At 58.4% G+C, this 269246-nt stretch overlaps 75 protein-coding genes across 75 annotated transcripts in view; all 75 read right to left on the reverse strand.

Moving 5' to 3' along the window:
• Positions 1-3206: 3206 nt before the first annotated feature.
• LSCM1_01066 (uncharacterized protein) lies at positions 3207-4745 on the reverse strand (the record flags this gene model as incomplete). Its single annotated transcript, XM_067318692.1, has 1 exon — positions 3207-4745. One exon carries the CDS (start codon positions 4743-4745, stop codon positions 3207-3209), a length of 1539 nt encoding a protein of 512 aa, XP_067174797.1.
• Positions 4746-8409: 3664 nt separating this feature from the next.
• Positions 8410-9690, reverse strand: LSCM1_01067 (uncharacterized protein; the record flags this gene model as incomplete). Its single annotated transcript, XM_067318693.1, has 1 exon — positions 8410-9690. One exon carries the CDS (start codon positions 9688-9690, stop codon positions 8410-8412), a length of 1281 nt encoding a protein of 426 aa, XP_067174798.1.
• A 4854-nt stretch (positions 9691-14544) lies between these two features.
• Positions 14545-17136, reverse strand: LSCM1_01068 (uncharacterized protein; the record flags this gene model as incomplete). Its single annotated transcript, XM_067318694.1, has 1 exon — positions 14545-17136. One exon carries the CDS (start codon positions 17134-17136, stop codon positions 14545-14547), a length of 2592 nt encoding a protein of 863 aa, XP_067174799.1.
• A 1769-nt stretch (positions 17137-18905) lies between these two features.
• Positions 18906-20708, reverse strand: LSCM1_01069 (uncharacterized protein; the record flags this gene model as incomplete). The annotated part of the gene is made up of 1 exon (XM_067318695.1): positions 18906-20708. One exon carries the CDS (start codon positions 20706-20708, stop codon positions 18906-18908), a length of 1803 nt encoding a protein of 600 aa, XP_067174800.1.
• Positions 20709-23316: 2608 nt separating this feature from the next.
• Positions 23317-28662, reverse strand: LSCM1_01070 (uncharacterized protein; the record flags this gene model as incomplete). The annotated part of the gene is made up of 1 exon (XM_067318696.1): positions 23317-28662. One exon carries the CDS (start codon positions 28660-28662, stop codon positions 23317-23319), a length of 5346 nt encoding a protein of 1781 aa, XP_067174801.1.
• A 761-nt stretch (positions 28663-29423) lies between these two features.
• LSCM1_01071 (uncharacterized protein) lies at positions 29424-29948 on the reverse strand (the record flags this gene model as incomplete). The annotated part of the gene is made up of 1 exon (XM_067318697.1): positions 29424-29948. The coding sequence occupies one exon, from the start codon at positions 29946-29948 to the stop codon at positions 29424-29426; it is 525 nt and encodes a 174-aa protein (XP_067174802.1).
• A 2141-nt stretch (positions 29949-32089) lies between these two features.
• On the reverse strand, positions 32090-33217 carry LSCM1_01072 (uncharacterized protein; the record flags this gene model as incomplete). Its single annotated transcript, XM_067318698.1, has 1 exon — positions 32090-33217. One exon carries the CDS (start codon positions 33215-33217, stop codon positions 32090-32092), a length of 1128 nt encoding a protein of 375 aa, XP_067174803.1.
• Positions 33218-34260: 1043 nt separating this feature from the next.
• On the reverse strand, positions 34261-35820 carry LSCM1_01073 (uncharacterized protein; the record flags this gene model as incomplete). Its single annotated transcript, XM_067318699.1, has 1 exon — positions 34261-35820. One exon carries the CDS (start codon positions 35818-35820, stop codon positions 34261-34263), a length of 1560 nt encoding a protein of 519 aa, XP_067174804.1.
• Positions 35821-36580: 760 nt separating this feature from the next.
• LSCM1_01074 (uncharacterized protein) lies at positions 36581-37387 on the reverse strand (the record flags this gene model as incomplete). The annotated part of the gene is made up of 1 exon (XM_067318700.1): positions 36581-37387. The coding sequence occupies one exon, from the start codon at positions 37385-37387 to the stop codon at positions 36581-36583; it is 807 nt and encodes a 268-aa protein (XP_067174805.1).
• An 849-nt stretch (positions 37388-38236) lies between these two features.
• On the reverse strand, positions 38237-38788 carry LSCM1_01075 (uncharacterized protein; the record flags this gene model as incomplete). Its single annotated transcript, XM_067318701.1, has 1 exon — positions 38237-38788. The coding sequence occupies one exon, from the start codon at positions 38786-38788 to the stop codon at positions 38237-38239; it is 552 nt and encodes a 183-aa protein (XP_067174806.1).
• Positions 38789-41810: 3022 nt separating this feature from the next.
• Positions 41811-47129, reverse strand: LSCM1_01076 (uncharacterized protein; the record flags this gene model as incomplete). The annotated part of the gene is made up of 1 exon (XM_067318702.1): positions 41811-47129. One exon carries the CDS (start codon positions 47127-47129, stop codon positions 41811-41813), a length of 5319 nt encoding a protein of 1772 aa, XP_067174807.1.
• A 5162-nt stretch (positions 47130-52291) lies between these two features.
• LSCM1_01077 (uncharacterized protein) lies at positions 52292-53008 on the reverse strand (the record flags this gene model as incomplete). The annotated part of the gene is made up of 1 exon (XM_067318703.1): positions 52292-53008. One exon carries the CDS (start codon positions 53006-53008, stop codon positions 52292-52294), a length of 717 nt encoding a protein of 238 aa, XP_067174808.1.
• Positions 53009-55654: 2646 nt separating this feature from the next.
• LSCM1_01078 (uncharacterized protein) lies at positions 55655-58369 on the reverse strand (the record flags this gene model as incomplete). Its single annotated transcript, XM_067318704.1, has 1 exon — positions 55655-58369. One exon carries the CDS (start codon positions 58367-58369, stop codon positions 55655-55657), a length of 2715 nt encoding a protein of 904 aa, XP_067174809.1.
• Positions 58370-60094: 1725 nt separating this feature from the next.
• Positions 60095-62209, reverse strand: LSCM1_01079 (uncharacterized protein; the record flags this gene model as incomplete). The annotated part of the gene is made up of 1 exon (XM_067318705.1): positions 60095-62209. The coding sequence occupies one exon, from the start codon at positions 62207-62209 to the stop codon at positions 60095-60097; it is 2115 nt and encodes a 704-aa protein (XP_067174810.1).
• Positions 62210-65834: 3625 nt separating this feature from the next.
• On the reverse strand, positions 65835-67817 carry LSCM1_01080 (uncharacterized protein; the record flags this gene model as incomplete). Its single annotated transcript, XM_067318706.1, has 1 exon — positions 65835-67817. The coding sequence occupies one exon, from the start codon at positions 67815-67817 to the stop codon at positions 65835-65837; it is 1983 nt and encodes a 660-aa protein (XP_067174811.1).
• Positions 67818-69758: 1941 nt separating this feature from the next.
• LSCM1_01081 (uncharacterized protein) lies at positions 69759-70268 on the reverse strand (the record flags this gene model as incomplete). Its single annotated transcript, XM_067318707.1, has 1 exon — positions 69759-70268. One exon carries the CDS (start codon positions 70266-70268, stop codon positions 69759-69761), a length of 510 nt encoding a protein of 169 aa, XP_067174812.1.
• A 2627-nt stretch (positions 70269-72895) lies between these two features.
• LSCM1_01082 (uncharacterized protein) lies at positions 72896-74128 on the reverse strand (the record flags this gene model as incomplete). The annotated part of the gene is made up of 1 exon (XM_067318708.1): positions 72896-74128. One exon carries the CDS (start codon positions 74126-74128, stop codon positions 72896-72898), a length of 1233 nt encoding a protein of 410 aa, XP_067174813.1.
• A 2863-nt stretch (positions 74129-76991) lies between these two features.
• On the reverse strand, positions 76992-79826 carry LSCM1_01083 (uncharacterized protein; the record flags this gene model as incomplete). Its single annotated transcript, XM_067318709.1, has 1 exon — positions 76992-79826. The coding sequence occupies one exon, from the start codon at positions 79824-79826 to the stop codon at positions 76992-76994; it is 2835 nt and encodes a 944-aa protein (XP_067174814.1).
• A 902-nt stretch (positions 79827-80728) lies between these two features.
• On the reverse strand, positions 80729-81823 carry LSCM1_01084 (uncharacterized protein; the record flags this gene model as incomplete). The annotated part of the gene is made up of 1 exon (XM_067318710.1): positions 80729-81823. One exon carries the CDS (start codon positions 81821-81823, stop codon positions 80729-80731), a length of 1095 nt encoding a protein of 364 aa, XP_067174815.1.
• A 1493-nt stretch (positions 81824-83316) lies between these two features.
• On the reverse strand, positions 83317-84267 carry LSCM1_01085 (uncharacterized protein; the record flags this gene model as incomplete). Its single annotated transcript, XM_067318711.1, has 1 exon — positions 83317-84267. The coding sequence occupies one exon, from the start codon at positions 84265-84267 to the stop codon at positions 83317-83319; it is 951 nt and encodes a 316-aa protein (XP_067174816.1).
• Positions 84268-85226: 959 nt separating this feature from the next.
• On the reverse strand, positions 85227-85787 carry LSCM1_01086 (uncharacterized protein; the record flags this gene model as incomplete). The annotated part of the gene is made up of 1 exon (XM_067318712.1): positions 85227-85787. One exon carries the CDS (start codon positions 85785-85787, stop codon positions 85227-85229), a length of 561 nt encoding a protein of 186 aa, XP_067174817.1.
• Positions 85788-86657: 870 nt separating this feature from the next.
• Positions 86658-87224, reverse strand: LSCM1_01087 (uncharacterized protein; the record flags this gene model as incomplete). The annotated part of the gene is made up of 1 exon (XM_067318713.1): positions 86658-87224. One exon carries the CDS (start codon positions 87222-87224, stop codon positions 86658-86660), a length of 567 nt encoding a protein of 188 aa, XP_067174818.1.
• A 944-nt stretch (positions 87225-88168) lies between these two features.
• On the reverse strand, positions 88169-88735 carry LSCM1_01088 (uncharacterized protein; the record flags this gene model as incomplete). Its single annotated transcript, XM_067318714.1, has 1 exon — positions 88169-88735. The coding sequence occupies one exon, from the start codon at positions 88733-88735 to the stop codon at positions 88169-88171; it is 567 nt and encodes a 188-aa protein (XP_067174819.1).
• A 661-nt stretch (positions 88736-89396) lies between these two features.
• LSCM1_01089 (uncharacterized protein) lies at positions 89397-91289 on the reverse strand (the record flags this gene model as incomplete). The annotated part of the gene is made up of 1 exon (XM_067318715.1): positions 89397-91289. One exon carries the CDS (start codon positions 91287-91289, stop codon positions 89397-89399), a length of 1893 nt encoding a protein of 630 aa, XP_067174820.1.
• Positions 91290-93591: 2302 nt separating this feature from the next.
• LSCM1_01090 (uncharacterized protein) lies at positions 93592-94494 on the reverse strand (the record flags this gene model as incomplete). The annotated part of the gene is made up of 1 exon (XM_067318716.1): positions 93592-94494. The coding sequence occupies one exon, from the start codon at positions 94492-94494 to the stop codon at positions 93592-93594; it is 903 nt and encodes a 300-aa protein (XP_067174821.1).
• Positions 94495-95669: 1175 nt separating this feature from the next.
• Positions 95670-96299, reverse strand: LSCM1_01091 (uncharacterized protein; the record flags this gene model as incomplete). The annotated part of the gene is made up of 1 exon (XM_067318717.1): positions 95670-96299. The coding sequence occupies one exon, from the start codon at positions 96297-96299 to the stop codon at positions 95670-95672; it is 630 nt and encodes a 209-aa protein (XP_067174822.1).
• Positions 96300-100505: 4206 nt separating this feature from the next.
• LSCM1_01092 (uncharacterized protein) lies at positions 100506-101597 on the reverse strand (the record flags this gene model as incomplete). Its single annotated transcript, XM_067318718.1, has 1 exon — positions 100506-101597. One exon carries the CDS (start codon positions 101595-101597, stop codon positions 100506-100508), a length of 1092 nt encoding a protein of 363 aa, XP_067174823.1.
• Positions 101598-106278: 4681 nt separating this feature from the next.
• LSCM1_01093 (uncharacterized protein) lies at positions 106279-107718 on the reverse strand (the record flags this gene model as incomplete). The annotated part of the gene is made up of 1 exon (XM_067318719.1): positions 106279-107718. The coding sequence occupies one exon, from the start codon at positions 107716-107718 to the stop codon at positions 106279-106281; it is 1440 nt and encodes a 479-aa protein (XP_067174824.1).
• Positions 107719-108923: 1205 nt separating this feature from the next.
• Positions 108924-110300, reverse strand: LSCM1_01094 (uncharacterized protein; the record flags this gene model as incomplete). Its single annotated transcript, XM_067318720.1, has 1 exon — positions 108924-110300. One exon carries the CDS (start codon positions 110298-110300, stop codon positions 108924-108926), a length of 1377 nt encoding a protein of 458 aa, XP_067174825.1.
• Positions 110301-111156: 856 nt separating this feature from the next.
• On the reverse strand, positions 111157-118113 carry LSCM1_01095 (uncharacterized protein; the record flags this gene model as incomplete). Its single annotated transcript, XM_067318721.1, has 1 exon — positions 111157-118113. One exon carries the CDS (start codon positions 118111-118113, stop codon positions 111157-111159), a length of 6957 nt encoding a protein of 2318 aa, XP_067174826.1.
• A 2745-nt stretch (positions 118114-120858) lies between these two features.
• Positions 120859-124119, reverse strand: LSCM1_01096 (uncharacterized protein; the record flags this gene model as incomplete). The annotated part of the gene is made up of 1 exon (XM_067318722.1): positions 120859-124119. One exon carries the CDS (start codon positions 124117-124119, stop codon positions 120859-120861), a length of 3261 nt encoding a protein of 1086 aa, XP_067174827.1.
• A 1037-nt stretch (positions 124120-125156) lies between these two features.
• On the reverse strand, positions 125157-126779 carry LSCM1_01097 (uncharacterized protein; the record flags this gene model as incomplete). Its single annotated transcript, XM_067318723.1, has 1 exon — positions 125157-126779. The coding sequence occupies one exon, from the start codon at positions 126777-126779 to the stop codon at positions 125157-125159; it is 1623 nt and encodes a 540-aa protein (XP_067174828.1).
• Positions 126780-127472: 693 nt separating this feature from the next.
• On the reverse strand, positions 127473-128261 carry LSCM1_01098 (uncharacterized protein; the record flags this gene model as incomplete). The annotated part of the gene is made up of 1 exon (XM_067318724.1): positions 127473-128261. One exon carries the CDS (start codon positions 128259-128261, stop codon positions 127473-127475), a length of 789 nt encoding a protein of 262 aa, XP_067174829.1.
• Positions 128262-129144: 883 nt separating this feature from the next.
• LSCM1_01099 (uncharacterized protein) lies at positions 129145-130413 on the reverse strand (the record flags this gene model as incomplete). The annotated part of the gene is made up of 1 exon (XM_067318725.1): positions 129145-130413. One exon carries the CDS (start codon positions 130411-130413, stop codon positions 129145-129147), a length of 1269 nt encoding a protein of 422 aa, XP_067174830.1.
• Positions 130414-131535: 1122 nt separating this feature from the next.
• On the reverse strand, positions 131536-133566 carry LSCM1_01100 (uncharacterized protein; the record flags this gene model as incomplete). The annotated part of the gene is made up of 1 exon (XM_067318726.1): positions 131536-133566. One exon carries the CDS (start codon positions 133564-133566, stop codon positions 131536-131538), a length of 2031 nt encoding a protein of 676 aa, XP_067174831.1.
• A 761-nt stretch (positions 133567-134327) lies between these two features.
• Positions 134328-134879, reverse strand: LSCM1_01101 (uncharacterized protein; the record flags this gene model as incomplete). The annotated part of the gene is made up of 1 exon (XM_067318727.1): positions 134328-134879. One exon carries the CDS (start codon positions 134877-134879, stop codon positions 134328-134330), a length of 552 nt encoding a protein of 183 aa, XP_067174832.1.
• An 877-nt stretch (positions 134880-135756) lies between these two features.
• Positions 135757-137517, reverse strand: LSCM1_01102 (uncharacterized protein; the record flags this gene model as incomplete). The annotated part of the gene is made up of 1 exon (XM_067318728.1): positions 135757-137517. One exon carries the CDS (start codon positions 137515-137517, stop codon positions 135757-135759), a length of 1761 nt encoding a protein of 586 aa, XP_067174833.1.
• Positions 137518-138946: 1429 nt separating this feature from the next.
• Positions 138947-139300, reverse strand: LSCM1_01103 (uncharacterized protein; the record flags this gene model as incomplete). Its single annotated transcript, XM_067318729.1, has 1 exon — positions 138947-139300. The coding sequence occupies one exon, from the start codon at positions 139298-139300 to the stop codon at positions 138947-138949; it is 354 nt and encodes a 117-aa protein (XP_067174834.1).
• Positions 139301-140653: 1353 nt separating this feature from the next.
• LSCM1_01104 (uncharacterized protein) lies at positions 140654-143308 on the reverse strand (the record flags this gene model as incomplete). The annotated part of the gene is made up of 1 exon (XM_067318730.1): positions 140654-143308. One exon carries the CDS (start codon positions 143306-143308, stop codon positions 140654-140656), a length of 2655 nt encoding a protein of 884 aa, XP_067174835.1.
• A 775-nt stretch (positions 143309-144083) lies between these two features.
• On the reverse strand, positions 144084-145496 carry LSCM1_01105 (uncharacterized protein; the record flags this gene model as incomplete). The annotated part of the gene is made up of 1 exon (XM_067318731.1): positions 144084-145496. One exon carries the CDS (start codon positions 145494-145496, stop codon positions 144084-144086), a length of 1413 nt encoding a protein of 470 aa, XP_067174836.1.
• A 591-nt stretch (positions 145497-146087) lies between these two features.
• LSCM1_01106 (uncharacterized protein) lies at positions 146088-147686 on the reverse strand (the record flags this gene model as incomplete). The annotated part of the gene is made up of 1 exon (XM_067318732.1): positions 146088-147686. The coding sequence occupies one exon, from the start codon at positions 147684-147686 to the stop codon at positions 146088-146090; it is 1599 nt and encodes a 532-aa protein (XP_067174837.1).
• Positions 147687-150980: 3294 nt separating this feature from the next.
• On the reverse strand, positions 150981-153173 carry LSCM1_01107 (uncharacterized protein; the record flags this gene model as incomplete). The annotated part of the gene is made up of 1 exon (XM_067318733.1): positions 150981-153173. One exon carries the CDS (start codon positions 153171-153173, stop codon positions 150981-150983), a length of 2193 nt encoding a protein of 730 aa, XP_067174838.1.
• A 1084-nt stretch (positions 153174-154257) lies between these two features.
• On the reverse strand, positions 154258-155538 carry LSCM1_01108 (uncharacterized protein; the record flags this gene model as incomplete). Its single annotated transcript, XM_067318734.1, has 1 exon — positions 154258-155538. One exon carries the CDS (start codon positions 155536-155538, stop codon positions 154258-154260), a length of 1281 nt encoding a protein of 426 aa, XP_067174839.1.
• Positions 155539-156346: 808 nt separating this feature from the next.
• Positions 156347-157234, reverse strand: LSCM1_01109 (uncharacterized protein; the record flags this gene model as incomplete). Its single annotated transcript, XM_067318735.1, has 1 exon — positions 156347-157234. One exon carries the CDS (start codon positions 157232-157234, stop codon positions 156347-156349), a length of 888 nt encoding a protein of 295 aa, XP_067174840.1.
• A 1467-nt stretch (positions 157235-158701) lies between these two features.
• LSCM1_01110 (uncharacterized protein) lies at positions 158702-162667 on the reverse strand (the record flags this gene model as incomplete). The annotated part of the gene is made up of 1 exon (XM_067318736.1): positions 158702-162667. One exon carries the CDS (start codon positions 162665-162667, stop codon positions 158702-158704), a length of 3966 nt encoding a protein of 1321 aa, XP_067174841.1.
• Positions 162668-164767: 2100 nt separating this feature from the next.
• LSCM1_01111 (uncharacterized protein) lies at positions 164768-166339 on the reverse strand (the record flags this gene model as incomplete). The annotated part of the gene is made up of 1 exon (XM_067318737.1): positions 164768-166339. One exon carries the CDS (start codon positions 166337-166339, stop codon positions 164768-164770), a length of 1572 nt encoding a protein of 523 aa, XP_067174842.1.
• A 6333-nt stretch (positions 166340-172672) lies between these two features.
• LSCM1_01112 (uncharacterized protein) lies at positions 172673-174358 on the reverse strand (the record flags this gene model as incomplete). The annotated part of the gene is made up of 1 exon (XM_067318738.1): positions 172673-174358. The coding sequence occupies one exon, from the start codon at positions 174356-174358 to the stop codon at positions 172673-172675; it is 1686 nt and encodes a 561-aa protein (XP_067174843.1).
• Positions 174359-178315: 3957 nt separating this feature from the next.
• Positions 178316-179581, reverse strand: LSCM1_01113 (uncharacterized protein; the record flags this gene model as incomplete). Its single annotated transcript, XM_067318739.1, has 1 exon — positions 178316-179581. One exon carries the CDS (start codon positions 179579-179581, stop codon positions 178316-178318), a length of 1266 nt encoding a protein of 421 aa, XP_067174844.1.
• A 752-nt stretch (positions 179582-180333) lies between these two features.
• LSCM1_01114 (uncharacterized protein) lies at positions 180334-180999 on the reverse strand (the record flags this gene model as incomplete). Its single annotated transcript, XM_067318740.1, has 1 exon — positions 180334-180999. The coding sequence occupies one exon, from the start codon at positions 180997-180999 to the stop codon at positions 180334-180336; it is 666 nt and encodes a 221-aa protein (XP_067174845.1).
• A 1010-nt stretch (positions 181000-182009) lies between these two features.
• LSCM1_01115 (uncharacterized protein) lies at positions 182010-184250 on the reverse strand (the record flags this gene model as incomplete). Its single annotated transcript, XM_067318741.1, has 1 exon — positions 182010-184250. The coding sequence occupies one exon, from the start codon at positions 184248-184250 to the stop codon at positions 182010-182012; it is 2241 nt and encodes a 746-aa protein (XP_067174846.1).
• Positions 184251-185832: 1582 nt separating this feature from the next.
• On the reverse strand, positions 185833-186948 carry LSCM1_01116 (uncharacterized protein; the record flags this gene model as incomplete). The annotated part of the gene is made up of 1 exon (XM_067318742.1): positions 185833-186948. The coding sequence occupies one exon, from the start codon at positions 186946-186948 to the stop codon at positions 185833-185835; it is 1116 nt and encodes a 371-aa protein (XP_067174847.1).
• Positions 186949-189235: 2287 nt separating this feature from the next.
• On the reverse strand, positions 189236-190807 carry LSCM1_01117 (uncharacterized protein; the record flags this gene model as incomplete). The annotated part of the gene is made up of 1 exon (XM_067318743.1): positions 189236-190807. One exon carries the CDS (start codon positions 190805-190807, stop codon positions 189236-189238), a length of 1572 nt encoding a protein of 523 aa, XP_067174848.1.
• Positions 190808-193461: 2654 nt separating this feature from the next.
• LSCM1_01118 (uncharacterized protein) lies at positions 193462-197028 on the reverse strand (the record flags this gene model as incomplete). Its single annotated transcript, XM_067318744.1, has 1 exon — positions 193462-197028. One exon carries the CDS (start codon positions 197026-197028, stop codon positions 193462-193464), a length of 3567 nt encoding a protein of 1188 aa, XP_067174849.1.
• A 2166-nt stretch (positions 197029-199194) lies between these two features.
• Positions 199195-201087, reverse strand: LSCM1_01119 (uncharacterized protein; the record flags this gene model as incomplete). Its single annotated transcript, XM_067318745.1, has 1 exon — positions 199195-201087. One exon carries the CDS (start codon positions 201085-201087, stop codon positions 199195-199197), a length of 1893 nt encoding a protein of 630 aa, XP_067174850.1.
• A 5374-nt stretch (positions 201088-206461) lies between these two features.
• Positions 206462-207619, reverse strand: LSCM1_01121 (uncharacterized protein; the record flags this gene model as incomplete). The annotated part of the gene is made up of 1 exon (XM_067318746.1): positions 206462-207619. One exon carries the CDS (start codon positions 207617-207619, stop codon positions 206462-206464), a length of 1158 nt encoding a protein of 385 aa, XP_067174851.1.
• Positions 207620-208327: 708 nt separating this feature from the next.
• On the reverse strand, positions 208328-209038 carry LSCM1_01122 (uncharacterized protein; the record flags this gene model as incomplete). Its single annotated transcript, XM_067318747.1, has 1 exon — positions 208328-209038. One exon carries the CDS (start codon positions 209036-209038, stop codon positions 208328-208330), a length of 711 nt encoding a protein of 236 aa, XP_067174852.1.
• Positions 209039-211594: 2556 nt separating this feature from the next.
• On the reverse strand, positions 211595-212092 carry LSCM1_01123 (uncharacterized protein; the record flags this gene model as incomplete). The annotated part of the gene is made up of 1 exon (XM_067318748.1): positions 211595-212092. One exon carries the CDS (start codon positions 212090-212092, stop codon positions 211595-211597), a length of 498 nt encoding a protein of 165 aa, XP_067174853.1.
• Positions 212093-212668: 576 nt separating this feature from the next.
• Positions 212669-214531, reverse strand: LSCM1_01124 (uncharacterized protein; the record flags this gene model as incomplete). The annotated part of the gene is made up of 1 exon (XM_067318749.1): positions 212669-214531. The coding sequence occupies one exon, from the start codon at positions 214529-214531 to the stop codon at positions 212669-212671; it is 1863 nt and encodes a 620-aa protein (XP_067174854.1).
• Positions 214532-216014: 1483 nt separating this feature from the next.
• LSCM1_01125 (uncharacterized protein) lies at positions 216015-216614 on the reverse strand (the record flags this gene model as incomplete). Its single annotated transcript, XM_067318750.1, has 1 exon — positions 216015-216614. The coding sequence occupies one exon, from the start codon at positions 216612-216614 to the stop codon at positions 216015-216017; it is 600 nt and encodes a 199-aa protein (XP_067174855.1).
• Positions 216615-222031: 5417 nt separating this feature from the next.
• On the reverse strand, positions 222032-225187 carry LSCM1_01126 (uncharacterized protein; the record flags this gene model as incomplete). Its single annotated transcript, XM_067318751.1, has 1 exon — positions 222032-225187. The coding sequence occupies one exon, from the start codon at positions 225185-225187 to the stop codon at positions 222032-222034; it is 3156 nt and encodes a 1051-aa protein (XP_067174856.1).
• Positions 225188-226602: 1415 nt separating this feature from the next.
• LSCM1_01127 (uncharacterized protein) lies at positions 226603-227280 on the reverse strand (the record flags this gene model as incomplete). The annotated part of the gene is made up of 1 exon (XM_067318752.1): positions 226603-227280. One exon carries the CDS (start codon positions 227278-227280, stop codon positions 226603-226605), a length of 678 nt encoding a protein of 225 aa, XP_067174857.1.
• A 5441-nt stretch (positions 227281-232721) lies between these two features.
• LSCM1_01128 (uncharacterized protein) lies at positions 232722-233483 on the reverse strand (the record flags this gene model as incomplete). The annotated part of the gene is made up of 1 exon (XM_067318753.1): positions 232722-233483. The coding sequence occupies one exon, from the start codon at positions 233481-233483 to the stop codon at positions 232722-232724; it is 762 nt and encodes a 253-aa protein (XP_067174858.1).
• A 3766-nt stretch (positions 233484-237249) lies between these two features.
• LSCM1_01129 (uncharacterized protein) lies at positions 237250-238011 on the reverse strand (the record flags this gene model as incomplete). Its single annotated transcript, XM_067318754.1, has 1 exon — positions 237250-238011. One exon carries the CDS (start codon positions 238009-238011, stop codon positions 237250-237252), a length of 762 nt encoding a protein of 253 aa, XP_067174859.1.
• Positions 238012-240726: 2715 nt separating this feature from the next.
• LSCM1_01130 (uncharacterized protein) lies at positions 240727-241404 on the reverse strand (the record flags this gene model as incomplete). Its single annotated transcript, XM_067318755.1, has 1 exon — positions 240727-241404. The coding sequence occupies one exon, from the start codon at positions 241402-241404 to the stop codon at positions 240727-240729; it is 678 nt and encodes a 225-aa protein (XP_067174860.1).
• A 799-nt stretch (positions 241405-242203) lies between these two features.
• On the reverse strand, positions 242204-243226 carry LSCM1_01131 (uncharacterized protein; the record flags this gene model as incomplete). Its single annotated transcript, XM_067318756.1, has 1 exon — positions 242204-243226. One exon carries the CDS (start codon positions 243224-243226, stop codon positions 242204-242206), a length of 1023 nt encoding a protein of 340 aa, XP_067174861.1.
• Positions 243227-245119: 1893 nt separating this feature from the next.
• LSCM1_01132 (uncharacterized protein) lies at positions 245120-246442 on the reverse strand (the record flags this gene model as incomplete). The annotated part of the gene is made up of 1 exon (XM_067318757.1): positions 245120-246442. The coding sequence occupies one exon, from the start codon at positions 246440-246442 to the stop codon at positions 245120-245122; it is 1323 nt and encodes a 440-aa protein (XP_067174862.1).
• Positions 246443-247630: 1188 nt separating this feature from the next.
• On the reverse strand, positions 247631-250156 carry LSCM1_01133 (uncharacterized protein; the record flags this gene model as incomplete). Its single annotated transcript, XM_067318758.1, has 1 exon — positions 247631-250156. One exon carries the CDS (start codon positions 250154-250156, stop codon positions 247631-247633), a length of 2526 nt encoding a protein of 841 aa, XP_067174863.1.
• Positions 250157-251220: 1064 nt separating this feature from the next.
• LSCM1_01134 (uncharacterized protein) lies at positions 251221-252402 on the reverse strand (the record flags this gene model as incomplete). Its single annotated transcript, XM_067318759.1, has 1 exon — positions 251221-252402. One exon carries the CDS (start codon positions 252400-252402, stop codon positions 251221-251223), a length of 1182 nt encoding a protein of 393 aa, XP_067174864.1.
• A 381-nt stretch (positions 252403-252783) lies between these two features.
• On the reverse strand, positions 252784-255486 carry LSCM1_01135 (uncharacterized protein; the record flags this gene model as incomplete). Its single annotated transcript, XM_067318760.1, has 1 exon — positions 252784-255486. One exon carries the CDS (start codon positions 255484-255486, stop codon positions 252784-252786), a length of 2703 nt encoding a protein of 900 aa, XP_067174865.1.
• A 920-nt stretch (positions 255487-256406) lies between these two features.
• LSCM1_01136 (uncharacterized protein) lies at positions 256407-256844 on the reverse strand (the record flags this gene model as incomplete). The annotated part of the gene is made up of 1 exon (XM_067318761.1): positions 256407-256844. The coding sequence occupies one exon, from the start codon at positions 256842-256844 to the stop codon at positions 256407-256409; it is 438 nt and encodes a 145-aa protein (XP_067174866.1).
• A 995-nt stretch (positions 256845-257839) lies between these two features.
• Positions 257840-260002, reverse strand: LSCM1_01137 (uncharacterized protein; the record flags this gene model as incomplete). The annotated part of the gene is made up of 1 exon (XM_067318762.1): positions 257840-260002. The coding sequence occupies one exon, from the start codon at positions 260000-260002 to the stop codon at positions 257840-257842; it is 2163 nt and encodes a 720-aa protein (XP_067174867.1).
• A 1569-nt stretch (positions 260003-261571) lies between these two features.
• On the reverse strand, positions 261572-262009 carry LSCM1_01138 (uncharacterized protein; the record flags this gene model as incomplete). Its single annotated transcript, XM_067318763.1, has 1 exon — positions 261572-262009. One exon carries the CDS (start codon positions 262007-262009, stop codon positions 261572-261574), a length of 438 nt encoding a protein of 145 aa, XP_067174868.1.
• Positions 262010-263005: 996 nt separating this feature from the next.
• Positions 263006-264568, reverse strand: LSCM1_01139 (uncharacterized protein; the record flags this gene model as incomplete). Its single annotated transcript, XM_067318764.1, has 1 exon — positions 263006-264568. The coding sequence occupies one exon, from the start codon at positions 264566-264568 to the stop codon at positions 263006-263008; it is 1563 nt and encodes a 520-aa protein (XP_067174869.1).
• A 2003-nt stretch (positions 264569-266571) lies between these two features.
• Positions 266572-267009, reverse strand: LSCM1_01140 (uncharacterized protein; the record flags this gene model as incomplete). Its single annotated transcript, XM_067318765.1, has 1 exon — positions 266572-267009. The coding sequence occupies one exon, from the start codon at positions 267007-267009 to the stop codon at positions 266572-266574; it is 438 nt and encodes a 145-aa protein (XP_067174870.1).
• Positions 267010-268003: 994 nt separating this feature from the next.
• The window catches only part of LSCM1_01141 (uncharacterized protein), a gene marked incomplete at both ends in the record, with an annotated part of 1992 nt that continues 749 nt past the window's right edge, over positions 268004-269246 (reverse strand). The window contains one exon of the mRNA XM_067318766.1: positions 268004-269246. This exon is cut by the window's right edge and continues 749 nt beyond it. Coding sequence (XP_067174871.1) covers positions 268004-269246 — 1243 coding nt within the window.

Raw genomic sequence — 269246 nt, forward strand, 5'->3', positions numbered from 1 at the left:
AAACGCAAGTCTTTTGCCTCAGTTTCCTCGTTCACGGTCGCGCATGTCAACTTTACCGCTTGATGGGTGACGCCAAAGAGCGCTCGAGACTCAAAAAGAAAGAGGGGGAAACGGTCATGCAGAAAGGGTTCCGTCCATGCCGTCATCGCTGCGCTCTCTCGTCGTTCACGGTGTTCCTTCGCGTGTGTTATCACTCCCTCAGCCTATGAAACAACAAAAGACACTCACACGTCTTGATCCGTCGTCGTCTCCCAACGAGACGCGCTGGTGTCTGAAGCGTGTCTGCCGAAATAACACTTTCTGACGCCTCGCCCATTCGATTTTCCTTTTGTTTACTCTGTCAATGCTCTGTCAGTCTGTTTGCCTGCGTGTGTGTGTGTGCGCGCGCGCGTTCATATGGTTTTCCGCGGCGCTCGCACCTCTTAAACGGTGACGAGACACACACACACACGCAGGCAAACAGACTGACAGAGCAGAAGACGAGACCCAAAGTAAACAAAAAAAAATACTAACGTTGGATACGTGATGAAAGAACCGAAGGACAGTGGTAGGGGAAACGACGCGCGTGAAACCCGGAGCGTCGTGAGAGGCGCAACGGCACTGTCCCGGGTGGAAGCCAGACTAGGACCAGGTCACGGCGCTCTCGCCGGGGGTAAGGCTGCATGCACGTGGAAGACAAAGCCAAATGGTACTCGCGAGAACCATTCCCTCGACGCATTCGCGCGGAAGGTTCGCCCCTTCCATCAAAGGATGCGATTGGCATTTCGGCAAAGAATTGCTAGCGAGAAGCAACAGCAGCGCGCGCACTCGCCTGCTGGTTGGCTGAGGCCCTCTCCTTCCTTTTTTTTGAGGGGGGGTCACACCGCCGAATGGCGCTCAGGCATTTTTACCGTCCCCCCTCCTGTACATAAACACACACGCGAAAAAAAAAACAGACCGCGCGCCCCTAATGACTGTGCCACCCCCCTCTCCCTCTCTCCCTTTCTGCAAGGCCTTCCGCGCTCGCTGCCGACCACGAAAGCAATGCCACGTCATGGCGTGTGCCGGGGGATGAGTCATTCAATCGGCAAAAAAAGAGCGCAGCGGGATCAAGAGGAAAATGTGAAGGGGACACAAGCAGGGGACGGGAGAGTCCGGTGCCGCACGATTCGGCGAGTTTGCGGAGCGTTCGCGCCCTCGAAACGTTTTTTTGGGGGAAGAGAGGGCAACGAAAGAGCGGCAGAGGGGAGAGGGATACCCGCCCCTACGGTGGTAAAAGACACACACGAATACAAGCACAATCATTATGAAATTAGAGTGAGCCTTTGCAATCGTTTGAACTCTTTTTTTAAGGCTAAAAGGTACAAGTAAAAAAAAAAACGAGCGCGCTTTCGGCGTCGCCTCCGGTTCCGCCACCTTTCCTGCTGGCGCAGATCACATTCAACACCAGCACGTGTGCCAACGCGCGCAGAAGCATACACAAGAGAGCTGCGACTGCCAAGGAATAACGTCTTTCTCACTCGTCTTCTCCCTTCCAGATTGTCGCTTCCCCCGGTCGCGCCCCTTTGGCCCTTCGCTTCAAACCTGAGCAAAGATGGCAAGAGAACCGTAGAACGCTCATGGGCGACACGCCAGGAGATGCACAGGTGGCAGAGGAAGACGAAAACGAAACCTCATGGGAATAGTTGGCGCCGAGGAGGAATGTCGCCTCACATACACCTCAGCGGAAACGGAGGAGACGGACAGACACGTCAATCCGGCGTGTGCATATGCGAGAGGAGAAGGGGCGAGAGGCGGAAGAGGAGGTGTCGCGGCACAGAGGGCAAGACCATCCACCAGATGTACCTCAAGGCGGAGATGACGCTGAACGTGGGTATCCGTGGAGAGCCACCAGACGTCGGGCCCAATCTCAGCATATGCGTGCGTTTTGGAAGAGGTAAGCGCACGAACGGACAGGGCGGAGGGGCGGGGGCGCACACACACACACGCACACACAGACATGCATGCAGAGAGGGAGAGAGAGAGACAGCGAGCGAGCACAGAGCGCGGTTGGCATCTTCGAGGGCCGGCAAAAGGAGAGCGCCTTATTAACGATGGAAGCCCATTTTTACCCGCAGCTCATGCGCTCTCTCCCTACGCGGGGAGCGAAGAGTTGGGCCCCCTCGGCCATCTCCCCATACGACAGTCCCCTCGGTGTCACACCAAATGCGCCACCAAAACTGAGAGAATAGAAGCGAGAAATAAAAAGGGGGAGTAATGCGCCGGGAGCTTCAAGACCGTCCGTTGCTCCAACATTCTCTTAAAGACTCGTGTTTGTTGCCCGCTCGAATTGCTTGCGAGTGGCAAGAAAGGTAGACGAGGACGAAGGTGCTGGAGATGTGGGGTAAATGACGGGCACTTGGTGCCCCCTAAAGAAACCGCAGGTACTTAAGAGGAGCGATTTTTCCCTCGCTGCGCCTGCCTCCGTGGGCCCTCCACTGCCTAAAACAGACCGTTCGCAGCGATGCATTCCTCTCTGAACACAAGAGCACGCAACATGTGTCAAGTACGCCGAGAAGAAAGAAGCCAGAGGAAAAAAGAGGGCAACGCCTCCTCTGCATCGCTCCAGGTCTGTTTCTACGGCCTCCCCTCCCCTGAGCGCCTCGCAGCCTCCTCATCATAAGGAGCGCCAGAGAGGGGCAGCCTGGCAGAAGTTAGGAGGGCCCTTCTTCGCCACCCCACAGGCGATGAAGTGAGAGGGCATCAATAGGGTTCCTGTAGTCAGGCAGGAGTCAAAAAGAAAAAAAGAAACACACCGAGCCGAAGAAAAAAACTGAAAGGGGGCGCTTTGAGCTCAATGAGGAGGCGATTTTCTTAAGGGACAGCGATCGACAGGTAGAAGCCTCCTCAACGGCAACGCCGAGATGATACACGCGGCTCATCTCTTCCACCTAACCACCTACCCCATCTGCAACATCGCGCCCAGGGGCGACAAAGAAGAAGAAGCTGCGACACCGCAAAACGTGCGAGGACGCGCTTCCTCACAAAGCGAGCCGATAAGGCTGCCCGCTCTTTCTCATCATCCTGACGTGATATGGTTTCGCTTTCATGGGCCTCTCTGCCGCTGCTCTTGCCGTGTTAAACACTCCAACATCTAAAAGCGTGCCCGAGTGCACATGAAAGGCAGACTTAGAAAAAGGTGGTGAGGATACAGCACGTGCGCGTGCGGCGCTTGACTTTACGCTGCCTCACAGCTTCGCCCATTTCGACCGCTTTACCGCAGCTTTCCAGGCCTCCAGGCGGGCCTTGCGCACCTGTTCATCCGACGTCGTCGGGCTGACAGTCTCACCGCTCAGCTGCTCTTTGGCCGTCTTCTGGAGCTCCTCAACGGACTTCCAAACGCCGACGGCTAGGCCCGCGCAGAGGGCGGCGCCGAGGGCGGTAGTCTCAGTGAGATATGGCACATATAGGTTCACACCCAGGATATCGGACTGCATTTCCATGAGCAGGCGACTGCGTGTGAGGCCTCCGTCGACCCGCAGGCAGTTGATTGTGACGCCACTGTCTTCTTTCATCGCGAGCAGCACCGCATTCACCTGCATTGAAATGGCCTCGAGGGCCGCGCGGATGATGTGCGACTTGTTCGTCTTGTACGTCATGCCCACAAGCGTGCCACGCGCCGTCGGATCCCAGTAAGGGGCGAGCAGGCCGCCGAAAGCTGGCACAAACACGACTCCGTCGGTACCGCTGACTTTGCGGGCGATGCTTTCCATCTCCCTTGGGTGGTTGAAGAAGCCGAGGTTCGACCGCATCCACTCGACTGTGGCCCCGGCGCCAGCAATGGAGCCCTCAAGGGCGAATTTGGTGGACTCGGTGCCCAATTTGTACGCGATGGTGCTGAGCAGGCCGTTCTTCGAGAACTGCGGCTCTGTCCCGACGTTCATAAGCATGAAGCAGCCGGTGCCGTACGTGTTCTTTGCATCACCCTTGTTGAGTCCCATGTGGCCGAAAAGAGCACTCTGCTGGTCACCAATGCACCCCGTCACGGGCGTCAAGACGCCAAGCGCATCGCGGATACCATGGTCGTTGGCGGTGACGTCGCAGTAGCGCTCGCTGTTACTCCGAATCTCGGGCAGCGCTGCGAGGGGAATGTCGAGCTTCTGGCAGAGCTGCTCGCACCACTGCTGCGTGCGTAGGCTCATAAGAAAAGTGCGGCTGGCATTCGACACATCTGTCACGAACGCCTTGCCCTCGCTCAGCCTCCACAGAAGCCATGTCTCAATCGTGCCGAGGAGCAGCGAGCCGCTCTTGCGCGCGGCGGCGACAGCGGGCACGTTTTCCAACATCCAGCGAAACTTAAAGGCCGTGAAGTAGGTGCTCACAGGCAGACCCGTGATGTTTGCGGCAAAGTTCTTGTCGCCGCCGCCCAACTCATTCGCGATGCGGTTGCTCACCTCATAGGTGCGCGCGTCGCTCCACACGATGGCATTGCACAGCGGCTCTCCAGTTTTGCAGTCCCACGCCACACCTGTTTCACGCTGGTTCGTGATACCGATCGCCGACACCTTGTCAAACTTCGGGTCCTTTGTGCGCAGCTTCTTTACGGCCTCTGCGAGGCAAATGCAGCAGTTCTTGTAAATCTCTTCCGGGTCATGCTCCAGCCAGCCAGGCTTCGGCGTGATCTGTTTGTGGGACAGCTGGTGTTCGGAGAGAATGGCGAACTTTTCGTTGAAGATGATGCACCGGCTGGAAGTGGTGCCCTGGTCAATGGACGCGACGTACGGCATGGTTGCTCGTCCCGACAGATGGTCCTCTTCGAAGAGATGTTCGTTAAAACCAGAAAAAAAATAGAGCCACCACGATTAAGCAGAGAGGTGGAGAAGGGGGAGGGGAGGAGAAAGGAAAGGCTAAAGCGGCGGCGGAGGGGGAAGATAAAACGCACCAGACGCGAAGAAGCACGACACAAAAGGGAGACTGTGAGAAGAGGAGGAACAACTCAAACCCAAACAGCAGTGCGTTTTCGATTCGTTTTTTTTTCCCTTTTGCCCTTTTGCTTACGTTTAAAATGGCAGTTCGTTTTTTGTTTGCTTCTCCGTTTAAGTAGACGAGTGAATGCGCACTTGATGCGCTGCAGATGCGTACTTGCGTGCGTACGGTGTGGGTGCCTGGTCAACGTGTACGTGTACACCTCTTCAGCAGGCTTAATCGCCGTGTGCGCAGGGGAACGTTTGAGGAAATGTTTAAGGTGGCGAAGAGGGAGCGGCTCGCAGGAAAGAGGGTAGTAATCGTAACAGGAAATCACCACGAGCAAGACAAGCGAGGAAAGCAATGACGCACAGAACGAAACAGAGAATACAGTACCTGAAACGTGAAGAGAAAGGCACAGAAAAGAAGCGAACGGCAGCGATGTGTGCTTGCTGTAAATCACATGCACGTGAGGGGAGCGGAGGGGCAAAGCGCAGGAGGAGTTGACGAATAGAAGTCGGTGAAGCAGCGCAGTTGAAGAATGTCTATTGCGTATGTGTCGTTGGGCGGGGAGGGAGGAGAGGAGAAAGAGAAGGGAAGCTTGGCTGTTGAACATGACGGCACGCACACACACACACACAGACTCATAGAGTTATGTAGGGAGTGCAACGTGTGGTTGCACGCGGGTGTTGTAGCAGCAAAAGGAGAAGAGGATATGATGTGCTTGACAGAAGGTGCATACGAACACATGCACAGCAACGATCCCTCTTTCCACACTGTGGAGCAGCTCGCGACATCATCTTCATACACTTCCAGGAACGGCATCGCTGTGGTAGTGAAGTAGGCGGCAGGTGCGTTGAGCACCTATTCTATCGGTTGTCCCGAAGTCCTCCGCAGGAAGAAGGATGCGCTCCGCACACCTCTTTTTCTTTTGCTGCCAAACGGGCAGCGCGGAGGGCGCTGTATATGCTTATGAGCTGGCCCGCGCCACAAGAGGCTTATTCATTCATTGAAGGTTCCGCTGACGGCGAACACGCAACTGAAAGCGGATTATATATGCTAGGCAGCAGGAGCACGCACCACAAATCGCAGCCACAAACTTGCGTATCATGGACACTTCCACTCAGCGCCGCAACAGTCTTCCTCAGCACCGCCAGTGACATCTTGCTCGAGTATACTAACCCAACACGAAGTGAAGAGCTGATGAGGAGACAAACCATCAGTGGGAAGCGACAAGAGCGAATTCGGCGTAAGATGTGCTTCTCGCCCCGAGTGCGGCCAAGACCAAAGGCGCCGTCTCCGAGCCAACGCAGCATCAAAGGGGGGACACGCCATGTACACCGCCCTTCACCCCCACCCCTTGCGTGAGAATACACGCGGACAGAACCACCCTAATGCTTCTCCTCAAACCTTTGCCCGACGGCTTCCAGCTCTACGTATGCACAGCTCAATCAGTGAACCCCCTGTGCGCTACCAGCCACCCTCGGCAAGCGAGGGGGCAGAGGCAGCACAGCGGGTCGCTTCCGCGGTCAGGACACGGTGCGTCATGAGAAGTGGTCCGACTCAGTGTCGAATTGGTGCTTAACGCGGATCATCCTTTTGAGAAGAGCACGACGGGAGCTGAAAGCGCGACACCGCGCGCGGGCAAGCGGGCACCAGTGCGCCTTCACACAAAGTCAGATACCTCAAACTACGGAGCGAGCTCCGCGTATTCTCCGCCGTCTCTACCCTCCCTCCGCCCGCCCGTGCCCTCACCCTGTGAGAAGCACGAGGAGCCACGAGCGAGTGCAAACACCACGACAGTAGCCTACGCAGCCACGACTCGCCCCCTCCTAGCACTCTAAACGCCACCTCACATGCGCTCGGGCGCCGAGTAGTCTCTGCTTCCGTCACCGGCTGAGGGTACTGTCAGTGTACCCCCTGTGCGCCACCAGCCACCCTCGGCAAGCGAGGGGGCAGAGGCAGCACAGCGGGTCGCTTCCGCGGTCAGGACACGGTGCGTCATGAGAAGTGGTCCGACTCAGTGTCGAATTGGTGCTTAACGCGGATCATCCCTCAGTACCGCCTCTCGCCACTGCTCCCCAGCGCACTCAACACGAAAGCTCCCTCGTGAACTGCAATACACTCGGACATTGCTGCGTGCAATCCACCGCCGGCAGCCCACGCATCCATTCACCTCTTCCGCACCGCCGCGACGAGAAGCGCGGCCCTGCTCCCTTCCTGAAGGCTGCTCGCACGCGCCTCTACCGCTTCTCGTCTTGTCAACCGCAACCCACAGCTGGCCGTGGGATAGGTAGAGAGGGTCGCACTCCTTCGGAGAGCTCTGCGATCATACTGCTTACGGCTTGCGTGTAAATCCAATTGACAATCAGCGATACTTCTTGACGCTAAAATGGTAATCATGCAGAAGGCATACCACACACAGCCACTCAGCAACCCCCATCCCCATCCCCTACCCAGTATACAGGCACACACAGACACAGACACAGACACTTCATCCCACCACGCTCGCACTCACGCCACACCGCTTCTACTTGCCCAAAGTTATCTGTGCCTAAGCGATGCAGTCACCAAAAAGGGCTGGGTATGGATAAGCCTCACTGAAGAGTTGTTCCACTGGCCAAGGAGCGCCCAAAGGCCGCATCGGCACACGAAGCAGATATGCGTCGTGGCAAGATTGATAAGCCACCGGGCAGGTGTGTGATGCTCAGGAGACTGTGCGCATCTTCGCACACGCCCACGGAGATAAAAAAGAGAAAGGGAGGAAGAGAGAGGAAAAGGCGACGGCGCTTCTCGTTGGCTGTCGATGAAATGTGTACGGAGACCTTCCCAACGATAATGGCGGCGGCAAAAGAAGAGGATAAAGCGAAGAGGAAGAAAGTTATGGCGTGGCTGCCGCCCAAGAAACGTGCAACGCGCAGGGCACCACAGAGAGAAGGAGAGAGCAGAAACCATCGCGCATGCACGTGCCTCATCCCTCCCCGTCTTGACAAGTACGGCGCGTTTCGTGGGCTTCGACTGCAACATGGGCTCAAGAGGGCCTTTGCAGCAGCAAAGACTGCAACTCAAGACATCCTTAGCCTCTTGCGTGTTACACCGGTGCCACGACAATGGACCTGCACTGGATAAGATGGCTGAAGAGAAGGGATGCAAAGGCCGCGATGGGGAAGAGCCGCCCATGCAGGCCGGGGGGGCCTCAGCGACACGAAGGCAGCGATTTACAGCATTGCCAGCACACGTGCTCCCGCTATCGAATCAGTCGCGCCCTCCCTCGAGCTTTGCGATAGAGCGCACGCACGCGGGCTGCGAGCACCGTTCAGAGAAACGAGTGGTAAGGGTGGTGAGAAGAAGATGAGCTGGAGCCTTTCACAAGCTCCAGGGTCACGAGAAAACTCAAGCGCAAACGGATGCGGCGCTGCGGCGCAAAAAATAAGTGAGTGCGGAAGAGCAGAGATCAGCTCAGCAGGGCAATGACTCAAACTACTCTCATAGCTTCATCAATTCAAGCGGTGTTGACAGTTCCTTGACCGGCAATTCACCGCCTGTGATGAGGTCATATTTTCTTAATACCCCTTCCATCAAATCCTTCTCCCGCTGGGCAACGAGCATTGGCTGAAGCTCGGACTTGCCAGTCACGGCGACGCGCTGGCACATACCTGTCTGCCCGAAACGTAGGTTGCGCAGGGCTGCCAGGCATGTGGTCTGCCCCTTCTTTGGCCCGTTGTTCATGTCTGTATATTCGATAAACGTCCACTTCGTGGTGTTGGGGCTATTCGCGGCAATTCTGCTCAGCCCCTTTGCCACGAGCGCGCCAGCATACCCCGCATCCGGCGCCGACCACGGCGTCTCTCGGATCGCCTCCTCCAACTCTCTTTCAATGGTGCCGTAATGGTGCGTGCGGCTTTCCGAGTTAAACTCGCGCACAATGGGGCATCGCTTTGGAATCTCTGTCTCCCGCATGTACTGGTAGCTGAAGCGTGTAGAGGCGACCTTGCGCGACGCAATGGCGTCTGGGTCGTAGACAAACATAAACTCCCGAAAGTCCTCAAACCTGCGTTGCGTGGCTCGGCGGTATTTGGACTCTTCCCGGATGCGTAGGGCATCGATCTGCTGCTCTCTAGACTCCGGCAGCGCACTGTACTTTTCACGCAATGCCTGATCTAGCTCTAGGGGCATCGGAGGAGGAAGGCCCTCATCCATGTTCTTCTGCCGCCGTTGCTTCTCGGTGAGCATGCGGTTCACGGTGTGGTAGCGCTCGACGCTGTACAGCAGAACAAGCACCACCGTCCCCATTGAGATGGCGATCTCCGACCCGTTGAGGAACATAAGCAGCTTGCCAAAGAAGCCACGCTTTTCGCTAGCAGACCTTCGGTCACGATCCTCAGCGGCGCGGCGCGCCTGCTGATCACTCTCCTTGCGCACCCGCTCATTACGCTCCGCCCAGAACGCGCCACCGGTGGGGGTAGCCCGCCTCTGTCTTTCGTGAAAGCGGGAAGACGAGCTTCCCGCCTCGTTTGCAACGCCTTCTCCACTAGATGACCGGCGGTACTGCGCGCGCAGCAAACGGTAGGCGGCGTTGATCTCACGGAACCTGACGGGGTCGCCGTGCTCCACATCAGGATGGTACCTCTTGGTGAGCTCGTAGAAGCGCTGTCGAACCTCCTCAAATGGTGTTCCCGGGGTAACGCCTAGCACCTGATGAGGGCTCAGCGGCCCGCTGTGCCCGCCATGGGTCGTGCAGCAGCGAAGAGTTTGGCGAAGCATCATAAAGGAAGAAGATGTACCCAGTCTGAAAAAAAAATGCGCTCGAAGACTTGCCTAAGAGGGTATAAGGCACGGCGAGGAAAGAGCAGAGCGGATACCTATCGTATACGAGACGGAGAAAAAAAGGAGGAGGAAAGGGGGAGTGAGGGGGGAGCGCTGTGCTGAGTAGCCTTACGATCGGTCGTTATCGTGTATATATATATATGCGAGTGTGTGTGTGTGTGGTGGTGGGGGGGGTAAAGGTAATGAAGGGTCTCTCTCTTCTTGCATCAAGTGGTTGACACTCGCGAGCGTATTTGCGTACGTGAGAGCACTGGTGAGCCAACTTGTGTACCCCTTTTCTACTTCCACTACATTGAATAGTAATAAAAATGGAGGGGGGACGAATGCGGCACTAGCGCGACGGAAGAGGAGAGCAAAGAAGCAGAGGATCACGGCCGGGCAAACTAGCGAGAAGCATAGGAGGTCAACGTTACATAAGCAAATAAAGAAATGCGGAGAAGCACATCACCGACAGTGAAACGAACAGCAAAGGAGTGCGAGCGCGGCAGCGTACCGGGTCGATCAGCAAGACGCGCGTATGCGAGAGACAAGCAACAGCCTTGGGGTCCCTATTGCCTTGTTCTTTCCTACAAGCACAAAAGGGGAGCCGTGATAGCAGCAGAGAGCACCCCCAAAAAAAAATAAAGGGGTCTTCCACTCCCTGCCTATACAGTCTCCAAGCGAGACTGAGAAGGCGAGATGCCCAGATTGGTAGCGATCGGGCCCTAAAGAGGCCTCGTTTCGTCTGGTCCTGACGACTGGACTGGAATCAGTCGACAAAAATGATGCGCTCTGGTAGCCGCGAGTGTGTTCAAGAGATGGCGCGCCGGATAAATGTATATCTATAGTGTTGCTGTTTGCGCAGGCCAATGACGCAAGTTGATATGTGATTGCTGTGAAAGAGTCCCCGTACTTGGAGAAACGAGATGGTGAAGAGCCAAGTAGAAAGCCCGCAGCGCATCCAATGTCAAGAAAATGACAGCACAGCAAAGAGAGAGGCAGATCGGATGTGGGAAGCGTGAGGTGCACTGTCTACGCAGAAGAGAAGATCGGGAAAAAAGTGCATGCGGCCGGCGACGCACCCGTGTCAGGGGCAGAAGAGGCGGGCGGCCCTGAAAAAGGAATGAAGATGAGCAGTCAGAGAAGAGAGGCAGAGTGGGAGAGAAAAACACGAGGGCTTGCCGGCTACCGCATTAAAAATGCACCGGTCAGTGCCACGATTCAATGGAGTAGGATTGTCGTTGTCAATAGCAGGCCCCTCAACAGAGGGGTGTGAAGCGGGAGTGTTGGAGAGCCCCAAGTCCACCCCGCGCACATCCAAAGAGATGCAAGCTAAACTGGGAAGGGGGTGGGATGGCCAATGCCCACAGGAATGTTCTCGCTATGAGGGAGCAGCCTTCAGCGTCACAGGTTCGTTTCGCCATCTCCGCGGCCCCACTTGGCCCACTCTCCCGCAACGCTTTATTTGTGTCATTTCGTGCCATAGTTTGCTTTATGTTTCCGTTACTTGAAAGAGAATTACCTTTGCTCACATTTTTCTTAAGTGAAGACAGACAAACACGAGCACACGCACGCACGCATGCGCGTCTGCTCAACAGGAACAGACGAATAAAGGGAGGGAGAGGGAGAGAGCGAGCGAGAGAAAAGAACATAGAGAAAGGGCCGTAAAAAGGAGTGTGCGGGGTGAGTTGATGGGGGAGAGAGGGAGAGAGAGAGAGCGACAAGATCACAAGACACTCGCAGAAACACATCAAGCCTGCCAGGTAAACACAAAAAGAAGATGCCCTTGCGAGGCTGAAACAAAGAGAAGAGTGGCACCTGCGAGGGAATCTTCGGACTACCTTCTTGGGTTTCCTTCTGTGTTTCTTTTTTTTTGACATTCCGTTCACCGCGTTCGGTCTTCATCGCGTTTGTTTACTTCTTTCTCCTGTCGTACCACTTTGCTCTCCCTGTGCGTGTGCGTGCGTATGACGGCTTTTCGTCTATGTTTTCTTCGCATTTAAAATTAAGAGTCACGGCGCGCGCCTGCGCCTCTCCTCTTCCACGTTCCGCCGCACTCCTCTCGCCTGTTCTCTCCCTCTTGTAAGTCCGTCTGCTCATCACCAACCCAAACCACCGAAATTTTAACTTCAGCAACAAATGGCAGCAAAAGAAAGGAGGACAGAAGAGGGGAGGTCTTACACGCACCTAAGGATAGATGTGCGTGTGTGTGTGTGTGTGTGGGGGTCCCAATGCACTTTAGAGCACGCACATACCGTCACGGAACCACACGTACCCCTCCGCATACCTTGCAGCATTGGCGCACGCACATGCTAAGAAAAAAAAAAACAATGGCCAAAGGACAAAAAAGGTTGCGTGAATCGCTCCCGGGCAGAAATTCAATGGAGCCACTGTAACTGCCTCGTCACCTGGCATTCTGCATCTCAGCCGCCATCTTCGAGGCTGAATCTCTTCTTTACTCACAAGTCCTTACTTCTGTTCCCAATGGATGGCTTACGTGTGTGTGTGTGTCTTTTGCAAAAGCAGCAGACGGGTACACATCTGTCAGCGACACTGTATAGGTGCATGCGCTTCGATGCGCTTGCGTGGGCGAAGGCTTTCGTACAGGCAGCATCCTTCCCAGAGATGTTACGCGCCCCGGTGCACAGGTGAGCCGGCGGCGCAAAGCCATGAAATTGCTGAAGTGGTGCAGACAGACGATAAGAATGCCGGTACGTACTCTTTTCCGTTGATCATGAACGATTGAGCGACGGGAAAAAAAGCATTCGAAGAAATTAACCCTTGAAGGCTACTATTGAGTCTGGGAGTACGAAAAAAAGAGGAGGCTCCTGACTGTTCTCTCCCCGCGCACCGTTATCCCGTATATATATGTTTAGTGCAGCGCTTCATATCCACACACACACATATACATATATGTGTGTTGTGTTCTTTTTGTTTTGCTCTTCTCATCCTCAGCGAACGTTCCTCTTCGCCGTACGCAACGAGCATATCCGAAACAGCATAAACTAACACAGGAAAAAAAAGAAGTGGGGGAACAAAGATAAACTCGCGCCGGCTGCGAAAGAAGAGAAAAAAGAGAGGGAGAGGAGCATCGAACACATAAGCGACAATCAACCGAGTGGCATCGAAAAGAAAAAAGAAGCGCTAAAAAATCGACAAAAAGGCATCATCGTAGGTTTGTGTGACGTACTTTCATCGGATGCGTGCAGGGAGAGGGAAGGGCGTGTGTGTGTGTGGCATGTTTATATGCTCCCCCATCGGAGATGAGAGGGCGTGCTGTACCTTTCCTCTTTTTTTATGTTCTACCGCACAGACTCGTACACAAACATCACTCAGAGAGAGAGAAAAGGCCAAAGAGGAGTCGCAAGCAACGAAAAGCACGAAACAAAGAAACAGAAACAACAGAGAGAGAGAGACCCCAAATGAAGTAAAAGAAAGCGGGGTGGAGAAGACCAGCACACAGCACGAGCACAAAAATAAGACAACACACACACACACAGACGCACGCACGTAATCATGTAACGGAAAAGATTGGGAGAGAGGGCACCTGGAAACGTCAAAAAAAGGCATGTGGTGTTCTTCTACTGTCTTTCTTCTGCTGCTGTGTTTTTTTTGTTTGATAATAGCTCGGGGTCTCGTCTTCTCTTCAATCCGAACAACAACCGCAAAAGACACGCGCCGTTGCCATCGTTTTCTCCCTTACCTGAGATCTTTTCCTAACCATTCTCTTCACTCACAATAAACGCATCTGTCTACCTCTCTCTCTCTGTGTGGGTGTGGGTGTGCTTTTCTTGGAAGGAGCTCCTCCCGCTTACCTTTTCTATTCCTCTACTCGCCAACGGTGCCGAAGGGCAAAGACGGGAGAACACTCTTCTCGTTTTCTCCTTTACAGGAGAGAGAAGGGCGCAGAGAATGGGGACAACAGAGGGAGGACGAGAGACGAAAACGAAAGGACGAGAAAGGGCTGGGCGGGGGGAGGGGGTCAGCGAGAAAGGCACCAAGACAGAGAGCCTGAAAGAACAGAAAACGGGAAGAAGAAAAAAACGAGACATCGCAAAGAGAACACGCCCACACACAAGCCCGACGCGGGAGTCTGCGAAGAGGAACGCGTGCCAAGTCGGTCCTTCTCCATCCGTGTGTGTGTGTGTGTGTTTGCAGGTGTGTCCAGAGAGACATGCTTCTTGAGAAACACATGCCGTACAGCGAAGAAGAGCAGAAGCTATCCCCCCACTATCACCACCACCTCTTCCTCCTCCCAAGCGCACAATGGAGCAGAAAAAAGGCACAAGCAGAAAGCAAAGAGGCTCTCATTCCGACACACACTTACGGAACACACACACGCACACATTCGCGCATGCAACGACACGCACGCATGCAGAGAATCAAGCGTGCTGACGCGCGGCATCCACAGAGCAAGGAGCAAGGCAAGCTAGGGAGGAACCGAGAACGTTCAGCCAGCTGGGGGAGAGAGGAGAACGAGAAGGGGGGCTGGGGGGTAAGAGCCCCTAGCACACAATACATTCGTTGCTTGCGAGCGAAGAAGAACAGCTCCTCTCAAGCACGGAGACCAGCATACACAGAATACAACCGACTCCCACACGCAGAGAAACAGGCAGGACGGTTCTTCTCAGTTAGGGCAGTGGACGCTCACGACTGCATGTCAGTAGGCACGTACACCTATGGAACATCTGCCGGCGCGGACGCGCAGACGTGATTATGTCCGTGTGAGCCTCCTCAAGCCGTCCCCGCCACCTTCCAACAACACGAAAATCATGTCGAGGAGGGCTAAACTCGCCTCGACATGAAAGGCACGTCTTAGAAGCCGCCGTCGTCCAGACCACCACCTCGGCGACCACCACCAGGCGGACCAGAAGGACGGCTGTCTCCCCAGGAACCACCGCCACCACCACCTCGGCCGCCGCCGGAGCGCGGACCACCGCCACCGCCGCCGCCGCCACGACGACGACCACCACCCATATCGCGAGACAGCAGCGCCTCTCCCTCGACGAGCTCAGCCTCTTGCTGGAACCACTTCGGAATCTCCTGACCGTGCTCAGAAAAGTACTTGTGCAGGTCAAGCGCAAGGCGGCGGTTGTTGCGGTTGTAGAACGCAGTGGCGATACCTTTGTTACCAGCACGGCCAGTACGGCCGATGCGATGAGTGTAGTCGTCCATCTCTTGCGGTAAGTCGAACTGCACCACGTGCGCCACATCAGGGATGTCCAAACCACGCGAAGCTACATCGGTAGCGACAAGAATGGGTGTCACCTTTTGCTTGAAGTCTTCCAGGGCCGCCTCGCGATCCTGCTGACGACGGTCGCCATGAATCGTGGTGCTGCTGATGCCTTCGCGGTGCAGGCGGCGATTCACATCCTCGGCCATCTTCTTCGTCTCCACAAAGATTAGCACCATGTCGCTCATCTCGTGGCCGTAGATGATCTGAAGAAGGCGGTCCATTTTTTCGTTGTCTGGCACGTGCTCGATCGTCTGGGTGATGTTCTTCGTCGTTGACCCGACACGGCCGACGGTAAGCAAGTAGTACTTGCGGCGCAGGTAGCGCTTAGCCAGGTTGAGAATGCGCTGCGGGAAGGTGGCGCTGAACATGAAGGTTTGGCGCTCGTCGACGGTGGGCATATCGGTGTAGCGCGAGGCGACGAGCTCCTCGATCTGCTCTTCAAATCCCATCTCCAGCATGCGATCCGCCTCATCGAGAATGAGGAACTTGATAGCCGAGAAGGAGAGGTACTCCTCATTGAACATATCGCGCAGGCGGCCAGGGCAGGCGACCAGGATGTCTTGTTCGAAGCGCTGGGGGTAGCGAGTCCCACCATAAACGACATCGTAGAAGATATCTGTGTTGAAGGTGAGCTTGCGTACCTCGTCGAAAATCTGCACAGCCAGCTCGCGCGTCGGTGCCAGCACCAGCGCAAGCGGGTAACTCTTGCGCTGGCGCGCCGGCGACACGCCATGGACAAGCATGTACTGCACGACAGGAATCAGGAAGGCGGCCGTCTTACCAGAACCGGTCTGCGCACATGCCATCAGATCGCTGCCAGAGAGAGCGACAGGGATGCCGTACCGCTGGACTGGTGTCGGCCTTTTGTAGCCGCAGCGCTCAATGTTCGCGGCCAGCGCTGGCTCGACAAGTAAGTCGGCAAAGTCCTCCACAGGCTTCACATCGCGCGGCACCATCTCGACCGGAATGCTGTCGTAGTTCTCCAACGAGACGCCGCTTTGTCGGTGGCGATGCTCAAAGAGCTCCATTACCTTTGCATCGTCGTGGCAGTTGCGACGCAGATGCGGAGCACGCGTGACGCGACGGATGCCCGGCTCCGTCTGCTGGGGAGCACGCGAGGAGGCATCTTCCTCAGCGGTGGCAGGAGCCGGTATGGCCGCTTGCGGCGCACGCAAGGCAGCCGTCACTTTAGAAGCCGAGGTAGCTTCCTCTGGCGCCACCCGCACCTCAGTCGGCGCAGGCGAGGAGGCCCACACGTTTTCCTGTACAGCACTGGGCTTCTCCGCGACGTCGTCCTCGTTGTGGAAGGAGCGGAAGTCACGACGGCCGCCGCGGTCACCGCGACCGCGCGGACGGTCGTAGTCGTATTCACGGCCGTAGCCGCCACGACGACCACGACCGCCACCGCGGCGGTAAGCTTCGAAGCCGCCTTCTCCGTAGCTATCGTCCTCACCGTCGCCGCCGCGACCGCCACGGCTCGCGTAGCCGCCACGGCGATAGCCACCATCGTAGTTGTGAGAGTAGCTGGCCTCCCCACCTTCGAAGTCGTCAAAGTCACGACGGCGGTTGTCGCCGACACCCACCTCTTCCTCCGGGTCGCAGTAACGCCGGCCACCTCGACCACCACGGCTGCTGTAGCCGCCTCGGTAGCCGCCACGGCCGCCGCGGCTGTAGCCACGGTCATCCTCCCGGTTCCAGTGCTCAGAAGCTGCTTCACGGCTCTCCTGCACCGGAGCAGCGACGCCGCCTGTCTCTGTGGGAAGATTCGCCGGCGCCCTCGCCTGGGCGACCTCGGGAGCGCTGGCGGGGGCTAGTGCAGAGCTCAGAATGCGAATGTCGGCACCGGCGGCACTTGGCGAAGAACAGTTGGCGCTGTCTTCGCCTACGGCTTCACGGTTTGACCAAGAGTTGTAGGAGCCACGACCACGACCGCCACCACGACCGCCTCGGTAGCTACCGCGTCCGCCATGGTACTCACCACTGTCGTCGCAGTCGCCGCCGCCGGATGGACCAGACCGCCAGTTGTCTGATCGGTGCGCCCCGCCCCTGGGGCCGCGCCCTCCACGTGAGTATGCGCAGTGGTTGTCGCGGAAGGTGTTCACATCACTTTCCACGGTGCCATCTCCTTTATACTCTGTGTTGGACGTTTTTGCTTCGGTGATATAATCCATAAATGCGCGCGGGTTTAATCTGCACGGATGGCAATGGGCCGTATGGGTCAGCTCAAAGGTGCGGAATGCGCAGACGATGTGAGAGAAAAGGACTGCACGCGTGTGCGATGTGCGTGTAGAAGAAGGAATCGGATAGGAATTCTCTTGGTACGAAGAACTGCACATCAGAGAAAAAGGGAAGGCAGTAAATAGTAAAAAAAAAAGTGCACGCAAGGGGTAAAGCAATGGGAAAAGTGGGGGCGATTAGTCGACACGCGCAGGAGGCGGGCTCGAAGAGAAGGCGTCAAACGGGGCTTCCAGACACGGTCATCACTCGTGGACACTATTGCATGCTCCCGAGCGGGCAAAAGCGGTGCCGAGCTCGCATGAAGTCGGGCAGAGGGAGAGAGGGAGGGAGACGCCGCCGTACGCGTTTGTCAGAGCCCTCCCTTCCGCGATTGCATTTTTCCGTCCCGCTGCCACTTTCCTTCGTATCAGCGCCGCGAAAGTTCGACTTTTTTTTGAGATCGGTGCCCTCCACATCTGGGAACGCACCGCCGCGCGAGCAGCACTCGCATACTCGCCGCCTTCCCTCATCAGGGTTCTTCTGTAATCGTGTATGTGTGTACGTGTGCCGCGCTGCCCACTCTTGTGAGCTGCCCTTGTCACCTCTGCTGTTGTTGATCGGGACGACGTGTGAGTGATTCGGCGCAAAAAACGGTAATGCTTTCGCGTCGGAGGGTGCCAAAGCAGAGCCAAAAAAAAAGCGAGGGGAGGGGAACATCGTCCCTTGCTCTTTCCTCTGATCCACCTACGTCCTTTACGCACGGAAAACGCCACGAGTGGTGATGCGATTCTTTTTCTTCTTCTGCAACAGTTTTCGGTGTGAAGGAGGAGCGCCCTCACGGCGCGTCAGCTTCCATCAAAGCCCTGTTTATGTTTATTCTGTATGAATAGCTATTTCACGACGAAAAAAAAGTGAATTACCGCCCGCGCCCCACGGGGAGCCTTCAGAATGCCCTCTTCTCCCCTCCGCGCGCGCACACACAGTCACACAAGCACCGCTCAGGCAATGCGCATCTGCACTCAGAGGCACGCGTCAGTACCAACGGGGGCGTCCATCATAGCAACATTGAAAGAAGAGGGGGAGGGAAAGTGGAAGGTGAAAAGAGAGGTAGCTGCTCTCTGCGTCTGGGGCAACGATCACATCCTGGGTACGCGGCGGTGTCGATTCACTGCAGAGGTAAACATATGCACACGCCGCCTGCGACCAGAAAACACCAAAAAAAAGGTGAACGTGTTGTAAGAATCACTCCTCCTTTGGTGCATAAATCCCAACAGCCCCACAGAGAGCCCCCTTTGCGGTCCATTCGACGATCGAAGGAGTTGCGCGGCTTTCCGGTGGCAACCCTCAAGCAGAGTTCGCGTCTCTTTGCCCTCCTCGCGTGGCGTATATACGGCTCACTTCCTTTCGACTGGCGCCGCGATCTCCCATCTCTTTCCTCACACACGGCTCGCCGCGGTCGCTGCTGCTTTTCCTTTGTTTTTTTCACTCCTCCTCCCCCTCTTTCCGTTACCCCAAGCAACATCATTGGCGGCTGACAGGAAAACGCTGAATGTGCGTCTTCACAGGGAGGGTTCCTAATGGCAGTGCGAGGGAGGGCGTGACAAGAGCGGCAGCCTTGCCTCGTCGCTCACCCCACCGCCGCTTCGAGTTCGCATCTCTGAAAGCCGGAGACCCACTTCCTCCATGAGCCACAGAACGGAGAGTTGAACCCCTTCTTTCCCTATTAATTGACGACGGCAGCATCGACGTGGAGGGTGTCTAGTGTCTGCTGGAGCACAGGCAGATCTCTGTCCCATCTCTCCTCCAACGTCTCCCACCGGACGGCCAGGACTGTCTCCCCGCGCGGCAGCACATATGTACGGCAACGGTGGCCCTCCCGCGTCTCGTGAAACATGGCGCAGCGCATGCCGCTGATCTCCGTCAACGTCGTCGAGGCCGCCGACGCCCCCCTGTCGGTGAAGTGGAAGAGGACGTTGCGCACAAACTCTTCATCATCGTTAGTGGCAGCCTCCCAGGTCTTGGGCACTTCCTCAACGTACTGGATCCTCATCCGCGGCGACTCCTCGTCCTCCGCGTCGCCAAGCGGGCAGTAGAGGATGGTCGGTACATCTGTCATCCACGGCTCGTAGACGACGGCAGAGTGCGGGTGAACTGAAAAAAAGACACCTAATTTGGGCTGCACGTACACGATTGTCACAGCGTTAGTACGCGCGTGCGAGGACATCGGCAGCGGCCGCGCTGTTATCGCCTCCAGCGTGGCCTTAGCAACGGGGTTGGAGACATCGGCGGCGCCGGAGGTCGCCCACAGCGCCGCCGCCGCCGTCTTGGGCTTTTCGAGAAGAGCAGCGAAGAGCTCCCCAGAGAGGTGTATCTCGACACAGCCCTCCGACATGAACGAGGACGGTGTGAAGGCGAGGGTCAAGATAGTGTCCCCGACACTGGAATCACCGCATCCTGCTAGGGCGGTCTTGCCAGCTGGGTTTGCCAACCCGTCGATAGCTGTTCCCGATCCCTTCATGCAGTCGGTTCGCACCGTCCACTCCGACGGCACGCAGAGCTCCAGCTCGCGCCCCTCGCGTGCGCACACAACCCGATAGTAGCCTTGGTGGGTGGCCAAGGATGCACCTGGTAGGCGGGGCGAGAGCGCCAAAGAGTCGCCCCCAAGAGTGCCGAGGGGAACGTTGAATGTGGCACGCCCAATGCCCTCGATGGCATCCGAAATTGCCATCCTCTCGGCGGACGCAGTCGGCTTTGCACTGCCGCTCTTCTTCCTCCCAGTCTCGTCACTTCCTGCTGGAGCTGTCGCTGTCTGGGAGGGTGACGATGTACCGGTGAACCCAGTCAGCACCCCCAAGACGATGTAAGGGCCGTTCACCCCTGCCAGGACAGCGCAATCATCACTGACGAGAAGGTGAGAGAAGGTGCGCGGGTGATGGAACTGCCTCCTTTCCTCGCTAGCGGCGGCGGCTTTCTCGGCGCCGGCGCCCGCTGGCGGCGGGGACTCCGGTAGCTCACTCCAACCCCCCGGCTTCCCGGCAAGGCGCGCGCGCAGTAGCGGATGGTGCGCCACTACTTCGGCGAGAAAGACTTCCTCGTCCTCTCGTGTCGCAAAGGGGCCCGCTGCGCACCCGCTGTAGCTGCAGAGAAGAAAAGCAGTTGGGGTCCGGGTTGCGCCATCCGCTGCGCCACTCTTCGACCTCGCGGCGCTCCCCGCACGCACGCTTCGAGAGTGTTTTTCCACCTCCTGCATCTCGCTCGGCAGCACCAGCGGAATGGCGGCACAATGTGGAGGATAGAAGACTGGCGGTGCCACGCCCCATCCAGATGGTAGGGCTTCAGGTCGCACGAAAACTGGGAGCAGAACGCGCTTGAGCGCCTCTTCAAGCTCAGCTTGTTTGGCGTCTACTGGGGCGCGGTGCGCAGGACGACGTTTCTGTTGGCGCCGGCGTGCCGCCAGCGCCAAGAAAGCGACGAGTACGACGGCGCTGGTCACCCAGGCCCTGTGAAAGTTCAACTTCGACTCCATCGTGTAGGGTTTCTCCGCAAGGCAAGAGCGCTTCTCACAGAGCTTGTCAACGCACAAAAGTGCTAACGCCGCAGAAGGAGCTACAACGCGCACGTGATGGCTGAATCCAAGAATAGACTCGAGGGTTCAAAGAAGACGAACAAGAAAAAAAACGTAGCTCCACAACGCGCGCCGAGTATGAGGCGAGGCGAGGGATGGGCACAACGGCACTACAGGCGATGCGTTGATTACAAGACACGGGGAAGTCGATATGCCGGCGTGAGCGATAGAGACTCCAAAGGAGTCAGAAGCGGGAGAGACAAGAGCGAGACAAACAAAAAAAAAACAGCACAGAGCAGTCAAGAGTCAGAGCAGCTTCAAAGTTGCGTAGAAATGGGGCCTCGGCGCTTGTGCGTGATGGGCAGCAGGGGTCAAGCGCTCTGCACACGGTCAGACGCACACAGAGCTCCTGCCTTGACGTTGAAAGGTGTGAGAGAAGGATGCCGAACAGGGAGCACGCCGAAGGAGCGTGCCAGCCAAATAGGCAACCGGGAGAGAAAGAGAAGAGGGTGGGCGGAAGGCTTTGCCCGTTTGAAGGCTTTGGAGAGAAAAGAGCGGGTTGCACGACTAAGACAGAAAAAGACAGGAGCAAAGACACACGACCGGACCAGCAGGGCACTACTGAGCCTCGGCGCGCCGTCTACTCAAGAGACAGCGACTCGTACAGAGTGTACACGACAGAGACGCGGGAAAAGAGAAGAAAATAACCTGCTGCTCTCACGGAAAGCACACAAGGTCATACGTACACACACACACACACGCACACCTATATATATATATGTACCGCTATGAAAGACACCTGAGGGAGGGAGGAGAGAAATGGGAAAGCCTATCATGTATTCGTTTGTCGGGGGCGGTGCGCTTGCACATATGGACAGGGCTATCCGCTACGAAGGGAACGACGCCGGGCAAACACAATGAAACACGGAGCACAAAAGAGGGGAAAAAAGGGAGAGGGAGGCGAGGCAAAGGTGAGCTGTGGGAAGAAGTTGAAGAAAAAGGGGGGAAGGAGGAGCCGGAGGGCAGCGTACCACGCAAGATTAAAAAGAGCAGCGTAAAGGACAACAGGAGAAGCGTGAGATGACGTAGAAGAAAGACAAGACTCCCTCACACAGATACGCATATAGACCAACGGAAGAGGGGTTGGTGCCAGTAAAGGGAAAGGCCAGTAATGTCAGGGAGTGTTGCGTGCGGGCTGGGAGCGGGAGCGAGAGAGAGGGAGGGAGGGGGCGGGTGAAATACGGAGGGAGCTTTGGTAGAGAGGTACAGATTTATATATAGAGAGAGGGGGGATCTGACAGACAGACTCGAATGTGGAAGCGAATCAGAGAGGATTCGATTAGGCCTGTTGGAGAGGCTGAGAGAGACGTGGATGCAACATGAAAAGAAAACGAGAGAGCCGGTTCTCCCTTCTTTTTTTTCTCTCTAACCGTTGTTGGGGCTGAAGCGGGGCTGTCGTGATGTATTGCCGCTGCCGTGATAATGAACCTTCAAACGCCATCAAGAACCGCCAAACAGATAAAGAGCCGCGAAGAGAGAAGGGTGGAGGGGAGGGGGTGGGAGGAGCTTGCACCGCATCGACATGGCACTGGAGGAGACCAGCGAGCCGCAGCAAAGCAGCAGAGGTGGACGCGCTCGACCAGCAGCTGCTGATTGTCATATGGAGAAGCTGGCGAGTAGTCACATGAAAGCGTGAACTGCCTCTAATTTTTTTTCGAACAATTGTAATCAGACAAACAACTTCACATACTGAATACCACCCCCTGCCGCACAAGAGCGCGAGCACGATGACCTCCTTCGCACAGCCTTTCAAGCGAAGGAGGCGTCTCCTCTTTCTCTCCCCATTCTTGCATATGGATGGGTACGTATATCTGTGCGTTTGTGTTTGTCTACAAAACCCTCGATCTTCTCCCGTCACACATCGCATCCCCATCGACTTCAGGTCCGGTATCGTATCGCGGCATGGAAGACAAGAGCAAAGAGAAGAGGCAGTGACCGTTCGTCTGAGTGATGTGCAGCGCACAAGACTTGGGGAGAGAAGAGAGTGGGAAATTCTCAGTGACAATGGAAAAGAAATGGCAAACGTTGCAGCATGAGCGAGAAGGTCACGCAGCAATGAGAAAGAAGTAAAGTAAAGAGACGTAGAGAGAGCGTGGTAGGAGGCTATACATCATGTACGAAAAAAAAGGCGTGGTCATTTATAAGAAATGAAGCAAAGGTCTACGCGCCTGCGAAAAAGACGCAGAGTCAGCGAGTTGATGCGGTGGCTTGTACGCATGATCATGTGCACTGGCATATTGGAATGTAGGCATACACACACACACACACACACTTGAGTCTCCAGCTGTGCATGGGGCGTACAAGGAAGGGGGAAGCATGGTGAAGGTGCCGCGATAGCCAACATGAAATAAACACGACGGGCACAGCGGAACATCAGCGGTGAAGCTGAGACAGCCGACGCGAATCCAGTAGAGCTGATCTCTTGGAGTGAGAAGAAATGCACCCCCGTGAAATTGAGCGCTAACGTACTTATGGATCTTTGGATGAGCCCAACGCACATGTACAGCAGTTACGCTTCGTACCAGCGGCGCGGTCGCCGGAGACGCTTACGGAGCTCAATGGAGTACATCTCCAACGTTGACCTCCCTTCACACTCATTGCTGTAGGCCAACATAGGCGGTGGGTGCGTAGTGTTCGAAGAGACAAAGGATTGGGTCCCCTCGGCGATGCCATGAAGCAGACAAGACGCGGAGGCGCCAGCTACAGCTGATGACGACGTGCGCTCTCCAACGCCGCCGCACTCGGCAGCCTTCTTGGAAAATCGAGGCGCGCTCGTACGGCTATGATGTCCGGGTGCCGATCGGTGCCTCGGCGGTACTCGTGAAGGATTTCCATACCGCGGCATCGCAAAGAGGGCAACGGAATTCCGTTTTATCCTCTCGCCCTCTCGCTGCGATTGGAGCAGCTGTGTCTGCTGTGGTGGACGTGCCGCGGGCTCCTGGTCCGCATCAAGAGCGGGGGCGGCCATCGCACTTCCTGAGATGTGCAATCCTTCTGCGGCTACAATGGCCACATTGTCGGAGAACGACCCAGTTGCGGTCTCGCAGGGGTTGATGACTGCCGAGTCTTCCTTGAAGCCCAAGGAAATGATGCTGCCGCTCCTCTCTGCCTCCATCGCTACGGAATCGCCTCGGGTGCTCATCAAAGTTGGCATATTCGCTGTCCGGCTCAGCGCACTCCACCCGGAGGCCGCATCGGTTTGGGAGGCCGCAGCTTGCGTCGCTGCTAGTGCTACGGTGGAGGCAACAGCAGGTCGCACTGCTGGGCAGGGAACACCACTGGCAGAGCCCAAAAGAGGGGGCTGCCCTGTTACATCGACACTGTGCCACTTGCTCTCCTCCACGTGCACCAGCGTGTTGTGCGAGCCCGGGTGCACGGGCGCGTCTGGCTTCATGCCCCGCGACGCGCGCAGCGCTATCAGGTGGCGCTTCTGCCACTCCACAATGTGGACATGAGCGCTCTCATTGCCCCCAGAGGTGGGCCGCGTCCTCCACGTAGCAGAAGGGGCGCCGCAAGGGCTTTCATCTGCCTCGAGGGGATTGCCGGCAGGCGATGAGACGCTGTAATGTGAGGGCGGTACTCGACCCCGACGTGCGTCCTCGGTAGGCGGGTATTGCTCCGAGGATGACGGCGACGGAGAGCGCATGTAAGGGTTGATGCGCGGCGGCCTCGTACCGCTGCTGCTCTGTCGTATCGGCCGCTGCAAGAAGCCCTTCAGCTCCACTGCCGCGCGGTCGTGCCTGGCCGCCATGGCAACCTCCGGGATCGAGCATCTGGAGAGGCTTCTAGAGATTTCGTTGCTATGGCCTAACAGTGTCGGCAAGCTAAAGCTGACCGGTAGCGGTCGTGCACTGGAGACAGTAGCCGGCGTGCAATCCTCCTCTTGTCCTTCTTTCGACTGCGACGCCAAGACCCCCAGCCCCTCTGTCGCAGTCGCCTCCTCGTTAGCGGTGATGTGCGTGCAGCAGCACGGCGGCGGCGTCCCCGCGAGGAAATGGGCGGCGCTGCCGTCGGTCAAACCGTCATAGCGCGGCAGCGGGGGAAGGCTGAAGATGTTGTGGAGGGGCAGCGTGCTAGCGGCCTCGGTCTTTTTCTTCTCCAGCACCCCACTGAGGATCGGCTCTTGCGCTAGTGCTCCGCTGTCGTGCCCCCACACCATCAGTGGCGATCCAGCACGATCGGGTCGAGGAGGCGGCCGCGCGGCCGACAAAGAGGCAATCTTTTCGCCCGACATGCTGTCAAGGAACCAAACCTTGTGGTCGTAGCCAGAGCTCGCTAGTACGCCACGATCGTCCATCCACCGCACGCACAGTACGCCGCACCGCTCGAGTCCACGCTGTGTCACTGACGATATACTGCCGCGATTCGTGGAAGGGGGGTGGGCCTCACCACCTCGCTCTCTAGTCGACCTATCGTTCACATGTACTTGCAGCGACCACACCAGTGTGGGGAAGGCTAGGGCACTGTCGGCATCCATTCCGCTGGCTTCCATCGCGGAAGAGAGCGAAAATGTCGGGCGGCTTGTGTGAGTGCAACGAGGCAACTTGAAGGCTTGGAGAAGAGGGCACATGCGGTAGGTGTGCACAACCCCGTCAGAGTCGCCGAGGAAGAGGTGGTGCTGGCGCCCGTCGTAGGCTGCGGAGGTGAACTCGACGGATGCGATCGGAATCGGCGCAGCCACTGCGGTCGCACTGTACTCCTCACCAGCCTTGGCGTTTCGCAGCGGACCATTGGCCGCCTTCCGCACCCGCGCATGGCACTTCAAGGCGGATCTGGGCTCAACCGGATCCTCTCTCTGCTCGTCAGAGGTCCCCTGGACGCCTGGCTCAATGCGCTGCGAACTTGAAAACCCACGCGGCGATGCGCGCAGCGTCGACGTTGCTGGTCGAGACCCGATGCCTCCAGAGCTGGGGCGAGAGATGCGCGCAATGGTAGGTAGCATGGCCCGGTATCGAGGAGTGTCGCAAGAAGCCGAGTGTAAAACGTCGTGGCAACCACTTGCCCTCACCGCAGCCGTGCGAGCAAATTGCGAGGCCGCGGCGGGCTGCATCGGTCGCCGTCCTCGCGTCATACCCGCGCTGCCCAGATGGGCCCTTTCCATGGCCTCCATCGACGCACGCTCTGCCTCGACCGTGGCGACTGTGACCAGCTCAGGGGCGGGATGTTGAGGATGGCAGAAAACGCTAATTAGCTGAAACCGCTCCTTCGCAGGAGCGCAAGACCAGCATCGGCAGACACCACCGGCGTGCACCGTCACCAACGCCGGCGCATCGGCGAGAAACACAATGTCTACGAGGGCACCGTACTCGGCGAGCTTCTTCGTGACCGGGGCGTCCATCCACGCCTGCATGTCGTACATGTACACGGTGCGCTGAGCGTCCGTTACCGCGGTAAGCCCCAGGTCTTCCGACACGCGGAGATGCGTCAGGGGTGAGGTGGAGACGGAAATGGTAATGGAAAAGAGCACCTTTTGTTCGTCCTCTTCCGATCGCACAAGCAGCGCCCCCATGGACGTGATGGCAATCCACGTACGCGATATCGACGAGTAGTGCATCTGCTCGACGAGCGCCGGCCCGCCTGACCCGACGCCGCAGCCGGGGGACCTTCCACGCCACCAGACTGGGGCCCTTACGGGTGTGCATTTCGAGGCATCCGACGCGAGATACTGAGTCGTGTACGACACCACTCTTCCGTCGCTCAGTGACACAAACAAGCGGCTGCCGAGCTCGTCAAGGCACATGGCTTTGATATCGCTGCCGGCTTGTAATGCGCCCGGGTTCTCCACCTGACCGAGAACACGGCGACGGTATCCGTCTACGCCATCCCACACGCTGAGGCACGTAGCACCCTGTACCAGAAACGTACAGGTCCGAATGTCGTACAAGAGGTCGTAGCACGCCTCCTCCGCGTCGCATACGAGCAGGTTGGCGCGGTCGCGCAACCCCCAGCAGACGATCGAGTTGACGAACCCGCAGAGCATCTCTTGGGACGGCTCGCAATAGGTCAAGCTGTGGCACTGGAGGCCGCCCACCTGATGTGGCTGACCCACGCCTGCTGGCAGCAAGGCGAGTAGTCCGAGGTTGAGAAAGAGCCCGGCGAGATTGCCAGCGAGCAGCCCACTGTTGGTGTTGGCCGCAGTACGTGTTTTCGTGAACGACGCCTTCGCCTCATCTGCCGTCACAGCACGAAGAGACCCCCCATGCCGGCGCGGGATGCGATTGCTCCGGAGCGACTGCACACACCGCTGCGACGATGCATCCCATACTTTCAAGACGCCCTGGCTGTCGGCGCTCACCAGCAGGTCCGCTGGCGCGACGTAAACAAGCGCGATGATGACTGCTTCGTGTTCGCCGTGCCCGGTGACGATGAACGGGGAGCCGGGCAGAGAGCCGTGCGCATTCGCTTCCCAACAAAGCAGCTGCCGCCTACATGACGTCGCTGCCACAACCCAGTCGTGCTCTGGGATGTACACAAGCGTGGTCAAGTGCTCATTCACAACTCGACCCACCTCCGATGACTGCCCCGTGTGGAGAGAGGTGACGACGAGCCGTCCATCGAAGCCCAGGGAGTAGAGGTGCGCCCCATACACACAGAAGTCAACCAAGCCACCGGTTTCGATCGAGTGCAGGTGGGAATACGTCTGCGCCACCGTAAACTCCATTCCGCCGCTACGCCCCTGAGGTGCAGTGATGCGCAGCACCTGCCCTTGGCTGTTGCCGACGAAGACTGTCTCTGCGTACTCGGCGTAGGTGGGCGACTCGTGCGGCATCGCGTAGATGCGACGAACTAAACCTTCCAACAGTAGCGGTGTCACTGCCACCGTCACGATGGTGTGCGAGATTAGCGAAAACCAACCACGCAACAGTCGATCGTCCGCAGAGTAGCAAACGAACAAGTCGCACGCAGCCAGGTACGACACGGCGGTGGGGCTTACTCCTGGGAGCAGCTCCGGTGGTGCCGAGTAGACGCGCTCGAGAGTATCCTTCGAATAAAAGATACACGGGCAGCTGCGGGTGCAAGCGAAGAAGAGCGACTTGTGCCCGGGAAGGCCGTCGATAAAGCGAACAAGCGCGAGATCCTCGTCCTCGCAAATGACCGCGGCCGCCTGCCCGCCTCCTGTAGCGCTCTCATCACCCCTAACAGCAGCCGCAGACTTAGGGAAGCCCTGTACGTCGCGGTAGTAGCGCCTGTATATGCGTAACGCGGGGGGAAGGCGCTCCTGTGGCTTTCGCTGCTGTTGCGGCTGCTTTGATAAGCCACGCAGTTGTCTCGAGAAGGTTAGATAATTAAACGTATCGCTTCGAAGCCTCGTAGCGGTTGCGTCGCTGGTGGCCTCGGCGACCAGGTAGTTCACTAAATTATCCCAGGTGACCCGCTGCTCATTGTGGATGTCGACGCGGTTAAAAAGTTGTTTGATGGGATCGACAGAGCGCATTGTGACGCCAGCGAGCTCCTGCCGACTGCGGATCCGACGAGCGCGCTCCGCCTCCCGATTCGTACCCGTGCCATCAGAGGCACCATAGGTGGATATTCCTGGGGTGCTGGCGCGCGCTTCCGAAAGACGCGCCGGTGTGATGGCGGCTTCGAAGCGCGACGAGGCGGGGGTGTCATAGTGAGGCGGAGTTGTTCGCTCCAGGGTAGAGCACCTGGGTTGCTGAGTTGCAGAAGGGTCGGGAGGTGGTCTCACTAGCTGTTCGAGCAGCCGCCGAAAATCTGCGTAGGAGGCCCCTTGTGGAAATGCAGCCCACTCTCGCTGAAGGGTAGAAAGAACCGCTTCGCTTCCAAGCAAGATAGACAGCTGCGGCACTGTGACAGCCTCCGACGCGCGCATCCGGAGAGGAGTCCCCTTCGTCATTGGGGCAGGCACCAAAGACAACGCGTAAGTCAACAAGTTTGCCGCGCGCATGTGAAGATAAGCAGAAAGGCAATAGGGAGAGGGAGGCACGATGGATGGATGGGTAAGTGTGGACAGAGGTGCGAAAGTTCATGTCGATTGCCAGGGCACAGACGCCATCACACATTAAAAGATCAGGACAAGGGTGACAGAAAGTCTCAACGGCACAAGAGGTTCAGTCCCCTCCAGCGCGTGCACACACACAATCACACCCCGCGGCAGAGCAGCGCATGCCATCAGGCTCCAGAGCTGCAAGCAGGGGAAGGGAGAGAGAGTGAAACGTGTCCGCTGCACTCGCGCTCTCGTTGCTATACAACTGCCCCCCTCCTCCGGGTAGCTGAGGACGCGAAAATGAGGACAAGAAAAGGCCGTGCTCCGCGCTTCTCTCTTCACTGTGTGCTGTAGCACCGCACGCGTCGGCACCGACCATATTTTCGTCTTGGTGGCGGCGTCACGTTGTCTACCCCCCCCTCGCCCTCTCTTTGACCTTTTCTGTTGTAGTTTACATCCCTGTCGCGCAAGTGCACGAGAAAACGCATTTTTTTGCCGCACCGATTCAGAACGTGGCAACAGAAGAGGGAACAGCCGCTGGCGACGCGAGGCTGACGAACGGCATGGGATAGACTGAGGCGAAGATCAGAAGGGCCTTCCCGACAAGGGTGGACAAGGGGGTCGAGGTGAGAAAGAGGTCAGCAAGAATACCCCTTCCCGGCATCTTGCGCCTACCCTCCATGGCGCCATACCACAACATCCGCGCCTTCCATTTGGAAATGGCAGAAGCAAAGGCGTTTGTATGTAACGAAAGTGGCAAAATCGTGGCCATAGATGACGTGCCAGCAGCCCCCCAGCTTGGCGGTGATGTCGTTCTTGATGTCTTCTGCGATACGGCTCAGCGCGGTCCGCTCCACGTCCCGCTCCAGCTCGCGCCGCGAGCCTTCCTCCTTACGCCAGGTCGTGCGCGTGGGAATGAAAACGTGCGTGTTGTAAGCTCTGAGGGCACTATGCATGATCACCTGCAACTTCTTCGCTGGCAAGTCCACGTAGAGTGCCTCCATGCGCACCTGTGAGGCACGAATGTCCAGCTCCTCTTCCTCTTCCCCATCTCCATCATCAGGAAAGCCGTGAGTCGGATGCATGTCAGAGAGCATTGAGCTGTTACTCCGATCCCTTTCCACGTTAGTGCCTCTTTGGTTAGGCCGCAACGTTATGTCAAACGGTGCGTCCCCGCGGGTGCCAAGCTCGGCCATTCTCTCTGTTCTTCTCTGACTCAATGTATGGACCTGTGCCGTTCTGAGTATGCCGGCGTGAGGAGAGCTTCGTAAGCGCTTCCTCGACGTATACGAGCACGGGAATATTTACCGCGTGTCGCATGCTCCTTAGCAGCAGGAAGAGACCCAGTTAGGTGCGCGCACGTACGCACACGCACACACAAGCGAAGCAGACGTAGAACAGGGATAGTGCAGTAGAGAGCAAGAGGCGAAAGCTGGTCGAAGAGGTCATATAATGAGCTTCCGCGCGAGCCTTCTCGTCTGCGGCGTTTGCTGTATTGCGGTCATTCTGAGCCTTCGCCTCGACCTGTCTATGTCTGGCGAGCGAAAAGAGAAGGGAAACAAAGTGAACGCACCCTTTCACAATTTGATTCACAGGTCTTCCGTAGCTCACAAATCTGCGCCATTCACACATCAGTCCATCCGCATGACCTTCTGCAGTGGCAAGTCGTTCTCGCCATCGATACCTCCTCTTCGCACACCACCCCCTCTTTCATGCTCAGCGCAGCGTCACCGTGCAGAACATCGTCTCAAGAACGAATGTCACGTCTGCCGTTTCCATTGCTTCGGCGGACTTATTTGATGCTTACTTGGAAAGGTGCACGTTAGGGGGGGAGACGGGAGGAGAGGGGGGCGGGGGCACCCGAAAAAGTCAATAGAGATGGACGTCACAGCACGACCGCACCCACCGACAACGCACGCACACACACACGTGCACATATATATATATATATATGTACACGCATGTGTGCGTACGGATGTAGGTGTCTTTATGTCTCAAATAGTGCAAGAAAGGAGTGGTCAAGAAAATAAAAGTGGTTGACAAGTTTGTCGTTGCGCACACGCAGCACACTTGTGCCACATATCCGCTGGCTTTGTCAAGCTTTTCCCGCGAGCGCGCATCTTTCCCTTCTCCACGATAGAAAAAATGGAGAGCAACAAGCACGCGCAAAAACGTGGAAAACATATAAGAAGCGCAGCATGCACACGCTTCGCGTGGAGAAGCTCTCTCTCTCAGCACCGCCCGTTCTTGATGCCGTGCAGTGCTGAGACTTGGAGAGCGGAAAGGAATGAGGAGGAGAGGGGGCGGAGGGTCGAGAGCCTCCATTGAAATGAAGGCGAGGCGGAAAATGGAAATTGCCTAGAAGGACATAACGCGCAGAGAGAAGGCACAGAAGGAGAGCGTCCATTCCACACGCCCGTAGAATGTGGCAATGAAATAATAATAATAACAGGGGGCTTATTAGGAAGATGAAGCAATCGACCTCACTGTGTGCTACTCACACTGTCAGCTCACAGGATACCCGCCATAAGCACGCACACATTCACAACCACTTTTGAGTCCACCAAGACGTCGAAGGCATGCATCAAAGTAGACAAAGCTGCCACAATGCCGTTGTTGTTTCCGTCTTTCCCTGTGTCACTGGTGCCGTTCGAGCCCCGACAACCAAGAAATACATGCGTGGCACATGGTGTCGGCATGCGAAGGCGAGGCGCTAACACACACATAAAAAAAGGGAACCAAAGAAAGCAGCCACTGGCCCCCCTCATACAATTTCTCATCTCTTTTTTTCGGCAGCTGTCGTTCGCGGATGAAACCGCCGACACCTTGCAGCCTCACACCTTCGCAGTTCGACAAAACAAGGCGATGATATCGCGGGCGCGAATCGACGAGTGCAACGGTTTAGTGCGAGAGACACAGCTTCAGAAGGAAGGGGCGGGGGACAGAAGAAACTGCAAGCGAGCACACGCGTGATGCGAAAAACGCGCGATGAAATATTCGTCGAAAAAAAAAGCAGGCATGAAGGGAAATGATCAAGTGCGCATACTTTAATGGGTATGGAGAGGGGGACAAAAAAGGAAAAGAGGTACACAGTACACGAGGAAAGCAACAGAGAAGACAGCAAAAGAGGCGTTGGGTCTGAGGACTGCGCGCGTGCGTTTTCGAAACAGCAGAAAAAATCAGTCGTGTCTCCATGTTGAAGTGATCGCGTCGCGAAGTCGATACGATCGAGCACAAAAAGAGCCCAGTAAATGCGCCGCACACACACAGACACACACGAGAAGGAATGAAAAAAAAAGAGCAAAGGGCGGGGACGGACAAGAGCGTAACGTCGCGGCTACAGCGAGAGGTAGGCGTCCAAGTTTTTGAGGCCCTGGACGAATCCTACTGTCGGTTCACCAAAGTTGAACTTGCGCCACGTGGATCGGGCAAAGTCGATGAAGCGAAGTCTGGCTGTTGCCTCAGAAGCACCGGCATCATACAGGAGGAGCACGCTTGTGGACACAAATGCCATGTGCTGCAGCATGAAGGCCCCGTCGGGTGTGCTTTCGAAGAAGTCGAGCAGCGACTTGAGCTCAGCACGTACCGCAGTTATGCGCTGCTCCATATGCGCTCTTTCGACGCCTGTGACAGCGCTCATCGCCTCGGAGCGTACAAAGAGCTGCCCGTCTTCGTTCGTATCAGCAATGGGCTCGCCAATCGATAGGAATGCCTGGAGGCAGATACTCAGCTCCCGCATGTTGGACACGGCATACCCGATCACTTTGCCATAGCGCTCGCACTTCCACGCATCCGGCTCGCCCTCTGTGTCCATGGCGGCGTGGACGTACCGCCGCCAACCGCAGATCCGCAACGCCGTGTCCCGCATGAGGGAGTCATGCTCCTTCTTGAGCATCCGCTCAAGCTTGTCTTTCGGTGTCAGCGGCGAGTGTCGAATGAAGCCGACTTTGATATCTATGACGCACGGCTTCTGCATACCTGACGTCTCATCAATAAGACCGATGCCCCATGTGGCCGTGTCGTACTCGGCGTCGAATCCCCTCAGCTGCTCGGCGCCATCGAAGAGCTCGTTGAAGAGCAGTGCCAGGACCACGCTGCGGGCCGGTGAGCCGGCTTCTACAATGATCCACTCGCCTGCGTGCTCCATGTACGGCCTCAGTTCTGCCGACTTGCTGATGTACTTCTCCGGGAAGCGAATGGAAAAAAGGGCCGGTGTAAACGCAGCCAGCTTACCTGCAGCGTGGATAAACTTACCGCGCGCTCCGTCGGCATCAGGCTGGGCAGCGGTCGGCTTCTGCGCAACTGTGTCCTCCTTGGCGAGCTCCATTGCTAAGTAGTACACTATCTCCCACGCCGTCGTCGTCTTGCGGAGAGTGCTGCGGCCATCGCGGGCCTTTTCGCCATAGAAGATGGACAGCTTGTGACCGCCAACAGCCTCGAACTGAACAGGAGATCCCTCCTCCATGGAAGTATACCCTAAGGACGGTGGGCGTAGTACCCGTATGGGTGTGCGTGGGTGGGTACGTCTTGGAGAAGGGGTGGTGAGCGCATGCGGTGGAGCACGAAAGGCAAGCGAGAAATAAACCAGTAAACAAACAAAAAAAGAGAGAGAATGAATCAGCGTACGTGTAACGAGCAAAAGAGTCGGCGAAGAAGGAGAGTGCGGAGGCCCTCCGCCATCGCCGCATCGGTAAGCATCTGCTCACTCGCGCCTTTGTCGTGAGCGACTGATGCTGTTGCCCACCACGCCGAGCACTGCTCTCACCCACCCAGTACGACCGCCTCCTCGCCTCCTTTTGCCCTTCTTCCACCCCCCGCCACCGCAGACGCACTCCACCACAGGGAGGAATGCGTAAGAAGGCAGCATCAGCGAAAGGAGGGGGGCGAGTTGCCGAAGCGCATCGACGCCCGGGCAGAGAAAGACGAGTCAGCTGCCAAGGGGCGACAGAACGGCTTCCATCGTGCCAGTCGCCTAGTCGAAGCGTCGTCCGGACGCCATACTGCGCCTGGCACGCCCAGATATGGCATGAAGAGTTCAAGCGAAGCCTTCAACGTGTGCGTTGTCGCGGGAGACAGAAGGGGGTTGGAAGCCTTAAGCGAAGGCACAAGCAAACGCAGGTGAGCTTCACGCTGAGCAGCCCCCGCCTTGACCCACCCCTCTCTCCCAATCTACTCGGTCGATCTTCAGTGGCGTCGCTGTTTCATTTTTTCGCCCGTTCCCCTTTTCTCTCACACAGGCTCGAATCGCTGACTCCTCGAGCGGCCGGCACCTTCTTGCCGTGAAAGACTACCTCGTGTCCCTGGCACGAGCGCAACCCAACTGAAAGAACCGCCGTCGCCAACAAGAGTAGGGAAGCTGCCGCGTCACAGACTATAAAGGTACCCTTCCGAGTCACAGCCAGGGCGCCATTGTTGCCGTTGAAGTTCGCAACGGCTCCACTTCCCTCGGATGCGGCGCCCCCTCCACCCATGTCGCCGCCGCGGGTTCAATGATTGCCGTTGCAGGCACTAATACAATGGTCGCGGCTCCTCTGCCTGGTAAGTATGCATGCGTGCCATGAAATCACCAGAGCTTTTGGGCAGTAACCGGCGGTACCACACGCGGTGGTGTGACCCGCGCCTCCGCTCCGCCCCTTCCGAGCGCGGCAGCGTCAGTAAGGGATCCTCTACCTGATTCGTGGAGCCTATCAGCTCTGTCATTACCTCGCCCGTAGATGCCTCCGCAAGTCGACTCGTGCCAGGAAAGAGCGGGGCGCTATTGAGCCATCGGCGCTCGAGTGGAACCTTTTCAGAGGCAAAGGAGGGTGTTACAGCAGAGTCGGCCTCGTCATGGCCGTCCGTGTCAGCGGCAGACAGGAAGCCCGGCTCATCCTCCATCTCGTCCTCGTCACCTCCAAGCAGCTGCACGGTCTGCTGTCGTTGTACCTTTTGCGGCGGTGCGTTCACGCCGGCGACGGAGGCGCAACGGCGCTTCCGTCTGTTGCCATGACTCGAGACCTCTCCCTCACTCTCTCCCGCCGTTGCCGCCTCCTCGTTTGCGTCCAGCTCAACCACCGCCACGACAAATTCATCTCGCAGCGTCGAAACAGAAATACTCCGGGTGATCCGGCGCCACGGCACCGGTGCCGGTGCCATGCAGAACACCTGCGTCACAGGAGCCTCTGCTTTACGGTACCGCTGCATGGACTCGGGTGTCTTTCCTTCCAGCTTCAACACGGACACTACGAACGGCTCCGGGGTCACGTGGCGCGACACGCCAAACAGCACGGCAAAGACCGGATCGTGGCGGTCGGCGAGGACCACCACGCGACGGCGCGGGACGGCCTCCACTGACGAGACGCGGTAACGCATGCCTCGAAGGTCTGCCCTCGAGAGTCGCCGAAACACCAGCCCGCGGGCAGCACAGAACTCTGCCACGGTATCTAGTAAGAGAGAGTCCTGAAGTGCTATGGACAGAGGCCCCGCCGTGCCACCGCTGGCACCAAATGTCGACTGTGAGGGTGCCGACCCCACGCGCGCGTCATCCTGCTGCTGCACTTGAGACAGAACGGACTCCGCTGCCATGCCACGCTTACGAGAGCCTGCGCCGCCACGGCTAGACTGGGGGCTCGACGACCCGCCTCCCAAGCGGTCCCCTAACGCCCGCTGCGACGACTGCGTCAGCGTGTTGAAATGCTGCGTCACGCGATCCACCACTTCCGCCGCCTCTTCTGCGAGCACCGGACGCTGACCCAGGTGTTCCATAATGAGGTTCACCACCAGTAGCGGTGTTGCGTGTGGCTCCGGGACGACGCGGCGGAAAACCACAGGGCGCTCAATGTGCCGCGTCGCACGCTCGCGCATTCGATCGGCGAGGCTGCCCTGCTTCGCGCGTGAAGGTTGCACGCGAGGAAACGAGCTTCGAGGCGACGAGGCGTCACCGTGCACGTTGCGCCAGTGCTGCTGCGCCATTTGCGCGGAAGCTCGCCTACTTGCGAGTATGCACTGCTTCAACTCCTCCGCATTGCGCCACGGTGGCCAAGGCGTGGGAAGGTCATGCCAGTACACCTGCGTCTCCTTCGTCGGCATCCAAGGGCACGATCGAGCAATTGTGTTGATTTTTCCTGCGGTATTTCGTGGTGTGTTAGCAGACGTTCACGTTGCCTCTCGGGTGGGGTGCGTCAACGCCATGCAGACATGCACAGCGACACCGGAAGAGCGCATGCACGAACGATAAAAAAGCGCGAAAGGAGGCCGGGGTCAGTCACAAGAAGTCTGATACGCACTGAAGGAAGGGGAAGGAGGCAGAGGGGGATAGAGGAAAGAGAGATTCAGCACCGCCACCAGCACCAGGGCACCCAATTCAGTCTGCCGCGCATGTATCACCTCGGCTGGGCCCGAGGTCGCGGAAGGCAGCAGGCGCGCAGCCACTTGTCGCCCCCCTTGGAACACTTTCCTTGAGACATCGTAGCAAGCGAAGACCTCGCTACAGCGATGCACAGTTGCTCTCGCCTCTGCCGAGCGCCCGCCACAAGAGAAACGTCACAACATTGAGTTCGCGTTTTCGGTATCGTATGCCTCACCTCAAGCGCCGCAAGAAGGAGTAAAGAGTCCCTCTGTGCGTGTGTGCGTCTATTTCGCTTGCCGCGATTCTGCGTCTACATAAGCGCCACCCTCTCTTGAAACCCAGGCGTGGATTCGCCGCGAAACGCCGCACGGGAGCAGCACTGGAGAGGAGGCGGCCAAAGAGGTTCGTGGTCGCACAGCGTTACCGAAAACGTTCGTTGCCCCTCTACCCCCGCCCCGCTCGCGCCCTTTGCACGCTCGATTGCCTGCGCTTTCCTCTCGCTCAGCACTCTTGTAAAAAGGGCCGCACATCATCGAAGCACACATTGCCATCGTGATCGCTGTCCAGCATCCAGAAGATGTGCTGCACCAGTGGTACCTGCCGCGAAACGGGCGACTTTGGCTGAGCTGCCGCTGCGGAGTCGCATGTGCGCATGAAAGGCGGTCCCTCGAGTACCTCTTGCACGTCTGAAAAGGGGCTCTGGAGGCCGATGCCGTGAAGATCGGCTGCAGTGATGAAGCCCTTGGAGCCTGCGACACTCTGAAACTGTCGCCACCATTGCAGCTGCGCCGCCTTCTTGCCCTCGACAAAGGATGCAGTCGCGGCAGCATCGGCAGCGGTATTCCCTTGCAGCTGTTCCGTGACAAACCCCTCCCCTTCCTCGTCGGCGCACAGGGTCACAAACCGCAGATAGGCGCGACGCGTCACATAGCACCTGCGGCCTGTACGGGTCGACCCACCCAAGCCAGAAGAAGCGAGAGCAGAGCCCCACGCCAGCGGTGCGGCGATGGCTCCACGCGCGTCACGAGGCATCTGACGCGGCGATGCGGAGGGGGTGCATCGCGCTGATGACACTGACGCCGGCGCTGCTGCAAAGCAGTTAGCTATCAGCGACGGATTGGGATAGCGTCCAAACAAGACGTAGAAGGCACACTCCAGCCCCACTCGGCTCAGGCCTACTTCTGCAGCACTGGCTGCCTCGTGCGAGGATGAAGTACTACTCACATGCCCAGCCGCTGAAATAGGTTCAGCGAAAAGGTCGAACACTTCACAAGCGCACCTTGTCAGCTCTCCCCATGAGCGAAACATCTCCTCCGTGTGGACTTCGTTACTCCGCCACTGGTGCTCTCGTCACGGAAGCGCAGAAGCCCCCCAGCCCTCTCTGGAGCTGGCACCACCGCCAGCGCACGTGCACGCACACGGGTAGCGGAAACAAGCATGAAAAGGAATCTGCCCGTCTTTTTTTTTCGCAATGCGATTGAGCATATAAACGGCGTACAAGTGTTCTACACTGTGCTCGTGGTGCTTGTGGCAGGGCTGCGTCTCGGTGTGAGAGCGAATATAGGCCATCGCAGAGAGACAGAGAAAAAGGCGCGTGCAAGAGAAGGGGAGACCGCGAGATGGATGGTGTGTAGGGGGGGGTGATGGAGAGAGAATCGCGCATCGGGCAAGTGACCGCCAAGAGGTACTGCCGCCTCTACAGGACAGTAGGCGTTGCCTCCCGTGCAGCTTCCCATCCCTGCTGCCGGCACCGATTCGTGCAGTGTATCCCCTCTCGAACAAGTGTCGTGTAGCTCAACTTCCACCGCTTAGGGCACCTTCGGCGCTCGTTTTTCCCCTCACGTTACCCTATACACTCCCGCCACGCACGACAACAGCGGAGGCCGAGAAAAGCGCCGCACTCAGTACGAGATGCGTGTTAGGTATGTGCAAGTCATACACAGCCCACAGTATGGCGCAGGGAGGCGTGGCCATCATCGAGCCGTAACACCACTCACAAGACGACGGGAAGACCTGGAGGGAAGAAAGAGAGCGGATGAAAGAAGGGAACGCCGCGAAGACGAAGCACTGAAATCAGTCCTGCGCTGCATGCGAGAGAGCGCTCATTGCCTCAAGCGCGTTATATCGCTGCAGGGGCTGTCTCGCGCCTTTCCCGCCCTACGATTCGAGGAAGCCGAAGGAGGGTAGCTGGACTGGATCGCTCAGCTGCGCCGGCACGCGCGCAGGGCTCACTATGCTATGGTGCTTATACGACGCCCACTGCGGCATCTTTAAACGCTCTTCAGCAAACACTACATCAGCGTCGATGGTCTTGATGAGCTCTTCGAGTGTCGTAAAGGCTGACTGCGAGCGGATCGGCTCGAGTGTTATGATGCGCACCACACGGTCGTAGAAGTCCCCGTCAAACTTGTGCAGGAAGTGCACCTCTGCACTGACGTCCACGTTCTTGAATTGCGGGTTGTTGCCAATGGACATCACAAACGGGAAAGGCCCGAGAGACTCAGGGGACGCATCCCCCGGCCGCCGCTCTCCAGTTTTAGACTCCGCCGCTTCTATACAGCCCCATCCCCACAGCACGAGGTTGTTGTACGGCTTCAGGAACTCAATCGCCGCTTCGCTGAGCTCCATGTTAGCCGTAGGGTACCCCAGCTGCGTGCCGCCACGGCCAAAGCCATGAATCACCCTTCCGCGCAGAAACCACGGCCGCATTACTCGACACCCGAAAGGCGCGACCGCAAAGAAATGAGGCGCAACTTTAAGAGAAGGGGGACGGGATGAGAATACGTGAGTCTCACGGATTGAGAGAGCGATAAAAAAAAAACGATGTCTTAGACAGAGGGAAGTTGAGCAGCATACACGTGTAGGCTCCTCTTGAAGGAGAGACAAGACGCGAGCGAAGGGGCACGTCAGAGCTCACGGAGAGGATGAGCTGAGCGAAGGACACCAAAGAAAGGTGAAGAGCGGCAATGAGCGTGGATGGTGAGGAAGAATGTCGCCTCACATACACCTCAGCGGAAACGGAGGAGACGGACAGACACGTCAATCCGGCGTGTGCATATGCGAGAGGAGAAGGGGCGAGAGGCGGAAGAGGAGGTGTCGCGGCACAGAGGGCAAGACCATCCACCAGATGTACCTCAAGGCGGAGATGACGCTGAACGTGGGTATCCGTGGAGAGCCACCAGACGTCGGGCCCAATCTCAGCATATGCGTGCGTTTTGGAAGAGGTAAGCGCACGAACGGACAGGGCGGAGGGGCGGGGGCGCACACACACACACACGCACACACAGACATGCATGCAGAGAGGGAGAGAGAGAGACAGCGAGCGAGCACAGAGCGCGGTTGGCATCTTCGAGGGCCGGCAAAAGGAGAGCGCCTTATTAACGATGGAAGCCCATTTTTACCCGCAGCTCATGCGCTCTCTCCCTACGCGGGGAGCGAAGAGTTGGGCCCCCTCGGCCATCTCCCCATACGACAGTCCCCTCGGTGTCACACCAAATGCGCCACCAAAACTGAGAGAATAGAGCTGAGAGCAGTGACGCCAGCCTAGCGTCTCATGCTGAGTGAAGTAACCGGACCATGGCAAGCTGACTCCGCCGGCACGGCAGGATACCAATCGCTCATCTGTTGCTTTTCACTCGAGAGGCTTCTCGGCGAGAAATGCGCACATACTGCGCTCTTGACGTGGAAGACGCAGCAGCGACGGAGATGCGGAGCTCAAGAAGGACCACACGGCTGAATGGAGGGATAGAGGGCCAAAACGCTCGGGGGTGCATTCAAATGAGTGAAGTGCGTGGTGGACGAAAGAGATGTGATGGCAAAGCGTGTCGAGAGCCTTGTGCGAGGGAATCTGGTGATCATGGAGAAAATGGTGCCAGCTTCTATCCCTCATCACAGGTGTGTTGCGGGAGCTAGTGTTTCTTCCGCAAGCGGGGGGGCAGAGGTGTAGTGGCGCTCAACGTTGTTAGGAAGTGCACCAAGAGGAAAGAAGGCGGTGGGGGTTGTCTAAGAAAGTAAAACCGCGGAAAGCCTTCAAGGCAGCGAAGGCACAGCCCTATCCGCCCCTCCTCTCCCCCACCATCCATCACTGCCGAGAAGAGGTAAACATGCAAACAGAGGAATGGCGCAGGAGGAAGCAGATGTACCGCCGTATGGGGAATGGGGGATGGAGAGGGTCGGCTGTCCATGAAGGGCAACCCACACAGAAGCGCGCGCAGAGGCGTCGAGGCATATGCGCTGCACCGCGTGTATTCGCCTACAGTAGTCTTTGAGCATGGGCGTCGCGCACAGAAACACCCTGATGAATGCGCAGCGACAGTGATCTTTACTTTCTGAAGGGAGAGGCGCTGTGGAGATCGCTTTTCGTGCGGGATTCCCTGCAATCTCGTGGATTTCGTGTGCACTTGTCGCTTTCTTTGTTCACTTTCGCTACCGTCACTACCGCTGCTTTTTGTGTCGCTTTTCCCCTTCAGGTACACTGTCTTCGCCGCGCGGCAGTAGTTGGAGCATGCGTCGTAGAGCGACCGTCGCGGAAACAGAGACACAGAAATAAACGAGGGAATGCGGTGCAGCGAGTCAGCAAACTGAAAAGGACGCCGTACCCAATCCAAGACTAGGAAGGATTCTTAAGAAAGAGGGAGGTATAAAAAGAGGACGACGTACGCGAGCCCATACGCGCACACACGCATGTAACACTCCCATAAGCACAAGAACAGGCACATCTATATACACTCATGAGCACATTCGTCCCACAAAGCCACATTTGGACAGTTCCATTTCTTGTATGTGAACTGCCCTCGAAGAGGGTGAAGAGAAGGAAAAGGGGGTGGAAGGCGTTAGAGTGGGGGTGCGAGTGGAGGGGATCAACAGTGGAAGGATGCGAAAGAAGAGAGCATTATATACACACACAAAGAAATCGCACACATGCATGCGTGCACACGTACGCACCGCCGCCTCACACGTACACGAGCAAGCACAAGTGAGGCAAGGAAAAAAAAGCAGGCAACGAATGCACACAGCGCAAAAATTGTCACAGGCGCTGGTGCACACCAAGATGCAAACGTGCCCGCACAGCAATAGGAAACCACCGAAGAGAGGAAAGGAGAGGTGGGGGAGGGCGCACCGGTAGCCAACGAGAGATCATCAAATAAAAAAGAGGTGTGCATACAGATGTACGGATAACGGCAGGCAGTCATGCATGCGCTGAAGATAAACGCACACAAATCGAAAAGAAAAAAAACAGCGCGTGACAAATAGAGCCAAACAGGGAAAAAGTACCTGTGTCGGGGGAGAAGGATAGCAGTTGTCCAGCCAGCCAACCTCGGCTGCGGTGAATGGGTGAGGCGGGGAGGAGAAGAGGCAACGCGCTGAAGGCTTCTGTAGCGGAGAAACGGGAAAACAGAGACACATAGAGCGAGGCCACATAACAGCAGCACAAAACGGTGCAAGTCCCCGTAGTCGGCATCAACGCTCACGCCGGGGATTGGCGCCTCACGGTAATGGGAAGAAAAAAGGTGAGGCGGGCCCCGTCGGCCGAGTTACAATGGGAAGGGAGTCGCAGAGACGGCAGGCGTGGCTGGAGAGAGGAAGCCCGCGTGTTGCGTGCAGATGCAGGGCCATCTACACGCAACGGCTTAGCCGCTTACAGACGCGCACGGCGATCGAGGAGAGATGAGGATATGGAAGCGGATCCGACACGCGCCACAGCACGCCTCTACACGAAGGGGTATGCCACTCAGCGCTCTACAAAGCTGTGTTTCAGCAGCGTTGTGGCGGAGGGGCGCTCGGTGAGGCTGAGAGTCAAGCACTTCTCAATGAAGCAGCGCGCTTCGCCAGTCATCTCGCACGTTTCTGCGAGCACTGGAGTCAGACGGCCGCTCCCGACATTTTCGATGAACGTCTCAGGGTCGGTGAAGGTCTCTGGCGGGTACGGGTAGGTTCCTGTGAGGCACAGGTGCACAATGATGCCCAAGCTCCAGATGTCGTTCAGCGGGTGCGCGAGTCCTTGGCACGCCTGCGGCGACATGAAGAGGGGCGTCCCGACGACCGACATAGTCACGCCGGCGGCACTTACCGTGCTGCGGCTCGAGCGGCGCTCCGCGATTTCGAGGTTAGAGCTGCCTGGCACTGTCACCGAGAGCCCGCCACTGCCAGTGAAGAGGAGCGGGCTCATGACAGAGCGACCAAAGTCGATGAGCTTCACGCGACTTCGATCCGTTGTGTTGGTGATGATGACATTGTTGGGGGACAGGTCGCGGTGAATGATGCCGCAGTCCCGGTGCAGGTAAGCCAGAGCGTTCAGCAGCTCACGCGCGTAAAAGCGGACGACACCGGGAAGCAGCACCTTAAACTTTTGCAGCACAGTCGAGAGCGTTTCACAAGCGTACTCCATCGCCATATACTCGGCTTCGCTATGCTTCCAGGCACTGACAATGTTGACAATGTTGCGGTGATGTAGCTCCCGTAAGAGGTCCAATTCGTTCCGGAGCAGCGCCACCTGCTTTTCCGCGCGACGGTCCGCACGCTTCACAGCGACCAGATAGCCGTTCGGGTGGAAGCCCTGGAAAATCATCACCGCGTCGGTCGAGCTGTTGTCAATACGCTTTGTGCAGGAGCAGACCACCGACGATGGTTGCGCTGTCGCGCGCTGGCTGAGCCTTGAGCGCGAGCGCTGCACAACCGACATCAGCGACAGCTCTTGATTAAGGTCCACCTCACTGGCAAAATCCGCTTCACTCCGCGCCTCTGCCCTGTCCACACTGAAGGGCATCGTATTATTCGCAAACAAAGGAAGAACCGAGGAGGCGGCGGCGGTGCTAGCAGAGGTCCGCCGTCGTGGAGAGCCCGAACGCGCCGACACGGAGTCATGGCTGACCTCGGAGGGAAAGCGGGCGATCGTGGTGTCAGTCGACTGGGAGCTGGCTCGATGCGCCAGCTGCCGCAAGGACCCCTCGTCGCTAGCTGGGGCCTCCACCGTCAGTTGCGAGCTGGTGCGGCCGCGTGCTCGATCGCTTTTGCTCCCAACACTGTCGCGCCGCCCTCGCGAAGAACGGACCGCAGCGCGCCCTTTTCTGGAGCCAAAGACAGTCGCCAGGGCCGTCGCGTCCTCCTCGTTCTTTGCGACCGGTAGGAGAATTGAGGTGTGGCGTGGCCGCCGCACATCCGACTGGGATGGCCGCAAAACTCCCGAGTTCAGCGGCGTCAGCGTGGGCATTTCGGGCACACCAGATTCTGCAAGGCTCCAGCTGTTCGAGAAGAGGCGCGGCCTCGTCGCGGTCATGGTGACGGTGCTCTGGTCCGGCTCCGTCGAAAGTGTGAGTGCCGCCCACATTCGGTCTCCACTCGCCATGTCTGGCAGCGCAGTGGGCGCGGCCAGCGTCTCGGAAACCGAGCGCGTCGCATGCGAGAAAAAGGAGCTGCCGATGACGTTCTCACGCGGCGAAGGAGGCGGAGAGCCGCCCTCCAGCACATTGCCTCCGCGTGGCACGGACTCCGCCCTACGAAAAAAGGGCGCATCGCTCTTCTGAGGTGAGCTGAGGGGTCCTTTGTCACCGTCTACCGCCGCTGGCACCTCGCATGACTGATGCGGCAACTTCTCGATAACCCTTGGTCCTACATGTCCCAGTCGCTGCGGAGTCGGCGATAGATAGGGGGCGCGAGTGGAGGATGAGCGGCGCACCAATCCTCGAAGAAACGATGCCAGCTCGCTCGTGGTGCCGCGAGATTGTAAGGCAGAGGACGGCAGCACCACGTCTCTGCTCTCGCTATCCCACACTCGCAGGTTGCTACCGCGGCCCGCACTCGCCGCGAGAAGAGATGGTGCACAGAGCCGACCAGGGCTTGACACACGCGGCGCCATGGCCACCAGCGCCTCCTCCTCTTCCCACACTGGCGGGGGGCGAGAGTAAGACGTCAGGAGACCTTCCACAGCCCACTCGGCGACTCCCTCAATCGCGGGAATTGGAGGCGGCGAATTCCCTGGCGCAGGATGCCCCTCTAAGGCGTGAGTCCGGCGTGGACGCGCCGCACGCTCCAGCAAACGCGCCACGTATTGCAGGTGTGCTGCAGCCCTCGGTAGACCACCGCGTTTCTCTCGCCACGTCCCCAGTGCGTCCACTCCTGCCTTGTAATCGCCGTTTCGCATCGCCGCTATCGCACTCGTCATCTGCAGCCGCTGCTCCCGGTCAACATCTCTCTCGTGAAGCTGGTACACCAAATGCGCCTGCTGGCGCAAATCCATTACATAGTCTACAGGGAGCGTTCTCGACTTGCAGGAAGCGTCCGCGAGAAACCCAGCGTGGCACAACGCGCCGTAGTCGAACAGTGCAGCGAGATCGGCTAGCAGACGGGCAAAGTCGTACTCCACCGTCCCAAAGCTGAGGTACAGCCGTCCTTGCATACCGCGCGTGGGGCACATATAAGCGTCAAAGCGATGCACGGCTATACCCCACTGCACCGGGGTGCCATGGCACATTGGTCGCCACTCCGCAAGAGCCTTGTGTGCGGCGACGGCAAGCGCCACGGCTGCCGGACTTGCTACGAGTGAAGGTAGTGGGGAGACGGTGTTGAAGGAAAAGACCACTTCGGACACACCGACCTCCGTGATGGCGGCGTACGACGTCCGCGGCACAGCGCGCAGGCGCTGATGAAACTCGTTCGAGAGGTGCTGCAACTCCTCCACCTGCAACCGCGTCAGAGGGCTTTGCTGCACGAGTAACTCAGCGGGAGTCAATAGGCGGCACACCACCACCGTCACCGCCTCTTGCCGCTTGCTTACGTCCACAGGGTGCTGCGGTCGGCGGGAGAACACCGCCTCGTTCACTCGATAGCGCGAGCCACGTTGCGTGGAGTGCAGCGACCACGGCTCGCTCTCGGCCGGCAGCGCTGGTGCTGGCACACAGAAAGGGAGCGCGCGGCTGTTGTTGCTGTTGCTAAAAAGGCCTTCGGTCAGCACCGCCGCCGTTTCGAGGTGAGCGCCGCAGCCGTTGGTGCCATCGTTCGGCAAGACGAGGCTGCGCCTCTCCGACGCAAGGAAGGAGCGCCATTCCGCCTGGCTCACTTCTAGGGGGCACGTGAGATGACCGATCAGCCGGCTCACCTCTTCATGCCACCGGGCGACGAAGGGAGGAAACCCGTGCACAGAGGCGTTGCCGCTGGCGGACTGCTGTGCCGCTGTGGCTGCTGCGTCGATGGGCATCACACTGTCGCATCGGCCCTCTGCTTCCTCTGCTGCGAGGTGGTGGACATCCAGCGGCGATGGCCCGTCAGCAAGGCGGGCACAAAGCGCAAAGGCACGCAGGTGATAGCGGATGGAGAGACGATAAACCACGAGGTAGAGGGCCGCGCCGCTTCCGCCACCCATAACCACAAACGCAAGCAGGGTGCCAAGCAGCAGCGTCAAGCCCGCCTTGGACATCGTCCCTGACTGGGGTTCCAGGGCCGGTGCCGAGTAGCTATTCTTCTGCAGCGCGACAGCCCAATAGTGTAAAAAAAACAACAACACAGTCGCGCACAACGGCACGGTGCAGAGAGCTATGCCGACACACAGAAGGGCTCCACGGATGCTGCACGAGCCACGTGGCGGCTTCAGGCCAGCTACGTACTCCAGTAGAGTGGGATCGCCATTGCGAAGGGGCGAAGAGCACACTGGCGTCGGCCGCAGCGGTCGCGGTTTAGGAGCGGGCAAATACACCTGTGATAGTGAAGGGTGAAACGGCGACACGGTCACTGGAGTGCGTGGCTCTTGAACAGAAGCTGGCTCAGCTTGCGGCGACTCGGAGGAGGTAGATTCTTGGTAGCGGAAGCTCATCTCCGAAGAGATGCTATTCGCGTTCACCTCGTACGTGTCCCCTTCCAGTTGCTGTATAGGCGGCGGCGAGACTAGTGCCAGTGCCGGTGCCGATGGTTCCGGCACCAGAGGTACAAGCACGGCAACCGGAGGGGTGCGCGAAGCGCTTTGCCCACTACTTGCGAAGCCTCGAAGTAAAGGCGAGCGGGCGCCTGGGTAACGGGCGCAAGGGTCGGCGGCGGCTGCCGTTGGGTCAGCATCGAACAACTGAAAGGGTACCACTCCGTACCCGCCGAGACGCCCATCCGAGAGCTGCCGCTGTTGCGTGAAAGGGTTGCCTAATAGGGGGTGCTTGGTAAGCGACCGCGGTTCCTCCAACAACGACGGTGACGCCATTGGCGCAGAAAGCGTCGGCCGAGTCGAGTTAGGAATGGCGCTCGTAGGCGGGCTATGTGCCGTCGGCCCAGGGAGAGTGAAGGCGCTGGTTCGCATCGGCGGCGGCGGCGGCCGACGCGACGAACAACGCGTCGCGGACCCATTAAAATGGCACTCTGGAGTGAGATGTGTGTACTCTGAAGTGGAGCCCATCTCACTCGAAAGGGACAACAGTGACGCCTGCGTGTCGCTTGTGTCAAGGCCTTGTAGAGACTCGTTCGGTGCGCGTGTGGTCACTTGGCTTGCTTGAGTTGTAGCCCGCGAAGTGACGCTCTGGAGTGCGCTCAGCATGCCAGCACCACCGTCCGATGCGACAGTACATGACTGAAGTCGAGGGGCACGCCCTGGAACGTAGCAACGACGGCTCGCGGTGCTCCGCATCGACGACAGCCGAGTATCCTGAGAGCCGACAGACGTGCAGATGCCATCGGTGGGGGTAGACCGGGTCGAGGGCAGGAAGGTGCTCGGCAACGCCTGTGTACAAAGCGGCTCTGATGGAGCTGGCCGCCTCCCCGAGGGTACCAGGCACGGGGTGCTGCTGTGCTCCGCGCCGTTTCTGAACGAGGCGCTTGTGGAGGGCGACGAACACAAATGCTCATGCGAATCAAGGTGTTCGCTATCAGAAGAAGACAATGTGTCGAGAGGTCGCATACTGCGGCAAGCACCGCGCCACCCTACGAGCGGCATAGCGACAACCACAGGCGCCACCGGAACGGCCTCCAGCAACGCATTCGGCGGTGGCGGGGCAAGAGAGCCGACAACGGAGCCGCTGTATTCGCGAGGAATAGCAGCAGCCTCGGTAGGGCCCATAGCCAGAGGGGGCATGGCCATGGTGATTTCGGCGCCGCCTTTGCATGGCTGCTGTGCGTATCTTGGCGGGACGTCGGGCATGATGTTTTTCACGCCATCACCATTCGGAAGCTGACAGGGCGCACGTGCCCCACTCACCATGTCACCTTCCCGACGCATCGCATCCCTGTCTTTCTGATTTTTCTCACCCGCAACGACGCGCCTCGACGGATAGAGCAGAAAGTCAGAGGTTACAGCACCGCAGTCGAGATGCTCCATCACCACCACCACCCAGGTGCACAAAGACAGAGGCGCGCTGCGTTCGCCTGTCCGAGTGAGAGCAATGTAGCGCTCACGTTTTTTTGCTGGAGAAGAGCCGTGCCCCTTGAGCACCATATGCTGGAAAAAAACGCTCCCCCGACGCTTACGACCGCCTTTCCAGGGTCCGGTGCGAAACCAGAGCCTCCTGTGGCGGGATCAGTCGGACTTTCCGTGCACCGTCGCACACACCGCAACGCACCGCACTGCCAGAGGAATGTGTGTTTTGTGCCCTTACCGCGTAAAAGCCGAAGAGCAACGCTGTAATGGTCACCTGTGATGTTGATGAGTGCGTTGTGCGCGCGTGCGAGAGAGAGAATAGAAAGCACACCGCAAAAGCACCGCACGACAGCGGAAACGCTCAGCCACAATTGCCCGAGAACGCACCAACGCTCACACAGGAGGGACAACTGCAGCAGCTAAACGAAAAAAAGGCACCGGAAAAATGGAGTGAACGGAGGAGGAAGGGAGGAAAAACGGGAGGAAACAAAAAGATGAAAAGAATCGAAAGCTGCGGTAAATACGCTCTGCCTAACAAGCGTGAAAGAGAGATAGGGGGAGGAGTCAATCGCATGCACCAGCGACAACTGTGCGAGGGCGCTCACTTGAAAACGGGATCCGTCGAAAAAAGGGGAAGAAAAATGAACGCAAAGGGGCGCAAAGTGAAAAAGACAATAGATGAGGGCCAGCGGAGACAGCGAGAGCAGAGCAGCGATGCAAGGGGGCGGAGCTGCTGTGTTGAAGAGGAGAAAATAGGGCACTACGTTTGATGGCGAGCAGGAAGACAAAAAAACGGGGGCAGAGGATGAGCAAAAAGAGACGCATACGCTGAAAAGTCAAACAGAAAAGGCGCCTACGATTACCTGAGTGTATGTGCGTGCGTGTGTATGTGTGCAGGAAAAGAGAGAGGGAGGGGAGAGAAAATACGGTTGCTTTTTTTTAGCGTCAGGAGAGAGTTGTTTCGCCCCTGCACAATGCATTGCAGGCCTATGTTAGTGTATAAGCGGAAATAGCAAGATAGACGCACGAGAACCTCCACTGCGAATGAAGTGGGAGCGGCCCGTGAGCTAATGACGGGGGAAGGAGGGGTAAACAAATATGCGTGTGTGTGTGCGTGGAAGAAAGGGAGGGGAAGTGGAGAACGATGAGAAAGAGAGAAGAGGGTGGGAGTGGAGAAGGGGAGAAGCGTGGATGGAGGCGTGAGCGAGTGAGAGAGAGTGCGAAAGGGGAAAAGCGAAGAGAAAGCAGAAAAAAGAGGGAGGCAAACGAGTCGCTCGGCAGAGACGACGGAAATCGACCGTCCACACGTATAAACACACACACACACAGTTACAGAAACGTAGAAGAGAAAACGAGCGAAGTGTACACGCAATGATACCGCAGCACAAGACTGAGATAGAGGAAGCAAAGACAGCGAATTAAAAAAAAAGGCGTTTATGTCTGAGCCTCAGTTCTCCGTGAAGAGTGCTGAATTCAAAGATTCTTTTTTTTTTTTCGTTTGTGCGTGGTGTGAAACTATTTACGTATTGTCTTTATCAGATTCCTCAGGAGTGATGACGAGCACTCGAGAATAAAATGGTTTTTTTTCTGCAAGCCGTGCCGATTATGATTATCGGTTCGATATGTCGATCTGGACGAGTATGATAGCGTTGTGCGGGTGTCGGTGTCGTGTGTGTGTGCGTCAGAGAGAGGGGGGAAGAATACTGTTCCGGTGCTGTCACCTACTCATCTGAAGGCCGAAATCGGTCCCGCGCGTTCCCTCCTCGCTGTCCCTAAACACATCAAGTAACGAGAGCGCTGATGACGATAGCCGGTGAGGATTCGCGCTTCAATAAATGGCGCCAGAGGCTCATACGAAAGATAGAAGAACTGCGAAAGAGTAGCCCCAATTACATCACCAGGGGGTCAGAGGAGAGAGGGGAACAGAAGAAAAAAAGGCAAGAGCTGATTCTCAACAGGGAGCGCGGCTAACACACGCACAGAAGTTAGTCCAAAGAAAGAAAGAGAGGTAGACGCACAGGCACACCAAAGTGAAGCGATCAAAACTATAAGGAACGTTTCACGTGATTCCTCCCCAGAAAACTTTCTCCCCCCTTGTGAGTAGAAGCTTCCGCCTCTGTCTTCAGAAAAGAAGTTCGCACCCTTCGTTTCTTTGCTGCTGGTGTTGTGGTGACGTCGCCGAAGTCGACGGCTCTCACTTGCCCCTCGAAACGTCTCCTCAGCTGTTCACGAGACAACGCAAGCACAGCACGGCACCGGCAGCTCCCTTTCTGTTTCCCTCTTCAGGGAAAAAAATTCGAAAAAGAAAAAATGCGCGAGAGTGAGAGGAGCAAAAAAAACAAAAATCGGAATGAGCAGCTGAAACTTCGCCCACACCACCAATAGCAAATCTATTTTCTGGATAAAAAACAATGGAGAACTGCAGATGATGATAATAGACAGCGCAAAAAAAAACGTCGAAACGGAATCGGGAGAGAGCAGGAAAAGTACGAGCGAAGGAATAGAAAGAGTGCCGCCTGCCACAGTGTACACGGACGTAAGGGAAGAGCAGCGAATTGTGGGGGACACAAAACTGGCGAGAAAGGCTAGAGGAGAGAGAGAAAGTAAGAGCGCAATCCCAGTCGCGTGTGCAGAGATACACACGAGAAAGGGGAAAAAATATAAGAGCAAATAAAGAGTAAGTAGAATCTCTTGATGAATCATACGTGAGATGGGGCAAGGCGAAAAAGAAGGGCACCAGAGAGAGGGAGAGGGAAGGGAGAGAGGGGGAGAAAAAAAAACAAAAAAAGAGATGGCAGTCTGCTGCGAACAGGGAGGGAAAATGGCGTATTTTCAAAGATAAACCGAAAGCAGAGGGCGAAATGAAGCAAAAGCGTGGCTGAAGACGAGGAGCGACCTTTTTTCCGTCGCTCTCTTTTGTTTTCGCCCGTGCGTATGTGCCTATGTGTGTACGTGTGTGTGTGTAGGCGAGTGTGGGCAGTGGGGTTAATTTAACGGGAAACAAAAAGACAGGATGAGTGCGCCCTAGTGAAGCACACGGGTGCATGTACCGACGAAAAAGCACACACGGACACGTTACAGAGAGGTCGAGAAGCAAAGGCAGAAACAGTCAAGGGAAAAAGAGAGCACAGAGAGAGGAGTGGGAGCGAAGACGCCAAAAAGGGAGAGGAGGAAAAAAGTGAATGAGCGAATACGCGAAGGCAACTTCGGAAAAGCCGCGCGGTATCGTAACGTCGAAAGGGGAAACTAAAAAGGGAGTAGGAGGTGGCCTCCGCGAAGAGGTGCGCGTCTATGTGTCCGCTCTGTGATGTGGAGAAGGGGCAACTCGAGTGCAGCACACCGACTGTGCACAGGGGCGTTCCATGTAAAAAGGGCCTCGAGCGCGCCTTCACGGAAGAAAACCTCTCCGAACAGTCCACCTAAAGGTGGATAAGACGACCACGACAATCTCGCTACCGTTGGCCCTCGCTCTAGATGAAGCCTCTGGTCGCCCGTTTTGCTTTCGTGCAAGGCGCGCCTCGCTTCAGTACGTGCACACGCTCACTTTCCACAGCGCTATCTCTTTCTGAGGAGGGGGATGGGGGCCTTCTCAGGTCTCCGATTTCCCTTATGGGTTCCCTGCCTCTTGGACTCGGTTACCTCTTCACGTTGTGAGAGTGCGCTCGACAGCAGCTGAGGCGCAAGGTTCGTGAGTACAAGATCGCGCACCTGCATCACATCAAGTATACCTCAAGCGGGAAAAAAAGAGAAGAGCACCGCGCGCAGTACCCGTCCACAACGGTTCGCATTCGCACGCGCTCCCACAGACACGACAAGGTGAGAAAAGGCAGAGGGGGAGAAGAGGCGTGTTCGAAAAGAGCGACGATGCACCAGCGAATCATGGCGCATGCATGGTGTATGTGCCGCGTCTCGAATGGTTGCGAGGCTGTCCCGCATCCCTCATGGGCACGCCCTCCCTCCATCGACTGCCGTGCGATAGCAGCGCGCTAAAGAGGGCGAGGCAGAAGAAGCGTCCCCTTGGAGGAGGTGCGAGGACGCATGAGAAAGGAAACGGCTCGTTTCCTTTTCTTGCGCCTGTCGAGGGTACATTTTTTGTTGCGCGCCGTACGTGTCTATGTGTGTATGTGTGTGTTGGGGGGGGCTAAGTCAGGCACAAATACGTACGAAGTGCCCACATATAATGCATACCCCCGCATGCAGCCCCCGCGCTACCTGTATCGTACACCCTCAGTCGACTAGCGCACGCCTGACGCACAACCACGTACACGCGAATGCGGAAACAAGAAAAAAATGTGTCAGCAAGGCAGATCACCGGCGCTGAACCTCGCGCAAAGTAAGCACAACGCCGAGGGGAAGAAATCAAAGACCTCCGCCCCATACGGCAGCAGGCTTACCCTCCCTTTGGCGGTAAGACGAAGCCAGCCCTCCCCCTCAGCAGCAGTAATGCGTGCGCTACCTCCCCCTTAGTTTTCGTGACAGGGGAGAAGGGAAAGGGGGATGTAGTCGGCCAAACTCGCGTTTCCACTTTTTCTTTTTTTCGTTGAGCGGTTTCCCTCCCCATAACCCCTCGCGGAAAGTGTGTCGGGCGCGCATGGATGTCTTCCTCCTCTGCCTGCTCTGCCAGCAGCTTTTTCCCCCTCTTGCTGTTGCTCTTTCTCAGCTCAAGCTTTCACGCTTGATGGGCACCCCGACAAGGGGCTCAGGAAGCGATGAGAGGAAAACGAAGGCGCGCGCGCGCGAGAGAGCGAGAGCGGGGCCAACAATAATAGAGATGGAAAAAAAAACGGAGCCGAGTGAGGCAGCGAAGCCGGAAGCGGCAGGTGGAGCGCATGGAGGGGAAATGCACACACGGTAGGGCAACAGGCCTCGATGCCCTCCCCGAAAGGCTATTGTGAAGCGTCACTCGACGTGTCTCCCATCTCCATCATTTGCTCAAGCAGCCACGCCTCCTCGTCCGAGTCCATGCCATCGTCGTCGTGCATGAACAGGTTATCGCCGTCATCGGCGGCGCTGTCACCCTCCTCGAGGTTGTCGCCATTGCTGGGAAGGTGGCATGCCCTACCACCGCGCCGCTTCGTCTCGAGATTGAGAGCGTCGGTCGCTTCAAGAAACTCCTCTATGTGGTTGAATTGCTCTGGAGTAAGTTCCTGCACCATCTTCTGCGCAGCTTGCAACGCATGCACGCCCTTGTCGTTGTGCGCGCGTTCGTTCAGGAGGTACTCTTCGCTCAGCTTCTCGGAGTACAGCTCCTGAATGTCGGGGGGCATCATGTCCATCAGCAGGCCGACCTCGTCCCCCTGCACCTGCTCAAGGCAATGCACCCACATTTTCGAGAAGCGCTTCTGTTCAGTATCCTCCCCTTCCTCACCGAACTTGTCCCCATCTTCTCCTGCCGCACTCCTCGCGATGGGAGGCGCCGGCTCTACAGGCGTTGCAGCGGCTGGCAAGACGGAGTCACGCATGTATGATGGCACGAAGGGTGCCGCCTCTGCAGAGAAACGGTGCGGGGGCAGTGGCGACTGAGAGGGCGATGCGGTGGTCGTTGGCGAGGTGCACTTCGCCTCCACTGCTGCCGGTGAGGAAGTGACTGGGAACGAGGGCATTTCTAATGCCGTGGAAATGCATCAGAAGCCCAACGGCGCCCCTCTTCTTGACGAGGCTGTTCGATCCCTGCGATTATGTCGGCCACAAAGAGGGACGCAAGTGTTGCCGACAGCTACCCTCTTCTTGCCCAATGTTGACGCGCTGGAGCACGCCGTCCCTGTCGCTGCGGTATGTAGAGATCGACGGATCCAAAGGGGTTGGACGCTCACCGGTAAGCACGTGAGCGCGAAAGAACGGAGAGTACACAGCGAGAGAGGTGCAGATAAAAAGTGAATTCAGCGTGGCTTTGACGAGTCGTCTGCCGGACGTGCGCAAGCGGCCGCGAGTCTGTGTTGCTTTTCCCGCTTTGTCTCGCCCTATACGTTCGGGCGTCTCTGTCTGTCTGTCGGTGTGTTTTACTGGATTTTTCGTCAAGCATGCAAGTGGCCACCCTTCGGCGTCCTTTTTTTTCGCAAATTGTGCGTATGTGTGGGTGGATGGGGACTTCGCCAGATATGCGCGGCACGCACTCCAAGAGGTATAATGTGGCACTCTCCGCTCAGGAAAATAGGCTGATGTACGGTTAGTACGTAAGCGGGCCTTTGCAGAACAGCGATGCGTATCTGTCCGTATGTATTGAGGGGGGACGAGTAAGGGAGGGGGACAGGGGTGCCATAAGCAAAGGTCAGGAGGGCCAGGTTTCAACAGAGCTCTACACACAGGCAAAAAAAAGGGGGAGGGGCGTGGCCCGCGAGAAGGAAACGGGAGGCGGATGGAAAAGAGACGCCCGTGGACGTAAGCGCACGAGTGGATGGGTGCGGGAAACCGGAGCGAATGCGCACGGCATCGGAAGCGAGAGCAGCAGCGGAAGCCACCACCGTAACAAAAGTGGTTCATCAAAAAAGAAAAGGGGAGGTTATGAAGGCTGAGAGAAAGCTGCGCGCGTTCGCGCTGGTGAGCTGTCTCCTGTTTCCTGTAGAGGGGAACTGCGTCACTAGGTCTGCGTCGGCATCAGGGGCCGCAGTCGAGTTGGCCTTTTTTTTGCCGCGGCATCAAGCTCAGTGTGCCTCGCAGTACGGGGAAGGCATGGGTGGGGGAGGGGGGGCAATATAAGCCTTCGTTCCGGTGCCGTTTGGAGGAAAGCGTTATCTGTCCTTCTCCCTCACGCAGGTTCCCTCAACCCACCTCATCTACACATGGGTGGTGGTGCCAGGGATGAGCGGAAGAGGTGTTGGCGATCTGCGCAGAGTGGAGAAGCCCAAGGGAAAGGAGAGAGCGCTATCTGCATGCAATCAGCGAATTCATACGGAAGGGAAGAGGGCATGCCGAGCCTGTTCTCCTAAAAGAGGTCTCTCAGAGTGCTACACGCACACGCACCCGCACACACACACTTAGACATCCACGCAGCAGTAAACAACAGAAGGACTTGGAACTGATGACATCAGCGAAGCGATTCCTTGCAGTGCGAGCGGCTCACCTTCTTTGCACCCCTCCCTTCCCTCTCGAGGTACATTTCGGCATCAGCAAACGGCACCAATGCACCGCTGAAACAAAACAAGAAAAGGCGCACCGAAAGACGCGAGCAGCAGTGCAGGACGCGCAGAAAAGAGGGAAAGAGAGAGAGAGGAGAGCAAAGTCGGTCTCGTTGGCGTGGCGTGCGTCTCGCGCATGCACTCTGCACCGCATCGGGTAATGAAAAGATCACCACTTAAGTCATGTCCGTGAAGATGGAGGGAGAGATGCAGATGCACAGACAGAGAACAAGGGAGACAACGCAAACGGAAAACTCTAACGGCACGCGAACGCAGGCCCCTCTCCTTATACCCACTTATAAATGCACCATGCATACGGGCGCAACAAACACATCCATGCAGTAATACAGCAGCAGTCATTAGAAAAAAAAGTGCTTCAGGTATCAAGACGTTTTTTTATAGAGAGGCGAGAAGAAATCGCACGAGGAGATCCCACAGACTCGGCAAAAGCATAGGGTAGCAGGCAGTCGCTGTCGATTTTCTTTTTTCCCTCGCCCCCGCGCCTCCCCTATCCTCATCGTGGCGTATATATATATGTGTGTGTGCGCATGTCCTTCAACGATTGCCCAAAGGACACGAAGAGTGAAAGAGGGAGAGAGACGAAGACGCCGGAACGAGACGGTGAAAAACAGGTGAAACCATAAGGAAGGAGGAAGCAATGCGAGAGACGGAGAGAAATGGTGGCCTCAGTGCGCAACGCCGGTGAAACACGGTGCAGAATCACGCGGATGCGCTGCAGCTAAAGTTGCTCTCAAAATCTCAAGGAGACACACACTCACACAAGTGCGCCGTTACCTGCCGCACTACATCGCCTTCCTCTTTCTCTACGTGCCTGGCGACTAGTTTTTCTCTGCCACGATTATCTCTTCTTAGCCCGTGGCTCAGAGTCGCCACTCTCACGTCTTCGGTGGACATGATCGGAAGGAAACCTTTTCCTGAGCACAAATACGTAAGCGACCCCCGCGACAGGCGCCACAGGTATTGGGAGTCGTCGTGGAGTGCTAAGGATGTCTGATTGCGCTTTCAGTGCGAGAGGAGTTGACTTCGTCACAAAGGTCGCGCGGCCCTGTCGAATGGGCGAGAAGCCAGCGAGGCCTTTGTGCACCTGAAAGCCATAGGTACTCTACCACCAGATCACGCCCGGTCGAGAGCGCTCTCGAGCTTCACCTCATCCCAGAGTCCACGCAGCAAGCACACACACAGATAGACTGAAAACAGAACGGCACCCGCTCTCGTTTCACAAATGCTGTGAACGCTTGCAACCGCCTGAGGTCCACGCCATCCGCTGAGAAGGGCGAAGGCAACGCTCACGGCACTGATAACGAGGAGCTTGAGAAGGACGGCAGCGACAAGGCGAACTCCGACCTTGACACTGGCCACAGTTCCGTGCGAAGCACCGTTCGTCGTGCATGCGTCCTCGTCGAGGCCGCCAGAGAGGTTCCCCCAATTCGCTGCGCTTACATATTCTGTCATGCGGGCGCTGGGGCAGCCGACAGGTCGTCGTCGCTGCGCGGTCGAGCGGCCGCCACCGTGTGAGTCAACGTCGCCCATCGAGACGCACCGATACCCGGCGGTGGTTCTCTCAAGACTTGCGCAGAGCACATCGAGGCGCAGCTGCTCTGCCACGCCGCGAAGGCGTCGCATGCGCCAACCGTCAGATCGGCAAGAGCAGCGTAACACCACCACAAATCCCACGTCCCACGCAAGTGCGACGGACCCAAGCAGCAGAGCCGCGGTGTTGCGGCGTTGGACTAGGAGATAGCAGAGAATGAGCAGCGCTTCCGCAACTCGGAATCCAAAAGAGACAGCGGCCGCATGCATGATGTTCTGCTGCCGGTCGATCCGTCGCTCCATCGAATCCGTCGAGTCGCTCAAGGCGTCGATGGCGGCAGCAGTAGCAAAGACAGAGCACGTGAGGGCGTGCCGGGAAGCGCCTCCGTGTGAAGAAGCGCCGTGAGCCATGTAGTAGGCTTCGCTGCCCGTGGAAGCGGGATCCGCGGGGGCGTTGCTGCACGACACCAACTTCTCAGGTTCCACTACCGCAGGCGTGGCGGCCATGCGTGACGACGACCGTGAGCTGTCGATGCCAGCCACCGCTGAGGCAAGCAACATGGCCGATACCACCGAAGACCGTACCCAGGAATTGGCGCTCTGCTCCTCAGAGAGACCGCCGTAGTCGCTCCGAAAGCCAAGGCTAGAGTCGTGGCCCGGTTCACCCGGCATGAAACGCTTGCCCGCTCCGTTCCGTTCCTCGCTCTCCCAGTGTTTTGCGGCGGAGCCGGCCCCCCTCGACTGCCTTCCCCTGCTCCTGTACTGAAAGTTGCAGCCGCCACCTTTATCGGCCTTCGCTTCGTCCTCCCACCTATCCATGTGAAGCCCATTACAGTTTGTAGCAACTGAGTAACTCGAAGACTGCGCGGGTGTTCCGGCGGGCAAGCGGATCCTTTCACAGCCTTCGCCATCTTTTGGGTGCGCACCGGGCAGCTGAGAGGGCGCAGGTGCGGATGCGGCACCGACAGCCTCGGCCGCTGGAAGATGGTTGTCGGGCGGCATTCGAGACCTATTGCCAGGCTGGTGGCGGCGTTCGTGCACGCAGCGTCTGGGCGGCGGCGGAGGCACTTGCGCCTCTGCAGCGGAAATGGAAAAGCTGCCACTGTAGCCATCGTATTCGGTGGTGGCTTCTGTCTTCTGGCTGTCGTTGGAGGAGTCGTAGGGGTTGGCTGCGCGGACCGGGGACAGTTCCTCAACGTGGCTTTGCGCAAGCGACTGCGGACTGCGGCTCCTGCGTGAGTTACCACAGAAGTTATCAGCGCGACGTTGCCGCATGCGAGCGCCCGCGAAGCTGAGCGGCACATCTGCCTCATCGTCCTGTTCCTCACCTTCGCCGTCGAAGCTATCACTTTCGTCCTCACCATCATTATGGCACCCACTGCCGCTGCCGCACTCCACGGCGAGACGCTGCTTCTCCAGGCGGCGCAGAATGGGGTCCTGTGGCTCTCTATCGGCGCCCTCTAAGAACCAGCTCACCCCTACCGAACTCTGCAGGTGGTACACGTGATTGCCGACACCGCAGCGGTGCATGATAATGAAAGATAAAAAATCTGCCTCGTAAACAACGCGGGTGGGGTAAAAGTGTGAGACGACTGCACTGATCGCGTCGCCGTGGGTGACAAGAATGACATCGCGAGGCGGCGCATCCGGCAGGTTGCCCATCTTTCTCCCTTTCGGACTCTCTAGCAACCTTGATGACGCACTGCACCTCGGCAGGCAGCCCCAGTCGCGGTCGGTGGCAGACTCTGGGACGGCAAGGCTCCGCGATGTCGATGACTTCTCTCCATCGCTGAGAGGCGACTCCATGACAGAGGTAGAAGCCGACAAAACCCCGCCGTAGACGTCGCCGTTCCTAAGAAAGCTAGCGACGTACCGCGCCGCTGCGGCCTCCATGGACTCCCCCCACTTAGGTAGCCCTCCCACGGCGCGCGATGCCGACGGTGTATGTAACTGCGGCGCACATGCTGCCTTGATACGACTTGGACCAAAAACTTCACATAGGGTGTTGTCAACTACCACGGCGTGAGCCGCTCCAACGCCGTGGTTATGCAGTGACTCTGCCGTCTGAAGCGTGCGAAGAAACGGTGAAACAACGAGCATAGCGTAGCGGGCTGCATTCTCGCCGAGGTGGTCCTTCAGACGAGCCGCCACAGACTGTATGGCGGCCACTCCAGCCTCTGTCAAAGGTGGGTCAGACTCGGCTGGTGCATCTGGGGCACTGTCGCGCCGCTCTCCGTGGCGCAGCACCACAACGCGCTGCGAAGGGTATGGGAAAGCAGAGCTCGGGCCCTTCGGCATGTTCTGTTGCGAAGAACGGTGTGGCTTGCACGGAAGCAGCGCGTGCAGTGCGAAGGGATGCGAACAGTCACCAAAGAAGGCAGGAGAAATGAGTATGGGAATGGGGGGCAGCGCAGTAGGGGCAGTGGGGTGAACGCTGCCGGCAGCAGAGAGAACGATGTCGTGAGAGAAAGAGGTGTGCCGCCGCTGCCGATGTCCTCTCTCCCCCTTTTCACGTGAACGCCCCTGTTGCGTGTGTGTGTGTAAGTGTGTGTGTTTGCAGGTGTATCTGCCTCTCTCTCTCACTCTCTTCCTCGTGTGGCCCTGCGCAAGAGAGATCAATGTAGAGAGCGGCTACCTTCGAGGAGTGATGACTACCGCACCCGTGGTGTTCGTTGAACACACCACCCCAGACGAAAGATGGCGTCCACGAGGAAGCAGCCCCAGTGATGCCCCGAGAGGAGCGGTAGGAGAGAGGCAGAAAGGGGTGAAGTGCAAAAAGGGTACCGAGAGCGAAGCGAAATAGGAAAAGGAAACTGCAGCAGACGCGCCTATGCAGTCTTGTGGGCGCGCTACGGTCTCGCTCGGCTGGCGTAGACGCTATCGTCTGCCGCACCGCAACACCGCGTCGCTCGACATGATGGCACACAGAAAGGCAGCGATGCCGCGCGATTCAAAGCAGAATCGGTGGTGCTCGATCCTCTCAGCCCTCCGCTTTCCACAAGCGTCGGGGTGGACCTCGCCTGCATCGGCGCAAATACGGACTCGCAACGGCCGTCATTGGTAATGCGCGGGCAGTGCGGCAGTGCATAGAATGCATGGCACTGCCATCATCTTGGCACGCGTAAGACTTCCAGGGCAGTCCGTCTTCGTCAGCACGTTTTTTTTTGGATGTAGGTGCGTGTGTTAAAGTTGTTCTTCCTTCTGTCGTGGTGGTTGGGTGGGGTAGGAGGGAGGGTCTACATAAGGGCCTGCCACTGTAACAGCATTAGGCGCGGTGGCGCAACGAATTAGCGGAGCACAGGAGACGCAAAAAAGAAAACACAATAAACGGAGTATTTACGAAGAAATACCACCACTACCGCCAAACGCGCAGTCGCCCAGCGCATTCAGATAGGAGAAGTGCAGGCGCACCCTCTCGATCCTGCATGGCTTTGACTTCCTCTTTCTTTCGCAAGCTTCACATCTCTCAGAGCGCAAAGAAGCGCGCGCGCGTTAAGAGGAAGACGAGACATCGAAGCAGCAGAGGGGAGTGCCAGCGAGCCCATGACAAATACGGAGAGCGAGAGTGTGCGAGAGCATGCGAGCAATGAAGGAGCGGCTTGAAAACGTTCGGTCCGCCGCACCACCTACATCGCTGCTTTCGCGACCACAGCAGTCATGAACAAAGAGAAATGGGCTAGACTGAGACCAGAGGGCGAAATGCACTTCGTCTCCTGCCCAATCACGGCCGCACGACGCCCCAAATCGTGGGGTGTGCGTGCAAGTGTGTCCTGCGCCTGTGACAGCGCGCGCGATCGCCATAGAACGACGTAGATGGGCAAAGAAAAAAACGAAGAGAGGCCAAAAGGGAAAGCGACGCTCTGTCCTTCTCTTTCCCTACGCGTACTGACAACGCTCGGTGTGTGTGTGTGTGTGTGCTCAGATACGGGAAGGAAAAAGGGGCTCACACCAACAGCCACAGAGAGACGTACAGAAACACACAGTAACAACAGGAATGGCGTCGAACGGAAACGTCGTCTTCGGTCAGTCCCCCAAGTATGGCGGCGGCAGCGTTGGGGGCGGAAACACGTCGTCCATGTCCTTTCCACCAGGCACGTAGGGAGGGGGCAGCGCGTAGCTCGGCAAGCTCGATGGGGCAGCGACGTGCGAGAGAAGCGAGGAGCGCGGCACGGGTCGGTAATCTGGCACAGGGCTGAGAGCATCCACATAGGCCGGCGGCGGCGGTGGCGGTGGAGGAGGCGGCGGCGGCGGTGGTAGCCCGACGCCATCACAGAGGCTCGACATCGCACCAAAGTCGCCATAGAGAGCCTCGATCTTTGGCGGAGGTGTGGGACGGTACTCCGGTGAGTTGGCGCTGAGCTGAAAATGAGGCACGAACTCCTTAGCAGCAGCATTCATCTGTGAGCCGCCCGGCGAGGACATCACACCGACTCGCTTGTCTTTTTCTGGCGCTGTTACAACAGGCGCTGCTCCGCCATCCGTCGCTTTTGGAGGAGAGATGAGAGCTGCGGAGGCTGCAGCGAGCGCATGAGCTCTCGCCGCAATCGCCCCTGCGACCGCTGCGGCTCGGTCGACAGAGCCGGCAAAAGTGCAGGCATTCGTAAGGGCCGCAGCCGCAGATCTTGTTGGCCCTGTCGGCACAACATGAGGTGGGGTAAGGGCAGCGGCGGTCGGCAGCCCCTTACTCACCTCCGCTTTGTCGACCAAAATCGGCACAGCAGTCACGCGGGCGGCGGCGTAGGTGTTTGCAGCAGCAGTGCCTCCGCTGCTGCTGGCGGCGGACCTGGCGTCCCCGTGCAGCGCGCTTGCGCCAATGTCGCTAATAGAGTAAGAGGTGCTGGGGGTCGGTGAAGCGCTCACGCAGGAGCTGTGGCCCGCCCTGCTTGCGGCTCCACTACCGCTCCTCGTCTTTGAGAAAACGTCGCCTGCACCACGGCCGTCGCGTTCCGGTCTCACAGGATTGCCGCGGCGGCTGGGCGAGATGTACGGCGGCGACACCTGCACACGCAACGTACACCCACGGGTGTTCTTGCCATCCACATCCAGCGCCTTCCGCGTCGCTTCCAGGTTCGCAAAGGTGATGAAGGCGCGTCGACGGCGCGACGGCGCCTTGTCCTCCACAAATGTCGACGAGACAATGGGAAGCGACTCAAAAAAGGAGAGCACCTCTGCGAGCGTCGCGCCTTCGTAGAGGTTGTACACGACGACGGTGTTCAATGTGTGCGGCAGATGGGTCCAGTGCTTTTTCACTTCACCCCAGTTCTGGTCGCGTAACTTGCGCAGTGCGGCGTCTTCGAGAGAGGGGACAGAGACGAGTGGGGAGATAGGGCGAAGAATGAAGGGCAGCAAATCGCCTTCGTCATCTGAGTCTTCGTCCTCGTACCTCTCGAGCAGGTCGCAGGCGTCTTGGCAGGACGGCATTACGATGACACCGCCTTCGTGCGGCCGTTGCTCATCGTGGTAGCGCAGGTCGAACTCAGCCCAGCCACTAAATTCCTGAAACTCGCGCAGCGCCTCTGTCGGGTCCCAGTCTTTGTGAAAGCGAATGCCGATGAGGTGGCTGTGGGTGGCCAGGCTCAGGCCGTAATCAAGCGATAAGTAAAAGCCTAGTCCGTGTACATCGTCCAGCAAGCTGTCAGAAGAGAACTCGGCGTAGTCGATGAAGTTCGCCTCAAACTCATTACTGGCTCCAGTGGCAGCGGCAGCGGCAGCGTTGTCGGCGGTGGCGTCAGACGCAGCGGGCAAAGCAGGAGAGGCAGTGGGGCCCGCCCACTTCTTTGCCTTAGAAACCGGCTCCACCTGCAAGCATTCTAGGATCTCGTTAACGTGCAGAGCGCCCGGCAGATAATCCGCGTAACGCAACAGCGGCATGATGGCCGTGCCTTTTAGGATCGACTCCGCATCGCCGTGCTCGCAGTCCATCCCAAAGCGCGTGGCGCAGAGGGAGAGTAGCTTTTGGAACGTTGGCGAGAATGCGGGGAAGTGCAGGAGGAAGGGGCGGCGAGTGCCCACCTCGTTCACGCACAATACAACGTCATACTCAATGCCGAGCAAGAAGCGCAGCGATGCCGGAACGCTCAAGGCCTTCAGCTCGAGGAAGTCCAGCCCGTACTGATGGAACTCCTGCATACTCTTCATCCTTCTCTAACAAATGGGCGATCCTCTGCCACTTCCCTCGCAGCGGGCACTCGGTCCTTCCGCCGAGGGCGAAGGCCGGGGGAAACCAACGAAGACGCGCACAATGCACTCGCCACGTGAAACGGCAAAGCGGTGCTGCTCACGCGGTTATCAATGCGTTTCCGTACCTAATGAAAAAAAGGGGGGCAAAAGTCGGGCGAAAAAAAGGAACTGATGCCGAGGACACAACGCACAAAAAAATGATACACGTAGGCAGAAGGCGGGCGCCCTGCACGTGCGCCTTCTTCCCCGTGCGGTATCGTCGCCGGCTCTTCGATCGTCGAGCGGCACAAGTGCGATGCTCCGCTACGTGGACCAGCGCGGAAAAGGGATGCGGAAATAAAGCAAAAACGACACAAATCTATAAAAAAAACGCTGCACGCTCGCTGGAGAGACAAAACGGGAGAGATGCGGGAGTGGGTGACAGCCACAGCGGTGCAACGCCGAAAATCGATAGGTAAGCACGAAAAAAAACAAAAGAAACACCAAGATCTCTCACGTCTTGACGTCTTCAGTCATAGTGTGCTGCCTCCTCCGATTGCCTACGCCCTCACCACGGAGAGTAGGCCACCCTACTTGGGTTCTTGACGTCACAGAAGACAAGACAACGGAGCACGTGCGAGGAGCGACACGGGAGAGGAAGAGAAGAGGAGAAGTGGGAGGAAGCGAGAGTAGAAACGACAGACAGCGAAAGAGTGATGCCCCCCTCTCCTAACAAAGGGAAAAGGGTGAAAAAAGGGCGCCTCCGAACGCAGAGGCGCGGCAACACGCCAACAGACGAGAAGAGCGACGAGGAACACGAAAAAAGCAAACCGCTATGGTGGTGAGCTAGAAGTGACGAAAGAAAGACCAGCACAAAAGGGGAGCGAGAAGGCACGAACAGCGATCAAGGAGACTGGGACGGAGACTTCAGAGATCGCCTCTCCCCATCCCAGAAACGTGAGAGGAGCAAAAGCGCAGTGAAGCCCACAACAGCCAATAATAATAATAAAACAGTTGAAATAGATGCAATAGCGAGGGGGCGGCAGAGGGAGGGAGGGAGGCAGACGGAGAGACAAATATACGTATGTGTATGCCAAAGAACCTGTATGCAGCGATATGGACAGATGTGCTGCGCGTAATGCTCCTCTTGAGTGGTGCCGTCTTTTTTTTTTGCTGTTTGTTTTGTTTTTCTTTCGTTATTTTAGTCTTCTCGTTAAATTTGTGAGCGCGTAGCTGTGCCTGCGAGAGGGGGGTGGAGGGGGGAGGAGGGGGGAAGAAAAGGCGTCGGGTAAAGGCGTTATAATTAAAATGATTGACTGGCGTGCTAGGATATGTGGGAGCTGTTTGCCCTTTTTTCTTTTTCGTGTGTAATTCGTGTGTGCTGCGATGGGATTCCACATACGCACCATGCGGCACACGCATAAGTGGACAAGGATATACACGGTCAAGTGCATGTAAATTCGCCCCCGAGTGCAGTGCGTGCATGGAAAAGAAAAGGTGTAGACCGTGGTGATGCAGAGAGGAGCGGTGAGGGAATAGCGCGTCGGCACTGGAGATGTCGCATCGCATTGACGGTAGACTAACGCGTGAGGGGTGAGATTGTGCCACACCCTTTCGCCCCCGATCAGCTCCTTTTTCTTCAGTATCTTGAACGAAAAAGAGAGCGAGAAGCGAGGCCCTTGAAAAAGCTATAGGGGCTAAGCACAGCAGCGCCGCTCACGACCTCTCGCCGCGGCACTCGAAGAAGAAAAAAACTCTAGCGACGAGCTGCATGCAGTGCATAGCTGTATACACGCATGTATATATATATACATGTATCGCTGCCCCGGAAGACGAGAGAACCCGGTGCAGTAACGGCTTGAATATCGTCTTCATGGCTTTTTTCTCTGTTGAACGCGCCTCGCTGCGGTTGTGGCAACCCTTACGGTCTAACGAAGCAAAGAGATAAAACGTGAAATGAAGCGAGAGAGCTTTAAAAGAAAAAAATGGGAAGGAGCTAGGGCGGAATAGAGACGAAGAAAAAGCTTCATGCTCACAGGTTCGACAATCACCCGTGCGGCAATAGAAGTGAGTGAGCAACCTCACCTCTCTTCATCAACACTCCCTCGCGTTCGCCGGCACGTCTACACGTAGAAACGCACACACACACACTTTCACTGAAATGCTTGGAAACGCTTCTCTCTTTCCTCCTTGAACAATGCGCATGGAAAGCGCAGCCCAAAGGAAAACGGTACCCTCCCCCCTCCACTCCCCGAGATAAACAGCCGATCTGTCGGTGCAAGTTGTGTGCGTGTATGTGTGTGAGCAAGAGCCGCATGCAAAGCTCGACATGCAGAGGAGAGATGGACACGGGGCAGATGCGCACCAGCCTGCACACACACACAGACACACACAGACGACGCTGCAAGGCACGCGCACTGCATATGCAGGACGCGCAAAAGGGAAAAAATGACCGAGGCGCAGAGAAAGCCACCGCCTCCGGGTTGGGAAGCGCGGTGAAGAGAGGGGGAACAGACGATGAGCCGAACAACGTGCAACCACAGTGGAAGAAACGCGCGCACGCACGCGCATCAGCAGGGCGCCAAACAGACAAAAAATGAAACAAAGCTCGGCTTGAGGTGATACATCTACGCCACATCACCGGAGGCCATCGGCGACGTCCATCACAGCAGCACCATGGAAGGTGCTGCATCAGCAGCATCACCAGAGAGTCCCTCTTTTTTTACCTCGCATGCGACCAACTCTGAGAGCGGTGCACATCATGACAACACGCGGCGAGGCAAGAGCACTTCGCTCGAGGCAAGCACAAAATGTGAGAAGAAGGAGAACAGCGCGAAGCAGGTCATGGTGCCTAAAATCATTGCACACATACAACCGCTTGCGAACATAGAGGAGCATGGTTTAAGTGCACATTGACCGCATCGCGTTCAACTTCCCCGGCCTGGCCTCCAGCACTTGCATTCGCCGCCACCGAATCACAGGAGATGAGGCGAACACGGTGATGAAACCGTGAGCTCCAGCCCCTCACTCTTACCCTTCCACTCGACCACACACACACACACGCACGCGCACCGGACAAAAAAGGCTTCTGTCATAGCGCCTCGCACATACATCCGGAGGAGGCAACCGAAAAAAATGAAGGGCGAGCGGGGAGAGGTCACGAGGGATGGGGAAGCGGTGGAATGGCGAGTAAGAGGGAAGAGAGGGAGAAAGGGAAGCTGCTCCTGCGTTACTTCCGCTTCCCTGAGGAAGCGGGGGGGCATCTGTTCGCTGGAAGAGTGCCAGCAGACCAGTAAAGCAATGGGGCACCAAAAGGGCAGTCGTTCAGCCTCGGGGAACCGTACAGAGAAACAGAAGGGTACGTCTATTTGTGGGAGAGTACGGCGAGAGAAGACCGTTCTGAGGGTCGTAAGAGAGAGAAAGACCAGCGCCACTAAGCTGAGGAAGCAGTCGAAGCACAAACGCCGGCGAGGGGAAAACTCGAGCGACTCCGCGGGCTCTGCTGTCTTTTTTTCTTCTGCGTGGCTCCGTTCCTCTTCGGTCGGCCGCACTCCTTTCCGCAGGGTGGTATCCTCGGGCGCCTGTACGGGATAGCAAAGCACACCTATTGCGCCTCAGCCGCCATGCGATCGTACTCGGCACGCGCGAAGCGGTCCCACTCAGTTTTCTCTACGCGCATCCGCATCTGGTGCTCTCCAAAGGGGTCCCGGTGTTCAAAGAGCAAAAACTTTGATGCGTTAAAGATCATGTTGAAGAAGTTGGCGGGGGTGGGGCAGGAGCGAAGATCGCCGAGGGTGACGCCGTATTTGCGAAGCTTGACTCGATCGAAGCCAACCATGTCCAGCATCTGGCACATTGTATCTTCGTACGCTATGTCCCCCTCTGGCGAATCTGAGAACTCGAGGAAGCGCTGCTGGTTCTCCTCGAAGAACTGCATCATCTCATACCCGCTCAGCACCCCGTCCTCGTCCGTGTCCAGTACCTTAAACCAGTAGAGCACCGCTGGGTCCGAGTTCTTGTCCTCTTCGGAGAGGCAAAAATACACAAAGTCCTCGAAGTCCATCTTGCCTGGCACACCGGACGACAGGGGACGGCCGTAGCCCTCCACGACACGCTTGATGACGCCCGTCACGACGGATCCTTGGCCGTAGTTGCACAGATCCTCAAAGCCGATGAGGAGGTCGCGGTCCGTGTCGAGCTCCCAGAACTTGCAATAGAGTACGTAAAAGTGCTCGTAGGAGAAGTAATCCAGCACCAGGTTCACGTCCTTCGCGTCGAGCTCCATCATTCTCTCTGGCAGGTCGCTGCGGTCGAAGTCGCGCCAGTAGATGCGGCCGCACTGTTGACGCTCTAGCATGTACATGATGCGCACAGCCACAGTGTGCCAGTAGTACTCCTGAAACTCCGGCTGCTGAAGGAACTGGAGGCCCGGGTGGGCGCCAACGAGAAACTTGCCCATGGACTCCAAGTCGGACAGGGTAATGAATTCCTTCTTGGGGTGGGTACAGATGAGCTCGTAAAGGCGGCGGCTGACTGACAAGGGCGCGTAGACCTCGTTGAACACGGTGCGGATTTGGGCAGCTGTCAGCGTGTCCGCGGTAGCCGCGTCCAGTCCGCTGCGAGCCGCAATGTCCTTGAAGAGGGCCTCCTTGTACCATATCGGCACCTTGAACACCTTTGAGCTAATGTCGCCGAACACCCAGACTGTCTTCTTCACCGAATCGTTCTTTTCGAGTAAGCGGTTCAACTCCTGCACCTCCTCCGAGTCCATCTCCATCTGCAGTCCACGAGACTCCTTCTTGGAGTAAAAGCACGGAATATCCTCCAGAGTCGCCTGCTTCAGGTTGGCGGGAGGCGTCGCTGCAAAGCTGCCGGCGATGTGCACGAATCGGGTCGATGACTCACGGGGCACCATGATGTTCGAGCTCGCGTCCGCTGGAATGGCCAGGTCTCCTGACACCATGACAGTGTTCAGGGTGGTCTCCAGGCGAGGATTGCCGTGTGAGTGAAGACTGTGTGGCGAGTTGCTGCCGGAACCGAGGTGTGGAAGAGGGGCACTGGGATCTACAACGGGCTTTGGCTGCTGCGAGGCTTGTGTGCCGGCGGGCGAGCCGGTGCGACGAGGATGATCGAGTTCGTCTACGCCACCGGCGAAGCGTGCTACAGAGCCGGGCGATGTCGATGGCGCGATAGGGCTGGGCGTTCGATCATCAGCCGTCAAGGCGGCAGCGGATTTATGCGACTTCAGTGGGGAAGACGGCTGCGGCGACTGGCCACGCGCGAAATCCTCACTAATGGCATTGGAGCTTGTGGATAACCCTGAGGTCGGGTCACTGTGCCGCGCGCCGTTGCTGAGCGCGTCCACGATGGCGGCCTTCGTCCTCTTGTCGCTCGCAGCTGTGCTAGTCACAGCGGCGCCGCCCTTGGAGCCCACCTGCAAATTTTGGGCTGCAACCGACAGCTCCAGCATCCGATTCAGCACATCACGAATGCGCTCCACATTTTCGTCTTCGGAGAGCCAGGTGGCATAGAAATTAGCGCATAGTGCCTTGGAGGCCTGCGTACCAACGGTGTTCTTGACACTCATCGGCACCCTCTCGACCCTAGCACAGCCCCGTGTTTTTGCTGATGTAACACTTTGGCTGCACCCACTTTTGTTTTCGTGGTCAGATATCCATGCAGAGCGATGTATACATGTAGCAACGGCAAGCAGCAGGTGCGGCGCCCGCGGCGATAGGAGGCCAATCGCAGCTTCTCCTCTGCTTTTGGTGGTGACTATAAAAGCGCGTCGCGCTGCCCAAAGAAGGCAGCGGCGCACGAATGAACAGGAGTACAGAGCTTACAAAAAGAGTATGCCGCCACTTCTTTCTGTACCCGCGCTATACCGCTCCTCGTCGCTCCGTTCTTTGGTATGTGCGCGGGCACTGCTCAACGTTTCTGTGTGCGTGTATGTCTCTGAGCACAGATCTCCCCTCCGGAACCTTGTGTCGCTGGCAAAACAATGCGACCGATCTCTGTGCTGTCTTCGGCTCTCCTCTGGCGATAGCGTGCGCGGGTGATGATGGAGAAGTGGAGCGGCGTGTGCTGATGCAAAGCTGAAGGAAGCTCAAAGCAAAGGTTCACAACGACGTAGAGAGAAAGAGCTGCTTCGCACGCCTACGGCGCTGAGAACGCTCGTTGCACACAGCCGCACGGAATTGGCGCACAGCGGAACCCGTAGCAGTAAGCACGCGCGCGAAAAGAGAAACGTCGATAGCAACGTGCAGACCGAACTGAAGTAGGAGGGAGAGCACAGGTAGAGAGAGAGGGGAGAGAGAGATTGAGTGCGCGATAAAAAAGTGGGGGCGAGGGAAAACCCCCAAAGTCCAGACGGAGAGGGATCAAACGAAAAGACGAGACCGAGGGCACACCCCGTCGGCTTCTGATGGTGAAAGCAGGGGGAGCAGGGGGAGCAGGGGGGAGCTTTACGGAGGGAAGCACACGGACGAAGAGTCCCCCAGGGGTGTCACTGATGGGAGGGGGTCGATGCGTGAACGTTCTTGATAGGGTGACAAAGATGCAGAGTGGAGGTCGAGAGAGGGCAAAGGGGGAAACGGGAAAAGAGGTGCAACAGTACTTCGTTGTCGAGGCTTCCACCGCCGAGAGGGCGTTGGAAGGCAAAACGACGCAGAAACGGAGCAAAAATGAGCGACCGGCTTCTGTGCAGACTTCAGATGGGAGAGGAAGTAAGTCGCAGAGACGGAGGAGACGTGAGGTCGAAGTTTTTAAGGAGTGGTGTGCGTCGAGTAAGTGTGCACCGTGTGTGTATGCAAGCGTGTTTGCGAGGCAGAGAGGCAAAGTGAAAGAGAGAGCCTAGACAAGCCTAGACGAGGGGCATATGACCGCAGCATAAGAGGGTCGGGGAACGGTTAGCAACAGCCGGCCGGCAGTAGTTGAACGAGCGCGAACGCTTCAGCTGGCATCAAATATCGCAGAGGGCTTTCGCGCCGACACACAAACGGATGGCTCAAGGGAAGGTCACAATAGACTGTGTGCACGCGCACGCTTCCACCTTCGCCTATTGGAAGGGTAAAAGGACGTCTGCGCAGAAGAAAGCGCATTGGCAATTGGTGGTGTCGTCACTGAGGCGAGAAACTTCACCGATCCCCTCGAGAAATTTTCTCCAAATAGCATTCCCACTTCTCTTTCCATGTTGGGTCGGGGGGGGGGCTGGGCTGCCCTTGATGCACACCGGCAGAGGCATAGCGTACCGGGAAGAGGGAATTCAAAGGGGAAAGATGGAGAGCAGCGCTCCCCTCCCCCACTCCCTCTTTCAATTCACATGCTGGCCAAGATGCGAAAAGGGCGACGCGGTCAAGGGCACAAGAAGGATGCGGGTTAACGGCTGAAGAAAACTTCGAATCCTCATCTACATCGAACGACGGCACTGCATCAATGCCCGCAGAAAAGACGCAGCGGATGGCAAGAAAAAAAATGAAACAGGGGAGGAGTACACAGCTTGGGCATGCTTCCGGCGCATCGCAGTGGGCTACGCAGCAGCCGCGATAGCAACGCCATCCTTCTGAGCCTCCGCTACAGCGGCCTGTCGCTGCTTTTCCTCCTCGGCTAGCCGGGCAGCCTTCACGGCGGCCTGCGTCGCGGCTATCTTCGCCAGCAGCTCCATCTTTTCTGTGTTGTCACCAATGAACTCCCCGACGACCTCGCCGTAGGCGTAGCTCTGCACGAACGGTACAGCGGTGACGCAAAGCGAGCGGCATACCAGCGCAGTCGACGGAGCGGCGTAGCAGACAGCGATGTTGATCTCTGCCAGCAACGCAGGTCGATTGCTGTTCAGCTTTTCCATCGCGGAGACGACAGTGTTGGTGGTGGCCGCATCTAGGGGACTCACTATGACGAGCAGCGCGGCGCCTGCATGGGACGTGACGTGCTGCTGAAGCTCGTCCAGCGTGTTGACAGGCTTCACAACGGGTGGCGGTGGTGGCGGAGCGGCATTCTTGCGCGAGCTCTTCTTGGCTGATTTGGACCTAGACTTGGCCATGACGGCAATCTTTACCGAAGGATAGTGTTCTTCGCGTACGTCTGCAAGTAAGCAATGATTCAGGGCCAATGAGCAGGCGCGCGTGACGGCGGAAGAAGTGGGAATGCGGAAGGGTGAAATTTCTTTTTGCTGCTAATTGCCTCTCCTCAGATACGTCACGGCTGGGCGAGCTACTTTTGTTCGAGAGAGAAAAAAAGCTTGGGAAGCAGCACTCTGCCTCCGTACGCGAAAGAGACAAATGCTCGTTCTTCGGCCTTTTTTTCTTGATCGCGCTCCAACGGCGGCTGCCTACTTCCAGTAGTCCATCGGCGTAGGTGTGGACCTCCAGCGCTGCATGGTCGCGTATGCGGCCCTCTCTCTCACTCGCGTGTAATGCCCGCCCCTGAGACGGAGCAGGAGGTGGCGGCATTTTACAGGAAACGTACGCCGTTCTCGCTTTCCGCCGAGGGGCGCACCTCTGGGCCTCCCTCCGCTCAGCGAACGCGACAAGGCTGTGAGTATTGCGCAAACTTTCCTGGGGATTTTCTGGCTAGAGGGGTCCCCGTCCATCTTTGTTACGCTTTTCCCCTCCGATGCCTTTTTAGGTAACACGGTGTACAAACAAAAAGGAGATGTGCAGAGAGAAAGGCGCTCACGCGATGAGGCCTGCCGTGGAGGCAAGCTGCGGCGCTGTTTGCTGCTGATTTTAGTCACGAACATACGCACGCGTATCAGTGTAATCGTCTCACCCCGACACCCCCTCTGGCCTCGCCTCATCAGGCCGCCGCTGATTCGGCACTCTCTTGCCTAACTTACCACATATGCGTATTTTACGTATTCAATACGCGAGTTGATTCTCACACAGCGTGGCCCCGTCACAGGCTCGTGGGAGTGCTGCGAGGCAGCCGCAGAGACCCATGGCGGCATGGCGCCCGGCTCAGCCATCTGCGCACAGTCCGTGCCTCGGACCCTGCATACCCCCTCGCCCCGCAAGCCGCATCGCAGCCGCGCCCATCACGCTGGCCGCCACGCGGTGCGTCCTCCTGAGGTGGCCCACGCCCCCTCCACAGACACACACACGCAGACACACGCAGAGGGGAGGGCCGGGCATGATGCGCCAGAGCGGCATGCACACCTTGGCCACGACGTGGGCGGCGCAGACGCGTTCACCGCCGCAGGCCGCACCGGCGCCACGCCACGCACACCCTTGCCGCCGGCATCGGGAGCAACACGTCGCACGGCCCCCACCCCACGCCGCAGACGCCTGGCCCGATACCGCCGCCCGCGGCTGCCCGGCATAGAGAGGGGTGGGGGTGCCGCTTGGCCTCACCGCACCGAATGGCAGCGCTGGAGTCCCCTGAGATACGGCGCACTGAGCTGCCCCCCTCCCCTTTCCTTCCCTCTGTCATTGGTGGTGGTGGTGGTGATGGGACCTCTCCCATGCGTTTGGGGAGAAAAAGAAAACTGGAGAAAACATCGGCTGCGAGGGCACCAGTCAGACGGCGAGCTGGCAGAGAGGCCGGTGCGTAGGGAACAGCGATAACGAAAGCAAAGAAGTAAAAGAACGCGAGGGGATGTGATGCGCGCCTCTCACGTCCCCCGCTCTTACCAAAGAAAAAAAGGAAAAAAGAGAACCATTACAGAGCGAACGAACCAAAGAAGAAATAAGCAAAATCGAGAATCGACAGGAAATCAAGAGAACGGCGGATCTGCATAGGCGTTCGCATGGGGGCGCGCGTGTGGATATGCCTGCGAAGAAGGGACGACGTGGTGCAGGGGGCTTTGAGGATTCCACGCAATAAAAAGGAAAAGAAAAGCGCAAAGGCTTCACAGAGGAGCCTACAGGGCGTATGCCGTTCAGCTTCCTGCTCAGTTATCACTTACCTTTAAAGATCGTGGCGGCTTCAGGAACAGAGGATGTAGGTAGCGCATGAAGCCGCGTACAGGCCCACACACACACACACGCATTCAGGGTTCTCGGAAAAAGCTAAACGCACCCCCCAAGCAAAACGTTTCCCCTTGAGAAGCATGTATACGTCAGCATAGACTGCAGAGACCAGCAAGCTCAAGTCTTGAGTGCAGGCTACACCGTACAAAAAAAAACGTGACGGCGTCGTCCTGGGGCCATTCCTCCAGACCCGCCGCCCACCATTCCCATCACATGACGTGGCACCATATGCTGCGGCACTCCCTTCCCCCGAATCATCATTCACTGTGAGCCGGTCTGCGCTCTCTGCTGAAAAATGCGCCTCTCGGCCTTTGTCCTTTTCAGCTCAACTTGCACAGCATGCTATTTCCTTTCGCTCCGCCCAGCTTACACAAGACAGCACGCGAGCGCTCACCGACCCCCTCCCTCCGCACACGCGCGTTGCTCCTCTTCGCTATGCTTCTTCTCACCCCAGCCCCCTTCCCACGACTCATCTCTTTCACTGACACCTTTTTGTGTGTGTGTCACCCCTACTCGTCCAAGAACCCGTGCCGCGTCGTACTCATCTGCGCCCCTGCATTTGTCTACCGTTTGGCCTCTTCTGGGTCCATTGTGCTTGGCGACTGCATTCCTGCGCCCGTGCGCTGATGTCAGTCCTCACCTTCTTTTCGCTGAGTGCACATGCTTCATTCTGAGGAAGAAGTCCAGCGTGTCGATGCGCTTACTCGACGAGAGCGTCCATGGCGACTTTCAGAGCGGCGACGAGGTCATCGGCGTCCTCGATACCGCAGCTGACACGCACGAAGCCATCCGTGATGCCGACCTTCCTGCGGTCCTCGCTCGTCATGTTCGCGTGGGTCATGACGGACGGGCAGGTGATGATGCTCTCCGAGGCACCGAGATTCTCGCACAGGGACCATGGGCGCGGCACGGTGTCCATCAAGCGGCGGCCAGAGGCTGTGCCGCCCTTCACCTCAAACCAGAGCATGCCGCCGTGCAGGTTGTTGCGGTGCTGCCGGTCGGCCAGCTCCTTCTGCGGGTGAGAGGCCAGGCCCGGGTACACAACGCGCTCCACAGCGGGGTGTGTCTCCAGAAACTCAGCGACCTTCTGTGCGTTGTGGCTCTGCTTCACCACGCGCAGCGACATCGTCTTTACTGTCTGCAGCTGCAGGAATGCGACCTGCGGGCTCATGACGTTTCCCAGAATGTTCTGCGTCAGGCGCAACTTGTCATCGAGCTCCTTCTTGTTCGTAACGAGGGCGCCACCGACGGTCATGTCATGGCCGTCCACGTACTTCGTCGTGCTTATCAGTGTCACGTCCGCGCCGTAATCGAGCGGGCGCATGATGAAGGCCGTGGCGAAGGTGTTGTCGCACATGTGCACGATACCCTTCTCCTTGCAGATTTTCGATACCGCCGCGACGTCGATGAGAATCAGCGTGGGGTTCGCGGGTGTTTCGCTAATCACCAGCTTGGTGTTAGGTCGGATGGCTTCCTGCACGTTCTTGGGGTCGCGCATGTCGACAAAGGTAAACTCCATTCCGAGACGGGTGAAAAACACACGGCAGGCGCGGTTCGTGCCGCCGTAGCAGCAGTTCGTCAAGATTGCGTGGTCACCGGCATTCATGAACGACGAGATCGCGGTGGTGGTGGCAGCCATGCCCGTGTTGTACACGGTGCAATAGTTACCGTTCTCCAGAGCGCACAGCCGCTGCTCCAGAACAGACGCCGTAGGGTTCGCAGAGCGTGTGTAGGAATACCCCTTCGCCTGGTACCTGTCGATAGACTCCTGCACAAACGTGGTGGACTGGTAGATCGGAGTGAGAATGGCACCCGTAACCGGGTCAGGGCGGACGCCCCCGTGCACCTGCAGGGTGTCGAAGCCCTGCGCTTGAGGCAGCCACGAGCCAGAGCCGGCCGTAAAGTCAGAGACGAGGTGCTGCTGAGAGGACATGCTTGCGAGCGTATGCACCAGCGCCAGTAATGAGGATGGAACAACAGCGGAGGAAACAGAAATGCGGAGCAACGTGCGACGGGGCACAAAAAAAACGCAAACAGCCAAAGGAGAGTTGATGAAAAGACTGATGGAGGCGCAAACGGCAGAAAGAGAAAAAAAACTTTGTCCAAGTGGAATGAATGGTGAAAATCTTTCGCGTACACAGTGATTGCGTCCGCGGAGAGGTGCGCCGTGGGGTCAGGATGTGTGTGGAGGTGAGGAAAAAGAGGGGAGAAGGGGAGGAGTGAGGAGGGATGGAGGAGGCAGGGGGAGGCAAGGGTGTCGAAGGCGCAGCTAGCAGTGATGAAATTAGGGTGTGCGGATTCGCCTCTTCTCGGATCGTAGAAGGAAAACCACCGAGCTGGCCGAGCAGTCACTGAGAACAAAAAAAAGAATGACATCAGCCACTTAGCGCGGATCGGGGCCCTTTTTCAGGGAGAAGAAGGGACCCTACACCGCCCCTTTTTTTCGAGCGGAACATGAAGACCTTGCCGTTCAGCATCATCCATGCCTCGAAGAACGCTTCAGCGACGACGATCAGCAAGCTAGCGTTTCGGCGCCTACGACGGCAAAACGTCAATTCATTATTCCGTGCCGAAAGCCGTAAATAAAGCGTCACCACCAGCCACCAGCGCGCTGTGCCCCGTCACCATGAGCCACGCTCCTCTGTCTGCCTACCACGCTCCGCAACTCACGGCAGTATCCACGTCCCATCCAAGGCTCTCACCATCAACACGTCACCTTGCCGCAGCCATCAGACAGCACCACGCCCAACTGGCACCACACTTGTAAGGGTACGATGTGGGCGCGGATGCGCACCTTAGGTGCACTACTTCCATCGCGTCAAGGTCGGGATATGCTCAGATTTTACCCTACGAAGTTTGTTCATCGTCATCGGCTCACTCCTGGGCGCTTCTCCGCGCAGCCGCAGCGCTCGCGTCCAAAACGATTGCAGCAGCAGACGCAGCGGCATATCCGCTCACGAAGCCGAACGGCAATGTCGACGCATCTGTCGTTTGCAAGGAGCAGCAGCGGTAGCTACGAAAATGAATATACGTGCCGTTTTTTTCTCTCTATTTTCGTTTTGCAAGGGAGAGAGGGAAGCGATCGCACGCCGCGCCCTCTTACACAGTCTACACGTTCGCATCTACACATACACACACCAAAACCAAAGCATGAGGTGCAAGATGAAGGTGACAGAAGGTGGAATGTCTGCCACCCCACGTGCATCTCCTCCGTCCTTTTTTTTTCGCTCTTCCCCTCTTGCCCTTCTGCACGGCAAACAGCTTCAATGATCTCGCAAAACATCGGCGGATCGCACTAACACTGACGTTCGTCGAGTAGATCCTTGTTTGATTCTGCTCTTCGTGCAATAATGCGGCGCGGGTCACTCTCCGAGGAGAACGAGGGAGAGATAACAAGCGAAAGAGATGGAAGGACGAGAGGAGTCGCATCCGTCGGCGGAAGCAACTCATAGCACTCACTGACGCACATCGTTCATATCGTCTCTCGTTCTGCCTTGTTCGCTCGGTACACCCAATGTAATCCCACCCTCATCTTTCAACCCTATGGAGTGTCGAAGTAGACAGGCAAAGAAAGGGAGGGAGGGGGGACACGAGGGCGCCGGAGATGGCGGTGTGGGCCTCGAAGCGTGACTAGACAGCAGCCCATGGCTGGCACTGCGGTTATGTCAACAGGCGGAAGAGCTGTAGCTGCGTGAAAGCACTGGTGAAAATGGTGAATGTCACCAACAGCGGTACTGGAAAGGGATGCATTCGGAGACGCGAAGGATCAAGAAAATGCAGGAAGGAGAGAGGGTCCCCACAAGTAATAGGCGCAAGGTGCGAGGTGCGCAGACGTCAAAGGCTGCCTTGGGACATGGGTTTACTGCCCGCAACACGCAAAGGCGCGCACAAAAAAAAACGGAGGGGAATTGTCGGGCACATGCAGCCTCCGAAGAAAGCATATGCGCCGCACTGCGTGGCTGTAGTCGCATGAGCGACTCCGTCGTCCCCTCGTCGTCGCTCACGGTGCTCTTTTTCGCTTCAGTGTACGTGAGGGTGATTCGATGTCCTTCCAGCGATATGCCCGTCCCGCGAAGACAGCAAAAGCAGTGGAAGTGAGTCAGTGGGGCGAGGGAGCAGCCTTCCACCGATCATCTGCCGTCATGATCACCCAACGCTGCTTGACAGCGCAAGGGAGCTTGTGTGTGTGTGTCGAGGAAGGGAGAGGAAAGGGCGTGGAAAGGTGGTTCGCTAGGTCTCTCTGCATGGCCACATCCGCCCTCGCGTGGTCAACACTACAGGGAAAGAAGCGAAGTGCACGGAGTTGGGTAGCGCCTGAAGCGCGCATTTATGCACAGCAACGAAAACAAACTGAGCACACGCGACACCGCGAAAATGCTCATGCCTGTTGGTGAGGCCAGCGCTCTCTCTCTCACGCATTTGCGTTTGCGGCATCACCCACTCCATTCTCAGCGTGCTGCCTACCGGACGCCGAAAGTTCGAAGCCGCACGCAAGGGCAGGCTTCACGGTCGTGTACTCCCCGAAAAGGGAAGGGGGTGCTAGAGCCTAACATCACAACTTGCCAAGGTGTATGTACGTGTATCATCTTGCCAGCAGGGTAGGGGCAGGCGAGACGACTGAGAAAGGTGCTGAGTCGCTCCATTTTTCTCAACGGCGCGCAGGGGTCGCTCTCATGGGCAGTGCGTGGGATCTCTTCCGACAGCATCGCGCTCTTTTTCCACTCTTACAGAAGTTGTTGAGGATTACCTCTTGACGCATGATCACACAAGCTGCATCGGCGATCGCAGCCGCGATTTCACCGCACCGACTGCGACGTGTCCAGATCAGAAAAGCCGATCAGCTTTGTGAACGTGTTGCTACTCGGTGTCCATTCATCATCGCTGCGCAGCGACAGCTGCGACAAGCTGTCTGCTGTCAGCGGCAACGAGGATGGGTCAGCGTGACCCTCTTTCGCAGCTGCAAGTTCTGGTCGCGCCCAAGTGCGCTCTTTGCGACGGTTGGGAGGCTGGCGACCGGCGAATGGGGGAGCGGATAGCGGCGCTGGCACGCTGGCGGCAAGCGCGTCAGCGAACGCCTTGCGCGGCTTCGGGTGAGCCTGTCGCATGCGTCGCATCACTGACGCACGAAACGGCGCCGGATCAGCCCACGGCATCGTCGAAACGAAGGCATTTTGGCGGCTACCACTCGATGTAGATAGTGCATTCAGCTGCTCCTGCAGCTCTTGAAGTACTCTGCTAGGCAAGCGGAGTGAATCTCGATGGTGCTTGCGCTTCTTCAAAGATGCTGCCTCTCGCAGAGCAGATATATTAGCCTTTGCACCTCCATGTGGTTCTTGATCACGCGCCAACCTTTTCCCTTCAACATGGTTCGGTGGGTATCGACTTGAATCTATGTCGGTGGTCACCGCTGCCTCAGCTGGTTGCCGTGGCGTTTGGGCATCGGCTGCGCGAAGCAGCTCCGTGTGATAGCTACGGAGTGCCGCCTGCGAGCGGGCCACGCGCAGGGCCTCTAACGTATCGCGCAGCCTCTCCTCGTCGAAGCGAAGCTCGGCCTGTTCCTCCTCTAGACGCTGCTTTGCATCGTCGAGTTGCTTCTTCGCCTCGGTTACGGCTGCTTTCTTCATAGAAAGGCGTGTCTGCACCTCCGCTATGGCGGCGGATCGACTCTGCACGTCGGCTGCTCTCCGCCGCAATGCCTCCATCTCCTTCTGCGCTAGCGCTTCCATATCGCCAAAGCTGCGGTGCATCGCAGTGGCTTCGACCGCCACCTCACGCTCCTCCGCGTCGAGTAGGCTGATGCTTTGCTGCAGCGCCAGCAGGGCCTCGTGGAAGCGTTCCTCGGCGGTCTGACGCTCTTGCTGCACAAGATACTGCCACCGACGGTACTCCCGCTCCCACTCGTCTTTACTGCGCTGGTGCGTTGTCTCCTGCTGCACTAACCACGCGCTTTCGTCTTGGAGGTGACGCTGCAGGTTCTGAGAGGCGAGGCGCAGCTGCGACGCGCAGTCCTCGAGTGCCGTACGCTCCGCATCGGTGTTACTGCGCTGGGTGGCCGCAAGCTGCAGAAGGCGCGTCAGCATCTCCTGTTCCTCTTTAAAGTGCTCCTCACGCTCCACCTCGACGCGCCGGCGAGACTCGTCTACCGCCACCTCATACGCTTTCACCGCCGCCGCCGCATCCTCTACGATTGCCATGATGTCGCGCAAGAGGGCCGTCGATTTGGTCACGTCTTCTAATGCGGCCGACTGAACCCGCTGCTGCTCCGCGCGAAGATCTTCCTCGCGACCAAAGTAAGCCTGAAGTTGCTCCATCTGCCTCTGGTGCATCGCCTCTTCCCTGGCCATGACATCCTTGTGTCGCGCCTCGGCATCACGGAGGCGCTCTAGGTGGAGGCTGTGGCGTTGCCGGCGCTGCTCCTGCAGCTCCACCTCTCGGCGCTGCAGCGTGGCCTCGAGCTCACGTTGGAGAAGCCGTTGATGCTCGACTGCCCAAGCCTCACGCGACTCGATGTACACGCGCTCCATTCCGAGCGCCTCATCTTGCAGCAGCTTCAATTCCTGCTGCGCCATCGCCTGCACGTCAGTCAACAAGGACTCATCCATTTTGAGAAGCCGCTCCCTCTGCTGGTCCTCTGCAGTGCGCCAGAACGCCAACATGTCATCGAAGACGCGAGCGTACTCCACTCGCTCCGCTTGGGCTTCGCTCTCCACACCAACGGCGAAGGAGGTTTGAATCTCGTGTTGCACAAGCGACTCCAGCTCTGACCTCCAGGCATTCATCCTCAGACCCTCTGCCTCCTCTGACTCGAATACGTCACCGAGCCTTCGCAGAACGGCCGAGACGGCGGCTACGAGAGCTGTCTTTACCACATCCTTGGCCGCCACTGCTGCACCGTCGCCGTCGCCGCTCTTATCAAGCATCGCGCGAAGATGCGCCTCCTCCTCCCTTGCCGCCTGCAGCTGCTGCGTTGCCTCAGCAATTTTGACGTCGTACTCCGACTTCACAGCCCGCTCGACGTCCCGGCGCGCCGCCTGCAGCTCCGCCTCGTGCGCGTCCTGCGACTCGCGCATCTTCGTTTCGCAGGCACTCTTTTCGTCCTCGATGGCGGCACACACGCGGCGGAGCTTTACGTTCAGCTGCTCGATCTCAGCCTGCTTCTGCGCTTTCGCGGCACGCCATCTCTCCATTAGGGATGTCTCGCGCTCCCTTGTAGACTGCAACAGCTTTTGCTTGACAGCAATCTCGCGCTTTAGCTGCTCCACGGTGACCTCGTGCGATGACACTGCGGCAGGCACTGCTGCGGGTGGCCGTTGCGGTGGCAGGGGTAAATAATCGTTACTCGAGAAGGTTACAGGTGCGCGCTGCGTCACATCCTCCTCTGACCCACCTAAAATGTCTGGTAGCGAGCTTTCTGCTTGCGGCCCCGCACCCGAAGAAGCAGCCGTCGGGGCCTGCCGTCCCGACTCTTGAGGCTGTCGCTGCCGCTCTTGCTGCTGCGCCTCCCGCTGCTGCTGCAGCGCGCGGCGTCGTGCCTCGAGCATGGCGCTTTGCCCAGAGCCTGCGCTTAGCCCTGGCGGGCGCGACTGTGGCATCCACGCATCGTCGTCGCTGCTACTGTTGCTCATGGCCATGTTAGGCACACAAAACAGAAAAGAGACCCAGTCACACGGCGGTGCTGCAGCCTCGCAGTTCTTACTTGCACACACCCCTCGGTGTATGTTGGAGCAATGAGGAAGAAGGCAGTGTCAGCGCGCAGGGCACCGCGCACCCCACGTCTATAGTAATCCCTTCTGAAGGACACTCGAGCCGAGGTGCAGGCAGAAGGTGGGGGGGTTGATCCGGTACGGTCAATATGGAGATGGCGTGTGCGCGGGCTCCACCTCTGCGCCGCCCGTTATGCGTGTGCGCGCATGTGCGCGTAAATGCAGAAGAGGACACGTGCAGAGCAATCAGGCCAAGGCATGCAGAGCAAGTCATGCCGGAAGGGGTTTCATGTTCGGCAACATCGCTCATGGCACGAGGAAATGAGAAGAGGGCGGAGCAAAAGCGGCGCTGGTCAAAAGTCTCTGTCTAAAATCTCAGCTGGCGCGGCATTGAGTGCTTCCGTGCATCGTCAGCCGCATCTCTGCGCGGCTTTCTCTGGGGCGCAGCCTGACGAGGCAGGCGAGGCAAGGGCCGTGCGCCCATCGGCCGTGCCTACGAGCATGTGCCACGAAGATGACAAGCACCCTTGCACAAGCTTCAGTAGTGGCCCCGTGCGCTTCAGCTCGTACGGGAAAAGAAAAACGCACGCCCCTTATCAGCTGCTTCTCAGCCCGCCACCCTCTTCAGAGCATCGCTAACGGCGCTGAGCACGCCTGCAGCACCGCCGGCGTTATGGCATTGTCTTTAGCGTCGGTTCTCATCTTCACTGTATGTCTGGCCATGGGCCGCTGGTCCCCCGCCATAATCTATGCAAAGACCTCTCAGTTAACTGGCTGCAAGGCTCAGAGTCGGATGAGCATTCCGCGCACGAGCCTTCGTGGGTAGTCCGTCAGCAAGCGCAGCCCTCAGCCACATCCATAATTGGCTTGCGCTGTGTCACGGCCTCCTTGACGAGCTGAAAAGCCCCCAGCAGCCCCCCGAGCCCGGCCGACTCGCGCGCCCCTCCTGCCGCGTAGTACTCGAGGTCGGATAGCGCTTTGAGCAAAAAGCACTTGCAGTCCTGCGGCAAGTCCATGGCCATCACAATCGGGTGGATCTCTCGAGTGAGGTCCGCTATGGAGATGCCCTTCTGCGTGACAGCTTCCTCCACCTTGGCCCACCCTGTCGCAAAGTCACTGGAAAGCATGTCCGACACGATCGCTGTCACCTCTGCCGGGGTCGGGTTCCCGGTGACGCGGTAGACCGACTCTTCCGTAATCTCATTCGCAGAGAGGGCGGTGGACTGCATAGTGTTGAGGCATCGGCGCAAATCGCCGTGGCTGAGACGGAACGCAGCCGCCAACCCCTCGGTTGTAAACCTGGCACCCTCCTGCTCCGCCACATACCGCAGACGCGGCATCATCGCCGACTTCTTCACCGGTGCGAAGCGGAAACGAGTGCACCGCGATTGCAAGGCAGGAATGATTTTGTTGATATGATTGCACAGAATACAAAAGCGCACGTTGCGCGTGTACTTCTCAATCACGCGACGCAGGGCCGCCTGCGCCTCGTGTGACATTTGATCTGCCTCGTCGAGAATGACGAGCTTAAACTTTGCCGCTGGACCACCGTTACCAGCGCCACGTGAGCTGCTGGCACCCGCCATGGAGAATATGGAAGAGGTGCTGGCGAATTCGCGCGTCTGGTGGCGCACGACATCGATGCCGCGGTCGTCGGACGCGTTCATCTCGAGCACGTTTGCCCGCACTCGATCCTTGCCGTATAGGTAGTACGCACATGCCTTAATCGTGGTTGTCTTGCCAGTACCAGGGGGACCGTAGAGCAGTAGGTGAGGCATGTTACCGCTATCCATGAGGTGGCGCAGCGTACTGAGAATGTCCTCGTGCGCAACGACACTCTCCAGCGTGCTCGGGCGATACTTTTCCACCCACGGCAGATGACTGGCAGCCACCTTGGCCTCTTCCCCTTGCCTTCCTGCGTACATCGCACAGTATCTGCGAGAAGGGAAAGCTACGAACAGAAAAAAAGGCCGCCCTTTACCCCCCCGGCTCGGAAGTAGGAATGGGAGAAAAAATGGCGACCCTCTTCTGGAGCGTCGCCTCTCACCAGCGAGACGATCGCCACGTGGAGGCGCTTCGTCGCACTTCGGCAGGCACCTCGTGTGAGCTTTTTCTCCCGACGGTAGAGAGAGGGCTCTATCGCGTGAAGTAAGGCAATGAGATGTTTCGATATGCGTCCCCCTCAGTGCGTGAGCGTGTTTTTTTGTGTGTGTATGTGTGTGCGGATGTGAGCCAAGAGGGGTCCTTTTCCTTCAGCTGCGCACACAGCACGGACAGCTGGAGAGCCTCTCGCGGCAAATACTTACGTAGGAACTCTGAGGCGCCAAGCAAGAGACTCGCAAGCCTGAAAACCGGTGGTTAGAGGGCCCCGGCAAAGCAGAGAGCAACGAGAGGAAACAACGCAGCGCCGTGGAATTCACAAGTGCCGATCGCACTTAGAGGAGATCGTCACAAAAGCCGAGGAGGAGAGGATGCTTCGAGCCTGGCATGGCCGATGCGGCGGACAGCAGCGCCCCTCGCGCTGACGGGCCTCCTCGGCCGAAAAGCCCCCGCCAGCATCCGTACTGACTGATGATGCCGACACGGAGAACAGATGCAAAGAGAGGCATGTGAGCAGTACCGAGGCGGCGGTGTTGTGCACGCATCTTTCATGTTCTTTATTCCCATGCTCTGGTGAGCTACCCCGTGACGATGGAGAGCCCTGCACACCCACGCGGGCGTCTCCTTCTCCGACATCCGACTCGCTCTGGAAGAGGCTCTCACTGCCTGTGTTTTTTTCTCGTTTACGGTATGCAGTTAGAGGCACAGAGAAAAGGCCCATGCGCACGTAGAGAAGACCCCGAGCACAAACGCTCGAGAGGCGAGGCGACGAAAAAAAAAACAGAAAGGTGAAAAAGCAACGGCAGAGAGAGAGAGACATAATGGCAATCGCTAAGAGCATCCGACGGCAACGCACTGGAGCATGAGAAAAGCTAACACACTCGCATCCAGTAACGGCAGCCCACGCGCTGCATGACTTCATACGCTTCACCGACCTTGTCTTCAGTGGCAGTGAGAAATGCACATACACCTTTGATGGCAGTGTAAATTCGCACTCCCTCTTCTCTACCTCGGGCACGTGCGGTCACTGCGTACAGCGGCGCCAGGAAACCTCACAGCAGTCGAGCACACGCACAAAAAAAAGGCCTCAGAACGTCGAAAGTGAGAGGAGAAGAGACGGCAGCTTCGCAGGTAGCCACCACCTTCACCGCCACCACTAGCCACTCTTATTCAGCCCCGCTGCGCGCGGGAAAAGAGAAGCGGTGCGCTGACTTCGCAGCCCGCTATGTTAGGCCCAGGGGCAGAGGGTGCTCGAAAGCACATACAGTGAGGCCGAGCCCTTCCTTCCCCTCCGTAGTTACTTGATGACGCGCTGCACTCATGCCGGCGTGCCGTTGGTACTGCTCGACTCCCGACAGTCCTTGGGCGCGTAGTCCACTAAATTGCGTGGTGGGTCACCCAGCTCTGCGTAATGGTTCATGAGCTCCAGCAGCTGTATGAGTCGCGGATCCTCTGGGCCAGAGATGGGGTTCTGCAATAAGTCGCAGATCTCTTGCGCCTTTGACCGCTGGCGATCGTAGCGCTCACAGTCCTCCTGCGACAACTCGCTGCGGTGAGCGTCCATGTACGGTCCGTACGAATCGCGCATGAGCTTTATGGGCTCCACAAACTGCGGATTAGCTAGTGTCGAAATCAAGGCCGACGCCATCGCCTCCGTGGCATGATCGACCTCCGCAGGAGCGGCGGCGCCAGATCCATCCGGGGCCGCCGGTGATGTCGCCGAGGACGATGACGCGGCTCCTGGCGTTGCTGCTGGGTCCAGCTGCCCGCCCTGTGTGACGCTGGAGAGCTGTTGCAGCATCTCCATGCAACGCCGCGACGCTTCATCGATATCTGCATCACCAACGTCGTCACCACCGGGAAGCTTGCCTTCCTGCTGCATATGCTCCAGTAAGTCATTCGCCTTGTCCATGTCCTCCTCCTCCATCACGCGCATCAGCTCCTTGACGCGCTGAAGGTTCGCCTTGTCCTCTTCGCCCAAGTTCTCCTCCCCCTCCAGTGAGGACACCATGGACATGACGCTCTTCTTGAAGCTCTCGATAGAGGCATCGTCAGCGCCGCCGCCAGATGCGCCGCCGAGAATGGACATAAACATCTTCATCATGTCTGTGTCGCCGCCAGCAGCGCCAGAGGCCTCATCAAGAGCCTTTTGTATATCGTCTTCTAACTTGGCGTCTCGCACACGGACCGCCTCCTCGTGCTTGCGCTCCTGCTCGTCGACCATGTCCATCGCTTCGTCAAGAAGCGCGTCGAGGTCGTCATCAGACATTTTTCAGCTAGCATGAACAGACAATGCAAGTGAGCCCTTCGAAAGGGCGCTGCTCCTGAGACGTTCGCTTCGGGGGGGTAGTCCGCTGCTAAGCTCCGAGTCGTCGAACTGTAGCTTTTGCGCACTCACTCTCCTCACAAAAATGGAAAGGAAAAAGAGCTGTCGAGGGCTCGCGAAAGGAGAGGTGCGGCTGATGAAATGCTTCGCTTATAACCAGCGCCAGCCGTGTGAATCAGTGGCTCTCTTGCAGGGATGTTTGCGGGCACGGACGAGTGTGTGTACTTGGAGGGAAGGAGAGAAGGGCGATGTAAAGTTGTATATGTGTGTTGATGAGTTAAGGGTGGGGAAGGAAGGGAAGCGAGCGAGTGGGTGGGGATGGCACGAAAAAAAAAAGGACCTCTATGCAGTATAGAGGAAATAGCATTGATCACAGTCCAAGGAAGTAAGAGAAGGAAGGTGACAAGTGCATGACTTACGAGAGGTTGAGCTCGCCTACCAACAAAAACGCGCCTCATGCCCCCCTCCCTCCTCACGCCCTTTCCTGCCAATCATGTGTGTCACACAGACGCAAACTGGCAGTGAGCACCATATTTCGAAGCCATCCCTGGTGCAGTACAAGGGAGGGGGTGAGGGTTCGTTGAACTAGCGAGCAACTCACCTGAGGTGTGATGCAGTGGCAAAGTACGTTCCTGTGTGAGTAACGAAAGCCCCCCACCGTTTTACATCTTCGCGCGGTTATGATTTCCTTCGACGAGCGCAGGTGAGTGTGTCGATGTCAATGAGTGTCGAGGAGGAGGAGAGCTTCGATTCCGCCTGACGACCTGCTTGACCTCGCCGCCTCCGATGCCTCTTCAAGCTCGCCAGACAGTGAGAGCAGCAGCAGCAGCAGAAGCGCCGTACGTGAGATGAAATGAAAGCAAGATCCGTGCCGCAAGCGCACATCCGTGATAGCTTTCAGGCTAGCGGTAATATTCATGTAAGAGGCGCCCGTGCTTGCGCCTGTGCTCCTTTGCCTCCTCCTTGAGTGCTGCCTTTCGAGCGAACTTGGAGTCGACCTTCTTCCGCTTCTTCCCAAGATGGGAGCTCGAGGACTTGGTAGGTGCTTCATGCGCTGTCGATTGGCGTCTTTTCGACGACGTCGAGGAAGACGCTGGGGTTGATGAACCATGAGGCTGTCCTGAGTCGGAGGAGAATCCCACCTGAGCAGCTGCAGTATCAGTGCTGCTCTTCCTCTGAGCCGATTTCTGGTGCTTTTTGGCATGCTGCGCCGCTCTCTCTATCTCTTTTGCCGTCGCGCGTCGAATCACCGCAGCAGTGATGCGTCTTCGCGCCTCCTCCGCTGACTCGCCGCGGTCCACTTCCTTGAGCTCAAACTTTTTCTGCGACTGCGCGGCGTTGGCTTGATAGGCCTCAGCATTCTTGCGTCGCGCTGACTTGCCCTGTGAAGCAGCCAACGAGAATTCGGCGAAGAAGTCGTCGACGCCGTCAGCCCATTCCTCTTCCCCCTCTTCAGTGGCCATGTGAACGAAGGTCTCGTTGTCGTTGCACTGGCAGAAAAGATGCCGGTTCGAGCGTTGGAAAGCAGCTGCGCCGACGCGGCAGAAGTGCCTGATAAGGGTGCGAGAGAAAGCACAACGCTCAGAAAAGCGCGTGTGCCAGATACGCGGAAGAGAAGGGAAGCACATGCAGCCGAGTCAGTGGGGGCCGGCACGCAAGTACACACACACACGCACACAAAAGTTAAAAAGAAAAAGAGAGGGAGGCACAGCCAAAGGGATAGGTGTGTTTAATGGTGAAGGGAAGCAGTAGAGGGAATCATCAAGGAGGAAGAAGGGAGGGTTGACCCCGACGTAAAGAGCGAAATTAGGAAGAGAGGCAGGGGCGGAAGGCCTTAAGCTCGGTGTCTCACGGCGGATGCGCCAGCGCTCGTTATGTTCGTGGCTTGCCCAACTTCGGCTGCACCCTGAGCAACGCGGGAAGAGCACCGCGACGCCATGCCTTTTTCAATGACATCATGAAGGAGTGGAGCCCTCCCTGCCCGCTTCGCTTCGGCTCTTATCAGCTACTGAACGCATCATCGTGCTCCACACAGCGCCGCCCACACCGGCCCCGTCAGATGCAGGGAAAGCGAGGTTGAGGCGCTGCCGCCTAAGTGAAGAACGGCGAGGAGGGCAGTCCGCTCCCTCCCTCTCGATCCCTTCATTTCTTTTGAACAGGGGAAAGTGATGTGGTATCGTTTTTTTGCCCTTTTTTGTGTGTCGCTTTCGCACAATGAGTAGGTAAAGCTAGCCTCACATGTAAAAGAAAATAAAAAAACGAAAAGATCGAAAAAAAAAAGCACTCGCTGCGTGCGCCACGAGCGCGCGCATGCTGAGGAGAGAAGCTCACGACTACTTCTCCACCGTCTTCGTGGTCAGGCCCTTGAAAGTCGCCACCGGCACGTTCGAGATGACCGTGTAGAAGTGCTTGTGCTTATTGCCCTCCGTCGTCTCCGACTTGCGCTGGATCAGCACGCGCACGCGGCCAGGGACGCCCTTCACGCCCTTGTGCCAGATGTACGTGTTCAGCGACGCGTCGATGCGGTTGTCCTTCGTCTTCATCAGGCGGCCCACGAACCTCTTGATACGCTTGATGGCCAGCGGAGCGCGTTTCGCGAACGTCTTCTTCTTCAGCAGCTTCGACAGGTGGATCGTCGCCTCCATGGAGATCGCATCCGGCTTGCGGCCAGTGCGCTTGCGCAGGGACGCGCGGGTTGCACCGCGCACGCGAGAGTTCTTCGCCGTGTTGCCGACGCCACGGAACTTCTTGCGCGTCTCCTCGTCCATCTTCGCGATCACACGCTTCCAGCGTTTGTCATCGCGGTTCCTGCGGCTCTCCACGGCCTTCTTGCGGGCATCGATGATGGCACACTTCTTCTCCTTGCCAAGCACCTTGCCCTTCATGCCAGCGCGCGTCATGATTGAAGCAGAGACAGCTTATGCTACTGCATAAAGAGAGTTGTGCCGTACATGTCGGAGAGGAAAAGTGCGTATGTTTGTGTGTCGGCGGGGTGTGATGGTGCACGCCAGAAGCGGAGTCACGTTCAGTTGCCAATATAGGGAAACGACACGTTTAGCGGAGAAAACAAAAATGGTTCAGAGGAGGAAGTCGGGGAGAGCCGTAGAGGAGGAGAGAGGCACAAACGCCGTCACACACGGCATACACGCGCTGACAGACCAGAGGCGATACAGCGAAAGACAGAGTCCGCAGGCTTCGCGGCAGCTCCTCAGGTTAAAGGCAAGGGCTCCTTGTGTCACTCGCATAAGCGGCTGCATAGTGCCAAACGTCTCCTCCACACGAAGCAAGAGAAAGAGGCGACTCACGCTGCCCATCGGTCCCAGCCCATCCGTCAATCGAGAGCCGCACCGCCCTTCTTGCGGAGACCTGGCCTGGCTGGCTACTGCCTGAATGGCGAACAACCGCCCCCGTAGGCCAAGAGGAGCCGAAAGGGGGGATAAAGGTCGCTGGGCAAGCTCTAGCGCTGGCCAGCGCACCGTGCCGCCGTCCACCTCTGCGGGAAACGGTCATGTGACAGGCCTTAGTGAGCGCGATGGCAAGGCAAGATGCTCCTGAGGACCCCCTCTCAAGGGACCCCTGCGGATGTATCTTTTGGGCGAGTCTGACCCTCGTGCGCCTCAGTACCGCTTGAGCAAGGAAGGAGACGGACAAGGTACACGTCGCGCACGCGCACACGCACACCCCTCGACCTGCCGAGGAGGAGAAAGAGAGGCAGACCTGCGCCGCCGAGGAAGTCTTTGCATAAATCGCATAGATAAAAAAAAGAAAACGAAAAGAAGAAACACACTCAGAACGAAACGGCGCACGCGCGCTCCGCCTGCATGCTGAGGAGAGAAGCTCACGACTACTTCTCCACCGTCTTCGTGGTCAGGCCCTTGAAAGTCGCCACCGGCACGTTCGAGATGACCGTGTAGAAGTGCTTGTGCTTATTGCCCTCCGTCGTCTCCGACTTGCGCTGGATCAGCACGCGCACGCGGCCAGGGACGCCCTTCACGCCCTTGTGCCAGATGTACGTGTTCAGCGACGCGTCGATGCGGTTGTCCTTCGTCTTCATCAGGCGGCCCACGAACCTCTTGATACGCTTGATGGCCAGCGGAGCGCGTTTCGCGAACGTCTTCTTCTTCAGCAGCTTCGACAGGTGGATCGTCGCCTCCATGGAGATCGCATCCGGCTTGCGGCCAGTGCGCTTGCGCAGGGACGCGCGGGTTGCACCGCGCACGCGAGAGTTCTTCGCCGTGTTGCCGACGCCACGGAACTTCTTGCGCGTCTCCTCGTCCATCTTCGCGATCACACGCTTCCAGCGTTTGTCATCGCGGTTCCTGCGGCTCTCCACGGCCTTCTTGCGGGCATCGATGATGGCACACTTCTTCTCCTTGCCAAGCACCTTGCCCTTCATGCCAGCGCGTGTCATTGCCACGAGTTTTCGTAATGACCGTGTTTCTTTAGATGGTATATATATATATGTATATATGGGCAAGGCGTGTAAAATCGAAGGCGTATAAGAGGAGGGGAGCATCAGTTGTGGAGTTAGAATGAGGCGATACGAGCCCCCTCGGAAGCCGTCGCGTCATCGACAGTTGTCGAGGAGCAGAGAAAGTATGAGATGGCCAAGATGAGATGCGAGGGAAGATATGCATCGACTTGAGACTCTTTTGACTCCCTTTTTTTCGCGGGGGCAAGAAAGAGGGGGCATGAGAAATACTTGCGATGACATAGCAGTAATACCCTCGCACCGCGTTCCTGCTCTATCCCGACTCACCTTCGCTGCTCTGATTTCTTTTTGATGAAAGCCTCTGCAGATGGGGAAGAAAAGGGTTCCAATAAAAAAGGGAAGAGAAAAGAACTCGAAAAAAAACGTGGCGGTGCTCGGCTGGTACGCATCGCAACATACATCAACAGAGGAACAGAGCGTGCCGAAACGGGGGGCGGGTGGAGGGGAGCGAGTGGCGGACGACCGACGAAAAGGATAGAAGGCTGGATTCCCTTCCTGCCTATCTTACCCCATCTCCCACCACCAGCATTTTTTCTTCCTCAGCTGCGTTTCTTCTGCTTCTACTCGCTCCACCCAGTGACTAAAACACTTTGCCAGAACTCTTCACCAGCGCCAGCACTTCGGTGACATCATACCGCTCCACCCTGCCGTCAAATCCGGCCATCGTGAGATATAGGCGTGCTGAAAAGGAGCCTGCGTGTTCGCTCCCCGCAATGGCACCATCGTCGTGCCTCGAGAGCGCCGCAGTTGGCGGTCTGGCACTGGCAGCCTGGTCACCCTCGAGCGCGTTGGCCGCCCGCGATGCTGTCTGGGGCGCCATCGGCGGGCCACTCCAAACACAAGCCGCCTGGCACACAAAGCCGGGACCTCGACGATGCAGCACCAGGCGCTTGCGGGCACTGACGTACTCCACCGCCCCGCCGTCCGACCAGACGATGAGCTCCAGAGGAGATACATGTGTGGTGTCGAAATGGGAGCCCATTCCTGCGAGCGAGCGGCGAGAGGCAGTCCGCGAAATTGCGGCCTTCGCCCTCGCCCCACCCGTCGCTACACTCGCTGCCCGTCGCGATAACGGTTTGTCTGTTGCCTCGGCGCCGCAGCTCTGCCCGGATGGCGGAGTCGTACTGGTGTGCAGCGTGGGCACGGCACAGAGATGCCACACCCACACACCTGGACTGAAGAGAAAGATTTTTTTGAGTAAGAGAAGCAAAGGTAGTTCCTTCCGGACTGATCCCCAGAGTAGCACCTCCCCCGTTGCGTGACCGGAGTAAAGGTACGAGTTTGGACTGCTAACGGCGGGATAGCGGCTCGCTGCCAGGCACGTGACGCGGCGCGCATCGTACCGCCAGCTACGCGGTGCAGCAGGAAGCCCCACGCTACCATCTCCCTGCTCCTGCTCTAGAAACGCTTGTTTGGCGCGGTGCGGAAGCGCGCCGCAGCTGCTCTCCACCATACCAACGGCGTCCGCTGACACCATCGCTGGCATCTCTCGAAGGTAGACCGAAGGATCGACAGACGGTGGGGTGAGTGCCTCCTCCTCAAGGGCTGCGTGATCAGTCAGCGAATTGCATCGCCTGCGGTTGTAGAGAAATGTATGGAATAGACGACCGAGCTGGTACACCGGCTCACGCACCGATGTCGGGTCATCACGTGCGTCCGCCGCGACATCAGCCTCGCCGGCGGGATACGGCATGGTGTCATGATAGCACCAGGTGGCGCAGTCCCACACACACAGAGTGCCCTCCTCTTGTCCGACTACGAGGAGCGGCGTCGAAAGAGAGACGGAAGGGGGAACATAGGTGATGGCCGTGATGAGACAGTGGTGCTGCAAGGCATGAAGCAGGAGAAGCTCTGACGAACTAATTGTGACAAGGAGCACGTACACGTCACGCAGAGAAGCTGCACAGCAAACAGCGGGCCCGTCGCTAGCTTTGGAAAACAGGCGCCTGCGCGTAGCCCCATTTGTGCTGTGCTCCATCTCTGGTGCATTGTCCTTGCCCACGGTGCTGGACGATCCTTGAGGAATCAGCTGAAGGGCTGTGATGGCGGCGCCGCCAGGCCTGCAAATACTCTGCATACGATACGTTACTGGGCACCAGGTGGCGATCACGCCATCCTCACTCGCGGTTATCACCCAGCGTATGTTCTGATGAACGACAGCGTCAGCGCGAAGAGGGTCAAGATCTGCCCCGTCAACTGCTTCTGGGCTCACCGCCGGCTGCTGCTGCGACGACGTCGCGCACGAGGCGGCTGAGTTGCACAACGGAAAGCATCGAACAGCATTCACCCACTGTGGATGGCGCAATCGCGCGTGCAGTCTCTGCGTTCGAATATCCCACACGCAGACATCCCCGTTACTGCATGCCGCATAGAGCTGGCCGCCGTGCGGGTCGACGTCAAGGTCGTTGACGGAGTCGTCGGCGCCCAAGTAGGCGCACCGAAAGTCATCAAAGGCAGACGCGACGCTGCTCATAGTTCGTCTCAAAAGACAAAAGCAAGCCAGGAAGAAGAGACGGCGTGCTATCTTGGCACTGCTCCTCTCAACCAAACCAAACCTGAAGCTTGCATGACGTTCGCCTGCCTCTGCCGTTAAGCGAAAGTGTGCAGCTGCGTTTTGACTTCAAAGCGCCAGACCGAACAGGTAATTGCACACAAAAAAAATGGGGCGTGAGCCTTTCACCGGCGAGGTGTTCGTGAACCGATGAGACCTGCCCAAGCAGGGGTGCACTGCGACACCGCCCGCTGGCTCGTATGAAGGTTTTCTTACGGGACGAGAAGCCTTCGCAGGCCACTCATCAGTCGCTGCAGTCAGTGAGAAAAGCACGCCGTTGTGGTCAGTGTGCGTGCGTAGCTGTGCGCGTGTGTATGTGCGAGTGGCCGTCAAGAGGTGCGACGACCATCCAACAAAAGGGTGAGGATGGTGCAAGACGAGGAAGGGTGATGTACACCTCGGTAACGCGCGCAGGTCAGAGGCTACCGAAAGCCGCGCCTGAAGCGGGGGCTATTCGACATGGCTGTCCTGTGCGGTACACAAAAGCGGAAGAGCAATCACGACATCGAACGAGGGAGCTTCCCGCGCTGAGCAAACACAAACAGAAGAATTCTCTTCTGCCTGTGTAGGGGGACGATAGGCACACCCACCCACAGAAGAGAAGATGGCTCTTTGTGCGTGCCTACTATGGCCGTGCAACGACTGCACGCCTGGCAGAGAGATGCAGTGCTTTTTTGTGTTCATCTTCAGTTCTTTCTGTCACCCGTTCCGCGTGTGCGTGGGGGGAGGGAGGGTGGGTGGAAAGGAGAGGGCGAGTGAGGGCCTCCGCAACGTAGCCGCTCTACGCGTTGAGTGCTGCATGAGGAAGACAGAGACACGAAAAAGACGCCGAGGGCAAGACAACGTAATGCCCGATCGCGGGTAAACGGGAAAGAGAAACACAGACGTGTACACGCACATACACACACATCAACACACATGCGACATGAGAAAGAGGGAAAAAAGGGAGGTGTAAAGCGGCAGTCCATCCGTCAACGACCAACGGAGACGGAGACCGAGTCGAGCCCGAGACGGGGAGGGGAAACGAGAAAACAAACGCACACGCGAGGGCTGCACAGCGAAAGAGGGGCGGAAAAGCAGAGTGAGAGGGAGGAGACATCAGGTACGATTGACGCTCTTTTTCCCCTTTGGTCGTTTCTATGGAGGTCACAGGATCAAAACCGAAATGGCAAATACACACAGAGACAGAGAGAGAGTGAGAGAGACGAAAGGGAAAGAGGAATCGCGCAGCTCAACAAACGTGGATACGCGCACGCACACGTGCATCAGCGAGCGTGCGTCGTGGAATGTGCACAACAGAGCGCCACAACGGGGCCGTGAGGTGGACGAGGGGAAAGGCAACACCCATGCTGACACAAAATGAAGCGGAAGAGATGAAAACGCCAACTGTCACTTTTATTTTCGTCCCCCTCTCTCACACACATGGGCATGAAGTCATAAGGGGTATGCACCCGTATAATGAACGAATGACGCAAGAACAACACAGAGGCCCTTTTGTCACCTGACGCAACAGGCCCGAGCAGTGCGCCTCTCCTTTACAAATGGGACACGAGTAGATGGGCAACAATAAGGGTACAAGTGCGTGAAGGACACATGAAGGCTCGCGAGGAAATGAATACGTTGCTGAGGAGCCCTCGACCCGACCTGCTCTGCTGCTGCCAATTTTCTTCTCTCTCTCTATCTCTCTCGGAGTTGTTCTTTCACCGACAACTGTATAGCCCACCCTGAACCGAAAGTGTTGACGAGGTACCGCTTCCTTTAAGGTTGTCGCTCATGTGAAGTTGAGCAATATGGCGTACACGTACGGGTACTAGTGCTCTTTGTCACGGATGCTTTCCTCGCCTTCATTCCCAAATGGCGAGAACTCCGACACATGCAGAGTACCACGCAGTTTCTACATCTTCAACTGCATACGTCTGTCGTCTTCCATTTTTTTTCTCCTTACACACATGCTCGACTGCTGTGTGCCAGGAATGCGATAGCATCCTCGTGAAGCGCCAGCCGCGTGCGCACAGCACTCGATGAATTCAGCAGAGAGGAGAGGTCCAGCGAGTGACGTACATCACAATGGCGACCCTTTCGCCCCCTCTCGTCCCTCTTCTTCGCGAGTCAAAGAAAGAAAAGTAAAACGGGTGACATGCTGCCATTCACAATACGCCACACAGTACACTACACGAGCGGGAACATATGACTAAGCTCCCGTCGGATACCCATCACACGCCCCCTAATACCCAGCGAGTGAGTCAATGAAGCGGCGCACATCATGCAGCGACTCAGGCGACAGCTCCGAGCACAGCACTTTAATAGCCTGCACCACCCCCTCCTCAGACGGCCCGGACGGGAAAGAGGAGACGGACTGGTAGTCATTGACGCCATGGGCTCGCGCAGCAGGGCTGGAGCGAGCGGGATGCTGCGCAGGGCTGTCGTACGGATCGCGATGCTTCGACAGAGGCAGGGGATTGCGCATGGCTGCATTGGCGCTGGCCGGGGACTCACCATGGCCGTTGTACTCACCACCGCCACCGGCACTGCTAGTGGCTTGTCTAGGGTGCGCGTCTTGGTGACCTGCCGCGGAAGCAATTGGGCGATTGTAACTGGCGCTTGTAATGCCGGACCGCGCGTGTGCCTGGCGCTCCTGGAGCGTTGGTGGTGTAATGCCCTCAACCGGCTGTGCGTACTTTGACGGTGGCGGCGCAAAACTGAGCAACTGCGGAAACACCGCGAGCGCGCTTTCGCGCTCCTCGTCCGTGATGACGCGGTCGTCGAGGCGCTCAAGCGACGGAATGGCAGCGACGACGAAACGCCGGTAGTTGGGGTCACGGCTGATTGGGTTTTCGGCCAAGCTGAGGACTTCCAAGCATGGCAGGCGAGAGAGGTGCAGCACCTGGTTGATATCGCGAATTTGGTTCCTGCGTAGGTAAACCTCTGCAAGCCGGCGACAGTTCGACAGGGCGCCGATCTCTGAAATTTCGTTGAGCGACATGGAGAGCACTTCCAAGACTACGGCCTGCCGAAGCACACCGATGTCTTGGATCTGCGACGCGCATACATTAAGCTTCTGAACTCGGCGAATGTCATCCGTCTTAGACTTCTGCAGCACCAGGTTGAGCGTGAGTACACCCGCCATGATGCCCCTCTCTCCTCCTCCTCCTCCCCCTTCCTTTTTGAAACCCGTACCGCAGACGCGCGATGCTGCACAAGCAAATAAAAGAGAGCAATCGCAGGAAATAACAGTGCAGCTAACCGCAATACACAAATATAGAAAAAAAGCGGCAAAGCAAAAGGAGACACAAATGCAACGAGAGAGAGAGGGGGGAAGGGGGAAGAAAGTACCCGTGTCCTTGCGTGTCTTTTCTTTTCTTTCACCGTCTCTCTCTCTCGGTGTGTGTGTGTGTGTGTTGGTGGGGTGAAGAGCAAACTTGCGGAGAGTTTGCCGAAGGGACGCGAGTGAGGCCATGTACGAGTGCGTACACGTATGTTTGGGGCGAGTGAGAGGGGGGAGAGGAGAAATTTCGTGTTCGAAGTCCGCGAGAGCCGATGGAGCAAAAAGGGAGCAGGTGGAGAGTCACCCACAGATTTGGAAAGGCGTCGCCCATGAAAGCAGCGAGGGGGGCCGAAGGCTGGCCAGCACCATGCGCGTTGCTGTTTCGAGAGAAGGAAGGTAGCGGCCTCCTTTCCCCCTCCCCTCGTTGGCACTGTGCGTGATAGCGCCCACTGCAGCGCAAAACGGCCGGCCTCGCTCAATAGTTGCGCAGGAATTTTCGTCTCTTGAGCGGCGTCGGTCATCAGTGCCAGAGAGGTGCGAGAGGAGTGCGGCAAGGCAGGAGCTGGGGAGAGGGAGGGGGAGTGCACAGTCCCCTTTTTGAAATTCAGCATTAGCGTCCACAGGAAGTGCCCCTAACGATTTTCTATCGAGCCAGGCAGCGCTTCAGACATGATGAGGGGGAAAGCGATCGGCCGAGCCGCAGGGAGGCAAGCCCTTCAGAGACACACAGTGCCCACCAACGGAGTCTCCACTGCCTCCGCGCCCTGCGGCGCCTCGAGTCACGACGGGCAAACAGACTCCGCTACGCGCACACCTGGTGAGCCCCTCTGTGAGGAGCGCAGGAGATGGTCGGGTTCACGTCACCTGGAAAGGCAGGAGCAGCTCCCACAGCACCTGCTGCCTACGCGTGAGTGGCGCTGCGCGTGCCAGCCGCAGCACGAAGCACGAACGACAAGGACAGCAACAAAAATGCCGACGGAGGCTATGCAGAATCAGAGAGGCGCACGCGAACCCGCCCGCGCACTCGCCTCGCACGATCAGGTTCGCATCTTCCTTTCCCGATCCCAGACGTGCTTCGCGAACGCAATCACGAATAGCGATTGGTGGGGCTTGCCGGGCTCCGGCTGATGATATGTTTGCACTTCTGCCTCAAAGCCCATTGACTGCAGTGCCCCTTGAATGATGCCCCCCATGAAGCCGGCGTAGTTTACGTTCCATCGGCCTTCGCTGTCGATGTAGTCAGGGGAAGGGTGAACGTTGCGCAGAACGATAGGGTCGCTGTCGAAGAGGAAAAAGCGATCTGAGTTGCTCTCACGCTGGACTTCGCTAGCGGCGCGGCCAAACCAGCGCGCCCACAGTTTCTCCTGAAGCAGCTTCAGGACTGCGTCAATCGAGAGCGGGCGGCGCTGCAAGTCGACCGAGTCGCGCACAGAGGATAGCATGATCAGACGGGTGCCGACATGCGCTCCGAGCGAAGTTAGGCGGGCCTCCACCTCCTCAACGTTCTTTACTTTGGTTGGAAAGGTGTAAGCGCGCACACACAGCTCCGAAAATAAAAAGCTGAATGCCGACAAGGCAACCTGGGTGTGTTCGCTGGAGGAGAGGTCTGCCATGACGCCCCCCTTGTCACTCGGCACCTTGCCCCTGGTAACCATTCGCTGACGCATCTGCCTTGCTCGTCAAGGTCTGGTGAGCGTATCTGGAGAATGGTGGTCAGGTGTCCCTAGCACGAGATCGAAAGCACACTTCGGTGCGGGCGTCATGCAAAAGATTTTGTGGCACCTGCTCCAAGCGTGAGTGCCGTTCAGACGATGAAGAAGCGCCGTAGGGGGGTGGCTTCGGGCGCGCAAAGACGCGAAAGTGTAGTGTCGCTTGAGAGTCAGTGAAGCAGCCATGACGGCGTGGAAGAGAGGACGTGGACATTGCAGGTGCAGGAACAAAGAGCTAACGAGCTCGAGCCGTCCCCTCGTCTACAAAATGCTCTGCGCCGGGCTGCTTTTGTTCGCTAGTAATTCTCTTTAGCCCCCTTTTCCTCTCTCTCTTGTGCGCCTCAAAGTCGGTACACACACGTGTGAGACAGGGAGGTGAACGACAGGCTCTGCATCCGCTACCGCTGTCTCCCAACTTGTTTTTATGCTTTTACGTCCTCGCCTAGCCGGCATCAAGCGTGGCCAAGTAGCCTTCCTCACACAAAACCTCGCAAAGTGTAGGCGCGCTTTTTTGCTGTGTCTGTCTGTGTGTGTGTGTGTCTGTGTGTGTGTGTGTGTTTGTGAACGGAAGGTGGAAAGCGAGCAAAAGGAAAAAAATATATAAACATCGCGTTACACTAAAGAGAAGACGAAAAAAAAAAAGCAGTCATGGGCACCTCCCGTTTGCTCCATGTCCCCTTTCGTTTCTTCTTTTCCTGCACCTGCGCTGCATATGCTAACCGTCAGCGAGACGTATCGGTGTGCCCCGCGCACGTTTCGTGTGAGGGAATGGCAGCGATTGTGGTTGCAATGCGCTCTCAGGCTCGCGTTTTACTCTCATCGCCTTCAGCAGCCATACGGAGGCGCACAGAAATATTTTCTCGTGTGGTACGTATCAATGACGCAGCGCGCGCTTCTCGAAGTGGAGCTGTGGAGAGGCAGAGATATGCGCAGGCAAGCACTGTTGTTCTTGTTATTTTCAATTTTTCTTGTCCTCGAAAATCAACTTGAAAGAAGCATATATACTCATGAATGGGCCCATAACACTGTGGAGACTCATCTTTCTCTGCATCTTTTTTTCTTTCCATACCGATTCTCATCCGCAGCAGCGGTGCCCATCACTCAGGGTCAATGCTCACTTCCTTTGACATTCCTGTGAATCGCCCAGAAAAGAGACGTCTGCCTTCCTAAATACAGAGCGAGCTCTGCAGCGTGAACGGGACACAGCGCTTACCGACGGAGGGAAGGGTCCGTCCGGAAGGCAGCAAGAAGTCAGATGAAAGCAGCAGAAGCAACAAAGGAGCAGGTGGCCCAAGTGGCACGCTTCAGTGAGGAAAATGAAGCCCATTCACTGAAAATAGAGGCGAAAGAGGAGCATGCACACGCACACGCAGGATGAGCGCAAGACATTTTAAGCTGTAATAAGCAGCATAGCCATGGTAACCTTTAACGACCAAGGAAGAGAAACAGATAGGTGAGAATTGATACCATATAAGAGGAGGCAAGAGAGAAAACAATAGAAATGAGATGCCCAATACACACACGCACACACGTGTACGCAGGCGCCAGAGCTTTCGTTTGTGTTATACGCTCAGAGAGGAACGAGATGCGGTGATCGATGGTACATGTATATTATAGAAAGAGAGCTATATATACATATGTATATATGTATGTATTCACCCAGAATGTGCAAGGGACAGCGATGCTTCTGCTTACCGCACGTGTGCTCCCCCCTCCCCCAGCCGCCTCTCTCTCTAAGAGAGACAAGAGGGGGGGGGGGCAAAACAAGCAGAAGAAAAAAAAAGAAAGAAAAGCAATCACACCGACATGAGAACGACGGAGACTCACCTCACCGAAGGAGAGATCAGAGAGATATCTGAGAGAATCGATGGCACGAAAAGGCGCACGGCCGACGTCTGTAAAGGAGGATGGTAAAAAAAAAGCAAAGCAAAATGCCGAAGCGGAAAACGAACCAAGACAGGGAAATGGACAGGCTCCTGTGTCAACAGCATTACTAATGGGGCCTTTTAGCGTACTCACGTGTGTACATGCATGTATGTGTGTTGGGGGAAGGGGTGGGTGTATCGTACAAGATGTCTTGAGCTCCTCGATCCCTTCTACTTCGGCGCATTTTGTGCGAGTCGATCAAGAGGATACTAAAGCGTATCTTATTGGCTTCCTTTTTGCTGTTATTCGCCGTTCCCTCTTCTGCAGCTCAACATGCCTCTCTTGCTGCTACTGCTGCTATTTTCTTTCTCTTCTTTGATTGAACAGTTACACAGTGTCCGACACACGCCGCCCAGGGGGGGGAATGGATGACGCCGCAAACTAAAAAACAAACAGAAACAAAGAATACAGCATACAACGCAGCGTACCTTCCCTCTGATGTACACACCCATACATATGCACACACACGCACCCATGAACCTGTACGCATACTCTTTCCATTTCCCGCCGACTCGAACGCAGAGGTCTGCCGTACACCGCCGACACAAGCACAACGCTTCGGCGAACAAGCACCACTCGACCGGGAATGAGCTGGTGCTCTTCTTGCACGTGTATTGGTCAGCGGCCCAGTCGAGGAAAGGATGAGCGGAGACGACAATGAACGTGATGTTACACCTTTGCTTCTCCGCGATGTTTCTCTTCCCCTAAAAATATGGCACGGCACTCTTGCTGGCGCCATAATCCAGAGTGTTGCCCTTCGTTCATAGCTCTCTAGTCCATGGAGACGAGACGAGCTGCGTGGCCTCACGCTGAACTTCAACGTGAATGCTTTGTGTGTGTGTGAGCTCAGTCACGCTGCGTTGCACCTCGCCCGCTTGGCTCCGCTTACTTGAGGATCGAGACCTAAGCAGGCAAACGACACGGCAGCGACGCCTCCTTCCTATCGCGTGCGCCGACGCGCAGTCGCCACTGTGCGACGCGCGCCGAAGTCCGCAAATGTCTGCGTCCCTGCATAGTACCCAGACGACGCCATCAAGCCGGTCTCCACTCGCCGCCGTCTACACATCCAAAAGGCGGCTACAAACGGAGAAGGATATACACTAGACCCTATCAAATACCTGATCCACTTTAAATTCAGCTTTCCCATAGTTGATGCCTATATGTGTCTCTCTTGATTTTTCTACACGTCTTTTGATGGCCTCATCGACCCACCCGCCTTTCCCAACGGAGAAAGAGGGAAGGAAAGGGGAGGGGGGCAGCTCAGTGCGCCGTATCTCAGGGGGCTCCAGCGCTGCCATTCGGTGCGGTGAGGCCAAGCGGCACCCCCACCCCTCTCTCTATGCCGGGCAGCCGCGGGCGGCGGTATCGGGCCAGGCGTCTGCGGCGTGGGGTGGGGGCCGTGCGACGTGTTGCTCCCGATGCCGGCGGCAAGGGTGTGCGTGGCGTGGCGCCGGTGCGGCCTGCGGCGGTGAACGCGTCTGCGCCGCCCACGTCGTGGCCAAGGTGTGCATGCCGCTCTGGCGCATCATGCCCGGCCCTCCCCTCTGCGTGTGTCTGCGTGTGTGTGTCTGTGGAGGGGGCGTGGGCCACCTCAGGAGGACGCACCGCGTGGCGGCCAGCGTGATGGGCGCGGCTGCGATGCGGCTTGCGGGGCGAGGGGGTATGCAGGGTCCGAGGCACGGACTGTGCGCAGATGGCTGAGCCGGGCGCCATGCCGCCATGGGTCTCTGCGGCTGCCTCGCAGCACTCCCACGAGCCTGTGACGGGGCCGCGCTGTGCGTTGAGCTCATGCTCTACGGCAGTAAGCGGACATGTGCCGAAGAGAAAACGGGCGTTGGTTCTGTCGCGCCTCTCTCACCCAAACGCTTTCCCCCCTCCTTTAATGTCCTCCTGCAAATGCCCTTTTCTGCTCCCCTCTTCTTTGTCTCCTCGAGTCCGCACTCGCGCGAGCGGGTGTTATGGAGCAGCTGCCCTCTTCATAGCTGAGCCCCACCCTCCCCCACCCCATCTCGCTCTTTGGCAACGTGACGCACGGATGTATTTGAAGAAAACGCAGTCGATTTACTTTGTCGCACACGCCTTTCCTTGAGCTCTCCGATGTCTGGCTAAGAGCTGCTGCTCCCGTCGCCCGGCTCACATCTTCTCTCGCTTGCAATCGTGTTGACAAGAGACACTCCCCCCGCATCCACCACGATCTTACCCGCAGGTTGTACCTGGCAGCAGTCTTCTGCAGTGAGGCTACTGAAGCTGAGGACGTCCGACGGCACGACCGGTCATGCTGCTGCTGCTGCTACCAGTGATGTTGCCACCCGCGGCAGCGTTTTTGACGCTGTTGCTGCTTTTCGAGGCCGTAGCGCCAGCGGAACCCAGAGACGCAGCCATGTGATACGTTGTGCGGATCCCCCACAAACACTTTTCGTACAGCACAAACGCCATCATTGTTGACGGTATGACGCGTGCCACATTCACTGGAAGGCCGCGGTACATGCCGAGAAGTCCCTCACGGCGCCAAAGTGTTTGCAAGCCTGTTAGCATGCTACTGTACTCCTGCTTGCCGTGGTTACGCTGACCCTGCAGGCAGGTCCGCACGACCTCGAGGGGGTTGAAGAGGGTACAAGCCACCGCCTTGGAGAAGCCGGAGGCCAGGGCCACTTGCAGCGGCGACGGATCTTCGTGCTTGGTAAAGAGGTTACGCCGGAACCACTCGTAGATGGTCACTTGAATGGTGGTGTTGCCCGTGAGCAGTATCTGGGGCGCCAGTCCGCGAAACAGAGCCCTCCCGCCCTCTTGCCGCACAATCGTTTGCACCCCGGCAAAACCGGGCGGCAGTCGCTGTGCACGGACGCCGTTGTGAAGGCAGTTGCCATCGTACAGCTGACGCCGTGTCTTAAGAACGTGAAGCGGAGTAACAACAGTCCCTGTGACTGTGGCCGCCAAGCACGCGCTCAGGAAGTCGGCCGCAGACTGCTCAAGCTTGGAATTCTCCGGCTTTTGGCTGAAAACCGCCGAGATGCGCTGTTGCGCAGAGCGGAATGTAAGCAGGTACAGACCCCACCCAACGCTGTGCGAGACGACAGAAACGCCGATGCCCTTGTACATCCCGCGCAGACCCTCATGCCGCATAATCTCGCGAACGGAGCGAAGCGGCAGTGTGCGGCTTCCTAGGTGAAGTGTATGCATGCGAGTGCGGAGGAAGTCGAGTGGGTAAAATATCGCCATCGCTGCTGACCCACCCATGACGCCGGCAAAGCCATGCATCCACAAGTGTTCACGCTCCGCCAACACGCCATGCGAGGAGCCGCTAAGGGAGGGTGAGAAAGATTGCGCCATCGCGTATAGAGCTTGGTGTGGACCTTCGGAGAAGTCGGTGTCGCAGTTGCAACAGAAAAAAAGAGAAGGCAGCGGCGATATCAGAATGCAATCCTGAGCACAGAGTACACGCGCACGCGCGCGCTGGGGTGTATATACGTACGCTTCGGTGCCGCTTTTGTAATCTTCCCTCCTTGCCTCTCTGCCGTCAACGAAGAGCGCGTCTGCAGTGAATGGGTCCCCCCCTGATGTGCGCACGCGCAGCTGAGTGCGACGTCACGTCGTCAATCTACTCGGTTGCCTGTGCGGCACCTCCGCGGAAGTGGTACACCTCGACTAGGAAGCGCACTGCACCAATAGAAATACACTCGGCCGAATGGTTCGAAAAAGGAGACGCAAGCAACCACCGATGCCCAAAGGAGCGCTCGACGCACGATTCAGACGAGGGATCGATGAGGGGGCCTCGACAAAGAAGAAAGGACGGAGGGCGGGGCGCCGGAACAGAAAAGGGAAGTATGAAAAAAGGAGCGGAGGGAAAGACAGCGCCAGAAGGACAAAAAAGACAGTGACGACTGATGAGATGTTTAGAGCGGTGGCCGCTTCGAGGCTGACACGGTAGTCACAATGTCTAGCTATCCCGATATTCTCGGGGGCAGAGGAGCCTGTGTGTGAGCGTGTGGTCTTCCGTGCGTGCGCGTGCGTGGGTGCGCACACGTCACCCATCTATCCTCTCCGTAAGACAAGAGTGTAGCGGTAACGCGAGAGGGGCACCGAAGACGAGAAATCCTGAAATGGGAAAAGAATGGGACACAGAAGTACACACAGAACAAAGACGCGCACTCCTACAACGCCCGACACGGTAGCTATTGTTGCGCGTCCCTCTCGTCCCCAACGGCAAGTGGAGATAGGAAGAAGAAAAGGGGGAGGGGCTAAGAGAGAAGAAAAGAGAAAGAGCTGATGAAGTACAGGAGGAGATGATGGGGTGCGGAAAAGGAAGGAGCTGGAATAAAAAAAACGCTCGGCAAAGAAAAGAATGAACCAAAAGACGAAGCGGAGAGTGAAAGGCACGCGATAGATAGATAGAGATAGAGAGTGAGGGTGTTGCTCCTGAGAAATAAGACAAAGCGGGCATACACACACACACACACGCAAAAAGGGAAGAAAAAGAAGCGGAGCAAATGTGAAAAGACGTGAAGCGGTACGTCCTGGTTGGTGATAGAGTATCGCCTTGTGTGTGTGTGTCAGTCTCTGAGCAGGGAGTAGAGCGAATCGAGTGAGTGGGCGACAGGAGACAAGGAGGGAGGCGAATGAAAGGATAATGATGTCACAATCATCAAACTGGCGGTGAGTCGAATCGCGCGCGACCTCTTTCGATGACGGAAGATGACGGCGTGGTTGGCATGAGAAGAGGGCACATATGAAAGCCCATTTTGGTGGTTTGGGTTCCGGATCGCATGTGATCAGGCGCATTATGCCGTAAGCAAGCGTGGTGTTTATGGGCGGGTGTGCGGAAGGGGAGGGGAGTGCGCAACAGGCAGAGAGAGAGAGAGCAGAAAGCGAGAGAGAGGGAGAAGTCGGTTGAATAAGAGGGTAGAGGAGAGAGCAGAGTGGTGGGTGAGACTGACGCACCCGCGGAATACAACAGTGGTTATGTCTACACTCGTCCAAATGCATTCGGGAACTCAGTGCTGGGCCAGCCACACCTAGTCTCCTGGGGCCTCCTACAGGATGAGTAGAGGAATAGTGCGCTTGGCCTCAACAGTGTCCCTCCGTCCCCGAAGGCTCCCTCCTGGTTTAGTCACGCTGGCATAGACATGTTGACTGATCGGAAAAGGAAGAGCATGTGACTCGGAAAGCGGCTAGCAGCTGCACCTGTACGTGTGGCATCATCCACAATTCCAGACAACTTGCGCATTTAGAATAGCAAACTATCTTGCAGATGCGCCTGAGCTTCTTGCTGGTTGCTGTTTCGATGCTTCGAGCCATGTTGAGCCTGGCCTTCCTTTGAGTTTCTGTAGCCGTATCGCTAAGTGCGTGTGTGTGTTACAGTGTGAGCAAAGGGGGTGAAAAAGCAAAGGAGGAGCAGGTGAGATCGCCTCTCATCTCTCCACCACTTTTCTTTTTTCGCGGTAGTCATTGTCAGTCTTCTGGCCACGCCACCATCGCTGTTGTTTCTTCCGTTCCTGCCGCCCTCTTCTCATCCGTCGCCTCTTCACATCCCTCCCCCCGCTGCTGACGTCGCACACAAATCGCTTGTCAAAGCTCGACTGGTGACCTCAGTAGGCTGTCTGCCCATTACCGCTACTTTCCCTCCACAGGCGCCACGAAAAAAAAAGACTTGCCCTCTATCCGCACCACCACACAGACCCACACGCGCACCTGGAGATGCTCATTAGCACCTCATCGCCCTCTGCAACACCGCGTGTGGGTGTGAGCAGACAGGTATGGGAGAGAAGGGAGAGCAGCAAGCCGCATATCGAGCCGGTTCGCGCACGCGCAGGAGGAGGAGGAAGGGGAGTGGGGGCGGCACGTGCAGCGGGAGAGGCACCCAGGCAGGAAAAAAAGGGGGAGAGGGCAGGCGAGGCACGAGAGCGAGAGAGAGGGAGACTGGAAAAAAGGGCAAACGGAAGAAAAACAAAGGCGGAAAGCGAAGGCGTTAACAAACGAGAGAATCATAATAAATGAATACAAAAATAAAAGCTCCGCCACGAGAACGGGGGAGGGGAGAGCTGCTTGGTGTTTGGGCCTCAAGATGAGTGAGACGCGCGGGGGGAGGGGGCGGCAAGAGGCGGTTGAGGTACGGCGCAGGGAGTGCAGACCTCCTTAGGCCCCCACCATGCGGAAGAGAAGCAAACATCAGCGCGACGCCCCCATTTATGCTGCCATGCAGCTAACTACCGGGTATGCGACCTACGCGTTAAGGTGTAAACGCACAGCCACCTACGCATGCTCACATCTGCTCGCGCCGCTAAGACGCCCCTCTTCCTCTTCCTCAGACGGGCGCCAAAGGTAGAGAGAGGCCGGAAGAACGGACGGTAGCCGTGATCCTAAGCGTGGCCGTAGTGAGAGCAGTAGCCGAAGAGAGGACAATAACGAGTAAAGAGGGGTAGAAAAAAAAGGTGGTAGATTGAGAGAAGCGAACAACGGATGGGCGCGCCCTAGGAAAGAAGCGAGACAGTACACGAGGAGGTCCCTCGTACCGTTCCAGTCTCGCTATGCTTCCCTAACCGCCACCTCTACCTTTTCCATCCATCTGCCCCAGGCAGGCATTCCTCCCTTTTCTTCCCTCTCCCTCCTGCCTCTCACGCCCACTCGTCGTGTGTTGTGTATGCCCGTCTCGCTCCTATATAACCATAGAAGAAACGAGGCGCACCCAAGTGGGCGCGAGGCGGAAAGACAGGGATGAAGGCGATAAGGTTTAGTCGGCCATCTCCTCTACTCCCTTCCATTCGCTGGGACATCACCCCATCGACGCAATGCGTCCGTCACTAGCACAACGGAGACCCCCGAAGCAGAGGGTACACCACCCCGTGGCGCCCTCAGACAGCGGCTGCTCATACTCATGCTCGTGGTCCTCAAGCAGACTTTCTTCCAGTTCCTGCCACCAACGGCGTATCGGCCTGTCTCCTAAGCCACACGAAGCACCCCCGTACCCGACCTCCAAAGAACACGTCCCTCCCTTCCTCCTCCAAGGCAATGAGAAGGTACGGCGAGTAGGTGCTTCTTCATCTGCTATCGAACAGCAAGCGGATAAATACAGCCCGTGGTACTGGGCCGAAATCCTCGCAACCTTAAGAGAACGTGCGACGGGAAGCTCCCGAGGTAAATGGCCGGCGGCGTACGATTCTTTTTGCTTCGGCACATGTCCGCTTACTGCCGTAGAGCATGAGCTCAACGCACAGCGCGGCCCCGTCACAGGCTCGTGGGAGTGCTGCGAGGCAGCCGCAGAGACCCATGGCGGCATGGCGCCCGGCTCAGCCATCTGCGCACAGTCCGTGCCTCGGACCCTGCATACCCCCTCGCCCCGCAAGCCGCATCGCAGCCGCGCCCATCACGCTGGCCGCCACGCGGTGCGTCCTCCTGAGGTGGCCCACGCCCCCTCCACAGACACACACACGCAGACACACGCAGAGGGGAGGGCCGGGCATGATGCGCCAGAGCGGCATGCACACCTTGGCCACGACGTGGGCGGCGCAGACGCGTTCACCGCCGCAGGCCGTACCGGCGCCACGCCACGCACACCCTTGCCGCCGGCATCGGGAGCAACACGTCGCACGGCCCCCACCCCACGCCGCAGACGCCTGGCCCGATACCGCCGCCCGCGGCTGCCCGGCATAGAGAGAGGGGTGGGGGTGCCGCTTGGCCTCACCGCACCGAATGGCAGCGCTGGAGCCCCCTGAGATACGGCGCACTGAGCTGCCCCCCTCCCCTTTCCTTCCCTCTTTCTCCGTTGGGAAAGGGGAAGGGACGTTGCAAGAGAGTAAGCGGATGGGTTCAATGAGGTCTCTGAAACCGGAATGAAGTTACTTTGTACGACGCAGGGATCTTTGCGTCTTCTCCTTTCGAGTCTTCGTAACCCCTTTCGGTCAGTTAGGTAGGTGCTGATGATGGTCGAGGCATGTGTCGCGGCAAAGGCGGAGGCACACGCGACTCACAGAGAGGGAGAATAGGCGGTGCTTGATGGCAAGCGGAGAAGGGTTATCTACTGCATCTCCGGCCAGGCAAACGACTCACGGCCCTCCTTATCAAAACGTTCGTAGCCATGGCGGCCGAAGACATCGCGCTGGAGCGACACAAGCTGTCCATACGGAAGAATTGGGGTATACATGGCGTTGATGTAGGCCAGAGAAGCCGTCATCACCGGCAGAGGCACCGCAGTGGTAGCTGTGAGTTTGGCGACGATCTGGCGGTAGTCGTGAAGGCCCTCCTCCATTTCCTTGATGAAGGCGTCCATCAGGTTGGGCAAGTTCGGGTTCTGCTCGAAGGCCTTCGTCATGGGCATCAGCAGGTAACCCTGCAGAATGCAGCCGGCGCGGAAGGTGGCGATGGTGGCGGGCAGGTTCAGGCCAAAGTCGTACACCTTGTCCAGCTCACGCAGACACTGGAACATTTGCGCGTAGCTTGAGATGATGGAAAGGCTGACGGCATGGTAGAGCTGCTGTACCTCGGGGGCGTTGGGGGACTTGTTCTTGGCCTGCTCAACGACGCAGCACGGGAACTTAGAAAAAGCCGCGGCGTTCGCAAGGCGCTCCTCCTTCGCCATGGTCATTTGACGCGAGATAACGGCCATGTTGAGCGAGGGCGCCGGCACGCCGACCTCCAGGGCCTCCTGAGCGGACCACAGGCCGGTGCCCTTCGAGCCGATGCGGTCCTTCACCTTCTCCGAGAGGTAATTGCCCGCCGGCTCCTTCGCACGGCACGCGGCGATGGAGATGTCGAGCATATAGGATTTGAGGAAGCCCTTGGTCTTCCATGACTCGAAGACTTCGGCGATCTGATCGTTGTCGAAGCCGAGGGCATGCAGGGCGTTGAACGCCTCACCCCAGATCTGCAGAATAGCGTATTCGCCAGCGTTGTGATACATCTTCACGCAGGAACCAGCGCCACCCTTGCCGTTGAATGTCACGCACGGTCGGCCGTCCTCAGCCTTAGCGGCGGCCGCCTCAATGATGGGGCGCACTTCCTCCCACACACTTGGTGTGCCCCCCGGAAAGAAGGCTGGACCCTTGCGCGCGCCTTCCTCACCGCCTGAGATGCCCATCCCCAGGAATCGGAGGCCCTGGCTCTCGAGATGCGCGGCGCGTTTGTCCTGGTCCTTGAAGTTCGCATTGCCGGTGTCGATGATGATGTCATTGCACTCGAACACATCCTTGAGCTGCTCGATTGTAGAGTCCGTCGCGGCGCCGGCCTGGACGAGAATGAACGCACGCCGCGGCTTCTTGAGCGACTCGGCAAACTCCTTCATCGTCCCGTACCCCTTCAGGTTGGCGGCAAACTTCTCGTGCGCGTGCTCATCGAGGAACGACTTCGTCTTCGCGTATGTGCGGTTGAATACGGCGACGCAGAATCCCTTCTCGGCGATGTTCAGGGCGAGGTTTGCGCCCATGACGCCTAGCCCGATAATACCAAGGTCATTCGACATGGTGAATAAGGAGTGCGCCCGTGTGCAAGTGTGTTGTGTGTGTGTATTTATGAGAGAGGGAGGGTATGCGAGCACCACGAGACGGTGAGAACAGTCTCTTTTTCAGCGGTGCTGTACGTGAAGGCGCAGCGTGTAAGGGAAGACAGGTGTATGGGTGGAGATGGGAAAGAAAAGGGGGGCGCGCCTAATGGAGGAGATATGGCCGGAAAGGCGGGGAGACAAGAACAGCCGGAAGAAAAAAGGGGGAGAGGGGGGAATGAAGGGAAGACAAACGAAGACTGTGATTATTTCTCGTGTACTTCCCTTTATACGCGTGAAGTTGGAAACGAGGCTCGGAAATGGATGAGGTGGGAATGAGAGAGCGGGGCGGGGTCTTGTGTCGTAGAAATGCGGAACAGTGCTTCAACTACTGGCGAAATCGCGAGAGACGAGGGGGAGAGGGCGATGGGAGGAATGGCTATGGGGATCGAAGAGCATGCAAGAGGGATGCGGAGGAGTCGAGAGAGAACAAGGTGATGGAAGCGCGTCGCTCGGCGGCAAGGAGGGGAAAGGGGCGTGAGCGACAGAAGAAACGAATCGTTCGACAGAGTGCCACCTCATCGTCAAGACAAAGTAAGCGGAGAGGCGACGTAGAAAAAGGGTCGCGAGGTGAAACGGCACCAGCCGCCGCATCCCTCTCCCTCTCAACGGGCAGTTCTCCTCATGCTTACCATTTGTGTCTCGTATACTTTGATTCCACGGCGTGCAGGCAGGGCGCGACCACGAGTAATTTAAGGGGATTCTTCATCAGGAGCGCCCTTCTTTTGGTGCGGTGGCGATTCCGCGTTCCTCCTGCTCCTCGAACGATCCGCGTCGCCGTAGGCTTGACCGTCCTTCATCTTTCCGAAAAGGTACGATGCGGCGGGCAGTGGATGAGGTGTTAAGGTGGGCTACGCAGCCAAAGGACAGCACACATCGCTGCGCAGAGCGCAGATGCAAAAACGACGTCGGAAAGCCACGGCCTGTATTCAAGTCCGACTACGGTGGGAAGAACGGATGTCTCGGTGAAGCGCCCCCCCTCCCTCACAAATCGCTTCCCGCAACAGAGCCCCAACTGCTCCCCAAAGATTCAACACTCGAGCAGGAAAGGCGGTGCGGCGTCGAGCTTGACATCTCGAGTCCCCCATCCCATCATCCCACTTTGGTCGCACCTTGCCGTATCTCTCTCACGTCATCTGGCTAGCGTCGTTTCGGTTGATGGCAAGGTTGAGCCGTAGTCGCTCCTGCTCCGCTTGGATCTCTCGAATAAGGCGCTCGCGCTTTCTTCGCTGCCGCAAGCGCCGCAGATCAGCTCGGCACCGCCTTCGCTGCCGCCGCTCCTTCATGCCCCCTGTTGCTCGTGGCTTCCCTGGCACTGGCTGCGCTGCACTTGCCTCGCCGTTGCCCCTTGTGCTTCCCGGCTCCGATGACAACGCAGGTGGGGTACCTTTCATGAGATCGCCAATGGTTCGGCGCAAGCGCCGCCGCTTCGCCGCCTCCTTCTCCAGCCATGCCGCCGTCTCTTTAGGCCCAGCACCGGCTATCACCAGCACGAGTTGCCCCTTCTTCACCAGCATCTGTGCCTCTTGGCGTAGGTAGAAGCCAACGAGGCGCTCCGCTGTGTCCGCGTGCAAGGATTCGTTGAGCTTCGTCAGCTCATGCGCAACGTAGACGCGCCGGTGAGGCATCACCGCCGCAATGTCTTGCAGCACCATCAGCAGCCGGCGCGGAACTTCGTAGAAGACGCACGGAAATGTGGCAGAGGCGACGATACTGCGAAGAATGCGGAGTCGCGCCCCGTGCGACTTGGGTAGGACGTTTCCGAAAAAGAAAGAGCCGTCCTCAAATGTCGCAGGGGAGAGAGCCGCGTCGCTGTCGCCGTCCCGCTTGGAATTCTTAGTGGACTCGTAAGGAGAGGTCGTCAAGCCAGACACTGCCAACGCGCTCATCAGAGCTGATGCACCAGGCACAGCTGTCACACGAACACCGCTCTGCTGAATCTCTTGGACCAACTCCCCACCGACATCACCAATGCACGGGGTTCCGCTCGTAGTCACCAGCGCCATGCTGCGCCCGCCCTTTAGCAACTCCACCAGCTTCTCGCGTGAGGTGGTTCGATTTCCGCGGCTGTAGTGAATGAGACGGCCTTGGTTAGGAATTTGGACGAGGTCGAGGAGAGTCTTGGTTGCAGGGCGATCAGTTGTGATTATGTAGTCGACCCCACGCAGCACATCGAGGGCTCGTAGGGAGAAGTCTTTCAAGTTCCCGATCGGTACCGAGACGACGTGCAAAGCGGCCTTGTCAATGTTAGTCGGCTTCGTGAGGGGGTCGAGCGCGTCCTCGGGCGTGAGGCGCGCTTTTCTGTAGTGAAAGGTGCCGCTGAATCGACGAGAGGTGCCACTGAGCCTTCGAACAGGAGTGAAAAAGGCCGTGACTGAAGAGTTGACGGATGAGGCGTAAGGCGCGCCGGCGTGAGAATGTCGCGTTGCAGCGGAGCACCGTGCCGCAAAACACCGACGTAGGTTCGAAGGGGTCGAAGAGCGCAACCCAGACCAGCACAGCATCTTTGAGGCTGCGTGTGTGCGTATGTGTGTCGGTGTATGCTTGATGGAGGTGAGCGGGTCGGCCCACCCCCACCCTCAGGTTAGCGGTACTCTGATGAGGTAAGCGCATGGCATGGAGTCACGAAAGCACGAAGAGAAGAGGGGAGTGAAGGTGACCTGCTCAGCATGCATAGTGCGTCACCGCCCAGATGAAGCTGTCGAAGCAGCTGGAGGGAGGGAGGGAGGTGCAGCAGAAGACGAGCCACATACCCTTGACGGGTTGAGGAGCTGCCTCCGCTTTCCTGCAGCTTGAGGCGGCACCGTTGTGTTGTGCAGCAAGCCCTTTTTTTTCCGAGGATGGGAGAGCGTCCTCACCATCTAGCGAGCTTTGCGTCGTGGTGGACGTTTCCTTGCAGTGGTGTCTTCGTGTTAGGAGTGTCGTGATGAGGCGAAAGCGAAAGGCAGGTGTGTGTGTGTGAAGGGGGGGAGGTGGGTGCATACTTTACGGTTGCGAGGATGCGGTGTCGCTTTACGAGAAATCAAAAGATATGTTGGGAGTTAATGTGCTGCGTTTACAAGTTATGCACCCCAGATGAAGAGGGAAAACCGATCGAGTAGCTCAAAAGTGTTGGCAGCACGAAGTAGAAAAAGGGGGGTTGGGAGGTTGGTTGGGGGTAGACGGCAGTCTACAACTTACCATACGCGGCTCCTCCTTCTCTTGCCCTCTTCCCCTACTCAACCCTTCTCTCTTCCCCATCCCACTCACACACCATAACCCACACCAGCATACCGAACCGCGGAGAGCGGGTGCGTTCCGTTTTTTTTTCCCCGTTTACACGGGGAGGTTGAGGCGAGGAAACGCGCGATGCCCATTCACCTACTCCAGGAAGCGGTCATACACTGAGAAGCAGGCCGCCTTGGTGGCGGAACCGCTGAGGGCACCGCCCAAGATGTGCGCCGCGAGCTGTGATAGCACTGTCTTCTCCGCAAACATGTTTGCCGCTTCCTTCTGGAACAGGACATCGTCGTCATCGCTACCGGAGGCACCCTCGTCCTCACCATCGTCCTCCGCTGTCGCGGCCGCCATGACAGCTGACGCGCTTGTCGATGAGTCCGTCAGGGACATGAAAAACTGAAGTGCGTCGGTACCAGACAAGAGGCCAATGTCGTGCAGCCGGCGCAGCAGGCGCACAACCGCGAGCAGGCAGGACACTTGGTCTCGGGGCGCTGCGTGTGCGCCCCACATGCAGTGAGAGGAGATAGTCGCAGCTGCTTCGCGAATTTCGGACGCGTCATCCACAAGCAGCCGAAACAGAACGAAAAAGAGGGTGGCAGCACTTGCCGGGCATGTCGATGGCGCCGATGACGCTGCGACAACGACGCTGCCGCGCAAGAAGGACTGCGCTGTGCGCAATGCTGTAATGACCCCGAAGCGCGACTCCAACGGCTGCTCCGGCTCGCAGTAGTGTGACAAGAGATGCGCAACGGTAGGGGACACAGCGTGGGTACCAGAGACCAGCATGTCGTGCGTTGTGATGAAGTTGAGCGCCGCACTGCACGCATCCGAGTTATGCTGCAGCGTCGCCGTCGCGGAGTCGTCGCTCTCGGAAGACGGAGTAAGTAAAGCAACAAGCGCTGTGTATAGCTGCCCTGTGGCAAGAGAGGCAGTGGAGTCCGAGACCGTCGCGTTCGACGGGTCTGCGGCCGACGCGGAAGTCAGTTCTCCTGCGTCGAGGGCCGAGAGGCCAGATGGATGAGGTGTAGCAGCGATCGTGCCGGTCACTCTGTCCCTCAGCGTCATGATCATGGCAGCAAAATGCACGTGCGAGGCGAACTGCCCCCACGCAACGCACCCCATTGCCGCACCTGTCCACGGCAAGGCGCCTGCAGCACCGCCAAGCAGCTCCCTCAGCGACTGCAGCGCCAGCCGTGAAACATCGCAGTGAAGTTCTCGTGACAGCACGTGCAGCACCGCCGCCACGTCGGTCGGGGTGAGGAGATTGGCCGCCCCCGCATAGTACTGGAGCTGTGTCATGATCCACGAGATGAGGTTGTGCTCGCCCCGCCGGATGCTAAGTGAGGCGGCCTCCTTCACCAGCAATTCCGCTAACCGCTCCTGCTCCGCCCCAGTCCAATGCCCGATAGGGGCGGTGTCACGCTGCATCGCCAAAAACACAAGCGCAGCACTAACACCATCCATAACGCTGCCACGCTCCATCGTCACATACCGCGCGGCCACGTAAGCACTCATGGCCTCAATGCACATGCCACGCAGGGCGTTTTGCCGGTCTGGGCTTAGCCTGTGTCGTGGACCGTAAAAGACGATGTCTGCCAATAGAGCAAAGAGTGACGCCGCTACGGTGGCGCTCACAGCGCAGGCCTTGACAAGCCTTTTCCGACAAGAGAGAATGACTTCGCTAATGGCGTGAAGAACCTTCTCAGCGGTTGTCGCTGTGGCGTAGCTGCTGCGCTTCTGTCGGTAGTGGCGTCGCAGGGTGCCGACGTACTGAGCGTGGAACTGAAGCAGCTGCAGCACCGCACCATGACATGAATTCAAGCCTCCGCGAGCGACGCACTCACGTTGATCGAGAAGGCCAGTGCGCTTTGCGTAGTCTGTCGGAGTATGAGACAGCTGTAGCGGCTTAAGCGACAGGCCACGCCGCGTCCGCGCGATCGTCCTCTCGAGCGCGGAGAGCGGCACTAAACAGCACAGGGCCACTGCGCTAGCAGAGCGAACCATCAAACTGGGCGAGTTGGCGCACTGCATCACAGCCTCTGTCATCCGGGCCACGTCATCCGATTCGCCGTCGGTGACCTTGGTAATGAGGTGCGGCGGATCTGGCGAGAGCATCGACAGAAGCTGCAGGACCGGGAAAAGGGCGACGTTGACCTCGGCAGTGGATGCAGCACCGCCGTGCTCACCCTGCACTTCCTGGCATAACCGGTTGTCTCTCGTCAACTCCGCGTACGCGTAGGCGACGCCGCGCGGCATGCGCTTGGCAACGTCGTGCAGCGAGGTGTTCACGCCAGAGCCGCCCGTCGATGGGTGTTCACCGACAAAACGGTGGATGACGGCAGAGAAGAGCATAAGCGAGCTGTTGCGCGTGTACCAACTGGCGTCGTGGAAGCCCTCTGTGGCCAATGAGAACGCCTCCTCAATGTACGCAACAGTGCGGTCAGAAAACACTTTGTCCTCGAAGATGAACTTCATCACGTTAAGCGCGTTAGAGCGCTGACTACGCCGCACCGTCTCCGAAGCGGCCTCACCAAGCACTGCTTCAGAGCCACAGAGGGTCTGCGTAGCAGCGATGTCGCCGCGCGCGACGCACAGAAGTCGCCTCATGGCTGATGGAAAGAGGCAGTACGGCACTGCCGTGTCTTCCGCCTCCAGCACTGCCAGGATAGCGTGCGGAAGCCCTTGGCTGCGCCGCAACGCGCGAGCCACGTCTCCAGATGCAACGCCCTCGGGCCCCAACAAGTAGTCGAGAATCTCTCCAGGTAGCTGGTAGAAGAGCGCTTGGCGCGAGCGTACTAGCGCGGCAGCGAGGGCTTTGAGCGCCTCGCGGGCGCACCGCATCACGCCATTGTGCTTCGTGAGGAGTAGTGCATGCACCAGCTCGTAGGCGGCGGTGCGGACATCGGCGAACGGCATGGCGTGTACCGGCCGTACCTTCAAGAGGCGCGTGATGGAGCTCGCAGCGACGCGCATGCTGAGCCAGGTGTTGTTCACCACTCCTCGCATCACCGACTCCGCCTCGGGTCGACTAGGGTCGTAGACGTGGCCGCGGCAGTCCACGACCTCGTCCATCATCATCGACGCCGTAGCGCCGGTAGTCACTGTCTCCGTCCCCACCAGTGAGCTGCACGTGCGCAGGACAAGGGAGCTAAACTGCAAGAGGCTCGTGCACGCCAGTGTCAGCAGCGGCGACGGGGAGGCCGCGGCAGCTTGGCGCTCGGCAGCTGCCATGAGACTTAGCAACTCCGCACAAAGCGAGAGGGAGCCGTGGAGCGGATTTGCCTGAATGTAGGCGTATGCCTTCGTGCCACGCATCGAGCTCATGTCCATACACTTGCGCTCCACAGTCGCACGTTCTCGCTGCAACAGGCCACAGAGACGCTCTAGTTCCTCCAGCGGATCCGGCTTCGCGCCCCCCTGTGTCTCCTCTGGTAGGCTGTTGAAGATAAGAAACCGCCACACAGCACCCTCAGCGTTGCGGAACGTCTGCGCGCGGAGCAGATCTTGGTGAGCCTGCGCCACCAGTGAAGGCCCAGAGAGATGGCTAGCGCTCTCAGCGCCGCTAGTCGCCTTCTGCACCGCCGTTGGGGCCAACTCACTGAAGGTTAGCAGTAGTTCTCGAGCGCTCTCACGTGCCTGCGACCAGCCATCCGACAGCGAGGCAAGGAGGGATGGTACGACACAGAGTTGCAGCAGCGGCAGCACGTCGACACCGCACATCCGCTCGGTCGTGACGCCGCATTCCACAGCCTCCTTGGCCATGCGGGTGCGCAGCCCTTGCAAAAGAATGGAGTACCCCATCATGGCCGTCACCCGCCGCTCCACCGAGAGCCCGGCGCCCGCGTGCACCTTCGCGCCAATGTTCTCGGCAAAGATACGTGATAGGCGACTGCAATGGTCCATCACCGCTACCCGATATGCCGTTGTACCTAGCTCTAACTCAGAGTCGGAGCCACCGGCAGAAGCCGCCCCCAGTGCCGCTACGCCAGCGCCTTGGGCAGCCGCATCAGCGGCTCCTTGACGCTCACTCTTCTTCTGCTCACGCTCGGGCGCCGCCGAGGCGGCCGCCGACGCTCTACACTGAGGTTTGCTGGCACAGGTTTCCATGAGACGGCGCACCCACTTCTTCAGCATCTCTAGCAGTCCCTTGCGTGCGGTGCTGTCGCCGCCGAGGTGCGTGTTTAAGACGAGGTATTCCTCTACCCTGCGCATCTGCCACGGCTGCACGGCTTGAATCTTCTTCACACCGAGTACACAGAGACACAGGGCCGTGTTGCGCACATCATAGTTGAGGCTGCGACTACCTTCCTCGAGCACCCGCAGTACAGTGCTACCAGGGGCAAGGTACGGCATAATGTCCACGCCGACGCCGCGCGCGCGAGCAATCACCTCGACGACGCCTTGTTCAACCCGTTCGCGACCCGCCGCTTCCAGGGGGCACATCGATGAGGGCTGTTCCTCAGAGTCGCTGTCCAGGTGTTCGGTCACGGCGGCCAGTATGCTGTGCAGGCATGTCGGGTCTTGCTTCACCAAGGGTGCCACGAAGTGGGCGGTTATGTGCGAGATGTTGACTGCCTCGCTCACGTTAGAAGAAACGCCGACGTAGCCTTTCACTGCGATGGCACGTGCTAGGGGGACAATGATCCCGCATCGCATGATATGTGCCGCTGCTTCGCCCTCACAGCTGCAGCCGGCGATGGCAGAGTCTGGTGGTGCCTTGGCAATGCCTCGTGCCAAGTGCGCAAAGACGTCACCAGCTACGTTGCCTATCTTGTGATTGCTTGCCCCTGTCAGAAGGGTGCGGGAGAAAGCGGAAACGGCATCTGCCGCGGAGGAAGGGCAGCCATAGTGACGCTGCAGCACCGCGACGAAGTCGCCAAGAGGCATCATGGAGAGCAGCCCAAGAAGTGCGTGGTACTTGCCACGGCGCTCTGCCTGGGTGTGCAGGATCTGAGTGAGCGTCACTGAGGTGTCAGCGCTGCGGTCGAGCTGCTCGCCAGTTGCATGTGAGGCGCTGCCGCGAAGCACCGCGTGTATCGCCAAAATCTCCCCGTATGTGCTGTAGAGGGCGCCGGACATCTGCTGTGTGCCGTCATCCCAGAGCGCCATGATGAGCTGAGTCGCGTAGGAGAGCGCGTGCTGCAACTTCGGTGGCGAGGTGCAGAGAGAGGAGAGGTGGCAGTGAAGCGCTGCTGCCTCGCACGCCTTCCATGCAGTAGACGCTGACTGAGGCGGCGAGCAAGCCAGTTTCGTGGGACCTTCGGGGCCTCCGTCCTTCGTCATCTGCGCGAGCACCTCGGCGGCGCTTCTCAGAACCGAGCTCACGTGGCGCACGATGCTGTCCACCGTCTGAATAGCCATGAATCGTGCCTCCGGCTCTTGCACGGCGTTGCAGTACTGCTGGGCCGCCTGCAAAATAATGTCATAGGCCACGACAATCCCATGAGAGATGCCGTTCGGCCCTACTGTCACCGCACTCGCCGACAGAGAGGTCCAAGGAAGAGGCGTCAGAAGGAGGCCCAGCGACATCCAATCCCCGCGTATCGGTACCGACATGTGGGCCAGAATGCCCTTGAAGAGCGCAAAACAGCCGTTGGCTGTAAAGTGGGAGAAAACATCGTGCAGAGCCGTGGCTCCAGCGCCACCATCAGCCTCCGCGGACTCTCGCGGGTTCGCTGCTGACACGATACGCAGAGCCACGTCTGCCTGCGCAAAGAGGCGGGCGAGTGACAACGCAGCAGGCTTCTTACTCGGTTGCACGTCAGGGGTGCCGTTGAGGGCCGCGTCCGCGCTGAGAAGCCCGGCAGCACGACCTGCACACTGGGAGACGTTGTCGCGCAGCGCGGCGCACACGAAGGCCAGCAACCATGCGTCGCATGTGCGAACCGTCAATATCGACGCCACGAGCAGACCCACCGCGTTCAACACATCCTTCGGAAAAAGGGGCGAGTAGAGCAAGACGATGGTAGGCTGCAGCAGACGCGCCAGCTCTCGGCGCACATGGTGGCCAGCAGCGTCAGATGCCACCTCAAGCGCCAGCGAGTCTATGTACTTGTGGATGTACGCGGCGACAACGCGGACGCAGAAGCGAATGTGCTCGAGATCCTCGCCAAAGACAGCACCTGCGCCGGCGTCATTCTGTAAGGGTGGCAGCGGTGCCGCCGCCGTCAAAACGTCGTCGTGGGTCACATTCTCATTGGTAACATTTTGCGCCGCATCGCTGCTGAGACGCAACGGCGCGCCTGTGCCGTCGCTCGCACTCGTAGCGGTGTTCGCCTGGGGACGACTGTGGCGAGTTGCGTTAATGACGACCCACTGGAAGCTGTCCGCGAGCATGGGCAGGGCCTTAAGAAACGTGTCCTTGAAAATGCCAGGCATCATAGGCATTAGTGTAGTACTTATTCCATCGATCGTGTTCAAGAAATTTAGCACCCGATCGCGTTCAGCGCTGTAGTCGCCACCGCCCGGTGCGGCAGTGATGATGCAACCCTGGTCCCTCAACTTGCAGGAGAAGTAAACCGCAGCGGAAGCCTCGAAGTCGTCTTTACCGATAGCAGGGCCCGCAGCACGCCTCATGGCTGTAGCGACATCTGCCTCCGAAGATTTGGCGCAGCGCAGGACGCGTGCAACGTACATTTCACGCACAGCCGCCTCCGCGGCGGCGTCGGGTGACGGCAGAAGTGTCCGCAGCAGAGTCATGAGCGCTCGGTGCAGATAGCGCACGCGGCAGTCGAGGAGCATCGGCAGCACCGCCTCTAGTGCTAGATTGCGGCCCCACGAGTAGAGCTCGCCAGTCGACTCAGTGAGAATGGCCGCCACCTCAGACTTGAGGATCTCCCGTATCGCGCCCGTTATTTTCGAAATGGCGTGCAGCTGCTGCTCCGGGGTAAGAGAGAGCTGAACGAGCTCCTGCAGCGCAGTGTTCGTCACGCGCACTAGCTTGGCCGCAAGCGATGAAGACGGCGCTGCAGCCAGAAGAGCTCGCACCACCTGCTCCAGAGCTTTTTGTAGATCCTTCGGCACATCAGAGGTGCTTTGAAGGTCAGGGCGACGCTGGCGACGCCGCATAAGCGCCACCCTTGCTGCCTCATCTGCCATGATGCGTGTCAAAAGGTAGGAGGAAAAAAAAGGAAAAGGGGCGGAGAAAATGTTGCGCTGTGAAGACGGGCGATGGTGGACCGTTGAGCGCTCCGCGGAGCTCGGCAGCGCCTCTCCTGATGTCGACGTTGCGCTTGTAGACTGCAACCCCTTCAAACGCGTTCGCGCCCGCCTGAGTCGTGCTTTCTTCACTGCGCTCTTTAGTGCCCTCACAGAGGTAACGGTCCTTTCGACTGTTAAAGCTATTTCAGTTCAGAGGGGCGGGGCACTTGCACACCTGCTGCTTACTCTTTTGGCTGCTTCTTTGCTCGCCCGCGTGTTCGGATCGCGTTATAGACACAGAAGAGCGAGAGCTTGAGAGCGTTGAGCAGGGCGCTTCGTGAAAGAGCGCATGCATCGGTAAGCGCAGCACAATGAAAAGTTGCGCTCGTCAGTTCAGCGGCGGCGGTAGCAGCAGGAAAAGCCAGCACGATGCAGAGAGCGAGAAGGGCACGGTAGGCAGGCACGCCAACACGGAGGGGAGGAAGGAGAGACGAAAAGGAGAGGAGATGTCGAAGGATGGGTAAGCCGGAGCGCAACAAACGCATGTGTGTGTGTGGTGGGGGGACGAGAGGAGACGGGGGGGAAGAGCCTCCATGCACACCAGCCTTCTTTTCCAGCTGCGAAGCGCACAGTCGAGAAAACAAAAAAGGCGCTGGTACCTCCGGGACACCGAGGGTCGCTACCATCCGGCCACCTCAGCACGCTAACTCACCGCTACCCGTGGAGCAGATCAGCTGCAGCCAGCAGCCACCGGATAGAACTTACTCGCATGCGAGATGGCTGTCTTCTGTGGATGTGAGAGGATCTTCTGCGAGCCCCCGAAGATTTCGCTCTTAGACCAACGTCACAAGCCCCCGTTGTAGTCCTCTTGTCGTCACACTCCAAACGTTTTGGTGTTCCACATATATATATATATGTACGTATATATATATGTGCGTCGGGGAATGGGACGAATGACCACTTCTTACTTACGCTGCCACGGTGAAGGTTTCGTGGGAAAGAGCTGACGCGTGTGGCGGCCGATGGAAGCGATTTCGAGCAACGGCAGCCAGCAGCGTCGGTATGCGCTTGTGTGTACGCGGGTGCGGACACCTCAGCACGCATCTAAAAAGATACACAGCAACGGCGAGAAAAAAAAGAGCCCACCATCGTCAAGAGCGGGTGCCGCGTATGCATCTTTGAGTGAAGAAGAGGTGGAAAAGGTCCCCGACATCCAACATGAAGGTCCGTTTGCCCACGTGTCTGCTGCACCGCATGGCAGCCGTCATGCCCCGTGACCTCCGGACCTCCCCCTCCCCTTTTTTCACGCTCGGCCGGGCGATGGGTGCAGTAGTGTGACGAGTCGACGCGAACATCACCCGAACGTACAGCCGACTCTGTCGCGTAAGCAGCAACGTCGAGGATCGGTTTGTTCGCTTTAGCAGGTGTGCAGGGGAAGCCAAAACCCATGAAGATCAGCGGACTGCTCCTCGTAAAGGCTGCCTCACGTGCAGCACGCAGACAAAAAAAAGACGGAAACACTCCACTCACCACCCCAGACTTCCCTCTTCCTCCCCCACTCTTCTTCCTGCGCCTTGCCACCTCTAGGAGAGGGGAGGGGTACCTCCGTATCACGTGCACCATTCCAAACATCACGTTCACTCGCACACACGCGCGAACGAGGACGCCCATGCATTCAAGCGCACCTCGGTATTGTCACGAAGCGCGCAAAGAGAGAGGGGAAGTGATGAGCCCCGCTCGGCACGACCGGAACGAAAGAGAGAAGCGGCGCCATATGTTGCGCGGAAGCCCTGTATAACTGCGTCGTCGCTCAAACTGCTTTGCTTTCCGCTTTTTTTTTTGCGTTTCAACGCATGTGCCCCACCCTGCACAAAGCACCTCTGTCATTTCAACGAAGAGCACAGAGAACCACAAAGCGCGACGAGAACACAGGGACGGCTCAACGAGCAGAAAGGGAAGCTGCGACAACGATAGAGAGGGGGGGGGCAGAGAAATGCGCGATTGGGAGGGGAGTGGGCAAGATCATTCATGCATGGATCCGTCCAACGCCACTTCATCGCATCACCGGGGCGCCTTCCCACAAGATATGACACGGTAGCCCGCCCCCTTCACGAACCACCGTGGCGCCGATAAGCTAGCTCGACTCCGCGTGCCCTTCACCCCCCGCTGCTCGCCGCCTCGCACGCCTCTGCAGGGGAAGCAAAGAGACTTGCGGTTCGGGCCGCTCACAGAGGAAAAGAAGACGAGATAATGTCGGAGAAAGGGCGGCGCATTGCATCCACACCATGCAGGAAATGAATGCAGCGAGTCAGTCCACGTAGAAAAGAGCGTCACGCACACGCATGCACACAGACGTGCGTCGATGTGCACCGAATGCCTATTTCCCCTCCTCGGAATCTGCAGCAGTCGCCGTCATCGAATCACCTTGTAGAGGGCAGTCCTTCCACGCGTACACAAGGCACACGGGCGCGCCACTCCTTTCGTAACCGTCGCAGTAGCTCGCGCCTTCGAAGTGCAGGTGATTACGCAAGTGCATGGGTGTGATGCACCCACGCCTCAGTCTCTTCTGCATTCTTGTCTCGCCTTTTTCGTCGCCGTCATTGGAGTCTGAGTCCGTCTTATCCTCCCTGAACCGCTCTCTCATCCCCTTTCCTTAGCTCACACACACGCACACACACTCTCTGGCAGTCGTCTACGCCATCACTACTCATCGTCGTCGATGATTGGGCCGTTCATGCGGAAGTACAGCTCACCCATCACCTCAACCTCGTCGTCCTCGTCATCATCGATGCTGATCACCCCTGTGGGGAACGCAACGATTGGTGATGGCATTGTCGCAGACGCATTGTTGACGGTGATGCTCGCGGCTGCCGCGTTCACTGGGGCCATGGTCGCAGGCGTGCCCGTTGTGGAGGGAAAAACGCTCGTCCAGAGGTCGCCGTCGTGGAATTTCTTTGCCACATCCACGTCGGACGCGTCGACGCCGTCTGAGGACCCCGCGACCGGCTTTGGTTGGAGGCAATGCACTCCATGTGTGATGAAGCTTGCCTGGTGCTCCACCACCTCTATCTCAGTCACGAGGTTTTGCAGCTCACGCTGCACCTCCGCACGCAGCTCCTCCAAGTCAAAGTGGCGGTCCTCTTCCTTTAGCATAAAGTTGAACTTATGCCGCGACAGCGGCTTCTTTGCGTTGCGTAGGACCTGCAGGTACCCTATCGCGCGGTTCCACTTCTCTCGGAAGTCCAGAATCTGCGCAGCCTCGCTGATGCTGACGCGAAAGCGCTTCATCTGCCGGTTGCACGTGATGCCAAAGTAGACGACGCGGCCACCTTTTGAGGGCACCTCCACTGGGGCAGAGTATTCCACCTGCGGGTACAACAGCAGCAGCGCTGCAAACAGGTACATGTTGTTCACCGCCGAAACGCGGGCGCAGGTGATGTTGCTAACGAGATTACGCAAGTCCACCGCGACTAAGGCCGCGCCAGACTCCCACACCACGCTGCTTGGGCTGGTAGTGCTCGGAACCACCTTCTTCGACGTCCGCACAAAGACCAAGGCGCCGGCCCGATCTTTGATGTTGATAGAGCCAGCGTCGCGCACAAAGAAGAGCCGACGCGCGAGGGCGACCGCCTCAAAGAACGTGAAGATGGACGCGTTTGACTTGATGCTCTGCATCACTGCCGACAGCGTTGCCGCATCCTCGAGGTCGTCGACAAAGGCGTAGTCGGAGATCTGGACGCGTAGGTAGGCGATGAGGCTTCGAACGTGCTCGAGGCGGTCCTCTTTTATCTGCAGCTTCGCCACAAACTCTGCGGTGGAGGCCCCGCTTGCCTTGAGCCGCCACCACTCGAGGAACACAAGCACATCAGCCAAGAGATCGCTCTGGTTCGCAATGTCACCAGCGTACTCCTGACGTGTCTCGATGACCGTCCTCTTCCACGAGGCGAACGCCTCTGCTGAATCGCCGGTCGGGAAGCGGTACGGAAGCGCACAGACACCAGCCACGATAACGCCGGCCTCACTGTGGCCCAGCGTGCAGCAGTTGACGACGAAATGAGCCAAGTCCACCTCAAGCGGCAGTCGCGACGCAATCTCGCCCGTGAAAGTGAGAGTGAAATCGGCCAAGTTCGCAATGAGGCACTTCTCCGAGAGGCTGTGCTGCACCTGCTCCATGCTCTCCGCCTCCACTGGGCACACCATCTCCTGGTTTGCACGATGGATCGGCAGCTGCGCTCGTGAGCACTGCAGCAACGCGTCCTCGACCTCGTAGACCGTCGGCTGCGGGGTCTCGGTGGTCGGTAGCACAACTTCGGCCGCCGGGGGGTACAGGGCGATGTAGCAGCCTGGGTACTTGGTGCCGGGCAGCTGCCGGCGCTCCTCCACGTCCATCTTCGACGCCCACTCCGACGCGCTCGACGCCATGAAGCCCTCCGACTTATTCTGCACGGCGAGGCGCCGGGTTGTCGCCATGTCCAGTACGAACGTCGCATCTTCGTTATTGTAGTTTGTGAAGGAGACAACTGAGTGCTGCACACAAACTCGATGCTTCGACGCGGCGGCGCCGGCGTCCTCTTTGGAGGGGAAGCGTCCAGCATACACCGTCGTGTCGAGCAGGCGCTCCTTGTGCAGCGCGTCGATCATTTCGCGTGAGTCGCCCGTAAAGATGTAAATCGTCTGCGGGCACACGGCGGAGTAGGACAAAATGCGGCTCACCAGTGTTGCTGCCATCTGCACGGAGTGGTCAATGACCTTGCGGTGAGGGCCAGGGTACTTACCAGACTCATCGATCGCGACATCCAACACGTTCATCGCTGCCAATGCGTTCGCCTCATCGTACGAGAACTCGACGAGGGGCTGTACCGGCGCTCTATTGGATGTCGCGACCGTCTGCTTTGAGAAGAACTGCTGCACTCGCTCCGTCATGGCGCCACTGACGCTCACGATGATGTGTAGCGGCAGTGCCGTCGAGTCCAGATTGACGCTCTGCCGGTAGACGCGCTCCCGCAGCCCCCAGAGGAAGTAGGAGACGAGTGGGTTCATGCGCGTAAGGTTGGGCAGTACGAGATGGGTGAAAGGCCCCATGCCGCGCTGCGACGTCAAGTACACCAGTGCCGTGTCCACATCTGTCACCCACAGTGATATGCCCGCCTCGCCCGCGAACGACTGCCCGCTCAGCTCGCCGACAGGGCCGCGAGAAGGGCTCAGTGCCCGCAGCGCCGCCGCGATGTCGGAAACATCCGAGTAATGCGGCACCACCACCAGCACACGCTCTTTGCTCTCGCGGCTAAGCGCGACAGCGAGACGCAGGGCCGCGTACGGTCGCTGAAGCAGCACTACTTGGTGCGTCGCGGCCTCCTTCAGTCCCAGCACCTCGCCACTCTCGAGAGCAGCGGCAACGGCGTTGCCACGATGGAAGTGTGCAGCCTGCGAGGCGATGAGCTGCTTCATCTTTGCAGAGACGACAGCTGGGTCTGACTCGGGCTTGTACGAATCGGTCCGCATCGCCTTGTTGCCGCCAAACACGACGCCCTGGCCAACTTGCTGGATGGCGTCTAGGTCAAACTTGAAGACGTTCGAGTCCGCGCCAGACGGCGTCATGAACGCGGCGCTCGCCGTCGCCTCCGCAGCGCCAGCCGTGGCAGACGCCGAAGCCGCTGCGGAGGCGGTCAAGGCACCCCCTCTCCCGCTAGCCGCCTTGGCCGCTGCCGTGCCTGAAAAGGCCGATGCATCGAGCTCGTTCGCGCGCGCCGCCGCTTTTGCCTTGGAGGGACTACGGCGCTTCTTGCTCATGAGAGCCTCAATGTTAAACTGAAGCGTCGTGTTTGGGTCCGTAGGGAGGGCGGCGGTCGTGCTGCCAGGCGGCAGCGAGCCGGGCGACACCGCCGACGGCGAGTCCGAGGAGGCGATCGCAGGCGAGGAGGATATCTTCCCCCCTTTGCGGCCTTGACGGGGAGCGATGGGCATCGCGCTCTTGTGAGGTAAAAGGGGGAATGAGAGGAACGGGGGAGGGGAGGGAGCCGGCAAGAAAGAACTTTTTTCTTTCCGATTCGTGTGGTCGTTTTCCTTTATATAATCTCTTCGTGGGTCGTGGGGCTTCCGCGCGGTCGTCGTCGAGAGGGGCGTGCGAGTGCCGCCACGAAGGGAAGACGAAGAAACCCAAAAGGAGGCAAAGTGAGCACCGAAAGAGCCGACAGCCGAGGACAAGAGGCCCAGAGAGTGTCGAAGGAGCGGGAGAACGGCGGCGAGTGCGAGGGTGGAGGGGGGAGGAGGGGCGCAGACGAGGCGCGCATGCACGCGCGCACGCACTTGCATACATTACAAAAAAAAATCCTAGGTAAGAGTAAATGCAAGAGAGGTCCACAGTGGGTCACTGCCTCACGCTCTCTACCTTTCCATGTCGATCTCTGTCTCCGCCATGCCCACCTACCTCACCTGTCCAGACATCCCCAGTTTCCATTTTCTTTTACGTTTCCTTTGGTGTGTGTGTGGGGGGGGGTGCTGCTCTTGTATCCTCTCTATCTCCACTGCAACTTGAGCGCGTCCGCGGAGACGCTTTGTTGACACTTTCCCACAACCGCGCTCTTCATAGAGCTTTTTTTCTTCGCTTCTCCTTGTCTTGCTCTCTCTCCCCTTCCCCGAACGTCGTCGCTTAGGTGCCGTTTTCGTCCTCGAGTCACGCACAGCCGCTCCGCTTTGAAAGCGCGGAAGTTTTTTGTGCTATGTTCGGGGGGAGGGGGGATGGGGATGGGGTCCGTGCGTCCAAAACGGTCACGAGGAGAGGGCTCAAGACTCAATTACGCGCTGTCAGCAGGAGTTCAGGTGAAAGGGAAGCCATACCGCCTGCACAGAGACGTGCGGAGGTGCCGCTGCTCGGCTTGTAACGACGCCATTGGTGAGCAGTGAAAGAGGCGCTCACCAGAACAGGCGCACCGGAAGTCGCGAAAACTAAAGAAGTCAGCTGTCTCGGGGCCGCTGCGACGATGTCGCCGCCAGTGGCCCTCTCACGTCTGTGGCATCTTCGTGGTCACCCAAAAACCGCTAGGCCTGCCATGCTCCTCCTCCCGCACGTTTCGACCCCAAACCGGCCGATTGCGGTCGTAATTCGACAGACGCACCATTCGCCTTGTCATAAGCTCCCACTCCGAAGGCTGCGGCGGTACCGTCGCACCAGCACCGCGCTCGAGTGAGCGCGCGCACATCTTCGTCGCCGAACTTTTCGCCTCCTGCTCCTCTGCTTCCTCATCGCCATCTGCGCCATCTCCGCAGTCCTCAGCCGCTTTGCTCTGACTCTCCTTGGCTTGGTTAATCATGAGTGCGTCTCGGCGACGAGTTGCATCTTCGAAGGTCACGCCAAGGTGCTCTGTGATGGAGCGCGCCACGCGCAAAACCTCCTTGCGCAGTTCTCCCGGTTTAGCGGCCTTCATTTCCGGGCGCATGAAGCGTAAGTAGGTAAGAAGGCAGTTCACCTCGGCCGAGGCGTCGTAGTGATGATCGAGCTCGTTGTCGTGCGCGATGAGGTGATTGAAGTGTACCTGCTCCCGAACCCTGGAGTTGAAGAAAAAGAACTGGTCTTCCACGTGGGCCACGTTGTAGTCCTTTTGGAAGGCACCCTGCGGGACAACGAGCCGACCCTCCGTGCTCGTTGGCCGCGTCCAGATAGGCAGCAATAAGTCACCACGTAGGTAAGGAACAGTGCCGTCCTCTCGAATGAGACGTGTTTCACGCACGGCACCCTGGCCACCATATGCAGCAGATTTGCTGGTGTAGGGGAGGCGGAACTTGAGCATGCTGTGCTCGCCGTGTAAAATGTTTGTCCAGCACTCCTGCGCACGCATGTTCTCCGCGACGTGGTCCTCGAAGTTCGGCAGCGCCACACTGCCGGAGCGTATGTCAGAGATGAAGAGTAGAGGTTTGTGGCGCTCCAATGCGACCTGCGCCAACAGCTCTAAGCCTCTAGGAAGCGACAGCGGTGCTTCGTACATGGAAGGGATATCCTCGGTGCCGCGGGCCACATCCAGCGTACCGACGATGCATTCAAGCTGCTCGTGAATCGCTTTCTTCTCCGCCTGCACACTGTCGACAGCGACGTGCCGGTATACAAGCCCAAGTGCTGGAAGGACCTCAGTGAGGCGACGCGCGTTGATATCGTACGCTGTCGCGTTGGTGAAAAACTCGTTGCGTAGCCTGAAGTTTGCGCGTGGCTCCAGCACCGCGCGATCAAATTGGCCAGGGTCGATCAGCTCCCACGTGTGTCGAGACGCGAACATCTCGTCCAGGAAGGCCAAATGGGTCCCGGGTGCCGCCCCAGCATACACAATGTGGTACGAGATTTCTGGCCGGCAGTACATGCAGAGGAGCTGAATTTCGGAGAGGAGTAGCTTTCGCTGCCCCCAATGGATGGCGCTCTTTATGTCCTTGTTGCGGGATCGGTACGGCTCGGCAGGGAAGTCGTCATCGAGGAGGACGGGGAACGGAAGGGACGAGGGGTAGTGGTAGACGGTGCGCGCCACCAGCTTGCTGAAGTGATCGCAATCGGTGTCGATGGACGACAACGAAAAGCTAGAGTAGAAATCATTCAGCAGCTCCTGGCGCTGCCGCTTCCGCTTCAGATAACCGCTGCCCATGGTGTGTCGTTGACTTGTGTGATGAGTATGCCGGCTCTTCGAGGTCTCCGTACCGAAGAAACGAGCACCGCGAACGCCTGGCTGCAAATTACGCCGCAGAAATGCTCCGCGGAGAGGTCTATCAGGAAAAAAGGGGGAGCAGTTCAGCTTTGGCCGCACATGCACAAGAATCGGCAGCAGCCCATTTCGAGCACTAACGTCTTCTGGAGAGGAGAACGGCTCCATACGCGTGTCCCTATAGGCGGTGAGAGGCTCAACGTGCGAGTGGCTCATGTGCATGGAGGGGGAGCAGGATGGAGGTGAATTCAAGAAAAGCACTGAAAAGCGCGCTGCCACCGCCCCTTCGCCCCCCTCGCGCGGTCAGTTCCCCAACCCCCACGCTATTCCGTCGGCACACACACACACACGAGACAGAACAGCATGGCCTGACGTCTTTCTCACTCTTTTTTTGTGCGGTCCGCGCCCACCCTTAGATGCTTTGCTTTGCTCAGCAGCGTTACTCGACGTCACGCGCTTGGCCGAGAGGCCTCACGCGCATGCCTTACTTTTTCGATCGAAAAAGACAGGGAGAAAAAGAGCCTGTTGATAAACAGAGGAGGAGGACACAGTAGATTGAAAGCGATCCCCTTCGGTCTTTGGTAATGGCAGCGCGCCGCGCTCCATCTTCTTGCGCAGGTCCTGCCGTTATGAGCCTCACCACTCTAGCGTCGAGCTCCCCACAAAGTCCTGAAGCGCCATCACCATCTCGCGCACCAGGCGCGCATCTGCGTGGGAAAGCGCGGTTGACCGTATCACACGCCTCCCGGCCGCTATGCAGCAAAGCACCAGCTCCTTCAGTTCTTCCTCGGCAACACTCCCACTTCTCTCGTATAACTCGCTGTCGGGCAGCTCCTGCGCGACGCTCTCCACTCTCTGACGCAGCCTTGTCAGGTAGCGGCCCAGCGTGGATGATGCTGGTGTAGCGTGGGAAGCATTCGCATCATCATCGCGGCGAGACGCGCTTGCATCGTTGACAGCTGTGCTGGCCCCATTCGTCGACTCCCGAAAGACAGGCTTCAGCGAGCTCACCCATTGCGCATGCCTTGGGATTGGTGTGGAGCAGTACAAGCTGCAATATGCTCCGACAACTCGAGCGAGCGCTCGAGCCTCCTCCAGCCTGCTATCAGGCCACAAGTCCCCAGATAACCTTCGCGCCGGTGAAGAAAACGCGGCAGTGCAAGCCGGCGAGGAACCCTCAACCTCAGAGTGGGAGAGCTCGACACGCTCCACTACTTGGCAGATTCCCTGAACGGCAGCCAGGACAGCACCGAGACTTGCGCCACGAGCGTGGCCCTCTTTGGCGATGTCCTTGAAGAATGCATGTTGATCAGCCAACTCTGACCAACATGTCGCCATCTCACGGCCTTTCATGAGATTATGGCGCGCATCGCGCACAAGCTCATGAAAGGTTGGTGCATCGTCCATGTCGAAGTTTAGTGCCATCACTGAAAATAAAGAGGAGAGGGATTAGAGCGGAAAAGGCAATGTAAGATGCGGACAGAGAGTCAGGCGCGTCTAGCTTCGGCTTCCGTTGTCTTGCCATTAGTTAGCACCACGAAAAAGAAGAGGAGACCGTACAACACGTGTCGCGCTCACCACCCAAAGACAGTGGAGAGAGGGAGAGGCGTGAAGAGCAACAGGTAGAGACGAAGCGAGAGGGAATGACACACCTCCCAGTCTCGTGAAGAGGGCAGTCATACATGAAAGAGATACGAGTGATCTCTGTCATCGGCTGTGCCGACAGCACTGCAATGCTTGTCCCATGAGGAAGGGGGGAGACAGCACGACATCACGCGCCACGTCGCTGCATTGCAGATCGTAAACGAGTGCACTCGCCGCTTCCCTTTCTCATGCCGACTTCCCGAGAATGCTGCAAGGGAACCGCAGCGAGTGTGCGTGCGCCCATGCGCCGTGTACGCCGCCTCCTCCCTGAAAAACGGCATGGTCTCGTTGCGGCTCTGCAAATGCGGTACAGCTTCTGCACACCCGACTCGACAGCACCGGGCTCCAGCAGGGGGTCACAAGGGGTGAGAGAAAGAGGAAACTCATGTGGAAAAAGGGGGGCGTCCATTCGTGAAGTCACCGCAAAGATGAGCGCGTAGCGGATTACAAGTGAAACACACACACACAGAGAGAGAGGGGGAGGGGGCAGCCGGTCAACACGAAAGGCGCATGAGAAGTCACAAAACGGGAATGGTGCCGAAAAGTCGGCAAACGCACGTCAAAGAACGCACCGCTCTCGCACTGGCCGGGCCGCGTCCACCACGTCATCACCTCCACAAATCGCAAGGAACAGAAAAGCTCTGCAAGAGTGTAGACGACTGCCTTATTCGTCCTTCAGCAGTGTCGCTACGGCGCGAAGGGCTCTGTCGCCGTACCAGCGGTGAATGCACACAAATGAAGCGCCGCTGATGGCTGAGACGACGCTGATCGTCAAGTACATCCATGCCATGAAGCTGTTGCGTCCACCAAGCCACGACAGTGTTGCTAGCGAGAAGCTCTTTTTACCGCCAAAGCTGGCTGCGTCGAAATGCTCGTGGATGCGCATCAGATAGGTGCCCGGCTCCAAGTCCTCGTCAATGACGCGATACAGCTTACGGAACTTGGGCAGCGAGGCCACGCGTGCCCACACCATCAAGTCCTCGTCCGTCGTAACCGGGATATGGTGACCAGGCTCATCGGCGTACCAGCCCTCGTTGAAAAAGGTGTTATCGGACGGCATTTGCGGAGGAGGGTTGGGGTTCACGTCGCCGTCGGCGGCCTCGTAGGCCCACTGTGGAGCACTCCATACAGGCTGAGGCGACGACCGAGGAGGAAACTCCGGCTTCTTATACTTGACCTCCACATCTGACGTCCAAGCAATGCCTTTTTTGTGGCAGCGGCCGGCACCTTTGAGCGGCTCGTTCGTGAAACGCGAAAAGGCGCTGCCGTTGCAGATGAGTTGCAGCGACGGCGCCGTCACCGGGCTCGCCTTACGATGCGTGATGCGGTACAAGGTGAAGGTGTCGTTAAACATGGACCACGGAATCAGTCCGGCTGGCACGTAGACAAAATCGCTGTAGTGAAAAAAGGTCCCCAAGAGATTGATGCCTTGATCACCGCCGCCGCGTAACTCGCCCGGGTATGTCAGAGGCGATGTAGAAGATGCAATGGACGCAGCGGAAACGCGCTGTCCGGCCAGCTGCGCGTCACTTTTGGACTTTGAGAACCGACGGTGGTTTTGGTAGAAGTTGTCAAGGCCGTAGTAGACATACACCGGTGCTTTGAGACGCTTGTCCACACGGAATGAGACATCTGTGACGCATCCTGTTTGCCAGACAGACTCTGGCGACGCCGCATACCGAAAGGCGCCTGTGCTGTTGTACCCAAACGAGCACCGCTGTTGATCGTCGTACCGCACTGTAATATCCGACGCCGACGCGTTCGCTTGAAAGAGCGACAAGCTCAGCGGTAAACACACAACTGCGACTGCAAATAGGCACAGGGCCGAGTGCAGTGGTGTCAAGATAGGTTGCCACGCCGGTAGACGCTGTTGCATGAATAGTGCCCAGATGGGCTGGCGCTGGTGCACGGGAGCAGCAGCAGTACCCGGCATTTCCGCACCGCTCAAGCTCGCGTGGTATGAAGAAGTTGCGATGAATCGTGTTTTTCGTATGCCTTCTTTTGTTTGTCTCGTCGCTTTGAAGCAAGCGCCGATGAGTCGGACGGCACCGATGCCCTCTCCCAGCCTCCTCGCCCGACACGGTGAAACGGAGACGTGCGTTGAGCTCCCCCTGCCTCGCCCTGTGAACGAAGCAGAAAGCACGCAAGACGGCGAGAGGCAAAAGAAGAACCAATCGCGGCAGCGAAAGGGGGACACGCAAAGAGAAGAGCCCCTTTTCGGAGAAGCGCCGCTGCTAGGCAGCACGCGGTGTGCGAGAATAGCAAAGATGGTGAAAGGAGGCCGTGCGTCTGTGGGATGTACGCGCTTTGTGCGAGGGTCTCTTTCTGAGACTCCTACACGCGCCCCACGTTCGTCGTGCGCACTGTTCGCGTGTAACTGGTTTCAATCGGGGCGAAGAGGTGAGTTTGGTCCCATCAAGAAAAGACAGAGATGGAGGGTGAAGAGCAGAGATTAGGGGGCGGCAGGCGAAATGAGTAGAGCGCGGAGCGTGGGGTGAAGAGGGGTCACACGCACTGCCACAAGCGAGAGGAAGGAGAGCCGCAGATACAGGAGACGCTTGCACGCAAAAAGAGAGACATGTGTGAAGGGGGGTGAAACAGGCGAGTCATGAGGAAAGGACGCGCATCGAGGGGATGCAGAGGCTGGGGGATGCTACTTTGCCTCAGCTTAGCCGCATTCGCTGTAATGGCTTCACAAAGCACTGTCGAGTAAATCGACACGGTAACCCGAGCCTTCGCGGCTACCCGTTTAGTTCACTCTTCACGGGAACGGGGCGTAGCTACAGAGTGGAAAGGGTGCGTGGGCGACCTCTCTCCCTCTATCAACATGTATATACTGCCCGTGCGTGTATGTGTATGTGTGTGTGCGCGCGCTTTCGAGAGTTCAAACGAGCGCAGCCTTGCCACTTACCTGCGCGCAAATGCGGAAAGGGAGAAAGAAAAAAAACGCTAAACACAATGCAGCATCAGCCTGCACCAAACGCAGCCTCTTCCATGAGTGGCAGACGGGCATCACAATTGCTTCTCTGCGGCCGCCTCACTTCTTCCAAGCCGGTCAGTGTGAAGGCGGTCCACGGTAGCTGCTTGCCCTGCTCTTGTGAGCACGCACTGTCTTCAAGTTGTCCTTTTCCTGCTGCTTCACGTATTTCTCCGTCAACTTCTCCTGCCACTCTCCCACAAAACGAAATGGAACCAGAAAGTCGCGGCGGCCGCGCACGGTTCGCAACTCACGCAAGACACGCTCGTCAGCGCCGGCGGTGTGCGGCGATGTGGAGGATGGGTGGGGTGAGATTCTCGGGGAGCGGTCTGCGAGCACCTCCACCTTGTCCGGGTACGGAATAAGGACCTCGGCCACAATGTCCTGCATGGCGAAAAGGCGCTCGCGCACTAACCGCGGCAGTCGAGGGAGGCATCGACTGATTGTCGTCCCCTCTCGCGGGTCGCTCCGAAGAGAGTAGGCTGAGAAGACGTACAGGAGTATTTCCTCCCCAGTAACACTCTCAGCAGAGCGCTGGGTAACTTTGGGGGCATCGGCGCGCTGCACTAAAATGCCATGTCTCACATCAGACAGCTGAAAGAGGTCTTTCCGCGCCTGAAGGAGCTCCGTCACGTTCGGAGGAAAAGCTTGCACGGCAGTCTGGGGCAGCGACCCTAAGAGCGCCGATTGGTGCACCCCATCACGCAGCGGGAGAAGGTCGAAGAGATGTTGCGCTAAAACCCGGTCGTCAAAGTACGGGGTTGGGTTGCGCAGGTAGGCAAGCTGACGCTGCAGCTTGCGCTTGCGGCGTCGCTGGCGCGAACTGAGGCCACAGTCATTTGTCGCCCGATCCGCAGCGAGGGTCTCCAGCTCACGCATTATGCTCGCCTCGTTAGCGCCCGCCATGTCTGGTGGGACAAAGCGCTCCTCGAGCCGAAAGCGCACGTAGACGGAGGCGCACAAGGATGGTGGCGGCGTGGCGCCATGTGCGACGAAAAGAGGCGCCGACGAAGGGTCGGCGCCAGAGAAGGCCGGCGCGCCTGGCTGCCGCACGCTCTCGTCGGCCACAGGGGTCACAAGGCGGACGTCGAAGAGAGCAGGAGCGCTGAACAAAACATGCCATACGTCCCGCCCAGGTGGCAGTAAGAGAGCTGCCTGCTCTTGCAGCTCACCCGTGAAGAGCAGCTCTGCTGCGGAGGTCGGAAGCACACGCGCCACCCGGTACCACTCGTATTGCTGCACCTGATGCTCCACCATTCGCGCGTTAGGCGACGACGGCGTTGGCGCGGCAGCAACGTCATCACCCGCTTCAGCGCCGAGTCGGCATCGCACATACCCGTGCTCAAGCACATGAGTTTGCGCCGCCGCCTCTGCAGAGGTGCTGCAGGAAGCGCAATGCGCTGGGTGCTCGTAAAAGGTGAGCCACACTCTGTGCTGCGGTGACCGAAGGGCATCGAGCACACAGCGCCTCACCAGCTGCTCCTCTGCCTCTGGGACTGTCGCCCAGAGAGCCTTGACGGGGACGAGGTAGTTTGGGAACAATTCCTGGAGTTCAGCAAGAATAGCCTGGACAGCAGCCGAGTTCGGCTTTGCTACTGCAGCAGTTGCACTAACTGGCGGGGACGATGTAGCTGCGAGTGGGAATCTTGCTGTATCACCAGCGTCGAGCCGGTGATGCGGTGCTGCCCACTGTCTCTGCTTCTGACGACTGCGCACCACGTGCACCTGCCCAATCATTTTACTTTCAAAGCGCTCCGAATAGCGAGCCAAGAGAAGCCGCAATCCGCCGCAGACGGGGTCGCACACGCGCTCCATCAGCTCTGGAGGCAGCTGACGTGAGATTTGCTGAATCGAAGTGAAAGTTGTTGGAACGTAGGGACTCACCTCATCTACCACTGCATCCAGCGTTGGCGGAGTGGATGCGGAGCACAAGCTGGGTGGTGTACTTGAACGGTGCAAGGCCTGCTGTAGCGTCGCTACAGGAAAGGATAGAGCTCTGATGTGCGAAGCCACTTGCGCTGCAGCTCTTGGGTAGGCTCTCCCTCGCCGCCCAGGAATTCCTACAGCCGCCAAGGCGCGGTGGCTGGTGTGCCGCCTTACCGGCCACATCGCACAGCCACGGGCGTCCCGTCTGTACAGTGGCGTCGTGAATTTGAGAGGCGGAAACACGAAGAGGGAGCGGTGTTGGCATTCGAGAGAGAGAGCAGTGCATATCGTTACACGCACAGTATCACGGGAAAAGAGAGTCGCTAGAGCAGGAAATCAGAGATCGAAGCGCCTTTGGCGCTGGGCCTATGCACAACGTACCCCAGTTCTACAACTGCCGATGCTAGAAGAGATAGGCACTAGGCTACAGAAAAGCACACGCTTGCCGACGCGCACCGTCAGGGTGCATAATAGAAGAACCTCGCCTTTCGCGTCACATCGCAGCCCATTAATGTTCTGCTTCGTGAAGATTACTCGGCCGCCAGCGATCCGCGCTCTGTCTATTTTTCTTTCGAAAATAAAACCTGCAAAGCAAAGAAAAAAGCTGCCAAAAAGCAGAAAGCAGCAGTCAACGCATCACAATGAGGGGGAAGCGAATGGAGAACAAATCCGCGAGCGCTCCTCCGCGAAGGGCAGTGTCACTCAATGGAAGTGCAGTAGAAGGGTCCCCTTAGGTCCCTGAGGGGGGGTGGGTGTGTCGGTGCATGCGAGCAAGCGTGTGCATTTACTTCCTCGCTGTGGTCGGCGTACCCTCCTCTGCCTTCTCCTTTTATTTTCGCTTGGGCCGATCTTCTGGTAAACTTTTGTACAGCACAGCGCACGCCAGCATTCCACGCGCGTCATCCAGCCGACCTTCATAGCGGCCCCACGCACGACATGTTGGCTCATGGGTGAGAGAAGCGGCCTTCCTCCACTGAGAACAACACTGACGACGGGTCGATGTGAAGCTCTGAGAACACCTGCTCCATCCGGCCCGCTGCCCGAGTCTCCGCCAAATGCTGCAGCGCCGCCTGCGAAACGGTTACCCAATGCAGTGTGTCTGCAACGAGAGCCCACATTTTCGTACCAGCGAGCTCGGCTCGGCGAGCGTCGATGAGCCGCTGCAGTTGCCGTCGAGAAGGCGCACACCCTGCGACGGCAGCATCAGTTTCGACCCTGGGGAGAGAATGGGCCATCACATCTCGCGGAGGGGTGTCCGCATCGCCTCCCCATCTCATCTTGGACGCCGCGGCAGTCGTATCTGGTGCGAGCGGTGCGGAGGTTAACGACAGAGTTGCTGCACCTAAGTCATCAGAAAAAGATAGCGCTGCATGCCGTGCAAACGTTGGGATGCGGTGCAGCTGTGGCGCCAATGCCTGAGCAGCTGCTGCAGTGTTCGGCAGAGCCGCATGTTTGAAAGGTGGGCGAAACGACTTCTTGGCGGCGTTGGAACGCATCCCTGTCCCTCGCTTGATCAATTATTTTGCTTGTGTTTGGGCTACATTCGAAACAAGCATAAATACAACGAGCACGTGTGTGTGTGTGTATGTGTGTATCTGTGCGTGTAGATGGGGAAAGGGAGGGGAAAGGGTTGAATGCCCACTTGTTAGCGTGGGAACACCTTCCGTCGTTGGGCACGCGACAGAGAAGGAAGGAGGGTCCAAGTCGGGTGAAAAGCAGCAGCGCATGCCTGTGTATCGGCAATCTTATACCGTAAAGAAGATACATGCATGGACAGCCGGGCGATCTGAGGCAAAGCGCCGCTTCGTAATGAAGCGCGAAGGGGAAAAAAGAGCAAGAATGAGGGCGGCCTCCACCCCGAAGCGGTTCAGCGGTAGCGGCCCGCACACGCGGCATCCTGATAGTCGAAAGGAATGTAAGCAGCCGTTACTGCGAGGCACGCTGCTCTTGAAGGTGCACCTCTGACAATGCACAAGCGATAGCGAAGACATCCGTGCATTTTGGGTGCCCATCAAAAGAGAGACACATTCTAGAGCACAGTGCCACGATATATAAAAAAAAAGAGAGAAAGTAGCTGAGAGCCAAGGTTCTTCTCTCTCCATTTCTGCGGTTCGAGAGCACGCACGTGTACAGCCACTTTTTTCCTCGAGAAAAAGAGAGGGGGAGAGAGCGGGTGAAGGGGGTGGGGTGAAGGGAAGGTAAGAGGGAGGGCCTTTTTGCGTGTGTGTGTGTGTGTCGCTTGACTTCCTCCATATCGCCTCGTGCATCTTCAGTGGTCACTGCGCGCCGATGAAGCGGCGTGAGGAGGAGGGCCAGTCTATCCCAAAAACATCCAGGGAGCATGCATCGTAGCGTGTGCCGTGCTGTCCACGTTCATGGTCCATGCGGCCCATAAGTAGAAAGGTACCTGGCCGTAAGGTATGCATCCGTGGCTGCCTGCCGCTGCGCCTTCCTGGCTGCAGTGCCAGACCCTGCCGCAGCATCGGCAAAGCAGCTACACATCTTCGCTTCGAGAAAAGACATCAGCTCCCTTCTCACACCCAAAGAAGTTGAGCACTGCGGCTGCCGGCTCACCAGGCGCTCTTGGCGAATCGAATACGGAAACAGTCTCCCTTTATTTGTCGTGTGACTATGAGGAGTCAGGCTTTCGTCGCGCTCATCGGCGCCGGTGGACGGCCTGGTCCAGAGAGCATTCTCGCCTGCAGGGTAGCGTTGGAGTAGGTCACATGTTGGCTCCAGCACTTCCACCAGGACAGCGAAAGCTGGTTCCGAGAGTCTCATTATTGCTGCTGCAGCGAACCCGTCAGCAGCACCCCGGTCGGTTGATGGCTCCAACGGAAAGGTTACCTCAGAGGCGCGCTGCGCTTGCGCGGCCTGTTGAAGAGCGGAGAGAGGATTCGCAGGCGCTGGCACCTTCACAAGTCGTAGAGTAGGACCCGCAGACGAGATGCGAGTACCCTTTTCCTTGTAGCCGACCAGCAAGGCCCGAATGCTATGATGATAGAAGTCCAATGCGGACTGCAGCAAACTCTGCAGAGTGAGCCGCAAGATGCTTTGCGTTCTACTCAGCTCTTCCTCACGCGCCTTCGACAGTGCGCTTTTCCGCAACATCGCCTCGCACAAAAGCAAGCACGACTCGTAATCGACCACAGCCGGGATGACGTAGTAGCAGCGCTCGATCAGGGACGCCCTCACCTTGGTAAGCAAGTCGTAGCCAATATGGAGGAGGGCATTCTGTGTGAAAGTGAGCCACGGTGCCGAGTCGCAGTCCCGGCGCTGTCGGTCTGGCAGCAACTGCAAACGTGTCAGCGCCTGTAGCAGGTCGCCAAGGCAGTGGGTGTGCACTACAGCAGGTAGCGGAGTAGAAGAGTCGGTTTCATAGTCTTTGTATTGACTGACCTGCGGGTAAAGTCGCTTGAGCTTCGAATCTACCGTCCCAGGAATACTCCTGGGGTGCAGCACCTGCCAACTGATGCGGAGGTACTCGCGCCCCACACGCTGGGTGGCCTCCATGGCGCGCGTGCACACCTCTTCACACTCTTGCTTGCCTTTCTCATACCCACTGGCCATGGTGCCGCAGACGGCAGAGGCTGCCGCGTCACTGGCGCAGCTGGTGTCACCCACTGGCCGCCACGCATCCCACTTTTCTGCCAGTGCAAACAAACACGAGGTGAGCCACTCTCGCATGCGTCGATCCAGTATCGGCCACGCAAGAGGCACAAAATACTGCCTGTAGCGCTCCACTTCCTTTGCTTCCTCTCGCGCCAGCTCAACCCCGCATCTGCTGCGCAGGTGCTCCAGGCGTAAAGCGATCCAGATGCCCAGCAGCCTTGTCCAACGTGCCACTACAACGGCAGCGGCACAATCGACTTCTTCAGTGCCGTTACTTGAACTGCCGCAATGATACGCGACCGGCGCTGATGTCGCCGCCACCATCCAATGCGTCAGCAAAGGAGCCTCCACTTGCTTCACCAACACGAGAGGCGTTAGCGAGCTGGGATCGGCAGAGGAGGAATAAACTGCCGCCGGCGAATCTCCATTCAGCAATCCACTCCACGACGACGGAAGAAGCAAGGCGAGCTCTCTTGCGTAGCGCACTGTCTCGCGATAGGCACTCCAGTCATCGAGTTGCATTACACATCACATAGCAGCGGCACACCCGCACGTAAATTCGATTTGAATTTACTCGATGTTCTTTTTTCCTAGCGACGGCGAAGTTGCCTCTCACACGTTTGCGTGAACACGTGTATATGTATGCACGCGCCACATACACAGTCGCGGCCACACAAGCGTAAAAATGAAAACACAATCGCCCGTCCATGGCATAGGCATGTAAACATGACGTGTAAAAAGAGAGTAAAAGTTAAACAGGAGGCGAGATGAGGGGCTGGCGGCGTCGCATCGCAAGCACCACACGCCTCAGTCAGCCGTGATGCAACCTCAAGGCTGGGTGCTTCAGTCGCGCAAACGGATACAGCAAGGGTCTGGGGAAGATGTGCAAGAAGAACTGAGCCACCCAAATCTTCTCGGTCGCCTCTCCTCTTTTGTTGTGGCGGCAGGGTGCGTATGCATGTGAGCGACCAGACGCACACAGCTGTTGTCATTGCCTACATCGCAAGAAAGTCGTGGCGCAATGACGGCAGCGAGACACATTTCTTTCGTTTCTTTCCTGCTTGTGAGAGCGTCTCCCGACGTGCGGTACCTTTTATGCGCTCATGCCCGCTCTTTCATTTCCGTTGGGTTTCACTGGTGTCTTCGGCACGGATAAAATGGGGTGAAAAGAGGAAAGGCACGCGCAAAAGAGGCCTCTGCAATGGTCAGACCCACACAAACAGACACACAGAGCGCCATGCAAGAATCGAGAGCAAAGGACTTTCTGGCGTGCACTACTGACAGCATCGAGTGCATGGGGCGAAACGAAAAAGGCTCCATCGCGCAACGAGATGCACGCCCGTGAAGAGAGAGAGAGATGGGAGGACAGAGGGGAAACACAAGCAAGCACACACAAAAGCACACACACTTACACCTGCACGCATGGCCAGCTGCCTTTTCTCCAGTTTTTGTTCCGCTTCGTCTTACGCGTCAAGCATCGTGGGCTCAAGCTAAACGATGAGGTAGAAAGAGAAGCCCGGATTCTTCACAGCGGAAGCAGTAGACCTGTTCGTGTTGATGCGTTGTCTTTCTGGTCTATCGCTATCGTCTATGATGCAAGAAAATGAGCGAGAGGGGGGAAAGGGAGCAAGAGGGACAAAACAGAAGCGATTGGGATGAACGATGGAGCTCATTCTTCTCCCCCCACTCCCTCCCGTCGTTACTTTCCGAGTACCAACACAGGTTCTATGTCAACGCCAGCAACGTGTTTGGTTCCCTCTCCTTGGTGCAGCTGAGGTCAAGTAGCGATACGCCTTAGAGTCACTCGTTCTTGTGCGAACATCCGTGTATCGGCGAAGCAACGCTTCATCTGCTCTGCTTTTTAGCGTGACTCGCGCCCATTGCTAGCGATGGGCGACCATGCCGGTTTGCTGCTGCTGCTGCTGCCTGTACCTTCTTCGCGTAGAGGTGCTTAAAAGAGCTGTGGAACTTTGGCTGTGAGGCTCACGAGGCGGCGGTACACCTCAAAGTCAAACTCGTCATCCAGCATGGCATGCTGAAAGTACGTCAGCTCCCCCGTGGAGGGATCGACGTAGCAGATAAACTCGCAGACGCGGCTCACCTCTACTGCCTCCGGAACGCCCACCACCTTAACCGACAGGCCCGTCGCGCCACACTTGAACTCGCCTGGGCCCGTCAGCTCAAAAATGATGGAGACGTACTCACCGCGATGGCTCTGGTAGGTTTGCGCCGTCACGCGCGGCGACACGCCCTGGAAGGGTGGGAACTTGTTGCTCGGAGAAGACTGAATATACTGACCGTACATTGCGGCGTTCTTTTAGTTTGCCTTTTAATCTTTCTGTGCTGACAAATCAGAGACGAAAAGTGGGGCACAATACAGTGATGAGATGAACGCGTGAGAGCGGAAAGACGAGGTGAGGGGTTCTGTGAGGGTTTGAATAGGGGCGCGCGTGTGTGGGCGGAAGGGCTTGCTCGTCACAAGTCGATGAAGTACTAAGCAGCCAAAAAAAGGTGGGATGAGCACGCGGGTAGTTGCGCCGTGGTTGCAACACGAGACCAATGAAAAAATCGCAACAAAAAAATACATGCAGATGGCACTGGTGGCATTTGAAGCACCTCAACAAGGCGCATGGAGCCATGGGCAGAGAACCCGGTGAAAGGAGCACCCGTGCCCACGTCGTCAACGCGCGCATCTCTTTTGACGGCCTTCAGCAGTCTAGGAAGCACTAAGCCATCCTCTCGTGACGGCGACAAAGACCCGGCCGCTTTCACAGAACCCTTTGAGCACAATGGCAGGCTGGTCAGGCCCCGCGCGAACCCCTCTCAGGATTGGCCTCCATCACGATTGCTGACTGCCGTCGCTTTCTTTGGGTGAAGAGCTATACGAAGCAACACTGCGCGTCGACAAAGCCCACCAGAGGACCAAAAGACAAGAGACCCGCGCTTCACAAACATACGCACACACGTCTCCGTGAAGAGCAGAGAGGAGAAAACGGCATGAAATAGAAAAGAAATGGGAAGTGCTCATGAACATGAGCATTAGCGAAGTCGCAGTACGCGCATATCCATCCACGCCCTCACTCCGTTCCGTGTATCTGCACTCCCTGCGCCGAACGACGTCAGTTGAAGAACGCTTCGTTTGGCCCCTGAAAAGGTCCATCGCATAGTGCATGGAGGCTGTAAACACGCGTTGCAGCACTGCTCCGACTCAGCCATCTGCGCACAGTCCGTGCCTCGGACTCTGCATACCCCCTCGCCCCGCAAGCCGCATCGCAGCCGCGCCCATCACGCTGGCCGCCACGCGGTGCGTCCTCCTGAGGTGGCCCACGCCCCCTCCACAGACACACACACGCACAGACACACGCAGAGGGGAGGGCCGGGCATGATGCGCCAGAGCGGCATGCACACCTTGGCCACGACGTGGGCGGCGCAGACGCGTTCACCGCCGCAGGCCGCACCGGCGCCACGCCGCGCACACCCTTGCCGCCGCCCGCGGCTGCCCGGCATAGACAGAGGGGTGGGGGTGCCGCTTGGCCTCACCGCACCGAATGGCCACCGGACCGTCGTACCGCGCAGTGAGGAACCCTCTTCATCTGGAGGAAAAGTGCAAGTGTTAAAAAACAAGCAGAAAAGGAAGCGCAACGCATCGCTACTCCCATCACTGAAGCGGCACTGCACCGGCGAGGAGCCCTTCAGCGTACTGTTCCTGCAGCCGTTTTAGCGCCAGTAGACGCTGCGCAAGCAACAGCCACCAGTGAAGCGCGCGCTGCCGCCGCTTCGCCGCCTCCTGCTCTTGCACCAGCTGCACCCACTCCTCGTAAGCGCGGAGGAGTACAGCACTGTCAGTTTGCTTAACGACAATACCGTTAATGACGGTCTCCCAATGCCCACGGCGATGTTCATCGGCGCGGCGGCGCTCGAAGCCAACCACAGCGAGCCCAAAGTCCAGCCTCATACGGCGCGCCACGCGAGATATCTGGGGCTGGGTCATGTGCACGATGCCTGGCGGCGGCGCTTTGTCGAGCAGAATGTACCAAGATGTTCTTCCGTGGTGTGGGATGCCCGGAGGATCGGCTGCAGTGAGTGGGAGCGGCTCGAATGGCTGAGTTTGCCAGCGACCGTAAAATGTCGATGGTGCTGCAAACGGGCGAGATGCGGGGGGTGCAACAACCTTGTACGCAGGCTGGTCCTCCGTGAGCAAGCTGCGTCCCTCACGCAGCCACCCCTCGCGAGACCGCAGGCTCACAATAGCGGAACGCTTGTAGACCACACGGCCCTTGACGCTTCCCACTATCGTGCTCGCATCCTTGGGGTACACCCCTTCATGCCGCGCGAGGTCGGACTCTATTACATAGAGTGGGTGGTGGTGAAGGGCATTCAGCGCTGTCGGCACAGCTTCCGAGTATATGAGAGAGTGCAGCTGTCGGCCTTCTCGCTGCTGCTGTAGCTGCGCAAGGGCGCTTGTGTGTGTTGCGGCCACGTTGAAGGTGGCACGCAGCACTTCAGACAGCTCACGGCTGTCATCCCAGGCGAGTTCGTCATGCCAAAGGAATCGGTGATGCTGGCAGGTGCCGAGGCGCCGGCTGTAGGCGTACGCGGAGCTGTACTTGGAGATGTACCGCGGCGTCGCATCCACCGCCGCTTGACCAGAAACCGACAGCGTGTACGGTGCGCCCCAGAGAGTGGCACAGCTTCGGCACGGGTTCACAGAAAGGAAGCTTTCGCGCTCGGCGGACCACACCTCCACCCAGTAGCATGAAGTAGGCAGCCTTTTGGACTTGACCTCCTCAATGTCCCTGATGTCTGGCATCGTCCGTGCGGAAGACCGCGGCTGCTTCGCCCGCTTGCCCGCTGAAGCAGCGCCAGAGGCGCTGATGCTATTGAGTGCCTTGCGCTTCTCGCGATCTTCAAAAATGGAAAGAGCTCTCAGCGGCCGGCGCGTACTCACTCCGGGTTCATCGTCCGCGGCATCGTCCCCATCCTCCTTTCCACCTTCATCTTCGTTGACAGGGCCGCCGGCACGCGCGGCCGCGTGAGCTTTTTCCAGCGGTGTTTTGGCCAGCTTGGCGACCACAAGACGACAACTCATCCCCGCAACGCGCGCCAACGCCAGAAACAGAAGGGAGAAGTACAGAGGGTGGGGCAACTCGATTGGCCTATTCGCGGAATGACGGCAATGGCACTCCCCCATCTTCGTATAGAGAAAGCATGGCGCGACCGGGACCGCCCAGTCGGAAAAGTCCGGCTCCGTAGACGATGGAGTAGAACTACCCGCCGCGGCACCAGCAGCCGCCCCACGTCCACTCGTTGGAGCCGCCGACGCCTCCAACCTGAAGTGTTTGTTGATCGTTTCGATAAGTACGCTTACAGCTGCCGATGTTTTATTCTGTACCGTGTCTCTCCCGCACGTCACCCACCCTGGGGCAAGCGAAGGCTTCCGATACGCCGGCTTTGTCGACTCCACCGCCAGTACTTTTGCGGTGGCCGCTGCTTTGAGAAAAACGCGGGCACCCGTAGCTTTTTTGGGAAGGTCTTCGCAGGGCGAGTGCTTCAGGTCCCTTTCCCGTTGAACACGGAGTTGAAGAAGCCGCTTAACGAAGCCTGGATGGCACGACTCGCGCCAGAGCAGACGAGCTCGAATGAACACAGCGAGGAGCTCGAAGAGTGACCCGCAGACGCGCTGAATGCGCTCTGAGCGACGCTTGGCGGCAAGCAAATCCCTTTGCTCCAGCATGGCCTGGTACGCCGGGTCTCGTGGTCGCCACTTATCGGAAATGCGCGGCTGCCCTACAAGCGGCAGTTGCGCCCCTTCGGGTATAGGTCGCTCAACCGCAACCCCCTCCTCCTCATTTACGTTGACCAGCTCCGCCTTTACGTGGCTCAGCTTTACATTTGCTTTTTCGTCTCGTCGGGAAGGCATTGCCTCTGTCTTGAAACCTAGGGCCGTGTCAACTGACTCGTGCTTCGCCGCGTCATCTTCAGTGACGCCAGTGGGATTCTTCTTGACAAGGCCATTCTGTTCGCTTTCCTCCTGCCTTTTGGTGTGTGGCAAAGCCACTGGTAACTCTACTTCATCCCACTCGCCCATATCAGTGGCTAATTCGCTCAGTTTATCACCCGCGGCGCTACCCGTCTCGGATGGGTTCCCAGGCACGCTAGCGGATGTCACCATGGCCATTTTGCGCCGAGTGCCGCGGCCGCCTTCGGCCGCCGGGATGCGCTGCCGCTTCGACATATTGCGTAGATAGCCATCCACAGTGGCCGTCGCCGCCGAGGCGACTGATTTCGCAGCTCTCCGTGCATTGGAGCTCATTTCTAACAGACGATCGACAAAGTAACGGCAGCGCGATGTATACCTTGATGAGAAGTCCAGAGCAAATGCGGGAGCGATCAAGGTAGAGACGCGCAACAGCCGCACAGCTCTTTCGCTTTTTTTTTCGAGAAGAGACTGCCACAGGATTATTAGGCGGAAAGGTGGGTCATCAGATGACACGATATACACAGATCACCATGAGGCATCGAATGCACTCATTCATAATGAGCTTGGAAGTAGCTGATAGATGGGAGGGCAAGTCGATGCCCTTTTGTCGTTTTAATTCCTGCGTCTTCGCTGATGAAGCAGTGCATAAAAGTGTGGTCTTCCATCTACCGTCGCGTGAGATAGCGATACAGTACTTTTTTTTTGAGAGCGACAAGAAGGTGTGGTGTTTAAAAAGACCAGAGGGCTCAAGTTCAAACAAAAGTACTAACTCCAAGCGAAATCTAAGCATCTTGGGTAGGTTGTGTGGCATATGAGCGATGCCAATGCGACTCAGACAACAGAAAAGGCATTCTTTCTCATAAGTCCTGCATCGGGTAGAGATGCATCGAATTATTCAATAGGGAAAACGCGCATGGGCTCTTTTCCCAAATCGTGTCTCCCAGTAGCTCAAAAACGACGGACTTACAAGGCCCAGATATTTTTATGCGACATATGTAGATGGTCATTCATCGTAACAAAAAAAAAAGATGTAAAGCAGGCCGATGCCGAGTCACGCCTGCCACTAGAGAGAGAGAAACTCATTTTAGCTGAATGGCAGTAAATATGCTCATTTCCATAGGGCAAGCTTATTCCGGTTGTGGCCCCTGCTTTGAATATCCAAAATCACCTCCGCTACGGCTGCATAAAACTCCAGCTCGTTTTCCCCGAATTGATGCAACCACCCTTTCGTCAGACCATCGTCCAAGAGCATAACGTCCACACCACGCATTGATACATGCTCGCAGGGGTCAGTAGAGAGAGCAATACGCTCGATTTCGTAGTCAGGATCACCAGCGATATCCGGCTCTCGAATTCTGTATCTCGCACTATCGCCCCTCGTGGCGCTCTTCACACCCGGAATGAACTGAGCCTCTCCGCTGCGATCCGAGAAACCATTTCCTAGCGCGCCGACGCTGCTACCAAGCATTGCTGATTTACGCTTGTCCCTGGCATCAATGCTCCCCTGCAATTTTTCGGCATCTTCCGTTCTACGTCGCTGTGACTCGAAAGACTTCTCAGAAAAGGGATCCAGCAACGTTATCTGGCGCGCGCGCTCCTTCGCGCTGCACCTGTACTCGCCGTTCTTTCGCTGTTGGAGCAAACCTGGCTGGAGCCACTTGTAATCCAGCAATAGATTAAAGTACTCGGAGCCAAACACATACGGGTCCAATGTGGTCTTCTGAATCGTTTCAGGCAGATGAAACTCGTCTTCACTCGGTCCAATCATGCTAGGCCGCCGTTTAATCTTGGGCTTCACCTCTTCACGGGTATGGAAGTTAGCGGCATCGTGAAAACCAATACAACGGCTACACCCTATCAAAGCGACAACCTGCTCCAATGAAAATCCTTGACGCGATAGCACGCGCTTCATGTTCAAAACATCACGATCGTCCTCGCGAATCAACGAATGCGGAAAAGCGAGAAGCAAGTTTCGTGCCATAAACTCAGGGTGTTCATCGCGGCCGCGGAGCGGAGCTACATTGGGCCCACCAAGACGAGCCATTGCCTTTGCCGTGAACATTGCCCATAAATCGGGAAATGTGTACATCGGCTGCTCCCTGTTAAGCGTCCAAATGAAATCAACGATCTCCTCGGCCTCTTCTCGATAGTTCTCCGGTGCTACAATAGGGCATCCGAACGGTGTTTGCGTGTTGCTTAGCGCATGATGCAGAAGCATCCGCACGGCAACAACAGCTAAGTCAGGCCTTGAGAATAACCTCTGATCTATCGCCTCGCGAATGTACAGTTCGTTTCCTGATGGACGCCACCGCTGATACAATCGGTTCACTAAGTAAAAAGCTAAGCTCGTCACATTAACGAAGACAAGAAGGCCGGTGAAAATGACAGCTGTCTCCCACCAAGGGCGCCGTCGCGCAAGGCGGTGAAGATCAGTTTCCTTGTACCCCCACCATAGCAGCGTGTGTTTTGTTGGGGAGAAGAGGGCTGAGGTCCGTCTTTTGAGAAGGTTGACCCGAAACATACGTTTCGAGTTCTGATACTAGCCTCTCCAGTAAAGCCGCGAAAAGCAAAAAGGTAAGAGAGGGCTCGATGAGAAAATACAACATGAATGTGTGCGTGCGTTGGCAGTGAAACAAGAGACAGAGGAGATATAAAGGAGAGAAGGAAGACAAACGTGCTGGAAAGGGAGAAATTCGGCGGATATGACCGAAAGCGAAGTGGTAATGTCCCTGAAAAGGTAGCAGCTTAGTGAGAAAGGAGATATCGTGCTAATGTCTTCTGTCGCACGTTTTTCTCTCCTTTTTGTTGGTAGTGTGCGTTCGAATAATCGTTTAAAGCATCGGGAATCGTAGAGCGGCTGCTCAGCAGAGCCACTACGAAAAAGGACCAAAATAAAACATGTCGGTTTGTCACGCGCTCTCTTGCAGCCGCGAAGTCTGAAGGGAAAAGGAAATATATAAGAGAGTTGTAGTCTTCAGAAGTATCCCCGGGCATTGTGTTGCACACCACAGAGAATGAAAGCTACACAACGTTTAAAAGGAATCTGTGAATGTGAAGATGGAACCCCCTCCTACTGCATAAAAAAAAAAAAAAACGGACTCCGTAGCCTCAACTAGAAAATTGGAGCTTCCTTTGGGAAGGAAGCTACTTTAAGGGGAAAGGTGTTGTTTCGTTCATCGCCTATGAAAAAGGAAGCACGCCTAAACATTTCGGACAATCCTCGTTGTGGTGAAACTTCTTGAATCTCTGAGCATCCATGGGTCACAACGATTTCCTCCATTGCTGTCGTCCATTGTACAGGGTGAGCGAGCTGAGCCGCGAGCACTGCAGTCACCATCTCCCTCACGCTCCCCGCCGCGGCGCCATTGTCAAATGTATCAACGACGAGAGTGCTCTCGAAACGACCTTTGTGGCGGATCTCGCCAACATTTGACTTTTGCATGTGTTCGCGCACGCTCTGCTGAAAAGCGCTGCTCAGCGGGTCGAATACCCTTCCTGTCAAATTTGTAACCCATAGAGGGAGAACGCGGCACGTCTCATCAAGAATTCCATGGTCCGAAAGCGAAAAAAGCTCACGGAGGACCACTTCATCCGGCAGGGCCGCACGTACTACAGGAAGAAACTCGTCCATGGCACGCCGAAGTTTGCTCGAATGAAAGGGAACCTCCATGGTAAGAGGAATAAACCATGATTTTTTCTTCAGCCCGCTTCGACCGTCTTCCTCCAGTGTCAGATGTGTAAGCTCCTCTAGCATCGGAGTATAGCCGTCATCTGCGCCCTTGATGAACCGGCGGAAAGTTGATCTTGAGCCGTACTTTTGCGCTGAGGACGTTACGAAATCCCCATTGTGGAGAACGTTGGGATCCTTTGCAACGCCATCTTTGTTGTCGAGTCGGACAGATGCAAGAGCATGACTTACAACTGCTTGAATATCCTCACCGTTGGCACAATTCGCGCGGAACTGTGGATCTAGGCACTTGCCTAGCACTGCAAGTCCCACGAGATCGCCAGCCACAACATATTGGTGATGCTTCAGATTGTTGTTCACAACTTCCACAAATGACGTTGTCTGCGCAAGAGATTGTGCAACCTCCTCTACCAGCGCGAAAAAAAGCGCATCTACTGCCTCAATGTCGTCACTGAGTTTTGCCCGGTATGGGCAACACGCGTACAGCTTCCTATTGCCGTGAGGGACGCCATCGCATGCCCGATGCATGAGCAAGCCACGCTTAAAGGTCAAGTCGACCGCAATCTCAGGCGTAAAGACACCAAGAGCAGTAAGGGCAGTGAATTCGCCTAGGCTATGCCCAGCAATGCAGGAAATTTGCCTATTGTACACATGTGGATTTTGCTCCTTCAACTTTTCGTACGCAAGAAGCTGCGCGGCGATAACGCAGGGCTGTGTCAAGTAAGTAAGCTGCATTACACCGTCTGGGTGTGAAACCACGTGAGTGCTAGGAGTAGATTCTTTTGTGTTCAACAGTTCTTTGCTGGGGCGCTTGCAGACTTGATCAATATCAAAGGCGTCGCCTCGTGCCACAGTCTTCGTAGGGTTCTGCTGAATAACATGCTGCAATGAGATGCCGAAATTTCGCATCATACAGTCACTCATACGTTCCCATACCTTCACAACGGCAGGGTCATCCAGTAGTGATAGGCACATGCCCTTGGCATGCACCCCCTGACCAGAGAAGACCAAGGCTCTCCGCATTTTTCCCTCCTCCAGTTAATGTCCGATTGCGTGAGAAGCGAAGAAAAGGAGAAAGGAGACAGAGTAACAGCGTGAGAGCACATCGTAGTACATTCTGGTTGCTATAGTCGCGTAAATACCCGGCATATTAATGCGCCAAGAGGGAAAAGCTGCTGTTGCTAGATACCGCTGAGTCCCCTAGTAATGTCAAGAGTGACCCTCATACAGATTCGACGCGCTCCCGGAAAAAAAACTTAGCAAATGCTAGGCAAAGGCGCCGGCTTGCACCCTAAAATGCACGGTTTCCCATCATGGGCAGGGGAACTGATGATTCGCGGCCTTGGAGACCCTTTTTCACAGCTCCCCCCCTCACACACATCAGAGGTAGATGATTTTGGTTTCTAGAAAGAACTTCTTGGGTGTGGGGGCTGCTGCGTGTGCTGCGCCTCGGGGGCCCAGCGCCGCCATTCGCCGCGGTGAGGCCAAGCGGCACCCCCACCCCTCTGCCTATGCCGGGCAGCCGCGGGCGGCGGCAAGGGTGTGCGCGGCGTGGCGCCGGTGCGGCCTGCGGCGGTGAACGCGTCTGCGCCGCCCACGTCGTGGCCAAGGTATGCATGCCGCTCTGGCGCATCATGCCCGGCCCTCCCCTCTGCGTGTGTCTGTGCGTGTGTGTGTCTGTGGAGGGGGCGTGGGCCACCTCAGGAGAACGCACCGCGTGGCGGCCAGCGTGATGGGCGCGGCTGCGATGCGGCTTGCGGGGCGAGGGGGTATGCAGAGTCCGAGGCACGGACTGTGCGCAGATGGCTGAGCCGGGCGCCATGCCGCCATGGGTCTCTGCGGCTGCCGCGCCGCTTTTTCGGGGTGGCGAGAGGGGCTTTCGGCGATCTTTGCCCAGGGGAAAGGGGGCCTGGCTGGCGGGGGTGGGCAGCGGCAACGCCTGCCCGCGGGTCGGCTCGCGGTGCGGCCTAGGGCGAGGTGTCGTTTTTTGCTGCGGGGCATGGCTGGCGCCTGCTTGCGTTCTTTCCCCAGGGCGTGATGGGGGCTGCGCCGCGCGGCGGTGGGCCCGGGCGCCAACCCCCCTTCCCCTTCCGCCAGGGCCAGCGCGGGCGGGCCGCCCCCTGGCCCCTAGGCCCCGCGCGCCCGAAGCCCCCCACAACCAAACCGGGCGCCACCCCGCAGACCCGGCGCGGCCACGGCGCCCCGACGACCCCCGCGCGGACCCTCGGGCGTTGCCCACTGCACGTCGCTGCGCGCACGAAGCCCCCTTATGCGCAGCGCCGGCGTGTTGCTCCTAGTGTCGCTACTAAGCGGAGGTGCCGGCCCACCTTCCAGATAAAAAGCGAGCGGAGCCAGCAAAGGCTCCGATGTTGTGGGGCACTTTCTTGCTTGCTGTCGGCAGACGATGCGGTGAACTCAGGCATCCATTCCGAAGTGACGAGGCATGCTGTAACATACGCTCGCAGGTGCGACGGCAAAAGCGGGCGCTTTCCATTTGACTGCCGTGGTGGCGCCGCGTGCGAAGCACATGAGGGGGGAGGAACCGGGCCCCTCCTTCGGGCTGAACGAGAGACGCTCCTATACAGAGAAGCAAGCGTGGCTGCGGCCGCCAACTCCTTCTCGTTCGTTCAAGCGCACGGTACCCACTCCACAGCGATGAGTACCGGCAAACAGCGGCGTAGTTGAGAATAAATACTGGCGCTGACAGCCTGTCGAGCACGCCTCACGCTTCTTTCCGCTGACCATCGCGGGGTGCAGCTCATCGACAAGGGTAAGTTTGCGGAGCCGAGCCCATCACAGGCGCCGAGGTCCACCACCTCGATCAACAACTTGCACGCCGACTTCCACCGTAACCGCTGTACACGGTGCGGCCCGCGTCACGAGAGCGGACGATCCTCACGGTGTGGCGCGCCGGCACCTCAAGCCGTGTCTCGGGTCCCTGCAGCGGCGGGTGACCGACGGCGACATCATGCAGTGCCGCTGGCGTGCCGTCCGCTTCTCCGCCTGGTGCTGCCGTGCGTGCGTGTGGGTAGGCGGCGCCCAACCAGGCGCCATGCACGACACACTCCGTGAATCTCGCGTACCGTCCGTGCTGCATGGCATGCTCCCCACCGAGTGCCTACACCGCTGCCCCCCATCCGGACGACAGGCTGTGGGCCCCTTTGTGCGCTGGCATACGCCCATCCGCGCGCCCGTCCCGCTTGGCACACCCCCACGCCCTCCAAAGGAGGGGGGGGGCGTGCCAGCGCCGGGGATCGCGCAATGCACCGGTGAGCTGCCCAGACACGTCCCCGGAGATCTCGACGGAAAGAAAGGGGTGGCGGCTGTGCGCAGGCGCTGCCGCCCGCTGCGGAGGTGGTGTGCGACATCCAAGCGAGGCGCGCAGAGGTGCGTAAGAACGGAGGACGAGAAGATGCGCGAAGAGTTCCACCCCGATCGACCCCGAAGTGCATGTGTGCGCCGTGCGCAGCGTCTGCTGCGAGCGACCGGGTGGGCCCATGAGGCGCAGATGCCGGAAGCATGGCGCGAGCACCGCGCCTTGCACGATTCGACGACAGACGGCTCGGCCTGGAGGACCCGCATCTCGTCGCCTTCCCCCAAAGAGGGTGGGGTGGGGCGGGTGGGAGGAGTCGGCTGTGGTGTGGCATGCGGTCATTCGATGACGTCTTCGTTGTGGGGATGGCGCGTCGAAAGCAAACCGCAAAAGGCCTTTTCACAATTTCGAAGAAGAGCAAAAAAAAACGCTCCGTTTGGCCCCTGAAAAGGTCCATCGCATAGTGCATGGAGGCTGTAAACACGCGTTGCAGCACTGCTCCGACTCAGCCATCTGCGCACAGTCCGTGCCTCGGACTCTGCATACCCCCTCGCCCCGCAAGCCGCATCGCAGCCGCGCCCATCACGCTGGCCGCCACGCGGTGCGTTCTCCTGAGGTGGCCCACGCCCCCTCCACAGACACACACACGCAGACACACGCAGAGGGGAGGGCCGGGCATGATGCGCCAGAGCGGCATGCATACCTTGGCCACGACGTGGGCGGCGCAGACGCGTTCACCGCCGCAGGCCGCACCGGCGCCACGCCGCGCACACCCTTGCCGCCGCCCGCGGCTGCCCGGCATAGACAGAGGGGTGGGGGTGCCGCTTGGCCTCACCGCACCGAATGGCCACCGGACCGTCGTACCGCGCAGTGAGGAACCCTTCGTTATCGAAGATGCTGATGGCGGAGCGAAAAAAGGTAAATCTATGGGGAGCAGATTGCGTGAGGGTTTTCTCTCTTTTTAAAGAAAAGGGAAGAACGTAACGGCCCTGTCGCTGCGGATATCAGGGCGGGAGTGGAATGGGGATCGGAATCGCTAGCGGCCCGGGAGGTTGCGGCGGGACGGGGGGTGGAGTGGCTAGTGTCGGTGGGGCAATTGACGGCGGTAAGGGCGCAGCGTTTGGCGACGTTAGCAGAGTCGGCGCCGCGAGTGGTGGAGTCACCGAAGAAAAGTACGGAGGATTCAGCGCCGGTGCATTACGGGCGACGGAATCTGGCTGCGGCGCAAAGGCGGAAGCAGCCGTGCCGTACATGCCCGTGCTCTGGGGCGCTGTGTGGACCGACAGCGTTGACGGAGCGACCGCGGGCGGCTGAATGATGCTTGCTTGGTTGATCTGCGGTTCAGGTGACACGAGCTGATTCTCCTGCGACCGCGCGGTTGGTGCGCTGAACGGGTCCGCTGAGTTGGAGGGTGAAAACCGAGTTTGCGATTTTGGCGGCTCCGGAAGTGGTGTTGCCGTCGGCTGAGCTGACGTTGAGACTGGAGTGTAGGGGGGCGGGGGCGCTGTCGCTGGCGGGGGTGACGTTTGCTTCATCGTTGTGGAAGCGGTCATGGCGTACGACGACGGTGGTGGTAGGGACGGGGACGGAGATCTCGGCGACGACACGGCTGGGGGAGGATTCGCCAGGGTACTGACGGCTGCCCGTGGTTGCGCCGGCGACGCAGGTGTCGCCGGTCGGTTCAAGGAGGAAGATGAGGACGTGCTACTGCTGCTTGTGCTCCGACTGCTGCTAAAAGAGGAGTAGGAGCTGCTGCTCGAGCTCTTGGCGACATCCGTGTGCATGTCAGCGGCACGCTGCGGCGTTGCAGCCTGTGATGCGCTCTGCGAGTTTGCCTCCCTCCTCTTGGAGCTTTTACGTTGTGCGACGGGCCCCGGCGCCGTGGAACTGAGTATTCCATCGACACTCGATTGAACTAGAATGTGGATGTGCTTCGTCAGGTGCTGGATCGCGTGCCCAAGCTCGTTGCAGTACTCTATGTGTTGTGCAGGTATCGACGACAGCGGTATGTCTAGCGCCGCGCGGTAGGCTATGGTCATGTACGAGAGGTTGGTGCCCAAGCACTGGAGTTGATAGAGCACGTCGTACTGTAAGAAGTGACCTACAGACCCTTCAGCGGGGACCGGCAGCTTGTTCACGGGGTTGCGCCTTTGCCGCGCCATGTCTTTCACCTGACGACTTGTTCCGATACGCGGCGGCGCCGGGCTGTTGTCCACGAGCTGATTCGCCACCTGCAAAACAATGTTCGCCACTTTTACAATGTTCGCCACGTGGTGATTGATGGACTCGGCCAACTTGGAGGTGCTGACGGCGCTGCTCTTGTCCGGCCCCTTGAGCGGCGTGCGTGTCAACACATCGTGCTCGCGATGCAGTGCTGCCGCGACAGTTTCGCTGAGAGACTGCAGCTGATATGCCACATCGTATTGCAGGAGATGAAGCAGACTGCCCTTTTCGGCCGTGTTGGCTGTCACCCGTCTCGGCGGGTGGCCACGATCACTGACGCTGGCATGTATCGCGGTTGCCTCGTCCCCACGTGAAGCCTCCTGCATCCTGTCTCCGTGATGGGCCTGGTTTGAGCGACGATGACGGTCACTTTCACCCACTACTACCCGCACAATGTACGGCTTGCCCATGTCGGCGCGTGCTCCCATGCTGGCCTCTGGAACGCAGGTTGGAGGTGCTGCAACCGCTACCGGCGTGACCTCTTGCTCCGGTGCTGGCATGTAAACAGGCCCTGATGCTGGCGCCTGGGTGAGCACTGTGGGCGGTGCATCCTGTAAGAACACCCGGCAGCTCATATCAGCGTAGCCCACCGTCTCCCCCGCTGCGTTGCTGATGACATAAATGGCGTACGTACGTGGGGAAGTTTGTGCAGCAGCATCGGGCTGTGGCACCAACGAGCACGGGCACAACCACCGCGCAGCGCCAGCGACTGCTCCTTCGTTCAGGCTGACCAGCTGACACTGGCACATAGCAGGAAAGGACGTGGCAGCTTGCTCACTGCTCATTCGAAAGTCAGCTTTGTGGCAGACGTTGTACGTCACTGCATCGCCAACAGCATAGCCATGCGGGTGGACCATGATCGGGGGGAAGTCGAGGAAGCGCACCTCCACAATAATCTTCGACGGGGCGCTGGCGATGAGCGGGGTGAGCCCGTACACCCGCCTCACAGCCACCTCGAGGCGATAGGACGGCATCCTGCGTAGTTGCACTTCTGTTGCAGTGATGGACAGCACGCAAGGAGAAAAAGCGCTTAGGTCGCCTTGTCCAGTCGCCTGCGTCAGTTGCTGTACGCCTTCGCCGACTCAGTTAGCGAAGGTGCTAAGGGGAAACGACTTGCTCCGTTTTTTTCTTCGCTATGCGAAATGCTCAACTCCGAGGATGCGTGTAGTCCTTGACTACGGCGCCTTCCGCAGCGAAAAAAAAAAAGAGCACGCAGCGCGCTATGGTGGAGTCTGCCGCTCTTCTCCGCCTCCTGCTTCCCCGTGAAGGGTATGAGCGAGACGCAGGCAAGCAGAGGAGTCCGACACTCAGAGATTGCAGTGCAGATGTGCCGGCCAGGGTAGGCTGGCAAGGGCCTACCGAGAGACCAACACGTAAAGGAAGAGGAGGGTGGAGGGGTGGCTACTGCAGAGGGCCCGCGAACATATGAAGATGTGCGTATGTGTGTGTGTGTGTGTGTTTGTGGGGGGAGGGACTCCACCATGGCGCACTGGCGTTGTTTCATGTGTACATGTGCTCGCTTGTACCACACAGGTCGAATCAATACATCTCGGCCTCCTCGCCCCCCTCCTCACGCATTCGCTCCACGCTGAATACTTAGGGACTGCTCTACGAGCAGGGGCGACAAAGCTCACGCCACTAAAGCTCTGTTTCGTGTGTGTGCGCTCCCCATCAGACGAATAGGCGCACGCTGTGAGGCATGCCGCCGAGGGCACCAGGGGGCCATCGCACCCTCACGGGTATCTGCCGACGACGTGGCCCACGAAGAGACGCACATGTCGGTCGGTTCAGAACCGTTTTCTTTTCCTGCACCACTGCTCGGGTGGTTGCTGTTACGCGTGTGACAGAGATGGGCCCAAGAAGGGGAAAGAGACAGAGGTTCGAGGCGAAGCGCGAGAAGTGCTGCAATTTCCCTCAGCGCTAGTATTGGCAAGGCACTGTTTCCACCCTTACACGCGCGACACGGCGTTGTGTGTGGTGGTGCATCAAAAGCATTGTGCGAGCGCAACACATGCATGCCCCCAATACTCAGCACAGGCGACTCCGCCCCTTCTGCGCCTACGCATCTTCGTCGCCGCCGCCACTTTTCTTGTACTTGCCGATGCCGTAGACCTTCTCCATGAGGTGATGTGTCCGCACACGACCACCAGGCTTGTTCTGCGCCATCATCTCAGGCGACTGCTGCAAGGTTTCAAGAGACGGCGTGATCATGCGATCACGGAAGCGGCCCCTATTTTCCGCGATCTCACCGCGCTTCGTCGTCGAAGCGGCACTATCTCCGTCTTTCAGCGCCTTGGCCGTTGCCTTCGCCACCGCCGCATCTTGCTGCTCCTGTAAGGCATGCATCCTGTCCGTCTTTGTCTTGCGCCGCTTCATTGGTGTTGCGCCACCAGCGCTCGGCAGCGTGGCGCCATCTTCGTCCAAGCGTGGGCGGCGGAAGATGGTCTTGGAGCCCGTTTTGCCACGATCGATGTACGCTCGCCGACTCACTGCTCGGTCTTCATCCGTCTCTTCCATGCTACGCGCCACCTTGCGTGAGTCCTGCCTCACGCTTTCGTTGCGATCCATGTCGTCCATCGACTCTGACCAAGCGTCGCTATCCTCGGGGCGAAGGCGCAACTCCTCTTCCTGGGCCGACGCCATCATTTGCAGCAGCTTCTCCTCCGCGATGGCGGTGCTCTCTGGTGGCTCGTACATGGCGGTCCCGCCATCCGGGTTCTCCGTTGCGTGGCTCTTCATCAGATTCGCAGGTACTTGCGCAATGTTGCCATCCCTGTCTTCTAGCATGGGCATCTGGCCCGCAAAGTTGAGCGGGTACGGCGCCTTCGACCCTACCGTGTACTTCTCCAGTTCGCGGTCGATGTGCTCCTGAATGCTGGCTTGTGAGATGTAGTGGATGTGGGTCATGTACTGCAGACGCTCACTGGCGCGCTCGTACCAGTAGAAGAACTGTCGCTCGTGGAACTCACGCAGTAAATCTAGGTGCTTTTTCTTCAGCGCTTGGCGACCCTGTGCGAGCTGCTGCGACTCACGACGCTTGCGCTCCTGACCCTGCATTTCGTGTTCCCACTGCGCCAACTGCGCGGCTTTGGTGATGCTATACTTGTAAATGTACTCGTCAGCATTGACACGGAACGACTCAAGCCACTGCCGCTTGTACACCTTCCGCAGATGCTCGAACTGGGCCTCGTGCACATTTCGCCAGAGCTCGTTCTGCTTCCACATCCAGTGACGGTATGGCGTGAGAAAGCCGGTCATGCGGCGCCCGTGCTCAGACTTGGAGGGGAGATTGTAGAAAGGGCGCATCTGGCGCCGCACCACTCCGCTGGAGCGCATCATGGTGCCAATGAGGGAGGGCAGGCGTTGCGATCACGTCCGCACTCCTCTAGCGGCGGCGTCCCTACTAGTTCCCTCTCTGTGTGGCGCGTGGCGGCGATGAGTCAGAGCGATGATGCGCCGTCCCGTGAGGGCAAACGAAAGAACGAAGGCGCGCTTTCGCCTACGACGAGTGACCCGCGTGCGCGCTGCCGACCTTCTGGACAGGTGGACAGCCTCTCTCCTCCTTTGGAAGGAAATTGAGGCGCCAAGCGGAGGGGAGGCACGGGAAGGAAAGAGGCGGAGGGTCGCTGCATCGGAGAGGAAAGAGCGCGTGTCTGGGATGGAGGCATACGCAGGGCCTCTCGCGGGCACTCCATACTTACCAAAAGAGCCCGATGAAACATTCCTCAGCACATCACACGCCTGCACCCCCTCTTCGGCGGTGGGAGACGCGAAGTGAGAGGGCACAGGAGAGGGCGAGATATCTGCTCTTTCGGCAGTGGCCTTCCAACGGCCCACAGCGACACGATGCAGAACGCTAAGAATAACGAGCGAAAAGAATGCACTGGACTTGCAGTACCACGAGCACAATAGGACAACAGAGAGAGAGGGAGAGAGGCCGGGCGCCAGAGAGAAGACAGTTCACGTTTGAAACGCAGCGCCTGGAAGGGGAGAAGGCCAAGAGAAAAGGCGCGACACACTCACTCACCCACTCCGCTCCGCGTACCTCACCGCCTCCCTGTAGCCAAGCACGCACAGCAGCCCACTAAGCGGTACTCTGCCAGAAGACGGCAATAAGAGAAGAACCAATTAAAGTGCATCGTCACGTCTAGTAGCTGACAAAGTCGTCCGCCGATACACGCGCTGACTCATGCGCGGGCATCCGCGTCGCAAGCCGCTGCGTCAGATCTGTCATCGCCTTTTCCAACGTAGCGCCAGGCATTCCCATTGTCGTCACGGGCTCCACGAGGTAGCGAGCGCTATCGGCGGTCGGCAGCGGCAACGGCAACAGCCGAATACCGAGCTGGGTTACTGGAAGCTCCGGCTCGAGGGTGAGCGCCTCCGTCTCACGACTGTACTCTACCGCCGTATCCGGCTCCACGCGCTCCGACTGCTGCACGAGAATATCGACGTAGACGGTGGCCTGTCGCACCGTGTTCCAGCGCTGGATGAGCCGCTCTCTTTCCAGCGCCTCCGGACTGATCGTCTCCTGGCGAGCTCCGGCGGTCCCTGCGGCGGTGTAGTCGCCCTCGTCAGCGCCGTACAGGCTACGGTAGTACACCTCCGCCTTCCGCTGCTCCTCGGTCAGCTGTTGTCCAGCACGCGATGGCTGCACTGCGGTGGCGACACCGGCTGCATCCGCCGTGCCCATGCTGGCCGACGGGCCGCCGGCGGTGTCGCCTGCTGCCCACGCAGCAGACGGATGGGGTGCTTCAGAGGGATTACGGGGGAACCCCTGACTCCCTCTGCTGAGGCCGCTCCCTGTCATGTTGCTGCTGCGTAGGGCCACATAGCACGCGTCACAGACGCGCTCTGGCTCTGTTATACCCCGCATCGGAATGGCAGCGCGGTGGCGCGAGCAGTCACCACATAAGACGTAGCCACAGTTGCGGCAGTGATGGCGGCGCAGCGTTGTCGAGAAGGCGCGGCCACAGCCGTTGCAGACCGGCGCGTCCTCATCCTCTTGCCAGTACCCCTTCGACTGCTTCTCTCCCATGGCGCCCCGCGTGGTGGGTCACGTACTGTGGAGCCCTCACGTCGTGTGTGAAGAAGCGAAGGGGGAGGAGGGTAACACTGGCCGAATGCAGAATTCTTAGCGTGGCGATGGACTTGGACGCACGAGTAGATAAGGACCACCTGTGACGCGGAGGCGTTGCTTGGCGTGGGCGTCAGACCTTTTTATCAACTTGAGCGGGAATGAGTTTCGCGAAGAGCCACCATCAGTGTCACAAGCAGGGAGGCAGGGCGGGGCGCTTGAAGCTGTCTCCCGTCAGTGGGCCTCTATTTGCGTATCACGACAGGAAATGCGAAGAAGAGGAGAGGGAGGAAGTACGAGGCCATTGATGTTATGCTACAGAGAGCATTAGGCACAGTGGCTGTGCAACTACCCTCTACTGGTAGGCACGATACTTCCCATTGCGGCGGCCGCACCTACGCGCAAGCTTCCAGGAGAACAAGCACGCTGTGGCACCGCCTCTCACATACACAAACGCATGGGGGCGTGCGTGCACCGCTTCTTCTGCTTGTTGGTGCTTTCTGAAACTGATGCGTACACACATCGACACCCACCTACAAAACTACAAGCCACAGGCATCAGTGTTGCGGGGCTTCCCCTCCCCCCGCCCCCACTCACCCGAGAACAGTGGTGGTGGTGGTGGTGTGTGTGTGTGTGTATGTGGGGGGGGGGGCAGAGTCGGTGAAGACAGACGAGCCGGGAGGAAGACAAGAAAAAAAACACATCAAAAGACACGGCAGAGGCCGAAAAGGTCGTCTATGAAGGCGGCGCGGTACTATTGGGCGCACCAAAAAACCACAGCAGAATGGTTTCCGTCTGTTTATAAGCTTTGTGGAGCCGCTGCCACGCATGATTGGGCGAGGTGGGGTAGGAGCAGAACAGAAGAGAGGAGCTGGCAGTATTTCTTCTCTTGCCATGCGTTTGTGTATGCTTTCTCTTCCGAAGGATGACGAGGGGTTGGCAGGGCAGCGGCACCGGCGCAAAATGGTGAGCGACTGAAAGCACTTCCCACGTCTCTGCTTTATGATGGAGGGGGGGGGCGCCAACAAGACGAGAAGACCACGGAAGAAGGAAATGGTAATCCTCTTCATACAAACAAACAGCCCCCTCCCCTCCTCCTCCCCCAACAAGAAAAGACGTACACAAGCGCGCCAGCGCCCTCGCACAGACGTACGCGTGAGTGGCAACGGCCACAGCAGCAGCGTAGGAAATACTCTCTGTGCGATTTCTTTTTTTTCCCAAGCGACTTCCTCCTCCCGTCACAGCTGCGTCAGACCGCCACGTCTTCGTTTGTAGAAGTAGACACGGAGAGTGCGGTGCTTCCAAGTCGACTCGTGCGGCGCGCACGCTCTCAGATTCCTCCTCGCGCACCGCCGCTGTTTCTCACGGACAGCTCTCTCGATATTTTCATCGCAAATCCCGTTCTTTTGGTGGGTGCGCTCGAGCACACTAGTAAGGGTAGCCGCGCAGGTCCATGGTGAGCACTTTTGAGCTCTCTCGCTCCTTGTCTTTCAAGACGCCCAACAGCATGTCTGACATATGGTAAAGCTGCTCCTTCAGTGACACCACGATGAACTGGCAAGACTGACAGTTTTTGCGGAGGTAGTTAGCGAGTTTCTCGACGTTGCCGGCGTCTAGCGCCGCGTCCACCTCGTCCAGCACAAAGAAGGGCGTTGGGGAGACTTCGTGAATGGCGAAGAGGAGTGCCAGCGCCGCCATGGTGCGCTCGCCGCCGGAGAGCAGCTCCATCGGCATGAAGCGCTTGAGAGGTGGGGTGACTTGGTAGGTAGTACCGCCGAGATACGGCTCCTCCGTGTTGTCCAAGCTGAGGTACGCCGAGCCGTGCACTGCATGGGCGCGGGTGCCCATCGTAAGTTCGCGGTACACCCTGTCCACCGTGGTCGCCACTTTCTCGTACATCTCCATGAAGCTTGCCGTGCGCTTCTCCTTGACCCGGATGAACTCCTTATTCGCCACACGGGCTGCATCACGAGCCTCTTCGAGCAGCGTCGACGACGTCCCCAGACGATCCTCTGAAGCTATGACGCGCGAAGCGGCCTTCATATTTGGCGCCAGAGATTCCATCTCTGCGGCAACCGCCTCCAACTGCGCCTGGGCGCGGCGACTGTATGCGGTAAACTGAGCCCGGTCTGCTGCCACCGCCCGCTGTGCCTCTGTGAGCGAGGAGAAGTCGATGCACATGGTCGTTTCTGCGTCGAGGGCGGGCGAGGGGCCAGGAGAGGATGCGGAGCTCGTCTCCATAGGAGCGCTGCTCTGGCTTGTTTTGCCTCCGAGCAGCGTGAAGGGCTCGGAGAGAAGAGCATGCGTGCGGCCCCCCACGGTGCTCGGTCGCTGGCGCAACAACGCTACTGACGCCCCCGAGGCGACACGGCCAGCCGTCTCTGTATCCTCACCGCGTCCGCGCTTCACTCCGCTGCTGGTTGCCGACTTCAGTGGAATGCTGACTTCGTCCATCTGGCAGCGGCGCACCAGGTTTAGCCGACGCAACCGCAACGAGTCGCAGGTGATCTGAATACCAGTGACGAGTTTCCGCGCCTGGGCGACACGTGCCAGGTCCGCCTCGGAGTTGCGAGTCGCGTTGCGAATGTGTTGCTCCAGCGCGTCTAGCTCCGTGCGGCTTTGGGCAGCCGTCTTCCTCATCTCCTCGTGCTGCCGCTCCGCCTTCTCAACGAGCGCTTTGTAATCGGTGAGGTCCTTCTTGCACTGCTCCGTCTCCTTGTGCAGCCGCGTACACGCCTCCTCGAGGTCGGAGATCTTGGCATCGCCCACCTGCTTCACCTCCATCTCGAGCGAGCTCTGCAGCTTGTGGATCACGAGCAGCAGCTGCTGCCGGGTTTCGGCGCGCTGTTTTGCCTCCTGTGCTTGCTGTCCTTCCAGAAGCAGCAGGTTGGGAATGCTCACCTTCTCCTGGAAGTCAGCAAAGACCTGTCCCTCGACTCGCGAAATGGACCGAGACAGCTCCAGCAGTTCTCTATGGATCACCTCCAACTCACTTGCGTAGCCGCCGCGCCGCGTTGTGAAGTCGGCGCAGCGGCTTTCCAGCTTTGCCAGCTCCTCCGTCAGCCGCTGTGTCTTGGTGTCGTTGGCGCTTTGCTCGGCGCGCACAACGGCGACGCGCTTTTCGGCAAACTCGCGCCGCGCCCCCATGTCCCGGATCGAGATCTGCATGCGCGCCACCTCTGCCTCCCCACCCACGGCGGCCTCGCTCAGCAAACGGTCGCGGGCGGCGCGCAGGTCCTCGTACTTCTTTTCGTCCCACTTCCGGGCACGGCTCTGGACGGAGGCCAAGCCGCCTTGCACAGACCCGTTTTTCAGGAGGACTGTGCCGTCGAGCGTTACAACCTTGAAACGCTCCCCATCTCGGCCGTAGGCGACCAGCTTCGCCTCAGCAACGGTATCGCACAGCAACGTCTGGCCCAGTGCATACCGTACTGCCGGCTCCAGTTCCGGCTCAAAGCGAACCACGTCGACAATGGGCCTGCACGTGCCACCTAATGTGCGCAGACGGTCATCAACCCCCTTGCCTTGCACGGCGTCTAACGGCAGGAACGTCATTGGTGGCATGCGCTGCTCCTTGAGGTACTGGACGCAGCGAATCGCAACCGCGGTCGTCTCCACCACGATGCCCTCGAGATTCTTGCCCATGGCCACCGTCACCGCGTTGCGGTGCCGCTCGTTAGGCACCGCGCACAGGTCCACCATGCGCCCACGGATGGGAAAGAGGGAGCGCAGGGCTTGGAGGGCGTCAGCCATGCGCGAGTTCTGCTTGCTTGTGTCCTTCATGAAGCGCAGTTCGTGCAGTTGTTCCTGCAGTCGCGCCAACTCCGCCTCCCTTGCTTTGTGTTTCTTCTGCGTCTGCTCCAGATCCTTACCGGCTTCTGTGAGCTGAAGCGTGAGTGTGTTCACCGTGTCCTCCAACTCGCTGCGACGCCGCTGCAGTTCAGCACCATACTTCGCGGCCGTCTCGATGGCCTGGCGGACGTCCTTCATCTGCTGCTGATGCGCCTCCGTAGCTCTGTCGCATTGTTTCAGGGCCTCCTGAGCGGAGTCGCGTTGCCGCAGCACCGTCTCCCGGCGTTGGCGTAGCATTACCGTCGCGCAGTCCGCCTCCTTTCGAAGCTGCCGGTACTCGCCCAGCTGCTGCTTATTGAGCACGGCGTCCAGTGTGACTCGCTTTTTGTCTTCATCGGCGCAGCGCTTTTCGAAGGTGTCCAGCAGCGCTTTTTGCTTCTGCAGCTGGCCCTCAAGTCGCTCCGCCTCGGCAGAGCGGACCGTTGTTGCCTTCTGCGCTGCTTCCAGCTCTCGCTTCTGCAGCTCTGTCTTGCGCGTCAGGTGAGCCAGCGCGGCTCTGATGCGCTCCACCGTGCTGTGTTTCAGGCGCAAATCATCGGCAGACTTGCGCGTCTTCTTAAGCTCCTCCAAGTAGGCCTTGTGCCGTGCCGCATATGCTCGCTTCATCTCCCGTATCGCCTGCTCCGTTGCAACGCCCTTTTCCAGTTCGGCGAGCGCGTTGCGGCGCTGCTGCAGCTCTGTCTTGTGCTTTTCGAGCTCTGCTTCTACGGCGAAGAGCTCGGAGAGGGCTAGCTCTTGCCGGACGCTCGTCGTTTGTTGATGCAACTCTTCGTAGCGCTCCGCTTCCTTCTTGGCTAGCCGCATTTGATGCACGGCCGCCGCAGCCCCACGCTTCTCGAGCGACGCATTCGTCAGCGCCTCGTTGGCCCTCTCCAGGGCCGCCTTCTTGACCGCGTACTCATCATGAAGATCTCCGCTGCCGCTAACCTGCTCAAGCAGCTCCGTCAGCTGCTTCGCCTTCTTCTGCGCGACCGCCTCCACTTGATGCTGAAACACGAGAAACGTCTCGACACGGGCGCCCATTCGGTGCTGGGTAAGCGCGGCCACGTACTCCTGCTCGGTCGCCGGCTTGCCATTCAGCAGGCATGAGACCGTACCCTTCGCATCCACTTGGCGAGTAAAAGAGGTTTCCACAGTGCTGCTGTGGTGAACATGCTCCCCATCGTCGGCGACGACTGCGCCACGACGGGCGGCTGCTGCGACGCCATCGCTCTTGCCCGAATCACCGCCAGCGGGCGCTGCAGCGGCTGAAAGAGCCCTCTGCGACGCCGGATGGCGCATTACTAAAGTCACGCTGCACCCCTTGCCCGCCGCCTTAGCCTTGCGATGGATAAAATCGACCACAGCCTTGCCGCGCATGGACGAGGCGCTTACCTGCGTGACACTGCTGCTCAGTGCGAAGCTCAACGCGTCCATCAAGTTCGACTTACCGGCACCATTGGGCCCGACAATGCACGTGAAATCTTTGAAGGGGCCGATGACGGCTTTGCCGTAGTAGCTCTTGAAGTTGTCAAGCTCTACGCGGTGAATCTTGGAGAGCATTTTTTAAGCTTCTGGGATAGTATCTTTCCACAGGTAAAGAGCACACGATTACTTGCTCCCTGCTTCTATTTCCTCAGCTCTATGACACCCTGTTCTATAGTTAGACTCGTGCAGAGGTACGCACGTACGCCTTTTCGCTTGCACTCGCTCCGAGCAAAAATAAAGAGAAAATGGTACCGATAATCGAGTCGGTGGACGCGAGCAATCTCGTAGCTGTGAGCGTTTGAGGTGGGTGGGTAGAGCCACTCAATGAGAAAAAGGGGACTCGCCTTAGCACCCTTTCAGAGGAGGGCGCAGTCGCTGAGTTTTGTTCGTTTCCTTTTCCTCTCGCCTTGCACCTACTTGGCGTGCAGCGAGGAGGCAGGGTGCGCACGGGCCATGTACGCGTATGCGCCACAGGCCACGTGCGGGGAAGAGAGCATGAAGAGAGAGAGAGCCGCATCATTTGCGCGAGAGGAAGTGCGTGCATTTTAGGGACAGTGAGCAGGCAGTGGCTGCATCTCAACCACATACGCATGGGGATGCGCCTGGTCGGCAAGACCTCACCCCGCACTCGTACAGACGGGCACCAGCGAGGGGGGAAGGCAAAGTGTGTATGCAACCCGGACTGGGGGCTCCCCCCCTTTCGGGCCCCCGCTCTTTTTCATCAAAGCGGCCGTGACGCTTTTTCTTCTTCTTCAGCTCAGTCGGGCTAGGCCGCCCTCCCGCACAAAGACCCCTAAGGTGGAGAGCCATGAAACGAATAAAGAGAGGCAGACAAACGGGTAAAAAGGGCAGGAGAGAAGGGATCAGGCACAGGTAGATCGGTACCGCGTGGCACGGTTGTTCGAAAAGAAACAGACCAGCGCCCACCGACTTCCCTTCGCCATCGCTTCCTGTTCCAGTTCGCATCATCCGCGTAGCTTCATTCGCAGTGCCATGCGTGTCCGTATGAAGGGGGCGGGTTGCGATGGTTCAACGAGAAAAAGTTCCAGATTAAAACAAGAAAAGAAGCCTTATGTACTTTCACAGTAAGCGGCGTGCTTGTGAGAGGGAGTCGTGCGTACGAAGGGGAGAAGCGAGGCACCGCCAGCAAGCGTGAACTTGGAAACTTTCTCTTCTGATGATCCCCTCCGTTGCACACCATTCTCCCCTTTTCAAACGGGGAGTGGGCGCTTTCGTGTATGCAGCCGCTGCCCTGCTACAATGGATAGGCGAGATTGCCGATCTTTTCATTGCCCTGAGTCTCGCTGCCATCACGTGTCTCACAGTACAAACACCCGCCCGCCCTTTGCCCCCTTCCCTCCAGCACCTCAACAGGGCTGCCGTTTATCCAAAGACGCTTTGCGCCACTCTGACGGGCTCCTCAGACTCACAGGCAACTGAATCGACCGGAAAGAGAGAACTCGCAGAAGCCAACTCAGGAGTGCGAAAAGAAAAAAACGGCGCTAGCGCTAGAAAATTATGACTTGTACGCTAAGCATGGCCGTGCAAAAATGCAGAGCCCCGAGCCCAGGGATACAACAGGGCCCCTGTAAAACAACACGATTGCAGAAAAGCAGCGCCCCATGTTCCAAAAGAATATACGAAACACTTCACCTGCCGTCGCCGTCCTCCTCCGCCTCCCTTTTTTTCTCTCAACGAAGACGCGTCAGAGGTCGACCCGAACGAGCGATACGTTAAACGTGAATTTTATTGTGCTATGCAGATCGACGTCGTCAGCATCATGCAACGCGCAGGATCTAATCGCATCCCTCTTGTGTTCTTCCATCCTGCCATGAAAGACACCCACCATTCCACTGCCTGCAATATGATCCCAGTGCCCACGCGGCGCCGAGGCAAGGCAGCCCCACTGCCCCTACCGATGTCGAGCGACTCTTGGCGCTGAAAGGGCCGCGGACGCAACGGCATCGGCAGGGGCAGTGGGGCTGCCTTGCCTGGGCGCCGCGTGGACGGATTATGGGGTAGATGCTGTGCGCAGATGGCAGAGTCGGTGCAGCGCTGACGCGCGTGTGTCGAGTGGTGGGGACCTCGCGGGGTGTATGGCCCGGAATGGCCCCGGCAAGTAGAGGGAGTGCCACAAACGCCACCTCTTCCAGCGCTTCTCGTCGGCCATGCACGTCACATCGGTATCGACACACGCCGCAGCGCATTACCGTCGTGGTAAAGCGATGCAGCATCTATTATAGGCGATAGGAGCGCCAGCAGCCGCTGGCGCTCTTCAAAAGGGACGAAGGCGATAACGTAAGCCGCTCGGCGTTCCTCAGGCGCTCTGTGGGGCTGAGCGTAATACTCCATGGAGAGCCGTATCATTTCCTCCAACGCCAGTCGCCGCCGCTCGTTCAGCACCCACACGTCTGGTGGCAGTAGCAGTGAGTCCCGAGAAGGGTACGGCTCCAAGCTGATCATTTGGGGCTTGACCGCAACGTACTCAGAGGGAAGCATGAAGCGGCTCACCTCCGTGATGCCGCGCAGGAACACGAGAATGTCGCCGAGGCTCTTTGCGGTCGTAAACGCTCGCTCCGTCGAGAACATGTTGTTGACGAGGTGCATGACGCCCACTCGGTGCGGCTCCACGTAGACGGCGCGCAGCCCGATGAGCCCAAGCCGGAGAAGGAGGTCTGTGTCTTCGTGATAGGCAGGGAAGCAGTTCTCGTCGAAGAAGCCGACCGTTTCCATGGCGAGTCGGCTCAGCCCCCAAACGGCAGTCTGCTGCTGCTGGTCCAGGTAGTAGTAGCCATCCACATCCCTGAACACTTGCTCCCGCTGGGCCTGATCCATGTACCGCACCCGGTCGGGCAGGGATGGAGAGGAAACCAGCAGGTGCTGGTCATCCGTCGAGCGGAGAGGGACCCCGCGGAACGCTTCTGGCGTGTACTCGTTCGGCTCCGACGCCACCTCGCTCTTAAACTGCTCCAGCAGCGCGTGCCCACCCAATGCCCCGGCATGGATGCGCGGCAGCGAAGTCTCCAGTAGCCCTGGCGAGAAGCGGACATCGGTGTTCGACATGAAGAAGAACGGCACCTCGTCGAACGAGAAGGTCATGGCGTCACGCATAGCTAAATTGAGAGCACCGGCGTAGCCGCGATTGCGCGGGAAGTGGCGAATTTCCAGGCGGGAGGTGAAGGAGAAGATCTGCCTTGTGGCACCGAGGAACTCAGACATGCTGCCGATGTCCCAATTTTGCACAATCATGAGGTGCTTGAAGGGAATGCTCACGTTGCACACGAACGCCTTCAGCTCCCGTATCTCGAAGGTCACAGGGATCACCATGTAAGGAAAGAACACCTCATCATCGGCGATGGGCAGCTCCTCCTCTTCGCGGTGGCGGACGCGGAGGCGCTCGCCCAGGCAGTCGATGAACTGCCCAAACGTGATGAACGTCTCATTCGGGCGTGGGGGCAGCGGATCCAGACGATCCAGATGCGCAAACGCCGCGAGCGGCGGGCTGGGGAGGGCGCTTTGGGCCGATATCGACCCGCTCGTGCTGTGGCGGTCCGAGTCGTTGCGCGGCGCACCCATCACCCTCGCTGTCGTGGCGTCATGGACGGCCCATCCCGACACGCTCAGGAGATAAGTCGCTATCAGAGTGAGGACGACCACACTCGCCACACCGCAGGCGACTGCACCGCGCTGCTGCCTCCGCGACTTCCAAAACCGTCGGGCCCTTATCACCTTCTCGGACACAGACATGCAGGACGAGAAAAGACGAGCGGTGTCTGCGGCGCATGAAGAGCGTACACGCAAGCGTCACGGCGCAGTGAGGACACACAGGGATAGAGGGAGACAGAGAAAAAGGCAGTGCGGCGGACGAATGTGAAGCAGGAGGGCGCGTGACCGGAGAGCGGTGGGGTCCGTGCCGTGGCGGGGGAGGCCGAGACGGATTACGCACACACGCTTCCGAATGCAAGCAGTTCTTTTTTTTTTCGCCGTCCCCGCCCCGTCCTACCGAAGATGCCACCACCGAGCCGCTCCCAGAGGGCAGGCCGCTGGCTCTTGGCATCCCCCCACCGCGGTGAGGTGGCAGGCATCAGAGCGTTACAGTAAGGCGTGGAAGCAGGGGAAGAGTGACGGAGCGTCTGAAGGCGAGGCCGAGCCACGATTAGGATAGCGGTGGTGCAAATTTGCGTCTGTGTGTGTGTGGGGGGGGCTGGGGGATAAGGAGGAGACGGGGAGGCAAAAGAGAGAGAAAAAGAAGCCCCCTTCAAGAGCGCCACAGGCAGATCAAGTGAGGCACCTGTGAATAGAGCGGGCCAGTGGCATTCACAGAGAAGAGCGCGGACACACATGAGTGAAATAGAAACGGGGAGAGTCACGAAAAGAGAAAAAAGGTACTACGGGAGGGCTAGTGAGGGGGCCCACAAAGGCGAAAAAAAGATGAAGGGAAGGAGCGAAGAGGGGTGATGGAGAAGAGTAGAACAAAAGAAAAGAGTGACACAGAGGAGTAAGCGGAGGGCTGTGAGAAAAGAAAATCCTTCAGTCAAACAAGAAAAAAGAAGCGCCTCGCTGGGCAGTATCGAAGCACCGACGCACGGAAGGGGGAGGGGAAGAGCTGTCAAAACAACAGAGATGCAGAGAGAGGAGGCGGCGTGGGAAGTTTCGCCAACACCCAACGAATAAAGGGATTGTGTGGCAGCGATATTCAAAGGGGGCGAGCGAGAAAGCCAGCAGGAGAAAGAGGGACTACAGGGCGACCAAAGAGCGTGCGCAGAGCGCTGTGTACCCCCCTGAATACGGCCGTTTTTTCTCGATCCTTCACGCACGCAGCCCTCAAAAAGCTCATCATCACCGAAAAAAGGGGGGACAAAAAAAACGTAAGCCAACTCACCAGCGGCTACCGGTAAAAGCGCAAAAATGCGGAGAAAGGTGTGTGGTTCACGCGGCTGCCGCTAACCGCTCTCGATACTTCCTTTGACGAGTTTTCCTTATGCCCGCGTAGTGTTCCGTTCCTGCCGGTAGACAGCAGCCAGAGATGCTGGCGTCGTCGCGTCGCCGGTGCCTCTTTGCCTCTCTCTCACCACTGCGCTGCCCCCAGAGAAAGTTCTGCAAATGCCCTCACACGTGCTGACAGAGAAGCCGCCATGAGATCAGAGAATGAAAAAGTATGGAAGAACCGCGACAAGAGGCATCACCAACTGCCACCGTTCCTCCCGAGAGAAACAGATGTACGGCTACCTCGGCTGAGGAGACCACATGCGCCCCGACCGCTACGCTAAGCCGTCGCTTCTGCCTCCTGCTCCCTCACCTCTCGTTCGTTCCTCTTATCCTACTCCGTACGCATCTACAGCCTAATGCTCCCCGGCCATCCCACCATCGTATCCGAGGCCTCGTTGCCTCCGACAGAAAGATACACACATACACTTGGTGGTGGATGCCAAGAGCCTGCGGCCTGCCATCTGGGGGCGGCTGCGGCCCCTCACTGCCGAAGCGGCGTGCGCGCGCTATGGCGGCTAGCCCAGCGCCCTGGCAAGCGTGCTGACAATGCAATGAGTAGACGATGGGGTCCGCGGAGGCGAAAATTTCGTGATGACCAGCACCCCGCATCAAACAACAAGGATGCCGGGCCCGCGTCACGAGAGCGGACGATCCTCACGGTGTGGCGCGCCGGCACCTCAAGCCGTGTCTCGGGTCCCTGCAGCGGCGGGTGACCGACGGCGACATCATGCAGTGCCGCTGGCGTGCCGTCCGCTTCTCCGCCTGGTGCTGCCGTGCGTGCGTGTGGGTAGGCGGCGCCCAACCAGGCGCCATGCACGACACACTCCGTGAATCTCGCGTACCGTCCGTGCTGCATGGCATGCTCCCCACCGAGTGCCTACACCGCTGCCCCCCATCCGGACGACAGGCTGTGGGCCCCTTTGTGCGCTGGCATACGCCCATCCGCGCGCCCGTCCCGCTTGGCACACCCCCACGCCCTCCAAAGGAGGGGGGGGGCGTGCCAGCGCCGGGGATCGCGCAATGCACCGGTGAGCTGCCCAGACACGTCCCCGGAGATCTCGACGGAAAGAAAGGGGTGGCGGCTGTGCGCAGGCGCTGCCGCCCGCTGCGGAGGTGGTGTGCGACATCCAAGCGAGGCGCGCAGAGGTGCGTAAGAACGGAGGACGAGAAGATGCGCGAAGAGTTCCACCCCGATCGACCCCGAAGTGCATGTGTGCGCCGTGCGCAGCGTCTGCTGCGAGCGACCGGGTGGGCCCATGAGGCGCAGATGCCGGAAGCATGGCGCGAGCACCGCGCCTTGCACGATTCGACGACAGACGGCTCGGCCTGGAGGACCCGCATCTCGTCGCCTTCCCCCAAAGAGGGTGGGGTGGGGCGGGTGGGAGGAGTCGGCTGTGGTGAAAGTTCCATCACATTCTCGTGTCTGAGCGGCAGAGGTGCAGCCGTGAGAGGGCAGCGTTGCCGATAAAAGCGTGGTGACAGGCACGGAAGAGGGGAGGATAGGTGGACGGCAGCCGTGTGAAGAGGCTCTTTTTTTTAGCGCTGAGTCGGGGGTAGATGGACAGAGGCCAAGCGAGAAGGAAAGGCTGTGGATATAGGCGCACGAAAGAGAAAGGCGTGCAGAAGGTTCGGCCTTCGTGATGGCGCATATGCATCATCCGCTAATGACGACACGATCGGGTAAAAAATATGTATCGAGAGTGTCTGGTGGCGCTGAATCAAAGGATAAGAGAAACAGAATGCGCGGTGGATACCATGTCTACTCGACCTGCCGAGGAATAATGGCGTCACGAAAGAGGAAAGGAAGACGCGGAGGCAACACACGTGCTTTGCTGCTTATCAGTGCTGTTACTTCACCTGGCCCCTCCCGACGGCGAAAGAAACAGCAGCAACACCCCTTCCGCAACCAGGAAAAAAAGTGTTGAGATAGAGGCGAGCCCAAACGAAGAGGAAAGGGAGGAAAACAGCTACGAAAAAAAATGCAACGAATGCGCACTCGACATCGTGAATAGGGGTGGTCAGCAAGAGAGCAGAGGCGTGATTAGGGGATAGGATGGTGCCCATGGCCGGTGGTGTGCGTGTAAACTATCGGTAAAACAAAAAGACATGCAGATGCGCGCGACCCTCACGATGGTGGCGGCAAGGGAAACAAAAAATAAACAAATGAGCGCAGAGCCCAGTGGCGTGGAGCACGGTTGCATACGAGATGCGAAAAAAAAAGTGACGAGTGCGCGGCCAGTTTTGCGTAGACCGGCGCATTTGTGTGACTGATGCTAAACATCCCAGAGGATTCTGGCTGAGCGTGGCACCACCTGGCAGCCCCGAAGCGACCATGTGCCCTCGCTGTCGCCCTTTTCAGGTACTTTAGCGCTATGCACTCGTGAAGGGAGCAGGGCGAGATTTCCAGAGAAAGGACGAGAGTGCTCTGAGATAATATACATGGGCACATGCACGCTGGCTGGAGTCGACAGCGAACAGAACGAATGTGTGTGAAAGCGAAATGATGGTGAGGAGAGCCGAAGAGCTCTACTTGGCATGAATGGCAGATGCAGAGAGACAAACAGTTTTTACCTGCACGAAAGCACCAGGAGCGAGGGAGGTGACGGTGGCGAACGTGACTAGAGGGAGTGGGTAAAGAGAAGCGTTCTGGAGAGGGGGTGCGCTGTAGCTCAGGTGAGGGGGTGGAGGAGAGGATGGTGTGCGTGCACGCTCCGAAAAAAAAGCTATTTACTCAAGACTTTGCGATAGACCAGATGCGAGCCGAGAGATGCCACGCTGTAAACAGGCGCACAGTAAACAAAAGACGTTCTGTTGGCCAAAGACCAGAGGGTCACCCAGTGCGCTTTTTTATCCCCGAACCGAAAAGACGCCGAGAAGAGATGCCTTCGCATCCCTTTCTGCATCGCTTTGGCTTTATGTAGGTGTGCTGGAGGGTATGGAGGAGGGCAGAGGACTTTGTTGCGATGTGTCCGTGCCGAAGAACACCCCCCCTCCACCGCTCCGCGGCCGCCGTCGCATACGCCAAGGACTTGGGAAAGAGAGGGCGAGGAGAGGGGGCGACAAGTGGGAAGAAGAGCGAGTACAAGGGCCCAAAAGCACAACATGAAAGCGAAAAATACAGCGAAAGCGTACCCGAGTTGCTCCCAAGAAAAGAATAAAAACGTATGGGAAAGCGTGCAGAGGACGGAGAATCGCGCAACCAAAAGAAAAAACCCCTCGAGATGCCAGGAAACGGCCGACGCGGGCGTAGGCGGGTGTGCACATGCACAGAGCCGACGAGGTTGAGGGAATAGTGAGATGAAGCGAAAGAGTGTGGTACCGCTTTCAGAGCGTGATCAAAGTAGCTTGCCCTGTGTCACACCAGCACTCACGCACAGGCGCGCGCGCAAGAACGCCTCCTGCATATGAAAGGCAAAGCAGGGTCGCAAGGAGGCACTGAAGTGACGAGAGGCAGGCAAACGCGAAATTATACATACGATCCTCACACCATCCAAAGGTGAGAAAGAGGGAACACATACACCGCTACACGCAGATGAGGCCCACAAACAATAAAAACAAGGAAAAGAGGAGTTGGGGGGGGGAAGCACACAGTATAACGCCCAAGGATGACCGAAGAAAAAAAAACAGCGAAAAAGAAAGTTTAAATGGCCAAACGGAAAGTTTCAAGAGAGGGCCGATAGGCTCATCAGACGGCTTTTCCCTACGCTCATTCGTTGGCCGGCGCCCTGCGCCTCTGCTTGAGGATCAGAGATATCGCAAAGGCAAGCGATGCCTGGGCATGTCACGCGCAGGCGAGGCTCCCTTTTTTTGGCTTGGGATTCACAAATACCCCCACACCTTTGGGCCCTGCAATGATGATCGTGACTCCTATTCCACACAACCGTGACGCTCGAACGGGCCGCTAGAAGAGGGGGATGTATGCTGCGCCAAAACGCCCCCACAAAAAAAGGAAGCACCAGAGCGACAACACATTGCATACATTCATGCCGAATGCACCGCTCGAAAACGTCTCGACTACTGTGAGACAGAGGGGGAGCGGGGAAAAGGACCTTCAACATACAAACACGCAGCGCGGTTACATCGGGCTGTGCGATAGAAAAGCGATAGCTGAAGCAGAGCCTAGCAGGCGCTTGAGGCTCGGAGGTAGCGTCAACGCAGGGGATTCGGGGAAAGGGAGATGTGGAGGGAAGGGGAGGAAAGGTTGAGAAAAAGCGAAGGTGTCCACCGAGTTCTTCGCGACCGCAGCGAAAAGCAAAAGGTTTTACCCTCTTTCCAGGCCGAGAGAGGTGGTGGTGGTGATGTGTGTGTGTGTGGGGGGGGCGGGGGGGAGGGAACAGCTCCAAAGGAAGAGTGGTGGCGCTTTGTTCAGGTGCCGAGATACTTTCTAACGTAACGATGGGCATCTTTTTTTGACCACACTCTTCATGACGCCCTGCGGACCACCTCTCTCTCTTTCCCTTTCCATTCGTTCTTCATGCGACGCACCCACGTGCGATAGGCCTAAACAAGCATAGGCGGTTTCTATGCGAGTATTTGCGCGCGTGAGCCGGCGGCTGCGCCATTGTTGCCTTTACCCTGTCCATTTCTTATCGTCCATGTCTGTACAGGTTGCAGCTGCTGCGCTACATGCACCGTGCGACGTGTGCTACCGGATGCCATCTCTGTGTCTTTCCTTTTCCGAGCCAAGATGGAGCCGGGCTCCGGTAAACACAAGGCAATGCCATTGAAGGCCGAAAAACTGCCCACACTCCGAGTCTTCTCCCTTTGGGGGGTGGGTGGGTGATCCACGGTTTTGTTTGGTGGCTTTACGCTCGTCTTTCTCTCTCTTCTGTTGCGCTCATGCATTGTGCTCGTCGTTTGGCGCGGCGGCCATGATCTTGCTGGAAGAAATTCCTTCGGTGGCTGCTGTCGGCCTTTGAAGCAAGGGCGCCGGTGATGGGTGACACGGGCATCCAACGCGCCCGTCTGCGCGAACTCCCTTTGCTCACGGAAAGCGATATTGGTCGCGCCTTGCGTGCCACTCCGCAGCCTCACCCTTACTGCCGGAGATTCGTTGGATAAGAGCGCCGGCGAAGAAGTTGGCAAAACTTGTCATCCCGATGCAGCACGGTTGAAGCGCACGGTGCGCTGCATGAATGAGGGCACGTTCTCGCACTGCGACAGGCGATGAAGAAGGCCTCCAGCAGCGCACAAGCGGAGGAGCACGGCATCCTCTGGATCCTCCCAAAGGTGCGCACAATTGTCGTCCTCCGAAGCGCGGAGACTAGGAGAAGCGGCCGCGTCCTCCGCCATAGTCACGGATGACGCCGGAATCGCTCTCCTAACGTAACGTAGCTGCATCTCTCGCATCTGATGCTGCGGCGCTGCCCTCAACGCGGACCGCCGGCGCGCAAAGTCTTTTACATGAACGGTGTTGTACGGTTGAAAAATGCCGCACACCTTATTGTTGTCCACCAGGATGGTCCGTCGTAGGTCCCGGCCGATCAGGTGCAAGTCCTTCGTGTAGCCGACGTTGGTCGGCGTGCAATGATCGCGGTTCAGAACTTCAATGGCATGTGTCTTGTCACCTACGCGCTGCGACGCTGAAGCATTGCCACTGGCATTGCTGTTGAGGCGAAAGGCAATGTCGGGGAAGTCTTCCTGCAACTTCCGCAGAACCGCGTGGGCGTAAAAGGCTTTGCTGGCGGTGAAAATGACCACTTCAAAGTGCTGCACACAGAACAAAAGAAACTCTCTCAGGTGTGGGCGGTATTTCACGAAAAGGGTGTAGCCTGTCGAAGTTTTTGAAGCTGCTGCGCCTCGGGCGTCGTCGGGCGGGCAGGGCACGTCCACCTCAGCATCCGCATCATCCATGGGCACGACTGATGTGTGCAGCAGCGTTTCGTCCATGTCGAGCACCACCGTCGGCCTGGCTTGGCCTTCTGCTTGGGGGGATAGATAGGGCACAAACTTCCAGTTGAGGAACGGAGACAAGTTGATCTGGCCATCCGACAAGACGCCCTCCTCACATTGAGGATCAAGCAAGGGGCAGCACCGCACCCCTTCCGGGTCGACGCAGACGGGGAGCTCTTCCTCTGTTGCGTAAAGAGTCGGGGCGTGCGGCGGCGCGAAGATGGAGAGCTTGCTCTTGCTGCCGCTTCGGCGGCCACGCCGCAGAGGATAGGAGGGACCGCGTGGGAGGTAGGGCGCTGGAAATGGCACAGACGATAACTCAGCGGCGACGATTGCGGACTGCGCACTTAGGAGGACGCTCACACTTTCGCTGACCGCTTTAACTTTCGCCGCCGACGATGGCAGAAGCGACGCCAGAGTTTCAGCGATTGCCTTCCTTGACGGCGCGCTGTCGGGGAGGTGACTTCCCACCGACACCGCCCCTCGTGCGGGCGGCAGCACCAGCAGCGAGCTGCGGCGGTCGGCTGCAGAGGAGCCCAGCGGGCTGCAACTGCGTTCGCCGGGGGGCGCCAAGGAGGCAGCGCTGCTCATCGACGAGTCAATGGTGCTATTGATGATGTAGGCACTGTCGGCGTCCTTGCCCTGGTGCGGTAAAAGACCATCCTGTGAGGCGCAACGATAGGGGCAGGCGCGCCGCAGCGCGCAACCGGGCAGAGGCGCTGCGACCTCGAGCAGCGAACGCACGTTTACTGAGGCAAATGCGCTTCCGGTGTCTCCCAGGACCGCGGACCGCGTCAGCGGCGGTCGCACTGGCATGGCGAGCACGGCAGCACACTCGCAAGGCCGGCACGGACCAGTTACGGCGATGGACGAACATGCAGGCATGTGAAGGATGAGTTCTATCCTGCAAGCACCCTGAACAGTAGCAGAGTAGCGGACAAAAAGAGAGCTGATCGCTTTCTCCGTTGCTTCGACGGAGAACAGGTGTTCGAGGAGAGGACACAGGATATCACGCCCACACAACACAAAGAAAGCGAACGGCCTTTTATCCTCTCAGGGAGGTTGCTGGGGTCTTTACCTGTTCGTCTGCTTCTGTTGCACTTTGTCCTGTTGGCGTACCCTCGTGCAGACTAAAATCCCTTTTCGTGTTACTCAAAAGACGTAAAGATAAGCGAGATTCTGAGTGCAATAGAGCTCAGCGCCCCGGAGCGGAGGAGAGAGGTCGGAGGGTCTCCAGAGAAAAAAAACGACGGTACGCTCAAAAGAATAGGCAAGAAGCAAAGCCTGCCACCCTTTCCTCCCCCCACAGAGCACAAAGATGCCAACAACACACACACCACCACCACCACACAAAAAAAAGAATACGAATTGAGAAAATGAGACAAGGAGAAAGAAAGAAGCACTGTGCTGCACTTTGGGTGAGTATGCGTTCACAGACTGTTTTCTTTTTGCGCTTTACTTTTTACACTGGTGTAGAGATCCCCCTTTTTTCGGCCTTTTCGTTGTTTTTTTTATTTTCCGCCTCACCTTTCCTCTCCCTATGCCGTCGCCCAGGGCAAAGACCGTGACGGGGGGGGGGGTAAGGCCTCAGGCAAGGCTACACGTAAGTGCGCGCGATCACACTCTCGAGCAAAACGCGCGGAGAGAGGTGGCAGGGGCGAATATGAAACGGTGGAGGGAAAAAACAGAGGGCTGAGAGAGCGAGACGACTAAGTCAAGGAGGCGCAAATATATATATATATATATATATGAGCAGACGCCCCCACACTCCCAAAACGACACACACACACACACAGAACGAAGAAAAAAAGACAGAAGGGAACGAATTGAGAAAACCGTCACGACTGATCTCAGGAACAAAGAAACGAAGGAAAATGAGAGAGAGTCAGAGAGAAGGAAGAAAAGCCCTAAAGAGGAGGAAAGGAGCATACACGTAAGGCGAGAACAGTCAAAGGTGCGGCGGAGCGGAGAGTCAGAGAAGTAGCCAACGCACACTGAAATAAATACATGCAGGGAAGGGAGCAACGCAACGGGAAAAAAGAAGAATCTCGACAGGAGAATACCAAAAGAAACGGCAGCGAACTCGAAAAGCGAAAAAAAAACGAAGAGGGAAAAGGGGGTGGGGAGACGGATAGAAGGGATGTGCTTTCAACTGCACCAGCCCTCTTTTGTAAGGGGCCTCTGCGTTGCACCTACAACAGAACCGGCTGAACACGAGGAACAGCGTTGCACTCTGGCTAACACACACACACACACACAAGCACACAAACGGACGGACACACGCACGCAGGCGCAGATAGGAGAGGGCTCAAAATCTACTGGCTGGATCTCCAATCTCTTTCTCAGTCCATTGCACCGCCTTCGCCACTGAGGCATACGCAGACACGCACGAGGACGGCGTGTGTGGGTGGGGGGAGGGAAGGGCCAAGAAGTTTTCGTAAAACAACGGCAGGAGGGAAAGGAGGAGGTGTAGTCGGGGCAGCGAGACTCGGGCACACGACAGAAGGCAGCAAAAAAGGAAGAGCGCCACTACACACACGAGAAAACGCGAAAAGAGAGCACCGATACTTCGCTTGCCCAGACAAAGAGCGAAAAGAAGGGAGCGCAATGCAACAGAGAGGAGGAGAAGCACACAAAAGCGAGTGGAAGTGGACACACAAAAAACAATGGTGCCACGGGCAATAAGAATACGAGAAAATACGCAAGAAAAGAATAACAGAGTACGTGTGAGCAAAAAGTTGAAGGTTAGGGAAAGCCTGTGGGGAGGAGGTGAGAGGTAAGGTGGAGAAGAGTGATGGCGGGGTTGGCTCGAAGACGCGCGAGCAGAAGAAGGGGGAGAGGTATGTACCAAAACAAGAGCAAATACGCAGACACACACGCACGCGCATAGAGACCGAGTCAGCTTCTGAAGAGCGAGAAGGGGGCCGAGGGGATCGAGCGCTATGGGTAAGGTGGGCAGAGGGCTTGAAGAGAAGGAAGAAAAAAGACGCAATCGTAGGGTTGGTCGAAGAGAGATGAATAGGCAGTTATAAAGAACTCTACATGAAGGCGCACGCAGTATACACCAGCAAGGGGGAGAGAAGGGGGGTTATGATTGCGACCGTCAGAGTGCGTGACAGAACGCTGAAACGCACCACGTATCTTGCTGCTGGAGGAAGGGGCAGTACAAGTGTTGGGCGGATGCGTAACCGAGAAGGAAAGTACAAAACAGAGGGAAAGGGGGAGAAGAGGGGAGAAACGTGACTAAGTGGCGTTGCTTCCGTTTGAGTTCGCCGATTTCTCGTCGCCACAGCGCCCTGATTCGTTTGGGGCCGATAAGTTGTGGGCCCACAGCAGCAGCAATAGCAGCGATAGAAGCGCCACCAACGAGACAAAGACGCGGGAGTGCTTCAAAGGCAAAAAAGAAGACAGACAAATAGAGGGGTATGCCTCGCTGGTGACGAAGAGCACACGGGAGGAGTGAAAGCCACACCAAGACGAGGGAAAGCAGCGTGACACGAAGAGAGTAACGAAAAAAATATCACACCACCACCTTAGCACGCCGTCACGAAACAAGCAGCCTTAACGCCCCTTCACCTTCCTTCAGAAGTTAAGCGCCGCAAGGCAAATGAGACGAACGCAAAGAATGCGAAGGGCAAGGAATGCGTGCGACAAAGATCGCGGAAGGGAAGTTGGTGGAAAAAAAATAGTGAGGCCCCGGCGCGCACCCCGTCTCCCCATTCCTATCCCCTCTACTCTCTTCCCTATTTTGTTCTTCTTTCGTGCAACGTGTAAGGCGCGCAAACGAATGATGTTTATGCGTGTATGTGTGCGCCTAATCCCTTCGCCAGTGTACTTGACAGCTTCTGCGTGTCTTTTGGTGTCTCCCCTCTCTTTTCTCTCTGTGGGATGCTGGGCGCGTGAGAAGAAAGAAGGGCGGAGGGGGGGCAGCACACCGATGTGTGCGTGGGAAGGGTGACGAGGGCAACAAGTCGTTCACGTACGCACACTCTGCACGTACACAGGCACGCGGACGGAGAGAGATGATGCGCGCGAAAAGGCTAACAGCGCTACCAGACACACCTCTGTTCGGCAATCGTTCAAGAGAACGACGTAATAGGGGAGAGAGGGGTATGCCGGGAGGTGTGTGTGTGTGTGTGTGTGCTAAGCGACAGGAGAGTGAGAAGTGGAGGGGCAGAGGGGTGGCGCGCGAAAATGTTTCGCTGTAGGAAACCAAAGTGAGAGTGAGCTCAGCACTTTTTTCCTCTGATGGTGGTGTTCTTTCTTTACTTGGGCGGATAGGCACCAAAGGCAGGCGATGCGTGTTGACCAAGTAGTACAGGAGACGCACATGTGTGTACGAGTGCGTGTGTAGTGGTATTCGGTGTACGTGGATGACGCAAGTACGCAGTAACAGTCGTTGCACAGAATGGAAGCAGAAGCGAGGGAGCAGAGTTGGAAGGATGAACGTCGATAGAGAGCGGAAAGGATGAGCACGTGCGAGAAAGTGATCGACGTCTGCGATGAGCAGGGGTTGTGGCGAGGGAGGCGAGTAGGCAATCAGCCACGCCTTCCTCGCCTTCACAGAGGAAAGCGCGGCAGCCACTTCACTTCTCGTGTAGATATGAAAATGAAAAAAAACAAGCAGAGCTCTCTCTTTTTTGTTGTCCTCGAAGAGCGCCGATGACCAAGACATCGCGAGCGCTGTCTCAGTGGACGCACCACCGTTCCTGTCATTCTGTGGTGGTCGTTTCTCCAATGTGCTTCGTGGAGCAGGTATGCCCTTGCCTTTTTTCCTGCGTGTGGTACGCCATCAACCCGTTCTCGAGCTCACCGGTGCGCGCTGGCCTCTAAGCGTTCGTATCACATGGAGTACTGGGCGAGCATGGCAGCGTAAGGCTCCAGCAGCATAGCCCAATACGTGTCGGCACACAGCAGCGCTGACATAGACGGGACCAATGCCGTCGTATCTGCAGATGCTTGCTGCAAAAGCTCAACCTCAGCCCAGGCGCACGATTCACCACGAGTTCGTGCTGCGGCTACGGCGGCAGACATATGAGAGGCGATGATGCCGTCGCAAAGTGGCTGCGCCTGCGCGGCGGCGGGCGTGACGCAGGCAGCGCCACTTTCCGAGCGCGAGAGGTGGGCAATGAAGCTGCGAAGGAGGAGTGCTTCGCCAGTTAGTGGCGGAAGGTCTCCTGCACTGTTGTCACACTGCTGCACGGCCGCATCCTGTGCAGCGCGCAGTACGGAGGCCCACACACTCTCTGGAAAGTCTTGGCAATATCCACGAAGGAGCGCAAAGCACCAGTAGGCAGCCTCCTCACGCACGAGTCCCACCGCCGTGGAGCTCGGCGTCGCCACCGCAGGGGATCTCTTCACCAAGAAGTCGAACAAGTCGTCAGCGTTGGTGCTGCCGGCAGCCGCACCTTTCGATGCGGAGCCGCTGAGCCGCTGTAGCAGTGGTATCACCACCTGCTGCCAGCACCGAAAGACATCGAGGACGAGGGCAACACCGAGGCGCTCGTTGCCGCCGTCGCTGTCTGGCGCTACATGAGCCCAGCGGAGGCGCCCCCCAAAGGACTTGACAAGGCCACGTCCAGTGAGAAAGCGATCGCAATGCAGCGCTAAACAGTGGCATACATCCGCCTTCACAGCATCCTCCTTGTTGGCGAAGGCCGCGTTTACGGGCCAGAAGCAATCGCTCATGTCTAAGGCAGCCGACGTCGATGCCGCCACAGTCAAACCTTCCTCTTGCGCAGCGTCCTGTGCCAGGGGTAGGGAAGAGGTCGCCTTTAAGCTGCTCTTGCTCATCCCCCCCAGGCTGGCAGACGAGGGCAAGCTCACGAAGGATGACAGCAGCACCTGAAGGGGGAGGGTGATATCTACCAATGCAGTCATTGCTTCGGGTAGGGCAGACTCACCTGTCTTGGAATGCCACAGGCGGCGCAGCTCATCCCCCTCCATGCTGCAGAGAACTTGCGCGACTGAGCGCGTTATCAAGCCAAGATGGTGCTTTCGTACATACGCAGCGGTTGCGGCGTCCATCCGTGTACTCGTCGCTCCAGGAGCGCAAACTTTCGCATTAGCCTCTGTCACCCTCGGGGCACTCCCAGCCTTGACAGGCATTCGGCAAGGGCGCTAGGCGGGGAGGGAACGAAAGAGTTGGTGTGTGTGTGCGCGCGCCTCTATCTGAAGGTGCGTTTACAGGGGTCGGTGGCGTTAATGTCTTGCTACGCACACCATGGGGACGCTCGAATTCAATGCAGGAGAGAGCCCCCATTCACACAAAAGCGCGCACACAGGGAGAGAAAACAACAAGGCGAGCAGAAAAGAAAGGGCCTGTGGAGACAAGAGTCATGTAGCGTGTGGGAAGATGACGCTGCGGGAGGAAACTTACCTCCTTGTGCTACGTTTCCACATGCCAGAACGCAGCACTGCTCCAAAGAAGCGAGCCACACCCCGCCATCGCAGCTTCTTTGGCCCCACCACGTGATCGTGCGCACGATATATTGTGCGTTCCCCATCACCTCTTCTACCCTCTCCTTTGCATCTTTGTTGCTGCTTCAGGAATATTACTTCTCGCATACGCAGTTAGTAACGCGCATGCTCACATGGGCACCAATCGCGTTACACGATGACTTATATAAGCGGAGGGCCTACCCCTAGAGAGGCACACTAACAAACGACACGAAGACGTCGCTGCAGAGGAGCGCAGCGGCATCACTCAAACTGCGGAGACAGGGGCACGGAGAGAGGAAGCATCGAAAGGAGGAGGGGTAGCGCACACGAGCCGAAGCCTCTCCACTGCTGTGCCCCGTCGGTTTCTCCACTTCATCTCCGTCGCCACCAGACGTACCACGTAGCCTATACACCTCGGACTAGAATGCGTTATTGACACGGTTCATGACAGCACGAATGCGCGTGTACACTTTCGCCGCAGGGCTGCCACGGATCAAATCGCAAATGGCATCCCTCGCCACTCGAATGTTCTGTGTCGTGCCCATGATCCAGATCTTCGTGTCGGCGAGCACAATGCGGGTGCGGGTGACGTTTTCGATTGTGTACTTCGTCTTTCCATGTGAGCCGCTGATTCGGCCGATGCAGCGAGATAAGTTGTCGCCCTGCAGATTCGCACGCACGTCCTTGATTTCAAATCCTTCAATGTAGACGTCGTCCATACGCAGCAGTGCCACCGCGTCACGCACGTCAAAGCCAGCAATGACGGCTTTTACAAAGTCCTCTGCCTTCTGCAGCATCACTTTGCCGGCGGCGACGCTCTGATCGCCCTCGGCAGTGGATGTAGTAGGTGACGTGCGGAGGTCCACGCAGCGGGTCTTGAGGTTCATGCGGATTTCAAGCTTGCACTGCTCCACGATCGGTGTGTACACCTCCATCCACACTTTCTTGAGTGGAGGAAAGCGGTGATGTGGAATCTTAATGCTGCGCGTTTCGCGCACAAACGAAACAGCGGTGGCCTTCGCGACCAGCGGCTTTGTCCCACCCTCCGCCACGGAGGAAGTTGCCTCCACAGCGTCAGAGGGCATCTGCACGCGTGTTTTGTAGGTCTTTAGCCGATAGCACCTCGCCGACGAGGAGGAGGGGTGAACGACCCTGGTGTGTGCGTCTGCGTGTTTGTGAGAGCCGGCAGAGCTGCTGTGCACTGCTGCACTATTCTTTTGCACTACTCAGAAGTTCGCGGCAGTGATAAGGAGAGGACAACAGAGCGTAGATGAGAACATCGCCGTCGACGAAAGGTCCGCGCAGAAGCGAGCGCGCGACGCTGCACGGAGGCGCAGAAGAGTGAGAAAGGGGAGAAAAGAGACGAGCGCAACAGCGCCGCTTCTCCGCCCGAAGATGAGCTCTCTTCCTTTGAGCTCACGGCTCTATTCCTCATCATGGACGCGTTGCCGCGGTCGCAGCAGCCGCAGGTGGTGATGGCTTACCAGAGAGCGAGAGAGAGAAATCGGCTCTCACAGGACCACCACTCCGCTTCTTCTTCTTTCTCTTTGTGCCCTTTGTATACAGGAAAAGGCCGGGACGGAATAGCAAACAAGAAGTCGGCCAAGAAGTGTAAAGAGCGCGTGGAAGGAGGGAGTGAGTGAGGTGGTAGTGGTGGTGGTGGTAGGGGGGGCGTTGCGTTGGCAAAGAAAAAGCTGTGGTGATGCACTGCAGCACTGCCAGTGAGTCTCTAGTCTAACAAGATAAAAATGGTATGAGAGTTGCCCGTGAAGGTGAGCGAAGAAAAACAAAAAAGGTGGAAAAAAGGCAAAAGGGATGCGGCACTCAGCTCGAGATGTACACGCCGTACCGTCCATCTCGCAGAGCCCGAGAAGCGCATTGCCTTCGGGCCAGACGTAGACGGTCGGAGATGCAGAGGGCACGACGTGCCTGCCTTCGCGTGCGCGTGTGCGTTTACGCTCGCAGCGAGGTCTGCCACAACGAGAGAGCCTCAGGGCGGAAGCGCGCAAGACTTGTGCCTCGGGTCTCTCTCTCTGGCGTGTCTCCACTTCCCCATTCCCGTTCGCTCACCGCCCAACCCTTAAAGACAAATGAGCTAATCGAGGGCGAAGCGGGCGATCACTTGATTGTCACGCTCGCTCTCTGAGTCGCTGGCCTTGGCTGGTGTGTACTGGGCTGCGTCCCGAGCACCTTCTTTGAGCGCACTCGCAGCGGTCATATTCGAATCGTTGGAATGCGCGGCGGGTGTGTCGCTCACGTACGAATCCACTGGTGAGCCCGGCGTCGCCACGGCCGGTCTTTCTTCGTGATCGACGACGCCCTGCCTCAGCGAAGCGCCTTCCTCGGCCACCGCCGCTGCCTCACTCTCTGCAGCAGAGGAGAAGCCTTTGGCCAGGTGCCTCGCCTTCGCGCCGGCTGCCGAGAGTGTGGAGGATGCACAGCAAAGAGAAGCACCGCGCGGACGGGCCAGTGAGTGCACCGCGTCTTCCCTTACAATTGGCGACGGGTCCGCGACTCTGTCTGGGAGAGGTATCACGCGCGCAGCAGAATTTGCCGCCGTCGGCTTGGCCACCCTGCGAGACTGAGTGACGCTCTCTTCCGCAACATGGGGTGGGAGGACACGTGGCGGGACGCAGTCCTGCGGCGGCACCCGCACATCGGCTCCAGCCGCTCCACTGCACAAGATCGCCCCGCCATCCTCCACGCCAGTAGCCGAGCGCGCAGCGCCCACCGGCACCGGCATTGTATTGAAATCACCGGCGTCATCCTCGAAGCGCATGCTGCAACCAAGCTGGGGTGTCGGTATATGATACATCGTGGACGTCGAGGAGGCAGATATGGGATGTGTGCGGGGCAGTGACACGGCAGGGCAAGCAGGAGCAGGATGTCCCTCTACCGGTACACACCTCACTTTGACCGGCTGCGTTGCGGAGCCGAAAGCGACACCCGTTGCACTGACCTTTTCTTCAGCAGCGCCGCTTCGTATCGGCGTTGCATTGACACTGTCATTATACGCCGAGGGCGATGGTGCACCGGCGAAGCCGGCGGAGGCACGGTGCCCGCGCACTCCTGTAGCGTTCCAAAGGTGGCTGTAGCGTGGACGACACGTCGAGGCAAAACTACGACCGTACAAGCTCTCCTCGTCTACGCCTCGCATGCTGCCGTGATGGGTGCTTTGTCCACAGCTAGCCGAAGTGCCGCGCGCCACTGCCACCTCCAGCTGTCGGAGGTGACGGTCAAGGCAATCGACGCGGCCCGCCATGGCGTGCAGGGAATCTGAAAGACGAGCCACCTCTTGGATGAGTCCATTAACGACGAGGGTGGCATTTGGAGCCGTGCCGCTCTGCTTGTCGTCACTACTACCTGCCTCAACGGTGAGCATCGCTGTCTGCAGAGAGGAGCACTGTATAAGCATCTCGAGCCTATTCACATCACGCCGGCAGACGCGGACTTCGCTGCTGCGGCCCACCGCATCCTCCATCAACCGCCTCACCTCTTCCATGCAGTTGGCTGCTATGTCTGATGTACTCCTAAGCTTTTCCTGTATCTGCTCGACATGGTTCTCGAGTGTGCGAAGCTGCGCCTGCAGCTCCTGCATCTCCTTGTGTACTGATCGACTCGTCATCTGCTGCCACCGCCGCAGATCGTGCTCCAGAGTTTCGAGCACCTCCTGCATGTGCGTCTGCTGCCGACGAAGAGCCTCGCGAACTTGCTGTTCCTGGCGATCGTCCATGATGACGCGCTGACGCTTCACAGCAAGTACGTCCTCTCGCAGACGCTGCAACTCTTCACTATACGCCGAGATTTGGCGCTGCACAGCGTTCTGGTGCGCCTCCATGTCACGTTTCGACGCTTCCTGCGCGGCCGCAAAGGCACTGCAGATGTCTGCTCTATGCACGTCTGCCTGCTCCATCCCGTCCCTTGCGGCCTTCTCAACTTTACCTTGACGGACGCGGACTTCTTCCATACTGCCGCGCAGACTTAGCAACTGCTGCTGCATCTGGGCTTCGACGAGGGGGGCGACGAGGCTCGAAAGATGTGCGCGTACCCATGGGGAAAGCTCAGCAGGCTCCACGCTTTGGGCAAGGCCATCTCGCACCTGTGGCTGCCCGAGTGGCGCATCGGCCGAAGTCGAGGGGAAGAGGTCGGCCCGGCCCGAAGCATTGCGCGGATAAAAGTGCAAGGGCACCCCCATGCGCACCTCTGCAGCCGTGCGGCCAAGCTCGTGCCGCGCGCGTGACGTCTTGAAAAGAAGCCCGTCCAGCTCCTTGTTCACCTCCTGCAGCCGCGCGGTGAAGCGCTCATCGTCGCGGCGGGCGTCGATGTAGTAGGACATGGGGACCAGAGAGTGGGGTGCGCCGTTTTTTCTTGGTTGTTTGCATGCCAAGACGGCCACGAGAACCGCGCAAGAGGCAACAGTGCCAGCAAGTTTTCCTTCTTGACCACACCACCAACTCGTCTTCACGGCGATGGCGTGAGGACGGAAGGCGGGAACGACGGAATAGGTCGCGGCAAGGGTGAGCCGCGTAACGGAGTGAGGATGAGAAACGTTCATACGCGTCACACCGACAGAAGAGGGACGTGCCAGCAGGTCGAAGAGGAGAAGCGATGAATCAGTTCGGCGCTGCACGGGAGATCCTCCACGGCTTCCGTCATGGTTGCTCGTTGAGCCGCATGCCGGCATATTCACCGTGGCATAGTCTACACAATGGGTGACCTTCGACATGAGCTGTTTATGATAAGCTTCGAAAAGTTGTCACCCTCGTGGGTACCATTGCTTTAAATTTCTGTCCTCTGTCTTTTGCTGCCCTTTCCTCAACGCTTTCCCTCCATCTCCTCGGCCTCTTCATCTACCCGCATCTTTCCTCACACGTGCTCTCACGCGCCCGCACCCACGCACAGGCACGTAAGCACTGGAGCGGTGCCACACACGTGTGAAGCAAGAGGTGCTCAGAAAGAGAGTCATCTACGCAGACGAACAGAAACGTGGAGCAAAGAATGCAGCAACTGGGAAGGAAAGGGAAAGCAAACGAAGCTAAGCCGCAAGGGTGCGTGGAAGTTTCGCTCTTTAGTCTTACACATGCTTCTATCAGGGGATGGGGTGCGAACACACACACGTGTGGAGAGGAGAAGCGGATAAGCCTCAGCTTCACACCCTCGCCCACTCAGTGCACTGCTTCGCGACGAAACCACCACCCTTATTACCCTGACCGCCGCTTCTCTCTTGCAAGAACGCCCACATAAAACACAAACAGCAGTCACAAAGCGACAGCGAGCACATGGGCACCGCACGAGACGAAGAATACAAGTATGAGGTGGAGGGCCATCGGCAGCGCAGTCGCCGCTGAGCCTTACCTTTCTCCCTCTCTATGCGCATGCTGCCACGCATATAAGGCACCGTGAGCACAGGCGCGCAGTTGCCGGCGGCAGCGCAACTCACACGCTTCGGCCTGGAATACAACAGAAAGACCCCGCGAGACGAAGGTGAGGCAGCGGAGAGAGCGGGGTGAGGGTCAGGAGAAGATTATACGGCAGCCAAAATCGTACAAGTCAGCGACACGAAGAGGAAGAGGAGGAGGGGATAGGGCCGATGAGCGCCGCACAAAAGCACAGGAGGCGAGATGAAAGGTGTGGCAAAAGAAAGGGATGCAGGAAGGCGAAACGGCATTCCAGGTAGCGCGTCGTCCGTGCGCCCTATGAATGGCGGGTGCCTTCTTCTGAAGCTAACCCTCCCCCTTCCCCGCTCTGTCTCTACACCTTATCGCATGTGATTGTGGTTTCTCCGCCCAGCAGCCGGAGCACTAGCATTGGCGCTTGCTGGTGCCTGAAAGAGCAAGGCCAGCCCCATCTGTATGCACTGCCGTGCTCCTGGTCGTAACGGTAACCTCAGTAGCCTTTCACTTTCGCCGCACCTTCGGCTACTGCCGACAGCGCTTCTCCTCCAGATGCCGCTTTTTAGCGTCGTATGCCGCCTTCTTCACATCCTCCTTGTCCCTCTTCTCCTTCTCCTTGATGGCCTTGAGCTGCTGCTTGCGCTCCTCAAAGTTCTTGGGGTACCCCTCGGGTCGTGGACGCCATACGAGCGGCTTGGCGGCCATGTTGTACTTGCTCCGGTCGTAGGAGTCGCTGAGGTACTCACTGAGGTGCGGTGGGAATAAACTCGGGAACGCCTCACAGACGCTCGGTTGCGCCTCCGTCCACAGAAACTCTAACTTGGTACGGGTGACGGAGTCGATGACTGGAAGGATAAGTTTCCACAGCACGGAGAAAAGCTTCGGCGGGTTGATGCACACCATTTTGCCCAGCCGCTCCGGGTAGTGGTCCTGAATCACTCGGATGACGCTAACACTGGCGGATGGCTTGCAGTCGTGCAGGTGCGAGTACGTTTCAAAGTCGGTCACACAGACCCACTTCTCGACCCCCACAGGCATCATGCGAATCAAGTGGTTGAAAGAGCATACCATGTGCCGCAGCGGATTCTTGCGGTCCGGGCCCCAGCGCATCGACATGAACATGACGGGGCGGTGTTCCTTGTCCCAGCCGATGAACTGGCCCATGTGCTGATTCGGGTTCCCCAAGCAGGTGTCACACTGCCACGTCTCCGACCCCGTTTCCTTCCACCACTTGACGGTCTTTTCCAACATCGAAAACGCCTCACTGACGTCGAAGCTACGAGCAGTCAGGTAGCGGAGACAGAGCCAATTGTCAAACTTGTTCTCCTCGTACCACGGGGCAGCACTGACCATCTTCGTGAGCTCATGGAGCCTTTTCTGCTGTGCTTCTTTGAGCTCTCCATAGCGCTCCTTCCACGTTTTCACGACAGCGGGGGGCCGGATCTTGTCCACCTCGTCTGAGCTCGAGAGAAAATACGGGATCTGGAAAGCGTCGTTCTGCTTCGGGAACAGAAAGCAGTCCTTTGGCAGATTCAAATTCGCCTCCACTGTCGACACGGTCGAGCTGGAGGTGGCCGCATTGCTGTCGGATGGCGTCGGCGGCATGTTTGCCTCTGTCGAGGGGCCCTTGCTCGACGGCATCGCATAAGCTGCTGCTGGCTCTCGCGTGTACCGTCACCTTTAGAAAGGGTGCGTGTGTGTGTGTGTGTGTGTTGGGGTTGGGGTGGAGCCGCTCGTTCGTGATGCGCGAGTATAGCGGGTAGCAGAGGCAAAAACAGAAATCAAAGGAATTGTTGGCGAGCGCTGACGATGCCAACGAACGTGCATGACACACGCCATTACATGGTGGGCGGCGCCTCCCAGCTGTCAGGTTTTCTGCTTCCGTGGAAAGGTGTACCGCCCATCTACTATTCGCTCTAGCCCTCGACACCTCTAGCGGTGGTGAAGTGATTAACGAGAGCTCGGTTCATTGCAACACATCGTCGGGCAACAGAACGCACGAGCAGTCAAATTGCCTGCCCCCTTCTTTTTCCACGCCCAAAGGGCCTGTGCCGTGGTGGGTCATCGAAGCGAGTGGGTACAAGAGAGAGAGAAAGAGAGCACGCAAGCACTTCTTCGAATCATTCGACTCCTCAAGGTGAGCAGTGCACAGAGTATCATGACGCGAAAGGCGAAGGAAAAGAGAAAAAAAACAGATCCATTTTCGAGAAAGAGGGCAGTTTGCCTGTCAAGGATGCTCCTTTCGTCGCAGGTTATGTTGCGATGGGCTTCAAGTAGTTCCATCTTAGTGAACACATGCTGAAAACAACAACAAAAGGGAGGAAGCATCTTTCTACACCGCCATGTGACCCGAGGGGCTGGCTTCACACCAGCTTCGACCACACACACTCACACAACCGCGCCAACAGAGACAGGTACCAATGCACACAGCTAGGGCACGCAGTTGATAACATCAGTGACACAGCGTCATGGAGAAAAGGTGATCGACTCTATTCACGGTTCCAGTGTTGAGAATCAGAGGATGGTCAGACACGCCCGCAATTTGGTCATGCCGGCGTTTTGCCTCATTCTCACTTTCCATAGCGAACGGGGCAGTTCGTCACAGCAGCAAAGAGAGTTGTACGCGCGGAAGCGGAGCGCAGACGCGCGAAGCGGCGATATGCTGAAACCATGCCGCATAAGACAATTAAAAAAAACACCGTTAGGTGGAACGAAAAAATTGTACATGGGAGGCACCGCAATTCCGTTGGGGAGGGTCGTGCCTCCAGGACCGAGCACCAGCAGCCACTCAACAGCACTTCAGAAGCTTTAATTCCAGGGACAATGCAGAGTAGCAGCGCCACAAAAAGCATACGCTTAGGTACACTGCGAGGCGCACCATCGCCGATGAACCTGTCAAAATGACCTCAGTAGGCCCCGCCGCAACACTCATCATCCGCATGAGAAACATTCGTCTTAGTACGTCCCATCCTTTTCCCAAGACACCCACTCCACCGGCACGGTGGGGCCTCCGCCTGGTGCTGCCGTGCGTGCGTGTGGGTAGGCGGCGCCCAACCAGGCGCCATGCACGACACACTCCGTGAATCTCGCGTACCGTCCGTGCTGCATGGCATGCTCCCCGCCGAGTGCCTACACCGCTGCCCCCCATCCGGACGACAGGCTGTGGGCCCCTTTGTGCGCTGGCATACGCCCATCCGCGCGCCCGTCCCGCTTGGCACACCCCCACGCCCTCCAAAGGAGGGGGGGGGCGTGCCAGCGCCGGGGATCGCGCAATGCACCGGTGAGCTGCCCAGACACGTCCCCGGAGATCTCGACGGAAAGAAAGGGGTGGCGGCTGTGCGCAGGCGCTGCCGCCCGCTGCGGAGGTGGTGTGCGACATCCAAGCGAGGCACAGATGCCGGAAGCATGGCGCGAGCACCGCGCCTTGCACGATTCGACGACAGACGGCTCGGCCTGGAGGACCCGCATCTCGTCGCCTTCACACACACGTGCGGGTTCAGCCATTGCGGTATACGGCCATCGAATGGCGTACACCTTCTCGCACGGTGCAGTTTCTAAAACAAAGATATTTATCTTTTTACATGTGAAAAGGACACCTCCCCCTCGTATGTGGGGGTGATTGTCCAGTACCCACGCGGCGCCGAGGCAAGGCAGCCCCACTGCCCCTACCGATGTCGAGCGACTCTTGGCGCTGAAAGGGCCGCGGACGCAACGGCATCGGCAGGGGCAGTGGGGCTGCCTTGCCTGGGCGCCGCGTGGACGGATTATGGGGTAGATGCTGTGCGCAGATGGCAGAGTCGGTGCAGCGCTGACGCGCGTGTGTCGAGTGGTGGGGACCTCGCGGGGTGTATGGCCCGGAATGGCCCCGGCAAGTAGAGGGAGTGCCACAAACGCCACCTCTTCCAGCGCTTCTCGTCGGCCATGCACGTCACATCGGTATCGACACACGCCGCAGCGCATTACCGTCGTGGTAAAGCGATGCAGCATCTATTATAGGCGATAGGAGCGCCAGCAGCCGCTGGCGCTCTTCAAAAGGGACGAAGGCGATAACGTAAGCCGCTCGGCGTTCCTCAGGCGCTCTGTGGGGCTGAGCGTAATACTCCATGGAGAGCCGTATCATTTCCTCCAACGCCAGTCGCCGCCGCTCGTTCAGCACCCACACGTCTGGTGGCAGTAGCAGTGAGTCCCGAGAAGGGTACGGCTCCAAGCTGATCATTTGGGGCTTGACCGCAACGTACTCAGAGGGAAGCATGAAGCGGCTCACCTCCGTGATGCCGCGCAGGAACACGAGAATGTCGCCGAGGCTCTTTGCGGTCGTAAACGCTCGCTCCGTCGAGAACATGTTGTTGACGAGGTGCATGACGCCCACTCGGTGCGGCTCCACGTAGACGGCGCGCAGCCCGATGAGCCCAAGCCGGAGAAGGAGGTCTGTGTCTTCGTGATAGGCAGGGAAGCAGTTCTCGTCGAAGAAGCCGACCGTTTCCATGGCGAGTCGGCTCAGCCCCCAAACGGCAGTCTGCTGCTGCTGGTCCAGGTAGTAGTAGCCATCCACATCCCTGAACACTTGCTCCCGCTGGGCCTGATCCATGTACCGCACCCGGTCGGGCAGGGATGGAGAGGAAACCAGCAGGTGCTGGTCATCCGTCGAGCGGAGAGGGACCCCGCGGAACGCTTCTGGCGTGTACTCGTTCGGCTCCGACGCCACCTCGCTCTTAAACTGCTCCAGCAGCGCGTGCCCACCCAATGCCCCGGCATGGATGCGCGGCAGCGAAGTCTCCAGTAGCCCTGGCGAGAAGCGGACATCGGTGTTCGACATGAAGAAGAACGGCACCTCGTCGAACGAGAAGGTCATGGCGTCACGCATAGCTAAATTGAGAGCACCGGCGTAGCCGCGATTGCGCGGGAAGTGGCGAATTTCCAGGCGGGAGGTGAAGGAGAAGATCTGCCTTGTGGCACCGAGGAACTCAGACATGCTGCCGATGTCCCAATTTTGCACAATCATGAGGTGCTTGAAGGGAATGCTCACGTTGCACACGAACGCCTTCAGCTCCCGTATCTCGAAGGTCACAGGGATCACCATGTAAGGAAAGAACACCTCATCATCGGCGATGGGCAGCTCCTCCTCTTCGCGGTGGCGGACGCGGAGGCGCTCGCCCAGGCAGTCGATGAACTGCCCAAACGTGATGAACGTCTCATTCGGGCGTGGGGGCAGCGGATCCAGACGATCCAGATGCGCAAACGCCGCGAGCGGCGGGCTGGGGAGGGCGCTTTGGGCCGATATCGACCCGCTCGTGCTGTGGCGGTCCGAGTCGTTGCGCGGCGCACCCATCACCCTCGCTGTCGTGGCGTCATGGACGGCCCATCCCGACACGCTCAGGAGATAAGTCGCTATCAGAGTGAGGACGACCACACTCGCCACACCGCAGGCGACTGCACCGCGCTGCTGCCTCCGCGACTTCCAAAACCGTCGGGCCCTTATCACCTTCTCGGACACAGACATGCAGGACGAGAAAAGACGAGCGGTGTCTGCGGCGCATGAAGAGCGTACACGCAAGCGTCACGGCGCAGTGAGGACACACAGGGATAGAGGGAGACAGAGAAAAAGGCAGTGCGGCGGACGAATGTGAAGCAGGAGGGCGCGTGACCGGAGAGCGGTGGGGTCCGTGCCGTGGCGGGGGAGGCCGAGACGGATTACGCACACACGCTTCCGAATGCAAGCAGTTCTTTTTTTTTTCGCCGTCCCCGCCCCGTCCTACCGAAGATGCCACCACCGAGCCGCTCCCAGAGGGCAGGCCGCTGGCTCTTGGCATCCCCCCACCGCGGTGAGGTGGCAGGCATCAGAGCGTTACAGTAAGGCGTGGAAGCAGGGGAAGAGTGACGGAGCGTCTGAAGGCGAGGCCGAGCCACGATTAGGATAGCGGTGGTGCAAATTTGCGTCTGTGTGTGTGTGTGTGTATATGCGCGTGCTTGTCGGCGGCTACGGGTCCCTGTACACACTGCGGCGGGGTGGACGATGTATCTTCAAACTGAGGAGCGTCAGAAAAGTGCAAAATATTGAATGCGACCCATGGACTCGGCAATGGGGAGGCACCACAGTTCTCTGATATGATCCAAAGGCAACGCCAACGGAAAGGGGTCGGAAACGAGTGCATACAGCCAGCTGCACACAGGAAGAAGAGGCTGTTCAGCGTAGCGCAAAGTCGCCGAGAGGAAAGCTAAGGAAAGCAATAGTGGACATCAGGAAGGAGCAGAGAGAGAAACGCACATGTGAGCGGCAAAAAAAAAGCTTCGATTTCACTGCAGTAAATGCCCCAAGGAAGTTATTCTGCTAGCCTCTTTTTTTGCCGTGTCTCTTTCGCTGCTGCATTGTTCCCCCCACCTTTCAGCTCTTTTCACTGGAAGAGACTGAAGAGACATTTTTTCTCCGCTTCGGCAGGGCCACTTTGTGCCGTGCTACGGTTGAGCTCAGCGCTATCCGCAAGCACCGCACCGCTCCAGCCGGGCTGCCAGCGTCTCTTGCGATGCATCGCTCTGGCTTTCTCACTGCCAGAAGTAGCTCGGCGTGGCCGTGGGGGGGCAGTCGTGCTGCCTTGCCTCGCCGCCGCGTGGGCACTGGGCCCCTCTCACCGCGCACACCACCAGGCGGAGGTGCTCCACTGCTTGAAGAAGAGTGAAAGTGGAGGTGAAAGGTCGAAGAGAGCAGCCGGCTCGGGGCAAAAAATGGCAATGGACAAAAGAAAGGAAAGGGAGGCTAAACGGCATCGTCAATATTAGCATTCGGCATATGATGTATAAATATGGAGAGGGCGAGTGAGGGGGAGGGGGGAGGAGAGCGAGCGGGTGAGCGCGTCAATGAATCCGCCATGTGCTTCACCTCCCGGATGATGTTTTACTCAGGTAAGTTATCGCGCTGGGGCAAAGCACCGGGGGGAGGGGGAGGGGGAGAAGGAGGGCGGCGGCGCTTCTACCCGAGATAAGGATTTAAGCGAGAGGGCCGAAACACGACAACGAAGCGGAGAAAAACAGTCATCTGTTAGTGAATACGGTGCAGGTCGGTGGTGCGCTGGCGAGTAGGCGCAGAGCTAAGGACGGATGCGCTGTAGTGCGCGCACTCAGGGGGTGGGGGGCGTGGAAGACCAGCTTAGAGGGCGGAGAACACCGTTTTGAACACCTGCACTCAAATCTACTTGAAGAAAAGATAGTGCAAAAGGGCATACGCGCGTACCCGAGGGAGGCCATGCGGATAGGTGGAGCACAGGGCGAGGGCGAGAGCGGGGCAGCGCTCAGGACGCTGCTACGACGTTTTAGAAGTTGTTGTATCGTTTTCATTGAATCTTCCAACGAAGGTCGAATGCTCTCGTTTCTCTTCTTCCGTTCTTTGGAGGCACAGCAAAGAGTTCCACAGGCCAGTGTACGGGCCGCACCTTCTGCACACAAGCACACACTTGCTAAGCAGCATGGAATGCACGCACCTAGGTACATACACCTAGAGAGGGAGGTAGACACCGCACAAGCCGGAGAAAGCGCCTACTCATTCGGACAAACGCGAAAAAGGGGGCCGAACAACTGAAGAAAAAAGAAAAGGAAAGCAATGCGCACTTCTTGCTGAAAAGGAAATGGTGAGAGCGGAAGTGAGAGAGTGGAGGAGGAGGGGCATTGAGAAGGGAAGGTGGGTGAAGAGACAAGACAAAGCAACGCAGCTTTTCCCACTTACGGGCGGCGTAGAGGGACCAGAAAAAAAAAGAAGACGAGAGCAGTTCACCAATCGACGAAAGCCACAGAAGACGGCGCCAGCACACCATAAAGGGGCGGCCTCTCCTGTTGCCACACCTCTCCCATCTTTCTGAGGCTTCGATTCTTTCCAAATCTCGCCCAAGGAGTACGAGCACTTGGCGCGAACTTGATGCTGTTCAATAGGCACACACATCCACCTCCCCCCTCAAAGGTGTGCGAACGTTCCTTCAGCCTTTCCCGTGTTTTCTTCTCACATCCTGTCCCCCCCTCCGTCTCAGCCTTCCGCCTGTGCTTTTGTGTTTCGATGGAGGTTCGAACGGGCACTTTTCCAGGAGAGAGTTGGAGAGGGAGGCGCGCCGGCCTCACTGGTGCCGCCCCCCTCCTCCTCCTCTTTACTCCTTCCCAGCATGGCGTCCTTCCTCACAGCTTAGAGCGCACGTTGTCAAGCATAGCACCGATGCTCATCATGAGCAGTTTGGTTTCATTCGCGAACATCTCCATTGACAACGTGAAAGAGTGCAGACCCTCCACATCCTCCGACGTCAGCGGAAATTGAAAGGTTTCGGGGAGATGCACCGGGGTTGCTGGGTGACTGCTCTCCTCAATCACATCTCTTGTGCCCGCCCTGCGAAGGTACGGCATTACAGACACGTTGCGCTCCGAGGCGAGCACATGAAAGCTGTAGCCCTGACCTGTCGGCGACGCTACAGGGGTGAGGGGCGTAAAACGGTGAAGGATATCATCGTACGTTGCTGCCCGCTGCATGCCATGCCGACGCGTCAAGGTCGAGGAAGGGCGCGTGCTATGCCGTGACATGTGGCCGAGCGAAGGTGAGTGAGGGAGCTCTGGAGAGTGCCGCTGCAAGAGTGGCTGCAGCGGACCGCCACTGTATGTGCTCACGGTTGCAGTCAGTTGCCTGGACCTCAGTCCTCGCTCCTCCAAGTCGGGGAGGTCTGGCTGCCAATGTGTGCTGGAATCCTCGATTTTACAGCCACTGTCGCCCGCGGCGTCGCCAGAATGATTCGCTCCGCTGTAATTGTGTACGGACTGGTTGATGAGCATGAGCATAATCTGACTCTTGCGGCAGTGCAGCGCGTTCGAAGCTTCGATTAGATCAAAGACAGCCTTCATGATGTCACCCTCCAGGTTGATGGCCGGCTCGCGGATCATGTAGCACATGAGGTCTACAAACCGCTGAAAGGCGCCGGCGACATCGTGAGCAACAGGCTGCAGGTTGCGCAGCATGTGGCGCGTGCCCTCTGTGTACGTGCGCTGACTGCGAATGACGTTCCAGCTCATCCACATCGTCTGGAGCAGCATTGTCATGCGATACATGTGCTGGTACGTTCGCTCGCACGACTTGATTGGATAGTCGACTTCGACAAGCGTCCGTTCGTCCCACGCAAACTTCATCATGTCCTTTGTGCCCTTGAGACGACGCCTGAGGTCGTCTAGCTGCGTATCAATCTGAAGCATAGGGGTATCCGCCTTGGACAAGAGGTGCAGAGAGCGGTTCGTGAGCGAGTTGCGCGGCTGCATCGAGTCGTCCTTTCCGCTCGCCTTCGGTGACCGCATCTCATCATCAGTTTGGTCGCTTACCAAGCGGGAGTAGTTGCTTGCGGTCGGGTCGTTCACCAGCGGCACACTGAAGAGATCCATCATCCTCGACACCACCGAGCCCATGCAGCGCAGTACGTTGCTGCGCTTCGCCCGCAAGATAAGGCCAGGAGACAGCGGTAGTATCAGTATGCTCACGAGGAGGTAGATGAAAATGCCGAATGTGTTTTGGTTCATCCGTGCCACCGTGTCCTGAATCGTCGTCTCCGCAATGGAAAGCAGCGGAATGAGGACGAACATGCCGTACACTGTCATGATGCCGTACTCCTTGTCGAAGCGCAGAAACGTGCCAAGGAACATCAGGGTACACAGAGAGGCCACACGCTGCACCGGGGTTTTGGAATAGGTGCCGGCAAAGAAGCCTAGCACCGTACCCAGCAAGCAGCCAGTCAGGCGCACAATCGATTCCTGCACCGCCTCGACCGGGTTCGAGCCGGAGACGAATGCGATAATGTTCGGACCAGAGAAGGACGCCTTGTCGATCTTAATCAGGTAAGAGAAGCCGACCGTCAAGATCATCGCCCCGCTCACCTTGGCGGCCTCGATGACGCGCTGAATTTCTCGGCGGTTCCACTCCGTGAAGAGCTTCTTGAGGAAGGTCACGTTTTCCATCGCCGGCTCACTCACAGCTTTCATCCAGATCTGCTTGATGGTGCCGGCTAAACTTGTGCGGTGCGCCTTCACCTTTGTCTGGAAGATGTCGATGGTGTTGCGCACGCAGACGACCGTGAAGAGGTAGAAAGTCATGAGCGGAACGAACTCTTCCAAGACGCCGGAAGTGTACTCGTAGAAGATCATGCGACGCGCCAGCTTGTACGCGTCCTGCAAGTCGTCTGTGCGGTCGGCAAACGACTCAAAGCGCTCCCGCAGGCCTAGCAGAGCCTTGCGCGTCTTGACGCGGGCAAGCAAATCCAAGAGTTCGTCGAAAACCTCAGCCACGGCGTTGAGGTGGGGGTTCAGTAGCTCGCCGAACGCTTTGGAGCGGTCGGAGTCGTCGATCGCGCTGGGCTTCGCCTCAACCATGTCCAACACACGCGTCATGCTGCTGAGGTTGATACGCAAGCGCTCAAAGAGGGCAAACTTGAGCGCGCGAATCTCACGCACTTCAGCAGACTCAAAGAGGAACTCATAAAACGAGAAGCTCTGGTAGTGCTCAAACAGCGGTAGCAACTCGTCGAGAGATTCGGTCATGATGCGCACCTTTGACATTGCCATGTTACGCTCCACATTGGACGGGCTCCAGAAGGAGTAGACGAGGCCGCGGTACGCCGTCGCGGTATTGTGGGCAATGTCCTGCAAGAGCCGCTGCGCCTCGCGTTTGCAAAAGAGGGGGTAGGGGAAAAAGGCAGCGACCACGCAGAGTCCCATGCCAATGCACCAGTCCACCATGACACGGCACGGAAAGATAGCGCCGTGGTTCTTGTTGACAAGGAGTCCGATGCTGCAGCTGTTGAAGAGAAGCAGGCAGATCCGGCGCACCATGCCCTCGGTGAAAGCAGCCATGATGAACAGCATTGCCGTGTAATAGATGCACCAACCAGTTATGTGGTGGCCAAGGTTCAGCGCACCAGCTATCACGGACAGCGGCAGCCAAACGCAGCCGGCGCGAACCCACATAAAAATGTACGCGACCGCCTCGCCAGACGTCCGCTTCGCCGCCAGCACACCTGACCCGAAGACCATGAAGGGGGACACAAACGGGCTTCCGGGTAGCTCCGCTGCTATCAGTGCGCCGGGCAAGAGTACGGCAAGGACTGTGAAGCGGGTGGCAAACTCGACTTGGCGCCAAAACTGAGGTGAGCGCAGGGAGTCGAAAAAGGTGCAATTCACGCGCCGCGCGGATGGGCGCAGGTTCCATGGCACACTCACGTCGCCGTGGCCGCCACCACCGCCCTCTGGGTAGCGAGCACTGTAACGGGGAATACCACAGCTGTCCAGCGAGACGTCATCGTCCTCGACAGAGGAGCCATCGCCGCCGACCTTCTTGGCCTTTCGGTAGCTAGGCGTATCGCCGCCTTTCGCGCTGTTCAACTTGTTCGCTATGGCGTCCGCTTCATGCTGCTCGGGCGAAGGTGTTTTGTGCAACGCAAAAGACTTCGATCGGGGGCCACTCGGCGCCAGCGTGATAAATGTGGCAGGCGTTGCGGGTTCTGGAACAGCAAGTTCCGGCGGTGGAGGCGGAAACGTGCTCTTCTGCACCACCGTCGTTGCGTTTGAAGACGTCAAAGGGTCCTTGGTACTTAAACTGTTGCTGGCTGCTGCAGCATGATCCATAGGCGCCTCTGCCTCCACCATGAGAGATTGGTCCACAAAAACGTCCTCTGGTGGTGTGAAGATCAGCTCATCACCAAACAAAAGAGCCGGCTCCATAGATGCCGGACGAATGTTTCCGCTTCTAACGATTACTTGACGAGTTTTTGGCCTTTTTGCTTTCCCTTATTCTCGGTTGGCGGAGAGGTCTACTGCCTCTGATCGTGATCCTTTTCGAGAGCGGCTTCGGCGTGCGTACACAGGCAGCCACCTCAGACCACAGCACTTCACCTCTCAGCACCGCTTCACACATATACAAACAAAACGACGCGAACAGTGAAGACACACCTCGTCCTGCACGGAGTGAGTATCTGCCGTGCGAGAGAAAGAGAAAACACGAGAGAGACGGAGAGGAGAGAGAGAGATGTTTATATCCAACCTTCGGTGAGCGCGCTCTCGATCATACAGCGTACGAGCTCAGCGCTATCGGCGAGCCCCCCTCCTCCCCACTCCACCGGGGATACCTTGCCTCGCCACTGCGTGGGCACGGGGGCCCTTGTCCCCCCCTGCATACCAGGCGGAGGTGTCCTCGTCAGCACATGCACGCAAAGACTTTTTTCTGTTTCTCTTCCGTTCAACGCGCCATCCCCACAACGAGCACGTCCTCGAATGACCGCAGGCCACACCACAGCCGACACCGGCCATCTGCGGAAAGGCGACGAGATCCGGGTCCTCTAGGCCGGGCCGCTGGCCGGCGTGTAGGGCACAAGACACACTGCCGTGGCTGGCGCTTGCCTTCTGCACAGGTGCGCGGCCGTCGCGAGGCGGCTCGCTCGAGTGATGTGCACAGATGGCCAGCTCACATCGGAAAGCGGTAGGGCGTGGGCCCATTATCGGGCTTGTGCGGCTTCAGCAGGGACACAGTGAAGCCCCCCTCCTTCCATGCAGCAGGAGCGCGTCCAGAGGCGACGCTCTGTGCTGGGCTCCAGGGAGGGCCTGGGCGCGTGCGTGTGATCGCGAGGGCTGTTGGAAGGGTGGGTGCACGGCAGGGCCGTGTCCATCCTTCAGGGCTGCCTCTTTGGTGATCGCATGGCGGCGAGGGCGACACAACGTGCACCTGCTCGTGACTTGCCTGCGCCAGCGCCAGCTTGGAAGCCCAGGGCGGTCGATCAGCGGTCCCACCAGACAGGGCGGTCGATCAGCGGTCCCACCAGACGGGGCGGCCTCGCCTGTCGCCTCTGCTGTGCGCCACAATGCTCACCCTATTCTCAAGGGGCGCGCTGCAGTTGTGCGTCTGTGGCGGGGCCCGCCGGCAGGGAGTGGAGGAGGGGGTTGGCGGACGTGGCTGCACGGACGATCCACCACCCCTCCCTGGCGCGCGTTCGGGTGGCCGGTGCCAGCGCGGCACGCTGAAGCCCGCGCGTGGCCGCGTCTCTTTTCCCGTGGCGGGCGATGCCGCTGCGCGTGCACCGCTGGGCAACCGTGGCACGGCGCGGCTACCACCCGCTCTCGGGCAGGAACGCAATCAGGCGCCAGTCATTGCCGGCAGCACCAAACAATATCCCGCCCCAGGCCGTAACGTGGGGCCCGGTGGCACGGCGGCGTCCACTTCGCCCCGGCACGGCCGCACCGCCACTCCGTGTCCCTGATCGGGCGGTGCGAGTCAGTGCCTATTCCAAGAACGCGAGGACTGCGTGCCACGGCGCTTGGAGTCCGACTAAGATGCCCTCGTCGCTGGGCGAGCCATTCGCTCCTGAAGAAACCAAAAAGCCTTACCCTAACGCATTTTACCCTTTTCAGCACACGAGGGCGCAACCACCGAGCCGCTCATCTCTTCTCATGCCGGTGCCGACACGCGTCCCTCGCAGAAGGCAGACCTGTCACGCAGATTGGTCCAGGAGCCGGGCCAGCCAGCACTGTCTGGCGTCCACCAGCCCGTTGCCGCCCTACCGCACACAGCGCAGGGTGACGCCCCCCATCACCGCCGCGCAGCGAAAGGCACGCAGGCGGTCGCTGGCTGCCTAGATGCGCTGCATCGTCGACATGCTTGCCAGGACGCTGGGCCAGCCGCAGGCCCTTGGCATCCCCCGCCAAGGGGACGGTGGTCCATATTTCTGTGCGTGTGCTTGTCGGCGGCTACGGGGCCCTGTACACACTGCGGCGGTGTGGCCGATGTGTCCTCAAAGTGAGGAGCGTCAGAAGACAATATCTCACAGCATAGGCGCCACGTTTGCCAGCCCCCCCCCGCCACGTGTAGCTGTTGCCATCGCGACTTCGACGAGACCACTACAGTGGCAAGGGTCTGCGCTGCCTATCTCGCGACGCAGATGTCCTAGAGGGGGTAGTCATATCGCGCTCCTCGTTAGGACTGCAGGCGTGCGGCAGCGGTGGCTGGAACTCAGACAGACTCGCACTACTCGCGAAGAATGTCGGTGCGGAAAGAATCGTGCGCTGAGGAATGCAGAAGGCGCTAAGAGAAGTAGTGGAGACACTTCGGAGCACGCGGCTGGTGGAGGCAACAGAAATGGGGGTGTGGCGCCCCGAGTCCGGTTGTGAACCGCGCACAGAAAAGCCGCTCAGTGGGCCGATTCGGCGGCGCGCTGGCCCGACCTCTGAATGAAGGTCCTCACCATCGATTTGAGTCAGCTCACTATCGGAGCTTGGCAAGGACGGCGACGGGGTGCCCGTGAACGTTCGCACAGGGCGCTCGTTCATTGAGGTATTCAAACTTGGCATCTCATCCGCGTGTGGCTGCAGCTTGTCCCACTGAATATAGTGCATGAAGAGATAGCAGTAAAGTGGGAAACCAACGAAGCTGAGGCCAACGCATGGCCCAAGCCACAACGCGTTGACACCCATGGATGTTTTGAAAAACACGACCACGCCTAGTGGCACACCGACGATGGAGTAGACGAGAGCAATGGAGATGGCCCCCACCAACTGCAAGCCACACCCGCGCAGCACCCCCATCATGCAGCTCTGAATGCAGTCAAAGAGGTGGTAAACCACATAGTACTTGAGCATGTCGCGGAAAAGCAGGTGCACATGCGAGTTGTCCGTAAAGAGAGCTGGAATCCAGCGCCGCAGCAGCAGCGTTATGGAAAGGTTCACCAGGACGAACGTCAATGTGAGCCCCAGGCACGCTTGTGCGCACCGCCGAGCCAATAGCGGCTTTCGTTGACCAAGAGCGTTGCCGACAAGTACCGCTGCCTCGATGAAGACACCGGAGGTCATGCCCCACAGAATAGTGGAGTACTGGTGGAGAATGCTAAAGGCGTCAAGCTCATTGATTGGGGCGTAGCCGGCGATAATGATATTGATCTCCTGCGACATCCACTCGCTCAGCATCATCGCCATGGATGGAACGGCAAGCTTCAGCAGCGGGCCCCAGCCCTTCAGCGCCGCTGACTCCCACCCGCCCCACGTCTTCTTGTACTTCCCTGTCACGAAGAGGTAGATGAAGAGGGAGGCTGGCATGCAGGTCATGAGGAGCGACCATGCTACCGCCGCGCCAGGGAATTGTAACGTTTTGATGCATACCCACAGCACGAACGGGAAGGAGCCGGCGCCGGCAATGAGGTTGACGGAGAGCTGTGCGTTTAGATGCTGGCAGGCAAAATAGCGCCGCATTACCTCCAGCAACATGAGCGAGTAGACACCGAAGAGGGAGATGCGGCAAAACTGGCCGGTGAAGTGTGCTACGTGCCCGTTTTGCCCGATGAAGATCAGTAGCGAGTCCGAGAAGGCCAACACAGGCCCTACAAAGGTGGCGACAATGAGGAGAATGAGCGCCATGCGTTGAACATAAACACCGTAAAGCTTACTTGTCGGATCACGGCCGTACGATTGGGATAGGACGGTCTCCAGAGCGCCACAGAGGCCGGTCGATAAAGAGTAGGCGGTCGCGTTCAGCAGGCTGTTCGCCAGCACCGTCGCGCCAAGCTGCTTGTCCCCGACCATTTTCCCCACCATGGCCACCAGCAGCAAATTGATGGAGTTTTGCGCCACCGCCGCCAGGCCGAGCGGGATGCTCCGTTTGAGCACCTCAGCCAACAGCATGGCTATGGGCGTATTTTCATCTATGTGGCAGCAGCTCTGCAGCGGTGGGGCGTGCTCGGCCGACGTGGCCGCGGACGAGAGGTCATGGTGGAGCGCCGTTGGTGACTCAGGCCTCATCATCGTTTCCGTTACCGCCGTGTTTATCTGGTGCCTACGAAAAAAAATCTCGAGAGAGGAGGGCGGCACCCTTTTGTTCTGTTCCCTATCTCCTATGACGCTCCGCAGCACCGCTGCTCACCTTCCGCGCCGCCACCTGAAGTGAGAGAAAATTCTCGGCTCGACAGAGTTTTTTCTCTTTCTCGTGTGAGACACAGGAGAACGAGGCAACGCCGACTCGACGGCAACTGTGTATGTGCGTGGGCGCACGCGTGCGTTACCGCTCCTACGAGGCTGAGGACTTTAGCCGTGGTGCCCGTTGCAGCCTCTCTAAGTTTTCTTCTTTCGGCGTCTTACCGCCCTTCAACACCCACCACTGCGACCAATTCCTCCCTCCCGATCGACGTGCTCTTGCGCCTCGGTGTACGGGAAGGCAACAGGAGAGGTGAGGACGCACACCTGCACGGAGAGTAAGAAGGAGAAAAGGGAGGAGGGAGGCACATAAAGCGATACAATACGAGGCAGAGGGGCGCGGGCGCGAAACGTGAGAGAAGCGAAGATGCGACTGGAAGAGGGGGAGAAGGCAGCGGTGGGTGAGGGGGGAGGGGAAATAAGAAATACTGATAGCAGAAAGCGATGGCAAGATGCGCTCAAAAGTGCAAGCGCAAGAGGAAAGCCCCCAAGGAGTGAGCCCCCACACACAGCACTAACAAAAAAGAAGGTGACTGGCACACCTTTTCCTGAGTGGACGCCCGCGTGTGCGCGCCGGTGAGCCTGTGCTTGTGTCTATACTTGTATGCTCGGGAGGGGGAAGGGGTGAAGCGAGGTGGAAGCGGTTGTCTGAGCACTCTCGTAGCAGGGAGAGCGAGGAGATGGCGAAGGGGAGTTCGTGGGATCGGTAGGCAGGAGGGGGAAGGTGGCAGTGATAGGGAGAATAAGAAGGAAATGAGGGGGAGCTGAATCCTCGAGTGGACGGAGAGGATGTGTACGAAGCGCACGTACCTTCAAGCGGGGAGGCAGAGCGAAGGGCACGGTGATGTGATCTCACCGATTTCAGCCCTCAATCGGCATCGTCCGTGCATGCGATCTCTTCATTGCTTTGTCAGCGCATGTTGAGCGCGTCTCCGCTTCTTCTTTCGCCCCGCAAAGCCCTTCGCCTCCGCTTAAGGGACAGCACTTCTTATCCTTCTTGGACAGACGCAGCTGCGAGAGTGCAGGAACCGATGCGAGAAGGGCGCGAGTGGAGGAGGGGCCATCGGCGCTCTTGCGCACACGACAGCATTCGCTCATGCAGCTGGCATAGGAGGCGTGTGCCTGAGTTCAACCATCGATGGAGCCGCAAACGCACCGGTGCGATCAAACAGATGCTCTACGCGGCTGCAAGCCACAGAACGGGGAGGAGAGCAGTAAGAAGCGAGTACTCACGCCTAATCGAGTGGAAGACGTACGTCTGCGTAGGTGTACGTGTGAAATAAAAAGGACGTCAAAGAAGGGCGACTGCACAATGAGGGCAAAGAAAATGGAAGCAGCGGTGCGTGAGGGACGTGGGCGGCTATCGAGAGTACTGAGCCCGCACGCACCCCCCCCCAATGGGCCACCGGAGGGACCACCCACCTCCAAACGCGATACACGGCGGTGCCCCGAACGGGGGGAGGGAGGGAGGGAGAAGCTGCCAGTCGCAATGCGCGCACAATTTATGGAGGCATCGAAAGAACACAGCATTTTCTTGATGATGGCATGCTGTCGCCTCCACCGCACTTCACTGCATCTGCTGCACAGCACGCAGCTTTGCAAGAACGGAGGCGTGTTTGGTGGGCTGCTTTTGAAACGCCCACGTCGCACGCACTCGCTCCTGTGCGCCATACTCTGTCAGTCGTCGCTGGCCGGCAATCATTGAGGCGCGAGCTTTGGCCGCCGCCTCCTCGCGCCGCAGGCACTCCGTGCGCGCGAGTTCGTATCGTCGCACAAGCCAAGAAGAGCGCAGTGCCCCAAGTGCCCCAGCGAACAGTCGAATCCGCTGCCAGTCCGGCGGGAGCCACTCGAACGGAGTCGTGTCCGCATCGACGTCTGCATTAAAGAAAACCTCCACGGCATGTGCTTCTGGAAAGCAGGCGTGTTTCTCCAGCATGCGCCACTGCGCCACGTCGGCCTGAAGCAGCACGAACTGCAGGATGCTCATGTCATCGTCCACTTCCTGCCACGTAGTGGGAGGCCGCTGAACGAGTTGGGCCCAGCGCCGCAACAGGTGCAGGACCGCCGAGGAGGATGGAGTGCTAGACTCCGTGCTCTGCGCGGTGGTCCAGGCCACGACCAAGGCCTCCAGTGCGCCCACGAGGCCAATGCCAGAGACGCCTTCCGTGTAGTCGCACCCAAGAAGAGAGGCAAGTGCCACCAACACAGTCTTCGTGATGCCACACGCCGACAAATGCGCCTGCTCGTAAGCGACAACATTCTTCGACTGCGTGAAAAAGCCGCGCAGCACCGTCGTCGCACCGTGCACCAGCACATCGCTGTCCTCGGTGAACACAGCATCCACGAGGCCTTGCCGCGCCAGGAACGCACACTGGGCATCCGCCTCTGCCGGACTCAGCACAAACGGCACCCCGCAGCAGTCCAGCATCTCTACTACGTTGAGCAGCTCGAAGGGGATGATGGCTCTGTTGGCCCGCGTGTCTCCGCCTTTGCAGGGAGGGGCGCCATCCACCGAGCATGTGCGGCCGCTTGAGGGGCCGTGCGCTTCCGTCCGTCTGTCGGAAGGCCTGCCTGCCACCTTCGAGAGGGCGTCCTTCCCAGCCTTTGAAGAAGGCGCCGCAGGTGAAATGGAGCAGGCGCTCTTTTCACCTTGTCCACCGCCGCGGCTGCTAATAGACTCAGCAGCAGGCAGAGGCAGAGGCAATGGCACTGCGCGACCGCGTGAAAACACGCGACGGCCTTTCACCGGAGTGTAGTCACTGTTGTCTTCCTCATCTTCTCTGCCCACTGTGGCTGCGTTGTCGGGCGATGGAGTGACGGGCGGCGCGGCGATCCACTGCGCATCGGTCGAGCACGATGAGTGCGGGTTGAACTTGCTCCCGTCCGCCTGCTGATGCAGAAGTTGGACGGGATGCAGCCGCTGCGTGAACGGCTGCCACAGCAGCTCGACACTGTCGCTGCCATCGGTATCAACAACCTCAGTTAAGGTGTCCTCCTCCTCCGAGCTGCCGCTTCTAGAAAAGGCGGAGCTCGTACTGCGGCTACAAATACTAACGCGGCCACTGGCATTGTCTGCATCGACGCTGACAGATAGGGAAGTAGACGCCAACGAGGCGCTCAGCAATGATGCCGCCTCAGCAGCATTGATGGCGGGTTTCAGGTCTGGTGGCGGCGTATGAATTGACTGAGACAGCGCATTGAGAAACCGTGCCATGTCGCCGCTTTCCAGCACCGCTGTCGGCGTCGACGGTGAGCGGGCAGATGAGAAAGACCAACGCTCTCTCTCCGCCGCGTCCATGCGTCCGGAGACACCTACCTCATCCACCAAGACCACCTCCTCCACATCGCTACCCATCCCACTGTCCCTCGAGGAGACAGTGCAGCAGTCGCTCGAGACTACCTCAGCGTCGCTGTCGCTTCCGCTGACGATGATGTGGTCTGCTTCGTCTCCTCTTTGCCAGTTTCTGCAGGCTAATGCCACGGCTTCAGCGCAGCTCGGGCGCAGCAGCTTTTGGTGCTCTGAGTGAACGACATTAGCGGCGCCCTCTACATTTTCGTCGACCGCATGCCTCGGGCCCATGAAGAGTGAGGTGCTGGTATTCTGCAAGGCGTTTTGCAAGACGCGCGCCTCATTCCGTGTACGCTCTTCCAGAAGGCCCTCCGCATCCCTGAGGAAATGTCGCGTGATCGTCGCGGAAACGGTCTCGGGAGAAAGGCGGAGTTTTCTGCGACAGCGCCGGCGGAGGTGCGGTCCTGCCAGGCGTAGCACTTTCTCACCGGCTTCTCTGGGCCGCTTTCCATCGCGCGCGATGCTGCCGCGTGTACTGCTCGTCGCTCCCGGCGCACGGCCGGCGTCACCACCGTCGTGCGCCCTCTCGGAGATGACCACTCCTTCCGCACAGCTGGCAGCCGCCGAGGGCACAGGCGCGTCTGATACTCTCTCTCCCCCTTCAGCACTCTCCTCCGCTTGTGCATCGCTCGACATGACCGCCTTCAGCTGTCCGACATTAACAGTGCCGGCGGCCACCTGCGCCATTAGTATCTGGCGCGCCCTGCGCTTCAGGAGGGCCTGCGCATTCCGTGCGCGCTGCCTCGCGCGACGGTGATGCTCGGCACTCTTCGACGACGATGCCCTGCCATCAAACACAAAGACGGGCCGAATTTCGTAAAAGAGAAGCTTCAGTATGCGTGCCAGAAAGCCTTCGAGCACCGCGTGTTCCACGTCTTCGCCAGGCGCGACGCGGGCGCGAAACTGTGCAATCCAGATACTGGCGTCGATGGCTACACGCTTACCTTTCAGATCATCTGGATGCACTACTACCCCAAAGGAGTCTAGAAGTCGCCACAGGCCGTGCACACCCATTGCACATGCACAGCCTGCCGAGTGTAGACGAGCAGGGGTGTGAAGAGAGAGAAGGCAAGGCGACAGCCACTCTACGCGCCAGCACACACACACATACATACAGAAACGAAGATGCCGGTACACGAGTGATGGGATCGCTTCCTGCGATCTGCTCGCCACCCCGAAGACTGGCAGCGCGACGAAAGTGAGGAGCGTCTACGCATTGGAGAGAAGGAGTAGCAGTGGAAAGATCGAGACAGAAACGCATAGGCGTGGCAATCGGAAACGTGCGCGACAAAGCTCCGTAACATGGCGTAGTGCGGCTTGCTGAACTGGAGAGCGTAGAGTACGGCCAGCAGAGACTACACCTGTTTCCCATCACCCCATAATGAAAAAGGCGGCTGCCGCCAAAAAATACGTCTATGTGTGTGTTTGTATGAATTTCGGTGTACAGAACGCGCTCCGCACCTTCACACATGCATGCACACACACGTACACACACAGACAGTTGCCCTGAGCGCAGCGCTCCTCTTTTCTTTTGCCTCTTTCTCTCCCTCGGTGGCCAATCGATTCGCTTACGGCGCACCGACAAGAGCGCCCTTTCTCGCACAGCCTGTCGGAAAGAAGAGCGGGATACAACAGGCCTCGTCCTCCTCTCCCCCCTTTCTCCCTCTCGGCCTCCCTTGCTTGGACCTCGGCAGGTGCGCATACAGAGAGAGAGAAGACAGCATGCAAGCAGGCTTGAAGAGCCATAGGAAAGAGGAAGACTAAAACTCAGTGCGCTCGTCCTATCTGTGTCGACCCCCACCTCTTGCAAAATCAGCTTCTCAGTGCGCGCGCCCTGAGGCATTGCACAGCTACCTCTCAGCGGCCCAACTTTCGCCCTCCACTTACCTCCTCCGTGGAGCTTCGCGCACGCAGTCGGAAGCGGCCTTGCACGAATCGGCGCGCGAACGACACACTCGTCTTGCGGTTGGTCACCTCGTTAGCGATGATGTCAAGCGTGATCACCTCAAAGCCAGCGCCCTCGAAGAGTGAGCGAACTTCCTCTAGGGAAAAGAAGTGACTAAGTGTACCGTTGGTGCGCTCGTAGGTGTTCGTGCCACCGGTGCCATTGTCCCAATCGCCGCGCCGCCGGTGCAACGACGACTGAAACCGGCGCTCCGCGTGATCACTGACGGCGTAGTCGCGGAAGTACAGCACCCCTCCAGGGCGCGCCATGCATCGGGCAAGGCGGCTGATGACGATGGCATGTGTGGAGACGGGAATGGAACAGAGAACGAAAATGAGGGACACGAACTCCGGCAACCCGCAGACTGGTGCTCTGTCTACCACCGTAGGGCGGTCCATCTCTGCGGCGCCCGTGGAAGGTGTGGAGGACGCTGCCGCGCTCGTTCCCTCGGGTGTGAAGAACGGACAGTCTGTCACCTCCGACTCGCTGGGATTCCACACACACACGTGCACCTTTGCTGCTAGCGCCGGTGGCAAAAGTGCCACCTTCTCCTCGAGCAATGATATAGCGACAGATGAGATGTCGAAGCCGAGCAGCGCGCGCCAATGACGGAGATGACCATACTGGGCGAAAACGGGAAGCATTGCATTACCCACCCCACAACCTGCCTCCATCCACGAAAACGAGCACGCAGGCGAGACGGAGGCGTTGGACGTACTCGGTGAAACCTCGTCTGGGGTGCCAGCTTGCTCTTCAGACGCCGCGGCCGCGTCGATCGCCGCGCGCAGCTCGTGAAACTCCCGCAGTATGTAGTGCCGATCCCTGTACCCGTTGACTGTGTTATTACGGTAGTACAAATCCCATTCGCGCTTGTGCATGTCAGTGTGCCGGTTCACGCGGCGCGGCTGCAGTTGGCCACCGCTGTACGGGCGGTAGTCGGGCACAAAGGGCGGATGCAGCGGCGGCGGCGAGCGAGCCCGCTTGTGCCCGTTTGAAGCGTCATGCAAGCATGAGGAGCTGGAAGCTTGTGACAGCTGGGCCGGCTCTTCTGCGGCTGTGGGTGCGTTCATGACTCAAGTTCACGCGACCGGCTGCACCAACTCGTAAGCGCGCGTTCGGGTGCGTAGCTGACACCTTCCCCAGGTGTTGTGCGCACGTTCTTGTTGCTTTCCTACTCGCAAAGTGGCACCGCTGAAGAGGGGTTCCCTCTCCACCCCCTTCCCCTCTTGTACACCTTTTTGTTCCTTAATGGTGGCTGCACGCCTCTCCCAACACCACTGATCCCATGTTTGTGAAGCGCGAGATCACACGCCGAAGAGCAAAAGTGAGGGCAGGTGAGCGAATGGAATAGTCTGGGGATTGGGCGACGTGTGGTGGCGCTGGAAGCCCGACGGCGAAAGGGAGATGAGCGCGGCCAGCCTTGCCAAATACACAGATGCACCTGCTATGAGAGCCCACGACTGGGAGAAATGTGCCTGTAGAGAGAAAACCAGAGAGCAGACTGCACGATGATTGTGCGCGCGATAGCGCCCTGACACGCATACCTGGCTAGCTCGCGCTACCTAAGCGGCCAGCTGCCAAGGGGTAGCAGAGCCCTCATCGCCTGCGGAGGCCTGCGTTATGCTGTTGAAGATCGTTTTTGTTTCTTTACGAATTGACAGAGCAGTAAGCGAGAGAGAGGGAGAGAGGGGTGAGCACCAACCCCCCTCCACCCCTCTTCCCCTCCCCCGCTCGCGAGCCGTGACGACAAGCGAAAAGGAAAAGAGGAGCCGCGGCAACTACAGCTTCATCTTTCCCTCCGCAAAGGGGTTGTAGAGTACGGTGACGTTTGTGATGCGAGCTTGAGATGCGACCTGAACGAAGTTCTTCGCGTCCACCTCCGCCGAGGCCTCCTCTAGTGCACGGAGCACGGCGTCCCCGCACTTGGGTGCCGCGTCGCTGACTGCATCAGGCCCACTCATGGCAATAGGGTCTCCCGCGACCACGACAGCTTCCGAGGCTGAGTAGACACCGTTCAGGTCCACCACGCCGAAGGCAGTGTAAACACCGTCGAACGAAGGCTGCGGACTCAAAGTAATAAAAAATTGAGAGGCGTTCGTGTCCGCCTTGGTTCCCTTGTGGGCCATAGAGAGGGTGCCGCGATGCGCGGATGTCGTGACACCAAAGCCCTCATCGTGAAAATAACGCCCCGGAAGGATGCCAGCGGCAGCTACTGACGCAGCCTCCCTCGACACGGAATCATCACCTTCGCCGCGGTTAACGGCGTGGGCGAGAGGAGGCAACTTGGCAAATATGGATTCGCCACCTTTGCCGGTGTTCGTAGGATCACCACTTTGGAGCAAAATGCCGGGGAAATGGCGATAGAAGGCGCACCCGTCGTAGTACCCTGAAGCGCAGAGAGCGAGGAAGTTGAAAGAGGCCTGGGGGCATGTCTGATAGTGTAGCAGCACGGGAAGGTCTCCAGCGCTGGTGTGCAAGACGACCGCCATGGCTTGCAGGGTTCTACACGCGCACAGCAGGGCGAGCTGAATACAGCGCAAAAGATCCGGCAGCGGCAGAAAGAAGGCACAGAAGCAGGGTTAGCACGCAAGAGAACGTGAGAGCAACGAAGCAACCATGTAAGCAGCGCCACCACCACGTACCATGGTGAGGAAGAGTCGGTAAAGGTCGCATCGGAAACGAGTGCAGTCTCAAGCCACCGCCACATCATTCGGCATCTTGCTCTCATTTGCAGCGGATGTGCTCCCCACCCCACGGCCCGCGAGCACCGCACCGCTCCAGCCGGGCTGCCACATGGCCAGACGCGCGGCCCGCTGCCGCGCACCCCACCCACTCTCGCCTCGCAGGTCGCTGCGACGCAGCGCCATTCAAGAGCCGGCTGCCAGCGTCTCTTGCGATGCATCGCTCTGGCTCTCTCACTGCCAGAAGTAGCTCGGCATGGCCGTGGGGGGGCAGTCGTGCTGCCTTGCCTCGCCGCCGCGTGGGCACTGGGCCCCTCTCACCGCGCCCCGCCCCCTACCACCACCAGGCGGAGGTGCTCCCTGTGGCGAAGGCAGTGGAAGGTGGAGAGCAACACAACGAATGCGTAGTCCACATGGAAGCGTGAGGCAGGAGCCTTGCAGTCAGACGATTTCCTCTGATGACCCTCTCATAGAAGGGGGAGGGCGGGGGGGGCATATTTTTTTCCACCTATGCACACATGTGTATAATTGGGAGCGGTGCATTTCCCACAGGCAGAAGTCGGTAAGAGGAACGGCAATCGTAAGAAGAGCAAAGCACAGTCGCAGACGAACACACGGAAGTTCAGTCGTTTTTCTTTTGCCACCGACGCGTGCACCGGAGCTCCAGCGGCAACGACGGGCTCCGAGGGTTGACATCTACCCCACGAATACACCCCTCGGACTCTGTTATGCCCTTTCGTCTTCAAGCTCAAACGATTGCATGTACACATCGGCGGAGAGGCCGAGTACCCAACGTACGCACCCGTGCGCTAAGATAGGGAGCCACATACGGCGAAGCAGCAAGGAGAGAGCCACATGCAGGAGTAAGAGGAGCACAACCTCGACAGTAGCACCCAGCGAGGGGCGCAACAGGAAGAGATGCGGCTAGTTTGCAAGCACGGGCAAAACAGAAAAAGTCTGTGTGTGTGTGGGTGGGTGGGTGGGGGGAGAAGCGGATGTACCTGATACAGTCACTCGCGACTCGTCTCCCCACGAGACGCGAGTGTAACAAAAGCCGCTTCGTCGGAGAGGACGCCGCAGCGCCGAAGTAAGCTGGGGAAAGAACGGAGCCGATGGGAAACTCCTCTTCCTTTGTTTTTTTCGAAACGAATACCCGAGGCAAATAACAGATTACTCCTAGGGCGCTTCGCCAAGCCAGAATGCGCCCAAATCGCCTCAGCACCCTCTGCCACGCTTATGCGCATATATATATATATAGCGCATCATCAAGCTTCTTCTCGCTACCCCCCCCTCCTCAACACCTTCACGCAAAGATCATCTAGCGGGACTCATGCCACCGCGACAACACAGAAGCGCCGGGGGAACTCAAACTTCGCAGTGACACTCGACGCTCCGCCGAAATAGCAGTGCTTTCGAAGGGTTAGTGTGAGGCGCTGGAGTCTCACGGAGTACACGCCTTTTTTTGTTCATCAAGCACACTGTGCTCCTCGATGCCACCGAGTCGGCCCTGTGGCCGCCCTTTCTGTCGTGTCTGCTGCTCTGCGTATGAACACGTTGAAAACCATTTGCACACACCAAGACGGCACGAGCAGCAACGCAATGAAAAAAAAAAATAAGCGTTTCGGCCGCAGCTGTCGCATAGACAGAGCGAGCGGCGCGACATCCACAGTGCATGATGGCTGAATGGGCAAAGAGAAGAATCGTACTCAATCGAGAGACGGCAGCCTTCGCCGGTGGTAACGCGAAAGGCAGACACACAGAGACAGAGACGCCGCGCGGTAAAGGCGGCCATTGCAAAGCGGTGATGGCCGAGAAGGAAGGGGAGCCCCTGAGAGTTCGCTTTCAACCCTCTCGCACCGTATGCAAGCGTGCGTGTAGAGTCGCGGCGATCGCCCGCTTCGTTTGGCCGCCCTTCGGTACTGCCCACGCGGCGGCATGGAAAATGAGGAGGAGGGGGAGGGGGCAGTGGCACTGGCAGCGCAGGGTAGGAGTTGCAGCTGCCCATGCATGGGCACGCACGCGACAGCAACAGCAGAAGCAGGAGAAAACTACACGAGGAGGAGGCACGTGCGACAAAAAGGGGGGAGGAGTGCGAAGGGATGGAGAGCAGTACGGGCAACAGTAAGGGGGGAGGGGAGGGAAAGGCGTCGCACGCGCCTTGTTGCAGACCCACAACCCGATCCGCCCCCCCAAGCACCATATACACACACACAACTCTGCTAGCCCGATCGATATCCCGTGGCCACCATCGGCCCTCTCGCGCCGCTTACAAGAGCGTTTGCCCTCTCGATCCGGTTTATGAGGTTAGTTCGCCGTCGCGCACAAGGACAGATGCGCGAGTTCCGTTTCTCCACGCCAGCACGTTTACTCCCTATCGGCTTCTTCCTTCCGCTTCGACACTTTACTCTTCAGCGTCGGGTTCTTCGACAGATAGTTCTCGACCGCAGCGTGGATTGTCTCCTCTGCCAACATGGAGCAGTGCAGCTTCACCGGAGGCAGTGAGAGCTCTTGTGCGATTTCCTTGTTCGTCAGCTTCAGAGCGTCCGCAACGGTCTTGCCGCGAATCGCCTGCGACGCGTACGACGACGCAGCGATCGCGCTCCCGCAGCCGAACGCCTTGAATCTGACGTCTTCGATCACGAGCGTGTCGGGGTTTACCTTCACCTGCATCTGCGTCATGTCACCGCATTCCGGTGCGCCGCGCAGCCCGGTGCCCACGTTCGGGTCGTTTTTGTCCAGCTTGCCCACGTTACGCGGGTTTTTGTAGTGGTCCTGTACCTTATCGCTGTACAGCGTACGCACGGGGCTCAGCCGCGCAGTCAACAGCACCGTTGCCGCCGCGACACGAGAGAAGGCGCGCATTGCTGAGCGAGGCAGGAAGAAGAGGTGGTGAGGAGAGGAGCTGTGGTGGTCCAAAATTAGAAGCAGCGCGGGAAGGGGTCGGCCTGCACGCGTACAGCACGTCGTAGAAGAGAGGTGTTTGGAACACAGTTCGGTCGACGGTTCTGCGGGTGTGCGTAGAGGAAGGAGTGGCAGGGAGGTTGATTGCCGCGAGAGGGGGTGCAAGGTGGAGGAGCACTCAAGCAAACGGCTAGAGGGGGAAATGTGAAAGAGTGTAGGAATGCCAGAGTGGCGGCGTGGCAACGCAAGGCAGACCCAGCGCACATCCACATCACGAACCCCGCGTGAACTGTGACGAGAAGCCAGGTAACGAGAGCGCCAGGGCGGACAACGGGCCTACCTGCACCTGCCACCGGCGACGCCTTCTCGTACGTGTTTCCTTCAGTGTTTATTACGATAGAAATACTAAAGATGACGCGCCACGCAACTCAACTAGCTGGCCGCCAAAGAGAAGGGGTACGGTGTTGCCAAAACGGCTGCACAGGGCCCAAGTGACGCGCTTGTGCGTGGCCAGCTCATTCGGCCTGCCGGCAGCCCTCACGGCGGCACGTTGGGGTGCCCGCTGGCCTGCTGGAGCACCTTCGCAGCAGAAGTGGCCGACGGCTTCTGCGTCGATGTACGCGGCGCGGTGGGGTCGACAAACCGTTGCACAGTGACAACCTGTGGGAGTGTCAGAGGAGGGGTTTCACCATCTAGTGGCGCCTGAGCGGAGGTATTGATGACGTTAGCACCAGCATTACCAGGCTGTCCGTCGTCCGGCATCGCCGTGGTGTCTATGTGCGGCTTCAGGTCCTCCCACTTGATGTACCAGAGCAGGATGTAGATGTACAGAGGAGTCCCCACAGCCGTGACGCCGGTAAAAGGTCCGATCCACAGCGCCTTGATGCCAATCTTGAAATAGAAGAAGAGCAGAAAACTCAGGGGCACACCAACCACGCAGAACGCCACGGTGATAATCGCCGCCCCGAGCTTCTGCAACTCACACCCGCGCAGAGCACCCATCACGGTGCTCTGGAAAACGTCGAAGAAGTGATATGGCATTACCAACCACATCAGTTCGCGGTAGATGGCTGCTACAGCATCGACCTCCTCCGCTTTTACGAAGAACGACGGAATAAACGACTCCATGAGCAGGCACAGCGCGACATCGACAGCGGCAATGCACAACACAACAGCGAATGCGGTAAAGGTAATGCGCCGGGCAAGGAGCGGCTTGCCCTCACCAATCGCGTTGCCCACGAACACAGAAGTCAGTATCATCACACCGGAGCCCATGGACCACATCACACCGAAGACCTGCAGAGTAATCGTGTATGCCCCAAGCTCCGCGGACGTTCCGTATCCACCCGCAAGCGCGTTCACTTCAAGAGCGACCCACTCGCTCAGCATCATGCCCATAGAAGGCAGGGCGATTTTCGCAAGACTGCCGAGGTTTCGCGTGCAGCGAATATCCCACCCGCCCCATGTTAGCTTGTCCTGGCCAGTGTATCGTAGGTAGCAGATGAGACCCACGACCGTGCCCGTCATCATTATCAGCCACGCAATCGGCGAGCCGGCAAAACCGAAGAGCTTCACAAAGATGAGCTGCAGAATGGGATTCGAGATGGCGGCGGAAATGAGTGCAACAGGCAGCGGTTTCGTGAGATGCTGACATGAATAATACCGCTGGATAAGCTGAAACGCCATCGCCCCGGGAATTCCAAACACAGCCCAGCGACACCACCGGCCGGTGTAGTACACTACAGTGGCGCTCTCACCAGCAGCCGTAAGCAGCCCGTCAGCAAAGCAGAGGACGACACCCAGCGGCACGGCAGCCACCATGAGAATAATGGCCATGCGCTGAGCATAAATGCCGTACATGTGCAGCGTGTGAGGCGCAGGTGGCTCCATCGCTATGCCCGCCCGGGCAGCTGCCTCCTTCGCGCGCGCCAGCCTCTTTTCCTCCTCCCGTCGGAAGTGGCCAAAGCTGTGCGATAGTACCGTCTCCAGTGCACCGCACAGCCCGGCACCAAACGCGAACCCTGTGGCATTCACCAGCCCCAGGGCAAGGGACGCGCCGCCCATGGCTTCAAGGCCAAGCAGCCTCCCAATCACCAGGATAATTGTGAGGTTCAGCGAAAACTGCGCCAGCGACGACAGTGTAAGAGGGTAGCCTACAAAGAGGAACTTTTTCGCAATGTCCATGGTCGATATGTCCTTGGCCATGCCAGGTGCCGCCTCCTCGCCATTGACAGCGAGCGGCGTGCCGCCCTCAGGTAGGTGGCCTGTACTCGCGATGGCGTGAGCGATAGACTCAAGATCGGCCGCCGCGCCGCGTCCAGCAGCTGAGATGTGCGAGGTGAAGGACAGGTTCTCGATCACCACGTCACTGTCGGAGTTGGAAAGCGGTTGTGCGGACATGACTGAGTCAACGTGTGCGTCTGGGCTTGTGCGTGCGTGTATGTCTGTCAGTGTTCTGCTGTCCGACTGTACCACCACCACCACAAGGGGAAAAAAATAGAAACGCGAAGCGACGGCGGAGATCGCAGAAGGAGGAGCACAACAGACAAGCAAAGGGGTAAACAACAACAAAAGAGCCGGCAGGAGGACAATTACGTTAGCGCCTGCAGAGCAGAGTCAGATGGCGAGTCAGAGAGAGGGAGAGAGAGAGACGGAGAGGTAAAGATGAGGTGAGGGGGAAGAGCTCTCATACACATACGATGGAGTTCGGTAGCCGTGCCTGATAGACGACCCTCTGCACACACATCTAAGACGAGCTCGAATAATAATAAAAAAATACTAATAATGATAGTAAAGAAATGAATTTGCCCAGGGTAAACAGACCAACACCACGAGAGCTGATGGCGCACCAGGACGTACGAAAATCTGTCGCGAAACAATTGGGAACCCAGAAAAAAAAGAGAGAGGCGCGCACTCTAAACCGAGATACGAAGAGCTGACAGTCACTCATACCCTTGCCAGTACACGCGAATTGCCGCTAGTGGCGAGCTCAAGACAGCTTCGACGATAGCAACGCCAGATGGAAGACGAAACAAAGGCACCGGCAGAGACACACAGGTGCGCACCACCACAAGACGCACTGGAACTTGTTTTTCGAGAGCTGGAGCAGGAGTGAGAAGAGAGAGAGACGAGGGCTTCCAGAGAAAAGGGGGAGACGCATACCACGGGCAAAGAGTTGCTGCCACATCACAGATACGGGTGACTATTTGCCGTCTTGGAAGGCGACACAACGGCCTCAGGGCTTTCGAGAACGAAGTTAGACGCTAAAGGATCACCTCGAATTCCCTCTTCATCGTGTGCTCAGTATGTGTGTGTGTGTGTGAGTGCGTGCGTTTACGAATTTTTTTGGTGTGTGCATGTGTGGAGAGGTGAGGCGGGGCGGGGGGCGTCCGATAAGCTCATAAGAAAATGGCAAGGAGGCGGAGAGGACGAAATGTACGGAAAAGATGAGCAGCAGCGGCACGGCCCTGCAAGGGAAGAGAGCGCACGCGATACACTGCACGAGGGAGCCCGAATCCGGCAGCATCGCAGATCCTACGCGTTTCGGACAGAGGTGGTTCAAAATTGCGTTCCGGTTCGCCGTGCCGCATTTTAGTCAGCCTTTTCTGTCGTGCGCGCATTCGCTCGGCACACGCTCAGAGAATCGACAGCATGTGCTGCGCCCCTCATTCACCCCTCGGTGCCTTCCTTGACTTACGGTGCATTACCGGACGACAGTGTGTCCGTTACTTGCTGCTCGAACACAGTTTTGCTGGCATGCAGCCGGGAGGGTAGCGGTGCGGGACAGCTCGCGACCCTTTCTGCCCACGGAGCAGCAACATGCGCATACGCCTCGCATGTCTCGATACGCGCGTCCCTCTCCCCTCGTCCCGGGGCCCATACGTCAGTCCATCTCCACGATACGCCGGAGACGCGCCGGCGCTTCGTCCTCGCTCGAGTCTTCCTCCATCAGGTCATCCATGTCCATCACGGCGACACCATCGTCATCGTCGCTGCTTTGGGAAAGGGGCACTGAGCGTCCATGTCCACTGCACTCGCCAAAAGCCGGCGCTGACGGCGACAGCGCACTCAGCAGGTTCAGCATTGCTTGTGCCTGTTCCGCCTTGCGCCGTTGCAGCTCCTGCTGATTTGCAGCTGTCGGCAAAACGAGGCCGTCTAGGCGCGACATCGCACACCCCTCCGAGGCATCATCTAACTCTTCTAGCACGCCTGCCACAACGTTCAGTTGCACCGTTAAGCCCTCGTCCGCGGACGACACCTCCTCCGCGCCGCTGCTGCCCGGCTGCATCCACTCCGGCTCCATCCGCATAGCAGGCACCTGCGGCGCGGTTGCAAGGAACCGTTCAATCTGCGCCGTCATCCCACGAAGGGGCCCAGCATCGGCATCCTCGCGCGTGTGTCGCCGCTGCAGAAGGCTCGCCAGGCGGTGCGCCGCCGCGCCCTCGCTTGTGTCTAGCCGCGCTGTGTCGCGACTCATGCTCATTGTTTCCCTCGGCTGGAAACAGTACCCCACTCGGGTACAGGCACAGGTGAACGTGACGAACACACGAATACAAATCACGATGACCGGTGCCCACGGCCTGTGCGAAAAACCGGAGAGGTCGGGGAAAGTACAGAAGCAGATGATGACGTGAGGAAAAACAACGTGGAAGAGAGGCGCGCCGCGCTCTCATCGCAGTCGCGTGAGCATCTACTGCGACAAAGTGGGCACACACGCATGTGATCTGCCCTTAGAGTGCATCCCAACATCCAGTCACTGCCTTTATACCTCAGGAAAAGTGAGGTTTCCTTCGTATTTTTTTACGCTTTCGTGCACCACCCTTGCCTGGTCACCTACGCACGTCACTCGAGCGAGCCGCCTCGCGACGGCCGCGCACCTGTGCAGAAGGCAAGCGCCAGCCACGGCAGTGTGTCTTGTGCCCTACACGCCGGCCAGCGGCCCGGCCTAGAGGACCCGGATCTCGTCGCCTTTCCGCAGATGGCCGGTGTCGGCTGTGGTGTGGCCTGCGGTCATTCGAGGACGTGCTCGTTGTGGGGATGGCGCGTTGAACGGAAGAGAAACAGAAAAAGTGTACGGGGCTGCGGGCGTCAGGGAGGGGGGAAGGAGAGGCGGTGCTTTGGTTCCGTGAAGACACCCACACAGTCACTCATGGAGGGGGAGTGCAAGCTCTTACCTGGCGGGTAAGAGCGTAAGGCGCAGGTGGCGAAGGGAAGAGCACAAGAAGATTAAGGTAGCCGAGGCCAATGCGCGGCTACGTTTTCCTTGGCTCCTTGCCCCTAGAAACACATGCACGCACGCGCATCACACGGGAAGGGGACTCGAGCAAGCCATCCACGTCGCATGGGAGAAGGCTAAGGGAGAAGGGAAAAAAAAACAGCGGTGCGAGAGCGAAATTGTCAACAAAATGGTCTCACTTTTGGGCGCGTGATCGTACAGCGACGAGCGGAATAGACCAGCAGAAAAAAAGTGCCAAGGCCCAAAGCACTATTGGCGGCCGTGATAGGTTCACACACGAAGGACTCTAGCGAACTGTTGCAGGCGCGGTGGCCGAAGGGCGAGATGCGGACAACATGGCGCAGTACTTCTCTTATTTTGTCCCCCACGAATACCATGCCGATACGATCCTCGGCGGCTGCGCAAGTACGTCATGCGGCGCCACACGCACCTCCTCCGCCTCTGTCGAGCAGGTCACTTCCATTATAAAGGTGCGCGTCCGGGTCGTAAGACAAGTTGCCTTGGATACATAGCAAAGTCGCCTCCGCTGCGCAGCGCTGAGCATCTGCAGAGGCTCTCTGCTGTCTCGTGAGACCCGGTTCCACTGCCGCTACCCGTATTCTTCTGCGGCGATCCGCGCCAAAGAAGCGTTGAGCTCGCGCGAAGCTGCGTGACCCAAACAGACAACGAGGAGGCTCCAGCAGAGCTGCTCTTCGCTCCAGTACTGCCGCCAGGGACTTCTTGCTGCGGCAGGAGTTTCACTGCCTCGATGGACTGCACGAACCGCGCGGTGAGCGCCGTGGCGTAATCCTCCTCGAGCCTAATGAAAGCGTACGCTGCGGCTCCCCCCCTGTTTCCCCAATTACAGGAGAAACTCGTGTGGCTTTGCTATCGGCGACACAAGCGATGGGGTCGCAGGCCCATCGGCGTCGCCAACACAGCGATGGTGGCGCGAGCCTGCCGGTGCAAGCTTTGGTGCAGATCCGCCGATGTTGACCAGTGAAGCTTGCGGTGGCCGCACGATAACCCGCAGCTGAGCGCAGCACTCCAGCCGCAGCACACTTGAGCACGAGAAGGGCTGCCTTTAGCGTCACTGTTCCACCGCGGGGGGTAGCACCCCAAGACAAAGGAGGGCGATGTCCGCAGATGGCATGCTGAGGAGCAGCGGGTGCCGCGTGCGCGAGTTACAGCGGCACTGAACCGATTAATCGGTTCGTAGGCGGAGGACAGGGTAGGGGTAATACGACCCGCCTCCGAGCCTTGTGCAACAGCTGCTGCTTCCCATGACGTCCGTGAGGACGGAAGTGCGGTACTGCTGCGACTGAACAAGGGGAGCCGAGGATGTGGAGAGCCATGCAGGGGTAGCTGGGGCCGACACGAGTGCAGCGACGCCGGGCGCTGCCGCAACGGCTACGTAGCATTGGAATACGTTGCAGCAGCGGGCCATGGCGCGATATCCAACCCATTGGGAGAGGGTGAGAAAGCGGACTGTGAAGAGGCGCTTGTGGCTCTGCCGGGCTAGACGTGCTCTCGAGAAAACGACCGAGAGCAGCGGGGCGGCAGTTTCAGTGGTCAGCCCCTCCATTAGCTTGCAGGGTAAACGGGACGTTACCCCCGCGTTCTTAGAGGAAAGGCACGCCCCCACCCCCTCCGACGCCTACACGAGTAGAAGCTGTGGCACCGGGGGACGCTGTTGTGACGGACTCTGTCTTGGCATACAGGCCACCGCCGCTTACGAGCAGTGCGCGCAAAGGTGAGGAGCTACTAGCCGCCTTGCTGAGGCTGCAGATGCGCCGATCAGGTATGCCGCTTCATCTACGAGAGCCTTTCCTGAAACTGAGCTTTTCGGGGGTAAAGGTATCGTCGAGACCGAGGTGGCCCTCAGCGTCTCCGCTTGTGCTAGATGCCGACAGCCGGCGCCATCATCCTGGGCGATCGTGCGTGCGGCAGGGGAGGTGTCGACTGACTCGACGAAATCGGCTTTGCCGCAGGTGGGGCGCCAATATCCGCGCCCGCGGGGACTGGAAGGCGCTGATAATGGGGGGACGCGGTGAAAAGCACACCACCATTCATCGCAGGCCTCTTCACTTGGCTCTGCGACAAATAGCGGATGGTAGGCCCCCGGAACACTCAAACGCGCCTGGCGCCGTCGCGGCTATCGTGGCCTCATCTTTTCCATTTCGACGAGGGAAAACACGGTAGCGTACACCAGCGGCGGAGCGCCGGAAGAAGGGGAGCCGCGCCCCGGCAGGACTGTGGGAGTGAGCCCCGTGAAGAGGGCCAGGTAGGCTCGCGTCTGCTGTCATGCATCTGTAAAGACGCGTGCGAGGGCTTCCAGTAGGGGGACAGTCGGCGGCTTTGCCACAGTCCACTTCATCACTCCGCTGAGTCTCGACAACGCCCAGTCATCGAAGCGAGCCGGCATCGGAGAGCGCTGGCGGCACGTCGCCCATCGTAAAGATGGGTAGATGTGGAGAGAGTGAGAGGGTAGCGTACTGATGCGGCATTGTCGCCGCGCGAGTACAAGGACGGCGGACAGAGACAGGAGACACGACGACGCGAAACATGAGGTGGCTCAAAGGGTACCAAAGGGAGGCATCATTGAAGAGCACTTGCTGAGAAGGGTAACATCGGCTCGACTTTCGCAACCCGAGAGAGACGACTTAACAGAATAGCGGCGTGATATGAACTGCGCCTTTTTTCGTTGTTGCTCTTCCGATCAGAGAGTATGCAAAGTTGAATGTCCTCTGTCAAGCAGAGGCCGGCCCCGGCACGGAAGAAGCCGGGTCTGAGCTACATCCTGCAGATGCTCTCGCGAATGTGTACGTAGATGCAGAGAGAGACGTGGCCGGCTGATGCACACGGTCAAACCGCCCGGTCCCTTCGCCCACCTGTTGCCTCTCTCCCCCCGCCTCCCTCGTGTTTTCTAACCACTCGCGCGCTTCGGGACGGAGGAGCGTGAAGGTAGCCTGCGCAGATGAGCCTCCTAACGAAGACAAAAGGGAAGCTCGTGTTTCTGATTGGGCTCTGTTGAATATTTCTCCTTTGGATCGGTCGCTCTCGCAGGCGCACGTCTCGCTAAAGCTCCTGCGGCGGGCGGAGTCAGGGACTGATTCAGCGCCGAAAGAACTTCGCCTCCATTCTACCCCGATGACCCAGCCTCGCTGTGTAGGGCACAACGAGCCCTTCTCTCAACATCTTTGCTTTGAGAAGAGCCTCGTCCACAAAGACACGATCCTGTGGGCGTGCCGAGCCGCGCGGCCGAATAAACGCACAGCGGCCATGCACCTCGCACACCGTTCCACTCGCATCTGCGACGTCCGGTGTGTGGTTGAGGAAGCGTGGGCACCGAGCTTCGATGTAGACGAGCCCGCACAGAGGGCACTTTGCTGGTTTGAAGAACTCGTCGTGGCGGAATGGTGCGTGAGCCCCACCGGAGCGGGCAGCGAGGGCGTTCAACGAGGCAACATTCGATGCGTCACGGGACAGCGAAACGAAGGAACTCGGAGGTGGTGCCTTTCCGTCGCTCTCAGAATTCAGTAGCCCAGCACGATATCCCTGGGCACTTCTGCGCCCCTTTCCCGCCTCCAGTCGGTCGACGCGTTAGGTTGGGCCGCCGCGGTCGCCGAACTCTGCGGTGTCGGCGGCAGCGAGAGCGTGGTGCCAGCTGTCCCAAATGTCACCCGTCGACGCCCGAGTCCCGGTGTGGCAGCAATGCCGCACTCCAGGCCGCTCGCTCGACGCCGCAGTGTATACAGTAGCGCTCGAGGTGGGCATGAGCCCGATTCCGCGCGCGACATTCCCAGCTGACAGAGATGCGCGTCGCCTGCATTCTTGGTCGTAAGCTGAGAAAGCTGCCACACACAGCGGCACGCACCTGCGTCGTTGTTGGAGCTGCTGTGCTCCTTACACGTCCAGGAGCCCTTGTTGTCTCAAAAAAGGTACAGATCGGGTGGATGGGTGCCGAGACACTCGTGGTGCACCTCAACCGGGCTGAAGCGGCCCTGCGCGGTGTGGCTGAAGGCGTCTTGTGCGCCTGTCGCCTCCACCCCCCCCACACACACCCCACCTCACACACACACACAGTCAACGTGTGCGAGGATGCTTCTTAGCAGAGATGCAAGACGGCGCGCGGTGAGATGGAGAGTCACGAGCGAAGTCAGTGGACGGCTTGCCCGAGCGGCGTGATGACGTCCATGCGCACGGATAACCACGCAGCAGTGACTATGCTGCGCCACTCGCGCCGCACACGTGACAGCGTCCTCTCGATGATTGGCCGCCTCTCAAGATATGCGCGAGCATCGGTGTCCGCTGCGGTGCCGGGAGAGTCGTTGCCATCAGATGCTGGCGCGTTTGTTGTCACCGACACAAGCGGTGGCAATATTGCTTGCACTGAATTCTCCGTAAGCAGCAACTTTGTCGCGCAGCATCCCTCCAGCACCTCGCTTTTGTGCAGGAGCGTGACAGCAGTCCTCTGCCGCTGGGCGCTGCCGTCGCTGCATGTTTCCGGCTGCGGTATCAACGCCACGTACGCTGCGCAGTACGGACAGACGGCGCGGCCCGCGTAGCGCACAGGTAAACGCGCACTGCAGCCGTCACAGCAGCGCTGAGGCAGCAAACAGGCACCCTTCTCCCCTTAGCTTGCAGCACATCCATCGCAGTGCTGTGGGTGGAGCGGGGTGCTGTCACCGCCTGCAAGCATGCGATGACAGTGAAAGCACCAGCGGTAGACATGTGGCTGTCGTTGGCTCTGCAACGCCTGGGGTGACGGCGAATCCCGCATGACTTTCCGCAGCGACCACCTGCTCAGAGAGCGACGCTGCTTTTGCGGAGTCGCTGCGGTGAGCGAAAGGATCCGAGGTGCTGCCGCAGCCCCGACAGGCCATCGCAAACGGGTTTGCTTCCTCGCGGCCGCAGCGGCCGCACACGCGCGGAACGCCCACCGGCTCCCGGCACACAGCCTTTGGAAGACACTCCACCTGCGGGCATGATGGGCAAACGTGCTCCAGCGAGCTACGTCGCTGATGGCAGCCCATGCAAATCCACACGGTGCTGTGCCTTTCAGCATGGTCCGCTTTGAAGCGGCCGCACTCGTGACAGACGCCAACAGCCGCCATGTACGCGGTGGCTGCCCGCGTCGCAGTCGAAGCAGCACCGCATGCCAGCCCCCTGTGAAACTCGTTGCTGAAACAGCACCCTGGTATTGCTGGTGCAGACGCCGTCCCGCTCTTCAAGTCGGCGGCGGCGTCTTGCTGGATGCACGGTCCTGTTGGTTGTCCACAACGGAAGCACATGAGTGTCTGTCTCGCTGGATTGCGGGCCCCACAGTCGCGGCACTGCCACGCCTTGCGGGCCACCGCCCCGGCTGTCAACGCCTTGGGCACCCGTGTCTGACCACAGCAGCGGCACTGGCGCAGCCTTTCATCCTGCGCGTAGCCACAGGCACCACACAACACGTAACTGTACCGCAGCGCTGAGCACACGCAGTAATTGTAGCGATTGCTGTTCAGCCGGCCGCAAACGATGCACGTCCACAGCCGGAGCGATGGGGAGAGGCGACTTGCGCGACTCCAAATGGCGTCGCCGTCAATGCGCCAGAGGGCCGCGAGGTGATCGAATGTGGCGGGCGAGCCAAAGTCTCTGGCGTAGCAGAGTGTGTAGTAGCAGAGGAACGGGGCGCCGTGCGTAGAGGCGTCCGCCCGGCAGAGCAGCTCTTGCAGACAGAGACTCTGCTCCGCACTTGAGCGGAGCGCTGAGACAAGAGCAGCTGTCAGCGGCACGGCGTAATCGCGTAGATGTAGTGCTGTTTCAACAAGCTCGAAAATCATGTCAGCATTGAGCTCGTCGCCCACGTAGCCCAAGATGGCCCGGAATACCGGGACGACGCGCCCTACTATCTCACAAGGAGGAGCTCTCGGTACCGTTTTTGCGACTCCCCACGCATGCTGTTGCCTCGCTATCTTCCACATTCGATCGCACACGCCTGCCAACACTGACTCGACATAGGTGCTGACGAACAACCCCGCATTATGAAACCCGACGAGGGCGGCGTACAATCGCTCTATGTCGTCAACGCTGCCCTCCTGCCCCACTAACCGACTCACAGCTGCCATGGACTCCACTGCAGCTGGTGGCAGCGATGGCCACCCATCCGGACGGGAGGCGCCCAGTGCCTCCAGCGCGACCACCGCCCCAGAGACGTTGCGCAGTAACACCTGCGATAAGACGGAGTACGGCGTCTCGCTAAATGCAGAGGGTGGCGTACCTGAGACTGTCGGCGTGGGCTCTTCATAGAGAGAGCGGACGACGTGCGGGAATCCAAGTGCGTTCAGTGCGGCAGCTGCGTTCGACACTGCTGTCTCTAATTGCTTCGAGTCGCGGCCAGAGTTCCGCACTGCATTGTGTGCGTGCAGGAGCGCCTCAACTCCTGCCTTGGCTGCAGCAGGCGAAATGTACGTTGTCAGTGAAATGCCTTGCTGGGTGGCGTGGGTGACGCAAACACGGCAGTGCGCGAGGAAGCGCTGCGCTACCACTGCTGAGGCAAGTCCTTCCTCGCGAAAGTATTGATAAGCAGCCAGCAGCACGGTAAACGGTGTCTGCTTGAGGGCTGTCATGGCAAGTATGGCGCAATCGTGGCGGGTGCGGTCGTCCATGTGGCGCGGAATCCGGCACAGACAGCACTGATGAATTTGGAGGCGTGCCGCTGGAGTGACAGCAGAAGCGCCGCCCGCGCCATCCGTGCGTCGATCACTCGAGGAAGCGGTGAGCACTTGCACAATCTGCTGCAGACACACCTTGATCGCCCTATCGCTCATGAACGCACGCCACCTGCATGCACCGTGCAAGTCCTCTTCCGCTTGTGATGTGCAGAGGGCAGCAGTTGCACTCGTGGACACCGCACTACCGTCACCCGCCACGATATCGGGGTGGCGTACGCGCACTTGGCACGCCTGCACCACCGTCGACAGAAGCGCTGGCGACGAGGCCCTCACCACGCGCCGCACCACCGACTCCATCTTTGGAAGCAACGGTGCAGAAGAGCTCTTCCCCCGCGCGCAGCTACGCGCGAGCAACTCCATCAACTGCATGACTGCGTCCGCCGCCTCCGCTTCCGGCCACGAAGCGAGACGGCAGATGTGGCCGAGAAGCGCCTCTTCCCATTTGCTTTCGGCTGACGAGACCGCAGACAGTGGCGACGGGTTGCCTCTCGGGGCGCTGCTATGGAATCTGCTGCACAGGAGTCTCACGAAAGGATGCATGAAGCTTCTCCATAGATAGGTCTCGCTGGCCACCCCCGCCGCTGATGCAGAAGGCGGCGACATCGCAGTGCAAGCGACAGTACTCTGAAGCTCTTCCATGATGGACATAGCCTGCATGTGGCGTTCCATTGGCGAGGACGCAACAGCTCCAAAGAAGATGGACGCGAAGCTGCACATCTCTTCAGAAAAAAGGCGCGGGCAGGCACCTATGATGTAATTCCGTCGCAGCCGTGTGGCTACGGACGCGGCTGCTCTCGACCAGGAAAGCGGCGCTGAGATGCGCAGCACCTGGTCAAGCACCTCACGCGTCGGAGGCACACGCGGGGGTATAAACAAGCGCGCGAGCGCTGCCGCTCTTGGTCTTCTGTAGCCCCAGGTCGGTGTCCCTGCCTCTCGGCGGGCAAGAGCCGCAGGTCTCTCCGACGCGTAGGAGCGCCGCATCGACGCGAAGGTCTCATAAGGAATGCAGCGAGCTCGGCGCATCACCCGCCTCTGGAGAGAGGCGCCTCCAGCACAGCCCGCGGCTGCAGGCGACCAGCATAGCGCTGCTAACGCGGATGCTGAGTCTTCTCTGCGTTTCATGCCTGGCCTCCTCTTGTGGACCGCGAGCGCATCGGAGAAAGGCACCGATCGATGAGAGAGGGACGGAGAGGGCTGCAAAGAGGCACACTGTTCACCGTCGCAACACATAAACGCCCGAACACGAAGAGACCAACTAAAGATGTGTACGAATAGACCGTCCGGTAGGAAGAGGCCTCCGTCGCTTCAACAGCTGCTGGAAGGACGCGGTAAACAATGATGCACGCATGAGCCGCTTCCGCTGCCACGCATTATTTGCCACCGCCCCCCACCCTCCAGCTTCCCCCCTTCCCCGAATCCTCTTAAAAATAAAAAGAGTAAGACAGTCTGTGTGTAGCGGCCGCACAGCAGTCGAAAAAGTTCAAAGACAGCGATGGGCGCAAGGGAATAAGCCGACAAGGCAGAGACGTACATGTGCACACACATCCAACGGTTCGCTTTCCACCAACGATAATAATAAATGGAAAAGGGAAAGACGGAGAAGGGCAAACGGAGAGGCGGGCGGTGGCGCACCCACGTGCTGCAACGCCCGTGGAACGAGGGGCGAAGCTAGTGAGGCGTTGCTGGCGCGCAGTGATTGCCCCCTCCGCGAGCGTGTGATGCAACGCCTCTTCTGCGCAGCGCAAAGTGAGGTGGAGGAAGGGGAGAGTTTCTGAAGTGCAGTGCGGCGCAGTAGAGAGAGCGGAGGGGGAGGGGGTTGAAGTGCGAGAGCCAGACAACTGGAGGCAACAGAAAGACGCGAGGGAAGCATACAGCCGAGCTTGTGTACACGAATCAGCGCCAGCACGGGCAACTCAGTACTTTCAAAGTAAGACCGATCACTGAAGACCGGACGCCGGCGCTGCCGAGCGGGGAGGCGAGTGGCCAGAGGGGTGAGGTGGCGACGGAACGAAGAGGGAGAGGAGAGGGGGCCACGGCGCTCCTTTCCGTTTCCTCCATCAGCAGTCAGCTCTCCGATGAGGTCACCGTGAGTTTGGGTATTTGGCAAGCAGCGCTGACCGCGCCGCACTCGAGCGCTTTGACGCAGTATCGCTAGACTTCCAATGTCTTCTCGCTTTGCCGCGTAGAGCCCCCACCTGGTAGCTGCTTGGCCGATGCGTGAATGAGGGTGTTGGACATTCGCAGGCAGTGTGCGAGATGAAGGCCGTGTTGGAGTGCTACGGGGGCCCAATAGACAAACGCCGAGGCGCACCGCGGCGCATAGCGCAGACGACCCGCAAAATACGAGTGACGACGCCGGCAAAAAGTAGAAAGCAGATGAATCGTATAGAGGCGGCCCTGCCACTCCGTGAGAACGAACGGGGGTGGGGGGATGCAGCAGCAACTGACTTTTTTTAAAGTACACCAGCACCCCTCTGTGTGCGCCGATCTGTGGCACTGCCCCGCACCCTCTCGTCTTCGCCGCCTGCAATCCGTGGCTAAGCGGCCTGTGGTCGCTTCTCCTCTGGGAGAGGAAATCCTGGCACCATATCGTGCACAATCTCATCTGGAATGAGCTTATGACCGTAGGCGCTAGTCATGGTGCCCTTCTCCCAGTTTGTGGGCGAGAACTCGGAGCGCATGAGGGAGCGGTTCGGCTCCCGCCACATGACCGGGTTCGCTGGGTCCTTCTCATCCCACCCGCTAAGTCGCTGCGACGTTGCCAAATTCCAGTAGTAAGACGGCATGTAGTATGGAATCCCAAGGTACAGAATGCTAGGGAAAAACTTCTTGTCCTCCGCGGTGTAGTCCTTCGTCAGCTCCATGAACTTGCTCTTGAGCAGCTGCAGGCGGTACGTCTCGTGAGCCCTGCATACCATCCAAGCCTCCTCAAACTCGTGGCAGTTTACCGTACCCCAGGTTACCGGCTTCAAGTTCCGCATGCAACGATGGAAGGGAATCCAGCGGTGCACGCAGTGATCACGATAGACAATGGGCACCTGGTTCAGCTCCATGAAGTCACGCGACACCGTCATTGGACGACGTTGATGGCCACGATCGGCTCCGAACGGGTCCAGCTTATTCCACAGCAACGGGTTATCGTACGGCCCCAGATTGACGGGCGGCATCGACTCCCCCGGCTTGGCCGTAGCCAAGTCTTTGAGGTACTCCGTCATGGCTAACACACACGCACACACACACTACGGCAGCAGACGCGACAAGCGTTCAACGAGTAGAAGCAAAGAGGAAAACGCTACAGAAAGATGAGCGTCGAGAAAAAAAACTCGAAGTGGGCGACGTAAAAGTGGCGATGGCCCTCTCCTTTCTAATACAGTTGCCTCAGTACTGCTTCACCTTTCGACTGGAAGAGAGAGAGTCAACGCAAGAATAGAGGGGCCGCACGTATGTGTGCGTGTATGTGTGTGTAAGTGCGTGTCGACACCCTTTTTCGTGTGGAAAGATGGCGTGCAGGTGTGCTGTGATGAGATGCGCCATGGCGCGCGCGCCGGTTGCGGCGACATACGAAGAGGCGGATACAGAGAAATCAAAGGGATCGAGAGAAAGGTGAGGCAGGAGAAGCTCGAGTTGAAAACGGTTGCACATGCACAGCTGCGGATACGCCCAGATTGCTGGGAAAGTTGAAGTAAGAGCAAGTCGAAGAGTCCGAGAAAGCCACGCTACGACGCATCGACAGTACCACCTGCATCAGATGCGCGTGTGACGAGTCTACAAACCCCTGGGGCAAGAGAGCCCCCTCGCGGCGCCGCTGTATTCCTTCATGTGCTCATCGGCGCCCCTGCAGCTCTTGTACTTTCGGCTAAAATGTGAAACCGAGGCTCCTTTACCCCCCCCCCGCGCTATTATCGAGTAGGATAAAAAGGGGGGAGGAAAGCCGCATCTACCACTGCAGACGCCCGTTTGTTGGCTGCATCGGCGAGGGTGACAGCAACCGTCAAGGCCGAGCAAAACGAAGTAATCGGCGCTCAAGGCGCCTTTGTGCATGGAGAAGAGGAAACGAGTGTGAGTGGGGGAGCGAGGGGACGAGAAACAGATTGGTTTCATGACAAGGGTGGGGCAAAAGCAGCTCCGCCTCCAGTGCAGACGAGGAAGGTGTGCAAACGTTCAGCATCTACGACTGAAATGGCGTTTGCGCTCCTTTGAGAAGCCGCGTCCTTCACAGGAGAAAGACAGTCATCACTGTGTCTGCTTTCCTGCTCTGGTTGGCAATCTTTCAAGTGGCAGTCGCGTACCGCTGGGGATGAGACGATCCGCAAACCGCTGAGTTGGGAGGGACGGGAAGAGAAACCGGATGCACATAATCCCTTAGCCCTTCCGGCAGGTGGCATGGCACGCACACCTGCCGTGCATTGTGCTTCCTCATCACCCTTCTCTCGAGAACCTATCACGAAGGTCTTTTGAAGCTCGGCGTCGCTTGTTGCAAGCCCCTCAACTCCATCTTACGCCTACCACCGAGCGCCTCCCTCTCACTCTTCAGGAGCCGCGTATGTTTTTTACCGGTACAGCGAACACCACCACCCGTGACCGCTTTTTTTCGTTCGCGTTCGAGCTCGTCCACTCCCCTTCGCCTCAGTGCGAGGTGCAGACCGGCATCGAGTAGACAAGAAATACGAAAACATGTCAAGCAAGCAGAAGAGCAACTTTCACGAATGTGCAGAGACCGATGGATCTCACGGGTCTCGTCCATGGACCTGCGAACGTGTCTATTTGCCCCCGTTTCGGTTGCGTGACCTCTACGAGGCCGCTAAACGTCTCGTCCTCTTCGTTCTTTTTTTTCCCTGCACTGAGAACCGGAAGATTCGACCACTAAGTATCCTCCAACAGATACACCCCTCCTCATGTAGCCGCAACCAACAGTTTTTAGTGTGTGTATGTGTATGCGAATCACGGGGGAAAGTGACACTGAAATGCCGAAAAAGTGGAGCACAGACTCTCTTACGAACTCAAAAAAGGGGATAAAAAGGCCAGAGGAGGAGGAGAGAGCGAGATGCTCCTGACGGAGATAACAGCAACGCAACGAGCCGCGAAAAAAAAAGAGACAGTACGCTCGTGGTTGGCGACACATGCCGCTACTAAAGAGGCAGAAAAAAAATACGCATAACAGCAGATGCGCTGTCCGCTTTGTGTCACCATTGAGCAGTCCAGCGTTTGAGAAAAAAAAGGCAATCGATGCGCGAAGAAGTGGGGGGTAGAAGCACAATCCGCCACGAATGCAAGAGCCATGACGATCTTAGCCTCGCAGCTCCGACTGCAGCGCAGCACGCCGAAAAACAAAAATGTGCGCCAGGCAGTTTTTCCATGATGTATGCGCACCACCACGTCATGAAAGCATCGCTTCTCTTTTCTTTTGCAGCCTTTCTCCTCCGTCGAGCCCCCTAAAGGGAGGGCGCAGCGTCGCCTCGCAAGGGCACTGCATGAAGAGCCATTTCACAGCGCCACCCAGGACGCCTTGGAGGTGAGGCCAAGTTTGGCTTTGTAGCCATGCTTCACCAATTGGAGACTGCGGTTCACGACGCTGCGCTTTCGCAGCAACAATATACAGACTCCAAAGAGACCGCCTATCAAGGTGTGCATCGCCGGGGCCCTGCTACTTGCTGAAAGTCCCTCGGATGACGCTGAGCCCCGGGGCCGAGAAGCCCAGGGTGCCACCCACACCCTTCTCCGCAGCGTTGAATACCTCTCCGGCGCGGGGCACAGCGTCGAGGCTGGGACAGCTGGCAGGTTCGGTACCGACAGCTTCATGAGCCTGATGGCAGGCAGCTGTTTGACGACGTCAAAGGTGCAGCGCTCACCGTGCAGCTGACTCGCAGCAGACTTGCAATGGGGCATACATTTCACAGAGTCAAACCTCGTGAACTTCGCTGCGATGCAAGCTGCTTGGCATGAAATGAAAGACTCTCACTAAAGCCTTTCCTTTCTCCTCGCCTGCTCGGCGCCCTCGATACCGCTGTGGACGGAGCTGCAAGCGCTGCCTTGGTCAGCTAACACTTTGCTAAGGATGGCATGAGCAAGACGCACGTATAGGGAGGGGGCGGTAATGTTGCTGTTCGCGCAGCTCTTGCTGAGGTTCCTCAGCCCCCGTTACGCGCATCTGTCCTTGGTTGCGTGCACACAGGAAAACTGGTTTATGCTACTCACTTTCACTTTGAAGCACGTCATGGCGAGAGACAGCCCTTGCTTCGGGAGCTTGGCACGGCCGCTGCGATCGCTGCGGTCCTGCAACGAGTAGTGGCTTGCCTACTATTCTGCATGCGCTTTTCAGGGCTAAGACCCTCAGAGCGGATGCTGCTGAGAAGGTCCGCGTCTGCAACGCGGAGTCGTTCATTCCGTTCCCCATAAGAAGAGTTCCGTGCGAAATGAGGCACAAGACCTGCACCACCGGGTCGCCGAGAGCTCCTTTACGGGGTCGTTCAGCGCGTTGCGAGCTGTGCGTCAGGGCAGTGTAAGACACGTCCTTTTCGTGAGCCTTCCGTTCGAGGGTCAAGGGGCTCGCCGTGCTCACCGTTTGGCGGGGTCAGCGTCGCGGCGCATCTTTCCACCTTGCACCTCGTCCGCAAAGAATGTGGCGACCCTTACGCAGGGAAACATAGCGCATACAGTTTACCATGGAGCCTGTATGCTCGGCATACAGCTTTACAAAGGCCGATGCAATAGCTAAGCGAAGCCCCACCACGTTCACCGAAAGCTCAGCTACCCCCCACCCCGACACACACACACACACATATGAGCATCGGCTTCATCGTTGCCCGAGTTGCGCAGATGCGGCTATCAGGTGTGGAAGCAGAGATTCGTTCCCTTTGCCACGTTTACCATGAGTGTATCTCCTTGCCGGCACATTCTTTGCTGCTAAGAGAGCCTTATCATGACATGAACAGGCACTCCCTCACCACATAGGCATCGCAAAGCTCTGAGGAGCAAATAATGTTGACGACTGGAAAAATAAAATGCTGTCACTGCACGCATGAGCTTGGAGAAAACGTAGGAAAAAAGCTTACCAAAGAGGAGTTGAAACCCGCCCAAATAAATCGATTCGCGCACTCACGTGGGCCAACAACAACGGAAAGCAGTCACCTCAAGTGTGCTTCTGTTTCCTCCGTTGCGGCTGCGCTCATATTACCCTGCGAAGCACGAGCTCAGCGCTATCGGCGAGCCCCCCTCCTCCCCACTCCACCGGGGATACCTTGCCTCGCCACTGCGTGGGCACGGGGGCCCTTGTCCCCCCCTGCATACCAGGCGGAGGTGTCCTCGTCAGCACATGCACGCAAAGACTTTTTTCTGTTTCTCTTCCGTTCAACGCGCCATCCCCACAACGAGCACGTCCTCGAATGACCGCAGGCCACACCACAGCCGACACCGGCCATCTGCGGAAAGGCGACGAGATCCGGGTCCTCTAGGCCGGGCCGCTGGCCGGCGTGTAGGGCACAAGACACACTGCCGTGGCTGGCGCTTGCCTTCTGCACAGGTGCGCGGCCGTCGCGAGGCGGCTCGCTCGAGTGATGTGCACAGATGGCCAGCTCACATCGGAAAGCGGTAGGGCGTGGGCCCATTATCGGGCTTGTGCGGCTTCAGCAGGGACACAGTGAAGCCCCCCTCCTTCCATGCAGCAGGAGCGCGTCCAGAGGCGACGCTCTGTGCTGGGCTCCAGGGAGGGCCTGGGCGCGTGCGTGTGATCGCGAGGGCTGTTGGAAGGGTGGGTGCACGGCAGGGCCGTGTCCATCCTTCAGGGCTGCCTCTTTGGTGATCGCATGGCGGCGAGGGCGACAACGTGCACCTGCTCGTGACTTGCCTGCGCCAGCGCCAGCTTGGAAGCCCAGGGCGGTCGATCAGCGGTCCCACCAGACGGGGCGGCCTCGCCTGTCGCCTCTGCTGTGCGCCACAATGCTCACCCTATTCTCAAGGGGCGCGCTGCAGTTGTGCGTCTGTGGCGGGGCCCGCCGGCAGGGAGTGGAGGAGGGGGTTGGCGGACGTGGCTGCACGGACGATCCACCACCCCTCCCTGGCGCGCGTTCGGGTGGCCGGTGCCAGCGCGGCACGCTGAAGCCCGCGCGTGGCCGCGTCTCTTTTCCCGTGGCGGGCGATGCCGCTGCGCGTGCACCGCTGGGCAACCGTGGCACGGCGCGGCTACCACCCGCTCTCGGGCAGGAACGCAATCAGGCGCCAGTCATTGCCGGCAGCACCAAACAATATCCCGCCCCAGGCCGTAACGTGGGACCCGGTGGCACGGCGGCGTCCACTTCGCCCCGGCACGGCCGCACCGCCACTCCGTGTCCCTGATCGGGCGGTGCGAGTCAGTGCCTATTCCAAGAACGCGAGGACTGCGTGCCACGGCGCTTGGAGTCTGACTGGGGACCTCTCGTGTTGTCAAGCCGCTTGTAGGCCCGTACCCAGGGCGTGACGCTTATTCATCTAGTGAGGCAATGGATGCAGTAACAAGGTGTCCGCGGTGCAACCCTGACAACGGCAGAAGATGAAGGGAGAAGAAAGCTCGGGCAAAGACCACGCACACGGCGCATTCCTTGAGTGGCGCGGTGCTTGGAGTTGTGTGGATAGTTCCGCACCGCCATACGACAGCTCAAAAATATTGCTCAGTGCATCCTTGCTACAGATGACTCGCAGCGCGCAGCGCAATATGCTTCTCGATGCTTCTGCGGAGCTTTTCCATGCTGGTCTTGCGGTCATCCGTTTTGAATACGGCGCGGCCCGGCACGATGGCGTTTGCGCCGGCGGCAGCGACCCGGTCGATTGTTTCCAGTGTGATGGAGCCGTCCGCCTGGATGAGCAGGTGCGGGTAGCGCTGGCGCAGCACGCGTATCTTCTCCACCGTCTCTGGCTTAAACGTCTGTCCAGCAAAGCCGATCCGCACACACATGACAAGGATCATGTCGACCTCGTCCGCATCGATGAGAGGGAACAGCACCTCCGCCGGCGTCTCTGGGCAAAGAGCGATCCCGGAAACCATGCCTGCCTCCCGCACCTTTCGGCACACGGCTACAGGGTTCTTGGCAGCCTCGTAATGGAATACAAAAGTCGACGCGCCGGCCCGCGCAAACGTGTCGACCCAGCGGATGGGGTCAGAGACTACCAGGTGGCAGTCGAGGAATGTGTTGGGCAGGTGCTTGCGTAGGTCCGCAACCGTCGCCGGGCAGAAGCTGAAGTTCGGCGCGAAGTGGCCGTCCACAATGTCAACGTGAATCCAATCTGCGCTGCCGCCATTCTCAGACAACACGTTCAGCGACTCCTGCAGCAGCTTCGTCTGGTCTGCCACCATCAGCGAAGGCGAGATTATGGGGAAGATTGGCTGTCTCTTGTTTCGAACACTCGGATAGGTCGACTTGTCCTGGTGATTAAACCTGGCCGCCATTTTGAAAGCGTGGGATTGCCACCCTTTAGCTCTCGTAGGAGAAATGCGGAGGGAAGGGAGGCGGACGTGGAGGTAAAACCCAATACGGCACCGAATGAGGAGGCCGTTGAGCCACTGGGAGCAACAACTAAAAAAAGGAGGAACGAAGGCCTTTCAAAACAAAAAATGGAAAGGTGCACAAGTAGATCCACTAGACGGGTATCGACGAGCGTGGTAGTCAGCGTTGATGCCAAAAGCAATGGCCAGAAGAGGGGGATCGAGTGGGAAATAGTGTTCCGCTCTTTTTATCTATTTCTGTACGCATGCGTTTGCGCCCGTAGGAGAGAAGAACGAGTGAACAGAGAGGCGCAAGAAACCAAGCGGTGCCCTGAATAACAAAGAGAAAAGGCGTGAGGCGCACTCAGAGAACAACCATGACCACACACGGAGAACAGCAGACGGAGAAACAACAATAAAAAGGGGGTGAGGAAATGGGTCCAGCGAACGTAAGAAAAAGAAGCGAAATGAGTTGTGAACGGAAAACACAGATGTGCAGAAAGAGAGAGGAGAAGGAGGAGAGCCCGAGGAACGATGCTGAGCAGAAGAGAGCGGACTCTACTTGTCCTTTTCCTCGTTCCACACCCTTACCCGAAGCGTGTGAAGCAAAGAAAGCACTGCACCGAAGAAATAAAAAGTCGATGAAAAAAGTCACTGTCTACGCTCCACGCACCCTGCCGGAGGAGCGAAAAATGAAGAGCCAAAGAAGATGCCGCGAGACAGAACGAGAAACGCGAAGAAGGAGGGAGAGGGAAGCGCGGCCCCTCTCTTTTGGTGTGTTGCTGAGGTGAGCACGAGCCTGAAGATGAGGAAGCAAGTCACCGTTACCGCTTTTTTTTCGAACAAGCACAATAAAATGTTTTGGAGATAAAGAGACGAAATACCAGTAGCAAGCGACAAACACACACACACACACTCACAAAAGATTCTTCTCGCGTCAGGCCATAGCAGGCTTTCCCTGAAGTGTTGATGCTTCTCTCTCTTGCTGGAAACGAGAGGGTGACACAGCCAGGTTGATGCTTGCAGAGGGGTTAGCGGTAGCGGCGACGGTACAGAAGGGAAATATCTTGCAAGAGGACAATACGTCGACTTCTCAGTGTTCTTGCAGCTGAGCGCAACGGATTCCTCTCTGCCTGCGCTTCCCTTTTCTTTGGTTGTCTCCTGTTTTGTCTCGATTGCGTCGTCAGGAAGAGCTGAAGGAGAGTCGAGAGTTCGGAGTGCGATGCAGCTTGGTGTGATGACTTGGCAAGGTAGAGTAGCGAGTTTCACAGGCCGGAGAGCCGAGCTTGTGAGGCGGTGCCGTAACAAAGAAGTACTTTACGCAAGAAATAGGGAACGTTGAGGGGAGCTGCAACAGGTAGAACGAGATAGCCAGAGGAATAGAGGAGATGCATCCGTGGGCGAGCGAGACTCTCTTCAGGGAGGCGGAAAGCGGAATGAATTCTTGCGTGAATGCGCCCGTGAGAAACAATGAAGAGAGGAGAGGTGAAGGAAAGGGGTGGGTTGGGCGGAAAGAGGCGGTGGAGAAGCGGCAGCAAACACGAAAGGGGTGAGGAACCGACAGGAACCCTGACGACAAGACGCCAAAAGCGTCCTACGAAGTGTTCGGTGAAAGTGGAGCAAAGCATTTCTTTGTCACATTCGGGGGTCATCGCTCGAGAGAGAGAGAAGAAAGCAGCGATCGAGTATTTGGACGGACAGTCCTGTACTTATGAGGCGCAAGACGCGGCTTGCAGGTCCTACGCTGTGGCCCACGCGCTGTTCAGCTTTGCTGATGCTTTCGCTTCCTTGATCTCCTTTAGTTGGGGCCGGGGAAGTGCTCGATGATTAGAAGGGCGACGAGGCAGCGAGATGAGGGCCATCTAAAAGTATTTACGAAGTTGGGTAGACCGGAAAAGGAGACTGCCGCCCTGTTCGAGAGCCAAGCGTGCACACGTCCCCTCAACTCTTCTTCTGCATTCATAGAGATAACTGCACTGAAGCGCTCTCGCATTCGCCGAGACGCACACACACTCCGACTATCTCTCTTTCGGATTAGTGTGGTGTCAGAGTAAGGTTGAAAAAACTGGGGAGTGAATGCGGGGGGATGGGGGAGGGTGAATGGGGACAGGCCGATCACTCACTACCGAAACAGAGAAAGAATCCCATAGCGGGGCTCCGCGTGTGAAACTGAACTCACTCTGGAAGGAGACGAAAGGGAAAAAAGAAAAGGCGGCCATTGGTTAGTCTGTTCCCTTCACCGAGTAGACTACTTATCCCCCTCTCCCGCTGAGAGGACCCTTGCATCGTCCGTCAGACCCATTTTTCCATGTTTGGATTGCGTTCGTCGCCTCTTCTAGCCAGCTCAGGTCGTCCTCACTCTCATCCTCCTACGCCTCGGCCAACATGACGAGCGAAGAGCACTCACAGCCTTCCTGTTTCTCTCTCTCCATCGCGTTCTTCCAGACCGCGCATGCAGGGAAACAAGAGAGGAGGGCTGAATGCTTCGCGTAGGGGAAGTGCAGCCAAAGTCTGTCCTTTCTCCTCGTCTGCTGATCACTTTCTACTCTCTCTGCATGCATGTATGCTTGTGTTCATGCGCATGGTGCAACGCCGCTCGAACTACGCTTCTTTTTCTCGCGTATGTGAGCTTCTGTGCGCGGAGCACGGCAGCTTGCCCTCCCCCGCCCACCCACAACCGGCAGAAAGAGAGAGATTATCACCCATTACATGTGTGTGAATGTCAGTCGCCTTCTTCAACCATTTCCTTTTTCTTTTTTTGCTCTTTCGCTTATCTTCAGTTTGTTTTGCTTTCGCCACATCGGGCATTCGTTACTGTTTGTACGACCCTTCATTAGCTACGCGCGGTTTGCGTATGCTGCAGTGAGAAAAGGAGGGCGGTGGAGGTGCGCACTGCTCGGCGCAGCAAGCAGCAAGCGGGTACGCAGGAGCACCTGCATGGGCGCGCACTGCTCGGCGAAAAGGCAAAACAGGCTGGAGAGAGAGAAAAGGGACGCGCACAAGCTAAGGGAAGACGGCAGGCCACTTCAATCAAGTGTCTGCCCACCGCCCTAAAGGTGCACGTTCTTCTTCCTTATTTTCTTTCTCTGGAGGGGCGGGGAGTGGTAATGAAAAAAAAATTCCAACGGCAAAATCGGCGCCACGAGGGAGCACACCGAGAGAAGCAGAAAAGGTCACCAGTGAGACAGAGAAGAGGTGGAGAGCCCGGGCGCGCTGCCTCACAGACGCAGTGCACCTTTCTTCTCGCGCAGCAGCCCCAGCCGACAGAGCCGTGTAGACATGTCCCCAGACTGCCGGCGGCAAGCATGCACACAAGCCCATGCTTACCTTCGTCGCCGTTCGCAGCAGCCTAAGTTCGCGGATCGTGCGCAGAGGAGCCTCGAGCGGACAACTATAAGAAATGCAGTGGAGACACGGGTGCTGTTATGGCACGAGAAGAAAACAACATAGCGTTGGAGCCGCACCCACGCTCTTCGCTTGACCTTTGGTCGTCTTATTCCACAGAACTGCGTGGGACCCCTCTCCGCTCACTTACTTTAGTTGCTTGCGGCTGGTTCACACAGGTGTGCCGGTGATGTGTAAGAAAAGAAAAAACAAAGGATGCGCCATGGCACGAGACCCACGCCTACCCTCCACTCTCCCAGCCTGCCTCCGCCTTTCCCACACACACTTCTTCCTCCTGTCGCCTTCTCCTCCCTCCCCCCATACGCTTCCGAGTGGCCATGCATGACTACAAGATACTCATCATGAAGCCGGGGACAGAGGCTACGAGGCCAAGAATACCCTGAGGGGTGCTGGGTACCACGACCAGCGGCGGGGCCAGGGAGGTGATGATGTCAACCACGCTGCCAGACTGGAGAGCCGCGCTGAGGTACTTGGGGCCTGCCGGCACGGAGCTCTTGAGGAGGGTGTAGCAGAACATGCTCTGGAGCACGCCGTCCGCCACGCTGAGAACCTTGCGGCGGTGTTCTTTCGTCTTCTCTTCGTTTTGGCTGTCCTTGACAGCGTCGTACGTGCTGATCTTCAGCAGCAGGTAATTCATGATGAGGCGCGCAATGTTCGACCAGAAGAGAAAGACGAAACGGATGCGATTAATGTGCTTGCCGAGGACGGGGTCGAGCATGTTGCTTTTGGAGGCCAGCACGAGCTCCTCACCGATGAGGAAGACGGTAAAGAATGCGGTGGAGATGGTCTTGCAGATGCCAACCAGCGGGTTCGGGTGGCTCTGGATGGCATTCTGGATGCCAGTGGGGGTGAGAGCTGGGGCGACGACGAGCCACTGCGAGAAGCGGGTGATGCTACGGTAGTGAGCGGCGCTGTGGAGGATCGTATTCAAGTGCGCGGACAGCTGTGGGCAGCCGGCGGCAGCAGCAGGGGCCGTCATCGCCATCGCAGCGAACTGCACGACAGACATGACGCGGTCTCGATTCGACACATTGCCAATGTAGTCATTGAAGGCCGAAACCTTTTTGGTGACGGGGACGTTAGACATGGTGCGGTAGGCAAAATAATGCGAGGCGGTGTACGTATGAGTAGAGAGAGGGGGGGTTGAGAGGCGAAAAACAAAGCACGAAAACCCGCTCGTTAGATGACTGGGGGAACAGAGAGAGACAGAGGAGCACTGAATGTGTGTGTGTGATGGGGGTAAAAAGGACTATACAGTCGCGTATTGGCGCGTTTGTGTCAATGCCGAGGAGGCGGAGAGGAGAATGTGCGAATGGCGAAGGGAAAGGAGATGGGTGCGTACGCACAGTCTCTTAAGGCCCGATGAAACTCCGCCCGTGAGTAGCCGGCCAACAGAAATGCGTCCTGAAAGCTCGGGGTGGTCACAGAGGAGGGAAGGGTCCCCCCCTCCCATGGACAGCGGATAGCGTTCAACTGCGAGGATTACTATATAGGCATCTAAGTGTATACATGTATACGCATGCGCGCACGCGCCATGAAAGTGTCGCGTCGGGCGCCTAATCCGGCGTACCCCTTCCTCTGCGATAAGCGCTAAAAAAAAAGGTCCGCAACTACTTCCTCCAGCTTCACTCCCACCGCGATGCCCCCCCCGGACGGGCTCCTAGTGCCGGCGGCCACCATCGCTGCTCGAGAGGGGGCGAAGCGGGAAGGTAAAGGAAAGAGCCGAGTAAGCAACACTTTTTGTTTGACATTTCCGTGCATGCAGCTGCTGCCCTCACTCATTTCCATAATCGCCGCCACTCATGCGGAGCTCATGATGGGCTGAGTCGTGCTTTCGGGGCCCCATTACTCACTCTTTTCGCTTGCGTGACGGCCCGGGTTAGCGTGTCGCTGCTTCCTGCATGCACTCTGTCTGCTGTCATCTGAAGAATGGCTTTGTCGCCTCGAGTTGTTGCTATTGCCTACACTTCAGATGCCTTCTCAACCACCACTAGTATCCTCCTCCCCCCTAGACACACACACAGACACAACCGCACGCCACAGCAGCATGCTCGAGCCTCTTGACAGAAAAATCGAGGAAAAGAAAGGGCGACGATGGAAAGAGAGAGAGTCGGAGGCGGTGCTTTGGGGCAGCGGCCAATCGTGACATGAAGCAGCATCGTATGTTTACGTACCTGCACCACTACGCCGGGCGCTAACTCGTACACAAGCTCCCCAGAAATAATGCACGTTCTCAACACCTCTCTTCTTTCGCTGCTTGTGTGCCTCTGTTTTCTGGCCACAGAGAAGCTATAGAGCCAAGACGCTGTCGCCGACAGAAGAGTCCACTTATACAGACACACGAAGAAACGAGACAGGAAAGAGGAGCCGACAGGAAAAGAGCAGCTTTAGCCCTCCTGTATGTGCGTGTGTCTTACGTTTTTTTCGCAGAGATTCTTTTGAAGAGCGCCACACCGTACAACTCTATATCGCGCTGACATCCAAGCAGGTGTCGATTGATACAGGCAGAACGGCATGTCCATGAGGAAGAAAAATAGGTCCGCCACCTGCTTTCGGTCTAGGGCCGAAGTCTCCATCGAGTGCGTGGAAGCAGGCAAACTGGATCACCTCCTTTTTTTTGCTCTCGGCCTATGCGCCTTGTGTGAACGCCGATCCTTGAAAGCAAGAGCTAAATGCGGAGGCGCCGCCGGAGAGCGGCAGAAGTGTGGAGCGCAGCTTCTGTGTTCACTCTCGCTGTGTGCACTCTGCTCTTGTCGCTGTATCGCCCTCTCTCTCGCCCTCTTTCGCACCGCATCCTTACTTACTCAGGACCCGATCCTTTTCACTGGCTCACGCACGAAAGAGCGAGTAAAGCGAGCGGCCACACACCTACACAGACGAGCGGCAGGGGCGAAGACGCACAGAGCGCGCACGCGCAGAGAGGGGGGAGGGCGTCGAAACAGCACAAGTGCATTAGGAAAGCGGCGGATGCGAGAGCGAAAGCCAAACGCCCGACAACGCAAGCAAAAAAAAAGCGCACGTGGGGAAAGACAGAGACGCACGTACACACACACACACAGAATAATATACCCACAGGGAATCCCCGAGACGATTACGCATGCACATATATAACGGTGTGTCTGCCTATGTGTGCGCATCGGTGTACAGATCAGGGAAGACGGGAAGGAGAGGCGGAGATGGGGAAGGGACAACAAAACAACGAAGGAGAGAGAAATAAAAGCTAGCACGCAAAAAAAAATTCAGGAGAAAGAGAGAAATATTTCTGACAGATATATAAATAGCGTTTTCAGTATTGTTAACGAGTTCCTTTTTGTTGTTGTTCCACTCGTCTTCGACGTCGCCGCCCATCCTCTTTCGTTTTTTTGTGCAAACCTATCCGCGAGCTCTTCCTCCAGGGAGGAAGGGCGGCAACGCAACAATCGGGAGGAGCGCGATGGAGCGAGGCAAGCCGACACACACACACACACACACGACAGCTACAAGAAAAGAAATGAGCAAAGACGACGAGCAAATGCAGAAAGGAACGAAAAAAAAACGAAAGGGGAAGAAGAGAGAAGCGGCAGGAGGACACGACTCCCTTTTACGTTTTACCCCATCCCTCACGTTGCCCGCGCATGCGCAGCGAAACCTTTCGAGCACCACGTATTACCCACGGGTCGTGCCACGACCATATACATCCAGTGTGCGTAGTGATGCCGCCTGAAGCACTTGCACCTCCTCTCTTGGGCCTTGTATTACTTTCCTTCATACGCCACGTCTGTTGATGGGGGAGGGGGGCTTTGGAGCAATGCGTTTTTGAGGCTCAGTAGAAATCGCACATGGACGCGATGAAGCCGAGAGCACCGCGGATAGTGTCGTTCAGCTGGAGGTGCTTCGGCGCGATGAGCTGCAGCGTCTTGTGCAGCGGCACAAGCGGGCCGCTGACGTCCTCCAGCAACTGTGGGCCGCTCTTCGGGAAGCACGTCAGCGAAAAGATCAAGAAGCAGCCGAGCTTCACCGTGGTGATTGTGTGGCGCTTCTGTTCCTCTGGCGTGTGTTTCTTCTGTGTCATGACATACGCCTGACGCATCAGGCCAAGCAGCAGCGTGTAGAACCAGCAGGTCACGGCGCAGCCACCGAAGCGGCCAAGGCGGTTCGAACACACGTTGTGACTGGAGAGCACTGCCGTGTTCTCGAAAAAGCAGAAGCATACGTGAAAGAAGTGGCTCAGCTGGTCCACGCGGTCAAGGATAACGTCACCCTTGGGCTTGGATAGCGCCTCCAACGTCGGCTTCGACAGCGCGTTGAAGAGAAGAGCGAGGCGAGTGATGGCACGGTAGCCGTCCGCCATGTTCGAGAGGCTTTTGAGCGACTTGCTGAGAGCTGTGCAACCGGTGTCAGCAGCGGGGCCGGCGAGGGTCATAGGAAGGAACTGCACGATAGCCATCACCTTATCACGGTCGCCCGTGTTACCGAGGTACTGAAAGATGGCAGCGGACATGGCGGCGAGTGGATCGGAGCCGAGTTTTTTGTGTGTATGAGTGGGAAGGAGGAGATGGAAGAAAACGACGAACAGATAAAGTGAGAGATCCAATACGAGATCGACGATTAGAAAAGCACCAGAAGGCCAACAACAAATAAAAATGAAAGCGCGCGAGGTAAGAGGGACAGCTGCTACGGTATGTGCACGGCGATTCTCTGGTGGGCGTCAGCGGCGGCATGGCGCACGAAACGGGGAGTGGAGAACACAGAGGGTGAGGTCAGGAGAGAGAAGCCAAGGAAGAGAACGGTGTCAGCGGAGCGGCAAAGCGAGGGCAGGAGGCAACATGGAGAGAAAGGACCGGAAGGGTCGAAGTTGTGAAGCAGCTAAGCGAGCACAACTGAGATCGAGGCGGAAAATCCTCTCCGAGAGATCGTGTAAGCCTCTCCCTCAAATGCCTGCCGCCGACTGCTTCAGAAAGCGGCGACCAAATTGAAACCACCATCGCCACCTTCGTCAAGTCACGCGAAGAGGTGAGGGAGAGGGGAGGGAGGAGCACAGAGCCCTAGCGTCGCCTTTCTTTGGCTGTCGTTCAACCATCTTTGGACAGGTGTGTGTGTGTGTGCGTATGTGTGAGGCAGAAAGACATGGAATACTCGCACACGACCAGGCCTTCAACGACGAATGGGACAAAAAAGTCCTCGCGCATCACGCCCACTGCACTCCTGATGCCCACCACAGGTACAGCGATGGCAACGCCTTTCGAAGCCACTACCAAGAAGCAGGAAAGAGATTCTCAAGCGGCAAGTTCTGGTCCCACTCACAAGTACCTGCCACGCACGTTAGCTGGTCCTACGTTGCGCTCATGACGAATGTGCCAGGGGCGCCAGTACGGGTCATACAAAGCGTGTATCCGCTGCGCCGCATAGGGCCGATAGACGAAATATCCCAAGTACAAGCCTGCGGCTGCCCCAGAGCCACTGGAGAGTAACAGCAGCGCGCGCACCCCCCACGAAGTCAGCTGCTTGTAGTTGAGTCCCACATATGCTACTCCGCCCAGAAAGCCCGCGCAGAGGCCGGAGTTCAGGATGTGCCACCATGTGCGCTGCGGAGAGGAAACGTCCCCCGTGCTGAGCATCATGCACAGGCTCATCAAGGCATCGCCGACCGGCATGCCGATAGTGCCCATCAGGGCTATCGCCCCGCTTTTGGCCACCGAGGTTGTGATCTCCTGAAAGGCGACGCTTCCTAGAGTGACGCCGTTCAACTTTGCGTACGTCTTGTCCATTGTGCGATACAGATAAGCGGTGCGACCTGCACCAAAGCAGAAACCAGCTGACGTGCACACACGCAGGAAGTAAACGAGGCAGTACGATGGCTGGTCAATCATCCAGTCCAGCCAGTGTATCTTCAACTTTTCTTGCACCTCCTTCTGCTCTCTCGCCCATTGTTGATAGCGTCGATCATTGGCGTAGTCATACCGCTGCAGCAACGATCTCTGCGCCTTGCGAGCCTTCATGTGCGCGTCAGCCTCGCGGAACTCTTCTTCATAGCGATTCACGAGCATGTCAACGGATTCGACGTCCATCGACAACGCACGGCCATCACCGTGGCGCCGAATCTTCTGCTCGTCACGCATTCGATCAAGCTGCGAGTACGGAGAGCTATTGTCACCAAAGCGGCGGTCGCTTCTCATCGCCATGTCGTTGAAAGACTCGATGTCTAGAAGACTTTGAGAACGTGGCACCTTCGCCTCACCGCCCTCGTCACTAAAGGAAGACGGTGGGGCGCCACCAGAGGGAGCGGCCTGGCCGCCGCGCTGAAACGGCCACCAGAACACCATCGCGTCCTAACAACGTTCGCAAAGAAGAATAGAGAGAAAACTATGAGAGCGCCGTGCGTGTGAAAATGTGCAGTGTCGTGCGCGCAGGCAGCGGGAAAACGGCAAGTAGCGTGGCAAAGCGTCTGAAAGCTCATGAGAAAAAAAAGGATACCCGCCTGACAAGTTCTCAGTGGCAAGGGGGTAAGGATGAGGGGAAGAGTGAAGCGGAAGACCCGCAGAAGAGAGATTCCACTCGGCGAGCACCACCACTCCTACTCCCTCCCTTGACGTCACCGCCTCTGTTTCGCTTTTTGTATTTTTTTTCGACACCGAGAGAGACGTGCCGTGTGCGAGAAATCCTAAAAAAGTGTGTGGCGCCTGCAGCGTCGGTTAGTTAGCGCAAACGGCAAAAGGGACGCGAAAAAAAAAAAGAAATAGTGTAGGAGGGCAGTGCACGAGGGCCAGAAACAAAAAAGGGCGAACCAAAGAGAGTGCGAAACGCAACACTCAGGCAGGAGGAGAAGGGAAAAGGGGATGGAGGGCAGCAGTAGAGCGAAGCGTGCGTACTCCGTCACGCACTTGTACATTTCGTCCATCTTCGGTGCCCCCTCCTTCCCCCTCTACTCCCCCGCTGCCCAGAGCGCGATGGGGATGGCGCATTGTAGAGCCAAGCAGCTTAACATGGAGAAGAAGAAAGTATGAGGTCGCTTCCCCACCGCCTCTTGGCTTATACGTTCTGTCACCACTGCTGGAGATGCGGTCGTGCGCGCGTCGAAGAAGGGCTGCCTGAATCTCGGCACCCGCATCAGAGGGGTACGTCAAAGGAGGGCGCTTTCCTCTCCTTCGCTTGTCAGCTGTATGTGCCCGCACGTTTTGGTTGCTTTGGGTTCTTTGCGTGACGATCTTTCTTTTTCTTTTTCAGGGGTCTTGTGTTGAGGGAGAAACATGCTTGGCGCGACACACACACACATACACCACACACACCACACCCTTCCCCAAAGCTCCTCTACGCTGCTCGGGAGAGGATAGAGAGACGGGAGAAGGGAGGGCGGGGGGGCACAGAAATGCTTGGCGGCTGGCCGAAGCCTCCGCCGCACCACTTGGCCCTGCCACTGCACGCCTCCTTTTCGGTCTCCGAAGGCGTAGGAAGAGGGAGAGGAGCACATGGCATGACTACTACGCTCTGTGGAGAAGGCCAAGGCGACCACGCTTGCACTCGCGCACACAGCTACACGAGCCTGAAACGGAATCCATCGCAGTCGCGCGTGCGCGCAGATACACACACAAGAAGGGAAGAGGCGTCACGGTTATGAGCGCCCATTGAGTAGCACACATGCGCACAGTGAAAGGAGAGCGACGGGGGCGACATGACGAAAACAAAACAGAAAAGGAATACCGAGGTAAAGCCGTACAGGATGAAGAGAGGGGAAGGGGTGAGGGGCGAGGGCGCCGCTGATTTAAAAAAAAACGCGTGAGCCTGGGCTCACACACAGACACACAGGCAGGAAGGCAATGACATCACCACAAGCATCCACACAGCGCCACTCGCATCACCGGAGGGAGGAGAAGCAAAAGGAAGACGAAAAGGGAAGAAAAACGCTGCGTTTCAATGCGTGTGCGCCTACGCAGTGGTATACCCAAAAGGGGATGGAGAAGCAGTGCGCATCGCCCGCACCAATGTCAGTGATAGCAGAGCGGAAGAAAAAGGTGTACAGCATTTTCGTCACCTCAAAGCACATATATGAGGTAGTGCTCCAGTCGTGTCAGGCACGCGGATAGAAACGAGACGCAGAGCATGACGAGAAAGACATGCAGTGAAGGGATGCGCGCGAACACGCGAGGGAGACGACGCCCCTCCGCTCGCCACATGTTGGTCTTCTTTTCCATCGACACTCTCTGAACCAGCTGGCTGTCTCATTTCCTGCGGCTCGTTCCCGCCTTTCGAGCCTGTGACTCGGTTGCCTTCTTGGAGAGAGTGGCGCGCATCTGATTGTTCGACGCACGTAGATCTTCGATTTGGCGAGTCAGATTACTCTCCTCCGCTTCAAGGCTGCGCTTCGTGGCTTGAACGGCTGCCTCACACGACATCTGCACGCTATCATCAAATCGGGTAATTTCGTTGTACTTGTCAATGTACTGTGCCACCTTCGCTTCCATCGACTGCACCACGCTCTCCTTCTCTAGCACGAGCATGTTCTTGCGAGCTACGTTAGTGCGCATCATCTCATTGTTCTTATAGAGAAGACGGAAGGTGTCCACTGGGATATGCTCGCCCTCTGGCAGCACCGCCGCCACGTCAGTCGGCTCTTCGCGCGAGGCGGACGGCACTAACGCCGACTTGGCGACGTTGCGCTCAAACTCACGCGCCAGCCGCATTTCATTCAGCGACTTGGTCACTGTATCCAAACGCCTCTGCAGCTGCTGCTGGCGGGCGATTTGTGCCTTGATAACGTTTTCCTGGCGGCGGCAGGCCACCTTCATATCCTGTACAGCATCCGAGAGAAACTCACGGTCGCTCTCCATGCACGCGATGCTAAAATCGACGAGGCCATCGTCGCTTTCTGCCTTGACAATCAGCTGCAACTGCTTGTTCTCCGCCGCTATGCGAGACACCTTTGCTTGCAGGTCGCCGCACTCTTTCTCCCGCACCCGAAAGTCATTGCGCAGCTGCATGTAGTGATTCTGACGCTCCTCGTTCGCCCGGGCCTTTGCGCTCAGCGCCAGCACCGCCTTCTCTAGTTTGGCGATGGTTACCTTGGTGTTCTTAATGTCAGAGCGAAGAGAAGCCTCCACAAGTGCCATGTCGTGGATATCGGCCCGCTCGCGCTCCATAAGTGAGAATTGAACATCGCGCTTGCCCCCGTACCAGCCCGTTGCGACCATCACTGTGTCCAGCTCTTGATGCACGCTTTCAAGCCTCTTTGCCCGGTCGCGTAGCAGCTTCTCCTGCATGGCATTCTCGCGCGCCAGAAGTTGGTTGCGGCGACAGGCAATCTTGAGCTGGTTCTGCAAGCGCACCATGTTGTCCATGGCATCCTCGGCGGCGATGTCTTGTAGCGACATCGAGGTCTCGTTGTAGCGCTGAATCTGGCGGCTCACTTCGTCATTCCGGTTCTGCTGCTCGATCGTTTCCAGCTCGGTACCTAGAGCGTCCAGCCGAGCGGCGTACTGCTCAATCGCCAGCGTCATGCGCTGCAGCTCCTGCTGAGCCACAGGATCCATCGTGGCAAGCTCCATTTTCGCCTATTCTGTGCGTGAGTGAGAAAGCGAGATGAGGATGAGAAAACGAGGCGCGCGCCCTGTGTCCGACGCTACTCTTACTCCCTTCACAGCGCTGAGGATTTGCTCGTGGGGCCGGGCAGGAGCGACTTTCCGGTGTGAGAGGCGGGCAAAGGAGGAGCCGCCACGCGTCTTCTTCTCGATCTTGTCGGCTTTCCCCCTCCAGTTCAAGCTCGCTATGGAAGAGAAGAGAGGGACGTTGGCAATAGTGACGCAGACACACACCGAAGAACGTGAGCGCCGCTTCTGCGAACGAACGAACGAAAAGGGGGAGAGAGGGCCTCACAAAGGATAAAAGCACTGATGCGGTATGGCGATAGATCTGCGGTGGAGAAGCGGTCGTACGGAGAGAACAGGGGGAGTAATCGAGAAGCAACGAAAGAAATGAAAGAGATGCCCGAGAATGGAGAGAGAAAGAGGGGCTGCACTAAGGCAGCGAGGAGATCGCAGCGGTGGATGGGTGTGCGCACGTATGTGCGAGCACCCATCTCTGTCGTAGCCATGTGCGTGCGCGGCGGATTCCGTTTGTTTTCAGTGCGAAAGCAAACAAGTGTGAGGCGCCCAGAGATTTGCCGTGTGCAGTCGAGTAGCACGCAGGGCAAAACCCTCGACAGCCAAAGGACATGCGGTAGCCGCGTGCGTTATCGGCACTCTACTCGACTCTGAAGTAAGGCTGAGATAAAACCTGCAGCACCCTTCGTTTACCTCCACACCCAACAGGCAAGCGACCGCTGTGGCTGGTTACAGTGATCATGAGCTGCATTTCGGCGTTGCGCGGAGTGCAAGGAGCCAAGACAACGTGGCGAAGGGCAAGGAAAGAGCAGCGGAAACGAACAAAGGCGATGAGCCATGCGGAGACACATGCAGGCGAGAGACGAGCTGACCTGAGGGGAGCGTGCAGTTTCCAGCTGCATAGTGCGTTGAGCACGGCTGAGAAGAGAAAGAGCGCTGAAGCCGCGAGCCCCGGTGTGCCAACTGGCGGCTCCTCAGAGTTGATGTCTGCCTCTCCAGCTGATTCTCTTCAGACTTCACGTCACGCCGCTGCTTCTGGATGGCCGAGCCACTTCTGAGGAGGAAGGAAACGATCCACGTGCAGCAGTACGCCACACAGCGAGGCGCACTGCTGCGTCAGCACGCACACATTCACTAACTTCGGTGTCCGACAGCTAAGGGGGTATCCTTGTCGAGATGCCGCGCCCACGGCGGCGGTGGGCCGAAGGTGCGCCTACGCCATACGTCGAAGCAGCGCCGACTCATTCGCTCCCGCCGCAGCTGCACCAAGACACTCCACGCGAGGTGAGCGCGATGCCGCTCCGCAGCACGGAAACGCCACTGTCGAAAGCAGCCAAGCACAAGCGCTGTTTCGCTGATCGTGTCGGCCACATAGAGGTTGGTGCGCGCTTGTAAGCGCGTCTGTGCACGCTGGTTCCAATGTCGCAGTAAACGGCGTTGTCGCACGCAGCGGAGAGCTCTGCTGGCGCTCTGGAGCAGCTTCCGATCTCGCCAACGCTCAAAGCAGCCTTGCAGCAGCCGCGCTCGACGCATCAGACGCACCGATAGACGGCCTCGCCAAAGCCGCAATGTATGACGAGCTAGCTTATACGTGCACACCTTCGATGCCGCTGCAGCTGCCCGGCAAAGCTTCAGGGCTGCAGCCCAACGAGAAAAGATCAGCAGTTTCCGCTGACGGCGCGCCCGACGGGTAAAGACGGCTCCTAGCCATTGACACACAGTGTGCGTGTAGACGCACTGAAGATGAAAGCGATCCGCTCGGCGGGCCTGGAAGCGAGCGCGCCAACGATCAAAGCGCCTGCGCAGCTCGGCCGTGCGCGCGATGCAGCACGCCACCCTGGCCTTGTACTTCAGCAGCCCTCTGACTTCACCGGCGACGATGTGGACTCGAAGCGGCGTGCGTGATTGCTCCTCCGAGAAAATGCCTCCAGAATGCGCGTTCTGTGCTGCGGACTCCCAGCGGTGCCGCTGATGCTCGGGCTGGTTGCGGTGATGCTGCAGGGCCAAGCGACGCGCACAGCTGCACACTCGACGAGCGACATTGACGCGCAGTTGTTGAGCGTGATGCCACGCAGCCAGGTACACCATCAGCCGCCACTCCGTCCGCTGCCTCCACGCCAAAAAGAGGCGTCGCAGGAGCAGTCGAGGCCCAACCACAGTCGCCGCCACGGTTCCGTTACCTGACGCATGCAGCCGTCCCTGCAGAAGCGCCAGCATCTCTGCCTCACTACCACACGCCGCACGCAGTGTTTCGCTATGGTGCCGCCGCTGCTGAGACGCAGCAAACTGACTAGCAGCTTCGTATAGTGCGCTACGCTCACGATGCCAGGTGAAGGCCTGGAGCCAGCGATGGAACCAGCGCTGGCGCTGCGCTTGTCGGCACGCTGCGAAGGCTCGACTGCGTTCCTGCAACGCCCGCCTCCATGTGGATAGGACGCTGTGTAGGCCCTTTCGCATCCGCGCAAAACACTGCCAGTGGAGGACGACTGCCTTCAGCAGAGAGACGCGCCGGCATCGCTGCATTGTCGCCGCGGTGCTCCACCATCGCAGCAAGCGTCGCTGGGCGTAGTAGCTGTAGCGCAAATCGACACTGTCCCGAAGAGCACGCCGCTTGTGCACCTCGAGGCGAAGTTGACGGAGAAACACAGTCGCGATGGCGCGGGCCCTTGCAATGCGAAGAATGATGAGCGACACAGACGATAGCGCATACCCCTCCTTTCCGTCAGCAGGGCCTACAGTCGATGCGCCGACTCCACTACCTCCACAGGCAGCAGTGGTTCCGTCGCTCTGAGATGCAGCTGCAGCGGAGCTCGCTAAGCGAGAGACTCTCTGCAGTGCGGTACGCCTCGTCGAGGCCGGCGAGGGTGAGGAAGACGCAGCAGCGACTGCAGCGTCAGTTGCGTTGGGGAGCAGGCGGCCCTGCATCCTCGCACGCTGCTTTTCCAAGAGCCCAGCACGGTGTGCCGCAAACAGAGCGCGGGACAAGTTGCGCGCGAAATGATCGGGGACACTCTGCAGCGTTGGAGTCATGGGGTAGCGATCAGGTGGAAGAAATGGTTTCTCATGCACAAGCGCTGTCGACTCAGAGAGGTCAGGGGCTCCGTGGTGCATCACTGCAGCGTTGGGGGCGCAGCGTCGCTTTCGTGGGGATACCTTTTGGGCCGATGCCGTGGCGCCCCTCGCACGGTGGTTTGCCCCGCGAGGGCCCGGCCGCTGGATGAGCGCATGCCACACAGCCTTACGTGCCAGCATATCCACCCGACGCACATCACATACGGCCTCCTCCAAAGACTCTTGTAGTTGCCGAAGAGACATGCATTCGACGCCCATGAAAGGGCTTTGAGTCGAACCAGCGGTGACGTCATGCGAAAGGGTTCTCCCTTTGCAGCGTATGACACACTCGATGGACGCGCTGCTGCAACTGCTACTGTCGCTACGAGAAGGCCCACTCAGCTCCGCCTGTTCTCTGAGGGCAGGGTGCCCTAAAAAGCGGACACCGGCACCGTGAGGCGGTGCGTCAACTCCATGCGACACGCTCGGGAGCGAAGGAGGTGGCCCTGGCGACAGCCCAAAGGTACGCTTCTCCTTTGAATGATCCGCCCCAGGCACCGCACCGTCGTCCTCATAGAAATTGTGAATGCGCGCGCGCAGGTGTCTCATCGTGACGGGACGCCGAGAAAGACCACTGCACGTACCTCTAAACGCAGTGGTTCTTTTCAGTGATTGCGTCGCACCTCCCGACTCCTTCTCCCAACGCCCTTGCGTTGCTCCTTTTACGTGCCACTGCGTTGGAAACCCGTTTCGTGACGGTCTAGAGCTCTTCGCTCTCCTACTTGGTCATGGACGGCCTCTGTGTCGTCTCATTGATAGCATGCCGGGCAGGAGCGCTTGACGGAACGCCAACGGAGCGACAGAGGGTGCAGGACGGACCTAGCCCGTGCAGCGTCGTGAAGAGGGCGAGAAGAGCAGTCTGTGCGTGCGGCCACGTGTCCGTGACGCTCAGGAGGCGCCCTCGTTCGCTGTTGGCGAGGCAGTGTGTCAGAAGTATCCTCCGCTCTCGGAGGGTATATATGTATATTTAGTCTCTTCAGTGTGCGTGTGTGTGTGTGTGTGCCTCTTGACGAGAGGCATTGGTGAGGGATGAGATGTGTAAAGCAGAGGAGAGCCGAGAAGAAGCAGTGCGGCAACTGAGCGTGCTGCAAAGCGAGGTGGCGAAGTGGAGAAACCGCTAATCACCCGACCCGCGTTTGGGATCAGTTGGAAATCAAAGGCCTCTGTAGAGCCAAGAAAATGGCGAAAGCACCCGGTGCTGGGTACCACTCGAGGAGGACACTCCATAATGCGCCGCACACGACTTTTGCTGCAAAAACGGCACTTCCCTTCGAAACCGCCCCCTCTTTCAAACTGACGTCGTGGCTGCACGAAGTGGCAGGTGCAAAAGCGCGCAGCCGTCCCTCTCTACCCCCGCATCAAGACGCATCCCTCCCGCTAACGTGTGGCAAGAACCGGCCCTGCGATGGCTCACTTGTCGCGTGCTGGAAAAGCAGCCGCGCAGCGAAGCGCGAACACGACAAAAAAGAGGCGGGGCTGGAGGGCGCTACCCAGGCTCATCTGAGCAATCGTTCGGCAGCGCGCAAGCGCAACGCACTTTATGGCTCTCATCGCTAACGCCGAGAGCGCATAGCGCCGCTCATTTGTTTGGCGATCGCCAGACCCGGCCCCGCTCAGCTTCGAGCAGCGTCATCCATGTAGAGCGGCGGAAAGACAACAGGAGATGCAAAATGAACCTCTTGCGGCATTGTACGCCATCCGCGAATCCACGACGGTGCTGTTAGAAGAGGACGCGCGTTCTCTGCGACCACGTTAATGCGGTAAATGACCTCGGTCTGGGTCGTCATGTTGCCCCCAAACGCCATCATTAGGTGTGGGTCGATTACCATGACGGTTCCTGGGCCGATTAAGGGGGACTCAGTGGTACTGCTTGACGCGGTCATCTCTGCGAGGAGCGGTTGAGCCACCACTGATGCATCAAACTGAAAGCGGCGCAGCTGATCGCGTATGTCGGCCTCCAGGGGGGTAAAGGTTCGCCACAGTCGCTCGGCGCGCACTGAGTTGAGGTACTGGGCACGCACCGCGTGCTGTGAGTTGCGCATCACAAAGGGCGGAAGCCGCAAAGGGGTAGGGGTGTAGGTGAAGAGCACCATCGACACCGCCGTCGCCTCCCCGCCGCCCTTGCTGACGCGTGCGTTCGTGCGGGTTCCAATTGTCGGGGCGAGGCAGTGATACCCGACTGGGTTGCCGTATGCCTCGCGCAGAAGGGGTAAATCACCAAAGATAACAGGACGTGTGACACCACCCACAAACTCTGCGAGCGGCGAGAGCGGCTTCACGAACTCTTCCGTGTTGCGCAGAGCCGCCTCCAGCTGCGCGTTTGTCATCCATGCGTTCGCACGATACTGGTCGATCGCCGTGAGCATTTGCGGGTCTGTCCTGACTGTGCTGGTACAGCCTCTGCCCGACGTCTTCTGCGCCTTTGCGGAGATCATCTCGCTCAGCTTCCACATCTCCTCCCTGCTGAGCTCCGACACATCACGGTCACCAAGGAACACCTTTGCAGCGCGCCGCAGTCGCCGCTTCTGCCGCATCATGTCTCGGTAGTAGCGCAGGACGTACTGTCGCCTCTGCAGACGCGACATCAAGCCCTCGTAGAGCGGGTCTTTGTACGTCGGCTTGGACTTCAAGAGAGAGTGGATGTCCGGCAGGTGCGCGAAGGAGCGGGAGCGCGCCGTGGTGGATGCCAAGGCCCCTGACCGAAGGTGTTCCACCATCGAACTCGAGAGCACATTCGGCACAATAGCGTAGCCGTGCTTCAAGAAGTGCTGCCGCGCAGCGAGTGGCAATGCCATGTGGTGGAGATGTGTGAGTGCGTGTGGTCGCGCCACGGAACGGTGTATTGGGTACACTGTAGCGAGAAGCGCAAGGCGCGGAGAAAGAGAAACGGTCGAAGTGCGAGAAACTGCGGGGCCCGTTACCGCGAGGAAAGAGGGTGGGTGGGCAGTGATGTCATAAGAAATGGCGGAGCATGTGATGTTCGCGCCCGTGAAGTACTGTGACAGTCGCGCCCATGCTTATACACGCGCACGCACATCGAAAAAAAGAACATTCAGAGCTGTTACCCATGTTCTCCTTTCACTACGGAACGAATACAGCTGCGGCAGCTTTTCATGGAAGAAAAGGGCTGGAGCACCCAGTACACCATCACATCCACACGCGGGAGCTACGGCCACCTACTTGGGTGACAGAGCATACTGCCTCGCGTCGTTGAGCACAATCAACCCTCGACGCTCAAACGACTGCAAGAGCTCCACAACATCCGCATGCGACCCTTCGAACTTCCCTAACAACTTGAGACTGCTGTGGATCGCCGTGCTCGACTGAGCGCCACGTGTCTTGAGAAGCGATGTCACCATGCGCTCCATCAGCTTCACGCGTTCGGGGGAAGGTCCTGCCGGTTTGTCTGCCTCCTCGTCAGTTTCCCTATCCTTGAGAAAGACAAAGTCGGAAGAGGAGGCCATGCTTTGCTGCATGAAGACAAGGTCCGTCGCTGGCTCGAATACCAGCACCGCCGGGGAAAGTCGCTGCACATGCGCGCGCAGGTCCTCCAGCTGCACCTCCATTGCATCTGCTACCTTCTTCAGCGACACGGGGGTGCTGGTGTCCCAGCGGTTTGTCATGTCCCTCACGTGCAACACGACTGAGGCGTCAAACAGAGATAGCACTTGCGGTATCACTGCAAGCTCGTTTCCTTTGGATGGGTCTTTCTGCGTCAGCAACAGCTCCACACGGCCAAGAGAAGGCAACCAGGTCAGTCGCTGGTTGTCCTTGAGTCGCTTGTAGCCTTCGGCGAGGGCGGTCATCTCCCCCTGCAGTAAAGGATGAGGACAATACGTGTCTGACGCCGCAGCAAGACCAGAGTCGGCGCCGTAAGCGGCGCTGCAGCGAGCAAGTGGCGGCCAGGCAGTCATCGATAGAATCGAGAGACTGATCGTCAAAGAGGCAGCGGTAGCGGAGGCGGTAGCCGTTATGGACTGCGGCGGGCGATCCGTGTGGCGAAGAGCCCGCTGCTCACGCAACTGTTGCGAGATGCGCCGGGACATCTGCATATCCCGCACCATCACTGCGCACCGATCGAGTGCCGTCTCGCCGAAAACGTGCCGAAGTCGCTCGAGTACCTCCTCCTCTGGGGTTGTATCAAACTCGTGCATGGGCTTCTGCAGGAGCTGCTCTGCCAGCATCAGCTGATACTCATCTGCCAGGGCACGGCGTGGAATGGACGTGAGCAGCACACGCACCACATCTGTTCGATCTCGAAAAGCCGCGCGATGCAGCTCCCCTTCCCTTCCGTAGGCACCGCCCTCAAAGAAGTCCAACCCCTCAGTAAGGCCCTCCGGGACAGCGTGAGACGGCGGTGGTGGTGCCGCGCTCATTGCGCCACCGGGCTGCATCACCGCTTGCACCACCGCTGGCACACAGTCCTTGCGCCGTCGCAGGTGCTCAAGGGTGTCGGAAGTGACGGAAAACACAACACCGCTCTGCTCGTTTCGCGGAAACAAAATGCGGAAGGCGTGAATAGTGTTAATGAGAATCGCCAAAATGTCTTCGGTGCGCGTGCCAGCGCGATGGAGGCGTGAAGAGAGCAAGTAGCGCACCGTCTGCACCAGTTTTGTCTTGAGGCCGCCCTCCGGGGTTGACTGCAGGCAGTAGTGCATTTCCTCGAGAGCCGGAACAGAGTCTGGGTAGTCGGAGAGGATCTCCCAGAAGTCTTCAAGGCGCCTGCGAGCGTAGGTGTGCAGCAAAAGGAGTCGCAAGTCGGCACGCCAAGCCTCCCGCTCAGCTAGCACCGCCTCGCTCGCCTGTGAGGAGGCACCTGTGCCGTCATCCGCCTCGCATCCCTTAACTGTGCGGCGATGGTTTGACGTCTTCCGCGCATGACAGCCGCGGTGACTCAATGCCCCGCCCCTGAGGTTCCCGCTGTTGCTGTGGCAAGCATCCGACTCGCCTTCGCCACCAGGCAACACCATCCACACAAACGGCACAACCGAGTGCTCCAGCCATGACAAATGCCTGTGCAAAATACGAGCGGAGAAGTCGTCGGAAAGGCGACCAAGTCGCTCGCGGATGCCTTCCTCCAAGACCTGCCTCCACAGCTGCTTCACTTCGGCTGCCTGGGTTAATGTTAGCCGGTGCAGAGACGCGATCAGCAAATCCGGTGTCGGGTAAGCGGGGCCCGTGGCCACGTCGTTCTCACTAGTGTCACCTGCTGCCCGCAAAGCCCCACCATCAGCTGAAGTGTCCGCGCTCTCCTCCTCTCCATCATTACCTGCCGTCCTTTGCTGCCTGGCCAGGACAGAGCGCCCGTGTCGCCGCAGAAAAGAAAAGAGCGCTGACTTGCCTAGCGGTTCTTGGCCAGACACCAAGTCTGCCTGCAGCAGCGCACAGCGAAGGCGGACAGCAAGGAGCGCAGCGACCTCGGGGGCACGCAGTGCGGAGCACCACCATAGCAGATGTGAATGCACTTCTCGGTACACTTGGCCAAGCCGTTCAAGCGCCGGCAGCGCTACTTCAGCAGAGAGTGGTGCACTGCAGCATTGGATCGCCGAGCGATATACACCGATTTCAACCGACATGGCAGTACTGACATGTTCGAGTAAAGTTTCAGCGACCATGACGTTGAGCGGCGCACTCGTAGCGAGCACTGCCAGAGCTGACGACCACGTCAGCGATGACAGAGGGGACGCGGCACCATTACTGACCTCAGAAAAGGAAGCGAGACCGTGCGTTTCGAGCACTTCTAGCACCTCTGCAAGGATGTGCATCGCGCCCTCCTCATTGATGGTGTGCAGTGATGGCATCACTGCTGACAAAACCGAAGGCGCCGCGACCGCAGGCACACCCTTTGTGAGCATAGTGAGCGCGCCCTCACAGCTCATTGTCACTCTCTCGGCAGAGCCGGGAGGCCACTTTACTGGGATGCCACAATAGCTGCAGCCGATACCTGCAGGAGACCACGTCGAGAACGGCGAGGAGCTTCAGCCAACGCCGAGATGTATGCAGATGAAGAATTGTCTGTTTGTGCGTATGTCTATTTACTTGCGCGCCGCTAATGTGTGTTACGCTGAGCCTCTGTCTCAGCCATGGCGTTGCCTCGCCCTTAAAGCTGCGCCGCCGCCCGCAAACAGGGGAGAAAAAAAATAGATGAGAGAGGCGTAGAAAACACCTTCGGTCACCTCTTCACACACACAAAAAAACTGAGGCTATCGCTATACACGCGTCTCTATCGGAGCCGCAATAAGGACAAAAACAGCGGCCCAGCAGACACGAGACCACAAAGCGGCACTGATGAAATACGAAAGCTCCACAGTAACGCAAGCAGGACCATATGCCCGCACCCGAGGTACCAATATGGGTGGCCCTCCCTCAAGAAAGAGAACGAGCAATTCAGGCGCCGATTCAGGGGCCAAGGCTGCAGGGGCGTTAGGCAGCCTAGAGACCTGGAAAGAGAGCAAAGACAAGCAGGCAATGAGAGATGAGCATCCGATGAAAAGAGCCTTTCGCTCCCTCAATCCACTGGTACTCCTCGTCGTGAGCGCGAGATACGCCAGTAAGAAACCGACACCCGTTTAGCAGGCTCCATGCCGCGTACGCGGTCACTAAAAGCCCCCGTGATCATCGAGAATCACCAAAGCAAACGTCATAGTCGGCTTCGCCGCTTCCATCATGCGGCCCCCCGCCTCCATCTGGTAGTGATCTGTTTTACGAAATAACCAAACATTCAAGTAAGAAAAAAAACATATATTAGCACCCGGTCATGCAGGCGAGCTACCCTCCACCATGAGAGCCAAGTCTGCCTCTAAGCCTGGAGCACCACGGCGCCGCCGGCCTTGCGGATCTTCTTGTCGGCCAGCTTGCTCACGTAGCGCGCCTTCACGATGCACGGCGCCTGGATGTGGCCGCTGCCCAGCAGCTTCGCGTACCCGCACGACTGCAGGTCCACCACAGGCAGGCACCCGCCCCTCGTCGCCCTCGCCGCCTCGTCCGCGGCAATCAGGCGCGTCAAGCTGTTCAGGTTGATTGTCGGCTTCCACATCGGGTTCTTCTTGCGATGGTAGTGGTCCATGCCCAGCTTACCAAAGTACCCGGGGTGGTACTTGTCGAAGTTGATGCGGTGGTGATGCATGCCGCCGGCGTTACCGCGACCGGACTCATGCTTGCGGTGCTTGCCTACGCGACCGTAGCCGCAGAACGTCGAGCCGCGCTGGTGGCGGCACTTCCTGAAGCGTGTCGGCATCTCGCGGTCAAGCTGCGCCCGATGGCCACGAGACGTAGTGGGGCGCAGCGCAGCGTTACGTGCGATGTGAGTATGAATGGGTGCCGGTGCGGGGAGAGGGTGGGGGAAGGGGAAGAGACAAGCGCGATGGAGTGGCGGCAGCGCAGCGAGGGCGCGAGGAGCGCCCGTGCGGAGACGTCAATGTGTGTGTGCGAGTGCGTGTGTCAGAGTCGAGTCGGCAGGGGGCACGAGGATACAGACAGCACAGCATGCGCTCGATCCGGGAGGGGAGGGCCGCGCGGGTGTGGCACAGGCACGCCGTCCACCCGCCTCGGTCGCGCAGCAGCCGATGCCACTGCCGTAGGTCCAGAGCGAGCCCTCCGCGCGCGCACACACACAAACTGAGGCGGTCCACCTTGCTCACGCGCAGCGCTCCGCAAGGCGCTCTGCGTTCTGAGATGCGTCGTGCCTTTCACAGCCAGCGCACACATGCGCATGCACACTGCACACATGAGTTCGCCACAGCCGAGGTGCCTCTCCGAGGAACGAACACAGGGCGCTGTAAGGGCAAGCAATGGAGAGAGCGCGGGGAAGGGGGAGAAAGAAGGGCGCGCGGCGGAACAGCAAAGCGAAGGGGAAGAAGGTGGAGAGGGGGGAGGGAAGGGCGCCCACCGTCGAGATGCAGGGGCACAAGACAGAGAAGGGCGGCTGCCCTGCCCTGCCCTCCCCTCTGACGCTGCGATGGGCGTACGCACGCCCCACGCGCACAGCCTCAATAAAGCAAAGAAAAAAGGAGTGAAAGGTGTGAAGGGAGAAAAGGAAGTGATACAGCGAACCAAGCGTGGCGGCCCCGCACCGACATCAGCCAGCGCGCCATCGAGGGGGCACCAATGAGCGAGACGAAGAGCTCTGCTGAAAGGCAGGAGTGGGGGGCGCGATCGTGGCTCACGTCGAGGAGCGGAAAGGAAGCGGGACAGCGACAGGCACAGGGCCGCTCCGCGTCTCATGGAGACGTCTCACGAGGAGGAGTTCTTCGCATCAGCCCCGCCTGCGGCGCTCACGATCGCGGTATCCTGCCCGTCCGTGCCGTTCGCGCCTTCCGCAAGATGTATCTCCCACGTCAGCCGCGCCAGCTCGTCCTGCTGGTGACGCACCATTCGTGAGAAAGGGCACCACACGCAGCACCCGCTCACAAGGGCGAACAGCAGCGCGATCACAACAAGCAGTATGGCCGCCGCGCCTCCAGTGATACCACCGTAGCGGCACAGAACGCTGGGAATCGACCCCGATATCTTGGCGCCGTCGCACGCCTTCGGAATGTTGTAGTCATCACGCCGAACATACGACACAAACGTCGTGATGTCATATATGATGATGAAGTCCTCGTCACCCTCGTTGGCATTGCAGCCGATATCCCCCTCACCAGGCCCCAGCGCCCTGCACGCCAACGCGCGATCCGCCACGGGGAAGGCGTAGCCTTGCGGAAAAAAGGGGTGATGCGGGAATAGCGGCAGGGGGCCGCCGTGGCCCACCACCGTCATGCGTAGCAGTCTGGAGTAGTCCGACAAGCCACTCTGCACACTCTCGGGTGTATGAAACGGCGTCGTGTCCACGCTACCCGAGGTCGCCCAGAACCACGTCACGAGCACGCCGCTCACCTCAGCCGCCCACACCCCGCACGGCACGTTGCGCACCGTCTGGTTGCCGATGAACGTCGGCGGCACAGTCGGCGAGTAGAGCAACAGGGCACTTGCACTCTTTGCCATCATCTCGTAGCCAATAAGAACGCGTCGGCAGGTGTCTTGGTCAGGGAAAAAGTAATCGCGCAGGGCTTTGTCGTTGTCCTCATTGCCACGCTGCACTCCATTCTTCGTGTTGAAGTACGCCAGTTGATTATACGAGTCGATGAACCACTCATACATAACAGAGCGATCGGCGACGCTGCTTACAGGAAGGAGTAGCCTCGTGTATGAAGTCCCCTGGGTGGCACTGAAGGCCTCATATACCTCAAACACGCTTTTAGTCATAGGGGCAATGACGAAGAATTCGGCCGTGAACTCGTCGGGGAAGTCGGGCATCGGCGGGTTGTTATCATCAAACCACTCGGATGAAGACGACTGCGAGCTCAAGTGGCTGGAGGCTTCCTGGGACGAATCCACAGAGGAGGAGGTGTGTTCGCTGGCGGGCACCAGTGAGAACGCGTCGATCGAGGAGCTGGAGGCAGAGGCGGGCACCAGTGAGAACGCTTCGATCGAGGAGCTGGAGGCAGTGGCAGGTACAAGGGAGTAGCCGTCCAAAGAACTTGAATCGCTAGTGGCACTCAGCGACAGCGCCGGGGCGCTAGCAAGGCCCGCAATGGTCGGCAACGACGACCGAGCAGCACCCATCGGCTTGGCGGCGAGTTGAGCAATAGAGGACAAAGCTGAGGTTGTGCCTTTGCAGGAAGCAGGCAGGGTGAAAGGCATCAGCAGGTCGGACACATTCCTACCCAAAAAGGTAACAGTGAATAAACAGTCATTGATTTTTGCGCTCACGTGAGCCGTCATCTCAACCGTTAGCGCCGTTTTGTTGACCTGCACCAAGTTCACCATCCACCCAGGAACACTTATCCCAATAAGAGCGCTATACGTCTCCATCGTCCCAAGGCCGCCGAATGCAGACGGAATGGTGAGGTTGAAAAGGTTCACAAAATTTTCCACCTCCATTCCGCGATTGACGCTCACACTGAACGACACAGGGAGCGCCTCAGACAGCACATCGATAAGAGTCTGTGCAACAAGTACCTCATCTGCATGCGAGAAAGACCCCTTCGTGTGCACGCAGCCGCCGGAGTCGGTCACAGTGTACTTGTCGGTGTCGTTAATATAGTAAGTACGGACAAAGTCGCTGTCCATAGTCCGATCCATGATCAACGGAAACTTTAAGCGTCCCTTCTCCCACGGGACGCTGACGTCAACAGAAAAGCTGAAGGCGCTTATCGTCGAGGTGCTGAAGACTGTCGGCCTATTACTCGCGGCAGTGCGGCACACCAGCTCCACGTCCACCGTTTGCCATCCGCTCAGCGGCAGCAGGCTCACCGCGCTCGCCGCGCTCACGGCGACGGAGACGCTGAGCAGGGCGAGCAGCGTCGCGGCGGCGGCGTGCTTCGCCATCGCAGCGGAGCGAGAAGCGCGCATCATCGGCTGCAAAGCAATAGCACCGGAGAAAGTGCTACCAGATGATGACAAAAACAAAGCAAGGAAGAAGAAGTGAGCAGCAGGGCAGTGAGGAGCAACCTGGATGAGACCCGGTCGCACCCCCTCCACACCTGCAACACGCAGCCTTGACGGCTAGTGCACCCCAGCCGCTGCGCGCGTGTGTGTAACCAGGACACGGCGCTAGCGGGAGCAGTGCGCAGTCGAGCAGTGCCGCTGGCACGGAGGGCGAAAAACAAAATTGTGAAAAAATGTAACAAGGATAGCAATGCGGCAATGCAGTTGTCAGTGAGCGAGAGGCGCCTGGCAACGCACGAAACCGCAGACGGCAGTCCCGCCGAAAGCACGCGTGACGGTGGCGGTGCAGGAGAAGGCGAGGAGAGATGGGAGAGCCCCACGGCCCAGCACGCACACAGAGCGCGCGTGAAAAGGCGCACGGGCGCAGAGGGCGGGCGGGGAGCGGGTGGCGGCGACACGGACGGGGAGAGCTCCGCAAGGGGCACAGAAAACAAGATGGGGCGCGCGTAAGCGAAGATGCGACGGCGGCCGTAACAGAAAGACGTGCCGAGAGACGACAGGACGAGACGAGCCGAGACGCAAAGCCTGCAGGATGGCCAGGGCATGCAGGCGGGAGGGTTCGGTGTCGCAAGCGGTGCGCCCGTGGCGTCGGCAGCGGCCGCGAGCGTGCAGTGGCGTTCGAATCGAAGCAAGCAACGCCGAATCAGAAAAGGAGAGAGGCACAGAGAGGCACGGGCAAAGAGGAAGAGTGGAGAGTGAGGGGGTGCGCATGGCGCAGAGAACAACGCGGCGACCTCGCCAGCAACGTCACAGGAGGGGAGACAGGCAGGCAGCACAGCCGTCTCTCTCCCCTATCTCCGTATCAGCGCTACCCCCGCCGTCGCAGAAGCGCCAGCACACACAGAGAGCGGGAACGGCCGGCGCCGCCAACGCAAGGCACTGCGACCCCGCACCCCTTCAGCGACACCGGGAGAGGAGCCGGCTGGCCCAGCAGCAAACACGGCGTGCGGCGGTCCTGGGCGCACCCCGCACAGCGCGGCTCGCACCGCGATCGTCCACGCAATACCAGGCGCCCGCCCGCGCCGCATCCCGTCATCACACATGCGCGGGACGCTCGCTCGCTCTCTCTCAGTGTGTGTGTGTGTGTGTGTGATTGTGTGTGTTTGTATGCTTTGACTGCCTGCTGAGAAACGAAAACGCCGCCTCCTATCGGCAGCCTCACGCACCGACTTTCACACGCGCCCGTCGCACCCCCCCGTCCCTCCCGCCCCATGTAGCGCAAGCCCGGCACGGCGAGCAGGAGGTGCGCTCGCGCAAAAGGAGTGGCATGCGCCCCGCCACCTTCCTCACCGTGCACGGTATCGGTTATGGCGGCTTCGCGCATTCACGCCAGGCGCTGACGCGGGGGAAGAGAGCGGGCACACGGCAGAGGCAGAGAGAACGCGCGAAAACGCGGCTCCACAGAGGGGGCGAGAGCGCCATCAAACGAAAACGTGCGCGGGCGGAAAAGAGAAACAACGCGCCCTCTCCTCACACTCACGCCTGGAGCACCACGGCGCCGCCGGCCTTGCGGATCTTCTTGTCGGCCAGCTTGCTCACGTAGCGCGCCTTCACGATGCACGGCGCCTGGATGTGGCCGCTGCCCAGCAGCTTCGCGTACCCGCACGACTGCAGGTCCACCACAGGCAGGCACCCGCCCCTCGTCGCCCTCGCCGCCTCGTCCGCGGCAATCAGGCGCGTCAAGCTGTTCAGGTTGATTGTCGGCTTCCACATCGGGTTCTTCTTGCGATGGTAGTGGTCCATGCCCAGCTTACCAAAGTACCCGGGGTGGTACTTGTCGAAGTTGATGCGGTGGTGATGCATGCCGCCGGCGTTACCGCGACCGGACTCATGCTTGCGGTGCTTGCCTACGCGACCGTAGCCGCAGAACGTCGAGCCGCGCTGGTGGCGGCACTTCCTGAAGCGTGTCGGCATCTCGCGGTCAAGCTGCGCCCGATGGCCACGAGACGTAGTGGGGCGCAGCGCAGCGTTACGTGCGATGTGAGTATGAATGGGTGCCGGTGCGGGGAGAGGGTGGGGGAAGGGGAAGAGACAAGCGCGATGGAGTGGCGGCAGCGCAGCGAGGGCGCGAGGAGCGCCCGTGCGGAGACGTCAATGTGTGTGTGCGAGTGCGTGTGTCAGAGTCGAGTCGGCAGGGGGCACGAGGATACAGACAGCACAGCATGCGCTCGATCCGGGAGGGGAGGGCCGCGCGGGTGTGGCACAGGCACGCCGTCCACCCGCCTCGGTCGCGCAGCAGCCGATGCCACTGCCGTAGGTCCAGAGCGAGCCCTCCCGCGCGCGCACACACACAAACTGAGGCGGTCCACCTTGCTCACGCGCAGCGCTCCGCAAGGCGCTCTGCGTTCTGAGATGCGTCGTGCCTTTCACAGCCAGCGCACACATGCGCATGCACACTGCACACATGAGTTCGCCACAGCCGAGGTGCCTCTCCGAGGAACGAACACAGGGCGCTGTAAGGGCAAGCAATGGAGAGAGCGCGGGGAAGGGGGAGAAAGAAGGGCGCGCGGCGGAACAGCAAAGCGAAGGGGAAGAAGGTGGAGAGGGGGGAGGGAAGGGCGCCCACCGTCGAGATGCAGGGGCACAAGACAGAGAAGGGCGGCTGCCCTGCCCTGCCCTCCCCTCTGACGCTGCGATGGGCGTACGCACGCCCCACGCGCACAGCCTCAATAAAGCAAAGAAAAAAGGAGTGAAAGGTGTGAAGGGAGAAAAGGAAGTGATACAGCGAACCAAGCTTGGCGGCCCCGCACCGACATCAGCCAGCGCGCCATCGAGGGGGCACCAATGAGCGAGACGAAGAGCTCTGCTGAAAGGCAGGAGTGGGGGGCGCGATCGTGGCTCACGTCGAGGAGCGGAAAGGAAGCGGGACAGCGACAGGCACAGGGCCGCTCCGCGTCTCATGGAGACGTCTCACGAGGAGGAGTTCTTCGCATCAGCCCCGCCTGCGGCGCTCACGATCGCGGTATCCTGCCCGTCCGTGCCGTTCGCGCTTTGAGCGAGATGTATCTCCCACGTCAGCCGCGCCAGCTCGTCCTGCTGGTGACGCACCATTCGTGAGAAGTGGCACCACACGCAGCACCCGCTCACAAGGGCGAACAGCAGCGCGATCAGAACCAGCAGCAGCGCCTCCACGCCGCCGGTGACGCTGGTGAGGTGGCACGCCGCGCTGGGAATCGAGTCGGATATCTTGGCGCCGTCGCACGCCTTCGGAATGTTGTAGTCATCACGCCGAACATACGGCACAAACGTCATGATGTCATATACCATCATGTAGTCCCTGCCAGTCTGGTTGGCATTGCAGCCGATATCCCCCTCACCAGGCCCCAGCGCCCTGCACGCCGCCAAGCGATCCGTCACGGGGAAGGCGTAGCCTTGCTGAAAGAAGGGGTGGTGCGTGAAGAGATGCGGGGCGCCACCCCGGCCCACCACCGTCATGCGTAGCAGTCTGGAGTAGCCCGAGAAGCCACTCTGCACACTCCCGGGTGTATGAAACGGCGTCGTGTCCACGCTGCCCGAGGTCGCCCAGAACCACGTCACACGGACACCGTTCGCCTCCAGCGCCCACACCCCGCACGGCACGTTGCGCACCGTCTGGTTGCCGATGAACGTCGGCGGCACAGTCGGCGAGTAGAGCAACAGGGAGCGGATGTTCGCGGCCATCAAGTTGTAGCCCACGCGGAGGCGTCGGCACCTCTCCTGGCCCTCGAAGTACTTGTCCATATCGCTGTCGCCCGTCCCCCGGCCATCCCGCCCTTCATACTTCGTGTTGAAGTACGCCAGTTGATTATACCAGTCGACGAACCACTCGTACATGTACACCCCACTGCTGGCGCCTCTCGTGGGAAGCAGCAGGCGGGTGTAGGCGACACCCCCTTCGGGGCTGAAGGACTCGCGAACCTCCCACATGGACCTGTTCTCTGGCGCTATCACCAAGAATTCGGCCGTGAACTCGTCGGGGAAGTCGGGCATCGTCGGGTGGTGGCGATCGGCAGGTACCGGTGGCAAGGCCACCGATGGCGGAGACGCCAGGCTCAAGTTGGCGGAGGCGCTCAGCGACAGCGCCGGGGCGCTAGCAAGGCCCGCAATGGTCGGCAACGACGACCGAGCAGCACCCATCGGCTTGGCGGCGAGTGGACGGACAGAGGACGACGATGCGCCTTTGCAGGAAGAGGGCGGAGGCGGCACCGGTGCGCCAGCCATGTTAGCGCCCAAGAAGAAGATGGTGAAGAGGCAGTCGTTAACTTTGTAGTTGGCCGTGGCCGTCACCTCAACAGACAGCACCGTCTCGTTCACCAGCACCAAGTTCACAGTCCAGTTATACACCGTCAAGATACTGGCGGTGTACGTGGTCGCCGTGCCGAAGCCACCGAATGCGGACGGAATGGTGAGGTTGAACAGGCTCGAGTAGTTCCTCACCGGAATAGCGCGATTGATGCTCGAGTTGTACGTCAATGGAAGCGGGGTAGTCAGCATATCGGCAATAGCCTGTGCAACAAGTACGTCGTTGTCGCGGTCGGCCGGCCCCTCGTGTGCACGCAGCCGCCGGAGTCGGTCACAGTGTACTTGTCGGTGCCGTTATAGTAAGTACGGACAAAGTCCATGTCCACCGTGCGCTCCACCACGAGTGGAAAGGGAGCGCCCATATGCGCGGCGATATCATCCCAGTTGAGGAGGAAGCTGAAGGCGCTTATCGTCGAGGTGCTGAAGACTGTCGGCCTATTACTCGCGGCAGTGCGGCACACCAGCTCCACGTCGACGGCCCCCCAACCGCTCAGCGGCAGCAGGCTCACCGCGCTCACCGCGCTCGCCGCGCTCACGGCGACGGAGACGCTGAGCAGGGCGAGCAGCGTCGCGGCGGCGGCGTGCTTCGCCATCGCAGCGGAGCGAGAAGCGCGCATCATCGGCTGCAAAGCAATAGCACCGGAGAAAGTGCTACCAGATGATGACAAAAACAAAGCAAGGAAGAAGAAGTGAGCAGCAGGGCAGTGAGGAGCAACCTGGATGAGACCCGGTCGCACCCCCTCCACACCTGCAACACGCAGCCTTGACGGCTAGTGCACCCCAGCCGCTGCGCGCGTGTGTGTAACCAGGACACGGCGCTAGCGGGAGCAGTGCGCAGTCGAGCAGTGCCGCTGGCACGGAGGGCGAAAAACAAAATTGTGAAAAAATGTAACAAGGATAGCAATGCGGCAATGCAGTTGTCAGTGAGCGAGAGGCGCCTGGCAACGCACGAAACCGCAGACGGCAGTCCCGCCGAAAGCACGCGTGACGGTGGCGGTGCAGGAGAAGGCGAGGAGAGATGGGAGAGCCCCACGGCCCAGCACGCACACAGAGCGCGCGTGAAAAGGCGCACGGGCGCAGAGGGCGGGCGGGGAGCGGGTGGCGGCGACACGGACGGGGAGAGCTCCGCAAGGGGCACAGAAAACAAGATGGGGCGCGCGTAAGCGAAGATGCGACGGCGGCCGTAACAGAAAGACGTGCCGAGAGACGACAGGACGAGACGAGCCGAGACGCAAAGCCTGCAGGATGGCCAGGGCATGCAGGCGGGAGGGTTCGGTGTCGCAAGCGGTGCGCCCGTGGCGTCGGCAGCGGCCGCGAGCGTGCAGTGGCGTTCGAATCGAAGCAAGCAACGCCGAATCAGAAAAGGAGAGAGGCACAGAGAGGCACGGGCAAAGAGGAAGAGTGGAGAGTGAGGGGGTGCGCATGGCGCAGAGAACAACGCGGCGACCTCGCCAGCAACGTCACAGGAGGGGAGACAGGCAGGCAGCACAGCCGTCTCTCTCCCCTATCTCCGTATCAGCGCTACCCCCGCCGTCGCAGAAGCGCCAGCACACACAGAGAGCGGGAACGGCCGGCGCCGCCAACGCAAGGCACTGCGACCCCGCACCCCTTCAGCGACACCGGGAGAGGAGCCGGCTGGCCCAGCAGCAAACACGGCGTGCGGCGGTCCTGGGCGCACCCCGCACAGCGCGGCTCGCACCGCGATCGTCCACGCAATACCAGGCGCCCGCCCGCGCCGCATCCCGTCATCACACATGCGCGGGACGCTCGCTCGCTCTCTCTCAGTGTGTGTGTGTGTGTGTGTGTGTGTGATTGTGTGTGTTTGTATGCTTTGACTGCCTGCTGAGAAACGAAAACGCCGCCTCCTATCGGCAGCCTCACGCACCGACTTTCACACGCGCCCGTCGCACCCCCCCGTCCCTCCCGCCCCATGTAGCGCAAGCCCGGCACGGCGAGCAGGAGGTGCGCTCGCGCAAAAGGAGTGGCATGCGCCCCGCCACCTTCCTCACCGTGCACGGTATCGGTTATGGCGGCTTCGCGCATTCACGCCAGGCGCTGACGCGGGGGAAGAGAGCGGGCACACGGCAGAGGCAGAGAGAACGCGCGAAAACGCGGCTCCACAGAGGGGGCGAGAGCGCCATCAAACGAAAACGTGCGCGGGCGGAAAAGAGAAACAACGCGCCCTCTCCTCACACTCACGCCTGGAGCACCACGGCGCCGCCGGCCTTGCGGATCTTCTTGTCGGCCAGCTTGCTCACGTAGCGCGCCTTCACGATGCACGGCGCCTGGATGTGGCCGCTGCCCAGCAGCTTCGCGTACCCGCACGACTGCAGGTCCACCACAGGCAGGCACCCGCCCCTCGTCGCCCTCGCCGCCTCGTCCGCGGCAATCAGGCGCGTCAAGCTGTTCAGGTTGATTGTCGGCTTCCACATCGGGTTCTTCTTGCGATGGTAGTGGTCCATGCCCAGCTTACCAAAGTACCCGGGGTGGTACTTGTCGAAGTTGATGCGGTGGTGATGCATGCCGCCGGCGTTACCGCGACCGGACTCATGCTTGCGGTGCTTGCCTACGCGACCGTAGCCGCAGAACGTCGAGCCGCGCTGGTGGCGGCACTTCCTGAAGCGTGTCGGCATCTCGCGGTCAAGCTGCGCCCGATGGCCACGAGACGTAGTGGGGCGCAGCGCAGCGTTACGTGCGATGTGAGTATGAATGGGTGCCGGTGCGGGGAGAGGGTGGGGGAAGGGGAAGAGACAAGCGCGATGGAGTGGCGGCAGCGCAGCGAGGGCGCGAGGAGCGCCCGTGCGGAGACGTCAATGTGTGTGTGCGAGTGCGTGTGTCAGAGTCGAGTCGGCAGGGGGCACGAGGATACAGACAGCACAGCATGCGCTCGATCCGGGAGGGGAGGGCCGCGCGGGTGTGGCACAGGCACGCCGTCCACCCGCCTCGGTCGCGCAGCAGCCGATGCCACTGCCGTAGGTCCAGAGCGAGCCCTCCCGCGCGCGCACACACAAACTGAGGCGGTCCACCTTGCTCACGCGCAGCGCTCCGCAAGGCGCTCTGCGTTCTGAGATGCGTCGTGCCTTTCACAGCCAGCGCACACATGCGCATGCACACTGCACACATGAGTTCGCCACAGCCGAGGTGCCTCTCCGAGGAACGAACACAGGGCGCTGTAAGGGCAAGCAATGGAGAGAGCGCGGGGAAGGGGGAGAAAGAAGGGCGCGCGGCGGAACAGCAAAGCGAAGGGGAAGAAGGTGGAGAGGGGGGAGGGAAGGGCGCCCACCGTCGAGATGCAGGGGCACAAGACAGAGAAGGGCGGCTGCCCTGCCCTGCCCTCCCCTCTGACGCTGCGATGGGCGTACGCACGCCCCACGCGCACAGCCTCAATAAAGCAAAGAAAAAAGGAGTGAAAGGTGTGAAGGGAGAAAAGGAAGTGATACAGCGAACCAAGCGTGGCGGCCCCGCACCGACATCAGCCAGCGCGCCATCGAGGGGGCACCAATGAGCGAGACGAAGAGCTCTGCTGAAAGGCAGGAGTGGGGGGCGCGATCGTGGCTCACGTCGAGGAGCGGAAAGGAAGCGGGACAGCGACAGGCACAGGGCCGCTCCGCGTCTCATGGAGACGTCTCACGAGGAGGAGTTCTTCGCATCAGCCCCGCCTGCGGCGCTCACGATCGCGGTATCCTGCCCGTCCGTGCCGTTCGCGCTTTGAGCGAGATGTATCTCCCACGTCAGCCGCGCCAGCTCGTCCTGCTGGTGACGCACCATTCGTGAGAAGTGGCACCACACGCAGCACCCGCTCACAAGGGCGAACAGCAGCGCGATCAGAACCAGCAGCAGCGCCTCCACGCCGCCGGTGACGCTGGTGAGGTGGCACGCCGCGCTGGGAATCGAGTCGGATATCTTGGCGCCGTCGCACGCCTTCGGAATGTTGTAGTCATCACGCCGAACATACGGCACAAACGTCATGATGTCATATACCATCATGTAGTCCCTGCCAGTCTGGTTGGCATTGCAGCCGATATCCCCCTCACCAGGCCCCAGCGCCCTGCACGCCGCCAAGCGATCCGTCACGGGGAAGGCGTAGCCTTGCTGAAAGAAGGGGTGGTGCGTGAAGAGATGCGGGGCGCCACCCCGGCCCACCACCGTCATGCGTAGCAGTCTGGAGTAGCCCGAGAAGCCACTCTGCACACTCCCGGGTGTATGAAACGGCGTCGTGTCCACGCTGCCCGAGGTCGCCCAGAACCACGTCACACGGACACCGTTCGCCTCCAGCGCCCACACCCCGCACGGCACGTTGCGCACCGTCTGGTTGCCGATGAACGTCGGCGGCACAGTCGGCGAGTAGAGCAACAGGGAGCGGATGTTCGCGGCCATCAAGTTGTAGCCCACGCGGAGGCGTCGGCACCTCTCCTGGCCCTCGAAGTACTTGTCCATATCGCTGTCGCCCGTCCCCCGGCCATCCCGCCCTTCATACTTCGTGTTGAAGTACGCCAGTTGATTATACCAGTCGACGAACCACTCGTACATGTACACCCCACTGCTGGCGCCTCTCGTGGGAAGCAGCAGGCGGGTGTAGGCGACACCCCCTTCGGGGCTGAAGGACTCGCGAACCTCCCACATGGACCTGTTCTCTGGCGCTATCACCAAGAATTCGGCCGTGAACTCGTCGGGGAAGTCGGGCATCGTCGGGTGGTGGCGATCGGCAGGTACCGGTGGCAAGGCCACCGATGGCGGAGACGCCAGGCTCAAGTTGGCGGAGGCGCTCAGCGACAGCGCCGGGGCGCTAGCAAGGCCCGCAATGGTCGGCAACGACGACCGAGCAGCACCCATCGGCTTGGCGGCGAGTGGACGGACAGAGGACGACGAT

Source organism: Leishmania martiniquensis, chromosome 35, assembly GCF_017916325.1.
Source record: "Leishmania martiniquensis isolate LSCM1 chromosome 35, whole genome shotgun sequence".
NCBI classification, from domain to species: domain Eukaryota; phylum Euglenozoa; class Kinetoplastea; order Trypanosomatida; family Trypanosomatidae; genus Leishmania; species Leishmania martiniquensis.